General features: G+C 39.4%; 1 protein-coding gene across 1 annotated transcript; it reads left to right on the forward strand.

Annotated features, from left to right (window-relative positions):
• The first annotated feature begins 64,729 nt into the window (after nt 1–64,729).
• LYST (lysosomal trafficking regulator) lies at nt 64,730–243,096 on the forward strand. The gene is made up of 53 exons (XM_068547570.1): nt 64,730–64,811; nt 89,205–89,294; nt 93,082–93,280; nt 106,797–106,887; nt 108,602–110,681; nt 112,440–113,463; nt 115,256–115,417; nt 116,901–117,057; nt 119,199–119,425; nt 119,931–119,997; nt 123,447–123,556; nt 125,742–126,174; nt 129,239–129,383; nt 130,378–130,551; nt 134,007–134,167; nt 135,024–135,214; nt 137,782–138,027; nt 141,334–141,507; nt 142,424–142,573; nt 146,377–146,514; nt 152,005–152,203; nt 154,491–154,622; nt 157,081–157,711; nt 158,433–158,610; nt 160,410–160,579; nt 161,852–162,082; nt 163,769–163,935; nt 164,821–164,973; nt 170,882–171,073; nt 172,770–172,948; nt 174,662–174,868; nt 180,826–181,002; nt 181,578–181,654; nt 181,797–181,985; nt 183,880–184,025; nt 184,116–184,212; nt 185,151–185,212; nt 186,624–186,679; nt 188,722–188,874; nt 192,879–193,123; nt 197,976–198,042; nt 199,418–199,574; nt 209,221–209,361; nt 212,110–212,327; nt 219,254–219,484; nt 221,272–221,461; nt 224,599–224,735; nt 228,615–228,713; nt 234,591–234,730; nt 235,011–235,108; nt 240,148–240,304; nt 240,715–240,786; nt 241,726–243,096. The coding sequence occupies exons 3-53, from the start codon at nt 93,089–93,091 to the stop codon at nt 241,862–241,864; spliced, it is 11,409 nt and encodes a 3,802-aa protein (XP_068403671.1). The 5' UTR covers nt 64,730–64,811; nt 89,205–89,294; nt 93,082–93,088; the 3' UTR covers nt 241,865–243,096.
• The last annotated feature ends 697 nt before the right edge of the window (nt 243,097–243,793 follow it).

Genomic DNA, 243,793 nt, shown 5'->3' on the forward strand with positions numbered 1-243,793 from the left:
GGGTTAGCAGACGCAAACTATTATATACAGGATGGATAAACAACAAGGTCGTACTGTATAGCATAGGGAACTATATGCAATATCCTGTGATAAACCATAACGGAAAAGAATATAAAAAAAGACTATATATGTGTATAACTGAATCACTTTGTACAGCAGAAATTAACACAACATTGTAAATCTACTTCAAAAAAAAAAAAAAAAGAAAAGAAATGCAGGTGAGGGTGTGTTGGAGCACCGGGCAGGTGGGGCTGTTGATACCACAGTGGCCCCATCCTCCATCCTCCTGGGCATCCGCTGTGCCTCCGGCCTTGCAGCCGCATGGAGCAGGCCCTTCTAGGGCGCTGAACTGGATTCCCCCTTTTGATGAGCATTTCTCTGCAGGGTGGCTTTTTTAAGAAGGGGTCCCCCAGTCTGGACCCTGAGGTGGGTCCCCTCCGGGGTGGCCCACCTTCATCTAGAAGTACTGTCCACCTTCCAGAGCAGGGGCCGGCAAATGGCTCAAAGGGTCACGTAGAAAATATTTTTGGCTTTACAGGCCATATGGTCTCTGTCGCCATTCCTGAAATCTGCCATTATGGCTCAAAAGCACCATGTACAGTACCTAAAGGAATGGGGGGTGTGGCCTGTGTTCCAGTAAAGGTTTATTTAGGGGCACTGAAATGTGTATTTCATTTCATGGTCATGTGTCACAAAACAGTACTCTTCCCTTGCTTTTTTTCTCAACCACTGGAAAATGTGAAAACCATTCTTAACTCCCAGGCAACACAAAAACAGGCAACGGGACTGGATTCAGCCCAGGGGCCACGGGTTTGCCAACCCCTACAGATCCCTTCGCCAGTCTAGGGGATTTCCTTTTGATAATGTCTTGTCATTGTTTTCGATTTTTTATTCTAATTTGATGTCAGATGTAATGCCAGCCTGACAGGCTCACCACGATGTATGTGGCGGTTCTTTCTCCTTGAGTAGATGTGATTTTGCTCATAACATTTGTGTATCTATGAACTATGGTATAGACTCATGTGATAATGGACTTGGGCAGCTTTGAGCTTTTGATTCTTTTTTCATTTCTGAATTTTCATTTCTGAATCAGTGTCTGATGGATGTGCATTGATTACTTTTTTATTGTGAGAAAATACACACAAGATAAAAATTACCACTGTAACCATTTGAAGGTGTGCAATTCAGTGGCATTAAGTACATTCACAGTGTTGTGCAACTATCAGCATTCTCTTGTTCCAGCACTTACTCACCACCCCATCATTAATTCTTCCATCCCTTTGGAGGTCGTCTATTACAGGCTCTTAGAGAACAAGGCCCCATTTTGCAAGCAAGAGTCAACACTTTACAAACATGGAAACAACCCTGCCTTCTTCATTGAGTTCAGAGTCGAAGAGTGAAATGAAAACAGCTAGACTGATTTTCAGGAAAAACAACAATTAAGTTTAATGTGTCTTCATATTTTTTTCTGTCTTGATTTTCTCTTATTCTAGCATCGTTTTAAACATGCAGTTATGCATACCATGACTTTGTAGGCTTTACTTTTTAGGACTATCTAGAAAAATAATTATTTTCTCCTAAAATAGCTGTAACTTCAGTCCCTCTTTCTTGGTAAAGAGTGGCACCTGTAACCTATCGCCACATGGACCAAACCAAATGGTGTCCAGTTGGCGTGAAGTAAAATAAATGCATGTGCAGTTTCCTCACTCTTCCTCTTTACACATCGACATCTTTGACAAATTGTTAAAGTAAAATAATAAATGGACTGAAATACTGCTGCTATATCTATGCAAACCATTAATACTGCTATCTGTAGAGTAACCCTCTTGTTTTTTTTTTTATTTTTGGCTGCGTTGGGTCTTCATTGCTGCACACAGGCTTTCTCTAGTTGCGGTGAGCGGAAGCTACTCTTCGTTGTGTGTGCGCAGGCTTCTCATTGGGGTGGCTTCTCTTGTTGCGGAGCATGGGCTGTAGGCACGAGGACTCAGTAGTTGTGGCTCGCGGGCTCTAGAGCGCAGGCTCAGTAGTTGTGGCGCACGGGCTTAGTTGCTCCGCGGCATGTGGGATCTTCCCGCACCAGGGCTCGAACCTGTGTCCCCTGCATTGGCAGGAGGATTCTTAACCACTGCGCCACCAGGGAAGTCCCAACCCTCTGTTTAATACAAGGAAACCCCTGGAAGATCCCTTTCATGCTCTTCAGCTTTCTGTTTCGTATCTGATTTGTCTAAACCACGCGTCATCAGACCTATGCAGAAAGTGGACGGTGAAGACACCCGATCCTTATTCTGGAGTCAAAATACCCCTGGAGTGTATATAAAACTAAGTTGTAACTCTGTCAGTGCAGGGCTTCGAGACAGCTTGGCCTCGAAAATCTTTTGAGGTGGTTTTTCACCAGTTGGTGGTCTTCAGCCTAACCTCCGAGTTCCTGGTTCTTTGCATGAGAAAGAGACATGCTTTACGAACCACCTGGCTTGGCAAATCCAGGTGGCGAGGAGTAAGCTTGAGAGCTGCACTTAGGTGATTTCAACCCCAGCCGCTGGCAGACATGGGAGAAATCAATTTTCCCCATATAAGTGACAGTTTTCTCAGAACTGGGTTTACAGAATCTTTAATATATTATTTTTCCCTGAAATACATATTACTGACTGAAGCTGTTTCATAGCCATACCTCTTGTCACTGTTTCATATATGAAATATAAATATATGTTTACGTGTATATATTTATAAATATATATACATGCATATACATATACTTGCATATACATATATACAAGCATATACCCGTATATACATGTATATATATGCATAAACACATACATGCACATATATATATATACACATATGTGTGTGTGTGTGTGTGTCTACACACATATGGCTAAAACACTGACTTCTAAGTGTGACCTGTAAGTTACATCTGCGGGCTGCTAACCTCAACATTTCAGATCTTTTTTCCTCCAGGAGGAGAAGGGATAATAGTTTGCTTAGATTCTCGCGTGTGATTGAAGATTGAATGTACTTTCCCCCATGATCTATGCTCAGGCAGGAGTGTTAACATCAGAGCGTGAATCCAATTACCTCACTGTCACTTTTTCTCTTCCCACCTGTCAGCATCACTGTGCGTGACAGAAAGGAAATAGACCCTTCAAAAGAGATGAGAGGCCTTTGATCTCTGGCACCAAGAATTTACTGGAAACCTTAGGAAAGTCATGACTGCGGGTCAGCTGAACCCAACCTGCCCAGGGCTATTTGAACCGTTGCTACTGTACTTGCTCTCCTGTTTCAATTACAGCCGAGTTGTAGTCTTTGACTGGGACAGGCTGCAGAAAATGACATGGGGAGGAGCCTGCAATTGGACTGGGAGACATGGGCCTTGAGGGACCTTGGCTTTGTCTTTCTGGCTGACTTGTCTGGACCACATGACACCATCTGCAAACTCCCAGGGTGCTTTTAGCTGGTAGAATGAAAGACTCTTAGCATTGGAATGGCTTTGGTGGGCATTCTCTGGGCTGCTTCATCCAGCACAGGCATTGCCACTGCGGGCTCAGCAGATTCTGCTGCAACACACACAGCCAGGGGCTCACTGCCTTCTTTCCCCACCTAACCCGCACCCAGGGCCAGCATCATGGGTGAGCGGCCTGTACAGTTGCACAGGACCCGCACTCAGAAGGGCCCTGCACTTGGTTTAATGCTCTGCTCTTGCTGTCTTGAAATTCTTGGTTTTTCAGCAAGGAGACCCTGCATTTTCATTTCACACTGGGCCTCACAAATTATGTAGCCATCCTGGCAGGACACGTAAGCTTCTTTTCCCCACCAATCACACACAGCATGTCTGCACCCAGCGATTACCTAGAACCTTCTGCCTTGGATCCTGCTCTGCTCCAGGCTCAGATCGGCTTCCAGCTCTGGGCTTTCCCACCTGGTTCCAGTGCTGCTTTGACCTGACCCACCTTGAGCCCTAGGACTTGAAGTCTGAACCTTGCTTCCCTCGCCTGACATTTCAAGGTTAAATGCCCCAGAGGTTACAGGCTCTGTTCACATCTTGGTTTTTCTCACTTGGATGACTTACAGTAAATTCACTGCCCAACCCAGCTCTGCTCCCCAGACCCCTAACCTACGCAGGCCCCAGCCAGAAGGGATCAGTCAGCTGATTCTGTTTATGAAGAGTTATGTTGGAGTATATTTTAGTTTAATATCCTTTATATTGAGCCCCAAATCTACTTTCCTGTAACTCCTACATGTTACTTGGTAAATGTGATAGACTGCTAGTGATCGAGTTAGCAAGTCAATTAATGCCCAAACAAGCTTATTTAGTTTTCTTTCTTCCTTTCTTTCTTCCTTCCTTCCTTTCTTTCTTTCTTTCTTTCTTTCTTTCTTTCTTTCTTTCTTTCTTTCTTTCTTTCTTTCTTTCTTTCTTTCTTTCTTTCTTTCTTTCTTTCTTTCTTTCTTTCTTTCTCTCTCTCCCTTCCTTCCTTCCTTCCTTCCTTCCTTCCTTCCTTCCTTCCTTCCTTCCTTTCTTATTTTTGGCTATGTTGGGTCTTCGTTTCTGTGCGAGGGCTTTCTCCAGTTGCGGCAAGTGGGGGCCACTCTTCATCGCGGTGCGCGGGCCTCTCACTATCGCAGCCTCTCTTGTTGCGGAGCACAGGCTCCAGACGCGCAGGCTCAGTAGTTGTGGCTCACGGGCCTCGTTGCTCCGCGGCATGTGGGATCTTCCCAGACCAGGGCTCGAACCTGTGTCCCCTGCATTGGCAGGCAGATTCTCAACCACTGCGCCACCAGGGAAGCCCTAGTTTTCTTTCTTTTTTGGCCACGCCACGCAGCATGTGGGATCTTAGTTCCCCAACTTGGGATCGCGCCCCCTGCAATGGAAGCTCGGAGTCTTAACCACTGGACCAGCAGGGAAGTCCCAGAACAATCTTCTTTTGACAATATTAAACACTCCTTCCCCTTGATTAAAACTTCAGAATGTTTCTTCCAGTCCGTGTTAACACATCCCTATACAAGCAGCCCAGCCTCAGACTCCGACTTCTAGGTCAACACTCTCCACTGCACCATCCCCAATCACCCAGTCTCCCCATTTACCTGCCTCAGGTCTCCCCGGCCCCCATTCAGACGCACCTGCTCAGGGCTCCTTATCAGACCCTCTTCTCTGACCCCATGACTCCTCCCAAGTAGCCACCAGGCCTGGCATGTCATTTCATGGTGACAGAAGTCTTCCTAAACATCTTTCACTGGATTCTGCTTTTGTAGCCCTCACACTGCTAGCGTCCCCAGGCCCTGAATTCTCCCTGGCTCTGGCACGGCAATGTTTATTTTAACTCATGCTCTGGGTGTGGATCCTGCAGTTACAGTTCTCCCCTTGCCCACCTCCCCACCCACCCCGGCAGAGCTCTCACCATCTCCCCAGACCTGCTCAGGGTAACTCAGATTCCTTTGTAGCACGGCCCTTCGACTGCACAAGATATGTATGCGTGTGTACGTGTATGTATATATATATATATACATATACACGTGTTTGTGCACATGTGCATGTTTGGGTTTACACACAAGGATCATTTCACTCCTACCGAGAGTGTTCATTTCCTCATGAGGAACTAGCCTTGGACATCACCACACACTTGACATTTGTGTTCCGATGTCAACTTTAGCTCAGTACTCTATAGGTTAGATGACAGCATCTCCAAATGCCTTGTCTCATATTTGAACCCAAACCCTTGGCTGGCCCCATTTTACACAGCAGTGTTCACTAACCCAGTGGTGCCCACAGCTGGCAGCCCACTGGGATCACATGGAGAGCATTTGTTTCGTGTATATTCTGTGGTAGTACCTCTGAATCAGAGGCTCTGGGAGAGGGACCCTGGAATCTGGATAGTTCCCCAGGCTGAACCAAGTTTGGGAACCACTGCCCTACTAGCAGGCCTCCCTCTCCCAGACATAAACCTCATAAGTGGACCTTAAGTGGGCATCTGGTCCATTAGGGTAGGAAGGTGTGATGTTCTCAGTTTTATAGCTGGAATAACCAAGGCCCTGGAGACTATGTGGCTTGTCCAAAGACAGAATGGAGCTAGAACACTGTGTGTTTGCCTCCTAGAGGCTTCTCTTTCCACTGTCCATGGGACCGCTCACCCGTGTGTGTATGGTGAGATCCATGAGCCCTCAACGTGTGCTTACTGCACGGCATTCTAGATCATAGCCCTGGAACTGACTCAGGCCACATCTGGACTCCACCTGCTGTAAGGTGCCTCTAAAACCCCTGCCTCGCATCCCCACATGCCTACGCTGTGCTCCCATGGTCTTTGCACAGAACTGTAATAGAACTGCCGGGTGTTTTTGCTCACGTCTGTCCCCCACTACACTCTGGGCTCCTTGAGTTGGTCATGTACACTCTAGTCAGATGCGGACAGACCCAGGTTTGACTCTCTTTGGAGTATTAGTTTGCTGGGGCTGCCATACAAAAGACCACAGCTGGGGCTTCCCTGGTGGCGCAGTAGTTAAGAATCCGCCTGCCGATGCAGGGGACACGGGTTCAATCCCTGGTCCGGGAAGATCCCACATGCCACGGAGCAACTAAGCCCCTGCACCACAACTACTGAGCCCACATGCTGCAACAACTGAAGCCCGCGTGCCTAGAGCCCGAGCTCCGCAACAAGAGAAGCCACCGCAATAAGAAGCCCACGCACCGCAACGAAGAGTAGCCCCCACTCGCCGCAACTAGAGAAAGCCCGTGCACAGCAACCAAGACCCAACGCAGCCAAAATAAATAAAATAAAATTACAAAAAAAAATAACAACAACAAAAAAAAGATCACAGCCTGGGTGGCTTAAAACAATAGAAACGTATTGTCTCACCTTTCTGAGGGTAGGAGTCCAAGATCAAGGTGTTGTCAGGGTTAGCTCCTTCTAGGCTGTGAGCAATAATCTGTCCCAGGCCTGTGCCTTAGCTTCTGGTGGTTTGCTGGCAGTCTTTGGCGTTCTTTGGCTTGTAGACACATCACCCTGATGTCTGCCTTCATCTTCATGTGGTGTTCTCCCTATGTGGGTATCTGTGTCTAAATTTCCCCACTTTATAAGACCCTAATGACCTTATTTTAACTTTACTTCTGTAAAGACCCTGTCTCCAAATAAGATCACCTTCTGAGCTACTGGGTGTTAGCACACCTACATAGCCTTTCAGGGTGCGGAGGCACAGTTGAACCCATAACTGGTTTCATGACTTTAAGCAAGTAACTGAGACCTGTAGAATCTCAGTTTCTTCATCTGTGAAACCAGGATTTAAAAAAATACCTACTACACAGGCTTTTTCTCAGTAATTATTATCAGATTTAGATGAGGGACTTAAAGTTTTATTTTCAAAGCAAGGTACCAAGCAGTGAGGTTAGTTGTTATAATCTGGGTTAAAAGAGGTGGGGTAACCCTCCATCCATTCTGTGCGTGTGTGTGTGTGAGTGTCCACGTGTGTGTGTGCCCGTGCGTGCGTGCCGTAGACTGATTAAACCGTCAGACCATCAGAGCCTAAGGCAGACTCGAACAGAAACCACACATCAAATAAACATAATAACTTCCAATTTTCACTCAAACGCAAGGCGATATCAACACGAAAATCACAAACTAGGCACTTTTGGTGCTGCTAAATCGGCCTTATCTTTTTGTTTACAGTTGGTGATGTGTTCCCCAAACTTCCTGATCAGAACCATTAAAAGCACAGATCTCCTTCTGAGAGAGCCAGGTCCAGCTGGTCTGGGCGGGACTGAGGGATCTACATTTTCCCACCTCCTCATCTTGCCTCATGGGACAAGCCCGGGAACCCTGGCAAAGTCAACCGGGGCTGCTCTCCCTGTGGAGGCCCTGGCTTCTCATACCCTGCCGCTGACTGGCCAGGTGTAAGTCTATGAACCTGGGGAGCGTTGGGGGGCAGGGCTCAGTCTCCTCAACTCCAGCCTTGTGCCTGACTTTGAGTTGAGATCTCACAGTCCTTGCCAGCTCTAAAATGCCATCCCTTGTCTTGTCGGTTCAGACTTGTCTACATTACCATATTCTCCTTGAATACCTCCAGCATCTTTTCCCATGTGTCTTCCCACCAGCTGGCAAGGTGAGTGTTCTCTGCTCAGTGGGCGTCCAGCCAAGCTGACCTGCTGATGGGCCAGAATAAAATGTGGAGAAGAGCAGCTGACCGGGGCGCCGGCACACGAGAGAACAACTTGTGCGCAGTCTTCTCCCTCAAGAGCATCTTGTTCTGCCTTTCAGGGAAAGCTGTGGACCAGCTGGGTGAGTTTGTTTCAGGCTTACCTTTCCACGCTTGGTGAATCGTTGCGAAAGTTGGTTGGTTATTTAAATGCCCTTAGCGGACTCAGTGTTTTGCGATGAGCAAATTGTTTTAATTTTGTTTTGTTTCATCAGATGAAAGAAAGAGTTACCCTCCTGCTCTGCTTGTGGGAATGCAAACTGGTGCAGCCGCTTTGGAAAACAGTTTTGCAGTTTCTTAAAACGTTAAACATGGCGTTATATGACCCCGCAATTCTACTCCTAGGTGTACACCCCAGAGAAAGGAAAGCATGTCTACACAGACACTTGTGCATGAATGTTTATAGCAGCATTATTCATAATAGGCAAAAGGTGGAAACCACCCAGATGCCCATCTATAGATGACCAGATAAACAAGTTGTGACATATCCACACAATGGAATGTTACTCAGTCACAGAAAGGAATGAAGTACTGTTATATTCGACAGCTTGGATGAACCTTGAACATAGAAAGTTAAGTGAAAGGTACCAGACAAAAAGGGTCCCATATTGTATGCTTCCTTTTATATGAAATGTCCAGAAAGCAGATTAGTGGTTTCTGCCAGGGCCTGGGGGAAGGGGAAACAGGAGTGACCCCTCACTGCCTGTGGGGCGCTCTGGGGTGATGAAAAAGGTTTGAAACCAGAGAAGAATGGTGGTCACACAGCAGTGAATGCACGAAATGCCCCTGAGTCGTACCCTTTAAAATGGTTCGTTGTGTGTTATGTGAATTTCACATCCATAGAAACAGAGGAAAGGGTAGAGGAGCGTGTCGGGGAGCGAAGGAAGGAAGAATGGGAAAGAGAGGGCGGGAGGTGATATGATTACGCCTGATGTGAATTTCCTCAGTTTAAAGGAAAATGTGACCCTGTGTCACTGACACAGAACAGAGTATTACTCTGATTACAGCGACCGCAGATCTCCTCTGAGGGCTGGAAGCGTCATTGTTTCCTCTCTCTGAGAGCAGCCTCTGGTACTGTGAGTCACAAGATGCGGTGGTCAGCGTGAAGTCTTCCCCAGCGCAGGGGACTCTGCTCAGACTCTGAGCCAAATGAGGTTCTTCCGGCCCTGGGGTCTGTTCTCCCACCTCGGGGCTCAGTGGGCACGTGGGGGACCCAGGGGAGTGTGAGCCCTTCTGGGCTGCAGGGTCACAAGCCCACATGTAGGGACTCCTTGTCAGCTCTTAACTGGGTAAATCCTACTTTTCCTAGTGCTTGGCAGGGTAAAGACTTGGATTAAAAAACAAACAACAAACCCCGATGGGGATTTGAGGTGGATGACAGAGAAGATGTGCTGGTGGTCAGTGTAGAGGTCCCACTTGGAAGGGTTTCAGCACAAGTCCTTTGCTGCCCCCATGTCAGGTCCCTCTCAGATGAGCCTGGGTGAAGTTCTCAGGCAGGGTTGACCGTGTAACAAAACCCGTTCAGTATGAGAATGGAGTTCTGCACAATTCATTAACTCAGCTGTCAGACCCACACAGGCTGTCGGAACGACTGACCTTGGCTGCTGGCCTAGACTGCCGCCTCCAGGACCCCCCTGCTGGGGGCTGGTGTCCACCGGTGGGCTTCAGCCACCGCCCCCAACATCACCCATAACCAATGGCTGCTTCCCAGACCTCGGACTACACCTATGTCCCGCTCACGGGCACTCAGTTCTGACTCTGACCATTCCCGGATTCAGGGCCTGGACTAACAACTGTGCAGAATCCCAGCTGAGAAGTCATTTGAAAAGAGCCCGTTGTATTATATGTGGAATCTAAATTACGATGCAAATGAACGTATCTACGAAACAGAAACAGAGTCACAGACACAGAGGACAGACTTGTGGTTGCCAAGGGGGCGGAGGGCTGGGGGAGGGAAGGATTGGGAGTTTGGGATGAGCAGAGGCAAACTATTATATATGGGATGGATGAAGAACAGGGTCCAGCTGTAGAGCACAGGGAACTATATTCAGTACCCTGTGATAAACCACAATGGGAAAGAATATGAAAAAGAATATATATACGTGTAACTGAGTCACTGTGCTGTACGGCAGAGATGAACACAACCTTGTAAATCAACTACACTTCCGTAACATTGAAAAAAAAAAAGGGGCCATCGTGACTCCCAGCCTAGGCCTTGCCACAGTCAGGGTGAGGGTCCTGGGTGCGTCCCAGGCTTCTCAAAGGGCACACACTCTCTCGGGAGGCTGAGCCTGGACAGACCCAGAGCTCCACTGTCTCCAGGACAGCCAGCCAGCTCCCTCCAGCAGTTCAGGCAGTGCTTTGTGGTTCCAGATCGATGCTCAGAATGTAATAGGGAAGAACCTTCTGTATTCTGTTACAAGTTAATCGCTAAAGGGATATTGCCTATAAGCTTAAATTATACATAGTGGCCCATCTCTGGGAACCCTAACCCTAACCCTAACCCTGCTCCCCAGGTCATGAGCATTTAGCTAAGATACCTTTGGTTAGCTCACAGGAAATATCCTGACCAGGCCCACCTGGGAATGACTGCAGGGAGGAAGAAATTAACACCTCCCCTCCAGGAGGCTGACGGGAACAAGGAGATGTTTGACTTTACTCCCTCCCCTTTTAATATTAAAGAAGCCTGAATTCTAACCCAGGCAAGATGGTTCTTTGGGACGCGAGTCCACCGGCTTCTGGGCCTCCTGGCTTTCCAAATCAAGTCGTTATTCCTTACCCCAGCCCCTCATCTCCCGATTTATTGGCCTGCCGTCGTGCGGTGAGCAGTATGAGCTTGGGCTCGGTGACACGGTGGCGACCTTCTCAGCTTCACAGCCCCCTGGTGGGTCCCTGCTGGAGTCCCCTACTCAGTGGGAGAGGACGGGGTGGTCCCTGAAGGGACGATCTCCCTTTAGAAGTCCTCACTGCCCTGAGCCTGTTCTGATGTAAAACGCACGATTCCCTTAGATTCGTGTTATGATGGCTAGTTTCTTCTTCTTTTTGTTTTAATTAATTAATTTATTTTTATTTATTTTTGGCAGTTTGGTCTTTGTTGCTGCATGCGGGCTTTCTCTAGTTGCGGCGAGCGGGGCTACACTTCATTGTGGTGTGTGGGCTTCTCATTGTGGTGGCTTCTCTCGTTGCGGAGCACGGGCTCTAGGTGTGGGGTAGTTGTGGCACGTGGGCTCAGTAGTTGTGGTTCATGAGCTCTAGAGCACAGGCTCAGTAGTTGTGGCTCACAGGCTTAGTTGCTCCGCAGCATGTGGGATCTTCCCAGACCAGGGCTCGAACCCGTGTCCCCTGCATTGGCAGGCGGATTCTTAACCACTGCGCCGCCAGGGAGGTCGCTAGTTTCTTCTTATTTGAGTATTTTGGCAAAGGACTTCATTGTTCTCAGTGCTAAGACTTTCAGTAAAGCACCCAGTCTTTTAATCAGATCATTAAAATTAAATGAAAAATTTAGTTTTTATTTGAAAAATTTAAACTTCATTGAAAATTAAGTGAAAACTGAAGAAGAGTATTTACATTTACAACAATGCAGCACAGTTGTGAGACTGGAGTTCTGAACTGCTCCCCCCCTCCTCCCATCCCCCCAAACATAATCCTACCTGAATACCACCCTCCAATGATGGAATCTGTGCCAGGTCATGTCTCCAGGGCCGGAGCTTACGGCCGCCCCATCACATGGTGTGGCAACTCATGCTTCTTAATCAGAACATCAGATGATTTAGTCGGTGCAGTCATGCTTTTATTTTTACAAAGCTTTTCCCCAGCCAGGGCTGCTCTGAGCTCAAGGGCCTTTCCTTGGCTCCACTTCAGTAACTCGACTAATTTCCTGTGCCGGGGGCCCTTTCTCCAAGATTTCTTCTCACATGAGCCACCCCGTTAGAGCCCAAATCGACTTCAGAGTGTGCTATGAAAAAAGAGCCCTGGAATCAGAGACTGAATGAAGCATGGGCTTGAATTCTGCCTTTGTCCTTGGTAGCTGTGTGACTTTGAACAAGTTAGTTAACTTCTCTGGGCTTCCACTTCTACATCTGTGAAACAGGACTTAACAAACAGGATGCAAAGAGAGACAGGAGCTCAGGCCCAGAGATGCATTTAAAGCCCAGCTCTGGGGCTTGCCCAGTTCACAGCCCTGGCAGTCCCCTGACCTCCCAAAGCCTCCGATGTCACCCGCTGTGAAGGGGAGAGACTCCACCTGCCTCTGGGTGTTCTTTGGGAAATTAAAAGAGAAAATGCATGTGCCGTGCCTGGCGTGTGGTTAGGTGCGGAAGAAATGTTTTCGTTGACTATAAAATAAAGATAAAACACACCATATATCTACCTCCATGGACTTTTGAAAGGATCAGATTCACAATATATATGAAAATACGCCATAAACTGTAAAGAATGTAAAATGTCATTATCATTATTGGAATCTATTTTTTCTCTTAGGCCTATCAAAGCTTGAAAAGGTTGGGAAAAACAGTACCATAAACATCTGAATATCCTTTCCCTAGATTCACCAATTATTAACATTTGCTCCCTCCCTCTATATATCAATATCTATCTCAACCTCTATTTATTGACTTACCACCTGTTTATAATTTGCTGAACCATTTGAGAGTAAGTTGCAGACATCATACTTGACACCCAAGTACTTTAGCATTTATCTCCTAAGAATAATGTAATTCTCTTTATGTAAGTACTATTATTACCAAGAACTTTACCATATATACAATAATATTATCTAATATACAGTCTACCCTTAAATTTCCCCAATTATTCCCACAGTTTTCTTTATATTGTATTGTTCCAATACAGGATCCTAATTTCATTTGGTTGTTATGTCCGTTTAGCCATCTTTAGTCTAGAGCTGTGCCTTTCAATACAGAAGCCCCCATCCTATGTGATTCTTGAGCCCTTGAAATATGGCTGCTCCAAATTGAGTGTACTCAAGACTTAACACACACACAAAAAATGTAAATTATCTCATCAGTAATTCTGTATATTGATTGCATATTGAAATGATAATATATTGAATGTATTGGGCTAAAAATACATTATTAAAATTAGTTTTACCTGTGTCTAGTTAAAAAGTTTAAATTGCATGTATAGCTCACATTATATTTCTGTTGGACAGCACTGTTCTAGAATATTCTCTTGCCTTTTTTTTCTCTTGTGACGTGGACATTTTTGAAGAGTCCAAGCCAATTGTCTTGTAAAAGGCCCTACAATCTGAATTTGTTTCCTTTTTTTTTTTTTTTTTTAAATTTATTTTATTTTATTTATTTTATTTATGGCTGTGTTGGGTCTTCGTTTCTCTGCGAGGGCTTTCTCTAATTGCGGCAAGTGGGGGCCACTCTTCATCGCGGTGCGCGGCCCTCTCACTATCGCGGCCTCTCTTGTTGAGGGGCACAGGCTCCAGACGCGCAGGCTCAGTAATTGTAGCTCACGGGCCTAGTTGCTCCGCGGCATGTGGGATCTTCCCAGACCAGGGCCCGAACCTGTGTCCCCTGCATTGGCAGGCAGACTCTCAACCACTGCGCCACCAGGGAAGTCCCTGAATTTGTTTCCTTTTGACTAGATCTGGTTTAATCTTTCTGACAAGGATATGACCTAGGTGGTATCGGTACTTTACAAGGCATCACATCAGGAGGTTCCCAGCGTCTCGTTGGGATTGCAAAGTCTGATCACTTGGTTAAGGTGGCATCTGCCAGATCTCTCCAGTATAAAGTCCCCCGACTCCCTTGTAATCAGTAAATAACCTTAGGGGTGATCCTTTGAGATCACGTGCACATCGTGCTCCTGCAATCTTTTATCCAATGGTTTTAGCATCTAGTGATGATCTTTGTCTCTATCAATTATTATACATCAAAGGTTGCAAAAAGCACAGGTGTCTTAACTTTTTAACTCAGTGGCTCGACTAATTTCCTATTTGTGTCATTTATGCACAATTTCCTGTTAGTGTGAACAATTCACTAACTTATAAATCTCACCGATTACTGGTTGCGTAGCTTTTCCTTGCATAGAATCCAGACCTAGGATGCAACATATTTTGTATAATCTTTATTAATGGTTATTTAGGTCTGGTTTTTTGCTATTAAAAATATTGATTCCATGAACATCCTTTTAAACTGTCCATGCAAACATTTCCTTCTTTGAGATATATTCCTAGAAGTGGTATTGCTGAGGTTGTTCAGTGAAATTTTTGATACCTATAGTCAGATTGCCCTCCAGAAATACTGCACAGTTCACACTTCAGTGAATCATCCAGGATGCTTTCAGCTGCAAAGGAACAACAATCCCAATACAAGTTCGCTTAAAGAATAAAGACATTTATTTTCTCACACAAACCAGAACTCCACATGAAAGGGACAATACACTCTATTTTTACTCGACTTCAGTTTTTCGAAAGACACTGGTTGGGACCCACCAAACAAACTTCATGTTTATAGCTTGAAAAATACTGGCTTAAAATGCTTGGGTTCCATTCTGGACCTGGAGACAGGAGGCTACCTGAACAAATTCTGACTTAGGAAAGGAGGAGTAGAAGTCCATCATCTTTATCTACAAGCGGTAGCAAAGCACACCTTTCCCCAGGCCCTCCCCACCCTAGACATCACTCAGCTTCCTAGTCTTTGCCAATCTAATAAGTGAATAAACTATTTCTCTTTTTAAATTTCTCCCGTGTAACAGTGAGATTTCATGGGCAGGCAGTATTGCATAGCGTAGGATCTTGTGAGAGACCTATCTGGGTTCATAATCTGGAAGCACCACTTATCAGCTGTGTGACCTTGAGCAAGTTATTTAACCTCTCTGTGCCTCTGGCTCCTCATCTCTAAAATGGAGATGATAATACCTACCTTATAGGTTTGTAATGAGAATGAAAAGAGATAATTTGTGTAAGTGCTTCGCACAGTAAGTGCATTTCAGAAAGCAACTGCTGTGTCATGTGTAGATTTCTGTTGCTCTATTGGGATGGAACAGAACCTGGGCTTGAACCCACCTCACCAGGGAAAAGAAGTCAACTGGCACGTGATCTGTGCCGGCTCGACTGCGTCCTGGTTTTCTGACCCCACACAGCTCATGGTACAGATCAAAGGGAAGGACTGCTCGTGGGGCAAAGCCCTGGAGCCCCCGAGAAAGAAGATGACCAGGACTCTGTCTTCTAGGGCTTCACTAAGGAAAAAATGGCAAACGAACATGAAAATACAAATGCCCTCAGTACAGACATGTTTCACATGAAGTACACGCAGCTCCTTGTCCTTGCTTTGCCCCCCGTTCATAGGTTCACAGCAGCCACTTCACCAAGTCTGGTATCTTCCTTCCAGGGTTAGTGGACAGGGTCTTTTTTTTTAAATTGAAGTATAGTTGATTTACAATGTTGTGTTAATTTCTGCTGTACAGCAAAGTGATTCAGTTATACATATACACATTCTTTTTTAATATTCTTTTCCACTATGGTTTATCATAGGATATCAAATATAGTTCTTTATGCTATACAGTAGGACCTTGTTGTTTGTCTAATCTATACATAAAAGCTTACATCTGCTAACCCCAATCCATCCCTCATCCCCTCTCCCTTGGCAACCACAAGTCTGTTCTCTATGACCGTGAGTCGGTTTCTGTTTCATAGATGAGTTCATTTGTGTCCTATTTTAGATTCCACATATAGGTGATATCATATGGTATTTGTCTTTCTCTTTCTGACTAACTTCACTTAGTATGAAAATCTCTAGTTGCACCCATGTTGCTGCAAATGACATTATTTCATTCTTTTTATGGCTGAGTAGTATTCCATTGTATATATGTACCACACCTTCATCCATTCATCTGTCGATGGACATTCAGGTTGTTTCTATGTCTTGGCTGTTGTGCATAGTGCTGCTATGAATATAGGGGTGCAAGTATTTTTTGAATTATAGTTTTGTCTGGTTATATGCCCAGGAATGGGATTGCTGGATCATTATGGTTTCTCTATTTTTAGTTTTTTGAGGAACCTCCATACTGTTCTCCATAGTGTGTGCACCAACTTACATTCCCACCAACAGTGTAGGAGGGTTCCCTTTTCTCCACACCCTCTCCAGCATTTGTTATTTGTAGACTTTTTAATGATGTCCATTCTGACCAGTGAGAGGTGATACCTCATTGTAGTTTTGATTTGCATTTCTCTAATAATTAGTGATGTTGAGCATCTTTTCATGTGCCTACTTGACCATCTCTATTTCTTCTTTGGAGAAATGTCTATTTAGGTCTTCTGCCCGTTTTTCGATTAGGTTGTTTGTTTTTTTTGTTGTTGTTGAGTTGTATGAGCTCTTTGTGTATTTTGGAAATTAAGCCCTTGTTGGTCACATCATTTGCAAATATTTTCTCCCATTCTGTAGGTTGTCTTTTCATTTTGTTTATGGTTTCCTTTGCTGTGCAAAAGCTTATAAGTTTGATTAGGTCCCATTTGTTTATTTTTGTTTTTATTTCTATTGCCTTGGAAGATCCTTCAGGGTCTTCTATTTGGTCTGAGATCCTTGAGCCTTGGTCCATGTCCTTCCATCTTGGACAGGTGCCAGCACCTTGCCTGACACATGTGAGCGCTGAGTCAATGGTAGATGATTGGCTAAATAAATACAATTCACAACCATGTGAGGAAGACGCCCAAGTAATTGGAATGTTGTTTTTCCTTTGATTTCAGTTTTCCCTCTGGGATCCATAGTGGTTTATGTACAAAATCTCATGGTCAGTGTCTCTTTAGTGGGGGAAGGGAGCCTAAGTATTTAGGGAGAACAGGAAGTGTCAAAAGGATTAAAAGAAAGAAAAAGAAGTGTTAAGTGTTCTTGCGGAAGAACTGATACCATAGAAGGAAAGCCTGTGAGAGGATGATGAGCAAACTGTAAAGGGGCCTGTGAAATCTTCCAGGTTTCAGTGCAGACCTAAGCCAGGGCCGCTTTGTTTTCTCAAGGTCTAAGAGCCTTGACACTGTTGTCATGTGAATGCATGCAGGTAGATTTCAATTGAGATTAATAAGGAAAATGTGACTTGCCCCTAATTGAAAAGTGGACAGATGACAGGAGCAGGTAAATCATAGAAGAAACACAAATTCCCCCAGAAGAAGTAAAATATTAGGTTGACATTAATCACCCAGTGTCACTTTCTGAAACGCATATTCTGTGCTAAGCACTGTCCATGAATTATCTCCTTTAATCCTCACAATAAATCTATAATGTAGATATCTTTAATCCCCCTTTTAGATACCCCCATTTAGATATTTTTATCCCCATTTTAGCGAGAGGCTCCTTAACAGAGAGGTTAAGAAACTTAAAGTCACACGGTAGATAAATGGTTCCAGATGACGCACCTGGGCAGGCATCTCACAGAGCCTGCACTGTACAATATTGCTTGTATGTGAAATCTCACTGTTATACAGATGCAACAAAAACGCAGCGGCTTTCTGTAATGTAAGTACACTCTACAGCATTAACTCAAATTCTAGAGATGTCCCCCAGATTGGTGACACCAGTTATTGTAGGATAATGGTGACGCTGAAATTTTCAATGACCTTGAAAAATACATGGGGTTTGGGGAGCCACTTCTTCAACCTTCATTGTGGGAAATAATCAAATATAAGTCATCTCCACTCTGTGACAAATTCCCTTTTCCAGGGCTGTCCCGTTATGCTGCAGTAACCCCTATGATGACTAAGCCATCAAGACTAAGCCATCATTTTATTGATGATATATGCTATATAGGACCAAATTCTATTAATTCTATTAAGCCAGTCTTTGAGTCTGGACCTGGAGGGGAGATTATATCTCTGTCTTTCAAAACTGGGCTCAAAGGGCCAGGATCTATTAACATAATGCGACCCAAGTCCCCTCCTTCTAGGAAGCCTGACCCCGCCAGCTCATTCTCTTCTCTTCCCTAGTGAATCTGCTTCGGGCTCCTTGTGGGGCACCTACCATGACATAGTCTCCCTGAGAGTGGGGTGTTGGGCTGGGCCAGGTCTATAGGCCCCCTCAGTGCCTATCCAGGCAACATGCCTCCACCTTGGGTTATTTTATAGTTACTCGGGGCCACAGAAGACAGACAGTGCTAAATCAAGGCAGCAAACCAGAAAAAAGCCAGGACCCATCATTCAGTGCACCAGTGTCTTTATTTTTATGCCAAACGCGGCTGGAGTCCTTTCTGACTCTGACATCCTAAATTATGATCCTAATAAATATTTATCTAGACAACAGCACATAAATCAGTTGATGACTTCCCATGTTACTTATAAACCTGCAAGGGTCAGAGGTAAAGAACCAAGGACAATTAAGTGTCTTAAAATTGAAGTTCCAGATATTGAAAGAGAATGACAGGCAGACCTCATTTAATTGCACTCTGCTTTATTGTGCTCTGCAGATACTGCGTTTTTTACAAATTGAAGGTTTGGGGCAACCCTGCATCGAGCAACTCTATCGGTGCCATTTTCCCAACTGCATTTGCTCACTTTGTGTTTCTGTGTCACATATTGGTAATTCTCACAATATTTCAAACTGTTTGTTTCATTGATATTCTATTTGTTATGGTGATCTGTGATCAGTAATCTTTGATGGTACTGCTACAACTCACTAAAGTCTCAGCTGATGGTTAGCATTTTTTAGCAATAAAAGTTTTTTGTTTTTTTTAAAATTTCTTTTTTGGCCACGCCTCCCGGCATGTGGAATCTTAGTTCCCCAGCCAGGGATCGAACTCATGCCCCGTGCAGTGGAGGCGTGGCGTCTTAACCAGACCGCTGGGGAAGTCCCAGCAATAAAGTATTTTTATTTTATTTTTTATTTTTATTTATTTATTTTTTTGAAATTTCATGTAATGTCTGAAACATTTATATTAACATATCTCCATACATATTTCCATACAAATACAAATATAAGATTTTTAGAAATTTCATGTAATGTCTGAAACATTTATATTAACATATTTCCATACATATTTCCATACAAATACAAATATAAGATTTTTAGAAATTTCATGTAATGTCTGAAACATTTATATTAACATATTTCCATACAAATAACCCAATGAAAGTTTAGTATTAGTTGTTTTGTTTGTTTTTTTTTATACTGCAGGTTCTTATTAGGCATCAATTTTATACACATCAGTGTATACATGTCAATCCCAATCGCCCAATTCAGCACACCACCATCCCCACCTCACCGCAGTTTTCCCCCTTGGTGTCCATATGTCCGTTCTCTACATCTGTGTCTCAACTTCTGCCCTGCAAACTGGCTCATCTGTACCATTTTTCTAGGTTCCACAAATAAAGTATTTTTAAATTAAGGTATGTACATTGTTTTTTTAGACATAATGCTATTGCACACTTAACAGACTATAGCATAGTGTAAACATAACTTTTATACGCACTGGGAAACCAAAAAATTCGTGTGACTTGCTTTATTGGAGTGGGCTGGAACTAAACCCACAATATCTCCGAGGTGTGTCTATTACTGAAATTTTCTGAGTTCTAATGATTGGTGTATTTAGACTCTCCTCAGCTAAAATCCTTGCCTTTTTCTCAGTTTCTGATAATAAAGAAAATCTGATGAGCCCATTACCCTGCTTAAAACTTGTCAGTGGCTGCCGTTTTCCCCCCAGGATAAAAGCCAACCCTTTTATCATGGTAAAGAAAGTTCTTCCTAATCTGTCCCCTGCTTACCTGTTAGTCTTCTCTCTCAACACCCCTGACTTCTGCCCCTGGCTAAGCCTCAGCCCTCAGACACCAACACACCAAGGTTTCTCTGTCTCTTGGTGGGCCCATGAGGCCCCTCATCTTGAAACATCCCCTGGCGTCCTTACTCCTCCATCCTCACCTGGCTGAGTGAGTCTTTGTGCATCTGTCTCCGCTAAGGTGTCCTTTCCTCCCAGAAGCTTTCCTCCCTCCCCACCAACCCCCGCAGGTGTGGGAGCTGCTCCTGTATATTCCCATGGAAGTGCTCAGCGTTTTCCCTGCTGTGTTACGACTGCCTGTGGATTTCTCTGGCTCCCGCTCCAACTGTAAATTTTTGAGAGCAAAGCCCTTCACTGCTACATTCCCAACACCCAGCCATTGTGTCTGGCACTTAGTAGATGCTTGATAAATATCTGTGATTGAATGTTATTCATGCCCATAGGATTTTTGATATTTGTCACTATGTAAACTGCAGTTATCCATTCTCTTTGTATATATACTCTCTGCCACTTAGAACAACCGAGTGACTCCTCTTTTCCCCCACCCCAAGTTGACACCTACTCCAGCATCCCGAGGACGGTCCTCTTCCCACTCCTCACACACTCTCAGCCAAGTCTCAACCCTGCTGTGTAGGAACTTGAATGTTACCCTGAGGAACTGGCTTTCATTCAACAAGAAGGGTGAATCAGTAGAAGTGCGTTTAAGATCAGGGGAGCATGAAATTACAGCTCTGGGCCAAGATGAAGATGGATGCATTGGCAGCACAAAAACATGAGACTAAGGGAGGTTGGTTAGGGAACGGTGACACTAATCGATGTAAATTGGGTTACTGGGGGTAGGAATGGAGAGGAAGAGGCAGATTTGAACTGAGACGTAGGATTTGGCAGTTCATCAGATACAGAGACAAAAAAGAGAAAGGCTCAAAGTTGACTTCAAACTTGTGGGTCTAGAAAATGGGAAGGCAGGGACTTCCCTGGCGGTCCAGTCGTTACGACTCCGCGCTTCCACCGCAGGGGGCGCGGGTTTGATCCCTGGTCAGGGGACTAAGATCCCGCATGCCGTGTGGTGCAGCCAGAAAAAAAAAAAAATTCAAAAAAAGAATACAAAATGGAAAGGCAGGTGACACCACTCAAAGAAACAGGAACCATTGGAGGGCTTGTTTGAAGTGTTTCATTTTTTCAGGGAGGAGAGGTGTGCATTGGATCTGCTAACAAAGTATGCAAGTTAAAAAGCTTAATTATTCAAATAAAAATTACAGGTAGCATGTGTTAAGTGATTGCTAGGTGCCAATCACTTTACAGCATTCACTTCCTTCATGCTTACTACAACATCAGGAAGTCCGTTCTATGATTCTTTCCATTGTACAGATAAGGAGACTGAGGCTTGTCACTGGTCCACATTCACACAGCTTTTCTGGGTGGCAGAGACGGGATCCAGCCTGAGCTCTGTGACCCCAGCACCTTCAGTATGGTGGGAACTGGGGCACGAGGGAGGCTCCGCGCTCTCTGTCAATTTCAGGACCGTCCACTTTAGCATGCTAATCGAACGCTGATTGGATGAGGTTATCAAGGGAGATAACATGCAGGGGAAGGAGTTGAGAACCAAGGTTGGAAATGGAAGACTAAGACGAGCAGCCAAGGGAAGAAGAGAAGACAGAGGTGGAGATGAAGCAGGAACAGCAGAGAAGGGGAATGAATGGAGTAAAGCATCTTCGAAGAAGGTAGAAACATGTTTTGGAAGAGAGTGATGGTCGCATCAGTGCTGTATAGAGAGGTCAAGAAGGAAGAATATTTTAAGGCCATGGGATTGTTTATTATTTGTTGATTGGTCGGGTTAATAGTCTGTGTGTTTGCCTAAGTCTTCCCAGGCATCTCCAGGCAGAAAGCAGGGAAATGACAAGGAAACAATTAGGGCGGCATCAGCAGCATCCATAGAATTGTACCAGGACCAGTACAGAAAAGTCGAGGCAAATTTGTACTGTGGGTTCCATGCATCAAAGATACAAAGCTGTGACATGCCAAGTATTAAGGTTGCTTGAAACCCACAGGGTATCTCTCCAGCAGAGCTAAAGCCTCAGAATCGCTCTGCGTTGACAAATTGGCATTTAGTTTGAACACACAATCTGAGACGGCCTTGACTCTCATGTACTGGGGCCCCTAAGATCATTTGCCAAAGATCCAGATCTTATTTCAAGCTCTCCTTTCAGGCTCCAGCACCAGATAACATGGGAATATGGCCATTTCCAGAATTAGCTAGAACTACTGTTCATTTACAACCATTCACATAATACTTTATGTGCAGTGACAGAACTTACAAACCAAGATCATTCTCTTCAACTTTGCCAGTTGCTAATTAATCTTTCAGCTTGATCTGCACAGTTTCTGGAACTCAGGGAATTTCAGACGATCTCTGCTAACACTGGCCTCTTTGGAAGAGGAGAGGTTTCTTTCCTTTTCCTTGGTTAAATAATAAATGAACTGGCATCCAAGCTGCTAAAACTGAACTCGCATTGGGGGCTTACTGGCTTCAAAGTGTACGTGCTGGGGAGGAGGGATAGGACATCCTGCCTTTAGAAATTGTAGGACGTTAAAACTAAAACACATTGGGACTTCCCTGGCGGTCCAGTGGTTAAGACTCCATGCTTCCATTGTGGGGGGCACGGGTTCCATCCCTGGTTGGGGAACTAAGATCCCGCATGGAAAAAAAACAAAACAAAACTAAAGCAGCACCAAAAACCATCTCACTCAAGCCCTTATTGTTCAGATGAGCAAAATGAAGCCCAGAAATGTGAAGGGGTTTGCTCAAGTCCCCGTGCTGATTACAGCTTTAGGACTAGAGACCCTAAGTCTCTTAGAGTTAATCTAGTTCTCTTTCTACTATGCTATTCAATAAACAATGCACTGATCCACGCATGTCCTCTGTCTAACATCCTAGCACATTAGCATCTAATACCACACACTATCTTCATAAGTACACTTGTGCCTTAGGCAAGAGAGAATGGAAGGAGCCTGGCAGACAAGCTCTTCAAAACATACTGAGCAGATACCCAAAAAGTTTCTTAAGAGGTAGCATAAGCTTTAGGGAAAGCCCACCCAGGCTTTGTAATATTCACTCTTGGTTTTAATCCGGTGCTCATCCTATCTAATTTGTGACGTTGGACCAGTTATGACTTAAAATCTATATTAGTTTTCTTTTTCGTTGTTAATATTTATTTATTTATTTGGTTGCACTGGGTCTTTAGTTGTGGCTCGCAGGCTCCTTAGTTGTGGCATGCGAACTCAGCTGCGGCGTGCATGTGGAATCTAGCTCCCTGACCAGGGATTGAACCCAGGCCACCTGCATTGGGAACGTGGAGTCTTAACCACTGCACCACCAGGGAAGTCCTTATATTAGTTTTTTATTGCTGCTGTGACAAATTACTACAAACCTAATGGCTTAAAACCACACCAATGTATTCTATTACAGTGGTAGAACAAGTCCAAAATGAGTCTTACTGATTAAAACCAAGTGTCAGCAGGGCAGTGTCCTTTAGGAGGCTCTCAAGGAGAATCTGTTTCCTTACCTGTTTCAGCTTCTAGAGGCCACCCGTATCCCTTGGCTTGTGGCCCCTTCCTCTCATCACTCCAACTTCTTGCTTCTATCATTACATCTCCCACTACTGACTTTGACCTTCTTGCTTCCCTGTTATAAGGGGTTACATGTCCTTACATCGGGCCTACCCAGACAACCCAAAATAATCACCCCATCTCAAAATGTTTAACTTAATCACATCAGCAAAGTCTTTTTTGCCATATAAGGTAACATATTCATAGGTTTAGAATGTGGGCCTCTTTGGGAGCCAGTATTCTGTCTTCCACAAACTCTGAGGCTCAGAGGTAACTCTGGAGATGATAATTTCATCAAATAGTGCTTAGACATCACTTCCTGCAAGAAGACTTCATCGGCACCCCAAAACTGGGTTAGGGTTTCCTCCTACGTGCTCCCATAGCCATCTGGGCTCACCTTTTTGCCCTTATTATACTGTATTGTAATTTCTTTTCTTATAAATACAGATATATTTATTTTATTTTTTATAGTAGGTCCTTGTTGGTTATCTATTTTATTTTATTATTATTTTTTAAAATTTATTTATTTATTTTTATTTTTGGCTGTGTTGGGTCTTTGTTGCTGTGCACGGTTTTCTCTAGTTGCGGTGAGTGGGGGCTACTCTTCATTGCGCTGCGTGGGCTTCTCATTGCAGTGGCTTCTCTTGTTGCGAAGTATGGGCTCTGGGCGTACAGGCTTCAGTAGTTGTGGCATGCGGGCTCAATAGTTGTGGCTCGCGGGCTCTAGAGCGCAGGCTCAGTAGTTGTGGTGCACAGGCTTAGTTGCTCTGCGGCATGTGGGATCTTCCCAGACCAGGGCTCGAACCTGTGTCCCCTGCATTGGCAGGCAGATTCTCAACCCCTGCGCCACCAGGGAAGCCCTGGCTGTCTATTTTAAATACAGCAGTGTGTGCATGTCAATCCCAAACTCCCTAACTACCCCTCTCCCCCGACCCTTCCCCCCTGGTAACCATAAATTCATTCTCTAAGCCTGTGAGTCTGTTTCTGTTTTGTAAATAAGTTCATTTGTATCATTTTTAGATGCTGCATATAAGTGGTATCATATAATATTTGTCTCTCTCTGTCTGACTTAGTTCACTTAGTATGATAATCTCCATGTTGCTGCAGATGGCATTATTTCATTCTTTTTGGTGGTTGAATAATATTCCATTGTATATATGTACCACATCTTCTTTATCCATTCATCTGTCAATGGACATTTAGGTTGCTTCCATGTCTTGGCTATTGTGAACAGTGTTGCAATGAACATTGGGATGCATGTATCCTTTCGAACCATGTTTTTCTCTGGATATATGCCCAGGATTGGGATTGCTGGATCACATGGTAGCTCTATTTTTAGTTTTTTAAGGAACCTCCATACTGTTCTCCATAGTGGCTGTACCAATTTACATTCTTATCAACAGTGTAGGAGGGTTCCCTTTTCTCCACACCCTCTCCGGCATTTATTGTTTGTAGATTTTTGATGATGGCCATTCTGACTGGTGTGAGGTGACATCTCATTGTATTATACTGTATTGTAACTTCTTGATCATGAATATATTTTCTACACTAGACTATACAACTCTGGAGAGCAGGGACTGTGCCCAGTTTATTTTCGTATCTCTGGTCCCCAACAGTGTCCAGCACATGCAGTTGCTCAATAAATATATATTTGTCATAAGGATGAAGTGGAGACCATACAAAATGCCCAGTGGTACCTGCCTCAAATAGGTGTTCAGTAGATGAAGGATGCTTTTGCTAACACCCATTATGCCCAAGAAAGTGGGAAAATTTCTATGGGTGACAAGTAAAATGTCTCCATCCTTAATGGGAAAATGCAAGATTGCATGACTTCTAGGTTAGGGACAAAGACCCTTTGGGGTAATTAGAGTCAATGTCATGGTTCACCTTTTCTGTTTTTATTATAATGTTGTTTTGCCCAGAACCCAGCACACATTTGCTGAAGAAAGAGTGCTGGTTGACTTTCAGAGGCCAAGTGAGACAGGAACAGGTGAGAAGAAAGAAACCCGCCACCTGTATGTCTTTACCCCAACGGGGCAGAGCAGAAATGCAACCTGGTCTGTCTTTACCTTTTCAAGAGCTGTGAACTTTGGCATCTGTTTCTTCTTATCTCAGTGGCCAGAATTGCTTTTCTCTACTAATGTTCATACTTGGTACAGTGGAGGGATGAAAGGATGGGCAGCTGGCCCAGTAATTCTGGGCAGCCTTATGGCGCTGGAGCCACTATATCCTTGGAGTGGCCGTCTGGCCTCAGGCAAGTCATTCCTCTTTCAATTCTGTACCTATAAAATGCATGACTCACCTCTCAGATGCCAAGAAACTCAAAGACTCTGTGTTCCTGTCATTAAAGGGTAATATTTAAATTTTAAAAAGCCACTGTAGACATACCTATTAGACTATTATTAGATGAAAGCTCAAGTCAAGGCCAAAGCAAGCTTTGATTTTATTTCAAAGCCTGGAGCAGGAGATCTAGTGCCGGAACTTTAAAGGTGCCTGCTGTTTAAAGTGGGCCTGCCCACCCTACAACTTGGATTCAGATTCAAACATGTCCTGCTATCCGGACGCTGATTCCCCTTCAGGTACACAGAGTAGGACTTGAACCAGCAACCTTGCCTTTCTAGCCAAGCAGTAACATGTACTGATCGCAGCCACAGCCAGAGCCTGATGGGTATGCCTATCATGTTTGCTGACAAAACTAGGCCACGTGGTCTGCAGAAGAAATTTTTAATGATATGTGAATGTATTTCCACAGAAAGTATAACAAAGGAACAAATATTAAACCAAACTTAGTTTTGCATTCAGCAAGACACTCTTTTTGAGAAGAATGAATTGTATAATCAGCCACCATGAGCTTCTTGAAGACCACTTAATTTTCTTTCTTTTTAAATCCCTACCTTTAAAATATCTTTGAAATAATTTGTGCTGAAATAAATGTTAACTGGTTAATTAAGTATTCAAAATTAAGCACTAAATCAAGCACTAGTTCTTTTGTCTGTTGCAAGGATCAGAGGGGACTAGAGACAGTTTTTGCCACCCATGGGAGGCAAGAGAGCAAAGAGATTAAACAGACATATAGCAGAGGGACATTGCATACGGGAAAACAAATTTGCCTTTACATGGAACTTATGCAGTTTGGTATATTGACCATTCATTCATTTACTCTCTCATTTTTATCATTCCACAAATATGTTCTAAGTGTTTTCCATGAGACCACAAGGGAGCAGGCCACGTTAGCCTGAGTTACGCTCAGCGTTCTTGCGTCTTCTTGGCCTTATTAGGCAATAAATGGGCAATTATATGGACAATGCAGTGTGGTAAGTGCTGGTTTAGGGAAGCAAAGGATACCAGAGAGCTAAGGAGGGTGCCAGCCTAGTCTGGGCGTACCAGGGGGTCAGTCTCAACCACCAAAGAGCACCTGCCTTCAGTCACATTATTTTTAAATGTGAGGAGCAGAGAAGGGAAGGTACAGCAGAATATTCTAGAAAAAGAACTTGTCCCATACCTCAGGAACCTTAATAGTCAACAGGTTGGGACTACTGGCATTTGATGAATGCCTTGGATTCAGAGATTTAGAATTGTGTTTAACAAAACCAATAATCCTAACATAAGTGACCTTTCACTCTGGATAAAGGCAACTCTACTATCATCAGCACCGCCCCCAGCCTCTGTCCAGAAGAATCGTATTCCTTTTCAGGACCCTCTTTACTTCTGTGGATTTCTGCAACTGTGGCCAACCAACCCCCCAATTACTCAAGTTCTCCTGAACCTTCCCCTCCAAAGCAAGTGGGGTTCACGAGAAGCAGGAGGCTCCTTGAGCAAGTGATTCATTGGGGAAATATTCTTAGGAAAAGGGGAATGAGGGAAGTAAGATAGGACAGGGGAAAACCCAAGCAAGGTGGGGCTCTCAGCTGGAGGCTAGCTTCAAGCTCATCCCTCCAGGCAGCCCTGGAAACCCCTATTACACCATGTAGTCAATCCCCCTTAATTCAAGGGCCCCAAGCTTTTGTGCCTCAGTATACACAGCCTGGTGAGGGTGTGGCATGGCCTCACGGGAGCCACGATTCCTGTTTGCTAGAGGCCCATTCCCAGGAGAAAGGGGCTGGGAGTTGTCATCAGCCAACACTCATAGAAGCTGGGGCACAGAGGCCCCTGTCGGTAAAAGGGATCGGTGGGGGGGGGGGCAGGGGGCAGGGGGCGGGGGGCGGTCCTTACATCTACAAGGATGAACTCACCGATGAGTTGAGTCCTCACTGCTGTGTCAGGAAAGGCCCTTTCCCAGAATGCAAGGGAGCTCAACCGAGGGAGATGCGGATGCCACAAAACGTGTTTGTTGCTGTTATGTCTGCACATCACCCAAAGCCTCTGCCTCCCTCCCTGCCCTTCACACCTGGCTTGTTCTGCGCCGCCCTTTGTATCCTGCGCTGCAGCCAGACTGCACGTCTTTCTGTTCCCTGAGCACACACCGAGCTCATTCTCTGTTCGTTTGCTTTTCTTTTTCCATCTGGAATATTCCTGCGCTTTGATATGATGGTGCCATTTTCTAAGGTGAGGATGGAGCGAAATGGTCTGAAGGGGGAGGGCAGAGCAAGGGAGGATGTGGGAATCAAGAGTTCTTTCTGAGAAACCTATTAGGTTTCTAAGTAGAGTTGTAAAGATAGACACTTGGATATGTGATTCTGGAGTCGTGGTTCTTAAAACCAGCCTGTATCAGATTACCCTGCAGGGCTTGTTAAAGCAGACTGCTGGGCCCCGCCCCCAGAGTTTCTGATTCAATGGGTCTGGGGTAAGACCTGAGAATCTGCACTTTTAATTTGTTTATTTATTTTTATTTGTTTGGCTGTGTCGGGTCTTAGGTGCGGCACAGGGGATCTTTAGGTACGCGCGGACTTCTCTCATGTAGTGCATGGGCTCAGTAGTTGCAGCACACGGGCTTAGTTGCTCCACGGCATGTGGGATTTTAGTTCCCCGACCAGGGATCGAACCCACGTCCCCTGCATTGGAAGGCGGATTCTTAACCACTGGACCACCAAGGAAGTCCCCAGATCTGCATTTTTCACAAGTTCCCAGGTGACGTTGATGCCCCTGGTTGGGGAGCACACTTTGAGAAGAACTGGTCTAGAGTTCTAGGCCGGGGTTGGAACTCCGGCCTAGAATGCTTTGGCATATAGACAACATTTCAGCCATGGGATGATGCAAGGTCATCTGAGATGGAGCAAAGTCCCAAGACTGATGTTATGGATTGAATTGTATCCCCCCCCCCCCCGCCGCAAAAAAAATTTCATATGCTGAAGTCCTAACCCCTAGTACCTCAGAATGTGATCTTATTTGGAAATAGGACGGTTGCAGATTTAATTAGTTAAGATGAGGTCACATTCGAGTAGGGTGGGCCCTTATTCCAGTATGATTGGTGCCCTATCAAAAGGAGAAATTTGGACACAGAGACACGCACACAGGGAGAACGCCATGTGAAGGCGAAGGCAGAGATCTACAAGGCATGGAACACCAAAGATTGCCAGTAAACCTCCAGAAGCCAGGAGAAGGGCCTGGAACAGATCCTCACTCACAGCCCTCGGAAGGAAGCAACCCTGCCAACACCTTTTTTTTGCAGGGGAAGCACAGTTGATTTAGAGTGTTACGTTAATTTCTGCTGTACAGCAAAGTGACTCAGTTATACATATACTTTCTTTTCATATTCTTTTCCATTATGGTTTATCACGGGATGCTGAATATAGTTCCCTGTGCTATACAGCAGGACCTTGTTGTTTATCCATCCTATATATAAGAGTTTGCATCTACTAACCCCAGACTCCTAATCCTTCCCTCTCCCACCCTCCTCCCCCTTGCCTGCCCACACCTTGATGTTGGACTTGTTGCCTCCAGCACTGTGAGACAATACATTTCTGTTGTTTAAGCCACCCAGTCGATGGTAATTTGGTACAGCACCCCTAGCAAACTAATACAACTGGGATCCACCAAAACTATGCAGAGATCCGGTGGGTGAGGAGAAGCCAGCAAAGAAGTGGCCGGTGGAAAGCCCAGGAGAACGTAATATCCCAGAAGCCAAGGAAAGACCGTGTTGAAGCAGGAGAGTGGTCTTTGTGACAAATGCTGCTGAGAAGTCAAGTCAAAAGAGGACAGGGAAACGACTCTGATAGGACTGCAGTTTTATAAGGCAGTGTGTTGTCTCTGACGACCTTGAGAGAACAGTCGTAGTGGAAGGGGAGGGGCCAGAGCCAACTGCCGTAGCTTGAAGAGAGGAAGAGAGAAAAGGATGTGGACAGGTTTCCTGCGTGGGGCAGCAAAGCCATGGGGCCATAGCTGGAGGAAAGTGTAGGTTTTTTGGTATAAAGATAGGACCCTGGAAATAATAGACTGATAGACATAAGGAGAAACTTATGATGCTGGAGAGAAGGGATGACTGAGGGAGGAAAGCCCTTGAGAAAACTAGAGGCTTCTCAGAAGGGGTGGGGTCTTCATTCAGGGTAACAAGGAGAAAGGCTGAGAGGGACGGGGAGAGAGGCTGATGTGAAATTCAGTTTCGCTTCTTGTGCTCTCAGTAATTGCACAGAATTTCAGCAAAGGAGATGTTCAAAACAAACAAAAAAAACCTTATGACTAAATGATTAAATGTGGAGTCCACACTGGAAAAAATGTGTGTGTTGGTGGGGGAGAGGGGAGGTGGAAGCGTAGCAGGGGAAATATGCGAATTGTGTAGGTTGCAGTTGTGAGATAGCCATTCAAAGGAAGAGATGTAAATAGCAACATTTGCCAAACTAGGCTGGACGGTAGAACTGGAATTTTGAGACGGGGCGCAGAAGCCAGTACTCCCCGCGCTGGGCTTCTTGATGACTCAGGGAGCTGTCCCGCTGCGGGGTCTTTGACTGGCTCAGCGGATGGGAAAGGTCAAGGCTGTGATACATTTGGAACATAGTATCTGTGATAGTTCAAAATCTGTCATTAATTTGAAGGAGGTAAATAGATACCCTTTACCTCTTATCTTCCCACCTACCCAGGGTTGAGGCCTTGCCTCTAGAGGAAGGGATTCTGGGAGTTCTGTAGCAGCATGATGTCACCTCCTAGTAGCTATTGATTGACCTTTGGCCAATTACATCACCACCATCACCATCATCATCATCATCATCATCATCATCATCAATCGATTGAACGCTTGCTATGTGCCAGGCACTGAGCTGAGTGCTTCAAGTATATTATCTTATTTAATCCTTATGTAGATCTATGAAGTATAGACAATTAGCATTCACATTTTACTCTCGAAAGGAATCTGAGTCTCAGGGGGATTAAGTCGTAGGAACTGTGATAGAGGTAAAGGTGGAAGCTAGTCTGTCGCCAGAGGCTGCATTTACTTCTTAACCTCTGCGAGCCTCAGTTTCCTCACCAGAAAACGGGGCTGAAAACACCTCCCACACAGGAGTGTTCCATGGATTACATGACATCATGCGTAAAGTAAACAGTCAAAAAATTTAGCTATTATTAGTAGATTTGGGCTATTATTACAACACTGTGTTTACATTTTTACATTTTAATAAAGGACTATAGAGAAAGACTGTGGGTTTGTATGAGTGCTTATGTGTGTGTGTCAGAGAGAGAAGAAGAACAATAATTATCAGAAAGTCGTAAATTCGAGCTGGAGAATTTTGAGTGTTGATAGAAGAGAGTTTGTGTGGGCTGCTTTCCCTTAGTGCCTTAAACCCTATGATATACAAGTTTCTCAAGATGGTTTTAATTTTCGGGGCTGGGACTAGGGTGAGGTGAATGAGGCACTAGGCTCTGGTGTAACTTTTAAAGGAACACAAACAATTCAGTCATCAAGATACATTTGACGTGTGTGTGTATGTGTATATACACGTACATATATATTTTTAACACCTCTGAATGCGCTAGCTCTATAAAAGCATGTGTTTGTCCTACAACATTCTAAGATGGATTTTGGTATTTTAGCTTTTTACTGGTAGGTGAAATGGATGATTTCTCCTTTTTTGCCTTACTTTGCAACTTATTTGGAAATAGTATCTAAGTTCTATGGCTCTCCATTTCTGCCCAAAGAGTAGTTAGAAATTCTGTGCAGTTTTGCTTTTGAGATATACTTAACATATAGCATTATATTAGTTTCAGGTGTACCATATAATGATTTAATATTTGTATGTATTGTAAAATGATCACCTCATTAAGTCCAGTCAACATCCATCACCACACATAGTTACAATTTTTTTTCTTGTGATAAGAAGATCTGTTAGCAACTTTCAAGTTTACAGTACAGTATTATTAACTATAGTCACCGTGCCGTACATTACATCCCCAGGACTTATTTATTTTATAACTGGAGGTTTGCACTTTTTGACTCCCTTCACCCATTTCGCCCACTCCCATGCCCCACCTCTGTATCTATGAGTTTTTTGGGTTTTGGTTTTAGGTTTTTTTGTTTTTACGTTTTTTGTTTTGTTTTTTTTAAAGATTCCTCATATAAGTGAGATCGTATGGTATTTGTCTTTCTCTGTCTGACTTTTTTCACTCAACATAATACCCTTAAGGTCCATCCATGTTGCTGCAAATGGCAGGATTTCCTTCTTTTTTTATGGCTAACATTCCATTGTATAGGTATACTACATTTTCTTTATCCGTTCATCCATCAATGAACACTTAGATTGCTTCCATGTCTTGGCTATTGAAAATAATGCTGTAATGAACATAGGGATGCATAGATCTTTTCAATTTAGTACTTTTGTTTCCTTCAGATAAATGCCCAGAAGTGAAATTGCTGGATCATATGGTAGTTCTATTTTTATTTTTTTGAGGAACCTCCAAATTGTTCTCCGTAGTGGCTGCATCAATTTACATTCCCACCAACAGCGCATAAGCGTTCCCTTTTCTCCACATCCTTGCCAAAACCTGTTATTTCTTGCCTTTTTGATAATAACCATTTTAACAGGTACGTGATATCTCATTGTGTTTTTTTTTTTATTGAAGTATAGTTGATTTACAATGTTGTGTTAGTTTCTGCTGTACAGCAAAGTGATTCTGTTATACATATATACACATATTCTTTTTCATATTCTTTTCCATTAGGGTTTATTACAGGGTATTGACTGTAGTTCCCTGTGCTATACAGTAGGACCTTGTTGTTTATCTATTTTATATATAGTAGTTTATATCTGCTAATCCCAAACTCCTAATTTATCCCTCCCCCATCCCTTTTCCCCTTTGGTAACCACAACTTTGTTTTCTGTGTCTGTGAGTCTGGTTTCTGTTTCTGTTTCTTCTTTGGAAAAATTTCTATTCTACCCATTTTTAATTGGACTATTTGGTTTTTTGCTCTTAAGTTGTGTGAGTTCTTTGTATATTTTGGATGTTAATCCTTCATCAGATATCTGACTTGCACATATTTTCTTGCATTCAGTAGGTTGCCTTTTCATTTTGTTGATGGTTTCCTTTGCTGTGCAGAACTTTGATGTAATCCCCCTTGTTTATCTTTGCTTTTGTTGCTTTTGCTTTTCGTGTCAAAACCAAAAAAACCTTTGCCAAAACCGCAGTCAAGGAGCTTACCACCTCTGTTCTCTTCCAGGAGTTTTATGGTTTTAGGGCTTATGTTCAGTCTTTAATTCATTTTGAGTTGATTTTGGGGTATGGTTTTATTCTTTTGCATGTGGCTGTCCAGTTTTCCCATCACCATTAATTGAAGAGACTGTCCTTTCCCCATTGTGTATTATTGGCCATATTTTGTGGGTTTCTTTCTGAGCTCTCTATTCTGTTTCACTGACCTATGTGTCCAATTTTATGCCAACGTCGTACTGTTTTGATTACTATAGCTTTGTAATATAGTTTGAAATCAGGAAATGTGATGCCTCCAGCTTTGTTCTTCTTTCTCAAGATTGCTTTGGCTATTCATGGTCTTTTGTGGTTCTGTACAAATTTTAGGATTGTTTGTTCTATTTCTGTGAAAAATGTCATTGGCATTTTGATAAGGATTGCATTGAAGCTGTAGATTACTTGAGTAGTATGGACATTTTAATGATATTAATTCTTCCAATCCATGAGCATGGAATATCTTTCCATTTATTCGTGTCATCATCAATTTCTTTCATCAATGTCTTATACTTTTCAGTGTACAGGTCTTTCACCTTCTTGATTACATTTAGTCCTAGATATTTTATTCTTTTTGATGCAATTGTAAGTGAGATTGTTTTCTTAATTTTCCTTTCTGATAGTTGTTGTTAGTGTATAGAAATACAGCTGATTTTTGTATATTGATTTTGTATCCTGCAAGTTCACTGAGTTTGCTTGTTAGTTCTAACAGTTTTTTGGTGGAGCCTTTAGGAATTTTTAATATATAATATGTCATCTGCAAAAAGAGACATTTTTACTTCTCCCTTTCTGATTTGGATGCCTTTTATTTCTTTTTCCTGCTTAATTTTTCTGGCTAGGATTTCCAATACTATGTTGAATAAAAGGGGCAAGAGTGGGCATCCTTGTCTTGTTTCTGGTCTTACAGGAAAAGCTTTCAGATGGATAATACTTTATTGCAGTATTTTTAAAAAAATCAAATTGACAAACTATGGCCTGTGGGCAGCCACCTGTTTTTGTAAATAAAGTCTTACTTCTAATTTAAAACAGAACTCTTATTAACAGTCTCATACCAGCAAGCATATAAAAGAGTTCTAGAATATTTCCAGACCTTCACTGACACACTGATAAAGGTTCATGTTCCTAGCTTTGTATGTTTTTTCTTTGAATGCTTCGTTTCAGATCATCATTATCCAGCTTTGGATATAACGTCAGAAAATATAACATTACCAAAAATTTACAGAAAAAGATCTCTATAAAATGACTAGCTGATAAAGTCAGTCTTGGATTATTCCCCAAAACTACATAATGACACTACATAATAAAGTTCCTTTATACACAAAGTGTTTCACAATATACTATTCAACCTTAGAGAGCACGAAGGGAGTATGGGGAAGGCCCATTCAGCCGTGGAGTAGCTATAACACGTGTTATCCACATGATTTGTGGCTCTCCTAATACGCTCATTTCCAAACAAAGGATATTTATAGGAATTGTGTGCGCATCAGAATGATGGCACCCTGCCATACTCAGCAACGTTTTTTCAGTTTTGAACCCTAGTACTTAAGAGAAAAATGAAAATTAATTCACTATAAGGCTAATTGGACTCTAGGCCTCATTAAAAAGTTCTTTCTCCCTTCAGTCATTCTTTAGGGCCCAGAAATGTTAACAAGCAACACTACAGCTGCCTTTTTTGTCTCTAAGAGAAAGACAGAAAATGAAAGAAAGAGCTTTGCATCTGATTTATGAAGGGTGAGCAGCTCTCCTCCGAGAGAGAGAATTGTCTCCACATAACAGTGGCTACACCTGCTTATCAACAGTCTGAGCTGCGGCAGGTTGCTCACCTGTGCATCAGTCCCATCGTCCCCCCAAAATGGAGAGAACACCTCTTGCGGCTTTTGTACCGAGTAAAGAAATCAATGCAAGCAAAGCACTTAGAATATACGTAGCACATAGTAAGTGCTCAATAAATGATAGCTATTATTAGCAATTAACGATTGGTTACCCAAGTCTGGGGGAAATTGGAAGGCCATGGGAACAAGATTAACAAGCATGGAAGAACAGATAACTAGAGAGGATGCTAACTACATCTATCTTTCTCTCATTCCAGCTGAGGACAGATGTTGGGGTTTCCCTGGGTACCATCCTTGGGCCACTGCTTGTTGCATTTCACATGCTCTCCGGAGAGTGACGACTCCCAAACCTTGAGTTCCAGCCCTCCTTTCTGGGCCTGTTTCTCCCAGGTTCCTACAAGCACCTCAGATTCAACACATCCCAAACCTGATGGATCACCTCACTCTCTCCGGCTCACCAAGCCTGCTTCCACAGTGTGCCCTTGGTTGATGCAATCCCATCATCATCTCTGCATCCCCCAAGCTCTTGACTCTTTCTCAGCAACCTTCAGCCAACCTGCCCCACACTTCATCGGTAACCAAGTCCTACCAGTTTGACTTCTTAAAGGTTCTGGAAACTGTTTCTGACTCTCTCTCTGTGACTTCTGCCCCAGGTCAGAGCCTCATCAAATTTACCAGGTCTCCTGCCTCAAAATGCATCCTCTCAAATCCACCACCTCCTGCCCCACCACCCACCCCTCATTAAAATTTTCAGGGACCTCTTCCTACTTAAACGTCCAAGCTTCTAACCATGACTCCAGTGCCTCCTCATCAGGCCCCAGCTCATTGCTCTGACTTATTTCTCTGACTGCACTTGATTTTCTAGCAATGCTATAGGGCTGACTGTTTTCCTGTCCACAGAATGTTGCTTTTCTGTTCCATATCTGGGCTCATGCGGTTCCCTGTGCTTGTAATGCCTTCCTCCCCTTTATCTGGCTCAGATCCGATGACATGTCCTCCAGGAAGAAGGATCTTCCTCTCTCTCAAACTGGATTAGATCTCCTTCCCCTGTGAGACTGTCTTTGTCTTTTATATAGCAAATCATTGCACCTGCTACAGAATATTATAATTATGTGCTTCCGTTGCTAGGCTGGGAGTTCCTTGAAGTTAGGAAATGCTGTATCTTATGCATCTTTGTATCCTGAGTGCTTAATATACTGCCTGGCACTTCATAAGTAAATGCTGAGTGAATTAATATTTATTGAACCCCCGTCCCAGTACCCACTGGGATGGAGTGCCATTTGAAGAAACTAGATTAGTGTAATGAATGGTTCCCTAAGGTGAGGGGAGGGACTTCAAACACTGAACAAACAATACAAAAGAGCAGATATTTCATTTCAGAGCTGCGGAAGGTGACATAGAAAACAGGAACTCAGGGACGGGGGAGATGGGAGGGATCAGAAATGGCCTGGGGGAGGCTCAGATCAGAAGGAGAGCTGCCCAGAGGGACAGGTCACAGAGATTTGACAGCTACCTTGCATATCACAGTGCTACGGGTTTATAAGCCACTAAACCAGAGGAAAAGTGAAACGGCTATTCGCTCATTGAACTAGCGTTTATTGAGCATCTATTAAGGAGGCAGGCAGTGGGGATACAGCAGTGAACCAAACAGGCCTTGTCTCTGTTGTCATTGAGCTTACCAGGCGGTGGGGAGACAGAAAATCCCCAAGCAAAGAAATGTATAATTACATACAGTGATAAGAACTGTGAGGGGACGAAACAGAATGCTCCGTGAGAAAACGGCAGGCAGGGCAGGGAAGGTCTCTCTAAGGGCGTGGTTTTTAAGCTGAAGTAGACAAGGCCAGGAAGGAGCTGGAGGAGGAGCAGTCCAGGAAACGGGCCTAGGGACTGAGCAGGGAACTGAAAGGGGCCGGTGCAGCCTCGAAAAGCCGGGCAAGGCAAAGCGAGGCCTGTCAACATCCAGCACCTGCCGGGGAGGCGGGCAAAGGCAGGGCGAGTGGAGTCAGGTCAGACGGGTTAAGGGGTTTAGATTTTGTTCCATGTACAGTGGCCGAGGAAGTGTTTTAAGAAAGGGTGTGATGGAGTGATGGGACGCGATTTACATTCACAGGGGGACATCCAGGATGCGGGGAGGAAACGAGAGAGGAAAGGAGTTTCAGAGTCGGAGGTGGTCGTGACTAGTGATGAGCTATCGAGCTCTTCTTTTTAGGAAATGTCATTTATCTCATTTAAAAAAAAATCTTTGGCCATGCCTCACAGCATGTGGGGTCTTAGTTCCCCAGCCAGGGATGGAACCCACGCCCCCTGCAGTGGAAGCGTGGAGTCTGAACCCCTGGACTGCCAGGGAAGTCCCTCAGTTATCTCATTTTATAGCTGAGGAAACAGGTTCTGAGCTGGAAGGAGGAGCCAAGTCTGTTCTATCCCGGAGTTGGAACTTCAAGCCCTGTTGCCTCTTCTGTGACCCTTGTGCTCAGTTACATGAAATTTCCAGACTGGCAAAGATTAAAAAGAATGATAATATCCATTTTTGCAAGGCGACAGGGGGAAGGTGAACTTTCAACCCCTGTAGGTGGGAATGTAAATCAGTGCAGTCTTTCTAGAAGAAAACCCAATGCCTTAAAGATGTGTGCCCTAGAGTCACCAATTCCATTTTCAGAATCTTAAAAAGATAAACCAAATACCGAGCAGAGATGTCTGAGCAAGTCTTATTTATCAGTGTTTGTAGTAACATAATAGGGCATTGATAAAATAGACTCCAGAACTATGCAGTTAATAACATGCAGTATTACTGCATGAACTCTACAGTATATTGCCTGGTGATAAAACTGGGTTACCAAAAGATGTAGAATGTGATTTCATTTTCACAAAATATATGTTTACATAGAAAACATTCTGGAAGGATCTACATCCAGATATTTAGAGTAGCTATTGTCAGGGAGGAAAAAATTCCCTTCTAACCCTTAGGTTCTGTGGCTGGTCTAACAATAAAAATGACATAAGGCAGATTAATGGGTGAAAAACAAATTTAATTATGTACGTACCATACAGGAGCCCTACAAAGGCAGTGAGACTCAGGGCAAGTTGGGCAGTTGAGACTCTTACGCCATCCAGAGCTAAGGAACTACAATGGGATAGGGGCTTCAAAGGGGAGGAGGGCCATTCACAGGACAGTAGGAAGAGCAGAGGTCTGGTCGTTAGATGTTCGCCCTGCCATACAGTAGGTCTTTCAGATGTAAAGTTACCTCTGGTACAAGCTCTCTTTCTGGGCCAGGCCCTGATCTAAATTATTTTAGGTAGTCAAGAGGGCGGTAAAAGTTTTCCTCGAGTCTGCTGTGTCTTGATTGCCTCCTGCTCAAAATAATCCATGTGCCAAAGTGGCACATTTTGGGCAGGCTTGTTCGGAACGCCTTCACTGTCTCTGGAAGATGGCGAAATCTGGAGATTTTTATCGTTGTTGCTGTTGTTTTTTATCCGCGGTATCTAATTTTTCTAAATAAAAAATTTTCAGTTTTTGTTGAAGTAGGACATACGTACAGAAAAGGGCACACATCCTATGCTCAGAAGGGATGAGTGATCGCAAACTGACCACACCCGTGTCAACAACACACAGATCAAGAGAGAATGTTCCCAGCCCCCAGAAGCCCCTCTGTAGAATCACATAGAACCTACTGTATTGAGTCTGGCTTCCTCCACTTCACATTATGTTTTGTGCAGTTCTTCCATGTGGTTGCAACTGAATTGCAGTACATTAATTGCTTAAAATCTTATCATGTTAATACTTGTCTTTTCTAAATGTGACACCTCAGAATGATAATCGTCAGCATTTTTGTCTCTGTATAGAGTGCTTTTCATGGGCACTAGCTCCAAGTATTATTGTTACCCTCACTGGTGCCTTAATAGACAAGGGAACTGGGAGCAGAGGGTCATTTCCCTCCCTCCGGTTCACGCACAAAGCGAGAAGTAGCACAGCCAGGACAGGCTCGTATCTAAATACATGCCCTTTTTGCCCCACCTCATGGGATTAAGAGCAAAGGTAGCAGTGGAGTAAATGAAAGGAATAGCTTTCTCACCATTAGGCTCATTTAGACATTGAGACAATTACGTGGGAAAGTTGTTTAAACTCCTTTTCTGAAAGTCATTCAGAATAGAATACACAGACCCTTCCAGTTCAGAAGCTGAAGGTCCCATCAATATTCAAGCAATTTCAACATGCAACACCTCTGGAGAGAATTTCTTTTGCTAATAATCTGTGAGAGCAACACTTCTCATTTCACATTATTAATCACAGTGCCTTCATCATTACGTTGTGTATGTAATCTCTGTATACTTGCCATGTGGATTTTGTGTTTGCCTATGTCCACTTTGCTCTCCAGCTTTATGAACAACATAGATTACAGCCTCTTAGCGATCATGTACAGGCGGTTCACTCCTCATGTACAGGTCAAATATCTGGTGTCAGCAGGACGGGGGTAGAACTCAGGCGTTCCGGCTCACGGGTCTTAGGACCACACGTCAGTGCCTGAAGTGAAAAAATCCATTTCTACTTGGAAACATAAACAGTGATGGTCCTGATTGTTAAGAAACCTGTGAACGTGGTTTTTTTTTTTCTATAACGTAGAACTTCATGACTTAGCTTTATGTATCTTACCATCATATTTCACTCTAAAATCCACAATGATCCTTCTTTAAAATCTTGTGATTCTAGGTGTCTGTAGTGTGAAATGAATTTCACAATCCAGTACGCTTTGTAGACTTTTCAAAAGAAATCAGGTGAATTAGTAGAGAAAACAAAGACCTATCACCACAGATATTTACTTCAGTGCTGACACAAGTAGCCTTGTTTTACTGGTAGGGTTGTCAGCCCTTAAAAGCTGAAGTGAGGTAAACAAGCGGCTTAGTCTGAACTCCCCTTCTCCTTCTTCCCCATTACTACTCCCCCTCCTGTGGATATTCTCTTTTTTGTGTTAATTTTAGAAAAAGCACAGACAAGTAATTCGTGTCTGCTGTCCTTCTGCCTCTGAACCTAGCACTAGATGCCCTGCATGTGGGAGAACGTAGGAGACACCACTCCTCCCACTTTCCCGGGGTTACCTTTCAGGAATCCAAAAACTGCATGGTCTGTTTTTCCTGACAAAAGAACAGTATCTGCAGGTCAAAGGATAACTGATAAGCCTATTTATTTTCCCAGAGACTTTGGCCAGACACTTCCCCTTTCTTAACTCTCCTGGTCAGCCTGGCACAGCCCTGACCAGTCCTACTTGGCAGGCTGTCTATGCCTCCTCTGTGAGGGCCTCTGTGAATCTCTAGCTTCAGTTACTTTTTTATAAACAACATGAAGGGGGAATCTTTTTTTTTTTCTTTTGCTTTTATTTTTGATAATTAAAAAAAAATTTTTTTATTGGAGTCTAGTTGATTTACAATGTTGCATTAGTTTCAGGTGTACAGCAAAGGGAATCAGTTATACATATACGTAGATCCACTTTTCTTTTTTTTTTCTTTTAAGATTCTTTTCCCATATAGGCCATTACAGAGTATTGAGTAGAGTTCCCTGTGCTATACAGCAAGTTATCATAAAGTTATCATTTATCCGCACCCCCCTTACCCCCTGGTAAACATAAGTTTGTTTTCTACGTCTGTGACTCTACTTCTGTTTTGTAAATACGTTCATTTGTACCCCTCCTTTTTTTTTAGATTCCACGTATAAGCGATATCATATATTTGCCTTTCTGTGTCTGACTTACTTCACTCAGTATGACAATCTATAGGTCCTTCCATGTTGTTGCAGATGGCATTATTTTGTTCTTTTTTATTGCTTAGTAATACTCTGGGGGAATCTTTATTTATTTATTTGTTATAATTTATTTATTTTATTTATTTATTTTTGGCTGCGTTGGGTCTTTGCTGCTGTGTGCGGGCTTTCTCTAGTTGCGGTGAGTGGAGGCTACTCTTCGTTGCAGTGTGCGGGGTTCTCATTGCGGTGGCTTCTCTTGTTGCGGAGCACAGGCTCTAGGCGCGTGGTCGTCAGTAGCTGTGGCACGCGGGCTCAGTAGTTGTGGCTCGCGGGCTCTAGAGCGCAGGCTCAGTAGCTGTGGCGCACGGGCTTAGTTGCTCCGCGGCATGTGGGATCTTCCCGGACCAGGTCTTGAACCTGTGTCCCCTGCATTGGCAGGTGGATTCTTAACCACTGTGCCACCAGGGAAGCCTTTTTTTTTTTTTTTAATTAATAGAATCTTTAAATAAACAGACGAATGAGGTCTCAGAGCTATCGCCCTTCTAACGACCTTTAGACATAAGGGAAATACCTTGGCCTCAGAAGCAAGGAAAGGGGCCCCCAGAGCCCTGTCCCTCCCCCGTCCCAGCGCAGGACCCTGTGTGTGTGGGCGGCTGGAGCCGGGGGGAGTTGTCCAGGCGCACAGTTTGAGTGCTGAGGAAATAGCCTTCCGGGCTTTCAGTGGGAGTTCTCCCATTTAGAACACGCCACATGGCATGACTCTTGTCTCTCCTACAGAAAAGGGCTGAGCCTCGGGGCTCTTGTCTACTGGCCTGGATTGTAATAGAGACTGGCAACTCTCAGAGGTCCTCATGTGTCCTAAAGCTCAGAGAAATTTGTTCAGGGAAAGGTTGAGGGGAAGGGACTGTGGGGGGTGGGGAGTGGCAGTGGCCTACAGGTGGCCTCCTCGATGAGGTCTGTGGTGGCACCAAGGCTGTGGGCTGGGCAGCTGGGCAGGATGAAAGTGAGTTGATGAAGGGGAGGGTCTCAGAGCAGTGCTGCTGCCTGAAGGAGGGGCAGGGTCTCTAGGAGGAACCTCCTTCCTGACCTCTCACTGAAGTCCAAAGGCCTTAAGAAATCTTGTTTAAGAAGTGGCACATACATACGATGGGATACTACTCAGCCATGAAAAAGAACAAGATAATGCCATTTGCAGCAATGTGGATGGACCTAGAGATGATCATACTAAGTGAAGTAAGTTAGACAAAGACAAATACCATATGATATCTCTCATATGTGGAATCTAAAATAGAACATAAATGGACTTATCTATGAACAGAAACAGACTCACAGACATAGAAAAGAGACTTGTGGTTGCCAAAGGGGAGTGGGTTGGAGGAGGGATGAACTAGGATTTAGGGATTAGCAGATGTATGTTATTATATATAGAAGTGATAAACAATAAGATCCTACTATACAGCACAGGGAACTATATTCAATATCTTATGATAAACCATAATGGTAAAGAATATTTTCAAAAATAATGTATATGTATATCTATCTATATATATATAGATCTATATCTATATCTGAATCACTTTGCTGTACAGCAGAAATTGACACAACATTGTAAATCAACTACACTTCAATAAATAAATAAATAAATACATTCATCTGAAAAAAAAATCAAAGAGAAAGAAATCTTTAAAAATTGCTGCTCTTGGCCAACGTTCAGTGTACTTGCAGTTAGTTCTGTTAGGCATTTTTTTTTTAACTTTTTATTTTATATTGGAGTATAGTTGATTAACAGCAAACTGATTCAGTTATACATATACATGAATCTATTCTTTTACAAATTCTTTTCCCATTTAGCTTGTTACATAATACTGAGCAGAGTTCCCTGTGCTATACAGTAGGTTCTTGTTGATTATCCATTTAAAATATAGCAGTGTGTATATGTCAGTCCCAAACTCCCTGATGTGGTACATATATGCAATGGAATATTACTCAGCCATTAAAAAGAATGAAATAATGCCAGTTGCAGCAACATGGGTGGACCTGGAGATTGTCATACTGAGTGAAGTAAGACAGAGAAAGAGAAATATTGTATGATATTGCTTATATGTGGAATCTAAAAAAAAAATGATACAAATGAACTTATTGACAAAACAGAAACAGATTCACAAACTTAGAGAACGAACTTATGGTTACCAGGGTGTAAGGATGGTGGGAAGGGATAGTTGTTAGGCTTTTTGAATGATTAGCATTACATTCTGGATAATGATTACCTCTGGGGAGGAGCCATAAGAGAAAGGTATCGATGATGTTTCATATCCATAATATGGTTATTATTATTTTTAACAAATGTTTTATTTTGGAATAATTTTGGATCTATAGAAAAATTGCAAAGAGAGTACAGAGAGTTCCCATATACCCTACACCAGGCTTCCCCTAATGTTTACATCTTCATAACCATCATAACATGGATCAAAACTAAGAAATTAACATTGGTACAACTAAGTATTAGACTTTATTCAGATTTTACCAGTTTTTCCACTATTTTTTATTCTGTTCCAGGATTCAATCCAGGATACTACATTGCATTTAGCACAGCCGTACTGTTTTATATTTTTAAAGAGTCTGAAGAAATTACAGCAAATATTAAGATTTGATTAAACTTTCTGGCAAGAACAGAAAGTTCATTATATTACTTTCTGGTTAATATAGGAGAGAAAGTATAATGTAGTGGCTATCAGGGAGGCTCTGGAAAGAAACTGCCCAGGTTCAAATTCTGGCTCAAGCACTGTCCAGCTGTGTTACTTGGTGGTTACTTAATCTCTCTGTGCCTAAATTTCCTGTCTCAAAAATAGGGGTAACCACAGCACCCTTAGGATTACTCTGAGTCTTAAATGTACTAATTCCTGTAAAGCAACTAGAATAGCACTCAATAAAGGTTAGCCATTATTATTAATTACATATATAATACTTCACAATATATTTTAAATTTTTAAAAAATTTATTTTATTCAAGTATAGGTGATTTACAATGTTGCATTAATTTCTGTACAGCAAAGTGATTCACTTATACATATATATGCATTCTTTTTCAGATTCTTTTCCATTATCGTTTACCACAGGATACTGATATAGTTCCCTGTGCTATACAGTAGGACCTGGCTGTCTATCCATTCTATATACAAGAGCTTGCATCGGCTAACCCCAAACTCCCAATGCATCCCTCCCCTGTGCCCCCTCTCCCTTGGCAAACACAGGTCTGTTCTCTATGTCTGTGAATCTGTTTCGTAGATGAGTTCATTTGTGTCCTATTTTAGATTCCACATATAGGTGATATCATATGGTGTTTGTCTTTCTCTTTCTGACTTACTTCACTCAGTATGATAATCTCTAATTCCATCCATGTTGCTGCAAATGGCATTATTTCATTCTTTTTTATGGCTGCGTAGTATTCCATCATACATGTGTACCACATCTTCTTTATCCATTCATCTGTTGAGGGACATTTAGGTTGTTTCCATGTCTTGGCTATCATAATACATTAAAAAAAAAAATAGGGCTTCCCTGGTGGCACAGTGGTTGAGAATCTGCCTGACAATGCAGGGGACACGGGTTCGAGCCCTGGTCTGGGAGGATCCCACATGCCGCGGAGCAACTAGGCCCGTGAGCTACAATTGCTGAGCCTGCGCACGTGGAGCCTGTGCTCCGCAACAAGAGAGGCCGCGATAATGAGAGGCCCGCGCACCGCGATGGAGTGGCCCCCACTTGCCGCAACTAGAGAAAGCCCTCCCACAGAAACGAAGACCCAACACAGCCATAAATAAATAAATTAAAAAAAAAAAAAAAAAAAGAATTCAGAGTTTTAAAACAAAAAAAAAGCTCCTTTGAGCTTTTCTGGATCCCATTTTAACAGGAAATCCCAATCTTCTATGTACATTCACTACCTGTGTTATAAAACATACCACATTGTATTATAATTTGCTTCCGTTGTGTCTCCAACAGTGGACCCCACCTAGCCCATCATGGCATGCATAGGATTAAAGTGTTTTCAGTCTGGAGGAAGGACAAAATAAGGAATGGGAAAGCAAGCTGAGTGAGTACGCAGCTCTCCCAGCAGCTATGATGGGGGGGCTCGGGCCAGAGCAGCAGCACAGCATGGGTTGGGATTGAGAGAGCCACATTTTTCAGAGCAAGGCTTTAGCAGTGACGGGAAGATGGTGTAACAGCGTGGAGGGCTCCCAGCGTAGAGCAGGGGTGCCTGGACGTGTGGATGAAGATGCAAAGAAAGAGCTCTCTGCACAGTTCTTTGCAAGAGCATGAGCAGGGCAGAGGCCTGGAAACACTTTTCATCCCCAGGGCTGAACTGAAGACTCCAGTGCATTCTCACTGGAGCTCTGCTGGGACCATGTCCGCAGTTAGCTTTCATCCTTGGACACTGAGTAGCAAGTTCCCGCCAGATCGCTTTCTTCTTTAATTTATCCTTTTAAGTGAATAGTTCTGTGTGACTGAGCAACACTGACTCTGTTTTGTCCGCTCCATCTGAGGCCCGTAGTCCTACCCCCTCCCTTTTATGGGTGACTGAGTTTTAGCCTAACTCACAAGCCATACGCCCAAGCCAGGTAAGTTCCCTATCAACTTTTACCCTTGCCTTCATCTGATACGAAAACTGGAAGAATGCCTTTTGCTGATGCAGGTGGTTAATGGTCCTCGAGGAAGGGAAGAAAAAAACCCAGTTCTCATTGGTGCGGACCTGCTTTTCCCTTAGTAATCAGATTCTATCTTTGTCTTTGGCCCCTTTAAATTCCCTTGAACCCCTTTGGGTGTCCCGAGGTGCAGCTGTGGATGCCTCTGGATCATCTTCCTCCTGGTCCTGCCTGTATGTAAGTGGCCTACAATAAACTTCATGACTGCACTTTGAAAGGATTCTAGGGGATGGGAGGGTGGGGAAGAGGGATGGTAGTTCCAAGAATCAAGAAGCAGGATTCCTTAGAAAGGAGGTTAACTGAGTTTTCAGTCCTCTCTGTAGGGCAGCGCACTACACGCCACCCAGCAGGGGAGTAACCATTACATCTTTCCTACCCAACTGCTCTCTCAACCCTTCCAAACCACATGAACAGGTATTGAAGGCTTATGAAAGATAGTAACTTGAACTTTTCTCTCCACTCCACTCCTCCCCGTAACTCTGACTTTTTTTCTTTTTTGGCCGTGCCACATGTGGGATTTTAGTTCCCTGACCAGGGATTGAACCTGCGCCCCCTGCAGTGGTAACGCGGAGTCTTAACCACTGGACCGCCAGGGAAGTCCTGACATTTTTAATATGCCATTCTCTCATCTCTAATAATAATAGTAGACAACCTATAAACAGGGGAAATATGTAATAACTTTTATCGTTTCCTGTTGATACGTTTTAAAGAGTACAATAACTCTTTAGGGATAAATGGTTTATCCCCCCCTTGAATTTAATGCCAATTAATTTAATGCTGATTTAGTGCCATTTATCTTTATCAGATACAAGATTAAAACTTTTTCCCTTTTTTTGGTCTGACCTATGGTAATCTATGGCAACCATCTTCTTTCCTTATGTGCATTGGTTACCTGGAATCTAGGCCAAATTCAGAGCCCAACTATAATAATCAGCTCATCTCAGGTAACTGGTTATATTCACCCATTTACAGAGTCCCTATTGTATTTTCAATCTTAAATTACCCTATTTTTTATTATGTTTATGTGTGGAAAGCTATCTTGTGCCCTTTCAGAACTCGGCAGGATTATAAATTCTAAATAAATGAAAGAATAACACATCTTTACGAAAGTAACTCTTTCAAACTACCTGAGTCCCACTTAGTGCATTATAGTAATGGAGCTGCACAGATTCTGCAAGTTAGAAATATCTTAGAGAAAATCTAGCTTACTGTTTGTGTTGCCCTGACTGTTTATCTGGCAAAATCAGGACCTCTAAGACCTCCAAGGAAGGATCACTGCTACTGAAAATATATCAATAAATCAGGCATTTTAGAATCTGCATCAACTTTCAAGCCATTCGGTATCATTCTGTGCCTCAGAAGAGTGTTTAACTAAATGGTTGAAACCTGTAAAGGTACTCTGTCTTCCAAATGAATCATTTGCATCCTGTTCATTAACAAGGGTCTCTAAGTTCCTAATTGGGCCATGACAGTTTTTCCTCCAGCAAGCTTCCAGGAAGAAAACATTAATTCATTACATCGAGCAGTAGTAAGTGATCATACAGCAGTAGTATTAAATGAGTCAGGAAGCATCATGATAAACGCAAGGAACTCTTGGAGAGGCAAGTCTTCAGAGGTATTCAAAATACTTCAGGGCTTTTTTGTGTGTTACAACGTGAAACACAGGTAACAAACCTTTCAAAGTAAAGAAGGAATTTTTTCCCCTAGAAGTATACACTGATGGTGACTTTATTATCTATAGCATTCAGACAATTTTCATGTTGGAAAGATAAGGAACTTTCTCTCAGTCCCTTTGACCCTGACATCTCTGTTGGGTGTGTGTCACTGAGTTGTCAGCTAGACACGAGAGCTGACACAAGGATGGTAAATACAGTCCACCTACACTCATTTCACTGAGCGTGGCTGGCGGAGTCCCAGACACGGCCCAAGCAGTGACAGTCATTACAAGCAGAGATTGCAATCACTATTCATTGAAAAGATATTCATCAAGGGCCTAATACGTACATGGCACATAATGTATTTGAATACATTTACAGCTATTTGTTTAGGAACTATGCCAGGTGCTTTGGTGTTCAGCTGGGCATGGAAACTGAGAACCATAAGTAATGTGATAAAACCTATTATAAGCATCCACTTTAATAGCCACTATTCTAGGTGCCACCATGATGTCATAATATGAATTTGTTTAGCTGTAATCTGTGTCCAGGATATAACATAATTAGCATCAATTTCTAGGTACAGTAATAACACTGAAAGTTTGGAGCAAATACATATAATATATAATAGTAACAACAAACACTTATTGTACACCTTCTTTATAGTCTATGTATACTTACATGTATTATGTATCTCACACACACCACACACACAGAGCAGCCTAGTAAGTAGTTAAGAGCTTGGAACTGGAAGTTAAACTAACTAGTGCTACCATTTAAAAGCAGTGTGACAAACTTATGGTTACCAGAGGGGAAAGGGTGGGGGAGGGATAAATTAGGAGTTTGGGATTAGAATATACAAACTACTGTATATAAAATAGATAAACAACAAGGTCCTACTGTATAGCACAGGGAACTATATGCAATATCTTGTAATAAACCATAATGGAAAAGTATCTGAAAAAGAATATATGTATGTGTATATGTGTGTGTGTGTGTGTGTGTGTGTGTATGTGTGTGTGTGTGTGTGTATATATATATATATATATATATATATATACACACTACTGAATCACTTTGCTGTATACCTGAAATGAACACAACATTGTAAATCAACTATACTTCAATAAATTTTTAAAAATAAAGTAAATATTAAAGCAGATAATTGACGGGAATAAAGCAACTACTTGAGAATAAAAAATAAAGAAAGAAAGAAAGCAGTGTGACATTGGGCAAGTCTCAGATTTCTTATCCGTAAAATGGGAACAAAAATACTTATTTGGCAGAATTGTTGTGAGAATTAAATACAATAATGTTTGTAAGGTGCTAACCTAGGGCCTGGCTTAAATGCTGAATAAAAGGTAACAATTTATTGTTTTATATACATATATGCACATGAATTTGTTAATAAAAATATTAGTCCAGAAATCCATAACAGGCATGAGATTAAAAAGATGAGAGTATTTTAAAATCAAAATTTAAAAAAAGAATAATAGCAGAAAGAAAAGGACAGGGGCAGATTTCAGCACAAAAGAAGGGCCAAAAAAATCTACACTGCAAGTTTGGTGAAAGTTTGCAACCAGATGGTGAGTGGCAGCAGCCAGGCTCAGGACCCACATTCTGGCGTTTAGTTTGGTTCTAGGTCCTCCAAGGACTGCAGAATTCTCAGAACAAGAGTAATGATGATCCTCATGGGGTCAATCTCAGGCCCTCACCCTCTGCTGGAGAATCAGGGCGCTATGACTCACCGCAGCCATCACAAAATCACTAACTGGAAATCCTTGCTGCAGCTACACTGCAAAGGAATCGGACTCGATTTGCCAACTTCCCCATGTGATCCAAGCATGGCCATCTGCCAAAGAGCCAGAGGGAGAGAGGGCCACTCGCCTTGCCGGCAACACAGAGATTGCCTAGCCCCATCACCAAATGAAAAAGCAGCAGAGGGCTCACAAGAAGTCCTTTCCAATGACGATCTGGCTTTGAAAAGAGCAGCTGTAGTGCCAGAGTGTTTGGTGCATTGCCTCTTTTGGCCGAGTATCCATTCTTCCATGGGGAAGTGGTGTTGGGAGGTTCTTGTGGTGCACGAAGCTATTCCTCTGCCCTCTGCTCCCAGGGGCATCAGAGAGTGCAGCAGGATTTGCCTTTGCCATTTAATGGGGTTTCAGTTTGTTTGACTCAACTGGGCATGTTCTTATAATGCCAGGAGAATGATTCTATCCTAAGTCAGCTGAACAGAAGCCAGAAGTGAACTGCAAACAAGAGACCCGGCTTGCATAACAGCATGGAGGAGACCAGTTTCACTGCAGCAACACAGCGTAGGTGGTTGCTCATGAGCCTGCAGTGAAGATGCCTACAGAGTGACGACCAAAGGGAAGAGTTCCCTGCTCACCTGAAAAGGACAATCACTGTACAGGTAGGTTAAAGTGTTTCTGAGACCTCCCAGTGCCAGCCAAGCAGTTGCGCAGATTTGGTGGGCAGGCTGGGTACAGGCTGAGAGCTTTAGAACCACTGAGGAAGATGATTAACAGCTGAATTCCTGGCAGCCTTGGTGCTTTCAGGAGCTGGTTCCTACAGACTGCTTGCCCGGAGATACTGCGCAGAAAGGAAGGAGAATGCGGTGAGCCAGTGACCCTTATTGGAGAGAGTCCAGCTCTGATTCTTGGATGCCAGTAAACTGAGGTTGACTCTCTTGGGCATGGCATAGGTACAAGGACTCAAGCAGTAAGTGGGTGCAGGTGGACTTCTGTGAGATGTTATTAGACGAGGTACATCAAACCCAACATATCCAAAGTGCATTTTCTTTCTCTCTCTCTCTGTCTCTCTCTCTCTCTCACTCTCACCCCCACTGCTAGATCGCTAACCCTTCAGCCTCTACCATATTCCTGATCTGTGCTAAGGATAGCTCAAGTCCCTCTATCTCAGAGGCTAGAGACTGGTCTAGGAGGAGGAGGGAGACAGCACAGAACTAAGGATCGGAGTGGGGAATTATGAAGGGATAAATAAGAAATTCTGTGGCTGGAGTTGGAGGGGAAGGGGAAGACTGCGGGTGAGATTGGAGGGAAAGCTAGCAAGAGCCAGAATGCCTGCCAGATGGAGAGGCGGCTGAGGACAGTATGGAAGTCAGGGGTTTAGGGATTGGGAGGGAAGAGTAAGCCCAAGTAGGGTCAAGTTTGGGAGGGGTATTGAGCGCTTGTTCTGAGACAGGAGACCTGGAGAACTTGTGGGTGGGTCAGCTGGGCTGGGGATGTGGATGAAGATGAAAAGATGGAAGTGGATGAAAAGACACCTCCGTGCACTCAGAAGCCAAGTAGCCTGGGCTGTCCTCCACCCCACAAGCCTTCTCACTCCCCACCTCCTGCTGGTTTCCACATCCTGCTAAACAGCCCCCTCCATTCCACGTCCTCTCAACTCGGCCCTCATTGTCTCTCTCTCAGGCTATTGCCAGACCCTCTCCACCAGCGTCCCTGCCTCTAGTCTTTCCCCTCCAACCCATTCTTCACTCAACTGCCAAGCATTATCTTTCCAAATTGCAAGCTTGACCGTGTCCCCAAGCTTAAATGACTCCAGTCTTCCCATTGCCTACAGAATAAAGCCCAAACTTCTTGCATGGCATGCAGGGGGCCTCAAGATTCCCCCCACTTTGCCATTGCAGCTTCATCTCTTGTAACTTACCCATAAGAGTGCAGTCACCTGCAAGTGTCCAGTCACCTGGATAAGTTGCTATTCCTTGAATACGACCTTGTAATTTGCCTTCCTACTTCCCGAAGTTATTCCCTCAGCCTAGAGGAACTTTTCCTTCTCTCCTGCCTACCAAACCTCTTCTCATCTTTCAAGATGAAACCACCTCCTCTGAGAAGCCTTCCTTGTATTCCTGCCTCCAGATTAGGGTTAACTGTTCTGTCTCGTGTGTGTGTGTGTGTGTGTGTGTGTGTGTGTGTTAAACTATATAAAACATAACATTTATCATTTTAACCATTTTAAGTGTACAGTTATGTGGCGTTAAGTACATTCACACTGTTGTGCAAACTTCATTACCATCCATCGCCAGAACTTTTTCGTCATCCCCAAGTAATACTCTGTCCCCATTAAACACTCACTCCCCATTATTTCCTCCCCCTAGCCCCTGACAACCATCATTCTACTTTCCATCTCTATGAGTTTAATTATTCTAATTGCCTCATATATGTGGAATCATGTATTCTCCTTTATGACTGTGTTGTTTCACTTAGCATAATATCCTCAAGGTTCATCCATGTTGTAGCAAATATCAGAACGTCCTTCCTTTTTAAAGCTGAATTATATTCCATTGTATGCATAGACCACATTTTGTTTATCCATTCATCCATGTATGGATACTTGGGTTGCTTCTACCTTTTGATTGTTGTGAATGACGCTGCTATGAACATCAGAGTTACAAGTATCTGTTCAAGTCCCAAGAACTGCTTTCAGTTCTTTAGGGTATATACCCAGAAGTGGAATTGCTGGATCATATGGTAATTCTAGCTCCCATTCTTTTCCCTCCCTTGAAAGTAATTGTGCATGGTAAGTGTGCATCTTCAGTATCATAACATAAATACCCTTGGAGTAATGCTCAATAATTAAAGCACAGCAAAGACCCTGGAAAGAATATTTAACTCTTCCCTGAAGTAAAAGTATGTTTTTCACATAGAGAAGTTACAAACCAGTTGAAACGTGACAATGCTGTTAACACTTGAACTCTAAAATTAGACTCTGGCAAAATGCTTTTAAGAAAATCCTTTCAAGAAATCCGGTTAGTAAGTTTTGTAGTTATTACTCTGTCATGACCTGCTTAGGAATTTGGAATCAGGAAACCTGAGTTCCAGCCCCACCCTGCTGGTTACTAACAGTTAAGTTACCTAATTTCTCTAGGCTCTAATTTTACCATCAGTAAAATAACAAATGCCCCTGTACATTCATGAGAGAAGAGCAATCCAAATGAAAGCATTCTGGTAACCTCAAAAAAAAAAAAAAAAAAAAAAAGGATCGTCTGAATTATCACAGTGACTGGCATCCCGTGCAACACTGGGGCCTATTTAGCCAAGCTGAATGATAGTACATTGAACTCATGTCCTTCCTCAAAGGAAGCTAAATGGAATTCTTTAAAGGATAAAGTGCAGCCATACTTTTTTTTTTTGAGGTTTGAATAGAACTTTTTTTTAAATTTAATTTTTATTTTATATTGGAGTATAGTTGATTTACAATTTGCATTAGTTTCAGGTGTACAGGAAAGTGTTTCAGTTATCCATATACATATATCCATTCTTTTTCTGATTCTTTTTCCATATAGGTTATTACAGAATACTGAGTAAAGTTCCCTGTGCTATACAGTAGGTCCTTGTTGATTATCTATTTTATATATAGTAGGGTATATCTGTTAATCCCAAACTCCTAATTTATCCCTCCCCCCTCCCACATTTCCCCTTCGGTAACTATAAGTTTGTTTTCTAAGTTTGTGAGTCTGTCTCTGTTTTGTGAATAAGTTCATTTGCATCCTTTTTTTAGATTCCACATATAATGATATCATATGATATTTGTCTCTCTCTGTCTGACTTACTTCACTTAGTATGATAATCTCTGGGTCCCTCCATGTTGCTGCAAATGGCATAATTTCATTCTTTTTTATGGCTGAGTAATATTCCATTGTATGTATGTACCACATCTTCTTTATCCATTCATCCGCTGATGGACATTTAGGTTGTTTCCACGTCTTGGCTATTGTAAATCGTGCTACAACGAACATTGGGGTGCATTATCTTTTCGAATTATGGTTTTCTCCGGGTATATGCCCAGGAGTGGGATTGAAAGTGCAGCCATACTTCATCATTCCCATTTGGATAAGAAAAATCTTTGAGTAAGAAGTGGAATTCCAGGGACATTTGAAGAGTGATAGGAAAGCTGCTGGAGGGGTTTTAACACTGGGCAGTTAAGGAGACAGCTTTCTATAAATAAGAAATAGGCACAGAGAAAGAAAGCCCTGAGCCAAGATTACTAAAAAATACTCTCGGTAAAAATAGATGGTAATAGTCCTATACACTAGGCGTGTATTTCATCCAGGCAGTCTTTACGTTTTTATGAAAACTTGTAGATAGAAGAAAAAACTCAAACCTGCTTCACATGGTTATTTCTGGCCTATAGTACATATTACATGTGGTAAAGACTGTGGAGAGTCACCGTTAAGATGTTGGTGCCAAACCATGAAACTTTTCCTGAGTCATAAATCGGCATAGCTTTCTTACCTTAGAAGAAATGACCAGTGAACTTACTTTTAGATCTTACAGCCTACATTCTTCTCTTCTGTGTTTTCAGAATGTCTGTGTTATTGATTCTTTAGAAGGGAAGGCAGGATAAGGCAAGACTACTGATCTTTTTTTCACATAGACTGGTAAATTACCATTGAATGGGATATATTCTTCCTCCTGCATTTCTCCCTCTTCACTCCCTGAAATTGAAGAAGTGGCCAGTAAATAGAATACAGGTTTGGAACAATTACAGAATTCAAATGATGTAATCAATCACTTGTGTATACAAGACAGAAGGCACAGTGCTACATATGTAATAGCAGTGAAATCAAAGAAAAAATGAGACAGCAGTTATTCCTCTGAAGATTGAGATCCATTTTCAGGGCTATCAGTTTACAGGTGTATATTTCTCTATTTTAGAGAGTTCAGAAACAGCCTGGAAAAAAGAACGTTAGTATGGAATAAAGATGACATTTCTAATTAGAGGGGAAAAGATGAGTGTAATGCATGGTGTTCAAACAAGAGACTATTTGGAGGAAAATCTTTCTCCCTGTTCTCTTTCCCTTTAAATGGTGTCTTTCACACTAATTCTCAGGCATCTGGTTAGGGAACCCAGAAACAGAGGTGGCACTTGGGATGATGGCATTTTCCATCAAATCCTCCTGCTTGTAAACCGGTCTCCAGTGGCCAAGGATTTATCTTACTTTCGAAGACATCTATTATAGGTCTGACTTGAATTTATCCTATTTCAGGAAACTCCCACATACCTGCAAGTGCATTCGCCCTGGGGATGAATGTTCTAAAACCAGGTCTCTTTATTAAGAATCAGCCACAAGGTCCAGTGGTCCCTGGTGGCCCAGTGGTTAAGACTCCGCACTCCCAATGCAGGGGGCCCGGGTTCGATCCCTGGTCAGGGAACTAGATCCCGCATGCTGCAACTAAAAGAGCCCGCACCCTGCAACTAAAGATGCTGACAACTAAAAAAGATCCCGCATGCCGCTAAGAAGATCCCGCAGGCAGCAACGAAGAGCCCGCGTGCTGCCACTAAGATCTGGCACAGCCAAGAGAAAAAAAAAAAAAAAGCATCAGCCACAGTGGTGGGTAGGATACTTACCTGAGAGCTGCCTTCATCGTGTGAAGAGCTGGCTTCGCTAAATTGCCTGAGTTGGGCGTGGTGGTGGAGAGCGAGCATAGGGTCAAAAGCCAGGTTTCCAACAATTAGCAGAGGCACAGCTGCCAGCAAACACAGTGTTGTCTGCATCCCGTCAGGAAACTCTCGCTCTCTATTAGACCTAATCATCAGTCAGCAGCTGAGTTCCAGAAATGGTGCTATAGGTTGGGCAGGACAAAAGACAGGAGAGGTTATCCTGAGGGGCGAGTGGTCCTGTGACAGTGCTTTATAGTACATTTCCTGGCCATTTATTCCTTTGATTTGGTGACCTCACATTCTTGGTTGATGCTTTTAAGGTCTGGAGAAGAAACTCGTGCAGTCTAAAATCATTCTTTTTCTTTCAGGTGGCTGGTATCTGATTCTTAGGGATGTTGGGTGGGGGAGGGAGAGTGGGATGGAATAGGGGAGTATATTCCAGAAATCACATCGAATTCAGGAGAATCTGAGTCAAATGGCAGCTTGTACCCCGGCCACAAAGACCACCCAGAGAGCCAGAGCCACTTGCCACAAAGCAGCTCTCCCCTTGCCCAGGGAGGCACTGCATTTTGGCAAGACTTCTCTCCTGGCCGGGAGTCTTTATCCAGCTGAAGACTGAGCTCACTTGCTCCTGAGTGTGACTGCTTGGTGTGACTGCCTTGGGGCTTTGCTGACTAAACTACTCTACCACAGTGACCCATGTGAAGTGACATGATCTCTTAAAAATATGGATGAAAATCCAGAAGATTATGTTATTAAATAGACCCAGATGTTTTTAAATACCTTGCTTATTTAAGGTCCTTTACAGTTCACAAAGGTGCTTAAAAATGTCTTACTTGTATTCCTCAGATTTTTAGAATTTTTCTTCTGCTGCGCCACGTGGCTTGCGGGATGTTAGTTCCCCGACCAGTGATCAAACCTGGGCCCTCAGCAGTGAAAGTGCCGAGTCCTGACCCCTGGACTGCCAGGGAAGTCCCCACCCTGTCTTCTTCATTATATATTTCAGTGATTGATTTTCCAACATAATGTCTGCATTTTTCCCAATGTTATTGTGTGTTTCAGATTACTTTTTACAGGTTGGATATTGTTATACTTCCAAACAGAGTCTATATTTTATTTTCAATAAGATAGCATGCCTGGGCTGCATCTCTACTACTAAGTGATACAACTGTCTCAGAACTTTACTCACGGAGTAGCTGCTTGAAAAAGGCAAAAGCTGGTCATAAGCTAGCTGTTTACAAAGTGAATTCTGTGTTCCCGTGGAGTCCTCCATTTCCTGCATTGCTCTAATGTCAGCACAAGCTGGGCAGGGAGAAGGGTTTTTGCTTCAAGCCAAGGCTCCGGGCAAACAGCTAAGGAAATGAGTGCCCTCCCTCCGCTGTGGCTGGCGCACTGCAGGCCCCTCCCCATGGCACAGTAGAGCTGTTCTCTTTTCTCTGGTGTGACTGCTTGCTTGCATGGATCTTAAAGGCAGAGCTGCCTGGGACCAGGGATTCTACAGACACTTTGGTGAAAACAGGCCTTTCAGTTTTTCATCTCAGATCCCTCTGAAATATCTTTGAAAGCTCAGGACTTAGAAATATCTCAGGTGCTGGTGAGGAGTAGATTTCGATACCAGACACCATGCTGTACATACGTTCATCCCGTCCCTTCTGCGGCCCAAGTTTTATTATTAGATGAGCTTGTGTACCAGAGAAACTTAGAACGAGAGCTTCCCCAGAATACCCTTCACTTGCTCATGTAGGTTATTCCTGGACAGCCCCACCGGGACCCCTACAACCCCCACCATCTGAATTCGACAGGTAAATATAGCTTAGGCTGAAGATAGGGGTCACACTACATTAATATTCAGTTCTGATTCCAAATATATGACAGGCCTATGCCTCTCAAATTAGTTCACATTGTGAACTGGGGAAATGATTATGTAAGTTTTACAAGTTTGATTTCTCATTGCATAAAATAGCACTTTATTTTTTAAATTTATTTTAGTGAAGTATAATTGATTTACAATGTTGTGTTAATTTCTGCTGCACAGCAAAGTGATTCAGTTATATATATATATATATATATATATATATATATATATATATATATATATATATATATATATATATATATATATATATATATATATATATTCTTTTTCATATTCCTTTCCATTACGGTTTCTTACAGAATATTGAATATAGTTCCCTGGTCTATACAGTAAGACCTATCCATTCTGTATATAATAGTTTGCATCTGCTAACCCCAAACTCCCAATCCATCTCTCCCCTCCCCTCCTTGCCCCTTGGCAACCACAAGTCTCTTCTCTATGTCTGTGATTCTGTTTCTGTTTCCTAGATAAGTTCATTTGTGTCATATTTTAGATTCCACATATCGTATGGTATTCATCTTTCTCTGCCTGGCTTACTTCACTTAGTATGATAATCTCTAGGTCCATCCATGCTGCTGCAAATGACATTACTTCATTTTTTTTTCAAGGCTGAGTAATATTCCATTGTATATATATACCACATCTTCTTTATCCATTCATAAAATAGCACTTTACTATCAGGATGTCACATCAGAATGCACATAGATATGAAATATTCTGATATTCCAGGCACAAAAGTCAGGATTTAAATAAAATCTCCCAAAGTGTAAAAGATATATAACCTCTAACAACTATTGACCATGAGACCACAGGTCATGGAGAATTCTTTCAGCTACTGTATTCTTCTGTATCCTCCTCCTCCTCATTTATTAAAAAAAATTATTGAGCAGCTACTGTCTCAGGCACTTGGGAATACAGAATGCTAAAATGCAGTCCTCACAACTTATTGAACTCAAAGTATATTTGAGAAGACAAACAAATTACAAAAATAACGATAGGTACTGGGAGTTAAGGAACATAGGGAAGACTACTGTATTCGATTGTGTTCTGGCTTGTCTGTCACACTCACTTGGGATATTCTTTCCCTATTAGCAGATAAAAGAGATAATGCATACTTTATATCTTAACTTATAAATACCAAGAGGGCAAGATGTGCCTTTTGTGCATTCAGTACAGCCTTATGCTGGCACAGGACAAAGACTAATTGAGACATCACAGCAGTTGGGTGGGACAGGCTCCTTCCATCTCTGTGATGTAGCAGTACCCTGGCTTAGGGTAAACCTTTATCCTTTGGTGTCTGGTCCTTATTAAAACAGACTCTCCACCAGTCCCTCTGGAGAGTCAGCCCAACCTATGATTATAGTTACGATATGCTTTATCAGAATCCCACTAATTGCCACAGAATAGGCCCCAGATAAGATATTTGCCCCACAAGAGTTTAACCTGTGTTTTGTGGTTCTTCAACAAGTGATTAGACGTTTTAAAAAATATATTTATTTATTTATTTGGTTGCATGGGGTCTTAGTTGCGTCTCCAGACCTCCTTAGTTGCAGCTCACCAGCTCCTTAGTTGCTGCACGTGGGCTCCTTAGTTGTGGCATGAAAACTCTTAGTTGTTAACGGCATGCATGTGGGATCTAGTTCCCTGACCTGGGATCGGACTCGGGCCCCCTGCGTTGGGAGCGCGGATTCTTAACCACTGTGCCACCAGGGAAGTCCCTAGTGATTAGACATCTTAAGCAGCATGGAACATGGCTTAGTTAAGAACAACCAGGATGAAATAGGGAGCAATTATCTATCTGGCTACAGTTGGAGCAGAGGGAAATATTAGTTACCTTCACCCACCTGCCCACCTGCCTTCCTAACATCACTCTCAACCTCCCTGAAATGTGGCCTTTACTTTTTCTATTTTAAAAAGGATCTTCAAGCCACCACAGTCTCTCTCACCAGTTTTTTTTTAAATTGAAGTATAGTTGATTTGCAATGTGTTCATTTCTGCTGTACAGCAAAGTGATTCAGTTATAAATATATATATATACACATTCTTTTACATATTCTTTTCCATTATGGTTTTTCACAGGATACTGAATGTAGTTCCCTGTGTTATACAGTAGGACCTTGTTGTTTATGCAGTCTATATGTAATAGTTTGCATCTGCTAACCCCAGACTCCCACTCCATCTCCTGCCCCGCTCGGCAGCCACAAGTCTGCTCTCTATGCTCTCTCACCAGTTTTTACACATGCTCTTCTCCCTCCTAAAAGAGTGCTTCTTAAACTTTAATGTGCATAGAAATCACCTGAGCATCTTGTTGAACTGCCCAGTGTGACTCAGTGAGTCTGGGGCGCGGCCTGAGATTCTGGATTTCTCACATGCTGGTGCTGCGGGTCTGAGGAGGAGCATGGGCCTAGAACTCCCTGCCGGCCCATCCTGGTTTCTGGACACATGGATTTTATAGACTGCTACCAAAAAGTAAAAAAATTGAGAACAAAACAATAAACTCTTTCAGGGACCAATCAGCTCGCCAACTTTTTATTGCCACTTAATTGGTCAAGAAAGGCCATTAAACATAGGCATGGCTCTGATTGCTGTATCATAACGAAAGGTTATTTAAATTCCAAAAAAGTAGGAAGGGCATAGTTTCAGAATACTAGAGGACAGTCTTTTGAATTGAATAAACTCAGCTTTGCGGAAAGACTCACTACACTGATCTCATTTTTAAAATTTTGTCCTAGATTGGGGGCACTAAAAGCAGTTAGGAAAAATTGGCCTGCCTGAAGCCTACTGAGGCTTTTAAGTCTGAAGTCTAGAGTCAGCTTTTCCAAGATGTCTTTTCTGATCCCAAAGGTGGGGTTGGACGTCCCTCCACAGTGCCTCAGGGATCGCTGTGCATGACACTGTCATAACCTTCATCACCATCCACTGTAATTGCTTGTTTACTTGTCTGGAGCTCCCAACAGTCCTAGAATGTCTTTTTAAAAAAATTAAAGTTAATTTACGATATTGTGTTAGTTTCAAGTGTACAGCAAAGTGACTCATATACATATATTTGTATATTCTTTTTCAGATTCTTTTCCATTATAGGTTATTACAAGATATTGAGCATAGTTCCCCATGCTATACAGTAGGTCCTTGTTGTTTACCTATTTTATATACAGTAGTGTGTATCTGTTAATCCCAAACTCCTAATTTATCTCTCCCCCCACCCTCCTGCTACCCCTTTGGTAACCACAAGTTTGTTTTCTATGTCTGTGAGTCCATTTCTGTTTTGTAAATAAGTATCATTTTTTTAGATACCACATATAATTGATATTATATATTTGTCTTTCTCTGACTTACTTCACTGAATATGATAATCTCTAGGTCCGTCTATGTTGCTGCAGATGGCATTATTTCATTCTTTTTTATGGCTATTATTCCATTGTATGTATATATACCACATCTTCTTTATCCATTTACCTGTCGATGGGCATTTAGGTTGCTTCCATGTCTTGGCTATCGTAAATAGTGCTGCTATGAACACTGGGGTGCATGTATCTTTTCAAATTATAGTTTTCACTGGATATATGTCCAGGAGTGGGATTGCTGGATCATATGGTAACTCTATTTTTAGTTTTTTAAGGAACCTCCATACTGTTCTCCATAATAGAATGTCTTTTATCTACCTCTATATCCCAAAGCCTCAGACATTGCAAGTACACAGAAAAGAGTCAGTAATTGAATGAAGGCCTGAAATAAGGCATCAGTGTTACAGTCTCACTAGTGGATTCCGTTTGTGGTGTTAGGTAGAATCAGAGACATTTTCTGAAGTGGTCCAAACTAGAGGCATGTATGAAATTATAGAGAAAATGTACATTAAGAATATTCTTATGTAGCACAGGTTTCTTTGAGTGGGCAGTGAAACACACACACACACGTACACACACACACACACACACACACACACATATATGTATAAAATCTTTACCTCTTCCTTACTTTGAACCTGACTGGCCCTTTCCAACTCTTGCTTTGAACTGGTCAAGTAATATTCTGTTCTGTGAACTTGCTGATACCTTGAACTGTTTCTTTGTTTTTCTGGTCTGCTGAATGAGCTACCATGAGCTTTAGAGGGTTCTTATGAATTTTTAATCTGCTCTGATCCCCTGGGCTCTTGGCTTTTAAACAGGAATGGATAGCAAACATGCATTTCTTATGATTACATTTCTTAATTTCCTTCCACTTCTTAGCCTGTCTGTTGTATAGGATAGACTTAGTGTTCTCTTCCAAAATAAACAGCTCACGCAGCTCATAGCTCAAAGTTAATCAGAAACTTGTTTACCACAGGAATATATTGGGAATTAAGACAGACAAATATCAACTATAAAAATAAGAAATGGCAAGTGAGAAAGTAGGACACTAAGACACACTCAGTATGAAGTTTCCACAGCAAAGAAGGGAATATTTGGGTTGTTTTAACGCTTTTAGCTGGTTGAAAAGATCTTCCCATAAATTTTTTTTTGCTGTTTACCAGTCTTTTAATGCAATGTTATAAGAGTTTTAAAGTAAAGTACACATATTTTGGGGGATTTAAAATGTTATCAGTGATTTAGTAGAGAAAAGTACATAAAAGAATCTTATTAAAACCTACTCTGATAAGCTTTGCAAAAAAGAGTGGACGTTACTAGTAACCTAATGGAGACATTAATTATGAATTAACTTCTTCAATAAAGTTTCAAGGTACCTATTAAAAAGCATGTTTTTTAAAGATCCATATACATCCTAATAAAGCACTCCAAAACTAAATTTATACAACTATAATTTTTTAATGTAGCAATTACTTGGTCTGTAGGCAAAGGTGGACCATCTGTATAATTTTGACCATGTTACTGTTCCTGAAATGACAGCCCTGCATCCCCTCTACCACTTCTTTACAAATCCATTTCTATGCCAGTGCAGTGCAGTAGGCATTAGAGTTGTCAAACTTCATCTCAAAGTATGAGTAACTCATTCTTTGGATATTTACTTGAATTTGAACAAAATCTTCTTAATTAAACTATTCAAAAAATATTTACTGAGTGCTTACTATGTGCCAGGTACTGTTCTGGCACATGGGATACATCATAAACAGAGCAAGTGTTGCTGCCTTCGTGGAGCTTATAGTCTAAATGCAGGAGACAATAAAAATAAACATAATAAATGGCTAAAATATGAATGTTTGAAGTTGATAGGTTCAATGAGAAAGATGATGTTTAGGATCACACAGTGTTGACTTCGGCACCAGATCCCAAGCTGACAGAAAACCTGTATGTTCTTTAATAAAATTATTTTGGGGGGTATGTTAGTCTGCTAGGGTTGCCATAACAAAATACTACAGCCTAGGTGGCTTAAACAACAGAAATTTATTTTCTCATTGTTCCTGTGGCTGGGAGTCCCAGATCAAGGTACCAGTGGGGCTGGTTTCTGGTGAGACCTTTCTTCCTGGTTTGCACACAGCCGCAGTCTCACTGTGTCCTCACATGGCCTTTCCTCTGTGCATGTGTGGAAAGCTCTGGTGACTCTTCCCCTTCTCATAAAGACACTAGTCCTATTGGATGAGCCCCCCACCCCCTTATGACCTCTTTTAACCTTAATTAAAAGGCTGATTACCTCCTTTAAGGCTCTGTCTCCAGAGTCATGTATGGGTTAGCGCTTCAACATATGAATGTGGTCAAGGGAGCGGGAATCAATTCCACTTGTAACAGATGGCATTTGTGACATGAGGGAGACTTAAGTATGGGGCCTAGGGCAGAGTCCCATCTTGTTCAGGTTTAAGGACAGTGTTGAGGTAAACTTCATTGAGAAGATGAAATTTGAGCAAAGACAGGAAGGAGGTAAAGGGGTTCTCTATGTGGCTATCTGGAGAAAAAGCATTGCAAGCAAAGGGAACAGCCAGTGCAAAGGCCTTAGGACAGGAATGTATCTGGAATGTTTGGTAAACAGTAAAGACGCCAGTTTGCCTGCAGGATGGCAGAGTAGGAAGAGATGAAGTTGTGAGGAGCTGGATGGTGCAGAGTTCTGCAAGCTATTGTAAGGACTTTGGTTTTACCTGAGTGAAATGGGGAGCCATTGCAGGGTTTTGAGCAGAGGTGTGACATGGTCTGATTTACATATGCATGTAGTCACGAAATAATTATTTTAACATATTTTGGTGAATTCAGTGTGAAATGATGCACATATACATTAATCGCATCTTTTAAAACCTTGATTTTAGAATCTCCTTTTAGATTCTAATTTTAGAGTCAAATTATCTGGAGAATTGCCCACTTACAAAGTTTTCCCGTATGCGATAAATACATAAGTAGGGCTTCCTTCTAGATCTCTTATTACTTTTCTTTATTCTTTCTTCTATTGCATGCGCTTGATTACACATTATTTTGTGTGTTCATTTGAAATATTTTAAACTAAGTTTTATCTAATATGTATACTTAATATCTACGTTCTAAGATACTCTTGCACAGAGTCAATACGATGGTAGCTTGGTTAAAATACTTTGTAACTCAGATATGAAGAGAAAAGAATAGTCACAAAAGACATTACTTTGTGCCTTTTACAAAAAAATAATACTTTGAGGGCCGGTTGTGTACCATTGTCATATAAAGTCTGTTTCGTTCTCTTTGACTTTAACGAAATCATGACCATCTATTATTTTCCATTCAAGAGAAACAGAAACCGGCTTGTTACTTAACACTTCTATGGCTTATTTTTTCCATTAAAGAAAAAAAAGAGGTGTTTTTGAGATTAGTGTGTGAAAGTTGACGTATAAACAAGAGTAGGTTTGGTTATAGGTAAAACTGTGAAATATGTCAAGTTTGGCTTCCTCTGAGTTCAGGGAAATTCACCAAAGCATCTTGGGCACTTAGCACACAGTACCCAGCACATAGTAGGTGCCCATTACATACTTGTTAAGTGAATAACATCTCTTTCACTAACTTGCTGGGGACTTCGTGTGTTGCCCATCCCTGGAGTATTCCAGTTTTACAAGATTGCTGTAGGGAGTGTGCGACTTCTGCACAAACGTATGAATTGCTAATAGTTGCACTTCAGATGTCAGTGGGGAGATATTTTAAAGTACAGGATCTCCTCTGAGAGCCCCTTCAAACCACATCACTGGGCACGTATTTACTTGGTTTGTCGTTGGGGCGGATGGAAGTTGCATTTGGTATACAGCCTTAGAATATAATATCCTGAATTATTTCTATTTCTTGATTCCTATGCAAAAATTACTGGAGTTGTTGATTCTAAAGCAGCTCCTGTCAATTAGTAAACCATTGCTTATACAGCTGACCCTTGAACAACAGGTATGAACAGCACGGGTCCACTTACAAACAAAATTTTTCACTAATCTGTTTTACAGTACTACACCATCCGCGGTTGGTTGAATCCACAGGTGGAAGGCTGATTATAAAGCCATATGCAGGATTTTTAACTAGCAGGGGGTCAGTGCCCCTAACAACTTCCCTCTTGTTCAGTGGTCAGCTGTACTCTGTATTAGGTAGGACTTGAACCCCCGACCCTCAGACCTCAAAGCCCAAGCTCTTTCCCAATACCTTTGACATTGCACCGCAAGGCCAGCCTCAGTGACTGGGTGGTAACGAGGGGTGTCCTCTAAAATGCCAAACGGCCGGCATCAGTAGTCTGTCAGCCTTGTGCTGGACCTGACAGTCAATGATGCAGCTAAAACATCCTTATATGTAACGTAGGGTTCCCGCCCTCTGGAGGCCCTGCTATTATAAGACATACAACGTTGACAGTGCACGCTGCCTACAACTGTGTTTTAAAAGGGCTAAGTTGAAACATACACCTTTGCGCTGAATTAATTCTAGGGTAGCTTCGTAAACCTCTTTCCGGTTTTGTAAGAAGCCTACAGTAACCTTTGTAAACTGTTTTTTTTCCAGCCCCAGAGGAAGGGCAGGGTTCCTCGTGGGTAACCCTTTCTCCCTCTCGCGACCCCTTCCCACATTTCTTCTACCCCCATCCTCCGGAGCCACACAAGGGGGACGGGATGACAGTCTGTGTTGAACAGAGAAAGAGGACGCTGCGCATGTGTTTGGTGCTTTTCAAACTGAGCAGGCTCACCCTAGGGGGCGACGCAACCTCGTCGCAAGCCCCTTGGAGAGTGAGGACTAGGCGAGCCTCCCCCGCGCGGGGAGGAACCCCATGGCCCCAGCCCAGGGGCTCGGCCCGCCTTCCTCCCTTCCTCATTGGCTCCCGTGCTCTACGTGTCACGCCTGCGACGCTGGCGCTGCCCTACCGGCGAGGGGCGGGGCTCGGGACGCGTCCGGCGGGCAAGTGCGCAGGCGCAGGCGAGCGGGTCTGGGGCCGGACGGGGGGAGGGAGGGGGTGGTGTTCCCGGTTTCCTGGGTTACCTGAGGGGGGCGGGGGTGGGGAGTTCGCGGCGGCGGTGGCGGCAGCGGCAGCGGCAGCTGCGACGACTCGGGATTTTCCCGGTGAGACGGAGCGCGCGGCGGCGACGGCGGCCAGAGAGCAGGTAAAGGCGGCCCCCGGGCCCGGCGATGCCGGCAGAGGGCTAGGGGTCCCGGACCCAATCGGTGGCCTGGAGGGAAGGCGGTTGGCGCGGGGGGCGGGTAGCAGTCAGCCCGGGGTGGGGATCGCGGCGGCCGGGCTGAGGGCGCTGGGGGCTCGGCCCGACGCGCCGGCCCGGGGTTTCTGTCCGGCTCCGGGACGTCTCCCTGCTGTGCCCGGGCCGCCTCTGACAGCAACTGAGCCGAGGGCAGGAGCACTGCCCGGCCTCTCCGGACCTTTGCGGTGGGCGCGCTGCCACCAGCCACTAACTTTATTTCCTGGCGCTTGGAGGGCGGAGGTCAAGCAGGCTGGGGGCGATTTGCTGCGATCTTGATTGTATTTATTATCCTCTGCCGCGGCACAACCTGCACCCGGCCGGGCCCACACTGGCAGGTTGACGGCTGGAGTTGACAGTTTCCGCGCCGCCACTCTCCTGGTCGCTCTTTACGATCTTGCCTGGCGCTTGCTCGCCCACCTGTCATCTCCCCCGTGCGCCTTGGTCCGCTGCTTTTCTCCTGCCTGTAACATCCCTTGCCCGGGCGAGAGACTCTCCAGAGGATCCTCTGAGACATCTGCCGTCTGTCCCGGGCATCATTGGAGCCTTGGCTGAGATGCCCGTTGGCCTCTGGTGGGATTAAACTGTATGGGAAATAACCCAGGGAGACCCCGGCACCACAGTGTGGAGGCCAACGGGTTGCTTAGTGGCGGAGTGGGTAAGCTCAGAGGCTTTAAAAAACGCTTCCTAGCTCTGAGTCTTACCAGGTTAAACAAAACAAAACATTCCCTATATGCTCAGCAGACCATACACACCTAGTAACAGCACTGGTAGTTGATGAGGTTGCTTTAAGCAGATAGAACATTTAAAGGAGTTGAATCTCGTGTTGAATACGTCGGTGTTGAATTCAGACCAGTGTTTCCTCGAATATTGAATTCAGCTTGCACTTTCCTTAGGGTTTGTTTAGCAGACTGATAGGACAAACTGAATTGGGCTTGTCTTCCTGATGATCCTTGGCTGTTCTGCTCTGTTACTTTAAACTTCCATGCCCAGGAACCTTATGCTAATAAAGATGTTGACTCTGAGCTTTCATTTTATAAATGTAGTTAATTACTATGGGGGATCTGTTTTAAAGAGCTTTGCAAGTAGCCAGCAACTTTTCTGATAGCTTTGTTGTCATCCACATTGTTACTGCAAAGATTGGAGAATTTGGAGAAGGGGGGGAGCATAAGGAGAAAATGAGTTGCTATATAATTTAATTTACATGAAAGCAATTTGTAAACTATAAAATTGTACATGAATATAGTAAATATTTTCTGAGCACCTACTGTGTGCAAGACAGTTTCCTAAACAGATAAATATCCCCTCCTACATGGAACTTACATTAGTGAGGAATCGCAGATGATAAACAAAATATGTGCTATGTCAGATGGTATTAAGGACTATGGAGAAAAAGCAGGGAAGAGGGAGAGACTTGCAGTTTTATTTTATTTTATTTTATTGAAGTATATTTTGATAGTTGATTTACAATGTTGTATTAATTTCTGCTATACAGCAAAGTGATTCAGTTATATATATATATATATATATATATATATATATACACACACACACACACACATTCTTTTTTAAAATATTCTTTTCCATTGTGGTTAATCATAGGATACTGAATATATTTCTCTGTGCTCTACAGTAGGACCTTGTTTATCCATTCCGTATAATAGCTTACATCTGCTAATCCCAAACTCCCACTCCATCCCCTCCGCCTTGGCAACCACAAATCTGTCCTCTGTGAGACTTGCAGTTTTAACTAGAGGTAGCCAGGGAAAACTTCCTAGGGAAGATGACATTTGAGCCCAAGACCAAAGGGAAGTGAGAGGGTAATCCGTGCACCTCTCTGAGGGAAGAGTGTTCAAGCAGAAAGAAAGGCACTTGCAAAAAGCTTAGAGGCAGGAGTGGACTGGGTACGTTTGAGGGCAGCAGAGAGGCTGATTTGGCTGTGGTGGAGTGAGCAAAGTAAGAGTAGTAGAAATGAAGGAGAGCGGTAAGTGGGAATGGGGAATCAGATTGTGTAAGGACTTGGGCTTCCACTCTGAGTGAGAAGGGGGCTCACACTTTTGAATAGAGAAGGGATATAATCAGACTTGCCTTTTAAAAGGGTCACTCTGGTGGCTGGATGGAGAATAGATTTTGTCTGGGGTAGGGTGAGGGGTTGGGCAGAAGCAGGGATATCAATTCCAGGACGCTTGCCATAATCCAGGCCAGAGAGGATGTACCTTGGACCAGAGAGGAATTGGTGGAGTGGTTGATTTCTGGACAAATTGAGGGTAGGGTCAACAGGAGACTTAAAGGACACCAAAATTTTTGTCCTGAGCAATTAGAAAGATGGAGTAGACATACACCGAGATGAGGTTTATGAGAGGAGCAGTTTGGTGGGGAGAAGGTTAGGAGTTGGTTAGAAAATAACGAAATTAGACTCCAAGTGGAGATTAGTAGTAGTAGACACTAGTGACTTCGTATTGAAGACACTTTTTACGTTATCCTGGCTATAACAGGGGTTTAATATTTTCAACCATGAACTCCCAACGTTTTTTCACGCTCATTTTCTTTTTAGCCATTTGGACCAGCCTAATCATTTTTTTCACCAAATGTAGCTTTGCTTTTATTTGCTTGCACTTAGAGCATCTGTTTGTTAGTTTCATTTGCAGAGAAAGCCATATAATCCAGAATTTCAGAGTGTAGTATCTAACTTGAACACCTTCATCTGATTAATCTTTTTCTGAATTATATTTAGATGCCTGGCTTAAGTTCAAGAACTTTTTTTTAAGCCTCAGAAATCTTGTTATCAAATGTGGCTTCACTTGGCCATTTGCAAAATTACAATGGTAATGACCTATATTTTTAATACTTTACTAATAGTAATATACAGGGATTATCCTAATTCTTCTGTTTCATTAAAGATGGCTTGAAATAAATGGGCCATCACATGTTAAATGGAGATCTTTTTCATCAAATTATGCAGTATTTGGAGCAATAGAATTTGACCTGTAAAACTTGTATGAAAAATATATCAAGCTCTTAGAATTTAAGGCTGCCCCTTACATTTTAAGAAACCAGGTAATATGCTAATATTTTTAAATGGATTTTTAACCTAAATATGTCATGAAAGTATGTAAAAATCTGTTAGATAAATAGCTATAAACGGATCTTAGAGTTGATAGGGATGCTGTATTCTCTTTGATACTACTTTCTTTTGCTATTGCTTCTCAGCATTGTTTGTCCTGTGCCTCTTAATTCTCCTGACTTTGTTTTACAGTAATTGAGATATTTGGAAGTTTTGAATGCTCTCCAAATCTAACTTCTGGGAAAAGGAAAACAAAAACAAAAACAAAGAAAAATCTTATCCAATAATACGAAAGAGTAATGCTTAAAGTGTAACCATCTTAATTAGCCAAGAAAGGAATCAAACAATTTTCCAAAAGACTAGTCACTATTCCATTCAAATGTGATTCTTTGAAGTTGAAACTCAAGATAGACCAGGAAATAAGAGAACTTCTAGCCACTTTAGAAGAGTGGAAGAAATAGATGAATGATAAGGTAGAGTACTACACATACTTCTACAACTACTGCCGCTTGTCTTTAAAAAGTAAAGCGAATAGAAGATTTTTGCCAGAAACCTGAAGAATTGCATGTTTTAAATTAAAAAATATATGGGGAGGTGAAGCCCAGAAGCTATACATTAAACATCTTGACACTGACTGATTCCTAGAAAAATTGTAGACCAGATTGCCAAACAGATGCTTTGTGATTTGTGATTAGAAAAAAAAGCACTGATTACTAAGATGCAGAGTTGGTTTTTAAAGAACACGTTGTATTACGCTAACCTCATGCTCACTTTGCCAAAGATATAATAATATTAAATAATCTTTGTAAGCACCTCTCATCTTACAGAGTGCATTCCCATTTATCATCTCACTTAACCCTCACGTCATCCCCCCTGTGAAGTACTGTTAGGTGAGGAGGGCCTCAACAGTAAGGGTCCTGGGGAGACACAAAAGGGACAGATATGGGAGATTTTAGAAAGGAATTGCTTAGATATGGGGGAAAGTTGAGGGAGGAATCAAAGTGAGCTTTAAGGATTCTAGATTGTCTGGGGGAATGGTGATGCTGGTAATTGATCTTAATTCTAAAAATACAAATGGGGCTTCCCTGGTGGCGCAGTGGTTAAGAATCCGCCTGCCAATGCAGGAGACACGGGTTTGAGCCCTGGTCTGGGAAGATCCCACATGCCGCGGAGCAACTAAGCCCGTGCACCACAGCTACTGAGCCTGCGCCCTAGAGCCCGCGAGCCACAACTACTGAGCCTGTGTGTCACAACTACTGAAGCCCGCTCGCCTAGAGCCCGTGCTCTGCAACAAGAGAAGCAACTGCAGTAAGAGGCCCGTGCACCACAACGAAGAGTAGCCCCCGCTCGCCGCAACTAGAGGAAGTCCATGTGCAGCAACAAAGACCCAACGCAGCCAAAAATAAATAAATAAATTTATAAAAATAAATAAATAAAAATACAAGTGGAGGAGTAGATGGGGAGATGTGAAATTCATCAGTTCACATCAGTTTGGTGGAAGTAGCTGTTTTCTTTCTTGGAACTGAATCTGGAATGAGTCACATATAATTAAAATTTTTAACATATGTAGGTCTGAAGCTCAGGAGAGAAGTCTGAACCAAATAAAAAAAGTCTTCATTCAGTAAATATATTCTTTCAAATACTTTTGGTAAAGAAGGGAGGACAGTGGGTAGAAGCTTGAGTGGGGAGGTGTGATCAGGGAAGGTTTGTTTTTCTTTAAAAATGGAAGAGATAAGGATACTTTAGTGGACTGAAGGAAGGGGGCCATTGAAGAGGTGAGAAAATTGAAGTCACAAGAGAAGGAAGGTAATCAGACATAATCTCAGAGGAAGTGGAAGGGTTGGGAACAAGAGCACAGGTGAAAGGGTTATCCTGAAGAAAAGCAGTGATGCATATTCCTTTCAAAAAAAGAAAAGGAAACAGGGAGTAGATACAGATACAGATTTATAGATAAGTATCCAGGATAGCATCAGTTGTCTCTGTGAAGCAAGGTTATCTGCTGAGATTGAGAAGGAAGAGCGTGGATCGGGGTAATTTTGAGGGGAAAAGAAAATTTACCATTGTGATTGGGAAACGGCCTTGACCAGGGACCAGTGACCTAATTGCTGATACTGTTTAACACCCCTGCAATCACAAATGTAGGAAGCGGCTGTCAGTGCTGAAGCAGTTTTCTCCAGCAGCTCCCCATAACAGAGCAAAAGGCAAATAGGCTGAACCGGGAAGGGGATTGGAAGGGAAGGTATGATGGAGAACTTGGGTCGGGGTGCTGTGAAGTCAGGGGATTGCGGGTGGTAGTGAGGTGGTTGATTGAAGGGCTGAACCTTAGGTATCCTGCTTGATTAAGGAAGAAAGCGAAGCCAAGACAGGGCTGATGAATGTGGAGAATGAAGAGGATGAAGCATCCCAGTGAGTAAGCTGTAGGATTAACGGAAGTGAAGAACTAGAGACAGAAAAATGTGATGTGAGAGTCCTAAATTTAAGATTCTGGAGTTGGAGCAATTGCAGGTGATGATAAGGGCCAAAGTACGACCGATGGTGGTGAGTAGCTAAGATCAATAGTGCTAATTACAACAACAGTAATATTAATAAAAGCTACTGTTTATTGAGTACTGTATACTAGTCACTATACTGAATGCTTCCCGTAGGCTATCATACTTATTTTTCACAACCATCCTGTGAGGTACATAGTAGGAGCTCCATTTTACAAATGAGGAAACTGGGGCTCAGTGAGGTTAAGTAATTTTCCCCAAGGCACACAGGAAGTACCTGAGTCTTTCTAGCCCCATAGCCCTTATGCCCAGCTATTGAAACCATGCTGGCCTTCTGCAAAGTAGGGGTCACTGAAGGAAAGGAAGTCAAAGTGCTCTAAATCCCAGTGTGTTGGCATTAATTTTTCTCATGGATAGTGAAGCCCCCAGAATAACAGATCTTGTGTGGATAGGAGGATAGGAGTTGTATCACGAAATTCTCAGTAAATGCAGATGAATGACTCAAAGGTCAGTCGTGTTAACTTTAAATATGGTTATAATATAACATTAAAAGTAGATGAAGTGGGATAATAATAATGTGCAAATCACCTTGGGAAACCAGGATAGTACTGACTTGTCCTCTGGCCTGGGATCTGGGTGTGTATAGGGGTTTATTAAGAGGAGGAGATGAAGTGATCTTCCTGTGTGAAGGTAGAGGATATAGGGAAGTTTCTTAGCAACAGAACTAGGGATCCTAATGGTAAGGGAGTAAAGAATTCAGGGGGAGGGGGAGGACTCATCTAGCTGTGAATGAAAAAATCAGAAAGGATGATGGCAGGTAGGGTGATTATATAATGTATTGACCAAACAGGTGTTATTTCGAAAATGAAAAGAATGTCATTAATAATTACTCTGGGACAAGAAGCATAAACTAGGACTGTCCTGGGGAAATAGAGATGTTTAATCATATCAGTCATGGGTAACCAGAGGACCTGTCACCCTGGAAAGGGGTTGTGGATGTTGAGAAGGAATGAATTGAGCCTTAAATTTGAGGGATGTGAATGGAGCTTACTAGCCTAAGAGTATTCTCTAGCCCCATAATACTGCTCCAGAATGCTCTGGGCATGCCTTGTTCTATAAGGGTCTGAAGGAAGTTACGAATTCATCTCTAGATGAAAATTTGGAGGACGTTAATATATAGATGGTACCTGAAACCTTAGAAGTGGATGATATTGTCACAGAACACAAAGGGAAGTGAGGTGGAGGGGAAAATGCAGAGGCTCACCTACATGAAGGAGCTGGCAAAGAAGCATCCCGCCAAGGAGACAGGAGTGGTCAGAGAGGCAGGAGGAAAACCAAAAGAGATTTGGCATCTTCCAAGTCAGAGAAGAGAGATTTAAGAAGTGAGTGATTGGGACTTCCCTGGTGATCCAGTGGGTAAGACTCCGTGCTCCCAATGCAGGGGGCCTGGGTTCGATCCCTGGTCAGGGAACTAGATCCCGCACGCATGCCGCAACTAAGAAGACCGCGCGCCACAACTAAGACCCAGCGCAGCCTAGATAAATAAATATTAAAGAGAAAAAGAAGTGAATGATTAATAGTCTCATATGCTTCATGTTCCTCACAGAGGTCAAATGAGGTAAGGACTGGAACATATCTGTTGGATTGGTCTTGACCTGAGTAGTTCTGGTAGAGCAGTGTGGGCAAAAGCCACACTGCAGTGCACAGAGGGGTGGAGGGGAAGTGAGAAGACTACTTCCAGTGCAGATTACCCTGAGTAATCTTGAAAGAGGAAGGTGTCACCAGGACTTTTTTTCTTTTTAAATGTAGGCAGTGAAGAAGCCAAAGGAGATGAGGGGTTAAAAACTGAGAAGGAGATGGAAGTCCAAGCTGTGCCTCCTAATATTGTCTAGTCAGTAATTTTGTAGTAATCAAAAGAGTGAAAGTAAGAGGAAGGAACATCTTAGATCAAGAAAGACAAACTTCATAATGACTATAATTTGTCAGAAGCTGGAATGGGTGGGGAGTGTTTATTGAAGGGATCAAAGTCCTAATTTGGGTGAAATATTGGAAAGTGACATCTAGGTTGTGGACTAACTCTAGGATTCTGTTTTTTCCGCTACTTTTTTTTTTTAAGACTTTTATTTTTATTTAGTATTTATTTATTTATTTGGCTGTGCCATGTCTTAGTTGTGGCATGAGGGATCTTTAGTTGCGGCACACAGGATCTTTAGTTGTAGCATGCAGGATCTTTAGTCATGGCATGCAGGATCTTTAGTTGCGGCATGTAGGATCTAGTTCCCTGACCAGGGATCGAACCCGGGCCCGCTGCATTGGCAGTGTGGAGTCTTGACCACTGGATCACCAGGGAAGTCCCTTTTCCTCTACTTTTAAGCCTGTTTTTTTGGAATGGTTTAACCATGTTCCACCCCCAAGATTGTTGTTGGGATGGGTTTGCATTTTCTAGGGATTTGTCCTTATACTTCCTTCTTTTTAAAAGTTAACTGTGCCTTTGTACATCGGAAACATATTCTGGTTAAATATATTTAAATTTTCTGTTGTGGTAGCATTTGATTCTTGGCTGAATTCACTGCTCTTGGTAATTTCTATTTAGCAAAAGTGAATTCCAATCTATACGCTTGTTTTATATTATGAACTTTTAAAGGGCAATAATAGTATATTAATTTTGTCCTTTCTCTTCCCTCTTTAAAATTGCTCTGATCAAAATGTGATTTGCTGCAGTGGAATTCTTAAGTTTTGTAGTTCACTTGTCTTGGTTCCTTAGATGGAAGAGTAATAGTCGTAATTGCGTAGATATTATTTCAACAGGATAATTATTATACAAAGTTTAATGAGTATAAAATTAAAACAATGGTGAGAATGATTTCCTCCTTTATTATAACTAGGTGCTTTATTTGAAAGGCCAGCAAAACATGTTTATCAGTTCATAAAGTGCATTCATTGTTATTGCTTCTGGGTATTCATTCATTGAAGTACAAAATTCAGTGTATCCTCACCAATGGTAAAAGGAGGTTTTACTGCTGTGAATTGTAGGACAGCTGTTTATATTCATCAGCTCACTCTTATACTGCTTATTGATATTTGCTTATCTGAACCTTTAATGCACTATGACTTTATTTTTATTTTAGTCTATTAAAGATTAAAATCCTTTGCCATTTTCTGGATTTCCTCTTAATGATGCTTCCAAAGACAGCAATGCTGATAACTGTTCTTTTTTTTCTGTTAGCTTTATTTAAATATTTTGGAGAATATTTCTAAAGTCATACGTTCCACACTACTGAAATATATTTATTTTTTTCTACACCTTATTTTTTTTAAAATAAAACCTCAAAAGAAAATCTCAGTGGTTTTGACAAAACCTGATTATGCACAATTTAAGGAAACATTTAGAATGTGTAATTTTAATCCTAAATTAATCTTGATGTTTACTATTACTGTATGACTATTACTATATTGCTATTTTCTGACTGTTGTACTGTCACAAAAGTCCATAGCCTAAAAAATACTTAGAGATCATCTAGTTTTGTTTTTGTTTTTGTTTTTGTATATGAAGAATGGGGATCAGAAAGGTTAAGCACTTTGCCTGAGATGCTAAAGAGTTTGAGGCAAAACAGAAAACCGAATGTCTCTTGACTTTCAGTCTAGTATTCTTTGTCCTATGCCACCAACTTCTTGAACATTTTAATGCATTTTGAAAAAGTAATCCCATAGCCAAAAGATGCCTTATACAACATGGAAAACAGAAGGGTTTGGTTTCTAGTGTGTAGTTTATTTCTAACTTTAACCATTTTCTTTGCACGTGTCTACATATAGATCACAGTGATAGAAACTAGATTGTAATGATACCAATGTGGTCGAAAAAAAATATTAAGTGTAGGTTGAATTTGAAATGCATTCGCTCAGGAAGTGTTTAGTACATATTCCTGTCTTATTTCTGTTCTCTATCACTCCCAACCCCTGTGCCTTTCTTTCCTGCTGTCTGTCTATCTTCATGAATGGTTAGAGAACAATAGATGAAACAACTGGATCTCAGTTTGGTCTCACTGTTATTTTTCTTGGTGTGAAATGTTTTTTTAACAGTAAACACATTTGTCTATAATTGCCTCAGCTAAATCTTTTTCTTTAGAAGGGAAGCGAATTTTCATTGTGTCTGTAAGAATTACAGAGGAATGAGGAAACTAGTACTATGTACATTTGCAAGGGGTCTTTAAAGCTTGTAAATATCTACGTTCAGTATTTCTGAAACTTATTTTGCAGACTCTTTTACCGTATGCAAAGTATATATTAAAAACTGTGGATCATTATGATGTTGCTCTATAAATTATTTTTTATTTTTTCATTTCACCTTTAGGATAAGGCTCCAAGATGTTTTTTAGTGTTTCTTTGGGAGGTATGGAAAACCATCATGTCTACTACTGATTTGAAAGAACTTTGAAACTGTAAACTCTGAATTATACTCTTTAACATAGGAAGAATAAACATCCAAGATTTTATTGCTGAAGTTTTTTGTTTTTAATAATCAAAAAATTTTGGTAAGGTTTTTAGGTGTTTCTGTAGCGCTTCCTTAAATACATCAAATTCTTGCTGTGGAATGGAGAAAGACTTTTGTAAACGTGCCTGTTGATTTCTCCATGCTTTAGCTGTGGGAAGATTTCCTAAAGGAATTTGAATTACAAAATGTTTCCTATCAAAGTTAGTATTAAATGAATTGGTTTTAATTTATTGAGCTCTTCCCATTTGTGACAGTGTGTCAGGCACAAATGATTTTTTTTTAAACAAATAAGACCTGATTTCCCTTCTTAAGGAAAGTATAATCAAGCTTTGAAAGAAACAATATAATTCTGTAATGCAACGTGGTGAGTCCTAGGATTAAGGCATGTAGAAAAGTAATTGGGAATTAATGGGAATTTCTGTAGCAGCAGCAACAGGATTTTAAAAAAAACAACAGCAACAACAGTGAAATGGTGTTGAGAAAGTATGTACCCTTAGGCGGAATTATGGGGTAGTACAGTGTGTTTTGGGATATGTTGAGAGATTAAAAAGGTTAGATGGGGACGGGAATCCCATAGCATGATAATAAGGAGTCGGGATCTTATTCCCTAGGAATTGGAGTGCCATTTATGATTTTTAAGGAATGTGGCTGACATTTTTAGCTGTAGTAGAATTTGAAGTGAATGGAAAATAGACCAGACACGGTGACCAAATAAGAGGTTGCTGGTATGGCAAGTGAGAGAGATGAGGGCCGGAGAATGCTTAAGCGTAAGTTTAGAGGGGAAGGACCAGACTCAAGATGATGATCATAATAGCTACTAATTATTGATCTTCCGACAATCTGCCGGGCCCAGCGCTGTCTCATTTAGTTTTAATATTCACAACAACTTGAGGTGCCCTTAGGAACTCAGTTTTATAGATAAGAAACTGAGATTTAGAGGAAGTCAAGTACCCAGGGTCATAGAGGTAGCAAGTAACAGATGCAGAGGTGAACCAGCAAGCTGTCAAGAGGAAAAATTGACTAGGCCCCGGACGAAGTGCTATTCTGTTTTTGTTTTTGTTTTTTTCTTTTTCCCGGAGTGACTGGGTAGAGGCCATTAACTGAGATGGGAGTGAGGAAGGAAGAGCTGGTTTGATGGAGGTAGGAGTCACTGTTTTGGAGAATAGACATTTGTATACAGAGTACAGAGAGATGGCCTGGGTCTGAATCCTGCCTCTGACACTTGAATCTCTGTGACCTTGAGCAGTTACCTAACCTCATGTGCTTCAGTTTCCAACACGTGACAAGTAGGGATATATCGATATTTGTACTTACGAGATGGTTGTGAGGATTAAACCAGCCACTCTAGGAGAGTGCTTACAGAAGTACCTGCTGTGTAGTAGTTGATCTTGGTGGGTGTTAGGTGTATCATCATCATTATCATTCTGTGAAAATCTAGAGATCTATTATGAAGATGGATGAACTACTCAGTATAAAACTTCTAGCACAATTCCTTCTAGTAGTGATGTAAAGCCAGGGGAGATGCTTTACCTGGACGGGTCTTCAGAGTTCCTTTTAGTGCAGCCTTGCTATAACCACAGTGTCTCAGAATTTCCATGCTTTTATGGTGTTCAGGATCAAACACAGGTTCTTCTGAGGTATCTGGTTGCCCAATTTGTTTGGTTTAGAGAAAATGAACTGCTTGTTGAAGGGCTTAAGTTTAATACATTTTGGTGTGACTTCCTCAGAATTTCTTTTAAAATTCTGCCTTGCTACACTGTTCCTGGGTTTCCTTTATTTCCTGGCCAGTTTTGTCATACAAGGAGCCAGGATGGCCTCTCCTCTTTGGGCCAATCACAGGTTTCAAAGCAGCTGTGAAGGAAAGCAAGAACCAAGACTTCACCGGTTTGGGGAAGGGGAGGGAAACAGGCAGTGGTATTTGTTGGCTCCCTGAAATGTGAAAAAAATAGTGTGTGCACTTTTCTGGAGCCATTGCTTTCTTAGATTTCGATCCTTCCCCTGCCAGATCATTTTATTGAGTTTTATTTGAACAGCCTACACAATTCTACATAATTTGAAAATATTTCATTCAACACATTTTTGTACTTTGACTTAGCCTAAATGCATAATACAGAATAAAAGTAGGAACAGTATAAACATTTTCTTCCATATTTACTAGTTAAGGATTATTATGGTCCTATATTTTTTTTTTTAAGCTTCTCGAAACATTTTTAAATTTTCTGCTTTTCCCACCAAGACCTAAGTTTTACAAACAGGTGTAAAATTCTGAACCATCAGGGCATGAAGCGTGACCTCACGTGGTCCAAGTCCTTTCCGCTCTCCTTTCCACGTGTTTTCAAGTTGTGTCCCATTCAGAGCATTGCCTTCTTCCATGACATATCAGCCATAGGCAGCAAGAGCGCTTGGAGGTGTGGGGACAGTGGGGAAGGCACGTGTGCCAGGAGCAGCGAGCTCCCACACCAGCCGAGAGCACTTCAGAAACAGCCTCAGCAGGTGGGTGCACAGAGAAGGAAGGTCCCGGCTGTTCCAGCTTCCTTGCACTCGGCTGGCAGCCCTGGGCTACTTTCTAAGATGAGAAAGACCTAGGGGCTCCCAAGGAAAGTGAGCAGTTAAGAATCATTCACAACCAGGCAGTGATTTCAAGCGAGATTAAAAGTTCTCTAACTATCATTTTCTATTGGAGAATGGAGGAGCAGAGTCAAGAAAAGGGTTGAATCACCTTTCATTCTTCCATTTTCATCATTCATTTGATGGTTCTTGGCTTTGATACAGCAGAAATAAAAACAAAAAGGCTTCAAACCAACCTATCACCTGGGTCCAGGCTACTGCATACAAAACTCTCCCAAGAACTGAGATAAAAGAACTTTTTCCCCCCAAGCCCTGAAGAAGTCCTGTTTTGATTAGGGAAATTTGTTGAAAGCTACAGCCAGCTGAGAAGGCATTGGCAACAGAGACAGAAAGCAGTGCACATATACTTATTTCATTGAATTGTAAACTGACAAGGTAAAGAGAATAAAAATCCTACTGTTTATGTAATAGAACCCTATTAAGTGGTTTTAGGAAGGGACTAGAACTTAGGTAGCAATCTACTTTCCGGAGATTCCTGGGCATTCGTCATTCGTGCATTCATTTCTGGCAGAGTCCAGTTGGACACAACCTTTCTCCCCATCCCACCCTAGACCCTTTGGAATTGACTGCATCAAACATTCTGTACTGCAAAGTCCCTTTAGAGTTTATATGAAAAGCCAAACCTAAGGAGAAAAGAATCCTTACACCTTCTCTCCACTCAAGCATCAGTGTGAAGAAAACTCAGCTTAGAATATACCAAATAAGATACCAAAGAAGGGAGTGTGACCCAGCAAACCAAAATGACCAGTCCCCTGCCCCCCTCCCACGGTGCACCCCATCACACTGTAGTTATTTTCTTATCCTCGGTGGCTTGCTTGATGGCCTCCTATATATAGTCCTATATTTTTAATATGGAACACCTAGGTCAGAGCCAACTTTTACCCCTCTTACGTTGCAATCCTGGTTAGAGCTGAGGGTGTTACTTCTTGTTAAAATGTAAATACTTGTTTCTAGGAGGAGCAGAATTTTCTTTTTTTTCAGGTCACTTGATGTAAATGAGAAATGGGGAAACATATGGAAAAGGATAACATGAACCTGTAGAAGACAAGGGTGGCAGGATATATTGCCTGGAGGACAGACAGACAGGCAGGGTTACTGCCTAATTACAGTGGCACTTAGTGCCAGACCTAATCACTAAAATGCTCTGACAGGTAGCATTCTAAAAGACATAGTTGGGCTGTGAGAAGTCTCTCAAAAATTTCATGCAGTATTAGGAAGAACAGTGGACAGGATCTGAAGACCCAGGTGTGAAGCCCTATGACTTTGGGGGAATCTCTTAACCTCCATCTGCCTTAGGGTTCTTATCTATAAAATTCTGAGGAGGTACTAAGATCATTTAACTCTCTGTGTGTTGATTCTCTAATAGATTTTCATTCTCAAATAATTCATAAAATGTAAACTCCATGGCAGTTTTCCTTTACTGGCAGTCAACTTGTTACTTACTTCAGTGTTAGTTGAAAAAACTTTAAGGACGGCAGTTACTTCTTATAAATGGTTGTGTTCCAAAGGTTCATGTCTAAGATAGTTATTCAGACTGTAAACGATTTGCCCTTATAGACAACGTTATATGAGGTATTTATATCCATAAGGCTGTGTAATCTACAGTATACCTGAGAGTGGCGTTGTGGGAGAACCCCGGGAAGAAGGTTTGGGGAGGTGCTGCGATTACCTCATCAAGCTTAGCTGGCCTACTGTTTGCCTCACATGCTGCTACCCTACTTTCGGAGCCCTTTCCCCAGACCATCAGAGGCACCTCAGATGGCTTGGCGGTGCGGGCACACCTTCTCCCCTTGCCTGACAGGGTACTGGGGGGGGATGCGGTGCGGCCAGCTGTGTTGTTAGCAGTCCAAGTTGGAACTGGCAGTTCAGTTCCCCAGGGGGTCTGGGGGAGTTACTCAGACTCTGTAGGGGCTGGCGGAGTTCAATGCCTTAATGACATTTTTTTCATGAGACCACATTAGTATCTAAGGAGCTGGAGGCCACAGTCCAAACTTCATAAGGATGTGTGTGTGACATCCTGACTTCCAATCAGATACTCTTTAAAGCAGAATTCAGAAAGTCAAGTTCAGTATTTGTCAAGAAGGGCCTGAGCTCAAACAACCGCTCTAGTCTAAAACAACTGTTCTAATTCCTGTTGAAGTTATTGATTAGATGGAAGTTGAGCATCCTCCTCAAGTGTGGTGACTTATCAGTAATTACGGGATTGTGCGCCAAAGATTTATCTTATTGCTAAAGTGGTTTTTAACGGATCTCTGATTCAGCTGTTTAATTTAGAGCTTTGTTAAAGTGTCACAACCTTTCCTAACTCTCATTTTATTTTATTTATTTTTTTGATGTGGACCATTTTTAAAGTCTTTATTGAATTGGTTACAGTATTGCTTCTGTTTTATGTTTTGTTTTGTTTTTTTCGGCCCCGAGGCATGTGGGATCTTAGCTCCCCAACCAGGGATCGAACCCGCACCCCCTGCCTTGGAAGGTGAAGTCTTAACCACTGGACCGCCAGGGAAGTCCCCCCTAACTCTCATTTTAAATTCCAAGAATTTTATAAAAATAAGCCCACAAAATATATTTTAATTTTTCATATTCAATGACTATCAAATTTTACTTCAATTTTCTCAAGAGAATGTTTATTATCTACTATAACATAGGTTGTAAAGATGCTTACATTAATAAAGATATACATAATAAAATGGATAAGCAACAAGGATATATTGTACAGCACAGGAAAATATAGCCATTATTTTATAATAACTTTAAATGGAGAATAATCTATAAAAATATTAAATCACTATGCTGTACACCTGAAACTAATATAATGTTGTAAATCAACTATACTTCAATTAAAAAAAAAGAAAAACTACTTGCAAGAAGAAAAAAATTTTGGTATGTAAATAGTATCCTAATAAACTTTCTGTCTTAAGTCTGTAGTTGGGAATCATTCTGATGGTTATTAATTAACATATGTAGTATGACCAAAAATTTACAGGGTAAAACCTAGATTAACAGACATGTGCTTGCTTAAATGTTGTATAATTTAATGCAACCGATATGCCTTAACTAGCTCATTCCTTAAAGAGAATTCTGTTGATCTGAACAAGCTCAGTTCATAGTATCTTCTCCCCTCTCCCACACAAGTTTCCTGTATTTCAAACATATGGCTCTGTGTTGTGGTTACAAAAGTGTGTAGAGAGAGATTTTTAAATCTTGTTTCCTGGTGTACAGATTGCAAACTAGTGGACTTGAGTAAAGGTTCTGGGTAACATTTAGAGATAGCATTTGGTGTTAAGGAAACTTCTTTGCCCACTGTCTAATTTTTAATTGACCTGACAGAAGAAAGGCTGTGTCTTCTAAACTTGGGTTATTTTAGTTCTAGTTAGTTAGCTCCAAAAATATCGTATAACTCCCAAGACAACTGTCATGGGCTCTTGAACCTGTTGGCTTCAGTTTTTGTCACCTATAGAATGTGGGGTTGGAGAATATGATGTCTAAAGTTTCTGCCATTGTGCAAATGTACGCTTCTAACTTATTCATGTTTATTCCTTTATTCGTGTCATTTACGAAATTGTATAAATAGCGTTATCATTTTTCTCCTCCTAAGTTTTTTTGATTTTTAGTAATGTATTGCAAAGAATGTGTGAGATCTTTGGGAAAGTCATTAATTAGTCTCTGATCAATATATATTGAACTCTGGACAGATGGGATTTAGCATAGTTAAGAGTCCATATGAACCAACCCTTATTTTCATGAAGGCTGCTTCAAATTGTAACAGATTCTGATTCAACAGAATTCATTGAGCACTAATTATTCTGTGCATTATTTTGTTTAAGCCTCACAATAGTCCTGTGATTTGTAGTACTCTCCTCCTTTTTGGTATATAGTACATTTCTGAAAAATATTCTTTCTAATGGCAATTTCTCTAATACTGTTGTAATTAACAGATTTAGGCAAGTACATAGTATTATTTTAAAAGACAATTTACCAGGATTTTTGGCATTTGATGAAAGATTAGGAATTGAGTCCTTCAGGTGGCACTGTTTGATGAGAAAAAAATATGCTTTTTAATCAGGCTATAAGAATAAACTTCATTGTTATAATCTTTTTTTCTTGTCTTTTTCCTTTTACTTCTTGTTTTCTGTAGAAGTCACAAGGTAGGGAAAAGATAAAAAATGCAGGTACCCTCTGCTTTTATTTTCAGTGTTTCCTTGGAAACTACGTCATCATAAAGCAGAACATTAACATTTCCATGCTAACTGGTCTGTGAGGAAAGGTTGTAGTGATCTTTTCTTCCTCCAGATGGCACTCTCTGTGGGAACATGTTCAGCTAGTGCCAAGCATTTAAAATAGAACTACATACAACATATTCCAAGAATGTTTACTGATATTATATAATCTCCGAAGATCCACATAACAACTCTATGGGATAGACATTTTATGGAAAAGGAAGCCAAACTTCACACACCTCTGTGTGACGGACTAGTAATTGCTTGGTTCCAAATCTGCCGCCTTTGTTTTCACCACTGTCACAGTGCTGACCATCTGACTATTCAGAACAGATTCAGAAACTAACAAAAATAGAATGAGTAATCAGACTCGTAAATATTTATTGAATAAGTAATAAATATTGATTGAATGAATGAATGAATTAGTGAAAAAGTGAACTGTAGCACAATGGACTCCACCCTTCTTATCACCATGGCCACTTGTTATGTGACAGTTCTTGAGAAGGAAACTTGGTGACCTTTAGAATACTTCTTGCCATATTGTTGAGCTTGAGATTTTTTTTTTTTTTTAATTTATTTATTTACGGCTTTGTTGGGTCTTCGTTGCACGTGGGCTTTTCTCTAGTTGCGGCGAGCAGGTGCTACTCTTCGTCGTGGTGCTCGGGCTTCCCATTGCAGTGGCTTCTCTTGTTGAGGAGCACTGGCTCTACGCGTGCGGGCTTCAGTAGTTGTGGCTCGCGGGCTCAGTAGTTGTGGCTCGCGGGCTCAGTAGTTGTGGCTTGCGGGCTCTAGAGCGCAGGCTCAGTAGTTGTGGCACACAGGCTTAGTTGCTCTGCAGCATGTGGGATCTTCCCAGACCAGGGATTGAACCCGTGTCCCCTGCACTGGCCGGCGGATTCTTAACCACTGCGCCACCAGGGAAGTCCTGTTGAGCTTGAGATTTTATCTTCAATGGTAAATGTAATATCATTGGTTGCACTGATTAAAACACAGAAGTGACAAGGTCTTTTCAAATGCCGAAAAGTGAAGAATGTATGTAGTAATGGTTTGGTGTAGGGGCAGGTGTAGTTGTTTCTATATGTCAAGAAAATAAATGTTTGAAAATCCACAAGACTGAGGGTGAAAGCTTAATTCTGTGATCTTTTGCATAATAGGTTGTGGAAATTAATCACAGAAGCAGATCAGAGCTAAAATATCAAAGTCAGCTATCCAAATGTCGTGGGAAGTCTCACTCAGTAAAGCAAAACTTATGTTGTTGACCATTTCATTTCCAGAAGGTAAAGGAAATAATCGGGGAGCTGATACTCTGAGCCTAATTTTGACCCACTGTGAGGGCTTAGTTAGACAGTGAACATAATGGGAATCCTGAGAGAAAAGTCATGTCATTCATTCAACAAATTCCACAAATGATTGCCTTCTCTGTGCCACATACTATTCTAGATGCTGTAGATTTAGCAGTAAATGCAACAGAAAAATTCCCTGTCATCAAGGAGCTTTCAAGAGCTTACAGTGACCTGTTGTCCAAAAAACTAGCTTCATGGTTATTTAGCTACAGTGACCTTTCACTTCACCTCAGACACTGACTTGCAGGGCCACACGCTGGATGTTGTCATCATCTGGAACTGCTTGCTTCAAAAATCTGCGAATTCCAGTGTCTTCCGTAGCCCATTCTCTGTTCTTCTCTCTCGTAGGGATTGATTACCTGTGTGTCAACATTTGCCTGGCGTCTTTCTCTTCCCTACCCAGCCTGTACACATTCTGACCATATAGATTGTTCTTTCACCTCTACCCCTGATTCCCTTCCACTTATGCTTCTGCTGCCTCCACCCACCAAAACCCTCATCAAGATCAGTGATACAATCTGTATTCTCTCCTGTTAGATCCAAGCAGCTGAATGCTGCTGGAGAATCTCAAATAGCTGAGGAAATTGACACCATCAGAAATTCACGTTTTCAGCGCATCAGTAAATCCTTTTATTTATCCTTGGTCACTATTCTCTCCATCCTTGTTTTCCTGCTTCTCATTTTGCTTTTTGATACCAAACTTATTGTAATTCTTCCAAGGACTTGACTTGAGCCTCTCTTCCTGTCTGTAATGCCTTTCTTCTCTCCTTTTCTCCCTTTACCTGTTCTACTTTTTCTTGAAGATTATCTCCTTTATCAAGCTTCCCCGACTCCTCAAATTGGGTTCAGTGCTCCTTATCAGTATGCAGTACCCTGTGTGTTGGTTTGCCTTTGCCACCATAACGTGATCTTCCTGAGGGGCAGAGACTGGGACTGCTTTCAAAGGGAGTGTTTAGTAAATGATAGCTAAATGAATAAATAATAAACAGGAAGAAGAATATGAAGCAAAGCTGGAATATAGAGAATTGGAAATACAGAGTTCCTAAATTTCAAAGAAAAGATAGGTAAGGTGCCATGGATATGGTTTCTAGAAGGGAAAGTGGTTGTAAGATGACCATGGACTGGTCTTTATGGAACAATTGGAAATAATATGTGAAGAAAGGTAGAGGTAAAGTGGCCAAATGAACTCAGATTTTAAAATAACATGTGCAGAAGAAGGAAAGAAGGATATGAAACAAATAACAAAAACAAAATTATTTATATATAAAGGAGGAACACAAACCTCTGAAAATAGTGAGCTGAGGTTTTGAAAAAGGTTAAGGCTGACCTTTTTACATTTTATATATAGAAGATGAAAACAACAGGCCAATAATAGATTCTTCTTTGAAACAAACTGACCCTATAATCAGATACAGAGAGTAAGTGAAACTTCTCAACTTCTGTTTTCTTTGTCTTCTCTGACACGAAGAACAATCTACACACAGACTAATAAGGGTAGAAGTAAGAAGAATAATAGAAAATTTAAGCCCAAGAGTGAGGAGGAGATTGTATCAGAATCTCTGGTTGCTCTAAATGAATTCACATCTCAGGTTCAGGTTCTGAGAAAATTTGTTAATGTCATTGCTGAACTGGTAATCTTTGAGTTATTATGGTAAATTTGAAAAATTTCAGAAGACTGTGGAGGAATAAAATTCCAAAATTATAAAAAAGAATGTAGATCCCATAGATTTTAGTGAGTTTGAAGTTACCTTCACAAAAGATTCTAGCGATCATTTTAAAAGATTTGCAGACGTTTACAGAAGGACCAGATGGGCAGTAAAGGTTAAGGGGATTCTCTAAAACGAATTCATGCCGATCACCCAGTGTCTACTTTTGATGGGGATGTACAGATACACATCAGGAGAACGCTGCAGCTGTAACATACGTAGATTTCCACGAGGTGTTTGACATCATCTGTTCTATCATTCTGTTCTTGGGGACACACTGGAGAGTGGAACTGTAGTATGGGTACAGTTACTAAACCGCGGAACTTGATCTTAGTTACTAACTGGCAGCCGTGTGGGAAATCTCTTAGGGGCTGCAGTTTTGACCCTGTTCCACTCATCAGCTTAAAACACCTCCCACTTCTGACTCTCAGCTGGTAAACTTGTGGTTTACTTCACCGAGAAGATAGAAGCCTCCAAATCTTGGTCCTCCCACTGCCAGATACACGAGTCTTCCTGCATCTGTACTCATGAGCTCTGTCGTGCTTCTTACTCCACCGGATGAACTGTCACCGTCCCGTCCACTTGCACTTGGATCCTCTTCATTTTGCCTCCTCACTGTCCCTGATACTATCTCCTCTCATTCTAGTTTTTCATCTGTTTTCCTTTCTCTGTTGGAGAAACATGCTGTACAAACATGCTGTGATATCTCAGCTTACAAACATGCTGTTATATCTTTTTTTCTTAAAAAAAAAAGAAAAAGCCAACAACAACTCCCCTATCCAGTGTACTTTCAAGCTACCACCCATTTCCTTGCTACCCTTTTGGGCAGAGCTTCTCTAAGGAGTTTTCTAAACCCCTTGCCTCCATTTCTTCACCACTCTTTGCGACTCCACTGAGGCCACTCTCTGACACGGCTGTCTGTAACTTAAGTGTTGCTAAATCCAGCGGTCAGTTCCCAGTTTCCATCTTACTCAACCTCTCAGCGATATTTGACACAGTTGATCAGTCTCTCCTGTTTCAAGTTTTCCTCCCCTGGTTTCTGGGAAGGACCACTCTCCTGGTTTGTTTTTTTTTCCCACTTCACATGTTATTTCTTCCTGGTCTCCTGTGCTGGAACCTCCCTGAGTCAGTGGTGTTAACCCCAGAGCTCAGTCCTAGAACCTCTTCTCTGCCCCACTTACACTCATTCTCTGGGTCCCCGCTGTTCAATACTGTAGCCACTAGGCACAGCCCCCATCATTGCAGGACGTTCTGCCAGGCAACACTGCTCTGGGTTGTTCCATCCATCTGGTCTCATTAAACTCCATCTATATGCTGATAACTCCCAAACTGACTCACCAGTCCCAGCCTCCCACCTGAACTCCAGTTGGGTATATCCAGCTGCCTGCTTGATATCCTTTACTTGCTTCCTGAGAGACCTGTCAAACTTGACATAGCTAAAGGCGAACTTTATTTTCCCTCCCAACTAGTCTTACCTATCCGTGAACGGCGCTATTCTGTCTCTTTTTTTTGGGGGGGTGGGTGGGCAAGGAAAGGAGGGTGGGCAGCAAGGAGGCTTCCATTCCTCACGAGAGACAGTTCCAGAGGAACACTCCCGTTTCTTCTTTCTACATCTTACTTCAGTCCCTGAGAAGTAGGAGCGAGAGACTTTTCTCACTTTTGTGGTAATGTTTAACTTCTCTCTTTCTTCTCGTTACTCAGTATCCAGTGCATCAAACATACACTAATCTCAGAGCCCTGGAATGCTCTTTCCCCGGATACTCACGTGGGCTGTTTTCTTACGTCATTCAGGGTTTTGCTCGGATGTCACGTCTTCAGACATTCCTCGCCAGCCCTATCTGAAGTCGCATTCCTGTCACTCTGTACCCTTATTCTGTTTTACTTTGTTTCATAGCGCTTAGTACTACTACCTGACATTACAACAGGTTTATTTTTTCTGTCTCTACCCCACTAGAATCCATGAGGGTAGGGATTTTATTTTTGCTCTATACTCAGTGTCAAAAATAGTAGCTGGCGTATAATGAATGCTCAATAAACATTTGTTTAATTAAATGGCATATTGATGAAATTTCTGATGACATAAAACTAGGGGGTATAGCTAATACATTGTCAGGTTTTGTTTTGTTTTGGGCATTTATATTTTACACTGTACCAGTCACTGAATTAGAGAAAGTGAAACCTACTATTTTTCTGGGAAGGTCATTTATATGATTAGAGGCATTTTGTTATTATGCTTTTCATTTATGGTAAATTTTAAGAATATAAAAATTCTAGTAATATTGTTGGGAGCAAGTCTTATTTATTATGTCACTATAACAATAGTTGTATTAGAAGGTGAAAATTGTAATGATGATGAATTTAAAATTTGGCATGATAGCTATAAAGTGCAAAGAGTAATAAGACAGGGTTCCTGGCCTTAAGGAACTCATGACCTAGGAGGTAAGACAGTCATATAGATAAGTAGCTACAGGGTGTCCATGTAGTTTGGAAACAGGGGCAAAAATGTATATTGTCCTAAGCACATCTTCAATTTATTTTTTTTAAAAACCTGTATTTTCAGACTTTATGGACACCCAGCATAATATAGGGTGATAAAAGTTAGAATACAGCTGTGAATAAAGCGTCATGGCAGAGTGAAGGAGGGCACAGCTGATGGTGCTGGCAGATAGGATTATGATCTTGGATGGAGTGAGACTCCATGGATAGCCAAGCTGGGCTGTGTAAAATATGGAGATAAAGAAGCCATGTCAGTTTAAGAGCATTAGAAAAATCCCTCAGCTTGGCCTAGAAATGTCCCTCGGTAAGAGAGAGAAACAGATGGATCCAGTTGTCTGTCAGCTTTCACTTCTAATGGCCAGGCTGAGTGAGCTGGAATCGTTTCAGTGTCGTGAGCTGAATGGCTCCACCTTGTAGCAGTCCAAGCCAGAGGGTGCCAGTAGTCAGCTCAATTCGTACAAGCCCTCCTCATGCTCATGATTTGATTGATAATTTCCCCTCCCAAATTTTAGAGTTAAAACTGCAGGGATGATGCAGTAGGAGCAGGTCTGGAAGGTGTTTTGAGACTCCATTCCAGGGCTCTTTCGTTTGGTTGAGCAGTTGATGCACTGGTGCTTGGCCAGTGGAGCGGCGAGTAGGACTGAAGTCTAGCCTGTGCTTTGATAGCTGTGTGCCATGGGCTGCCTCAGCCTAGGAGGAAGTGTTTTTTCCCTAATTCACACAAAGTCCTATGTAGTCTTAACAGCAGCTCTGTCCTATTTCCTGCCTACTTTATTCTCAAGGGCCTAGAATAGTGTGGTACAAGAACTGTTTGTCAAGCTGAAAGGAATTCAAGACAGTTCTCTAGATTTGAGCATTTTAAAGCAATTAAAGGTGTTTTGATTTTATAAACTTGTGGTTCAAAATAAACCTTTATGTTTGCCTTATAACTGTAATAAGGAAATTTTTTCTCATGCCTCTGCCTGGTAAAAACTATAGAGAAGGAGAAAACTACAGAGAAGCACCTTCTTGCTACCCCAGAAGTAGGAATTTATCCTTTGGTATCCTAGAAATAGCCTTCACTGTGTTATACACAAAAGTTAATTCATTTTTAAAAATTCAACAAGGATAGGAAATTTGGTGGTGGTTTATTCATTGTTTGGCTGTAGTATTTTCTGAATTCTCATATATCCTCAACCTAGATTTCATTGTTAAGAAGACTGATGTTGCCTGATTCTCCTTCCTTTGTAGTGATTTACCTGGAGGTTATAAGTTGGGGGTTGGGAGAAGAGCCGTGGGGAGCTACAGTCAGGTTGCCTTTTTCAGATCAAATATGTTCCAAGACTCCATCTCTCAAGACACCATTCTTGAAGCTACAGGCATTTTTTAGTGTGTTCTTGAGATTCAAAAAAATCGTTGTCTGTTTCATACATCAGATATGAAGACTGGCCTCTTGTTTTTATGTCAGAACTTCAGTTGTTAAAAATATTTGTTTTAGGGCTTCCCTGGTGGCGCAGTGGTTGAGAATCTGCCTGCCAATGCAGGGGACACGGGTTCGAGCCCTGGTCTGGGAAGATCCCACATGCCATGGAGCAACTAGGCCCGTGAGCCACAACTACTGAGCCTGCGCGTCTGGAGCCTGTGCTCCGCAACGAGAGGCCGCGATAGTGAAGAGGCCCGCGCACCGCGATGAAGAGTGGCCCCCACTTGCCACAACTAGAGAAAGCCCTCGCACAGAAACGAAGACCCAACACAGCCATAAATAAATAAATAAATAAATAAATAAATAAATAAATAGATAGATAGATAGATATTTTAAAAATATATATATATTTGTTTTACTATTGCTGTTAATATCTTTCTCCTTTTTTTTTTTTTTTTGGTAGGTCAAGCTTTGTTCTAAGATTATTTGTTTCGTCTAGTTCATGAGCTCAAATCATAAAGACCCTAAATGTTACAGAAGTGTTGAAAGATTGGTAAGTATTTAATGTAACATATATTAGCAGTCAAAATCCTTGGTTCAGTCCAAGACTTTGAAACTATATAGTTATGTGACATTAAATTTTTAAACCCCAAAGTGAAAACAGCTAAACTTTCTAGATATGTAAATTGTGGTTTATTCATACCATGGCATATTGCACAATGGTTTAAAGGAATGAACTTAATGTCGAGAGGGAAAAGCAAAATTATGAAATGATGCATATATTATACTATTTATTATTCATTTTTATTGGAGTATAGTTGCTTCACAACGTTGTGTTAGTTTCTGCTGTACAGCAAAGTAATCAGTTATACATACACATATATCCATTCTTTTTGAGATTCCCTTCCCATCTAGGTCACTACAGAGCACTGAGTAGGGTTCCCTGTGCTTTACAGTAGGTTCTCCTTAGTTATCTATTTTATATATAGTAGAGTATATGTATCAATCTCAATCTCCCAATTCATCCCACCCCCCTATAATATACTGTTTATATAAAGTGTTAAAAATAACTAAAACAATACTGAATATTTTATGGCTATAACATATCAAAATTATAAAAATATGTATGGAAAAGGTGTGGGTGGAGTGTGGCTTTCCTGTACTATAAGGTTTGATTTCTTTACACACATACACACACACACAGACACACCCACACATGGGAACTGAACGGAACATAGCATAATGTTAATACTTGCTAGATCTGAGGTCTGAGCATTGGCTATAGCCTCATGTTATATGTTCTTTGCACTTTTCTGGGTATTTGAAATATTCCAAAAAAATCTTTAAAAATTACCATGCAATCATCTTTTCAGTTGACATTCAGAATGGCTGAAAGGCAATAGGTAAATTCAGCATTCCTATTAGATGCATAGGAAGAAATAAGTATTTCTTAATGTGCAAAGCAAAAGTGTCCCCATCACCCCTACCAGTGTTGTTCTGCTAGTACTAATGCAGTTGAAAGGGTGGAAAGTGTGTGAATATTGGATAGAAAAATTCAGAATTTTTGTTATTTGTAGATGATAGGGTTTTATATCTGGAAATTCTGAGAAAATCAATAAGAGAGTTCAGTAAGAAGTTTGGACATATGAGTAAAGTTTGGATATCTCAAAATAAATCTACTTCCTATAGGCCTCCTATATACCAGTTTTCTATCCAAGTAAGAATGTATCAATATAATGGAAAATAAAATCCCATTCAGAATAATGGCAAAAACTATAAAACACCTTGGAATAAACCTAACAGAAATGTGTGAAGCCTATTATATGAAGTAACAGCAATTTCTACTTCAAGGAAATAATAGGATAAATGTGCAAATATTGTAAGGATGTTTATTGCAGCTTTGTTTATGATAATAAGAAACTAGAAATAACCTAAATGTTCAACAGTGACAGATTGGCTGCGTAGTGGTAGTACATCTAATAATGAAATATATGAACTATATGTAATATATACATGCAGTGGAATGTATTAAAAAGAGTAAGCATGCAGCTATTAAACAGAGTAAAAGAGAGCTCATGGGAAAAGATTTCTGAAATATCTAAATGAAACAAGCAGGTAATAGATCATCTATATGTAATACCCGATATATGTAACTGTGTATATATTTTATACACGTTTTTAAATCAGGAAAAATGTTTCTGCATATATTATAATACTTTTTACTGACATGGCATCTTGTGCTTTTGGGAAGTGGGATTGAAATTATTTCCTCATTAATTGTCTAAAAATTCACGTTAATTTTCATTATCTTAATTTCTTGAAGATAGGCCCTAATTATTGCCACAGTTTTTTAGTTTTTCACATTTTTATTGTTCCTAAAGTTGCAGTGTGCCTTGCAAATGATGGTGTCTTAGAAGCACTGTCAGAGGGCTGCACTTGTGGAAGAGTTGTTCTTGCATGCCCATGAGGTGACCTTGGTCATAGCTGTTCACATTGTCAGCGCTTCAGTTGAGTAACATGAATTGTTGTACTATATCTGATGAGTTTTCAATGTTTCCTGGTTATTTTCTGAAATTTTCTACCGACCTCATCTGGTAAGGTTAAGAAAGCCACCAGCGTCAAAACTTACAGAATGATGTCAGCCTCTTTGGAAGAAAATCCCCAGAACAGTAGGGTAGCACTCTTAAGAAATGTTGCATGGTGGATGGTCCTGATGGTCTAGAAGGTGATATTGTATGGAAAATTCTAAGTGATAAGAAAGCATTGTATTATAGTTTAATTGGCAGTGTTTTTTCTTTTGTAGTGGTACACTAAATAATTATGTATCTTAAAATCAATGACAGATTAAGTGAAATAAATTAATAAAGTTGGATGAATATGGACTGAATATCAATCAGGTTATTTGATTTATTGAACAATTTTACTTTACAAAAGCTTATAAAGAAGTAATATTATAAATAATAGCGGCTATTGCTGCATTTTGGGATAATGAGCGATGTACCTTTTTTTATACTTTTCCTAATGTTCAATATTTAAAATATGATACTTGTTATATTATAGAGGGGATTGTTATTGTAACAATACCTAGAATTCTGATGGGAATCCAGGAATTAAACCATCAGGCTCTTGAATGAATAGGAACCAAAGTAGTATTAGGCATTTCTTCGGTCTCTCCCTTTCATGTTTATCTGTTTCTCTCTGCATCCTCTTGGTTAATTTTCACTCAGTTGGCCTCAGCTACCTCATAGTGACCACCACAAGGTCATCTCTCTGTGACTTTCCAGCACAACTATGCCCCTAATCCAAATTCCTATGGGAGAGAAAGAAAACTTGATTGGCCAAGGCCTCTTTGCAGGCTGCACCATATGAGTCACATCTTGCAGCCATCGTATTTGTTGGCTGATCCTGAATCAGGTGTGTGTCAGCTGATTCAGGCCCAGAGACTGGCAGTGCCTCTTGGCAGTAGACATAGTCACATGGCCCACTGCCTTCTCAGCAGGGACGATGGAAGGTCTTCCCCCAAAGGGTGAAGGAAGACTGCAAAACACATTTCATTTAATTTAAGCTGTCAGGTTACAAGGGTCTCAGGGTAACTGGATGTCTCAAAATTACTTTTAATCCTAAGATTAAACTATTTTGAAATTCTTTGGGGATTTTGTTCTTCATGCTTTTTCCTTTTCTGAAGATTTATACATGTTTTTCTTTACATTTGTGTTTTGCGTCTCTTTTGTCTGTTTTACTATACTGTTTTCCTTAATCCTAAAATGTCACACTGCCCTTTATTTGATTCAGATGTGTAGCAAGAAATGAAGTGCCATAACTTCAGCTGCTAGAATTCTTGTATTTTTATTCACCTGGTGGTAAATCTTTTCCCCACCCACCCCTCATGTGTTTGAGGACGTGGGTCAGTGATTGTGGCTTCTATCAAGTGAAAAACAGTTTATATTTTTAAAAGATCCATTTATCTTTCAAAACATGTACAGCAAGAATATTTTATAAGTTATGTGTTTATTTTTATTCTACAGTGAGACATTTAAGAGAGGAAGTCAGCATCTACCTTAACTGCCACCACTCCCTAGTGTCTTCTCTCCCGGCGCTTTCACGTACCCGTGAGTGGTTCCACCCAGCCATTTTACACCCAGGACTAATTTCTGCCATGTAGGAATATTTAAGGAGCCCCTGACTAGGTCGGAACTATGTCTGAAAAGATTATAAGGTTAGATACCAATGCCCAGTAATTTAAAGTCAGTCTTCAGTTAAAAACAAACAGCAACAAAAACACATAGTTTCAAACATAATTTTTAGTTTTTCTAATCTCTTTTGTATTACTTATTTTATAGCTCGGTCATGAGCACTGACAGTAACTCATTGGCACGTGAATTTCTGACCGATGTCAACCGGCTTTGCAATGCGGTGGTCCAGAGAGTGGGGGCCAGGGAGGAAGAAGAGGAGGAGACACACATGGCAACCCTTGGACAATACCTCGTCCACGGCCGAGGATTTCTGTTACTTACCAAGCTAAATTCTATTATTGATCAGGTAACATTTTCATATCAAATCATTTTTTTCATCAGTAAATTTTAGTTAATTATAGATATGTAATTTCTGGGTTACATAATTTCTGAGAGTCTCTTTGAGATAAAGCTCTATCTCTCACATCACTCAGACAAGGAAAAGTAGCCCCATTTGTGAACATATTATTTATTTGGATACTTTTCAAAATGTCTAAAATACCTTACAGTTATATATAGCCTTTCTTCTAAAATGGTTTCATATATACTATGCTTTTTATCCTAATTCCAGTGTGAGATAACTATGATTATTAGTAGAGATAAGATCACGATTCAGAAACATCATGCATTTGCACTTTCAGTAAGTATCAGGTATGTTTTTGAAAAGTTTAGTGTAAATGATATTTAGGGAACTTGCCAATTCTGGGGTAAAAAAAGTAGAGAATCCTTTGTGTAAACTAATAATTACTAAGTCTTTCATTTTGTACACATCTAGTTTTTCATACACTACTGTGTTTGCTTAAACTATGGTAAGACCATATGGTATTTTGCTGTTTCCTTATTATAGAATTAACAGAATTTTAAAGCTAGTTGGGACTATGGAGATGTTTTCATCTAACCTCCTTTGGTAGGTGAAAGACTGAGATCTGGAAACATTAAGTAGCTCAAACAAGGTTAACTTGAAGCCCAGATGTGATTTATATCTATTTCATTTTAGTAGAAAACAAATACTTACTTTATGAAAGAAAAGTCCACCATCTGCTTTCACCATCTACTAATTAATGCAGTTAGATAATAATATTTCAGTTAACTTGAATTTAAAGGTTAATAAGGGCTCTGTAGCACCAACATGATGGACAGCTTTAAACACTTTAAATGTTACTGGCTTTAGATGTAAACTTAACCGTTGTAAAATAAAATTTCTTTGCCATGAAAGCATTTTGCTAATAAATACATATATTGGGTAAATATAGATACTAAAATTAAACAGTATCTGTTTTCACTGTAAGCTAAGGAACCTAACAAATATAAACCAGGATGTATTTGTTCACTGTGGTGTCTACCTGTCATGGATTTTTCCAGAATATTTGCAGGTTTATGTATTTTTAAATTTTATTTATTTTTATTGAGGTAGCATTGATTTATAACATTATATAGGTTTATATAATTTTATTCTTTTTTCTGAATGTGGTTATTTGTGTGACTTTTCCATAAATAAATTTTAAAATCAGAAAAAATTATTTGTTAGACCATGTGTAGTGATTTTTTATTTCAAAATTTTTATGACTGAGTATGCATATCATGCTCTATTCATCTTCTTACCCCACATTAGGACAATTCAGTGCTTTCTCTCTTTTTTTTTTTAAGATACTATGTAAGTAGCATCAGAAATATCAGTTACCCAGGAATAAATCTGATAAATTATGTACAAATTTCTCTATAAAATTCTATAAAACATTGTTGAGAGAAACTAAAGAAGACCCAAATAAGGGCAGAACTACATAATTTTCATGTATTGGGAAAAATTAATATTGTAAATATATATGTTTTCTCCAAATTGATCTATAGATGCCAATGCAATCCCAATCAGAATCTCAATGGCTTTTTTTAAATGACAGCTTTTTTGAGATATAGTTCACATATCACAGAACTCACCTATTTCATATGTACAATTTGGTGATTTTTAATGTAGTCACACATATGTGCAACTGTCACCACAGTCAATTTTAGGACATTTTCATCCTCTCAAATAGAAACTGGTGCCTTTTAGCCATCACTCCCCTATCCCTCCCATCCCCCTTGGCCCTAAGCAAACATTAATCTACTTTCTGTCTTTCTCTTTTAAGTTGTGAAATATCTTTTAATGTACTATTAAATGATTGAACGCATTCAAGTCATAATTGCAGCAACATTTTTTCCTATGGTAATATTTTTTAATGCCCTCTTTCCCCCAGTCACTCACTTTTTGGAATATCTGTAGCAATGGTAGTAGGGACAGTAGAAGTAGAAGTAGAGTGGAAATAAACAGCCATTTTAAAAATGAGACTTCTCAAGATTTAATTGTTTAAACCAGAAAATGGAGAATGATCTTTTGGCTCTTTAAGGGGAATTTAATTGCATAAGATTTAATCATTTAAAATGGAATCAAAACACTAGTTGCTGTACAGGAGGAACTTTAGCTTTTTTTTTTTAAATTGGGGTGTAGTTGTTTTACAATGTTGTGTTAGTTTCTACTGTACAGCAAAGTGAAGTAGAGTTCCCTGTGCTATAGAGCAGGTTCTCATTAGTTATCTGTTTTATACATATTAGTGTATATATGTCAATCCCAATCTCCCAGTTCATTCCACCCCCACTTCCCCCCCTTGGTGTCCATACGTTTGTTCTCTTACGTCTGTGTCTCTATTTCTGCCTTGCAAACTGGTTCATCTGTACCATTTTTCTAGATTCCACATGGAACTTTAACTTTTGTATCTATGCTTCTCATGAGTTGGAACACTTCTTGGATACTCTAGAGAAGAGGCAATTTAAGCCCTTGTCCTTCTATGCAATACTTTTGCTTTATTAACAGATATTTAATATACAGAATTAAGCAGACTTTTTATTGATATGTAATTTACATATAGTAAATGCACAGATGTTCAGTGTATTGTTGGATAAGTTTTGACAAATATATACACCTCTGTAACCACTACCCAGATCAGTGGTTAGAACATTTCTACCACCCTAGAAAGTTTTGTCATACTCCTTTTCAGTCAGCCACTCTCCTTCCCCCACTGCAAGATAACCACTGTTCTGGCTTTTAACATCTAAGTGTAGTGTTGCTTGTTCTAGTACTTCACGTAAATGTAATCATGCAGTCTGTACTCTTGTATCTCGGAGATTCATCCATGTTGCTTGAATCAGTAGTTCACTATTTTTTGTTTCTGGTTAGTATTTTGTTGTATGGATATACCATAATTTCTTTAACTATTCACCTGTTGTTTAACCTTTTGGGTTGTTTACATTTGGCTATTTTGAATAAAACTGCTGTGAATATTCTTATAGATGTCTTTGTGTGCATATATTTTCATCTCCTGGGTAAATATCTAGGCATATGATTTCTGGGCCAAACAGTAGGTATTTAACTTTATAAGAAATTGCCAAACTGTTTTTCCAAGTGGTTGTACCACTTTTCATTCTCACCAGCAGTGTATGAGAATTCCAGTTGTTTTACATCCTCTCTAATATTTGACACTGCCAGTCTTTTTAGTATTAGCCATTCTAAGTGAATATGAAGTAGTATCTCACTGCAGTTTTAATTCGAATTTCTCTGACAACTAATGATGTTGAGCATTTTTTATGTGCTTATTGGCCATCTGTGTATCTTCTTTTGTGAATGTCTGTTCAAGTTTTGTGCCCATTTTTAAAGTCAGGTTATTCGTTTATTATCCAGTTGCTGTAATTATTTATGTATTCTGGATAAAAATCTTTGTTAAATTGCAAATACTTTCTTTGTGGCTTGCCTTTTCATTTCTTTCTGCATGCAGGATCTTAGTTCCCTGACTAGGAATGGAACCCATGCCCCCTGCAGTAGAAGCTTGGTCTTAACCACTGGACCGCCAGGGAAGTCCCACCTTTTCATTTCTTAACAATGTCTTTTGAAAAGCAAAATTTTTTTCCTGTGTGAATAGTGCTTTTTGTATCTTGTCTAAGAAATCTTGGTCTTGCAAGTCCAAAGCTGCAAAGATATTCTCTGATGTTTCTTCCCCCTAGGGGCTTTTTTGTTATTATTTTTACTTTCAGGTCTGTGATCCATTTTGAATTAATATTTGCGTATGGTGTGAGGTAGGAGTTACGGTTCATTTCTTCCCCTCTCTCCTGTATAGTTACCCAGTTGTTCCAGCAACATTTCTTCTTAAAAGTCTGTTCTTTCCCCCACTGAAAAACTTTGCCACCTTGGTTAAAAATCCGTTGACCAAATATTTATGGTTTATTTCTAGACTCTCTATTCTACTCCTTACCTGTCATCTGTTCTTTCACTAATACCATACTGTCTTGATTACTATAGCTTTTATAGTAAGTCTAGAAATTACATGGTGTAAGTTCTCCAATTTGTACTTCTTTTTCAAGAATGTTTGAAGAACGTTCTAGATCCTTTGCATTTCCATATACATTTTAGAATCAACATTATTTCTACAGAGTGCCTGCTATGATTTCACTTGTGATGTCATTGAATCCAGAAATCAATTTGGAGAGAGTTGACATCTTACATCTTAACAATCCTGCGTTTCTCAATCCATGAGCATGGTATAAATCTCTGTTTGAGTCTTCTCAAATTTCTCCGCAGTATTTTGCAGTTTTTAGTGTAGCGGTCTTATATTTTGGGGGGTAAATTTATTCTAAATAGTTTATTCTTTTTTATGACATTATAAATGGCATCTAAAATTTTTATTTTTCTGTATACTGCTCATAGAAATACAGTTGATTTTTGTACGTTGACCTTGTGTCCTATGCTTTTGCTAAATTTATTTATCCATCTTAAAGTTTTTCTGTGTTTTCCTTAGGATTTTCTGTGTAAACAATCACGTCATCTGTAAATAATGATAGTTTCACTTCTTTTCAAATTTTTATGCCTTTTATTTCATTTTCTTGCCTTTTGCACTGGCTTCTAGTACAAAGGTGGCTGGAAGTGATGATAGTGGCCATCCTGCCTTGTGTTGACCTTAGGGAAAAACGTTCAGTATCTCACCATTAAATCTGATGTCAGCTCTAGATTTTTCCTAGATGCCTTTTATCACAATGAGGAAGTTCTCTTTTATTTCCAGTTTGTTGAGAGTTTCTATCCTGAATGGATGTTGGATTTTGTCAAATGCCTTTTCTGTGTCTATTCAGACTATCATATTATCTTCCTATTAATGTAGGTGGATTACATTAATGGTTTCTAAATGTTGAAGCAACTTTGCATTCCTGGGATAAACCCCATTTGGTCATAATTTATTATATACAGACATGTTACTCTACTTATTCTTAGGGAAAAAATGCTCTGCTTAAATAAAAAAAACGTAACCTTTTTAATGGTTAAAGATAGAGTGGACCTATACTGAGACCTTTACAAGTTTTTTTTAAAACTTGTAAACTTGAAAACTGCCCAGCCTAAAAAGTAACAATTATCCTTGATTTTTTAATCTTGGTACCAATATCAACCAGATGGGTGGCTTTAGTGACTTAATTGCTCCAGATCTCAGTATCCTCATCAGTAACATAAATACATCTAGTTGGATGACTTAAAAGATCTCTTCCAACATAAAAATGATTTGTTTCCATGTAATATTTGATAATAATGGTTTCTAATTTCTTCTGTACCCTAATTATGAATGTATATATAGCTCAATTCTAATGTAATCGGTAGAAAATTACATGATTTATTACCAATACAATATACCAAAAAAGAGCTAATATACACAACCATGTGTTATAAATATACTTTAAAAATTTCCAGTATGTATAATTTCCATACCTATTCACATTCTATGTATGTTCTATAAAGTTGTTACTTATTTTGCTGAGTAAAATATGAAGTTTTACTGAAAGAGGCTGTACATTTATGGACAAAATGTAATTTAAAAAATAGCTATTTTATGTGTAAGAGAGTACTTTATTCTTCTTACATTTCTGTAGCATTGTCACTTTAATATATAGTACTATATAAATGGCCTGTCATAATAATACCTAAAATAAGTATAATTGGAAAATATCAGACTTTTAAAACTGTGGCTACACAGTTCATTCACTGGTTTATTCAGCAGACCATTAAGTACCTGCTATGTGCCAGCACCTCTGCTAGATGCAGAAATACAAGAGCAGAGGCTGTCTTTACCGGGAGCTTATAGCTTTTGAAGGGATGGACAGATACATATTTTTTTAATGGTGACAAAACAGTGTGAAAGTATTTGGGGAGTGTAAAGGAGAGAGTCCTCAGGAAATGCTTCTTAGAGAAATTGACATGTCTAAATAGGGATTGGCAGTGTAAAGGGGGAGGTGGCATTAGACCAAGGGAACTGCAAATGCAAACACACTGAGGGTTGGAGAAAGATCAGCTAGTAGGGTAAGAGCAAAGGCTGCATGTGGGGGGTTGGCTAGTTGGGAGACTGGAGGACATAGACCATGTGATGGCAAGCCTTGTCTACCATAGTAAGGAGTCTTAATTTTATTCTCACAATATTGGGGAGGTTTTTAAGTAAGAGAATAGGCAATGAAAAGTATTCTTCAGATTGGACGAGTCAGTCATTGATAATATTATTAGCAAGAATTGCTTCTCTTGGAGAATAATGCAAACTTTTAAATTTAGTAAAGGTAATAATAATAAAATAAACTTTAACTTACTACATCTAGTTCTACAGATTCTGTTCACACACATGCCAGGATTTATCTATGTATGGTTGGTCTGGCAGGGATGAGGGGGAGTGTAGGGGATGCTGGCATTCCTACTTATTGGAGGAGTGGGAGTATGAGTGCAGTGGAAATGTTAGCCACTGGACAGCAGTAGGTAATCCACTGCATTATCTCCCTTTGCACCCAGGCTACTAGATAGGAGCAATGAGTACATCAGTTGATTGCTGTGTAACAAACCACATTCCAAAAACTTAGTGGCATAAAACAATGACTTATTTGCTCATGATTCTGGAGCAGTTCAGACAGGCTCAGCTGGGATCACAGGCTCTGCTCCTGTGGTGTCGGCGGGGCTTACATCCGAATGTGCAGTTGGTTGGCAGAAGACTGAGGGCTGTCGGATGGGGCCGTTGGCCAGGCTGCCTCAGTTCTCACCCACGCAGCCTCTCATCTTTCAGGAGGCTAGTCTGAGCTTCTTTCCATGGGTGGAAGCATTCTAAGAGATTGAGGGGGAAGCTGCAGGAAGTACATAATCTCACTTCTGCCGCATTCTATTGGTCAAAGCAAGTCACAAGGCCGGCACAGGTTTAAGAGATGGGAACATAGAGTCCAGCACTTGATGGGAGGAAATGACTTGTGGCCACGTTTTATCTACCATAGTCTCCCCTCTGGCCACGATTATTAGCGTCCCTCCCACACCCCCTCCCTACCAGAACTCTCAAAGTAATGCTCCACAGTGGCATCAGGCCCGAAGTCCATGAGCTCACAATGTGCGTCACTTCCAGATGCACTCGGGGCTTCCAGGTGCAGTACTTTGGTTGCAGCTCTTCTTGATTGAGAGGCTTGTGAATAAAAAGACAAGTTATCTGCCCCCCGCACACCCTGCACACAATAATGAGATAGGAACAAGTTAACCACGCTACATACTTGTATTCAACAAGCAGGTGACAGGAGGCACATAGCAGCCATTAATCCACTGAAATGCAGCCAGGCATGTGTTATCACACATCTTGCTCTGGAAGCAGGAAATACGTTTCTATTCCTTAGGAGTGGTTCCCTAGTCTCTGGTTCTCCAGGACTCTTGGCTCCACCCTCTGAGATGTCCTCTCTTTTCCAGAATAGATAGCCCATAATTTCAGCTTTCGCATTCTGCCTCCTGCCTGTAAAAAAGTGGGCACCCAGAAGTCTCATCATTTTAATCTGTCTCTGCCCCTTTTAGTCCAAGCTGTTAGTATTTTTTAGTAATACAACTTCTTTAAAAATATTGTGAGTTTCTTCTGAACCTTGGTGGAGTTCACTCCATGCCCCCAAAGCCACATCTATAATTGTTTTTGATACAGACCTCTCTCTACCTTGGGCATGTAAGGCTTGTGTGGAACAACGCCTTCAGGATTCTTAGTAGTACTTTTGTCTAGCTAACAGGGTCTACTAGGTACCACCTTAAGTCTTCCTGGAGTCTTAACTAAGAGTATTGCAGCCATTTAATAACCATTTTTGATGGGAGAGGAGGAGGAGAGGGAACGGGGGCTGGTTGGGTGAGCTATGGCCTACAGGCCAAATCCTGCTGTCAGTGATCTGTTTGTGAGCAGCACACAAGCTAAGAAGAGTTTTGGCGTTTTTAAAGCATTGTTAAAAGAAACAAGAATATGCAACACAGACCATATATGACTCACAAAGCCTAAAATATTTACATTCTGGCCCTTTACAAAGTGAGTTTGCAACTCCTGGTCTAATGCAAGAAAAACTATTAGCATGATGTTTGACATCATTAGGAGAAACAGTACATACAATTAACCTGAGACATCAGAATAACATTTGACAGAATTCATCTATTCTTGACAAAAACTCTAAAAATAAATTCATAGAGGGTTTCATATACAAAGAGTAGAAAAACCAAAAAAAATTTAAAAATTTATTTTATTGAAGTATAGTTGATTTACAATGTTGTGTTAACTTCTGCTGTACAGCAAAGTGATTCAGTTATACATATATACATTCCTTTTCATATTCTTTTCCATTATGATTTATCATATGATACTGAATATAGTTCCCTGGGCTATACAGTAGGACCTTGTTGTTCATCCATTCTATGTATAATCGTTTGCATCTGCTAACCCCGAACTCCCAATCTATCCCTTCCCCACCCCCTCTCCCCCTTGGCAACCACAAGTCTGTTCTCTATGTCTGTGACTCCGTTTCTGTTTCATAGATAAGTTCATTTATGTCCTATTTTAGATTCCACATATAAGTGATATCCTGTGGTAATTGTCTTTCCCTTTCTGACTTACTTCACTTAGTATGATCATCTCTAGGTCCATCCATCTTGCTGCAAATGACATTATTTCATTCTTTTTGGCTGAGCAGTATTCCATTGTATATATATGTACGACATCTTCTTTATCCATTCATCTGTCCATAGGCATTTAGGTTGTTGCCATGTCTTGGCTATTGTGAATAGTGCTGCTATGAACATAGGGGTGCATGTATCTTTTTGAATTATGGTTTTATCTGGATATATGCCCAGGAATAGGATTGCTGGATTACATGGCACATCTATTTTTAGTTTTTTGAGGACCCTCCATACTGTTTTCCTTAATGGCTGCACCAATTTACATTCCCACCAACAGTGCAAGAGGGTTCCCTTTTCTCCACACCCTCTCCAGCATTTGTTATTTGTGGATTTTCTGATGATGGCCATTCTGACTGGTGTGAGGTGATACCTCACTGTAGTTTTGATTTGCATTTCTCTAATAATTAGTGATGATGAGCATCTTTCATGTGCCTGTGGGCCATCTGTATGTCTTCTTTGGAGAAATGTCTGTTTAGGTCTTCTGCCCATTTTTCGATTGGGTTGTTTTTTTGTTGTTGAGTTGTATGAGCTGTTTGTATAGAAAAACCAAAATTATTTTTAATAAGAAGCTTTGTAATAAAACCAATATAAGAATAACTTTTTATTACTATTCTGTTTGACATCACGTTTTAAAAACATTCGATAGTAAAGTGGAGTATGAAAGTAATGACAGCTAAATGTGAGAAAGATGGAGAAATAAAAAATTTTTTAAGTGATGTGTACAGAAAAATCCGAAAGATCATCCCGAAAACTGTTCAGCAAAGTTATGGAATATAAGTCAAATATATTGTTTCCTTTAGCTAAAGCTATATAGCTAGGAAATTTTAAAAAGATTCTGTTTGCAGTACTATTGAAGAAATGTTCACATATGTATGTATAGATACACATATTTTAGAAATAATTATAAAATTCTGATAGAAGAAATAAAGGACTTAAATAAATAGCACTTGGGACTTCCCTGGTGGTCCAGTGGTTAAGCCTCTGTGCTTCCTCTGCAGGGGGTGCAGGTTCAATTCCTGGTTGGGGAACTAAGATCCTGCATGCTGTGCAGCACGGCCAAAATGAATGAATGAATGAATGAATGAATAAATAAATAATATATTTCTGCTATGTCAGGAACATTAAATTTAATTACCATGTCAAAATTAAAAGTAATACCATTAATACCAAGTAAAATAACTTCACTCCACGTTCCTTAGCATGTCATCCTGAGGTCCTTGGTCTGGTGCCCACCTGCCTTTGTAGCTTCCTAAACATCACCTCTGGTTTGGGATCTCAACCTTTCCCCCCAATAAACTTGCCCTTTCTCTCCCATCCTGCCACCACTACTTCTGGATGGTTAGGATACGTAGTTAATATAAAATCCAGTCAAAACAATAGAATTGTGAAAGGGATGGTGCCTGGCACCTGGTAGGTACTTACAATATGCTTCTTACTACCTGGATGAGAGTGATTTCACTGTTTATTATTGGTACGGGGAATTTAAAAATGTATGACACAGTCATTTTCCCTGCACAGGGGGAAACATAAAAGTGTAAGTATTAAATGAGGAGTAGTATGATTTCTGTAGATTGGACAGTCTAGGAATAGCCAAGGAATGGATCTGTTTGTGTCACGTATTGCCTAATTTGGCATATTGAGCCCTGAGCTAAGTGGGAAGGAGCGAGAGAAGTTCCAGGCCACGTGTTGTAGAGGCCAGGGGCAGGAATGCCAGCTCACACAGCAGTGGTGATTTGCCAGTGTACCGTGGGGAAACGAGGGCTGAATTATAAGGACAGCGTGTCTATAGCACTTCTTCACACACCCTTGAGGTTTCACCAAGCTCTGTTAGAAAGTTATTAGTTCATCTGCTAAAGATAAAGACTCAGCTTAGGAGGACTCTGCAGGAATGACCTGCCCAAAATTGGTTTACATTTTTTTTTAAAGACTATGTATCTTTTGCTGGCATCTTAAAAAATGTTGAGATACATACAGAGTACAAGCTATACGTGTGAATGTTATATAGACATCTTTAGTCTTATTAATTCTGAAGTAAAGCACATAAAAATGGGGCCCTTTGATATAATTTTTACTTCACATCCAGAATTCAAAGTCATTCATGCAGGTAATGTTTATGGATATCTGACTACGTACTAGGCAGTGAGTGGCAGAAAAGGGAGGTGATTGCTAAGGACTAGAGCCTGAGCCCTGGAGTTCATGCTCTGAGAGAGCCCTGGGAAGTATGTTTGGAAAAGTTTCCCATCGTATTTAGAGATAAATCCAAACTCCTTCACATGACGCCCAAGGCCACATTGGATCTGGCGCTGTCCACCTCGCTGACCTTCCAGGCTTATCTCCTAGCGCCCTCCCCCATGCTATGCTTCAGCCACACTGGACTGCCTGCTATTCTATGAAAAAGTCAAATCCATTCCCAGCCCTTTATATACTTCCTATGAGCCCTTTGCTTCCCTGTCTTTGCATGGATTCTTCCTTCTCATCAGTTAAGTAGCTGCTCAAGTGGCCCATCCTGACTAGCCAGTTTAAATGTTCCCCTTTCCATCATTCTGTCATCCCTCTCCTGTTTAATTTTCTCCATCGCACAGCATTCTGTCTGAAATTCTCTTATCTGTGCCCATTATTTTCTGTCTCCCCTGCTAGAGTGTCTGCTTTGTAAGGATGTGAGTATCGTCTTCCTTGTTCACCACTACATCCAAAGCGTCTGGCACATAGTAGGGGCTCAATAAGTATTTGTTGAATGAATTTTTCAAAAAGGAAAACGGGCATTCAGACATTAACCGTTCAGCAAGTTGGTTGCTGTACTAAATTAGAGGCGTGAAACCCAACTTGACTTAGGGGGGATTAGAGAAGTCTCCCCACAGAGGAATTAAGACCTGAGGAATGAGTTGGCATTTGGCAGACGGGAGGATGGTGAGAGAATTGCAAGAGCAGTGTATGTGAGGAAGACGTTTGCAAAGACCAGCGGTGTTCAGGAAACCCTTAATAGCTGGACATGTGGGGAGGGGTCAGATGTGGTGATGGGAGCTACAACTGGACAAGTCAGTAGGAATCGTGTCATGAAAGGTCTTCCAAGCCTGAGAAGGAGTTTAAATTTTACTTTTGCAGAATTTTGAGGCTTTTCATAACCAGGATACTAGAAAGTGATAGTCTGAATCTATGTCTCTGCTTTCTCATTCCCTTTGACTCTTCAGCCTATTGTAATCTGACCTGCACCCTCATCACTCCATTAAAACTGTGTTTGTTAAGGTCACCAGTGACCCTCTACTTGCTAAATACTTTCCTGCCATCACCTTACACAATTAAAGAACAACAAGTCTTGACCTGGTTGACCTTTCTTTCCTGAACTGCTCTCTTCCCTTGATGTTTCTTGTTCTGCTTCTCTTTGGGGGAAGCTACTTCTCAGTCTCCTTTGTAGGCTGCTCTTCAGGTCCACCATCCACAGTTCTTTCAATGTTGTTCTCCAGAGCTCCATTCTGGGTAGAATTCTCTTGTCCTCCTGCATACTCTCCCTAGGAAATCTCACCCACGTCCTTAACCTCTGCCCTGATGACTCCCCAGTCTTTTTATTTACTTCACATCTTTTTCTTAAGCTCCAAATCTGTATATCCAGCTGTTTACTAAAAAGCTCTCTCCGTTTGGATATCTTACAGACATCTCAAACTCAGTATGTCTAAAAAGTGAATCCATTATCTTTACCCCAACCTGACACCACTGCTAAATTTCCTGCCTTGGTGACTATTATCAGTTGCCTAGTGGCCTAAACCAGAAACCTTCAAGTTCTTTTTGATCTTTTTTTTTTTTTTTCTCCCAGTATTATACCCCACAGGTAGTCAACTGCAAGTCATTTCAGTTCTCCCTTACAGTTTCTCAAATATGTCTCCTCCTTTTCAATTTTACTATCCGAGGCTTCAGATCATTATTATCTCTCATCTGTATTGTTTCCCTGCCTCTGACACTGATCAATCCCTTCCCCTCCCTGCCAATTCCATCCTCTATATAGTGGCAAATCTGATTGTGTCACCCTGACCCCCTCCCCACTGATTGATGTGAGGAATTTAAACTTGATTTGTCATTAATTCCTTGACCACCCATGTCCCAACGTTTCCAGGTCTAGCACTTCCACACCTCTAACTGATAATGATTGCTCCTTTTTCTTAACTCCTAAGCTGAATGCCTGTACCACACCTGGGTATGTACACATACTACATGCCTTCTGTTCTTTAACTGTTTTGTGTATATGTATTCTATGGACCAAATGAGGGGACCTTCTGCAGGGCTTGGACCATATCCTCCAGAAAGGGTAAGACATTAAATGCTGTGGACCTAGTGTGCAGTCTATAAATATTTATTGGATGACCTTCACTAATACGTCTTTCTCTCTTTAGGTATATTATTTTATTAATAATGTCAGTTTCTCTTTTTAAAATTGTGTTCTCTGAGTTTTAAACTTAACTGCATGAAGACTTTGTTTTCTAGTAACTTATGTTATTGGTTTGCTAATTAATAGGGCTTAACTTTTCATTTGCACCTAGCAAATTTTTTTTTTTGTAGGTAAGGAATTCTTACAATGTGCATGGTGGTAATAACAGCTATTTTTGGAAAAATCAGCAAGAATGTGCTAAATACCGTCAAATACTCTTACATTCTTCTGTCATTGGCAGGGTTTATAAGTTGCAAAGTATCGCAGCTTTAATTGGATTTAAAATAGGTTAACTTGATTCTTCCTTCTCAAGAAAAAGGATTTTTTGGTTCAATTTAAGACAGAATATTAGGAATTAATGTGTTTCATGACCTTGGAACATGAAGGATTCTTTTGTTTCTAATACAGGCATTGACATGTAGAGAAGAACTCCTTACCCTTCTTCTGTCACTCCTTCCACTGGTATGGAAGATACCTGTTCAACTAGAAAAGGCAACAGGTATGTTTCTTTTCTTTATCATATCACCTGTGTTACCACAATTCCACTGGGGAAAAAAGTTCCATTGAAAAGTTACTTCTGCTGTAACGGTTGATACGGCTCAAAATCAGAATGGTATATATTAGTATGATACTTAATATGAAAAATTCTTTAGGCAAATACATTTTTATTTCTTCTAATAATACAGAAACCATGGTCCTTCTTAGGGGATTCCTTGAATGTAATGATGATTAGAAAATAGATGAAGAAGCAGAACACTTAGCAAACGGAGTAAATCTGGATATGTAGCCTAACATTTGAGAAATGGAGAGGGAAAAGTTTGAAGAAAGAAATTAAAGATTCTTTGCTTATTTTAAAGGCTGCTTTCCATTACCAGTACTCTGTCAATGACTTTTGTAGTTTAGTTTTTCTACTGTTGCTTTTAAAGGATAAATTTGAAGTAATATTTTGTTTCAGGACTTGGTAGAATTATTACACTTAAGGTCACTACATACTTTTAATTTCTGATTCAGAAAAAATAAAAATATGTGTATACATATCATATTAAGTATATGAAACTTAGTTTAAATGTTTCAGTGGCGGGATTAACAGTTTTCCCCCTTGACCACTCCTGGAATATGCGAATTGTGAGATGATTAAGGATATCTCAGGTTGAAAAAAAAAAAAGAAAAATCTCCTGAATTGTATTTTAATGCCATATATGCATTTTTAATGTGTTTCTGATATGGGGCTCTCTTTTAGGGAGTTACCTAAGTTCTTGTAATATTGTTATCCTACTTATTTGTTGATTCACTGATTCTGCTCTTGTTTTCTTCTTAATTTATAGAATTCACAAATTGTTAATCACTTAAGAAATCTAATTTGTGTCCTTTTGGGGAAGTTGTCTTCATTGCCTGCATCTTTTGCATACATGGAATTAGTCAGACTCCTTTTAATCTCCCTTAATTAAAGCACAAGTCTTTTATTTACAGATTTTTTAATTTATTCATTCTGAATTATAACTATATCTTTCGTATAGATCTTATTACGTGTTATTGCAAAGGGAAAGACCAATTTCATTATCTTTTTAATTAGTATGGAAAATTTATTCATTTCCCTAAGAGATAGGTATTGAGTGGTGACCACACGGCAGCCCTAGGTTCTAGGCACTGAGGATGAAACAGGAATGAATGCCTGTACCTGTGCCTAGTTCAGTGCGTAGCACATGCCGTAGATATTGTGAATGAATAACTCTTTTAACCTCAGTCTTGGAGAACATTTGGTATCTACTGTATGATTTAAAAATAATTTTAGAGAATCTAAAAGTTTCTAAGTTATATCAGGGCTATAAACTAAATACTGTTTTGAGAATATAATATACCCGTGTCTTAATTAATGGCATTATCGGAGGAGATTTGTAAAGTGGTAGGAATAGTAGCGCTAAATACCAGCACTACTTTCCTAACACTGTTCTCCTTGTTGTTTTCAGAATCAATTTGTATCCTTTGAACCAGTGCCACCTGGTACTTAACAAGAGCGGGATAAGGAAGTGAAGTGATAAGGGGAGGAAGGGGAGTAGAGACATAACAAAAGGCTAAAGGAAATCAGCCCCATAATAAAAATATACTGAGGATGAACTCCTAAAGTGAATGATAAGTAAGAGGGTAATCACCTATGCAAACTGAGTTTTAAAACATATTAAGGTATTCTAAATTTTCTTTCTTCATATTGTTAGATTTTAATCTACCGTTCTCAGCTGATATAATCCTGACCAAAGAAAAGAACTCAAGTTCTCAAAGATCTACTCAGGAAAAATTATATTTAGAAGGAAGCACCCCAGCCGGTCAGGTTTCTGCAGAAGTAAACGTTTTTCGACAAAGCAGACGGCAGCGTAAAACTACCCATCGCTATTCTGTAAGAGATGCAAGAAAGACACAGCTCTCCACCTCAGATTCAGAAGTCAATTCAGATGACAAAAGTATAGTAAAGACTAAGCATAGAAGGTCCCATCTGCTGAAGCATTTTGTAACACAGTCTCCTAAAGAAGACCACCTTACAGCTAAGCTTGACCACTTATCAACCAAAGAACAGACCCTTCCTGATACCATGGCTTTGGAAAATTCCAGAGAGAAGATTCCAAGACAGGAGTCAAACACTGACATTTTAAGTGAGCCAGCAGCCTTGTCTATCATCAGTCACATGCACAATTCTCCATTTGACTTATGTCACGTTTTGTTATCTTTATTAGAGAAAGTTTGTAAGTTTGACATTACCTTGAATCATAATTCTGCTCTAGCCGCCAGTGTAGTGCCCACGCTGACTGAGTTCCTAGTGGGTTTTGGGGACTGCTGTAATCTCAGCGACAATTTGGAGAGTCGGATGGTTTCTGCAGGTTGGACTGAAGAACCGGTGGCTTTGATTCAACGGATGCTTTTTCGAACAGTGTTGCATCTTATGTCAGCAGATATTAGTATGGCAGAGATGATGCCAGAAAGTCTTAGAAAAAATTTAACGGAATTGCTTAGAGCAGCTTTAAAAATTAGAACTTGCCTAGAAAAGCAGCCCGACCCTTTTGCACCAAGACAAAAGAAAACACTACAAGAGGTTCAGGAAGATTTTGTGTTTTCGAAGTATCGCCATAGAGCTCTTCTTTTACCTGAGCTCCTAGAGGGAGTTTTACAGATCCTGATCTGTTGTCTTCAGAGTGCAGCTTCAAATCCTTTCTTCTTCAGTCAAGCCATGGATCTGGTTCAAGAATTCATTCAGCATCATGGATTTCATTTACTTGAAACAGCAGTTCTTCAAATGGAGTGGCTGGTTGTAAGAGATGGGGTTCCTCCTGAGGCCTCAGAACATTTGAAAGCCCTCATCAATAGTGTGATGAAAATAATGAGCACTGTCAAAAAAGTGAAATCAGAGCAACTTCATCATTCAATGTGTACAAGAAAAAGGCACAGACGGTGTGAATATTCCCACCTCATGCATCACCACAGAGATCTCTCAGGTCTGCTGGTTTCGGCTTTTAAAAACCAAGTTTCCAAAAGCCCGTTTGAAGAGACGGCAGATGGAGACGTGTATTACCCGGAGCGGTGCTGTTGCATTGCAGTGTGTGCTCACCAGTGTTTACGCTTACTGCAGCAGGCTTCCTTGAGCAGCACGTGCGTCCAGATTCTCTCGGGTGTTCAGAACATCGGCATATGCTGTTGTATGGATCCCAAATCTGTGATCACTCCTTTGCTCTATGCTTTTAAATCGCCAGCACTGAAAAACTGTCGGCAGCATATATTAAATATTCTTAACAAACTTATTTTGGATCAGTTAGGAGGAGCCGAGATACCACAAAAAACTAAGAAAGCAGCTTGCAATATTTGTACCGTTGACTCAGATCAACTAGCCAAATTAGAAGGGACCCTGCAGGGAAATGCATGCGATGCTGAACCCTCCTCAGGTTTATCCAGTCCTTCTTACAGATTTCAAGGGATCCTGCCCAGCAGTGGATCTGAAGACTTGTTGTGGAAATGGGATGCCTTAGAGGCTTATCAGAATTTTGTTTTTGAAGAAGACAGATTATGTAGTGTGCAGATTGCAAGTCACATTTCCAGTTTAATGCAGAAAGGCAATATAGTTGTTCAGTGGAAATTGTATAACTACATATTTAATCCTGTGCTCCAGAGAGGAGTTGAATTAGCACATCATTGTCAACAGCTCGGCATTACTTCAGCTCAGACTCATGTATGTAGCCATCATAACCAGTGTTTGCCCCAGGAAGTGGTTCAGATTTATTTAAAAACTCTGCCTACCCTGCTTAAATCAAGGTTCGTGTGTATGTGTGTGTGTGTGTACGTGTGTGTGTGTGTGTATGTGTAGATATTTTTTTCTCATTGTACGCTTTTGAATATCTTTATTATTTATTTTTTCCTAGGATTTAATTTTTAGTTTAACAACTACCAAAAAATTCCCATCCCATGTCAGATTTTTTTTTAAACATTTATGTATTTGTTCATTTGTTTGTTTTTACTGGGGTGGTCATAGAGAAGAGGATAGAGCCATTGATTTCAATTTCTCTGAAAAAAAGTAAAGTTTTAAATGTATTTCTGAGAAAAAAATGGACACAACACAAATATCCAACAGCAGGGGCAAGGTTAAATTAATTATTTTATATTTTCTTGATGTGATATTATTAGCCATTAAAAAATAATGTTTAAAAGGATCATGTTGGGACATGAAAAAATGCTTATAATATTTTATCAATAAAATAAAAAAATAAAAATATCATCCGCTTATTTACAACTAGGTAAAATATGCATATACATAAAATGATAATTATTTATGGAGGTAGTGAAATTAAGGGAATTATTATTTTTTAAATACCATATCTACATTTATTGCCTAAGCAATATATGTGGAAAATACAGATAAGCAAAATGAAGAAAACTAAAATTACTTAGAATCCCATCAATGAGTTTTGCAGATTTTTTTTAAAATTAATTAATTAATTAATTTTTTTTTTTTTTTGGCTGTGTTGGGTCTTCATTTCCGTGCGAGGGCTTTCTGTAGTTGCGGCAAGCGGGGGCCACTCTTCATCGCGGTGCGCGGGCCTCTCACTGTCGTGGCCTCTCCCATTGCGGAGCACAGGCTCCAGACGCGCAGGCTCAGTAGTTGTGGCTCACGGGCTTAGTTGCTCCGCGGCATGTGGGATCTTCCCAGACCAGGGCTTGAACCCGTGTCCCCTGCATTAGCAGGCAGATTCTCAACCACTGCGCCACCAGGGAAGCCCAGTTTTGCAGATTTTGTGATTTTCAACTCTGATACTTAAAAAATAGTTTTATAAGTAAAGCTTGCTTCTGATGGGTAGTTTGGCCTTTCAAATTAATGCATGTACCATTTTAAAAAACGTAATAAAATACAACCCATCTGTGATCATTATCTTTACAATCTCTTTTTAAAAAATTCCTGACATTCTGACATTGTTTAAATAGAACTGACTTTGCTTTGAAAGCTTGTAACTCCTTAGCCTATTTCTGGACAGGGATCCAGATCCGTGAGTCTTACCTGAGACAGAGCTGAAAAACTTCACATCTGCAGTTTGGTTCTTTCCCTGTGTGACATACAGATTTAAAACCAACAGAAGTCCTGGGTGAACCATCAGGCAGACAAACAAATGGACACACAAATGCCTCCGGGCTTCCGGAGTGTCCATCTCAAATGTGATGGTGGCTGTGGCACTGAGAATTTATAGAGAAATTTGCCATTTGGAGAAAAATGCGCTTCGTTTAACTTAACTTGAGATGCGTTGCTTCGTTTAACTTGAGATGCGTTGCTTCGTTTAACTTGAGATACGTTGTAATCTGTTCTTTTCAAATGCTGCTGGAGTGTTTGAAGAAGGATGTAAAAGTAACTAGAAAGCCGCTTGAGATCCTAGTCATATCTGAGGACTTCAGCCAGATAATTGATGAGTTGAAATAGGTAGCGTTTAGTATTTGCAGCAATGACATATTTAAATAGTATATGTACCTACTTATAAATGATGTTGCTATATGTAAAAGCTCTTGTATTTTTTTTTTCTCTCACAGGGTAATAAGAGATTTGTTTTTAAGTTGTAATGGAGTGAACCAAATAATTGAATTAAATTACTTAGATGGTATTCGAAATCACTCGCTAAAAGCATTTGAAACTCTGATAATCAGCCTAGGGCAACAACAGAAAGATTCTTCAATTCCAGGTATTGATGGGACAGACCTTGAACAGAAGGAGCTGTCGTCTTTAAATGTCAGTACTTTGTACAACCAGCAAGCTTATTCAGATTCTCAGAGTCTTAGCAAATTTTATGCCCGCCTCAAAGATGCTTATCCAAAGAAACGGAAGTCTGTCACCCAGGATGTTCATATCAACACGATAAACCTCTTCCTCTGTGTGGCGTTCTTGTGCGTAAGTAAAGAAGCAGAATCTGATAGAGAGTCAGCCAATGATTCAGAAGATACTTCTGGCTACGACAGTACAGCGAGCGAGCCTTTGCAACACATGCTGCCATGTTTCTCTCTCGAGAGCCTCGTCCTGCCCTCTCCCAAACACATGCACCAAGCAGCTGACATTTGGTCAATGTGTCATTGGATCTACATGTTGAGTCCAGTTTTCCAGAAACAGTTTTATAGGCTTGGTGGTTTCCGAGTATGCCATAAATTAATATTTATGATAATACAGGAACTATTCAGAAGTCCTGAAGAGGAGCAAGGGAAAAAGGAGGGACATATAAATGTAGATGAAAACCAAGATTTACACAGACCTTCTCAATCTGAGATCACTGTGAAGGAAGATTTATTGTCTTTGACTGTGAAAAGTGACCCCACACCATCAGAACTGGGTGGTCTGAAAAAGAGTGCTGACAGTTTAGGTAAATTGGAGTCACAGCCTGTTTCTTCCATGAACGTGGAACAAATTCCAGCCACGGAAGCTGCTCCTGAGGAAGCAAAAGCATTTACGAATCGAGAAAGCGAGACGTCACTTCAGGGCGTACGACTTTTGGAAGCCCTTTTGGCTATTTGTCTTCATGGCACCAGAGCCAGCCAGCAAAAGATGGAATTGGAGTTACCTAATCAGGTAGTACCTTGTCCTTCATCTAGCTATTGTGTTTTACATATACATATATACATATATATATATATATTTTTTTTTTTGTTTTAAAAGTTCTAATGTAATAACTATTGTCATTTTGTTTTTCCAAAGATTCTAAGTTTTGAGATGCTCCTGCATGCTTAGCACAGTACCAGGTACCGTGGCGGACCACAGAGGAGTACATGACCCTGTTCTTGCCCTCGAGAAGCTTAGGTTTTAGTTTGGAATTCAGAACCCACATGTGACAAATTTACCAACCCTGAAAGGCATTAGTTACTCACTGAATGTCAGATGAGTAATAACGAGTATTGTATTTCAAAGTTCAGACTCTTCAGTCTTGGTGTGATTCTGTGTGGTGCCCTGCCCAGATCCCCTACCAAGCTGATCCCCCCGTCCACCGTCTGCTGCAGATGTTGGCTGCTGAGGACTCACATCTGCACCCATCTTCCAAGGAGTGCCCTTGGCCGACTGGGGAAGGGTGCTCAGAGCCCGTGATTGATGGCAGTGGCTCTGTTGGGGGGGGGGGGGGCAGTTTCTGCGGTGCAGCTCGGGCCACAGAGCTTCCCATGGAATTAGGCTGGGGCTACACATTTATTCTGGAACCACACCTTTGCCTGGCTTCTTCCCCCGACATATTCTGCCTCCCTCACACCTTTACAAATTTCTCCTGAGAGCATGTCTCAGAGAAAAAGGAGTCCTCAGTTTCGGACCTTGCTTCTAAGGACACTTCGAATATGGCAGATCCCTTCTTTCTTTACTAACTCACCCCTAACCGTTCTGTCAGCCAGCAGGCTCCCCCGACTGTAGTCCCAGCCTCCGTAATGCCTCCTGTCTAAAACATCTTGATGCCTCCACGTTGCTCACAATTAAAATAGACACTCCTTAGTATAGCACGCAGAGCCCATCACAGTCTTGCTTTCACTTCCTTGTTTAGCCTAATTTCCTGCCATCCTTCACCATGCTGCAATCAGCTATACTGAGCTGACAGCTTCTCGAGATGCCATTCTTTGTCGTCACTTCTGTACTTTTGTACCTGTTCTTCTGCCTGGCGTATTCTCTCTCTCTGCTTCTATGCCTGCTGTCTCCAACTTGTTCTTCATTGTTCATCTCATACAGTCCTTCCTCTGGACACTTTGACAGGTCTCTCAGGCACATCCTCTCTTTTCTGTACTCAGAGAACTTTATTTATAGCTCTCGTATGGTCACCATCATATCTTGTTTGTATGTATCTGTGTCTCACATTGGACGGAGATAATTCCTTAGGGAAGAAGTCAGTTTCCTATCCGTCCTTATGGCCTCATCCCCTAGTAGAGGAACGTAGGCAAGCAGTGAGAGTTCCCCTCAAGCACAGATGGGAAGGAGTAAAGAAGGGAGGAAGAGAAAAGGATTAGAACATAAGTGCTTCTTAGAGTCTTAAGGAATCTCCAAGAAGAAGGAATTTGTAAAATCTAGAGATGGTTAATCAAACGCCTGAAGTTTTAACTAAACATTTTTTGCACGATACAATTAATTTATGGTACATTGAAATTCAAAACCAAATAAGATGAGTAAAGCATTTGATAAATTAAAATGTTGTTATTAATTGTAGCAGTAGAATGTTTGTATAAGTGCTGGGTATTTATAGTCATTTTAATTTCATATCAACTGCAAATAAATGGACTAGCGTTTACTTAAGTAACTATTAATTTATCATTTGTTTTGTCACTGTTTAATTTTTTCTTAAAGCATGTTAATATTCGTAGTCTCTTTTTTTTTTTTTTTTTTTTTGTTACCTTAGAACTTGTCTGTGGAAAATGTACTGCTTGAAATGAGGAGCCATCTTTCCAAGTCAAAGGTGATTGAAACAGAATTAGCAAAGCCTTTATTTGATGCCCTGCTTCGAGTTGCACTGGGGAATCATTCAGCAGATTTTGAACACGATGATGCTGTGACTGAGAAGGTATGAATAACTGACCGTTGTGTTGTTTGGGTGTGACTGGCAGAGGCAGAAGCCTCTGTGTGGGATGGGAGTAAGGCACCAATGAATGTGGTTAGGACATGTGGGCCAGGATTTGGTCATGTGAGTTCGATGGGCCGTGTCGCCGTCACGTGGGGTGGATTGTATTTAGTCAGTGCCGTATCTCGTAAAAAACAGGAGAGCAGGATGACATGCTTCTCTTCATCTAATCTGGAGATTTTCTGAGAATTACTTCTAGTTAGGTGGAAAGGTATTATTTGGTAAGTCTTACATATAAACTGATAGTTTATTAAATAACAATTCAGGGATGGGTCTTATTTGATCCTATATTGGTGCAGCTAATATTTCCAGAACTCTCTTCTCACTTTAATTTTAAATCACTCAGCATGAAAAATGACTAGTACTTGCATAGAAAATAGCAGTCATAGTTTTTTAGTTGTTCTGTTAACATTGTTTTCTAAAAGAACTATTTTAATTTCTTTTCCTGAAACTCGGATACATATTTAGTTAATTTCCCTCTCCTTTCATGTTTCTTTACCGTTAGTTAATTGTCACCGCTCCTTTATCCGTATGTAACTTCTTTTTAAATTTCTTGGTCTGGACATACATTGGCATTTTATAATCTTCTGCCATAATATTTTATGTTACTGTTTGTCATAACTTAAAAACTTACTGAAATAACTACTAATGCCTTCATCATATTACTGAATCAGTTGGTTAACTGGAAAATGTTAAAATACCTACCTAAAATGTCAAAATACCTAGGTAGGTTAAAATACCTACCTACTTATTAAAAAAAAAGTTTACTCTACCTTTTATTACTGTTGCAATGATAAAATACTCTGAGCTTCTTCAAGTGTGTTTTCTAAAATGAAGATATTAGTAACATTTTTATAAGAGAAGGAAAATTTCATGCCACAAGATATTGCACAGGGAGTTAATGCTGGAACTCTTGATTTCTGAGATGCTTGTATATAGACAACTGCATTCTGAAATCTTAAAATGAATTTCCTTGAAAATTTTTCATCTCTTCTCTGGGTATCTAATTTATGAAACACTTTATTTATAAAAATCCTATGAAAAAATCTTTTCCATGAACAAATATGTAAAACTAATACATATTTATTCACATGAAGTTGTAGGAAGTACAACTTAATTCTACCTCATTGTGGTTTTTTGTCATTTCTTATCATATAACTAGAATGAAATTTCTGAGACTTACTTTTCAGTAAAACTGAAATGACCTATAGCTTAATCTTTTAGGACAGCTATTTTTTGAGGTGTTAATCAAGAAAATTATTCTGCGTGAATTTCATAATGTGTAATGGTTAATATCGATGCCCAAGATTTTTTTTCTTAAAATACTGAAGCTGTCCTTAAAATGGCTTTTGAGTAGTAAATACCTTATTTATAAAAAAGGAACAAACATTACAGCTTTTACCTTTTAATTACACTGATCTTGTAGAGTCATCAGTCTGAAGAAGAATTGTCATCCCAACCTAGTGATTTTTCAGAAGAAGCTGAGGATCCTCAGTGTTGCAGTATTAAACTTTTGGTTGAAGAAGAAGGTTATGAAGCAGATACTGAAAGCAATCCTGAGGACAGTGAAACCTGGGAGGATGGTAAAATATCACTGAAGTACTTGTGATTGGATTTGAAGTCAGATTATTAATTAGCAAATGGTTCATAATAATATCACTTTAGAATTTTGTATTGCCTTACATTTAAAAAGTGCATTGCATCATCATTTCATTTGATCTTGACAACAAATTCTGGCATTCTTGTAAGCAGTTTAAAACAATGAGCTATATTTTGTTATCACAAGCATTGATCGAGTGCCTAAGAATACAGGGTAGAGGAAGTCCCTGCTTTCATATATATTCTAGTGGAAAAGACAAACAATAAGTATCAGAAATAAGCAGTATGAAGAAATAAAACAGGGTGATGTGATAGTGATTGGGTGGTCGGAGAAGGCCTCTCTGAAGATATGTTTACGTTGAGGCCTAAATACAAAAGATCTATCCAGCGAACATTGACAGGAAGAGCATTGCAGGCAGTTTGTTATAAAGATTAAATAATATAAGGAATGCAGACATCTCTTTGTGGCCTCCAAGGATGCTGCAGCGTAGATTTCTTCTTAGTTCACCACAGCCCAACTTGTTTAGGATGGAACGACATTGCATATGATCCTTTGTTTCCAGGCCTAAAACTTGGGTAAAGTGGAAAATATGGATTGGCCAGAGCCAAGAGATTTCTGGGAAGGCTCCATCTTTTAATCTGCTGATCTTGTGACTGTGCCAGTACTGTTAGTCTTCACTAAGTTTGCAGTAGTTTATCTTCCTCAAAGTCTATTTTCTCTTTCCCACTGAGTGAATGGGAATAATCACTGATGTCCTACTGAAAGGGCTTGATGGGCCCATAGCAGGTATTTTTTGTTTCTTTGTTTTTTGTTTTTTTACCATAAAGAGAGTGAAAAGAACAAAGGAACAGCCACGAATTGAAAGCCACACACATATATGTTCATGTGGCTTACTTGATTCATTAAACAAACTACTTTAATATGTTTTTTCCAGTTTTATTGAGAAATAATTGACATACATCACTGTATAAGTTTAAGGTGGTTGGATTGACATATACTGTGAAATGATGACCACAGTAGGTTTAGTTAGCATTCATCATCTCATATAGATACAATAAAAAGAAAAGAAATAAACATTTCTCCTTGTGATGAGGACTCGTAGAATCTACTCTCTTAACTTTCCTGTATATCATACAGCAATGGTGACTATAGTCATCATGTTGTACATTATATCCCTAGTACTTATTTATCTTATAACTGGAAGTTTGTACCTTTTAACCACCTTCTTCCACTTCTCCCTCCCCCCCACCTCCTGGGCAGGTGCTTTGGAAAAAATATTGGTTTAATAGTGTTAGTTTTTTTTGTTTGTTTGTTTTTTTGGCCGCACTGTGCGGCATGCGCGATCTTAGTTCCCTGACCAGGGATCTAACCTGCGCTCCATGCAGTGGAAGCACGAAGTCTTAACCGCTGGACTGCCAGGGAAGTCCCAACAGTGTTAGTTTTATCAGAGTACAGACGTGATTTTATAATGATAGATTTCCTCCTTTTTGTAAGTTTGCTAAATAGATCTTAATTTAAAGAATTTTGGTCTAGGTAGAAATTTATACATTTCTTACCTATATGAACTTTTTAAAAGAGTACAGCAGTTTCTTTAAAGAGCATAACAGTTAAAATTTCCAAAATGTAATATTCATTGAAATTACTTGAAATTGAAATTCACTGAAAGTCTTGTCTGTTTCTCACTTATGAAGAAGACAAAGTATAAAATTCATCCAACCAGTAGCCAGACCTACTGTTTTCACAGAGATATGGGCAAACAAATGAACTACCCTGTGATTTAGGTATTGTGGCGTCAGAAAGTTTGGGATAGTATTTTTTTCCAGTTGTGTCAAAGGAGTGTGTTAAATCTGTGTCACAGGTCTGTAAAAATTACAGTTGATAATATTCGTGGTTCTAGTGAAGATCAAAATTACTCTTAAGGCTACTCATTTATCTTCAAAATATCCATATGACTTGATTTTTCAGGATACGTATTGTAATCAAAAGTCAAGCAGTAGGAAAAGGTTTTGTGAGCATCTTATAAATAGCACTTTTGTCACTAGATCTCCTAAATGATGAACGAGATTTGAAATATTTTTTCAATGTTTAGGGAATAAAAATAATCTTTTCTTTTCCCCCTTTTAGGGGTAGACTTAAAGCCTGAAGTAGAAAGTTTCAGTGCATCAAGCAGTCCAAATGACTTACTTGAAAACCTCACTCAAGGGGAAATAATTTATCCTGAGATTTGTATGCTGGAATTAAATTTGCTTTCTACTGGTAAAGCCAAACTTGACGTGCTTGCCCATGTATTTGAGAGTTTTTTGAAAATCATCAGACAGAAAGAAAAGAATATTTTTCTACTCATGCAACAGGTAAAAGATGTATTTAGTTAAATGTGATCAATATTTACCACACGCATGCCCCAATTGCTCACCTCTTTGTTTATATATAACCCAACTTGTCTGAAAATTGAGATGATTACTTACCTGTTATAATACCTTAATGTATGTTTTTAGTACAAGTGATATTCTAAAAATCTTCTATTTCCATAGTTCTCCAAAGTAGCATAAAAATTAATGTTGTCGTTGGCTAACTAATAAGAATCCTAGTATGCTTCTGAGAACGGATAATATTTGAAAAATTGCATTTAATTTTAATATATAGTCATTGTTTTGAAAACTCAGAAAACAAAACAGCATGAAAAACAAAATGAAAATTATGTATAATCCTACACATAGCATTCTCTCCACTTATCTTAAAATACCTAGAAATGTGTATACAGTAGACTATCAAGTAGTTTATTATGATATTACAGTTGCTTCATGCTTTCATGAGGTAAGAAATTTAATTTCTTATGTTTTGTTTTTTAATCTTCAGGGAACTGTGAAAAGTCTTTTAGGAGGGTTCTTGAGTATTTTAACACAGACTGATTCTGATTTTCAAGGTGCGTTGAAACTGTTTTAAACCATAGCTTTGAAATAATTTTGTCGCCATGTGAAATGAAGAGTTGACAATAATGGCTTCCATTGGCACAGGGCTGTGTGGTTTCAAAAGTAGCTTTATATGCATCATCTCTTTTGTTTCTCAGAACCATCCAACGCGGTAGACATAGTATAAGTATCTTGAGTTTCCAGAGAGGAAAATCTAGATTCCAAGGGGTCGAGTTAGTTGTTCAGGGTCGTATACGTGGAAGTGGCATTGCAAGGGCTGTAACCCAGTCTAAACACTGTGTTGCTGCTTTACCAGGTATCGCTTGAGTGCCCGCTCTCTACTCTGTACTTTCACAGACATTGGAGAAATTCATAATGAATACGTAATATGATTGTATCATATACACTAGATAGAAACCTAGATTTTAGTTGGAGAAACCTAAATTGTAATTGGAGAACTAAGGCTGACAGACACAAAATGTTAATTTGGGTTTGTCGCGTATTTTCTCACGATCAAATTCAAGTTATGCGTTTTGGGCGTGCATACCTCACAAGTGATGCTATGCCTTTTCACAGTGCATCATATCTAGGGGTTCATGATATCTGTATCTTATTACTGGTGATGTTGACTTCGACCACTTGGTTAAGGTGGTGTTTTGCCAGGTGTTTCCATTGTTAAGTTAGTATTTTCTCTTTATAATTAGGAAGTTTCTTATGGGGAGATAACTTAAGGCTATGTAAATATCCTTTTTTCATCATACTTTAACCCACTCGCTTTAGCATCCATTGATGATTCTTGACTGAAACAGTTAATATGGTGGTTTGCCAAATAGTAATTTTCTGTTTCCCTCATTCCATCTTCATTTGTTAATTGGGATTACACTGTAAGGAAAAGCCTTCCCTTCTTCCCCATCTACTTAGTGTATGGGTATATTTTTATTTATTGTGCTGGGCACTTAGTGGACTTTTTTGATCTGAAGACTTATTTCCAGCTCAGCTCTGAGAAATTCTATTCCATTATCTTTTCATAACAGCTTTACTGAGATATAATTCATATACGTGAGATATATTTGTGATATAATTGAGATATATTAATATACTATACCATTCACCCGTTTGAAGTGTACAATTTAGTGTTTTTTAGTAGGTTCAGAGCTGTCCATGTTAAAACATTTTCATCGCCCCAAGAGAAACCCCATACCCTGTAGGCAGTCACTCCCTCTTTCCCCTTCACCCTCCCCCACGCACGTGCCCCAGCCCCTGGCAATCACTAATCTATTTCCTGTCTTATAGATTCACCTATTCTAGATATTTCATGTAAATGGAATATGTGGTTTTTTGTGACTGGCTTCTTTCGCTTAGCATAATATTTTCATCCATGTTGTAGCATACATCAGTACTTCAGGTTTTTAAAACTCATTTTTTAATTTTATTTTGATTTAATGTAGATTGCTTTTTAATTTTTTTATTAATAAGCTTTATTTTTTACAACAGCTTTACCTTTACAGAGAGATTGAGCAGATAGTACAGAGAGTACCAGATTAACCTTAGTATATTTGCTATAATTAATGAACCTATATTGTTATATTATTATTAACTAATGTCCATAGTTTATTCAGATTGCCTTAGTGTGTACCTAATGTTCTTCTGTTTAAAGATCTTAGCCAGGATTCACATTTGCATTTAGTTGTCATACCTCCTTAGGTTCCCTCTTGGCTGTGACAATTTCTTAGACTTTCCCTGTTTAATGACCTTGAGAGTTTTGAGGAGGACTGATCATACTGTAGAATGTCCCCCTGCTGAATTTGTCTGATGTTTTCCTCACTGTGGTTTTGATTTGCATTTCCGTAATGATTAGTGACATTGATCATCTTTCAGGTACTTGTTAGCCATCTGTATATCTTCTTTGGAGACATGTCTATTCAAATCCTTCACCCTTTTTCAAAATCAGGGTGTTTCTTTTTTTGTCGTTGAGTATTAGGAGTTCTCTGTGTACTCTGTATACTCTTCAGTTCCTATTTTCCCCCTTGGTTAGGCAACTCGGCCAGTCTGCAGACTTTTACAGTTATACCTGGTAGCCCTGATGCTCACATCCCACCATGCATCCCAGCTTTTTCTGGGCAGAAGCCACCATTCAGTTTCTTTTGAGAAGAGTTTACAGGTTTGGGGCATAAAGGTGAAAGGTGACTTATCTGTGCTGTGTACTCGGAATCAAGGAGAGAGGCGGATGTCACAGACAAACCTTTTATTAATCCCTGTGCTTGCAGCCCCGTCTTACTTCCTCCCCAGATTTGGGACAGATCGGCTCTTCATTCCTCTGAGCCCCTTTGTAATTCAAAGAGATTCTAGGCTGCAGCTTTCTCTTTTATCTATCTCTCCTTCCATCTTCAAGAAATATTTTTAAATCTCTCACTGGACCTGCTCCCAATGCCCACTGCCTCCCCACTTTTTTCCTGTTATGGGTTTCTTCCTTTTTGTTATTCTGAACTTTCAGTTCAGTGACTTTTCGGTGGTAGGCAGAGGCATATGTATATGTGTGTGCATATCTCTATTCCCCCATTTTGAACTGGAACCTGTTAGTTTTGAACTGGAAAATAAAATCTAAGCACATACACTTTACATCGATCGTGTTATTTTCCTACTCTAAAACCTTTAATTGATTGATGTAACTTACAGGATAAAGTCCATGCTATTTTATAGTCTTGTTGCTCAATTTCTTTCTAGATGTGTCTACCATTATGCTACTGTATCAGTTCACTGCTTCTACAAAACATGTTGCTGAAACATGACTTCTATTCTCAGGTTTTATATGAGAATTATTTTGTCATGTCCAAAAGGGAGATAATATTTATTTTGTAGGACTTATTTTTGGTTAGGATCGGCTGAGCTAATGCATGCAAATATAGTTCGATTGCTGTAATATACGCTACAAATATTTATTTTACTCTAGAAAGTTATATGAATGTGTGTATTACGAATTATATTTCATACTAAACCCCATGATAGAATAAAGTGTTCAAACTAATCATTTGTCATATTTTAGTGTTTTCGTAATTTTTAATACTTCCACTTTTACTTATGTCGTCTAATTTTCTAATTAGAAAGTTGTAGTCATAAATTAAACATTTTCAACATGAGAAGGTAGCAGACTGTTTTATGGTACCTAACAGCTTATTTAAGAAATACTGTATTAATTTATGCTTCTTTAAATAATACCTTTATTTTACTTTGAGCTAACCAGTCTTTAAGAAAAGTGGTTTTGTTGTTGTTTGTCAGTTGGTTAGTTGGTTTGCATTTAATTATATTGTTATTTCTTCGGCAGATTTTTGGATTATTAGAGTATTTATAATCCGTTCAAGATGTGACAACAGTGTTTGATCCCTTTCAGTGAAATTGCTTATTCCGTTCTTTTAATTATTGTATATCGGCTTTAATTTTCCCCCTCTCTCTTTCTTTAATTTAGCATGCCAGAGAGTACTGGTGGATCTTTTGGTATCTTTGATGAGTTCAAGAACATGTTCGGAAGAGCTAACCCTTCTTTTGAGAATATTTCTGGAGAAATCTCCTTGTACAGTAAATATGCTATAATTTGCCATTTTTTCACTGATACCTAATAGAATATTTTTTTATTATTTAGAAATCACTAAGCTCCCTCTTTTGATGTGGTAGTGATTATATAGTCAGCTCCATGTTACTGTGTGTGAAATTCTCGATTATTTTGTTATTTACACAATTTTAACGATTTTGCTTCAATTTTGGCTAGCTAGACGTATCATTGGGAACATAGTCCCTTTACCCCATTCCACCCCAAGTCTTTGTGCTTAAGAAATGCTAAATAATTTTAATTACTAAAGATTATTATAAGTAATTATAACCATTTTGAGAGTTACCCTTTTTTTAAAGAAAATTATTATTCACTCTTCATTGATCCATCACTTGTCCATTGGGCAGCTTAGTGATTTTTAGACCGTTCTTTGCTGAGAAACCCATTTTTATAATGAAATCTTGACTAGAAGCATAAGCAAATAAAACAGAAAACTTTGGAGCTACTTTCTTTGAAGCAAGGTTGGAGGATATTCCTGAGCCCTGCCCATTTCACCACCCCACTTGAGCCTTGTAGACCCCAAGAGAGCTCTGTGGAACACGAGGTCAAAAACCACTAGTGTAATGGAGAACAGTATGGAGGTTCCTTAAAAAACTAAAAATAGAACTACCATATGACCCAGCAATCTCACTACTGGGCGTGTACCCTGAGAAAACCATAATTCAAAAAGAGTCATGTGCCACAATGTTCATTGCAGCGCTATTTACAATAGCCAGGACATGGAAGCAACCTAAGTGTCCATCGACAGGTGAATGGATAAAGAAGATGTGGCACGTATATACAATGGAATATTACTCAGCCATAAAAGGAAATGAAATTGAGTTATTTGTAGTGAGGTGGATGGACCTAGCGTCTGTCATACAGAGTGAAGTAAGTCAGAAAGAGAGAAACAAATACTGTATGCTAACACATATCTATGGAATCTAAAAAAAAAAAAAAAAAAAAAAAAAAGGCTTCTGAAGAACCAAGGGGCAGGACGGGAATAAAGACTCAGACCTACTAGAGAATGGACTTGAGACACGGGGAGGGAGAAGGGTAAGCTGGGACAAAGTAAGAGAGTGGCATGGACATATATACACTACCAAACGTAAAACCGATAGCTAGTGGGAAGCAGCCGCATAGCACAGGGAGATCAGCTCCATGCTTTGTGACCACCTAGAGGGGTGGGATAGGGAGGGTGGGAGGGAGGGAGACGCAAGAGGGAAGAGATATGGGGATATACGTACATGTATAGCTGATTCACTTTATTATAAAGCAGACACTAACACACCATTGTAAAGCAATTATAGTCCAATAAAGATGTTAAAAAAAAAAAAAAAAAACCACTCGTGTAGACAATTGAGAACTGACTATATATTTATGGAATGTTTCTATTCTATTTTTCTGAGTTCATTTATCATTGTAATAATCAACATTAGATGTTATTTTATGCATGGGTAGGGCGTTGTACTGGGTTAATCTTTTCTATTTTTTTTTTACTTGTCTCCTTAGTTGTTGCTTTTCCCTTTAATTAAATACTTGTTTCCTGTCATCTCTTCTGTACATTCTGTGTTTGAGTTTAACCAAAAACTTGTAGTTATAAATAAACCTAAAAACCTTATTTTAGTTTACCAAACAGAGATGAAAGAAATTTTATTTGATTAGGGAAAAGGCATGTAAAATAAGGTGGAAAGTAACGGAGCACTCAATTTTGTGAAGTCAGTCATGCTGTAAATGCCATTCAGAAATCTGAAGAATTTGTAAGGTCTCTGATTCTATCCCTCATTTAAAGATAATTGATAGAAGCAACTATAGTGTACTTGGGAATAAACATCTTTGCTAGAAATGATTCCTGATATAATAATTGTATTTAATTGCTAGTACTTAAAACCAACTCATAACTTTTTAGGTTTGTACCTTAAGAGCATCTAAATCTAAAACAAATTAACCACAAGAGATTATATATTTTAAGACTGAAATCTCTGTTTCATATTTTATCTTAACTACACACAAAACATGAAACTTTTAATGATATAGTAGATAGGAAGGTATTTAAATAGGAATGCCGATATGCATATGTACATGTTTGCATTTTCATTTATAACCTGACTTTCAAGATTATTACGTACCTTGTAAGATGATTGTAAAGTTTTGTGTGGTTTTCTTCTCCTCTAGGAAATTCTTCTTCTGGGCATTCTGAAAATTGTTGAAAGTGACATTACTATGAGTCCTTCACAGTATCTAACCTTCCCTTTGCTGCATACTCCAAATTTAAGCAATGGTGCTTCATCTTTTTCACAAAAGTGTCCCGGGGTTCTAAACAGTAAGGCCATGGGGTTATTAAGAAGAGCACGAGTTTCGCGGAGCAAGAAGGAGGGTGACAGTGACCGTTTTCCCCAGCAGCTGCTTTCCCCTTGGCACGTAGCCCCCGTCCACTTGCCATTGCTAGGACAAAGCTGCTGGCCACACCTGTCGGAAGGTTTCAGCGTTTCACTGTGGTTTAATGTGGAGCGCAATCACGAAGCTGAGAGTACCACAGAAAAAGGAAAGAAGACAAAGGAAAGAAACAAACCGTTACTTCTACTGGATGGTAGTTTTGGTGGAACAGGTATGACAGCAGCGTTATCTGTTGCACTAAGATCTTTCCGACGGCGGTTTTACAGTAGTTGAGCACTGAGAATACAGCGAAGCTCTGACTTACTCTCAACGTGTTCTTCACGTGGAATGCCTCAGCAGCGGCTGGCTCTGACTTACCGCAGCCTGAGTGGTCAGATAGCCCCGAAAACTCCATTTTCTTCTGCTCTTTTGCCTAGTGTGTATGGGAGCGGGGTGGGGGGAGGCAGGTGGGCCACACCTGCAACTGCGGCGGGGCTCACCAGCCCCATTGCTTGCCTCTTTCCTGGTCCCGTCACTGGGTTGGGGTGGCTCCTGGTGTTTGGAAAGGAAAGGATAAGACCCTGTAGCCACTTTTCCATCCTTCTGCTACCGGTTTCCCACCTCCTATTAGTCCGCCTCCATTTCATCTCCTTTCTCTCTCGTAGTTCAAGCTCTCTTTCTTATGCTGTTATCTTACCTCAGTGCCTCTCTCCTCGTTCCCATCACAGAATGTTTAAATGCGTCAGCCAACCTCCAGAGTGAGAATAAATTTCATACCAGTTCTTTCTATAACTGCTCGAATTGCGATTATGCTACTAGGAAACTTCTAGGTAGAAAGAAGCCGTTCGTTAGAAAGCAGTTTATGGTGGTGGTAAGTAAAGCAGGTAGGCTAATTCTTAGGGTCCATGAATGAATGAAATGACTGAATGAGACAGGTGTTTAGGGGGTTATGATTATAGGGAGGTGCTGGCCTCCATAGCTGCTCATTCCACAAGGTTTACACACGCCCACAGAGCCTCTGCTTCAGGACACTAGGCCTTCACCAGTATCTGGTTTCCAGGGAGGTCTTCTACCGCTGACCTGTAGATGGTAACGGAAAACCTTAACGACACTGTCGAGATTGAAGGGTGGGAAATGTCACCTGATATCCACAGTTGGAGCTCTGAATCTACTTTTCCACAGGCGTTATTTCCAAGTCATTAGCAGAACACACTTAGGTACTTTTATGGGTTAGCCTAGGAAGCTGAACTTTTAAGAAATCTTAGCAGATAATTTAATGTTTCAGGTAGTTATAGTGTTTTCTTTTGTGAATTGAATTTTGCCACCTAAGAATGGATAGCTCTGAACGATATACATGTGATGTCATTGACGATGGTGCTGTCTAATGTACATGGAGAGCTTTCTGGATTGTGTCACTTTGCTCTGCTCTTGCTATATGCATTTTTAATCTTCACAACATTTCAGTAAGGTGAGTGCTCATACTGTCCGTATTTGTAGGTGAAGTTAAGCAGCATGACCAATTTATGTGGCTGGTAAGTGCTGGAAATGGATTTAAACCCTCCTAAATTTAATTCCAGAGCTTAAATGTCACCACTACACTATAAACTGCAGATCTCTTTCTTACATATTAAGCGGGAGCAATCACAATGTAAACAGTCTCTAATAAAATGAATAAATATACACAATGACCTGAGAAAAGTAAGTATTGGGAACATTTTTTAAATTTCTTATTGTAGATGTATTAGAAAACGTGTGTTTTAGAAAGAGAATCTTGCATAAACATTTAAAATTAACATTTAAAAATAGTATACATACAAAAAAATTGAAGAAAGGTGAAGAAAATATTACAGTGATAACACATCCTTTGCCACTAAACCACTGTGTGCCATTGAGCAAGTTATTTAACCTCTCAGCACCTCAGTTCTGTCACCCTCAAAATGGGGATAATGATACTTATCTCACAAGATTGTCATGAGCACTAAATTAAGAAATATTTATAATATAACTACTCTGAATTCCTGAATACACACTGGTTTCTCTTCTGGTCTCTTAATTGTACAAGTTCAGATTTGATATGGAAACATTTTTTTCGATATCACTTCAGATATGAGTTCTCTATATATCTTATATCTTGGGCAATAGTCCTCAAGATAATCAATGAATTTAACTGTTCTTTTTTAAGACTATTATCATTGCTAGGGGGAGTATTCTTAAAAATTGGTGGTGGTTGTTGTTTTTTTAATAAGTTTTTTTTTTTTTTTTTTTTTGATATGGACCATTTTTTTAAAGTCCTTATTGAATTTGTTACAATGTTGCCTCTGTTTTATGTTTTGGTTTTTTGGCTGGAGGTACGTGGGATCTTAGGTCCTCAACCAGGGATCCAACCCGCACCCCCTGCATTGGAAGGCAAAGTCGTAACCACTGGACTGCCAGGAAAGTCCCTGGTGGTGGTTATACCCGTAGAAAATTGACAACCAATATATATGCAGTCTGATAGCTGGCAGTGTTTATCTTCTCTAAAAGTCTGAGCCTTTGGGCATGCATTTTATATTTTGGTACATCTTAATGGAGCTTTACGTGAAGTCATGAATCATGGTAATAGGTCGCATGGCTGAGGATTGAGCTCATCGTACATCCTCAGGCAGTGCTAGTTTTTAAGTGGTGAGAAAGAGAAGTCAGGATAACCCGATGGCTCAAAGCCTCTAGCATTTACCTTCGCTTGCCTTGGAGAGACATGTTAGAGTTTCAGAATCACTCAGCACTTACATTCAGAGATCACGCACCAGGGACTCTAATAAACAAGGAATATATTCAAACACCACAATTTTTCTGAAAGGAATTTTAATATCAATTTTTTAAAAAAACAGCATGCTATTATTATTATAGAGATTTTTGGTGGTGCAAGACATGTGACAATGGTGTGTTCTCCCTGGGCTGGGGCCCCGATGTCACCGTGACCCAGTCCAGTCGATAAAAGGATCACGGCACAGTGACATCACAGTGGTCGCTTCACTCCTGCAATTAGCCCTTGGTTATCATGTATTTTAAAACATTTAACAACTTCTATTGCGCTCAATTACTGTTTTCACTCTTCATGCTTTTTTTTGGAGTTAACATCTAAACTTTGGAAATGTTGTTTGGAAATAAATGTTGTTTGTTTACCTGAAACGTTCAGACATTCCAGGTAAATAATTTACTACAAATGAACAACCATGCTTTGTAATCTTTTAGATTCACTTTTCCACTCATTTTTTATCAGTTGCTTAACTGATCATTCTAACATCTTTTTCTCATAGAGCACAACAGACCGGAAGGCGCAGAGTACGTGAGTCCCGGTGAAAGGCTCATAGAGGAAGGCTGTGTTCATATGCTCTCACTGGGATCCAAAGCACTGATGATCCAAGTGTGGGCTGATCCCCGCAGTGGCACTTTTATCTTTCGGTAACGATTATCCTCAACCCATCATGAATAGCTCATGTATTTAAATAATTTATGTAAGAGACATTAATGTGAAATCTGCTAATAAAGATCATTACAGCAAAACAGAAAATTCTTTAAAAAAAGAAGATACATTCTAACAGTTATTAATACAGCCTTTGTAACAATATATTATTCTATCTAAAAGTCTATAATTAAACTCTGAAGTACATTATGTTAATTCTCAGTTGTATCTTAGACCAAATACTTACTGAAGTCTTATCTATGAAGGTATTCCATCAGATTGCAGTGATCTTATGATGCTGTTACCAGACAGCTGTTTTTCATGCAGATTATATATTTAAGAGCCACCATCCAATAAGCTTAGGTTCTCCTTGCTGTCTTGTCCTTTTTTTCCTACCTCCTTTGTTAACTAGTATAGATACAAGTCTTTTGTTTGTATTGAGTGAGTATGACTAGTATGATACTATCTTTATAAAACTTTAAATGAAACATGTTGCTGAGGGATCTATGCTCTGTAAACGTAATAAAGGTTACTTGGTACATCATATAAATTATATCTTAATTCTCTTAGTAATCCCTCGAAGTAGGTTAGACCAACAATACAGCCTGGCATTTAGATATTTATGTATAATATGTATTAATTTTTGTGTGAACCAGATATTACACTGTAATTTCTAAAAAGGCAATGACTGTGTAGATAGTACTAATAAAAATTTTTTTTGCAAATTGAATTCTGAAGATTATTGCCCAAATTGTTAACACTAGCAAATGAGCCAAATCTATTTTACTTCATGAATTGAGGTAATAGTATAATAAAATAACTAAGCAGATTACGGTGTAAAACAAAAGACCTACTGACTTTTCAAGTTAGTTTAATAATAGAACTGATTTTTAATTTCACTTAAATATCTAGAATTGTAGTTGATATACATGTTAAAAACTGAGATCAGAAATTTCATGTTTTTAGCCTATACCTTTTCTCTTTTTTGTGCAGTGTGTGCATGGATTCAAATGACGATACGAAAGCTGTTTTACTAGCACAGGTTGAATCACAGGAGAATATTTTCCTTCCAAGCAAATGGCAACATTTAGTACTCACCTACTTGCAGCAGCCCCAAGGGAAAAAGAATATCCATGGGAAGATCTCCATATGGGTCTCTGGACAGAGGTATGAAACATTTTTAGTAAATACTTATTAATGTCAGTTATAATTTTAATTATTCTGTTACAGCTTCTGAAACAGATTACAGAAAGCTATAGATGAAATTTTACTATATATTAACATAAGAGTCTGTCAAGTTAGATATTTTTTCCTATTTATCACTTTCATACAAAATTAATTCCCCTTAGAAATAATTGTTGAAGATTAATGTTTGGATTTGTGGAGCATGCAGAAATCTGAACATTTAGGCACTCATGTAGAACGTATATTTACATCAAGCAACTGAACCTATAATTTAGTCCATCAAGCCCATATGTTATAAAATGAATCCATAAGGAATTATTTAAATTAAGTGGCTAATAAAGCTAATACCTAAATTAAATCAGAGTTGCAAAAGAAATTAGAGTGACTAGAGAAAAATATAAGCCAGTGTATCAGGTGATAGATTAAGATAGGGTCCTAGAAATATGCCAGGTGATAGATTCGGTTATAGTACTATATGACTTTTACAAACCAGGAGAATTGTGAGTCAAATTAATAAGAAATGTTTTGTAGAGTATCTTAATGTAAACTGTAACACTAAGAGAACTATAAGGTATCTTGGGAATTGTAAGCATTGGGAAGTATTTTATTGAATGAAATAGCATGAAAGGGGATACAGAATTGGAAACTAGTGTAACATGGGAAAGGCCCAAGCTGGCTGGAAGGAACAGTCTTAAGTTGAATAATGAGCAAGAAGAATGAGTGGGCATGGTGATACTATGTGACAGCAGCTTTGAATCCAGGATGAGGAGTCTAGATTTAATCGAATGGTCTAAAATATTGCATACCTATTATGTTGCAGACCTTTTGCCAGGTGCGTTTTATACATGATCTTCCAGTTCTCTCAAAAGTCCCTCGAAGTAGATTAGATCATAGAGATAACATATACCCTTAGCACAAATTAACCTCTTTTTTCATTCATTTGTTCATCCAATACTTACTGAGGAATTATTATGTGCTGAGCACATGCTATATCAGGCTTGGGGGCTTGGTGAACAAGACAGACACGTTGCCTGCCTTTTGGGGCTCGCAGTCCCGTGAGGAAGCAGACAGCAAGCATACACGATTAAATGAGTGTGTACAAAGCATGACAAGGACTTTGGGGTTAACAAATGTGTCCTGAGACAGAAAATAACCAGGTTTGCTACTTAAGAGAGGCACACCAGGGAAGACCTATCTAGGAACAGTTTATTTAAGCTGAGACCTGAAGGAGATGGAGCTTTCCATGAGCAGGAGGGAGGAAGAGTGAGTGGGCCAGGCAGAGGAAAGGGCCTGTGGGAACCAAGGGAAGGCTGTGTACCGGTCAGCGCTGCAGTGGCTGCGGGAGTTGATTGCTTACAGCCGTCCGGCCTCAAGAAGGCAGGGGAAGGGGCTTGTGAACGGCTCTAGGGTAGCCAGTCCACAGTATCTGTCACAGGAAACAGTTTATTCATTTAAAAAAAATACATGAAAATATGTCATTGAAGCTCAATTTCCATAGTCCAAATAAAATATTTTCTGAGAAGTTCTGTCTTCACAGCTGCCTAAGCCTGAATGACAGCCGTAGCCAATCACTGTTTGTTTCCAGAGCCTTGAGTTAGATTGCTTGGGACTGGGGATGGGGCTGGGAGAGAGTCTCCTGGACTCTCTCCTCCTCATTTCTTGAGCTCTCAGCACACACCAGGCAGTGTAGTAAGCACTTGACGTGGATGACCTCAATTAGTCCTCCCAACAGCACGATGAAAGAGGTGTACTTTACATGTGAGGCAGCTGAGACCCAGGGTAGGGCAAGGTAACTGACCCAAAGCCCTACCAGCAGTGAGGAGGGCGGCTGAAACTCAAACTGGACTCTTGAGTCTGGATAGAGCCTGCTTTAAAACCCTGTGCTTTACTAACCTGACAGCGTTTTGGTGAATCAGGCCAGCTGACAGATACAGGAATCATAAACTAATCATTAGACATGTTCAGAGTGAGAGTCTAGCTGTTCTCTGTGGCCAGTTCTGAAGTTATGAGTATAGCCACTTGATTCACATAGCACTAATTTTTACCCACCCACTTATTTCTTCATTACTTTGAGGGAATTTTTTCCCCTTTGGTACAAGTTAATGATTTTATCTATTAATAGAGCAATGAGCAAGTGACCAAGGATGAATATATTATTCTGTTGATTTAAATTCGGCACTATCTTCATCACTCTCTGAACTAATAGAATAATTTCTACAAATAATACATTTCGAGATGTAATGACACTGAAAAAAACCTATTAATATTTTCTATTAATTTTTATTTGATGAACAGCACACAAATATGGTAGGAATATATGGCACATAGTAGATAGTATGAATTATTTTAGTGTTTGTTGAACTCATCTTGCATTGATCTTACAGTAAGTTTTCTTTACCCATAAAAACTGTATTGTCATAATGCCACTAGGTGGCAGTACTGTTTCAGTCACAGCCATTTAGTTGGTTCAAGAAAGATGCCTGTACAGTAATAGAAGTTATCTCACTCTAATGTTGTATGTCAATTATACCTCAGTAAAAAAAGCTCACATCTTTCCTTTGTTAAAAATATTCCTATTAAAATAGTTAAATTTATATGCTAAGTATGAAACAGAAAGCCTTAGGGGAAAGTTTTTAAATACATACATACCAAAATAGAATATCTCATTATTAGCTTATTCTAAGTCCTTTGTCTTATTCACAAACTTTGTCTTTATAAGCTACCTTCATTATCTTAACATGGAGGTTAAAACATTTCTAAAATGGGGGTAGAGCTTGGCACTCTGCCGTTTCAACTAGAGGATGAAGTTCTCCCATCATGGGTGTCTGTCTAGGAGAAACCGTTAGTTTACCTCTTCCTACTCTGCCTTTTGTAAGGATTCCTGTAACCTTTATATGAGGAAAAGCAAGAGACTAATCAAAAGCTCGGTAATGATTTAGCACTGAAAAAACAGAAAATGCCAAAAAGCATTGGCGTTTTAGTGCCTTGTCAGAGCAAAACCTGAAGAAGTGATATTCTTTTTCTGATTAGTTTTTGAAGCCCTCATAGAGGACATGAGATTTTAGGAATTGTTTACTGAGGTGGGAGACTTTCTGGTAAAATCAGGGGGAGGTGGTAGATTTATATCTTAAACCAGGAAGGTGAATGTGCAGAAGTCAAGTGGCAAAGAAAGCTTGCAGCAAATGTCCGGTCACACTTCCCATGGCCTGGTGTAGGACCATCAGGCATCTCTATTCTACTCCCGTCCTCTGGGGCTTGTGGACCAGCAGCACCTTGGACCGAGACACAAGAGAATCAGTCCTCCTCTCTCTCCCATCACCAGCTATCTGATACCGAACCAAGAAACTTGTTCAAGAATTTCCTGTTTTTACACATTCATACTTTAAAAATCCCTAGTACTCACTGAAGTAACTGATTTAACTTTGTTTTTAACGTAGGAAGCCTGATGTTGCTTTGGATTTTACGCTTCCAAGAAAAACAAGTTTGTCATCTGACAGCAATAAAACATTTTGCATGGTCGGCCATTGTTTATCATCCCAAGAAGAATTTCTGCAGTTGGCTGGCAAATGGGACCTGGGAAATTTACTTCTCTTCAGTGGTATATTTTTCCCCTTCAAAGCATTTCCAAATTTTTCTTTCAGTTAACAAATATTAGACTAAGTTAATTATCCTGGATAAAGTATTAATCCCTGTTCCTTCACGTGTACTTAGTAAGTACTGTATTTCCTAGGTTCCAAGATGTACTTTTAAAATATTTTAAGATTTTTATAATCTAGGTGTTTCTTATAATTGATACATTCATTTAATGTAGAGGTGTACATCCTACCCCCATACCCTCCCCAAAAGAGAAGCCTATATTAAATCAACTTTATGATCCTGGAAAATGCACTGTTATGACAGGTACCCTTAGACTGGTTGTCTCTTTTATTTATAGTTTTAGTATATTATATTAAAAAATACCACATTTTAAGGGAAAAAGAAATATGTGATTTTAAAAAATATATCACTAAACCTGGCACGTAATAGCATTCAGACAGTGTTTATTGAATAGATGGATGGACGAAGGAATAAAGATCCACATGTTATTTTTAAAAGGAGTTTACTGAGGTATAGTTTCCATTTACAAAAAAAAAAAAAAAAAAAAAGAGGCAAAACAAAACCTGCTTTTAGCCTAAAGAGCAACTAGAAATTTTATGACTTCATTATACCAAGAGCTTTCAGTTAACTTTATATATGTATCTATATTAATTCATCTTACATCCAGCAGATAATCTTGCTGTAAATTATTTGCTCATTACACCAATTTGGAAATTGAGGCTTTATCAATTTTGTAAGATACAGTGAACAACTGTAAGACTTAATCTAGCAAAAAAAACCCTCTTGGTTTCTTGTTTTTTACGAAAAATTTTGGTTGGAGTATTTTAAGTAAATAACTTAATTTTTTTGCTATTCAGGAGCTAAGATTGGCTCACAGGAGGCATTTTATTTATATGCTTGTGGACCCAATCATACGTCAATAATGCCATGTAAATATGGCAAGCCTGTGAATGACTACTCCAAATATATTAATAAAGAAATTTTGCAGTGTGAACAAATCAGAGAACTTTTTATGACCAGCAAAGATGTCGACATTGGTCTTCTAATTGTAAGTTTTCATTTTATAAGTTTTAACTTTATAGCAACTGTTATGTATGTTTATTGAATGTGTCATTAGCTGGGAATTAGATTTTTAGAGTTTTTCTTTTTTGTTTCTCAATATTTTCTTTACTTAGAAGTGTTTTTCTTTTTAATTGAAACGCTTTGACCACCTCAGAATTCGTTTTCAGGTTTCAAATTTTCATCTGCTTTTCCTTGGAACTATATTTCTATACTAAGTATCAGTTTAGTTTAGGTTATACCTATTAATCATTTGAGAAACATATTTATGAGATAATGAAAATATAACACGGGTTAGCCTTAAAAAATTGCTTATTACCTTTCTTTCCCATACTTATAAATAAATACTAACTTCTATTTATATTAATTTTAATTACACATATTCAGATTTTAGAATGTTTCTTTCTTTAATATCAATAACAGCTAGGAATTTTGCTTTCAAATTTTTGCTAACTCTGCTTATATGAGACTCTTGATTGCATTTTATACATTATTCTAATATTTTGTTATACTAAATATAGATTAGGAGCTTGTGATGGATATTTTTCATTATAGCAGCTTGGAAACTGACCCTTCATGGTCTTAGAAGATCTGGTAAAAGCTGGTAGGCCTAGCCACGAAACTGTGTTCCTCCTTCTCTTGCTTTCTTATGAGAGGTACAATTATAGGTCAGAGATATTTCTTACTTGGAGACTACTACTTTGGGATGTATTTTGTTGTTATTGTTGTGTTAATGAGGTGTATATTTTACAATCAAAATATATTATATTTTAAAGCTGTAACATTTGACTAAAGTAAAGGAGAAGTTCTAGTTCAGATATTTCGTAAAACATAATGTAAGTCTTAAGTGGTGTTAAATATATATCTATGGTAAAATAAATATAGAGTAGATACCTGTGGACTTTAACTAAAGATCTGGTATTAGGCACACAAATCATTTTCTCCCTAAGGAGTATTTTAAGATGGGGGTTGGGGGCGTTTTGGCTGTCCACTATTATTGAGTGGGGGCCAGGGATTTTAAATATTCTACAGTGCATGGGCGGTGTCATACACCTAAGAATTAATCCCACCCCAAATGTCCCACCGTTGACCAAACATGCCTTTAGTGAAATGATTCTCCAAGCAGAATCACCCAGAGGACTTGTTAAAACCTAGATTGCTGGGCCAGAGTTTCGGATGCAGCAGGTCTGAAGTGTGGTCCAGGAGTTTGCATTTTTAACACATCCCGGGTGGTGCTGGTGCTACTGGTTGGGGACCACACACTGAGCATCTCTGCTTTAGGAAGACGAAGGCGCTCGTACAGCAAATGTCTGTTCAAAACATAACTTTACCTCTCTAGTTCTTGGTTAGTCCATTTGTTTTTACAAACATTTACATATCCTTAATCCTTTTATCTTGCCCGAAAAGAATATAGGTTGCAAGTCATAAAATTCAACAGAAATCATCACAGATAAAAATTATGCAGGTTTTATGTGAAAAGTCTTTTCTTAGAAAGCAGATTTTTTAAGCCTGACTTCATTATTTTGGGGTTACGAGGTGTGAGTGAGCAGTCAGGCAGAGATGGTGCCCTCCTGGCAAGGCATTGGTGTCAGGTGGGACTTGTTTCAGGTAACTGGGCATTTTATCAGGTTTCTAATGAAAACTACTACAGATACACAATTTTGTTTTACCCAGCATAATCATATACAGTAGACTGCGGAGTCAGTTTAGTTGGTATGCATATATGCTAGGTGATGCCTGATGAAACTATACTTAAATCACCATGAGTTGAAAATGATCGAAGCCCAAGGCGCCCCCGCCCACCCCGGGTTCTGTGAGAAGATCTTGAATCTACCTGATTTCCCTAAGCTTGAGCTCCTGCAGCTGCCTCCACGCAGAGCGCCTCAGAGTACATTTTGCATTTAAAATTTACCATCATTTTAAAAGTAGTTAATAGAGTATTTGACAGATAGCCAGAATCTGATCAAAACTACCCTCTGCATGGGAGAAATATTGAACGTTCCATTCAGTTTCAGTTAGGTACGCTGATAGTCTGGAATTTTATTCTAGTAGAAAGAATGATCTAGTTTAGAGTCATGTTTACATGAGTAGGCAGCCCATGAGCAAATTCAAGACCAAGATACATTGGTCTTGAATACATTGGTCTTCACACAATGAATACACTGACCCAGAGTCTCCAACTCATAGGGCTGTAAAGATTGGTTAATATTTATAAATGCATAGAACAGTGCCTGGCATGCAATGAGTGTGGTATGGGTTTGTTGTTATCGGTGATAATAGGTATAATTTCATGTTTATTCTCAAAAGATCAAAGCTGGAATTTTTCTCAGCCTTGATGTGGTTTACACATATTGATCACTGCTAAACGAAACTGATCTTTTCCTTTGTGGGGAGCTGTCTTGCTTCTCATGTCCATCTTTGTTTAGTGTAGTGTCTCTCTTTTTTAAAACAAAAAGATTTGTTGGTTGTCTTTTCACTTTGAAATATTCATTTGCTAGTTAATAACTTACTTTTTAAACTTTGTTTAGTTACTGAAGGACAATATTTGTGTTTCAGGAAAATCTTTCAGTTGTGTATACCACTTACTGCCCTGCTCAGTACACCATCTACGAGCCAGTTATTAGACTTAAAGGCCAAATGAAAACCCAACTCTCTCAAAGACCCTTCAGCTCAAAAGAAGTTCACAGCATCTTATTAGAACCTTATCATCTAAAGAATCTCCGACCCACTGAATGTAAAACCCTTCAAGGCATTCTGCACGAGATTGGTGGAACTGGTATATTTGTCTTTCTCTTTGCTAGGGTAAGAATCACTGCTTATGATTTTATTTAAAGAGAAACTACCTCTTTATTATTGATACATTTTAGGAGTTCTTTTCGAATACAAATAAAACTATATATCAACTATATTAAACTTTTAAGATTAAAAAAGCACATATTGTTTAGAATGTCATCAAACTTTCTGCCACAGGTAATTTTTGATTAAAATTTCTTTTTAATTTATGAAGATTTTTAGAAGTTTCCTATTATCCAGAAATGCGATTAGAACAATTAAGTGTTAAATGTACAAGATTTAAAATTGCCAATGAGAAAAAAGAAAAGCATACCATAGTAAAAATATAGAAGAAATGTATTCCTTAAAATAATGTTTGTAAAACTTGTTTTTTCCCTTGAAGCTTCCAGATGCATGGGGAAAAAAAAGGTCAAATAAGTACAAAAATAATTTGTTCCGGTTTGAAGTTTATTTAAAGCAAAGGAGAAATACAAAAATTTTGACTCATGCCATAGGTACTGTTTTAGAGAAACATGTTGAATTATCTGTTCTGTTTAGTCATCTGAGGGCCAGCACGATATCTTTCGTGATGCAGAGTAGGCAGTCAATAGTATATGTGACTGTTTCAGGGATTGGTAAAATCCAAATAGGGGTACAAATGGTCTCTCTTCAGTACAAATCATTTCTACCTCCTTGTGGTCCGTGTCCTTGTTTAATTAAAGCAGCCCTGATTCTTTTTTCATCCTCAAAATTGTCTCCTTAAGTATAACTTCTGCAACATTATCATACGGTCTCCCTAACCGGCCTTCTTTCTTTTAACCTTTTGATTAATTTTGCGATAAGAGACATATCAGTGTTTGTTGTTATTGTTACTGTTCTTATAAATATTTGATTAGCATTTGACCCGCCATACTCTAAGCTGTCTGTCTTTCCTCCTTTTCCTTTTTCAAACTTTTTTTTTTGCGTCTAGCACCTAGTGTTTTAAAATTAAAAGCTTTTTATTTAACTTATCAACATTTTGTGATCTACTTTTATAGCTGTGTATAATTTCAAAACGGTTTTTCCTCTTTCATCAAGTTTGAATATAATTTTGTTATGTTCACTGTTACACAGTGACTAGATCCTAGAGAAAATGGTTAATTTTTTATCTTGCATACATATAGGATCTTGCCAATAAGACTTTTAAAGTATGTTGTTACACTTAAAACTTAGAAACTTTGTTCAGTATCCATCCTTTCCTACAAAAACAAAATTCAGTCTCCTTAAAATCCTTACACGTGGGACTTCCCTGGTGGCGCAGTGGTTAGGAACCCTCCTGCCAATGCAGGGGACACGGGTTCGATCCCTGGTCCGGGAAGATCTCACATGCCGCAGAGCAACGAAGCCCGTGCACTACAACTACTGAGCCTGCGCTCTAGAGCCCGCGAGCCACAACTACTGAGCCTGCGAGCCACAACTACTCAGCCCACGCGCCACAACTACTGAGCCCACGCGCCACAACTACTGAGCCCACGCGCCTAGAGCCCGTGCTCCACAACAAGAGAAGCCACCGCAATGAGAAGCCCGTGCACCGCAACAAAGAGTAGCCCCTGCTCGCCGCAACTAGAGGAAGCCTGCGCACAGCAACGAAGACCCAACGCAGCCAAAAATAAATTTTAAAAAAATCCTTACACGTATAACCTGCCCTTTGAGCCTAACGTCCACCATCCAACCAAATAGGCAATCTGCATCCTCCTAGATGTACCGTGAACTTCCAGTCTTCGCCTCTCTCCTGACGGTGGCCCACCCCTGGCCACCCATTTATCCCTGCTTCCCAGGGTTTTGCTCTCTCTCCAGGCCATCTTCTCCATGTAGGCTTCCCTGTCCCGAGCAGAGTTGAGTCAGAAGTAGTTTCTATGCTCTCGTGCATTCACAGTGTCTCACTCTTCTTTGCCTTTTATCATCATAATAAGGTGTGTGTTTCTTCCATATAGTAGTTTCCAGAAAGCATTGGGGGAATCGAAGTACAAGTCACAATCCGTAGTTTCTATACGTACATCTTATCATTTGACCCCCATTGGAGGCAGGTAGCACGCCTATTACTTCTTCATCTCCCACAGCACAGAACACAGATCCTGTTTGTTGAGTGAGTAATCATCAAAAATTTGAGGCATTTTGCTGAAATTTCAGATCACTAATAAAATGCTACTGACTTCTAAGGTTATCAGTGTTATTTTAGTCAATTTATGGAATATTTAAGAGACAAATGAACATGGAATTTATGGGGGTTTTTTTGCACTGTGTATTCATTATTTTTTTTAACATCTTTATTGGAGTATAATTGCTTTACTATGGTGTTTAGTTTCTGCTTTATAACAAAGTGAATCAGCTATACATATACATATATCCCATATCTCTTCCCTCTTGCGTCTCCCTCCCACCCTCCCTATCCCACCCCTCTAGGTGGTCACAGAGCACGGAGCTGATCTCCCTGTGCTATGCAGCTGCTTCCCACTAGCTATCGGTTTTACATTTGGTAGTGTATATATGTCCATGCCACTCTCTCACTTCGTCCCAGTTTACCCTTCTCCCTCCCCGTGTCCTCAAGTCCATTCTCTATGTCTGTGTCTTTATTCCTGTCCTGCCCCTAGGTCCTTCCGAACCTTTTTTTTTTTTTTTTTTTAGGTTCCATATATATGTGTTAGCATACGATATTTGTTTTTCTCTTTCTGACTTCACTCTGTATGACAGACTCTGGGTCCATCCACCTCACTACAAATAACTCAAATTTCGTTTCTTTTTATGGCTGAGTAATATTCCACTGTACATATGTGCCACATCTTCTTTATCCATTCACCTGTCGATGGACACTTAGGTTGCTTCCATGTCTTGGCTATTGTAAATAGAGCTGCAGTGAACATTGTGGTACATGACTCTTTTTGAATTATGGTTCTCTCAGGGTACATGCCCAGTAATGTGATTGCTGGGTCGTATGGTACTTCTATTTTTAGTTTTTTAAGGAACCTCCATACTGTTCTCCATAGTGGCTGTATCAGTTTATCAATTTACATTCCCACCAACAGTGTAAGAGGGTTCCCTTTTCTCCACATCCTCTCCAGCATTTATTGTTCGTAGATTTTTTGATGATGGCCAGTCTGACTGGTGTGAGGTGAGAATTTATGTTTTTTAGTTTTGTTTCTTTACAATTCTTAAGTAATTACAAACAGTGTCAGCAATAAAAAAAAAAAAAGCTTTCAAATGAAACTAATGGGTTGATATTACATAATGGAAGATAACCATACATGTTAAATTTTTAATCTCAACAAATTAGAAAAAATATATCTACTTTTTTTTTAGGTTGTGGAACTCAGTATCTGTGAAGAAACTCAAGCATTAGCACTGAGAATTATACTCTCATTAATTAAATACAACCAACAGAGAATACATGAATTAGAAAATTGTAATGGACTTTCCATGATTCATCAGGTGTTGATCAAACAAAAATGCATTGTGGGCTTTCACATTTTGAAGGTAGGTTCTCATAAAACTTATTCTCAGAGTTTCATATGCAGTGATACCTCTTCATTAAAGTCTTCCAATAATAGAGTTTTGTGTTTCAGTTATTCCTGAAGAAAATGAAGGAAACTCAATCGTGTATATTTAATCAAAGTAAGGCTCTTCTGGGTTTTTCATCATTTAAATGATTACATTTTAATCGCCTTTAAAACATTTTAGCAGAGTAAAAGAAAAAAAATTAAGATTTTTAGATCTTGATTAGCCAGCGATGTCTCCTTGGCCGACCCCTCATTCTGTAGACTAGTGAAAGTGAAACCCACAGAGAGACCGCTGTTTGCTTCAGCTCCCACAGTTATGGAGGAGAACCTAGTTCCCCAGACACCTAGTGCTGTGCCGTTCCCGTTAGGCAATGCTGCTACAGAGTTAGCATCTTAAAGCCTTATTAGCTTTTATTGCGATCCAGCTGTCATCATATATGTAAGTACCTTTCTAACTAAAAGCATTTGGTAACATTGTGAAAGTATTTCTCTCCGAGGGTACTAGTACTAAGGCAAAAGACCATGCCTCTTCCCATGCCCCCAAACCCCAACTCTTGAAACGGTCAAGATCCATACGTTTGCGGCATGAATGCTTCTTGGAAAAAATTTAAAACCCAACAGATCCATTGAATTTAAAAAATAGGACGTGGTTTCTTTTACCCCATATTTGAAACTGAATAGTCATTTATAAATATTTGAAATGTGGGGGTTTTCGCATTACTGGAATTGTTTTACAAAACAAGTTAAAGATACTTGGTGAAATGCTGGGTTATTCACTAGTTTTCCTTTGAATTTAATGTTATGACTGCTAAGATTGAAAGCTTAGTATTTCTGTTGAGTTTTTGGATTAACTGATAGTTGTTGCATCTTGTGTTAATGTTATTTTTCCATAGACCCTTCTTGAAGGTTGCTGTGGTGAAGATATTATTCATATCAGTGAGAATGGAGAATTTAAGTTGGATGCCGAGTCTAATGCTATAATTCAGGATGTTAAACTGCTAGAGGAGCTATTGCTAGACTGGAGGATATGGAATAAAGCAGAGGCATGTACTATGTTTGTGGTAAAAAAACACTTGTGAATTTACCCTCAACAATTTTTATGTGTACAGTACAGTATTAACTGTATACACTTTGTTGTATGGCTCTTCTCTAGAACTTTTTCATCTTGTTGGACTGAAACTCTACCCATTGGACAACAACTCCCCATTTCCCCTGCCCCCAGTCCCTGGCAACCACCATTCTACATTCTGTTTCTATGAGTTTGATTATATTAGATACTTAATACAAGTGGAATCATTCAGTGTTTGTCTTTTTGTCATTGGCTTATTTGACTTTGCATTATGTCCTCAAGGTGCATCTGTGTTGTAGCATATGACAAGATTTTTTTCTTTTTTAAGACGGAATAATATCCCATTGTATGTGTATCCCACATTTTCTTTATCTGTTCACCTGTCACGCACACTTAGCTTGCTTCCACATGTTGGCCATTGTGAATTATGGTGCATGAACATGGATGTGCAGAGGTCTCTCTGAGATCCTGTTTTCAATTATTTTAGATATGTATGCAGAAGTAAGATTGCTGAATCATATAGTAGTTCTATGTTTAACTTTTTGAGGAACCTCCATACTATTTTCCATAAGAGAAGCACCATTTTACAATCCTACCAACAATGTGCAAGTGATCCAATTTTTTTACATTCTCACCAAACAATTGTTATTTTTTGATAGTGCCTATTCTGTAGGGTATGAGGTAATAGTTTGTTGTGGTTTTGATTTGCATTTATTTCCCTGATGGTTAGTGATGATGAGCATCTTTTCATATACTTATTGGCCCTTTGCATATCTTCTTTGAAGAGATGTCCATTCAAGTCCTTTGACCATTTTTTAACTGGGTTATTTGATTTTTTGTTAATGAGTTATAGGAGTTCTTTATATATTCTGCATATTAATCCTTATCTCATTTATGGTTTGCAAGTATTTTCTCCCATTCTGTAGGTTGCCTTTTCACTCTGTTGATTGTTTCCTTTGGTACACAAAAAAGGCATTTACTTTTAAATATTCATCCAATCATTCTTTTGGAGAACAGAACAAATTTACCACTTCAATGTAATGTTAATTGTAGATGGAAATCTGGAGATTAATTTCTGTGCAAGGTTTTAGACAGCCATGGATAATGCTGATGTGGAGGGTCAGGATCAGAGCTTGGGCTGCTGGTAGTAGCTAGAGCAGTACTCGGCTGGAGAACATTTGAATCAGTTGGAGACTTGCATTTACCATAAACTCTGAAAGGGGTCCTGCTAAGAGTGTGGAGAGTCGAGTCAAGGAGAGGGAAATAGACACGCTTCTGAGTAAGGGCGCCATGTTACCCAGAAGTCATAGAGCTGTATCAGTACACAGGGCAAGGCTATGAAGTCTTGGCTTCATGATAGGCATAAGCTAAGGAGCATGCTTTGATCTTAGGTCTAGGCAAAGCATCTCAACAGCTGGATGGATCAGGTAGTCTTCACAAGGACCCAGCCAGGGAATGAATATAGGGCTGTTTCCTTTCTGCCCTAGTTACAAGCATAGTCTTCATGGTGTGGCTCATAGAGCCTCCTTAGTTCTAGTTTAGACTGTAGATTGTCCAGAGTTATTTAGCGTATAACAGCAGTATCATCAAACGTAATTAAAGACCAATTCAAAGTGTGTACCTTTAGAATTTTTAAAAATTTGGTTACTTCCAAATTTGGCAACAGCCCCCCCCCCCAGATTTACTCACTATCAACAATGAGTTAGGAAGCTGAAGGAAACACTTCTAATCTGTCATTAACAAAAACAAATTTTGACCAAACATGCTAGAGGAAAGACAGAATTATTTTTCTGTTCTTCCTATATAAAATTATATTACAGAATTATCGTTATATGAAGAATCAGTCAAAGAATATGCTCCTGCAAAACACAGGGGGAAAGTATTACAGAGCTGTGTCAGGCAGCTAACTATTGCTTTTTCTGGGTTTTATGGTATTGTCAGTTTTTAAAACTTTCTGTTTTGTTGTGATTTCTCATTCTGAATAAATACTTTCAGAATTAAAAAAATCCATATATATGTATTTATATATATATACACACACACACACACACACACACACACACACACACACACACATATATGTATAAAAATACACTTAATGTTTCAGGGAGAGAAAGCAAATAAACATAGTGATAGTAAATACAAACAACTTGGATCAAAGGCAGTATAAATATAAACATGTAATAAAGAAATAGCTCAATTGTAGATTGGAAGATCAAATCTTAACTAAAAATTGGACAGCTATTTTAGTGTTTCAAAAGAGGATGCTAATTTGAGCATTAAAAAACAGTGTGATTAAAAAATAAAACATTTTTTGTTGAATTCAAAAGTGATATACACAAATACTTCTATGGGTTTGAAATAAGATTTTCTTTCCTAATTATTTTTTTAGCTGAGTTGTTTTGTTTTTGTTGCTGGTTGTCTGTTTGCTTTGGCACTGCTCTATTTGAGTACTATTTTTCAGGCCTGAATCAAGTTTTCATACTTGGCCTGCCTCGTCTTCCAGTTTTCATATGTCTTTTTCTCTCAGGGCACCTTGGCCCTGTCTTATAAAGAGAGAGGCCTTCGTTAGAATAGTATGATTAAGTCTATCAATTCCTTGGCCTTTTCATTATTCATTTCCATCGATAACGGCAAGAAAAACAGCAAGACCTGCAACCCAAGGCAGTTATTAATTTTGCTTTTTGTTAATGACTTTCTTGAAAGGTTATTTGGGCTAATAAAATGAGGTGAAGATCACCTTTCAGTAGTAGTTATCTATGTAAGATTCCTTTTTCTCTATTACTGTGGATAATTTAAGATGGATTCAGTATGGGAGAAGCATTTTAAAGCACCTCAAAAGGATGCTAACTGCTGTTTGAAACCGCACACTTAGTAATTGTGCAGAGAATTCTATTATTTGGACTTAAAAGTAAATTAATCCAAAATGCAGAATTTCTACATTGTCTAACTTTTTTTTCAATTTAGTACATCTTGTTCTAAAATTATTTGATTAAATGCTGCATACAGAAGTTAGCACTGAAATCTGTACATTTTTAATAATACTCTTTGAAAATAAATTATTTGTAAATAGTTAATATTGATCATGTGTTTCATGTGTTTCTTTTTCTTTTTATAAATTTATTTATTTTTGGCTGTGTTGGGTTTTCGTTGCTGTGTGTGGGCTTTCTCTAGTTGCGGTGAGCGGGGGCTACTCTTCCTTGCGGTGTGCGTCCTTCTCATTGCGGTGGCTTCTCTTGTTGTGGAGCATGGGCTCTTGGCGCACGGGCTTCAGTAGTTGTGGCACACGGGCTCAGTAGTTGTGGCTCATGGGCTCTAGAGTACAGGCTCAGTCGTTGTGGTGCACAGGTTTAGTTGCTCCACGGCATGTGTGATCTTCCCAGACCAGGGATTGACTCGGTGTCCCCTGAATTGGCAGGCGAATTCTCAACCACTGCGCCACCAGGGAAGCCCCCTCATGTGTTTCTTTATAATAAATAAATCCCCCAAGATAATTCATCTTTTGAAAATACTGTATATCATTTAATGCCACGGAAAGGTTAATATAGTAAAGCACCTAATGCAATATTGCATTCAGTATAAGTATTTAGAAATGACCTATTGTTAAAAAAAATAATAGTCTGGGAATAAATTTTAAGATTTACTTTTTCAGACAAATTTAATCTTTGACCCTGAGTATATACACAGTGTTAAACTGATGTATTGCATGTCTTCTAAAAAGCATGCAGCATGTTTTTAAGTAACTCTGTGCTAATTGGTATGTGTTTCTTTTCTCAGCAAGGTGTTTGGGGAACTCTGCTGGCCGCCCTAGAAGTCCTCCTCAGAGCAGATCACCAGCAGCAGATGTTTAATATTAAGCAGTTACTGAAAGCTCGAGTGGTGCATCACTTTCTACTGACTTGCCAGGTTTTGCAGGTACTTTCCGTGTAACTTTACTTCTGGAGATATTTTCTGCGATGATTTCTGTTTAATAACTCAACGCTGTGGACTCAGATTTTTGAGGGACTTTCAGCGAGGTTATTTTCTGTCTGCCCTGCTTTCCAGGATCCCTTCTTTCAGCTGATAGTATCGGAGTTTTTTAACCCCTGCCTCTTGTAGCTTGACCTCTCCTAACTCAGTTACAAAAGAAAAACTTCTAAATTCCGGAGATATTTCCTTATGTTGGGGTAAAATAATAATTTTGTAGTCTCTTGGACGTCAACAGTAGTGATATTTTAACTTGTTCCATATTCCTTCAATAACGAGTACCAGTATGTGTTGTTTTAATAAGTGCGTATTTGTTGAAGATCTGTTATGTGTACTAGAATTAGTATACTGAAAATGTATCAAAGATATTATATCAGGGCGTCCCTGGTGGCGCAGTGGTTGAGAGCCCACCTGCCAATGCAGGGGATGTGGGTTCGAGCCCTGGTCCGGGAAGATCCCACACGCTGCGGAGCAGCTGGGCCCCTGCACCACAGCTGCTGAGCCTGCGCTCTGGAGCCCGTGAGCCGCAACTGCCGAGCCCGCGTGCCACAGTTACTGAAGCCCGCGTGCCTAGAGCCCGTCCTCCGCAACGAGAGAGGCCACCGCAGTGAGAGGCCCGTGCACCGCAACGAAGAGTGGCCCCTGCTCGTCGTAACTGGAGAAGGCCTGCGAGCAGCAGCGAAGACCCAATGCAGCCAAAAATAAATAAATTAAATAAATAAATTTGTTAAAAAAAAAAAATTGTATCAAAAAGTGGCACTAACTTCACCAGTCACGTTGTAGGGCCTGTGCTGCGGCCTGGCTTCTAGTTCAGTTATTTTCTCTGCCTTCACAGGTGTCTGGTTTTAGCTTGGTTGGTGTATCGAACTATTCTTCAAGTTAGTTTGATTTTTCAGGGTCTGAGGCATATATTAGAACTCTATCAAGTCAGATAAGGACAGATGTTCCATGGGATCAGTAATCGTTTCTTTGTTTTAAATGCCTTTGTTTCATTTGCACTACTGGCTTCTTATTGTACTTGGGATAAAATCCAAAATCTGTGACAACTTCTGTAAGAAGGCTGGTAGGATCTAGCCACCGCTCCAGCAGCATCTTATACCGCTGCAGGCCCACCCCACCCCCAGCCTTGTTTCCCTTCCTTAAGCAAGTGAGCCTCTTCCCCACCGCAGGGTATGTGATGTTCTTTCCGACTGAAAAGTTATCCATCCCATTCTTTTCATCTGGCCAACTCCTGCTTATCCTTTGTGCCTCAACTTAAAATCACCTCCCTGAGAGAAGCCTTCCCTGCCCTTTCTGTCTAAATTAACCCTTTCTCCTCCCTGCACTTACTCTCACTCTGCCCATATACGATTTGTTAGTTTTATGTCATTTAGGACATTATGGTTTATTTCTCTCTGCAAACTTCCTGAGGGCAGGGATAAGGTTGTTACAGTTTGTTGATCACACTGTAATCCCAGTACCTGAAACACATAAGCACACAATAAATAATTTTTGAATGAACGAATTGTGAAAAAAACAAAACAAAAACATTTAATGCCTTTCTTGGCCCCTGTGGTAAATGAGACTGTTGTCTTCAGGAATACAATACAGTGATCTCTCAGACCCCTTGCTTACTGAATGTTTTATGTATCATCTATGGGTCAGTTTTCCTCTAACTCACTTTCTTTGTCTATCCATTTTGAAACTCGTTGGCCAGTTTTAAGTAAGCTCATATGACAGTGTGAAGTTCTTATTCAGTCTTTCCATGTCAGAAAAGTGACACTTATCAACTTGGAGATTTCAATAAGTATTCTGACTTCCATTTTATTTATAAAAATGCTAGAAAAATTCAGGTACCAGTTTCTTTTAATGAAAGTATATTTCTTCACCCTTCTTTTTTCAAAGAGCCTGTTTGTCAAGTTAACAGTTATTTATTAACAATAGCTTTATGTTAGGTATTGTGAGACATATATAAAGAATGGAACTTAGTCTTTGCCTTTAAGGTATTTGAGTATAGTTAAGGAAGATTAATAAGTTGGCGGTATATTGGTTGTTAGGTAGTCTCATTAGTCCACGAGTACAGTGAAGAGAACCTGTAGGAGATGAAAAATGGGAGTGTAAAAGTAAGGAGCAGCCAAATCAGTCTTGAGGGGAAAAAAACAGAGCTGGAGGAATTAGACTCCCTGACTTCAAACTATACTACAAAGCTACAGTAATCAAGACGATATGGTACTGGCACAAAAACAGAAATATAGATCAGTGGAACAGGATAGAAAGCACAGAGATAAACCCACGCACATATGGTCAACTAATCTATGGCAAAGGAGGCAAGGATATGCAATGGAGAAAGACAGTCTCTTCAATAAGTGGTGCTGGGAAAACTGGACAGCTACGTGTAAAAGAAGGAAATTAGAACACTCCCTAACACCATACACAAAAATAAACTTAAAATGGATTCGAGACCTAAATTTAAAACCAGACACTATAAAACTCTTAGAGGAAAACACAGGAAGAACACTCTTTGACATAAATCACAGCAAGATCTTTTTTGACCCACCTCCTAGAGTAATGGAAATAAAAGCAAAAATAAACAGATGGGACCTAATGAAACTTAAAAGCTTTTGCACAGCAAAGGAGACTATAAGCAAGATGAGAAGACAACCCTCAGAATGGGAGAAAATATTTGCAAATGAATCAGTGGACAAAAGATTAATCTCCAAAATATATAAAACAGCTCATGCAACTCAATATCAAAAAAACAAACAACCCAATCAAAACATGGGCAGAAGACCTAAATAGACATTTCTCCAAAGAAGACATACAGATGGCCAAGAGGCACATGAAAAGCTGCTCAACATCACTAATTATTAGAGAAATGCAAATCAAAACTACAATGAGGTATCACCTTACACCAGTTAGAATGGGCATCATCAGAAAATGTGCAAACAACAAATGCTGAAGAGGGTGTGGAGAAAAGGGAACGCTCTTGCACTCTTGGTGGGAGTGTAAACTGATACAGCCACTATGGAGAACAGTATGGAGTTTCCTTAAAAAACAAAAATAGAACTACCATATGACCCAGCGATCCCAGTACAGGGCACATACCCAGAGAAAACCATAATTTAAGAAGACACATGCACCCCAATATTCATTGCAACACTATTTACAATAGCCAGGTCATGGAAGCAACCTAAATGCCTATTGACAGATGAATGGATGAAGAAGATGTGGCACATATATACAATGGAATATTACTCAGCCATAAGAAGGAACGAAATTGGGTCATTTGTAGAGACGTGGATGGACCTAGAGACTGTCATACAGAGTGAAGTAAGTCAGAAAGAGAAAAACAAATATCGTATATTAATGCATATGTGGAATCTAGAAAAATGGTACAGATGAACTGGTTTGCAAGGCAGAAATAGAGACACGGATGTAGAGAACAAACGTATGGACACCAAGGGGGGGGGGAAGTGCGGGGGGTTGGGATGAATTGGGAGATTGGGATTGACATATATACACTAATACGTATAAAATAGAGAACTAATAAGAACCTGCTATATTAAAAATACAATTCAACAAACAAAAGTAAGGAGCAAGTAATGGAGGAGATGTAACAGCAATTAATAGGGCTTGATTCTGTTTAAATAGAAGCTGCAAAAGAAGTCAAATATATAATGTAAAATTTCAAGCTGGGGGACCAGAAGAATGATTGTATCATCAAAGAAAGCAGTATTGAACATGAATTGAGCAAGACTTGAGCATTCTGCATGTGAGATTACGGTGGGATGCTCAGCGACACTGACCGCCAGGCCCTTGGATGTGCAAGATTGGAGCTGGGGAGAGAGTAGAACTTGTTTGCATTGATGTGTTCGTGAAGCCATGGGGATAGACAAGCACTACAAGATACACAAATGTAGTGAAAGGATCATGGGGAGTTGAGGTTTGCATCTCGGAAAATATCCATTTTCAGGGCATGAAACAGGAAAAAGGAGCTGTTGAGAGTGATATAGAAAGAATAGTCCAAAAAAAAAGAGTAGTTGAAAAGGTAAAGAAGTACCAGGAAGCCCAGCAAAGTGAAAGCCAAGGGTGGGCAGAGGGAGGAGAACCTGCCCAGACAGAGGTGGTCTCTAGAGCCAAATAAGGTAGAAAGTTCCAAGAAAATGTTGTAGACAAAAGGCCATCAACTTGGAAATTCTTAATGGCTTACACGATTTCAGCGGAGTGAAGATGGCAAGAACCAGATTTCTGGGGACTTTAGGCAGCATGTGTGGTGGATCATTGGAAGCAGTGAGAATTTAAAAGTGTTTTTATTAAAAAGTCCAGCAGCAAAAGAAAAGAGAAACAGAATGTTAACAAAAACTTCCCAACAGGTCAAGTTAAGGGATTTTTTTTTTTTTTTAATGAGATAGGTTACCAGTGACTATTTATAAGGAGTCAGTGGAGAGGGCAAGATTGAAGAAACATAAGCTGGGATGAACTTAGGAATGAATAATTGAGGTTGGGAAGTCACAAGGGGTGCGATTTAGAAAAAAGACAAATGGCTGTGGCAGAAATAATGCTGAATTGCACGTTAGGACACCTGTATTCTTGTCTTGGCTTGGCCACTTGGCCATTGTGAGATCTTGACAAAGGGGTTTTGTGCTTACTTTTGTAGACTTGGTGTTCTCTTCTTAAATCTGAGGTAGTAAGACTAAACTGTGTCAAAGTTAACATCTAGATTTTACGTTTTCTGATTGACCAGTACACAAGAGCAGATGAAAAAGAGTGGATGTAGAGATATATTGTATATTTGGGCAGACAGGAAACATGAGGAGGTTTACCTCTGGTAGCCTTGATCTAGAGGCCAGCTGCTGCCTATTGGGGAGGTTGGGGTTGGAGAATATAAATAGTTTATTTATATCCGTCATTATTTTTGGTAATTACTTGGCATTCTGCCAGGTCTCATTATTCCAGGCAGTAGATGATGCAGTGGAAAGAGATCAGATGTCTGAGTTTGAGTTAATGGCTGCACTACTCTGACATGTTTTCTATGTGGTTTAAGTTAGTCATATAACCACTTCGGGCCTCCGTATTCTAGAAATGATGGATAAAACCTCTCAGAGCTGTTGTGAGAAATAACTTTGTAGACTGGAACATAGTGTATTCATGTAATCAGTTTTGCCTGTCAAAAAATTTCCCTTCTGAACCCATAGTAGTAGTAGCAGAAGTAGTAGTAGTAGTAGTGATAAGAGTACTAATAGTAGCTAACATTTATATGGGGACATTGGTTTTAATGAATTTTAATAGCAGGGTTGCTTGAATTGAGAAATAGCAACTCAATTGTATGGTAAATATGGTCAGTCTGGAGTAGTAAACCAACACCGTTCTATCTTAAACAGAATTATCTTGCTTCAATGAGAAATGTTAGTCAAGTTGACAGTTCTCTTTAAATCTAAAGAGAGTGTTTATTTTTTTCAGGAACACAAAGAGGGGCAGCTTACATCCATGCCCCGGGAGGTTTGTAGATCATTTGTGAAAATTATAGCAGAAGTCCTTGGGTCTCCTCCAGATCTGGAATTATTGGCAGCCGTCTTCAGTTTCCTTTTAGCAGCTCACCCTCCTACCAATACTTACGTTTGCCATAACCCTGCAGGCTTCTACTTTTCTTTGCACATAGGTAGGTATGATCATTTTTGTTAGGTCTTGGCTGTTTCCACTTTTGTTTCTTCCTTCCCGCTTGATTCGTGTTTGTTTGATATATATTGAGCGGCCTCTGTGCTAGAAACTAATTACACACTGGGATTGGGACAGGGCAGAGGGCCATAAAATGAACCAGACATAGTCTCTGCCTTCAGAGGGCTTAAATGCCAAGAGGCAAGGGGAGATATATATGCTGAAATAATTATAATAAGAAACAATATCTGGTAAGTACGTAAGAGATGCAAAAGAAGAACTAACTAGATTTCAGAAGAGTTAGGGTTTCATCAGACAGGTATGGAGAGAGATTTAATAGATTAATGTCTGCCATGGGCATTGCAGAATTTAAGTAAAATCTAATAGATAGATTGGAGAATTAGCATTCCAGGTGAAGAGAATGACTTAAAGGGAGGAAAAATAGAAAGAGAAAATAAAGAATAATGAATTTTACCTAATATAGGGGATTTATAAAGGAGTAGTGAGAAATAATACCATAAATATAGTTTGGGACCGTCATTTATTGTACCCCACCCAAGCTCATATTAAACGAGTCCTTGAATGTAAGGTCAGAGAATTTGAACTTGTATTCTAGTTGGGGGTAATTGAAGGATTTTGTTTTGTTGTGTTTGTTTTGAGCCAAGGAATACAATGTAAGTAAATTATTACAGTAAAATTCAGTATAGAGAAACCACCTGCATAGAAGCGAGTTGAAGCTCTGGGAACAGATGCGACCACTGAAGAAAAGTGTGGAGAGAGAGAGAAGGAAAAAGGAAGCTAAGGATGGAACTGTTGGTGATAATACTATTCAGAGGGTGGAACAAGAAAGAGTAATCTCAGTGTAAGAGAAAGATGGAAGAATCAGAGTTTTAAAAGAACTAGGAAAAGGTGATGTGGTAAGAAAGCAAGCAAGAGTATACCTGTGAGAAAGCTAGATAGTAAATTTAGAGAGGGAAGCTGGTTGTCCAACAGCCATTTTAAGCAATATAATAAGTGAATAAAATGATTCCGCCGCAGTAAAAATCCAAGTGAAATTGTACAGCATGACTTTGTGTTAGGTTCAGCTAACATTTAGTGAATAAAGCAATGCCAAGATTCTGGTAGCACAGGGTTGTTGCAGCGATGGGTAAAATGTGGTCGCCTCCCTTAAGGAGTTTACAGTCTAGTAGAGGGGAGAGAGACATAAACAGATAAGTATACCATGTGGAAAGCACAGCGATGTCAATATTTCATTTTGGGTAGCATAGAGCATGGCGAGGGGATATTTCCTGGAGGTGGTGACGCCTGCTCTGAGTCTAAAGGCTGAGTAGGAGTGGAAGGGAGGGGCCTTTCAGGCAAAGCGAACAGCTTGGTTTTGCTGAAGTATAATACAAGCAAAAAGGCTGGTAGAAGGGTGTGGAGACAGGTCATGGAGATTCTTGTAGCGGTAAGGAGGCAGCAGAAAGCCACTGGAAGGTTTTAAGCAGAGATTGACGTTTGATAGAGAGAAGGCTGGTAGCTATGAGGATTTGAGGGTGACCAGAGGCCCATCACGGATACCATTTAGAAGTCCGAGGCAATAATCCAGGTGAGGGGGATAAGAGCCTGCCTTATAGCTCTATGCTAGGGATGAGAAGAGTTCCAGAAACAGAAATAAAGTCAATGGAACCTGGAGACTGACTTGACATGGGTAAAGGAAAGGTTGTGGTCAAGGGTGGCTCCTGGATCCTGCATGGGAAATGGGTACTTCTACCAAGGGAACCAGAGAACAACACAGGAGTGAATTTAGGGTAGAAGGATGACTCAGATTTAGATTTGTTGCATTTGTGGTGCATTTAAAAAATCAAGCAGTTGCATTTAGAAGTATGAAGCCCAAAAAGGAAGATTAAACTGGAGGTATCAACTTTGGAGTCATATTGGGGCTGTGTAAAAATAGAGAAGACACAGCCTTTCCCTCAAGGAATGAATTGATGGACAGTCTCTTTGGAGAGATCATATTAGCATATAAAAAGTGAACAGTTAGCTGCTAAACTATAGGAATAACTATAAATACAGTTAGAATTCAAAAAAAATAAAAGTTAATGTGGCTAGTAATAGTCAAGAAAAGAATCCAGAGTAAGAAGTTGTAGAGTGTCCTCACGTATCAAATGTGCATTATTATAAAGGATGCCGTTTTTTCTTTTTGCTTTGAACATCTTTTTGTAAACATTTGTATTTAACGATTTGCTTTTAAAGTTATATTTTTGTTTTATCCTTCTTTAAAATTGTCTGAAAACTTTTTTTGATCCTAGATGGCAAGATCTTTCAGGAGAAAGTACAGTCAATCATGTACCTGAGGCATTCTAGTAGTGGAGGAAAGTCTGTTACTAGCCCTGGATTTATGGTAATAAGCCCATCTGGTTTCACTGCTTCACCACCTGAAGGTAAACAGACAAACAAAAACAATGATGAAAGTATAACCCTTCTGTATTTAGTTCTGAATGTTAATAGATAAATAAATTGTACATGTTTTAGCAGCATAATACAACCTGATATTCAGAATAAATAAATGGAAGGCTAAACTTAAAAATAATAGAATATGTTTAAGGAATCCATTTCACTACTTTCTGATATCAGTAACTCACACTCAGGATAACAAGTGACTCTCAGGAGGACTTAGGGAGTGGATGAGGCTCCTGCTATCTTGCTCTGGAATTCTCTCTCCCCTTCTATCATAGGCATTTGTCTTTCATTAAGCTTCTGATTTGTTTTCCCATTTTCTTCAAAAGCTTGGTTTGGCTTACTGTCTCCTTTCCACCTGAGCTCATTCTAGACAACTGCACTTGCCATGTGAGTGGCCATCCGTACTCCAGCCTTGACCCTGGGGACCGTCCCCTCTACTTTATCTGCCAGTTTGCTTGCATCTGTCTTAGACACCATCAAAGAACGCTTCCCACCCCTAGAACTCCAGTCTCCCACTCTTTATGACAACTTCCTATCCTTCTGGTTTCTTTATCATCCTCCCAAGTTCCCTCTGCCTGTTTTCCCCTTCCAGCCTAGATCCCATCAGCCAATAATTTTATTTCTTCATTTTCCTTGTCCTCTTGGCCTTTTAGCACGCTTGACCTGAAAGAGTCGAACCTTTCCTCAATCTAACCATCCTCACGCTGCTTAGAATTCCTGCCATTAAAAGGGTCTGTGGCATAGTTGGCCTTTTAATGCTGCCCTATAATTTTTCTGTATATTCAGAATCAGTTGCCTCTTCTATCTCCGTAGCAAGTATATTCAAGTCTTTAAGCTAACAGTACTTTTCTTTCTTCCTAGCTTGTTCTTAACAGACAACCTCATCTCTATTTTTATAGAGAAAAAATAGGTACATGTCTCCTGGTTGTGAACTGACTGTATGTCTTTTCCTTTCCTGACTGCCATCCTCTCCCAGACTGAGACATTCCTTCTCCCAGACGGTTAGTCCCACCTACTCTTGTCTCCAGCTCCAATACAAACCATTAAATAGGCCAGTAAGATAGAGACATGGATAGATAGGACACAGTATCTGGGTATTAACTTCCAGTTTTCCTTCTCTCCCAAAGTGTTTCAGTTATTCTCTAGCACATTTTATGGCCTTTTATTATAATATTTTAAGGCTATGTTTTAATTAGTTTTATTTGGAATTTCATAGGAAGTGTCATTTTTTTAAATCATTGTGCATCACTCTGAAACATTTTCTAGTACAATCATGCCACCATTTTTTCCAGGTCATTTGAACAGTCTCTTTTGGCAACCTTTTTCCTCCAGCCAAAACCCAGAAATAACTAGGAAGAACTTCTGAGCTATGGAGCTATTTTATTGCCACAAAGCCTGAGCTCTGAGCAGTTCATTCAGTGCTTGTTTACTTTATATCAGTGCTTCTCAAGTTTTAGCTTGCTGAAAAATCACCTGGAGAGCTGGTTAAAACATAGATCCCTGGGCCCCTGCCTCACATGTTCTGATTCAGTAGATCCAGGGTGGAGCCTGAGCATGTGCATTTCGAACAGTCACACAGAGGTGCTGATCCCACGCTCCTGGCCCACAGGCCATACCTTGAGTAGCATTCACTTATATCCCATGCACTAAGGATGAGAGTGATTTTTCTGGTCTCCTCCTACATAGAATATAAGAAGCAGAAAATTCGAGAGCTGTAGCAAGAAGAGAAAAAACTGTTTCTTACTCAGTAATAGCAGCAAAAAGTGACTACAGAAAGGGAGGAGTGAGAGAACAGTCTAGGGACATTCAGCCTAGTAATAACAACACCAAGTACAACTATCACTAACATTTATTGAGCACCTATTATATGGCAGGCACTATGCTAGGTGCATCATGGATATGATCTCACTTAATCCTTAAAGCAGCCTTGCAAAGTAGATGTTCTGAACCCTCATTTTACACTTGCAGAAATGAACACTCATCTAATTAAATGATTTACCTAAGCCACCTAACTAGCTGAACTATCGCTTGAATCCTGTTATATCTCGTTGCAAAGCCCACACTCTTTCCACTGTATCAAACTGCATCCTAGTGACTGCTAGCCTTAGGTACATTGAGTTTCACTTAGTTCACTGAATTTCACTTCAGTAGCACCATTAATCCTAATAACTTTGAATCACTCAGGCAATATTGTATTTTGTTAAGGAGACAGGTAAAGATATGTATTTTTGGGAAAATTTTAATAAGAAGTAGTTAAAAGAAAAATAGTTTTAACCTTAAGAATTTTTAAGCATTAGTTACTGTGATCGTTAGCCTGTATGGGTTCTTTAATATCGCTAGATAAACGGGTTATTGCTCTGGTTGGGACCGATAGTGCAGAAAAGAAGTGGGCCCGCTCGTAAGATTTTTCAATACTGTTTTTGTGTCTACTCTCACCAGGAAACAATTCCTCCAGTACTGTTCCACCGCAGATGACTGCCAGCATGCTGCGTTCTAGAAGCCTACCAGCGTTTCCTACTTCTTCACCGCAAATACAACCACGAAAATTGACTGGAAGTTTGGGTTGTAGTATTGACAAGTTACAAAGCGTTGTAGGTAATGATGTTGCTTCCCAACCAGAGAAATGGAGCCCTCAGGGGAGTTCCGAGACGCTGAAGAAAGGCAAAGAAGATGCTTTTGTCAGTAGCTGTGAGTCTGCAAAAACGGTTTGTGAAATGGAAGCTGTCCTTTCAGCCCATGCCTCTGTCAGTGGTGTCCCAAAAGGAACATCGGGACTTCCAGTGGTCAAAGTAGATCAGAAAGAGGTGGGAACAGAAGAACCCAGATCAGACGATGACAGTCTTGGGGATGAGTTCTGCCCACGCCGACCTGATTACCTGAAGGGACTGGCCTCGTTCCAGCAAAGCCACAGCACTATTGCAAGCCTTGGTCTAGCTTTTCCCTCACAGAATGGCTCTGCAGCTGTTGGCCGGTGGCCAAGTCTTGTTGACAGGAACACTGAAGACTGGGAAAACTTTGCCTTTTCTCTCCGTTATGAGCCAAACCACAACCGAACTAGAAGTGCTCACAGGTACTCACATGTTTTTGTATGCCAAACCCCTCCCCGCTTTTTTTTTTTTTTTTAATGTTCTTTGAAGAATTTCTGTACTTGTAGAAAAGTCTTTATTATGGGATCTCTTATAACATATATATTAATAACAAACAAAGGTACCTTTCTCCTTATTTTAATACTAGGTGATATTGAATTCCATATTTAACCAAAGGATAAACCATAAATTGTTCCTGAAGAAAAAATTATCTTATGGTTTATTTAATTCCATATGGTTATTAGAGAAAAACTCTTCAGTTTAGGGAAATTATACGATTTATTATCGTTCCCAAAAGCATCTCAATTAGCACCGTCAGTGAAACTTTCCGCACGATGATGGAAACGTTCACCTGTGCTGTCCACTGCAGGAGACACATAACGCACTTGAAATGTGGCCAGTGCAGCTGAGCAACTGGATTTTTAATTTAATTTTAAATCGTTTAAATAGCACAAGTGGCTAATGGAAATCACAGATGTAGAATAGACTAGTGTTTAATAGACGATATACCTAAAAAATACCGGTGATAAAAAGTGATGGCAAATTTGTTAATCACAGTTAAATCGGGAAACGTTTTTTAAATTTATGCACTTTTGTTTCACCTGTGAAAATTATTACTACTCATCACAGCCCTTAAGGTAATCATGAGGCACTACTTTCCTCCCTGATCTTGTTTTGGTAAGACTTTCTGGGTCTCTGTTTTAGTGTAACTGAAGACTGTTTGGTACCTGTATGCTGTGGGTTGTATGAACTCTTAAGCGGAGTTCTTCTCATCCTGCCTGATGTTATGCTGGAAGACGTGATGGACAGGCTCATTCAAGCAGATACGCTGTTGGTCCTCGTTAACCACCCATCACCTGCTGTGCAACAAGGAGTTATTAAAGTAAGGGCGAATGCGAAATACGTTGTCTTCATTTGGAACGATAAACATATGCGTAATTTAAAATTTGAATGTACATATTCAAATAGACCTGAAGCTTTCTTTTATTCTTAGGCATAATGAGCTGATGTAGTTTGTTACTTCTTACCCCTATTTTTCTATGTCTTGTCATCCAGCTTTAAGCCCTCCTCCATATATTGATTCATATCAGTATGTTTTTTAAAGTCTGCTACTTACAAGGAACACACAGGTCATTGGAAGTCTCTCCTGCAGTGTAGTATCGTTAAATCTTAGACACTTACTTCAGGTTTCAGCTCAGATGTCACCTTCTCAAAGAGGCCTTCCCTGTTCACCTTTCAAACCAGTTTCTGTCTAGCCCTGTTCCTCACTTGTTCTATAATAGCATCCTAGGTGTGTCTTGTAATTATCTTTTTAATTTGTTTGTGTATTCATTTTTTTTTAACCTCCCATACTGAAATATAAGTCCTGTGAGGGTAGGCATCTTGTGTCCAATATATAAAAGGTCCTAAGTACATGGTTGAAAGAATAAATATTTGATATGAATGGTTCCCATTAGGAGACAACCCAATATTGAAATGGTCTTTAAAGATTCTCATTTTCTTAGTTTGATGTGGGATATTGTTAAATCAGTTGCAACCCACTATTTACTTAGCTTCCATTTCATGTGTAAAACACTGGGCTAGCTGCTATGTGGGATATAAAGGGGAATAAGCCTCTGTATTTAGGAGTTCATAGGCCAGTGGGGAAGAGAGACATACACCCAACTAAGTAAAATGTAAGGACTTGTGTGATCAGTGCTTCAGTGGTAGTATTAATAAAGAAGAACCGGGAGCACAGGAAAAGCAAATAATTCTGATGCGGGAACCAGGGAAGGATTCATGCAAAAGGTGTATTTTGTATTATGCTGTAAACTTAGAAAGCTTTTTAAGTAGGGCGGTCAAGAGGTGTGTGTTTTGGGAAGAATAGTCTGTCACCACTGTGAGGGAGTGATTGCAGGGGAGAGAGAGGTGGAAGCCTTGTGTTCGCAGGATATCACAGTGGTCCAGGGGAGAGATGATGAGTCCCTGATCTGGGGAAGTGGAAAGTCAAAGGACAGACAGATTTGAGAGACATTCACTGGAATGGAGGTGAGAGACCTTCATAATTACATGTAGGAAATCAGGACAAGAAGAGCCAAAAGTGAGATTAGCCTTGAAGTCTCATAGGATGGTGCTACTGTGCTCTAAGATCAGAACCATGGAAGAAGTGAGTTTGGAAGGAAAAATAATTACTTAGATTGTACACATGTTGCATTTAAGATGCTGGGAAAGGATGGAAGTTTAGGCCTATGCTCAAGATAAATAAAATGTTAAGAAGTCTAGAAAAATAGAGGTCTGGGATATATATATATATATATATTTTTTTTTTTTTTTTTTTTTCAGAGAAAGCATCATACAGTGTTGAATCATTTTTCTTTTTTCAGAATTAGAATTAGGCACAAATATTCTACTTATACTCAGCTAAGGCTGCCAATCTGCTAGGTGTCCATGCTCAGCTAAAAAGCTAGTTTCCCATCACAAAAATATTAAGATCTCCAAGACAGGGTCATCATTAGCATTCCATAATAATCAGAGACAAAGTTCATTTTTGTTTTGCTATGGAGGTGGCATTGTTTTGAGCTTTCTCTGTTCTATACAGATGAAATTAAACAATAACTTACAACTACAAATATAATACACTGTCTGACTTGTGTACATTATATAAAATTTTAATATATTGTCTAACTTAATTTTTTTCCTTAGCTATTAGATGCATATTTTAATAGAGCATCTAAGGAACAAAAGGATAAATTTCTGAAGAATCGTGGCTTTTCCTTGCTAGCCAACCAGTTGTATCTTCATCGGGGAACTCAGGAATTGTTAGAATGCTTCATTGAAATGTTCTTTGGCCGACATGCTGGCCTTGATGAAGAGTAAGTGGGTTCTTCCCTCCACCAGAATTGGGGATCTTTTGTCTTAAATGTAAAATTTGTCAAACTGACTCTTAACAAAATTACTTGGTCACTCTTAGAAAAAAATCTGCTAAAAGTCATTTTCCAGGTGAATCAATTTATTATTTTCCATATTATATTCTTTCTAATATAATTTCTTCCTTTTTATGTCATTCATTAGCTAGGAACTAGTAAGAAAGAAAGAAAGAAATGCTGCATCAGATGAAAGAAAGTGATGGTTAAGATTTGGTTTACAGTGTTAACCTGAGGTTAACTGAGAGGAAGGTGGCTTCTGTGGTCCCAGCAGCAGATTAAAGGAGGGCTCCATAGACAAGCTCCTCACTCCCTCAGAGACCCGGGTTATCTGGGTGAAGAATAAATCCCCCACCTGGAATTCCAGCACACTGATTACTGAGCTTTGTCCCTGGTATAATGCTGAAGGATTAGCAAATAAGTACAAAAATTAAAGAATATTTTTCTCCCAAGCCAAAAGTTTGGCAGAAAAGTTAAGCTGTGATTTCTGTGTATGATAAAGTAGAGAGAAATGTGTGTCTTTGTATTATTATTAAGTGTCTCCTACTTACTTGTAAGTAGACCAATTCAGACCTTGAAGAATTTACTTATTAAAGTTGCAGCAATGACAATAGTACTTTCCGTTCGCATACAGCTTTTGGCTCTTTCAAAGCAATTCTGCATCATCTCATTTGATTCTCACAGCAGTCTTGAGAAGAAAGTAGAGCAAATATCACCACACATATTTGACAGATAAAGAAAATGAGGTATAAAACATGTAAATAATTTCCCTCCCATCCCAGAGACAAAGAGTATTGGAACAAGAACTCGAGATCCATTCCTTTCACTAGACCTCTTTTTACTAGTTCCCTGAAATACTGTGTAAAATAATAGTCATTTTTTTTCCCTGCACACTTGTTATATAGATCCCTAGAGCAGGGGATCTTTGGACAACTTAGTGGTTCATGGACAAATTAAAGTGAGTCAATTAAAACCATGAAATTGTATAAATGTTTCCCTTGAATATTTGTGTATTTGCCTTGGAACAGACTTCTAGCAACACCTTTTATCTTTTTATTGGAGGGATTTATGATCTAAAAAAAGGTTAAGAATCCTTGCTTCCCTAATTTATGCTTTATAGCTTCAAAATCAAGTCAACAAAATGGCCCATATTGCAATCATTTTTCCTTATTTCATGGTTAATTGCTTCTGATGTGCTCTTAACTGTATTATTTATTATAGATTTGATCTGGAAGATGTGAAAAACATGGGACTTTTTCAGAAGTGGTCTGTCATTCCTATTCTGGGACTAATAGAGACCTCCTTATATGACAACGTGCTCTTGCATAACGCTCTCTTACTTCTTCTCCAAGTATTAAATTCTTGTTCTAAGGTAGCAGATATGTTGTTGGATAATGGTCTACTCTACGTGTTATGTAATACAGTAGCAGCTCTGAATGGATTAGAAAAGAAGTAAGTTTTAAATCATTATTTAAAACTACATCTGATAAAAACTTTGGAAAGGGAAAAACTTTACTAGCAGGTTACATTAAAGCATCTGATATTTCATAATACTTTCAGAGAATTTCTTTCCTCCAAAACTGATTAAATTAAATTAAATTAAATTAAATTAAATTAAATTAAATTAAATTAAATTAAATTAAATTTGGAGGGCATATTTTCCATCATTTTCAATAAAGTTTGGTTTAAAAAAAATAAGGTATTTATATGACGTACTTTTAGGTATTTAGAACCTGAAGACAATGTGAATAAATTTAACTGTCCTCAAATATACTTACCAAGCTTCCACTGTAGTCTTATAAAAATTATTATCCCCATCAGGAATAGGATATTGAGGATTAGAGAGATGTAGTAACTTGTTGCAGATCACACAGCTAGTAAACAGAGAACTTGAGGCTGAATCTTCTCACTTCAGAAGCCTGTGCTTTACAGTCACCATGCTCTCCCACTTTTAGCATGCTGTACCGCTGTCTACTACCATAAATGAATTTCTAGTTGCAAAAAGTACATTGGCAAATGGCTGCCCACCAAGTTGATTAACAGCTTTAAAAAATATGTTAGGCAATTATATTTTTATTTGGATTTTGTGCCTTCGGTGTCTGCATTTATGATGCACAGTATAACATTTTTATTAGCATAATGTTAAGATACAAATCTCCAGAAGCATCATCTTACTGCACGTTAAAACATTAAATATTAAATATATTTTTGCAGAGAAGGCAGAGCATATCCTCGGTGATTCTCTAGGCCCAGGAGGCTCTCTGGGTGCTAGAGAGGACTCCTTGTAGTCAGCTCAGTTCAGTTTTTATTGGGCACCTGTTTTATTTAGGATCTGTGTGCTGGGCATATGAGAAATACAAAGTATTGTATTCCTCAAGACATTTAGTCTTGATTATAATACAGTGCATGAAATTGGTGGAACTTGGGAAGAGTACCAGCAGGCTCCTGCTAAGAGCAGTTTGTTGCTGTTGTTGTTTTAAAGAAACTGTACTTACGGAATGTCCCTATATGCTACTCTATTGATTGCCCCCCCCCCCACCAAATTTACCATTTCTAACTCTTGCTTGATTTTGAAAAAGTAAGTGGAGAGGCTTAATATCACACACTGAGGTAGATTATCAAGGTTAAAAATTGAGGGACAGAAGATACTAATTCATATTTATTAGGTAGTTAAGTGATTAATACATATGTTCAAATCTGTATCTCTTTTAATCCTTAAAATAAACATACTTTGTGTAAGTGAGATTCAGAGAGGTCAATTAATGTATTCAAATTCACCATCTCTGTGAAGCCTTCTCAGAATTATCCCTCTTCATACCCACAGAATCTTCACCTTTAGTGTGTTGGGAACCTGCCAGTGCATTCCCACAGTATCTTGTGTTAGTCTCTGTTGTTACATTTACCACCACTTACTGGTTATATTTATCTGTTCACTTGTCTGGTCCTTTGCAAGCTGAACTTTCACAGGAGTCAAAACGTGTCTTCTTATTTCTGTTCCTAGCATGTAGTTTATGTAACCTGCCATAGAGTAAGCATGGATGAATATCGAATGAATGCATGAATGAATGAATGAATACTGGCAGAACAGGAATTTAAACCAGTTCTTTTTGCCTTAAATTATTTGTTCTTTTTCTTTAGCGTTCCTTTGAATGAATACAGATTGCTTGCTTGTGATCTGCAGCAACTTTTCATAGCAGTTACAATTCATGCTTGCAGTTCCTCAGGCTCACAGTATTTTAGAGTTATTGAAGATCTTATTGTACTGCTTGGATATCTTCAAAATAGCAAAAGCAAGAGGACCCAAAGTAAGATTTAATTTTCATGGATTTGTGGGGGGCAGTTGTATAATAGCCAAAAATGTTAGTAGAACCTAATCTCTTTCTCTGGCTTCCGTAGAGAGAGTGGGATAGAGGAGAGAAACTGTTTTACTAAAGGTTCATCCTTAACTTTGTTTACTGGCTTTAAAAAGAAGCCTTTTTAAGTGGCAAAAATTTTAAAGTGATGCCCTGATGTAATTAGTAGCTGCCAACACATCACTAAAAGAAGCTGCTGGGACTTCCCTGGTGGTGCAGTGGTTAAGACTTCACGCTCCCAATGCAGGGGGCCTGGGTTCGATCCCTGGTCGAGGAATAGATCCCACGTGCATGCCGCAACTAAGAGTTCGCATGCTGCAACTAAGAGTTCACATGCCGCAACTAAGACCTGGTGCAACTAAATAAATAAATAAATAAATATTTAAAAAAAAAAAAAAACTGCTGATTTTTCTTACCAAGTAGAATGAAAAGGCTTATGCTGAATAGTAACATAAAACATTAATTTTCTTTAGTGGCAAATATTATAGTGAATATGGGGCAGAAAAATGTGAGAATTTCTGGTTAAACTTTTGCCTTATATATTAAAAAGGCTGTTCTTTAAAACAGTTATATAAAATAAAATAAATTTGTGAGCTAGTATTTGTCTATTGAATTTTTTTATAGTAATCATTTAGAAATTTGCTTTAAAATTGATTTTAAAGACAGTTAAGAAATGTTTACTACCATTGAGAACCCACGTTGATCAAAAATTTTAAATTTATCTCTAATAAAACATTATTGGCAGTTTTGATATTGCATGAATGTAAGAATCAATTCAGTTAAAAAAAAATCAACAACCACATAGCTTGAAAACATTCTAGCATCTTCTGTTTTTAGATATGGCTGTTGCACTACAGTATAGAGTTCTCCAGGCTGCTATGGAGTTTATAAGGACCACCGCAAATCATGACTCTGAAAACCTTACAGATTCATCTCAGTCGCCGTCTGCTCCCCATCATGCAGTATTTCAAAAGCGAAAGAGCATTGCTGGTGAGTGCTGAAATAATATTTTAATAATTATAAATGGAAGGTAGCTTGACTCTCCTGTATTCTGATGGCATTCACATTTTAAAACATTTCTTTGTTTCAAAAGCTAAACTATAAAGTTTGAGAAGGTTTTCCTCCCAGAGGAGGAAAACTGCTACTTTCCTACTGCTTTCTTTTCAGTGCTCTTTTCATTCAGTTATCTCTTGAGCACCTGCCATGTGCCAAGCACTGTGTTAAATGTTGACGATACAGTGATGAAAAAAAAAAAAAAAAAAAAAAAGACACAGATTCTTCCCTTCTACCATAAAGTAGTAGAGAAATGTAGAAGGTAGGAATAGAGACCGTAACAGGGCAGCCTGATTTACATGCAGAGTTAGGGAAGTCTCTGAGGAAGTGGGATTTCAATATAAGGGATGAGAAAGGGGTTAGCAGGAGCCAGAGGAAGAGTATTACAGGCAGAATGAACAGCTGACGTGCAGGTCCTGGGGCAGGAAAAAGCTAAGGTTGTTCAGAGAACTGAAAGAAAGCCATGTAGCTGAAGTATAGCCCTTGATGAGATAGTGCTGCCAGATGAGGCTCTACAGGACGGCATGAACCAGATCATGTGTCATCATATGGGCCACGTTAAGGAGTTTATTAGATTTTATCCTAATGGGAAGTTGTCAGAGGTTTTTAAGTAGCTGGCATGACATAACCAGATTTTCATTTTGTAAAGACCATTCTGGTTTCTGTGCAGAGTGGATTAGAGGAAAGTAGGAAAGGTAGTGGGAAGTGCAAGGAGGAGGCTATTGCAATAGTCAGGGCAGGAGGTGATGGTGGCTCGGCTATGGTTATGTTATACACGTGACTATAGGGCTTGCTCTAAATGAGGACATGTCATCAAATTCTAATTTTTAATATTGTTAGACTTATTTTTTCCACAAAATCTGCTCTGCCCTATATACACATTAATTCTGAAAGATAGCGTAAACACCCCCCCACACATACACATTGGCTCTATATATGCACACACACACACACACACACACACATATATATATATATACGTCTATATATACTGAACATAGGTACATGTGCGCACACACACACACACACAAACACACACATATATATACGTCTGTATATACTGGACGTAGGTACATGCACACACACGCACACACAGACATATATATACGTCTGTATATACTGGACATAGGTACAGGCGCGCGCGCGCACACACACACACACACACACACACACACACACACACACTTCTGCAAACTGAGGACTTGGTAGATTGTTTGAAGTTTAATCACCCATACAGTCTTGAGAGCTTTTAAATCCAAATCTTTCTTCTACCTGGTTAAACTACTTCATTGTGGTCGGTGCTATGCCGAAGTTTAAAACCATGTGAAACACTCATCTGTAGAGAAAAGCTATCAAATATATACATTGTTTCGCAGGAGTATGTTTACATTATGCTAAATGAAAGCTTATGTAAATAAAACTTGTAAAGCATCCACATAACTAAACTTATCTCCCCATACATCCTTCTTTAATTAATTAATTAATTAATTAATTAATTAATTATTTCTAACATGTTTATTGGAGTATAATTGCTTTACAATGGTGTGTTAGTTTCTGCTGTATAACAAAGTGAATCAGCTATACATATACATATGTCCCCATATCTCTTCCCTCTTGCGTCTCCCTCCCACCCTCCCTATCCCACCCCTCTAGGTGGTCACAAAGCACCGAGCTGATCTCCCTGTGCTATGCGGCTGCTTCCCACTAGCTATCTGTTTTACATTTGGTAGTGTATATATGTCTATGCCACTCTCTCACTTCGTCCCAGCTTACCCTTCCCCCTCCCCGTGTGCTCAAGTCCATTCTCTACATCTGTGTCTTTATTCCTGTCCTGCCCCTAGGTTCATCAGAACCTTTTTTTTTTTTTTTTTTTTTTTTTTTTAGATTCTGTGTATATGTGTTAGCATACAGTATTTGTTTTTCTCTTTCTGACCGACTTCACTCTGTATGACAGACTGTAGGTCTATCCACCTCACTACAAATAACTCAATTTCGTTTCCTTTTATGGCTGAGTAATACTCCATTGTAAATATGTGCCACATCTTCTTTGTCCTTCCTTGATGTACTATCTGAATATAATCTGTCCTCATGAGCTTCCCTCCCAGTTGTGCCTCTTTTGTCCCGGGTAGAATTCCATCTTTTACCAAGTCTGGCCGTAGTGCTCAACTGCCTGCATGCCAGAAGGTGACTTTTGGACCATTTTCCCTTTGCAGGATTTCCTAATCAGAGACTGCTTAGATGGAATTCACCCTCTTTGACAGAGGAAAGTATACCTTTACTACCTGAACAAATGCTTGCTATTTCTTCCTTCTTGACGTTTCTCTTTCTCATATCTGTTTCTTCCCTTTTCTACCTAGTTCCCTGGTTTAGTTTATGATCAGCTGGTGCCTGGGCTAACACAGCAGCCCTTTTGCTATTTTCTGTTTGGTCTGTGATTTCTCTAACAGTCTGTCATCTCTCTCTTTATGTACTAGCACTTTTATCACCCTAAGCCTAAGAGCCCCGCAGAGCTCCACGTTTGTATTATTTATTTTTTCTTTGTGTGAGTCATTTTAAAGTGGATAATAGACGTTTAGTCCTTTCTCTAAACCATTCTCCTTTTTGTTCCTGACTCCTCTAGCCTCTTCTGCTGGGGCTTATATTTTTCACACTATCTAAGTAAATGCAGTTACCGTAAGGCCACATGAGGCTTATAGAATCCTAAAACTTTTGAACTTGATAAAAGACCTTGAAAGTCGTCCAGTCCAGCTTGCTCCTGTTGCAGATGCACCGAGGCCTAGACTTAGAGGCTGCTGGAGCGAGGCCCCTGCACCCGTCTCTTTGTGTCCTACCCAACACCCACTCCTCCCAGGTCTGTTGTATCTTTATGTCTCTCTCAGGTCTCTCCCAAGAATTCTTCCTGTTTTAAATACTACCTTATTTAGATTCTGTCATTGTGAATCCAGTTTATAAAACTCCACTTTATACGTGTTAAACTGTTGCTTTGTATTTCCTTCCATGTTGTTTTACACATGTATTTGGCAAAGCCTGTGTTTTATTTGTTCAGTATTAGTCAAAAATTATTGTCAAAAGTGTGTTGGCCTCGTACACTGTCGGTGCAAAACATACACAGTGCTGAAGCTCCTGTGCTTCTGAGCAGTGTGGTTATTAAAAACTCACTTAAGTCTATTTGTTCATGATACTGAAGTGACTAAGAGGGATTTATATTTCCATCATTTAGATAATGAACTGTTCCCTCAAAGATTTCATACACGCTGTTCTCATTAGTGACAGATGTTTGGAGGGATGTTTTTTTCCTGGATAGACTTGTTTAGCGTTTACTGAAAACTGCTGAGACGGCGGGCGTCTCCAGCCCCACAGCCGCCACCCCTGCACCTCCCGCGGGCCTCGTGGGGGCAGCTCCTCCTGTGGCCGCACACCACAGTGTGTGATGGCAGCCAGGTTCGCTCAGGCTGTGAACCCCAGGATACCCATGGCCTGGGACCAGCGTTTCTTCAGCAGCACGGCCGCCGCATCTAGGTTGTGAGGTCTCCTGCTCTTGGAGGCGTTAGGTAGTATTTTATTGCCAGCTTAACCTTCTTGCAGCCTGACTCGTGTACCATTCTGCTCAACAGCTCCGATGGTTCCCTACCACCCAGTGAACAAAGCGCCGATTCCTTAGTGTCTGTGTCTTTTTTTTTAATATACATAGATATGTATAAGAGAGAGAGAATTCTGCTTGAATAGTATCATCACTATTTAGTATCACTCAACCTTCTGTTTGTAAACTGATTTATATTTCTACTCAATATAGTGTACTTTTCCATATAATATATTCTTATATTTAATGAATGCCTAATAATCTGTTAGATTTGCCATGATCTTCTTCCCCAACCATTATCAATAAACAAAGGTTTTTTTTTTTTACTTGTTTGTTTTTGCTATTATAACAGGATAGCTGTGTACATTCTTACATATGTATTTTTTCCCTTGTCTGCTTATCAATATAAAAAACTTTACACATCACCTTAATACACAAAGGAAGAAGTAAGTGTTAGGGTATTATTTAAAGAGCTACACATACATTTAAACTGTCATAAATAATCACATATATGTGTGTGTGTGTATATATATATATATATATATATATATATATATATATATATATCGTGTTATTGATATAATTCACCTGCCAATGAATTTCCTTTCTATTTCAACCATTAATAACAATACCAACTGTTAACTTTTAATTCTTTGTATGAGACAGACATTGTGTTTCACGTACATTATTTTATTTAATCCACAGAACAAACCTCTTTATCCATGCATTCAGCCATCAAATATTTATTGAGCATCCGCCATGTATCAGTTATTATTTCATCTGGCCTCATGAAACTTATATTTTACTGGAGAAAATGGTCAGTAAGCCTGTAAACAAATATATTTAGTATAGTGTCAGATAGTGACAAATATCTACCTGTGAGGTAGGCTCTATTTTACTTTGTAATCCACATCTTACATATAAGGAACGTGAGGCTTAGAAAGCAGAGTATGTGAGGCCACACCAGCTCAGTGCAGCTTCACAGCCTGACTGCTGGGATACCCTCCCACTTTTTCAAGTACATAGAACTGAAGAAGACTTAACATTTCCTTATTTGGTGAATTGCTGTGTCTCTGAATTGTGATTATCAGCTGCTTAATACAGCATGAAAGCTGTCAGAGATGTAGACATTTGGAAGAATCTGCTTAAACTAAGGACATCATCTGATAATATTATTCTTGAATATATCCCAGATATGAATTTTTCTTCTTTTTATTTGCTTCATTTTTGTCTCAAAGGTGACTCCACCTACCAAAATGTATTAACTGATAAAAAATACTGATTACCTAAAATACTGGACAATCTAAAATGCCATTAAAATATTTACGTATCTTGCAGGACGAGTCATTAAAACCTATTGTAAGTAATGTGTATAGAGGCTATTTGTGGATTTGATATATATGCTTTCATAATTTTAAAAAAGGTTCAATTCCAATGAAGGATTTCATTATTCCTCACCTACCAAGACGTCATTTTGGTTCCTGTGGTCAACTTCCGATGCCCTTCTCCTTCAGTCCATTAAATGAAGACTCAGTCCCCTCCTTTTCTCCTGGATCCGCTCCCTGTGTGGTGCCTGTCAGAGCAGGTGCAGTAACGATGCAGGAACCCCATTCCTGCCTCTTTAACCCGAGGAAACATTTCTCGGGAAACGCTTCTTAGGATTGAATCCCACGTGATGCATATGTTCCAAATCACTTTAATATCTGAGCTCTTCACTTTATTTGGCTGATTTCTACTATGTCACTATATACGACTTTCAAAACTAATTTATAAAATTCAGCAATGTTAATTACCCAGAAATAGTAATGTTCATGCTAAAATGTGATGTGCTTTAAAAATCTGTTGATTATTTTGGAATACAAGGAAGTGAAACAGTATTTGAAAATATTTTGTCAAAACATTCTGAACTGTATGTGTGTATATATATATATACACACACACACACAGACACACACACACACACACACACACCCTTCTAAGAGTTCGAGTTTTTCAGAGGACTAAAATTTTGCCAAACGATATCCACTCTACTAAGCTGTGTCACAAGCTTCAACATTCTTGTTTAGGACTTTGACATCAGAGGTACTGTTGCACTTCTTCAAAGAGGGAAAACATGCTCTCTCTTAATCACTCTCTCTCCTTTGTATAAATTACCTTTGAATTAAAGTTCTTTTCATGGTCTGATAATTAAAAAGTTACAGCAGAAATAGTTTCTTTGATCCTTGTTAACTCTGGCATTTGACGTTTTAATTTATATACTTGAAGGTCCTCGAAAATTTCCCCTTGCTCAAACTGACTCTCTTCTGATGAAAATGCGTTCAGTAGCAAGTGATGAACTTCATACGATGATGCAACGGAGAATGAGCCAGGAGAATCCTGTCCAGGCCACCGAAACAGAGCTTGCACAGAGACTGCAGCGGCTCACCATTTTAGCAGTTAACAGGATTATTTATCAAGGTAAGACTAGAGAATAAATACGTTCTTACTCAGATATTGAACTAAAAGGAAAATAAGAGAGAACTGACTAGGTTTCACATTTTTTAACAGCATTATATTTTCATTGTTAGCATCCACACTGGTAAAAGAATCTCTCCTTTGGAACTAATAGCCTTGAATAACATTCCACTTTTTAATATGTTAAATGCTGGCCTTGACTGACCATTGAAGTTTAAAATAGTACAGCACCTCCAATATATTTTTTAAAATTTTCTTTGAGATAATCATAGGTTCACATACAGTTGTTAGGAAATATTACAGAGATCCTGTGTACCCTTTACCCAGTTTCCCCCCGATGGATCTTGCAAAACTATAGTCCAGTATCAGTACCAGGATATTGACATGGATACAGTCAAGAAAAAGAACATTTCCGTCACCACAAGAATCTATATGTTGCCTTTTAGCACCACACCCATCCTCCTCCCACCCCCATCCCTTCCTCAATCCCTGGCAACTATCAATCTGTTGTCCATTTATATATTTTCATCATTTCAAGAATGCTAAATAAATGGAATCATACAGTACGCAGCCTTGTGTAGGATTGGCTTTTTTCACTCAGCATAATTCTCTGTAGAGTCTTCCTGGTTGTTGCACGTATCAATAGTTTGTTCCTTTTTTGTTTTTGGTGAGTAATAGTCCATAGCATAGATGTCACAGTTTAGTCATTTAGCTGTTGAAAGTTGATCTGGGTGTTTTTCAGTTTGGGGTTATTACAAATAAAGCTAGCTGCTATAAACATTTATGTAAAATTTTTGTGTGAACATGGGGCTTTCCTTTTCTGGGATAAATGTCCAAGAGTGCAGTTTCTAGGTTGTACAGTAGTTGTGTGTTTTGTTCTTGTTAAGAAACTGCCAAACTTTTCTAGAGTGGCAGTATAATTTTATATTCCTACCAGCGATGTGTGAGTGATCCAGTTTTCGTCATGTCTTTACCAGCATTAGGAGTTACACTGTTTTTAATTTCAGCCATTCTGATAGGTAATATAGGGGTATATAGCCTTGTGGTTTCAATGTGCGTTTCTACAGGGGCTAACTGATTTATATATTTATATATAAACTTTAATACCTACAGCAACCACTAAAAAGCTATGCAAAGAAATATACTCAAAACACTATAGATAAGTCAAAATTCTAAAAAACGTTCAAGTGACACACAAGTTGTTTTTTTTTTTTTAACTTTTCTAATTTATATTTGGGGCAACCAGCCTCCAGGGTAAACTGTGAAATTGAACCATTTTTATCACATGCATGGCATTTGATGGGATAGCATGTCTAGTGAAACAGGTCTGCACATCTGTCTAATGTAAATATCACATGGTGTTTATGTTTAATTTGTACAAGAACCTTTATGACTTTAATAATTTTGCAGTTTAATTCATCTTCATTAGTAAAATAAACCTTTAATTTAGAACTGCGTGACTTATGTATGTTTAAATTTCTACATTGTTTTAGGTGAATTCATTTTCTCTAGTATAGTGTATTTTCTACATCTAATACACCTACTACACATTTATACTGTGACAACTGAATCAGAAATTACGTAGAATATTTTTGCCAGCATCATTACCATTTGTAATGGCTAGTGATTTGACTAATTCAAACTTGACTAATTTTTTGACTTGATTTGACTAATTTTTTATTCTTCTTTTAATTCAAAGAGTTTAATCCAGACATTATTGACATTTTGAGTACTCCAGAAAATGCACCTCAAAGCAAGACCTCAGTTTCCCAGACTGAAATTTCTGAAGAAAATATTTATCATGAACAGCCTTCTGCGTTCAATCCATTTCAGAAAGAAATGTTCACATATCTGGTGGAAGGCTTCAAAGTATCCACTGTAAGTAAATTAATTACATGGGAAACGTTCATTCACAGAAAAGGAGCAGGGGTTTTGTGTGTCTGTATTATATGTTTTCAAAATCATATTCCTACACTTTCACAGCGTTTTCTGAAACTCAAGACAACTTGAATGTTAATAACAGAGTAAAATGTATCGCTAATTTACCCTTTCGAAAAGGACTCACTTCATGCAGCATTGGTTTTTAAGCCTGTAACCCAACAACCATGTTCTAATGTTGTAATTTTGTAACTAAGAACAGCATCAGAAAAGAGTAGGAATTTGATGATTACTATGAGGTTTAAACTAATAACCTGTTTTTAGCGGACTTTATTTATAGCTACCTACTCTAGAATTATTATTATTATGAATAATGATGAAGTGTATGTAGATGTTGCCTTAAGCATGTCCAACAGCTTCAAAGTGACACAGAGAATACTGACAAGCGTCAGGCTCCGTTTATCATCAACTCACTTAGGGTTCTGTGGGCCACTTACAATTGACCATAGGGAACAACAAATTGGTCAGTACACTCCGTAGATACCAAAGGCTAATCTAATTCTAGCAGAACTCATAAATCATGATTCTGCCAGTCTCTAAATCTAAACTAGATTTTGTTGTCTGCAGGTTCCACTTAGAACTGAATCATTCACACAGAGCCCTTAGGACTAGGAGTAATTGGAGAGCCTTTTCCAAAACTCAGAATAAGCTCTAAAATGTACTGATTCCAGTTTTTAAACCAGATGCAGGATATTTGATCAGGATTGGGTTAGCCTTAGTGGGACCACAATCGAAACAACTTACTTGGTTATTTGTTAGGGGATATTGATGGTCAATTTACATGCAGTTCTTAATTTGTGACAATTATACTCAATGTTTTAGTACTAATTCAAATCTTTATTATGAATCCTTTCTCTTTTATATTGCAAAATCAATGTAGGCTTATCTACCAGTGTTCTTTGATGGTTCTTTTTTTTTTTTCCTTTTAAGATTTCCAAGCCCTAGGTAATTTTTTTAAGTGGCTTAGGACTTTAGCTCCTTTGTCTCTCCGTTTTAAAATTGTGGTAAAATATACATAACATAAATTTTGCTATTTAAGTGTACATATCAGTGACCTTAAGTCCATTCACACTGTTGTGCAGCCATTACCACTATCCATCCCCAGAACCTTCTCCATCATCCCAAACTGAAACTCTGTGCCCATGAAATAGTAACTCCCCATTAGCCTCTCCCCCAGCCCCGATAAACCGCTGTTCTACTTTGTCTCTATGACTTTGACTTTCTAGATACCTCATATAAGTTATCATACAATATTTAATATAATATTTGTCCTTTTTGTATGTGGCTTATTTCATGATTCATTTTAGTAAAATGTTTTTAAGTTCATTCATACTGAAGCATGTATCAGGACTTCCTTTTTAAGGCTGAACAGTATTCCATTCTGTGTATATACCACGTTTTGTTTACCCATTCATCCGTCAGTGGGTACTTGGATTGTTTCTGCCTTTTGGCTATTTTGAACAATGCTGCTGTAAACACTGGTGTACATCCATCTCTTTTAAACCCCATTTGTATGGGTGTACATGTCTTTCTAATTTCAACTGTTTAAAAATTCTAGAGTAAAACATGTTCTGTGATTTTTAGGACTGTGTTGAGGTTAGGATATTATTGCTTAAGAAGTTTGATCCTAATTCTTTCCTGTTTTGATTTAAGGGTTCAAGTAAAGCCAGTGGCTCCAGACAGCAGTGGGCTAAAATCTTATGGTCTTGTAAGGAAACCTTCCGAATGCAGCTTGGGAGACTGCTCGTGCATATTTTGTCACCAGCCCACCCTTCACAAGAGAGAAAGCAAATTTTTGAAATAGTTCGTGAACCAAATCACCAGGAAATACTACGAGACTGTCTTAGCCCATCCCTGCAAGTAAGTACCCCAGTACTTCGTAAGTAAAAACTATTGGTCAAATATAAAACTGTACAAAACAAGAACTGAAATTAAACTGTATTTTCATGCCAAACAGCTTAAATTAGTTTTCTTACCAAATAAATATTTTCTGAGGTCTTTCTTCAGATGCTCTTTACCAGAGTCAATTTGACCTCTCTGTTTATTCCCCATTTTTTTTCCAGGGTTTAAGAAGTTCTGTATCTGAGTTCTTATAAGACTCTTTATAGTTTGTTACTAAATCTTGAAGTGTTTTCTTTAAGAACTGTTTGGAGACTTTTTTAAGCATTATATTATCCATGAAACATCTATAGTGAATAGCTCGAACAACGGTACATATAACATATTTCAAAAATGTTTACAGTAAGTTAAAATAAAAAATATTTGTTGATCATCTGGAATGATAAAATCAAAACACTTGAAGAATTTTAAAGTCTATAAATTCTATCACTTAACTAGTGATAGATGGAGAATTTAAATGGTACAACCACTCTAGACAGCTGTTCAGCAGTTTCTTATAAAATTAAACATACCCTTAACCTGTGACCCTAAAATTCCATTTTTAGGTATTTACCTAAGAGAAATTACAACATATGTCCATAAAAAGACTAGTAAAAGAATATCCATGGCAGCCTTTTTACTAATAGCCAGAAACCGGAAATAACCCAAGTGTCTGTCACTGGGAGAATGTGTAACTAAGTTGTGATATATTTATACAGTAGACTACTATACAAGCAATAAAAAGGAACAGACTACTGGTACACCCACCAATATGGCTGAAGCTCAAAATCGTTGTGTCGGTGAAAGGGACAGCCAAGCACAAAAGAGTAGACATTCTGTGATTCTATTCATATGAAGCCCAAGAACAGGCAAAATTAAGATATGGTCATAGAATTCAAGCAGTAGTTGTCTCTGTGAGGAGAGGGGCAGTGAGAAGGGGAGTTGCTTGGAAAGGGGCATAAGGAAACTGCCTGGGGTGATAAAAATGTGCTGCATCTTAGTTTGGGTAGTGGTTACATGGGCGTATGCAGTTGTCAGAACTCGTAGAAATGAACATTTAATGTCTATATGCTTTATTGAATGCAAATTATACCCCTGTAAATAAAGTATTAGATGATATTTCAGAAAGGACAGGTATCCCTTTTATATCCCTGGGAAACTCAGATTTATCATACTAAGAACCAGAAGGTTATAGATTTGAAGTGATACTTTTAGGTGCTCTTTCCAGTATTAAGACTCTCTCAGGTGCACTAAGGGCATTGTCTTTCCTTTCCCAAGGCAGAAGCATAACTAGCCCATAGTTTCCTTCTGTGGACAATTCAAAGAGATGTTCTTTCATTGCTTTATACTTAGCAAAGCTGCCGTCCCTCTGAATCCAGCCCTGATGTTCCCACTCCTCTCCCACCAGCCTCCCTTCTCTACTGCTCCATTTCTGTTGGTGGTTTCCTTACTGCTTTCGGGTTGAAACATTGGAACTACGGTTGACTTTCTTCTCTCTTTTGAATCCATTTTATTACCAAGGCCAGTTATTTGTCTAGTCCTGCCTTTCTCTATAGTCTGCCCACCCATCCTAGTTTACACTTTCACCCCTTATGCTTGAATCACTAGAATAACCTCCTCTCCACCTCAAGACCAAAAAACTGTTATCTGGTAATTTTTTTAAGGTTTATTATGGCAACATTCAAGCATACCTAAAAGTTGGGAGAAATCAGAAAAAGAACCCCACGTGACATTACGCAGCTTTAATTTTTCTTTGTAGTATTTTGAAACAAATGTCAGATATCAAATCATTTTACCTGTAAATACTTCAGTATGTATCTCTGACTGATAGGACTTTGTTTTAACTTATCACTCTCTGTGATTGTAACAATAATTCCTTATTATCATCTAATACCCAGTGTTTAAATTTTCCTAATTTTCTTATATTTTTTTAAATAGTTCTCTTGATTCTGGACCCAAACAGGGCCCTTATACTGCGTTTGTTTGTTGTGTGCTACATCTTTTTAATCCTGGCAATTATCCTCCCCAACGCTTTTTTTTTTTTAATGTCATGTATTTGTTGGTGACACTGGGTCATTTGTTCTGTAGAATTTCCCACATTCTGGATTTGGCTGATTGCATCCTTGTGGCTCTAGATCTAGAGGCTTGACTAGATTTCAGTTCTTGATTTCATATTTGCCTTTGTGCTTGGTTTTTTAAAAGAATACTTTAGTAGGAGTGCTTTGCACTTTCCGTTACATCATGGCAGGAGGCAGAGAATGTCTGGTTGCTCTGCTCGCTCTTTGAGATGGTAGCAGCGTGATTCATCCGTTATGAAGTTCATCCTCAGTCTTTAACCTAATAGTTTTAGCAGCCATCGATGATACAGCTGCCAGGATCCATTTTTTGATTAGGAGCTGCAAAATAGTGATTTCTCTACGTTTCTCATTTCATCTATTAGCATCTATTAGCATCTGATTCTTCTTTTGGGAAGAATATTCCCTTATCAGCTATTTGGCTACCCTGAAATATAGTGTGTATAGGAAAGGCAAGGTAAATGCTTGCTTCTTTCCTCTGTTTGTTTTTAGAATAATAAGTTGGTGCCCTGGCAACCTTTAATTTTTGTATTTGTTTTTATTTTTGAGGTCTTGTCATGAACTCAGGTATTTTTTTTATAAATTTAATAAGTAGTTTCACACCTTTGCAGTTATTTTTCTGTTTGATGTTCAGATTAACACCTCTGTAGATTCAAGTTGTTTTATCCTTTTAACATGGCCTTTTTAATTTTTAACAAGTTAATATGATTAACTTCCTTCCATTCTGGAGCAGAAGAATGTCCCGGGCTCATCTTGTACATTTCCTTCCCTGGGCCTGGAACCAAACTCTTCCCCCAAGAAGCCCCTATTTCCTTTTAATGAGATAATAGTATTTAGGGACTAGGTACGTTTATTTCTATTGGGTTGTCATTTCTTCTCAGCCTTTGTAGTGAACAAAGCTAAGAATTGTGTATTTTTTTAGGAAGAAAAATAAATCATGAATTCATGATTTTCTTGGATTTTATGTTTATATTTCTTTTTATTAATGTTGATAAGCTTGATTCCTGATGACATTACCATAATTACTGATTTGCTTTATCTATCTATAAAACATTTTCAAAATAAGATGACAACATTATCATTTATAACAAATCTACTGAATGCAGTTTAAGATTTCTTGGTGGTTCTTCTGTCCTTAGGATACCATTATGGGTGTACCACGAAAATAGTGTATCGTAAAAGCATTTAAAATAATTTTCTCTATTTGGTTATGCCACCAACTTGGCATCAAGTAACTAGTTAGGTTCTTTTTTTTTTCCTTCAATTTGCTTTCTGTTTTTAGAGATTCCACTGGGTATTTATTTGTTGAATTTTGTTTTTAATTACATAAAATGTCTGCCTGGTTCCAAAGTCAAAATTGTGAAACATAGCACATTCGAAGAGGTTCTAGCTTTTATCTCTATACCCTTCCTTCATTCTTTCCCTTTCCCTGTAGGTAACCATCCTTACTTGGTTTTTTAATTTCTTTTGGACATATAAGCAAATCTGTGACACACACACACGTGTATATCATCTCCCTCACTTCTTAATACAAAGAAAGATAGTGAACCATACATATCCTTCTCACTCTACTTTCTTCAAGTAACAGTGTATCCTAGCGATCGTTCCGCAGCAGTATAGAGAGCTCTTCTCATGCCTTTTTACAGCTGCCTACAAGCTGTGTTCCGTTTGTAATCTGCCTGATTTTTTTTTTTTTTTTTTTTTAATTCTGCATGGTTTTTAAAGCCCCAAGCTTCTCTTCTACTGTTACAACTTGAGTCTGGTTAATTCTCTAGTCTATGGCTCTTCCTTTTTTCAAGATAGTCCCATCTTTTCTCTTATAACCTCTTCACATCCCTGTAGTCCTACTGACAAGCTGCTTTATTCATGGCGTCCACTCTGCACACAACTCCGTCTCTCCTCCCCTTTGTCTGTCTATATGCCCGTTCTGTCCATTTAGGCACGTACCCACATCACGTGGTACCACCTTCAAAGCCTTCCTTCCTTTCTTTATTTAGTCCACTCAGAACTCTTCCTTCTTGAAACTTCATTGAAAATTTTATTTTTACACATTTTAACATTTTATTATTTTCTTAGGATTTGTGTTTAATAGATTCGATTCCTTAAATCAGTTTTCTGAGAGCTGAAAACAAGACTCTGTGTGTGTGTGTCTCCAATAACACCTTTTCTAGTCCCAGGAACTGCAGCCAATAAATGATTGATCAGAGGATGTTAAAATGAGATATTAGAAACAACTTCAGTGTCTAGAAAAATCATGTGTTTCCTTGGATATCCAGAATGAATAAAAGCATTTCTGCTAGTTTTTCAAGATGATTTTAAAATGTCACTGAATACTAAACTGAAATATTTTTAGAGTTCTATCAAGAACATTGCCTTTAAGATACACATATGAAAATATTCTAGTCAGTTACCCTTTCTCTTTATTTGCCAACTCTTCAGGCCTTTTACTTGCAGAGCATCTGTTCATTTTTCTCTTTTGGTCAGGTAGCAGCTGTCTCCTGACTAATTTAAAATGTTGCATTAAAATGAGCTTTGCTATTTTCATCATTGCATATGTTCATCTTATGCTTTTGCGAAATGACATGATGCGATTCAGCGTGTTAATTTAAATATCACCCAAAATGTAATAGTTTCCAAATCCATTTGTTGACTATTCACAGTTTAAAATATCATAAAGCCAAATGCAGTGATATTTGTATCAATGTAAATTTTTAAAAAAGTAAAATTATGTATGTTTCACTTGTTGGCAAAATTAATGTCTAAATATACATAGTGTACACATAACCATCAGGTGTAATATCTATGGCATGAAAGGGCCACTTAAAAAATCATGAATCAAAGTTTGGTTTAGGTTTACACTGGGAAGGACCATTGTCATTTACCTTAAGTAACACCCTAATTTTCTTTATAGGGTCTGTTCATAGAAGATTGGCCTAAACTAACCCTTCTCTGAACATGCACAGACCTGAGTGATGACATCTTATTGGTTTAGAGTTTTTCACCTTTTGTTCTCCCTAGGGAATAGTGAATGCTTACAAACAGATCCAAAGATACATTTTTGTTCTGGAATTTTCTCCAATGTTTATTCTCCCAGGCAGAAATTAAAGGAGAAAGAATAATCATGCATAATCCTCTTACCTTAAGGTTTAAAGGAAAGTTTTCCTTCCAGTTCAGTTCTATGAGAAGAGCTAAGAATTATTTTTCTTTATCCCAGGCTTATTTTCTGTATTCCTTTAGCAAATCCTCTCCAAAATTCTTTCCCCAAAAGGTTGTGTGCTTGCTTTTTTCCTTCTTTCCTTCTTTTCTTTCCTTCCTCTTTTCTTCCTCCCTCCCTCTCCTTCCTTCCTTCCTTCCTTCCTTCCTTTCCTTCTTTTCTTCCTTTCTTTTCCTCTCTTTTTTTTTTTTTTTACCTTTTACAATGAAAATTTTCAAACATACTAAGAAAAATGGAGACTAGTGAATACCGTATGAATACCATATGACCATCACATAGATCTAACAATTGTTAATAATTTTTATCATATTAACATCATTTCTTTTTTCTGAAGTATTTTAAAGTAAATTATGGTAATCATGACATTTTTCAAAAGACGTTTTTTATGTAACCATAACAACATTATTATACCTAACAAAATTAACATGTACCCTAATGTCATCATATTACCCAACACATAATCGTTTGACAATTTCTTCAGTTGTTTCCAAAATGTCTTTTTTAGCTGATTTATTTAAACCAGATCCAACCAAATAAATCTAGCAATGTAATTTAATTTACTGTTAAATAATTTAAATGTAAGAAATAAAAATTCTTTATGACTTTAAAAAATTTTTTAATTAAAAAAAATTGTTACTTTTTTTTTAAAGCATGGAGCCAAGTTAGTTTTGTATTTGTCAGAGTTGATACATAATCACGAAGATGAATTGACTGAAGAAGAACGAGACACAGCAGAGCTGCTTATGAGTGCTTTAAAGTTATGTGGTCATAAGTGCATCCCCCCCAGTGCATCGACAAAATCAGACCTTATTAAAGTGATTAAAGAGGTGAGTCAGTGAAAACATAAGAAACAGTTTTCTTAGGATATCCCATTGAGTATAACTAAAGAATGATTGAAAGTGTTTTTTTTATTATAGAGTACCGTTGATAATGAATTTGATTTTTTTTCTTTTTTTTACTTTATATTGCTTTTTTACTATGAGAGAACAAATAGGCCTGTTTTAAGGAGCATTTTATTCTCTGTGGTCATGCTCATCCATTATCACTAGCTTTCAGGGAAGGAAAGATTTTAATGGTGACAAGCAAGTTGAATCATCAACCTTAAGTTCTGGGTTCTTTAATGAAAAGGCAAAATAAGGAAACAAGCAACTACGCACACCCATCGGGTTTGGCAACCCTAGTTAACTATTCCACCCTAATTTCTCTGACCCAAATTGTGTGGAAACAAAGGGGAGTTACAGCATTATTTAAGTGGTTAATGTATCTTAATATCTTGGTCTCGTGGGGACAATATTTTTTTCCTTTGTTAACTTTGTTTTAAATTGAGTTTGTTGGGCTCTGTGCCAGCGTTAAATGGTAACTAATAAGTTTTATATAATATATTATTATCCAAATCTTTTAGGAACAAAAGAAATATGAAACTGAAGAACATGTGAATAAAGCCAACTGGCAGAAAACAGTTAATAATAATCAGCAAAGGTAGGATTTTATTTGTCCTAAAAGCTGTGTCTTTTTAGGAACCCATTAGATTTCACATATACTGTTAGTTTTAAAGTATCATGTTTTGATATACATTTAATGTTCCACATATGCTTAACTGATGGGCATCTTGTTTGTTTAGTCTCTTTCAGCGTCTTGATTCAAAATCAAAGGATATATCTAAAATAGCTGCGGATATCACCCAGGCAGTGTCTCTTTCCCAAGGAATTGAGAGAAAAAAGGTGATCCAGCACATCAGAGGAATGTATAAAGTGGACCTGAGTGCCAGCAGACACTGGCAGGAGCTTATTCAACAACTGACGCATGACAGGTGAGCATGAATTTTTATATATTGATGTTATTTTCACTCCAGAGGAAAGATTCATTACATTATCTCATTAGTTTAAATATGTTTTGTTTACTCATTTGTGATTTATTTCATCTTGAAGAATAATCCTATGAGAATATATTTTTTTTAATTTTTAGGGAGAGAAAAAATAATGAGAGGGAGGGGCATTGCCTAGCTCTTCCAGAGAGAAAAATCTATATATCGGCTTTCATTTTAAAATATGATCTTTGCAAAAGAATAGAGAAATCACTGAAACAGGATAGTTGGGAAATAGACCTTTTTCTAGTTAAGACTTTAATAACACAGTTAAAAAGATGCATCACAAATAAGGAAAAGAGGGAAATTAAAGTATTATTCTCTGAATTTGATTAAGATAAATGATTAGTATTATGACTTCGAGGTACTAAACATTATACACTAATCATTATACACTAAAGCAAATTCCAGGTGAACGAATGAACGAAACTCAAAAAGTTTACAAAGTAGAAGAAAATAGGATATTTATCAACGGTGATGGACAGATGACTTTCTTAAGATCAAACACAATTGAAGAAACTACAAGGAAGAAATGAATGGCTTTGACCTTTCATATTTTCTAGTGTATTTAACAAGCATAACCACAACAAAACATCAAAGTTTATTTTTAGCAAGTATTTCACAGAGTTTACATTTTTATGGTTTTAAAAATGCATAAAGATTTGAAAATAAAATATCAAGATCCCAAAATAAGCAAAAGACATGAATATACTCTTCACATAAGCAAAAGACATGAATATACTCTTCACATAAGACAAATAGAATTAATAAACAGATGGGAAAATATTGACTATCGCTAGAAGCTGACTTAAAACCTTTAGATACCGTATTTTACCTTTTATGTTACAAAAAAAAATTTTTTTTTAGGTGCTAATCTCCACAGCAGGAAGAAATGTATCTTAGCCCTTGGTCAGAGGTCTGGTGGCATTGAACACTTTGACATGTGTCAGGAACCCTACAAACATTTTATTTCTAGTTCCAGTTATTCTGTTTTAGTGATTCTGTCCTAAGGAAAATATTCAAAATATGGAAAAGCAATAAGCATAAAGGTTTTCATCTCTGCATTATTTGTTAGTGAATGAATTGGAAACAACTTAAATGTATAATAATAGTAATAGAGTTAAATACATTATTATGCATCCACTCAATATAACATTAGCCATTTAAAATGGTAATAATAAAGACTATACTGTGTTCAGTGAAAAAAGGCAGGATATAGAAATGTGTATACATAATTTTAACTGCAATTTTAAAAACTGAAAGAAAGTAATCACTACCAGTATTTTGGTATGTTTGGGGTAGTGGGATTAAGGGTAATTTTTTTTCCTCTTATCTATTTCTAAAAATGTATTTAATATGGTTCTACTATTTCCTTTCATTTAAAATATTAATTTACTTTAAAACATTTTAAGAAATGTGATTACTACAAAAGTGAACTCATTTTATTTGTTATATTAGATAACAGGCAAAATGGGAAATGAAGAAAATTAATTTGGAAAATTGATTTTTTTCTTTAGTTAACCATACTAAGTCTTAATATATTGCTAAAGCATACATAGTAGTCATGCTATATCTTTTTTAAAATTTAATAGATACAAGAAATTGGTAGCAGAGCTTGCCTCGAGGCAGGGACACTGGGACTCTGGAGCAGAGGGATACTTTTTTTTTGATGTTACTCTTTTGTACAATGTGTATGCATAGCCTAGTCTAATTATATAACTGGTTGGGATTTTTCAATTGCATAGATAAATTTTGATTTATTTATTCAATTTCTATAATTTTTTTTTCAAACTACAAATACTTCAGGTTACCACTTAAAATCTTCTATTTTCACTTGCAGAGCAGTCTGGTATGACCCCATCTACTATCCAGCTTCATGGCAGTTGGATCCAACAGAAGGGCCAAATCGAGAGAGAAGGCGCTTACAGAGATGTTACTTAACTATTCCAAATAAGTATCTCCTTAGGGATAGACAAAAATCAGAAGGTGATAGTGGCTTCTTGACTCAACATGTAAATATAGCAGATTAACTATGGGCATTACACAAAGATAATAATGTCCTTTTTTCCTCAGCAGATGTGGTCAAACCACCACTCTCTTACCTATTTGAAGACAAAACTCATTCTTCTTTCTCTTCTACTGTAAAGGACAAAGCTGCAAGTGAGTCTATAAGGTAAATTTGAATCCATAAGACATTTTCTGTTTTGTTGAAGGTGTTAAAGACTTTAATAGTCTATTGTTGCGCTTATGTAATATTTATTTTAGATAATGCCATGGTTTGGGGAAAGATCCCAAACTTGGCTCAAAGAGAAGACAAAGCTGAATGGCCAGAATCCAAGAAGAACAGACATTTTTGTTAGGGAGGATTCATTGGACTTCAGTCATCATGCTCTGGCCCTTGGTTGCATACATATATTTTTGTAGTTGATTTTTCTAAGAGCTCTGTGAAATAGATAGTGCTGCTGGTGGCATCCAAGAGGCAATCTAGTGTATTGATTAAAGGTTCAAATCCTAGTTCCTCCTTTTACTAGCCATCTGATCTTAGCCTCTCTCTGTCTCAGTTTCCTCATCTGTTACATGAGGAAGGTAAGTCATAGCACTATTCAGTGGGTCAGTATGGTAACTATTGATAGTCTTATCATTATTGTTGTGGTCGAGGTTGTTATGATGCCCATTGTATGGATGAAAAACTGCGAGACTCAAAAAAGATAATTGACTTGGCTAAAGAATAGAGGAACTTTTCTGACTCTGAAGCCCCCCTTTTTCCTAGAATGCTAAGCTTCTTTTCTGTGTTTGAAGTATCAGAGCCATGAACCAATGTTTGCTTATTTACTGGAAAATATAAAATATTGAAGTCTCTTTTAAATAACGGAATCCCTGTATTCTGCATAAGAGTGTTGGGATTATTCACCTTTTCTAAAAGTTTCCGCTATTTTCTCCTCTATTATAATGTCAAAAAATGAGATATTTTCATGTGGATTTTAACAAGATGTTTTATGCTTTTGAAACTCTAGTCTGCTTTGCTGAAATCTTCTATGATAAAATAAAGCTTTTACTCTCTGAAATCGGTCAAAACATTTAATCATAGTAATTTTAAATGTGTTTTGACAGAGTGAATCGAAGATGTATCAGCGTCGCACCATCTAGAGAGACAGCTGGTGAATTGTTGTTAGGTTAGTCACATTTTGCAGATATTTACACATATTCACCCTGCCTATTTTATTCTTAGATAATTTGAAGCATTGTTTTGACACACTACCATTAAATGAGATGAACTTTCTATAACAGATAACCTCTTTCTTATAGGTTATTTTGCCTTAACACTGTATATAATGTGTATGACTCATGAATGTGAAAAATGACAATCTTATTCTCTGAAAAGCACATGAACAGCATTTTAATTTTTATAAAAGTGACTTTCTTCATGAGTATACATTTTTATATTGAATCATTCCTTTTATCATATATCAATTTTTATTTTTAAAGTAAAGAATTATTGGTATACTTACAAGCCTACTGTTTTAACAGATACCCCTCTGCATGTGACATATATCCAGCTTGAGATTGTTCATAACTTGTATTCTCTATTGTACTTCTGAGAGAAAGGCCAAGGCTGTCGATCCATGGATAGTCACATTTGGCGAGACATTTTTTCCTCGAGACGTGAAGGAATACGGTTTTATCACTCTAGTCTCTATTCCCTTAAAGAACCAATTTGTACGCTGTGGGCCGGTTGTTCTCCAAGCGCGGACGCATTCTCAGGCCCCAGCCCGGACCTGCTGAATCTGAAACTCTGTGGGTGGGGCCCAGCGATCTGCATTTTTATGAACCCTGCAGAGATTCTGATGCACCCTCATATCTGAGAGTCACTGCAGTTGGCTAAAGCTATAGCCCCGAAGGCCTGACAGGCAGAGTTTCGAGCTTGCCAGGGCTGAGCCCCGTGGTCACGAGGGTGGAGATGGTGCCTTTCTCCGAGCCAGCCGTGCCAGTGCTCAAGGTGACCAGCACCCACTGCAGAGCCCCAGGGACGTTTCTACTGTGTGGATACATGACGTAGGGACATGCATTAACAACAGCCTATCAAGCAGGAGAAATTGGGGAAGTATCTTGTAAGGCCTTTTCTGCCCTATTGAGTGTTTAAGTCAGCAAAATAATTAAGGGTTCCTCTTTTGCTAGAAAATTCAGTTGATAACTTGACTTCAGTTAATGTATGACAAAATAAAGCAAAGTAATATGCTAGTAACCTAAGAAGAATACTGGTAATAATTAATAGCCTAAACCTTTTAACACGAAGTGGCAGACACTGTTAATAAACATTTTACGTATATTCTAATGTAATTCCCACAGTAACCCTGTGACATAGAGTCCTCCCTCTTCTTTTTATAATGAGGCTAAAGTACAAAGAGGTTAAGCAACTTGCCTAAGATCTCAAGGATGCTCTTCAAAAATATTTATTGAGTATTAGGAACTTGTTCTGGGTTCTGGGATTCAAATTCAGTCCAACTGACTCCAGAGGCATGCCTTTAACCATATAAGGTAATAGTGCATATACATTTGTAAACTCATACCAATTATTTTCTGCAGGTAAATGTGGAATGTATTTTGTGGAAGATAACGCTTCTGACACAGTTGAAAGTTCCGTGAGTAGAGGCTTAAGTTTACGTTTGTATGAATCTAGACAAATTCCCAAAATGTATAAATTTAATACAACCAGAGAGCTTGTAGAACCGTTAGAGTTCATTAATTGTCGCACTCTGTGTAAATTTGTCTGAATTCCAATTTTTTTTAAAAGATAATTTTAAAAAGAAGACCATGCCATCCCCTCTGGCTCATGGTCTGATTCGCAGAGCCGTGAGTATTATGAGTCATATTCTAAAGTGCTCCTGTTATTTCTGTGTATGTCCACTCGATTTCTCACTACTGTCCTCAGTAGCAACAAACTCCCTGCCACTCCCTGTTTACTGTCATGTACATTTGCCTTCAAAAAGGAAGAAAAATATTGTCTAATTGAATAACTTAAGTAATGCTGATATTCACATAGCTTAGTAGTCATGATTTTTATTCTTCTGGAAATACTGATATCAATCAGAAAATAACAAAAGAGACTCAATTAACATTTTTGTACAGAAAAGCATTTTATCCATTTGAATTCATTTACATGCCATTAAAATATTGTTTTGAGAGCCCTGTAACAGGAGAAGTAAGGCTCTTTGTTTCAGAACTTCTAAAGCTACAAACTCCTAAGGATGTAAGTAAGTAAGATTATGTATGGTTTAATGGTGAATACATATTTGATTCAAAGAAATTAATGAGTGAAAACATAAAATTTGGTTGTAAAGCAAATCATGTTAAAAAATAATTAATTTAATATAGCCCCCAAAAATTGAGTAGGCATTACTTCATGATTCATATTAGCAATTACTACAGTATTGATCCCGGCTAGTAAAAATATAGTTATGTTATATTTCAAGATATATCTTTTCAGCAACCAAAGAATTTAATAGTTGATACATGAACCAGCTTTTTTTCTGGATCCAAAAGGTTACATATTCCACCTGTAGAACTCTAAAAAGACCCTTGCTTTTTAATAGATTGAAGGCTTCTTCTTTTCTCTGTCCTTTTGTAGCATTTTTTTCTTCCTTCCTGTATGACATTTGCTATCTTGCCTTTTAAAAGTGGGTGCAAATATCTCGTTCCCCCTTTTTATCATACATAGATTTATTTTATGCAGAGCACCTTGCCTGTAGATGCTTAATTAATGTTTATTAACTTGAATTCATGTTGAATGTCGAAGCTAAACAGGGAGGATTTTGGTTTTAAGAATGAGAATATTACGTTTTCATTAAAATATTTTATTTTCTTTGTAATATATTTCCTGCCTCTACTTCTAGAAATGAGTTGGGACCCAGTACAATAGTAAAGCACACATAGAGCAGGCCAAAGTGTCACTTCCTCCTTACAGCTGTTTTTCAAATTTCTCTTTATTTTTGACTCCTGGAGATGTCATTTCGCGTACTTTCTTGCAAGCTCAACTATACATTTAAAAGAATATTTGCTTAGTAAAAGAAATCGGTCTGAAAAGTCTACATACTGTATGATTCCAACCATATGACATTCTGGAAAAAGGAAAACAGTGGAGACAATAAAAAGATCAGTGGCTGCCAGATGGAACAGAAGGGAATTTTAGGGCAGTGAGACTAGTCTGTATGATACTATAATGGTGGATACGTGTCATTAAACATTTGTCAAAACCCATTGAACTACACAACACCAAGATTAAACTATGGACTTTAGTTAAGAATAACCTATTCAATAGTGGCTCATCAGTTCTAGCACATGCACCACATGAGAACAAGATGTTCACAGTAGGGAAACTGAGTGTGGGGAAGCTATACATTGGAACGCCATGGTATCTGCTCAATTTTGTAAACCTAAAACTGCTCTAAAAAATACAGCCTACTAAAAAAGTTTAAGCAGAGTCTGTTTAAATTCTTTTTCTTAGATTTTTTAATCCAGCATTTTGAAGTGTTTAGTAGTGGGAGGATTTTCAGAGAATCTTACCTGCCATTTTGCCACAAAAGGAAGACTTTCTATTGCATTTTGATAGTTTTTAACAATCTAAAATTAAAACAATTATTTCTATTTCATGTAAATACTTTCATGTTATTTCCTTTGTCTTCAGAGCCTTCAGGGAGAATTGGAACCAGCATCATTTTCCTGGACATATGAAGAAATTAAAGAAGTTCACAAGCGTTGGTGGCAATTGAGAGATAATGCAGTAGAAATCTTTTTAACAAATGGCAGAACACTCCTGTTGGCATTTGATAACACCAAGGTAAATTTGCCTTTATTAATACATATACTTTTTCAAAGCGATCGTGGATCAGTGTAACTACACTCATACTGATTAAATGAAGTTTTAACTTATTTAAACTTTGTTTCTGAAATCAAATAAAAATTGCCTTATTTCTTAGTACTGAGTAAAGTAAATACTTAGTTATATTAGGATTTTTTTTGTCCTCCAAAACTGTACTAAATTCTCATTCCCCAGAGTGACAGTATCTGTAAAAAGCAAATGAACGAATGTATAACCAACCTGAAAGTAGTTTAACCTTGATAGTAGATTCCATTTTTGGCAAACCCTTTTTTGACCGCCACATCCTTTCAGCTACTATGTGTCTGCTAGCCTTTATAGAAAACCTCTTGGAAGAAACTGTGAATGCTTGCTGCTTCCGATTCCTCCCCTCCGGTTCTCTTTGGAAATGCTCCAGGCAGATCTTCTTCTCACCACTCCGCCTGTAACTTCTCTGGCTAGCATCACCAGTGACCTCCGAGTTGCTAAACCCTATGGTCATATTTCTTAGTCTTCATCTTACTTGACTCCTCAGCAGCATTTGACACAGCTGATTATTCTCTCTTTCTTTAAAGAAAGGAAAAAAAAAAAAAACCTTCCTCACTGGGCTTCTGAGTTATCACTTTCTTAGTTCTCCTTTTAGCTCACCAGCCATTCCTCCTCAGTCTTGTTTGCAGATGCCTCCTCTGGGCATCTCGGCGCTCACTCTTCGTTTTATTTTTTATTTTTTAAATTTTTTGGCCGCAGTGCACGGTTCTCAGGATCTTAGTTCCCGGACCAGGGATTGAACATCCAGGAATTGAACTCAGGCCGTGGCAGTGAAAGCGCCGAGTCCTAACCACTGGAACGCTAGGGAGTTCCCAGGGCTCACCCTCCAGACCTCTTCTCTTCTCATCCCATCTTGTGACTTTAAATACTATCTGTGTTATAACAATTTACAGATTTATATCACCACCCAAACCTCTTCCCTGGATGCCCACTCAAATATTTAAGTTTCTACTTGGCATCTCCACTTGGAAGTCTAATTGGCATCTCAAGTTTTACACGGACGAAACTGAACTTCTAATCTCCCCCGCAAAATCTCTTTGCAGTTTTCCCCATCTCAGTAAATGGCAACTCCAGTGTTTCTGATTGGCCAGGTCAAAAACCTGGGGATTATCCTCAACTCCTCTTATTCTTTCATCTACTACATCTACTCTATCAGTAAGTTCTGTTGGCTCACCCCTCAGAATGCATCCAGAATCTGACTGCTTCCACTGCTACTATCCTGGTCCAAGCCACTGCCACCTCTTGCATAAATCATTACACTAGCCTCCTAACTGGCCTCCCTGCTTCCGTACTCCCTCTTCTTTCAGACTGTTCTCAACACAGCAGCTAAAGTGTGTCAGATCGTGCCATTCCTCTGCTCAAAACCCTCCGACCACTTTCTGTGTCACTCCATTAAAGGCAAAGACCTTACAGTGTTGAATAATCTGGCACTTCCTTATCTCTCTGACCTTATCTTCTACCATTCTATCCTTCACTCTCTCTAATCCATCTGTGGAGACCTTGTTTACCTTGACTATAGCAGACACACTGATGCCTCAGGGCCTTGGCACTTACTGCTCCCGAGAATGCTGCCTGGAATGCTTTTCCTCTTAGAACTACATTACTCACTCCCTTACTTGTTTCAGGTTCCCTGATCAAATGTCTTCTTATCAGAGAGACTTCCCTGATTACTCTAAATAAAACAGCAACCCCTGCCTCACTGCTACCCCCCAAGCATCCCTTACCTCCTTTGCTTTGCTCTATTTTTCTCACAGCACTTAAAAGCATCCAACAGTGTCTCCCCAATAGACTATAAGGACTTTGTTTTGTTAAGTGCTTCAGCTTTAGCACCTTAAACATGCTGGTATATAGGTGCTCAATAAATATTTGTTGAATGAATAAATGTTTCCTTTTTCTTGCAGAGGTTAGTATGCAAACTGTCATAAATTCTCTTCCACCAACCTTAGCTTCAGCAGTAGGCAACCTTCAGATTTATTTTTTTAAAATTTTTATTGGAGTATAGTTGCTTTACAATGTTGTGTTAGTTTCTACTGTACAGCAAAGTGAATCAGCTATATGTATACCTATATCCCCTCTTTTTTGGATTTCCTTCCATTTAGGTCACCACAGAGCACTGAGTAGAGTTCCCTGTGCTATACTGTAGGTTCTCATTAGTTATCTATTTTATACATAGTATCAATTGTGTTTATATGTCAATCCCAATCTCCCAATTCATCCCACCCCCACCCTTCCCCCTTGGTATCCGTACGTTTGTTCTCTACGTCTGTGTCTCTATCTCTGCTTTGTAAATAAGATCGTCTATACCAGTTTTTTCAGATTCCACATATATGCATTAATATATGATATTTGTTTTTCTCTTTCTGACTTACTTCACTCTGTATGACAGTCTCTAGGTCCATCCATGTCTCTACAGATGACCCAATTCCGTTCCTTTTTATGGCTGAGTAATATTCCATTGTATATATGTACCGCATCTTCTTTATCCATTCTTCTCTTGATGGACATGTAGGTTGCTTTCATGTCCTGGCTATTGTAAATAGTGCTGCAGTGAACATTGTGGTACATGTCTCTTTTTGAATTATGGTTTTCTCTGGGTATATGTCCAGTAGTGGGATTGCTGGGTCACATGGTAGTTCTATTTTTAGTTTATTAAGGAACCTCCATATTGTAACCTCCAGATTTAGAATATAAGTTTAGTTTTTGTTTTTGCCTTGAACCGATTCTTTTTTTTTTTAATTATCATAAAAAATACATAACATAAAAGTTGCCATCTTAACCATTTTCAAGCGTACAGTTCAGTTGTGTTAAGTGTATTCACATTGTTGTGAAACAGACCTTCAGGTTTAGGTTCTTAAACACCCTGTAATCTTGCTTATTCCATAACCAAGATCATTCTTCTCATTCACTTTTAGTCTCATCTTTGATTATCCACATCCGTGGCTCACCTTTCTATGCCTAAAGCATGTACACATTTAAGAGGGGTAATTCAAATTTGTTTTTAGCAAAGGCCTGGCTCGTCTGTTTTTTTCCATTTATTATCAGTTATCATTTAATTGCTTTAGAAGAAATCAGAATACCTTTTTTCTGTGACAGAACTTTTGTGCCTCTCTAAAACAAGAGTTTATATACTAGTTTTCAATCAGTAGTGAAAATCAAGTATTCTGTTTTACATAGGATAGTTTATTTCATTCTCAGGAAATACAATATTATTACCCTCATACTACAGGTATGATAACTGTAACACAAAGAGTTTAAGCAAGAAAAAAGACCAGTTCTGTCTGTCAGAAAACTATGCTCTTTCTACTACATCATGTTGCATTTATTTAGATGAAGACTCTTCATTTTCCTTTATTGATTTTTTTTCTTAGGGTCTGTATATAAGTGACTTCTCTATACAGACTTCTTAGTTTCTTACTGATTTCTCCAGCTGCAAAACATAGTGGTTAAGAGGCACAAGTGAATGAATATAAAAAAAAAAGAAATAGACTCATAGATATGGAGAACAAACTAGTGGTACCAGTGGGGAGAGAGAAGGGGGAGGAGCAAGATAAGGGAAGAGGATTAAGAGGTACAAACTATTATGTACAAAATAAATAAGTTACAAGGGTATATGGTACAGCACAAGGAATGAAGCCAACATTTTATAACAACTTTAAATGGAGTATAATTTATAAAAAAAATTGAATCACTATTTTGTACACCTAAAACTAATATAATATTGTCAATCAACTACACTTCAATAAATAAATAAATAGCCCAACCTTCGGAGGAAGACGTGGATTTGAATCTCAGTTCCCCACCCGTCAATGTTATTGGGCAAAAAGTATTTTCTTGGAGGACTTGAGATTAGTAACATGCCTATAATGTCATGGATTCTTTGGAGGAAAATGTCAAGCCTAAAAATAAAATCTGGGTTTTTTTCTCTCCTTCCCTTACAGGTTCGTGACGATGTGTACCACAGTATACTAACAAATAACCTCCCTAATCTTCTGGAATATGGCAATATCACTGCTCTGACAAATTTATGGTATACTGGACAAATTACTAATTTTGAATATTTGACTCACTTAAACAAACATGCCGGCCGATCCTTTAATGATCTCATGCAGTATCCAGTGTTCCCGTTTATCCTAGCTGACTACGTTAGTGAGACCCTTGACCTCAGCGATCCATCAGTGTACAGGTAACTAAAGACATCATCACCTTTTGGCTTTGTCAATATGCTGTATTTATTTCACTGAAGTTCTTATTGTGAGAATTTTCAAACATGCACAAAAATAGAATGAATGTATAATGAGCCCCATATGACCATGACCCCAGCTCAACAATTATCAAGATTTTTGCCAAACTTACGTCATCTTTTTTTTTTCTTCTTAAGATGAACCACACAAATCTTTTATGTCATTCATATGATCTTTAGTACACATCTCTTAAGAAAAAAGTGGAACATTTTCTTTCATAACCTCAGTGCCGTTATCATATCTAAGAAAATCAACAGTAATTTCATGGTATCATCTAATATCCAGTCTGTTTTCAAATGTCCCCTGATTATATCAGAGGTGTCTTTCTATAGTTGATTTGTTTGAGTCAGGCCCACTGTCACCTTTGGTTGCTTTGTGTCTAAAGACATAACATCTAGAACAGCCCTTATTTTTGTGTATGTATTTTTCTCTTTCTTTCTTCCTAACATTGACTTGTTTTTAAAACAAAAATAAGTCATTTATCTTGTAGGATGTCCCCCATTCCATATTAGCATTTAGCTTTTTCCTCTAGCGTCTGTACTTCCTAGAGACTGCAAATTACTTCTAAAGGCTTGCTTAGATTCAGATTCAACTTTTTTTGGCAAGAATCCTCTCGAGGAGGTGGTGTGGACTTTATATTGCCCCATATCAGGAGGCCGGTGATATCCTACTCTAAGGATGCTCAGGCTGGTCCGTGGGTTCAGCCTCCCGTTGAACTTGTTTCTTTCATTGATGATTATTGTTCAAGTCTATTATTTCACTAGGGGTTACAGAATGGTGATTTCCTATTCTCTCATTTCTTCTGCATTTATTAGAAGAAAACATACAAGATGAGCCCACGATATTTTGTTGTGTCAGACAGCAAGGAAATTACTATAGTCTTGTCAGAAGGACTCGGGAGCCATATTTGCACACCCATGTTCATTGCAGCTTTATTCGCAGTGGCCAGGAGGTGGAGGCAGCCCAGGTGTCTGTCTGTGGATCAATGGATGGGGAAAATGAGGTGCATACATACAGAGGAATATTATTCAACCTTAAGAAGGAGGGAAGTCCTGTCACATGGATGAGCCCTGGGGACGTTGTGCTAAATGGAATGAGCCAGCCACAGAAGACAAACACTGTGTGATTCCTCTTCATGAGCTGTCTAGGGCAGTCAACTCAGAGAGACAGAGTGGAATGGTGGGTGTGGGCGACAGCAGGAGAGGGGGTGGATATAGGGGGTTGTTGCTCAGCAGGTGTAGAGTTTCAGCTTTACAAAATGAAAAAGTTTTAGAGACCTATTGCACAACAATGTGGATATTGTTAACACCACTGAACTAGGTACTTGAGGATGGTTAGGATGGGAAGTTTTGTGATGTGCGTTTTTTTTTACCACAGTTACAAAAAATAAAAGACTTAGGAGCCAACTTGAAGTGGCTCTCACTGCCAAAGATAGGACAATCTGAGCATCAGAAAGAATAATGACTACAGTTGATTGAACACATTTGAATTTAAAAAATACTTAAGTTAACAATGACACTTTTTAAAGGCCCCCAGAACAAAGCAAAACCAAACTCACTGGTCACTGTTGGGTAGGGCACCAATTCCTTGCTTTTGAAATTTGACAACTAAGGAAAAGAATTAAGCTTTTATCCTGCCATTCCTGAATGAGTTGCCTTTTAGAGTAACCAAATAGCCCTAGTTGATGAGGGAATATTCTGTTTCTTTAGTTTTAAATAACATTCTCTGGCTAGGATCAAAAAGTCAAGAAATAACAACTGTTGGCGAGGATATAGAGAAAAGAGACCCTGTGCACTGTTGGTGGGAATGTAAATTGGTGCAGCCACTGTGGAGAACAATATGGAGGTTCCTTAAAAAACTAAAAATAGATCTGTCATATGATCCAGCCATTCTACTTCTGGGTATTTATCCAGAGGAAACGAAAACACTAACTTGAAAAGGTATCTGCACCCCCATGTTCACTGCAGCATTATTTATAGTAGCCAAGGTACAGAAACAACCTAAGTGTCCATCTGTGGATGAATGGATAAATAAAATGTCACACACACACAATGGGATACTATTTATCCATAAAAGAGAATGAAATCTTGTGACAGCATGGATGGACCTTGAGGGCATTATGCTAAGTGAAACAAGTCAGTCAAAGACAAATAACCATACAAATAAGTATGATCTCACTTGTATGTGGAATCTAAAAATAAAAACAAAACAAAAACCGAACAAACAGAAAACCTCGGGCTTCCCTGGTGGCGCAGTGGTTGAGACTCCGCCTGCCAATGCAGGGGACACGGGTTCGAGCCCTGGTCTGGGAGGATCCCACATGCCGCGGAGCGACTAGGCCCGTGAGCCACAATTGCTGAGCCTGCGCGTCTGGAGCCTGTGCTTCGCAACAAGAGAGGCCGCGATAATGAGAGGCCCGCGGACCGCGATGAAGAGTGGCCCCCACGTGCCGCAACTAGAGAAAGCCCTCGCACAGAAACGAAAACCCAACACAGCCAAAAATAAATTAATTAATTAAAAAAAAAAAAAAGCAAAAAACAGAAAACCTCATTGATACAGAGAACAGATCGGTGGTTGCCAGAAGCATTGGGGGGATGGGATTGTGGCAAAATAGGTGAAGGGAGTCAAAAGGTACAGACTGCCAGTTATGAAATGAGCCCTGGGATGCAACGCACAGTGCGATGACCTTAGCTAATAACACTGCATTACATGTTTGAAAGTTGCTGAGAGAGTAAATCTTAAAAGTTCTCAGCACAACAAAAAAAGTCCTATAACTACGTGTGGTGATGGCTGCTACCTAGACTTACTGTGGTGATCATTTTGTAATATCGAATATACAAATATCGAATCATTATGTTGGACACCTGAAACTAATATAGTGTTATATGTCCGTTACACTTCAATTACAAAATTATCTATGTAGTTTAAAGAAAAATTGGCTGCCAATATACTACTTAGTGTATTAGAATATTTTAATTATAACTGCTGAATAGTAGGCCTAGTTCAGACAGTTTTCAAGAAATCAGATTCAATTTAATGTATTTGTCAATTTAAAAAAGAGCAAATGGCACATTATTTAGCTTTTAGACATTTTTTTACACTACTAACGTACATTTAAATTTTTACACCACTGAGGACTTCCCTGGTAGCGCAGTGGTTAAGAATCCGCCTGCCAGTGCAGGGGACACGGGTTCAAGCCCTGGTCCGGGAAGATCTCACATGCTCTGGAGCAACTAAGCCTGTGTGCCACAACTACTGAGCCCATGCGCCACAACTACTGAGCCTGCGCTCTAGAGCCCGCAAGGCACAACTACTGAAGCCCACGCGCCTAGAGCCCATGCTCCGCAACAAGAGAAGCCACCGCCATGAGAAGCCCGCACACCGTAACAAAGAGTAGCCCCTGCTCAACGTAACTGGAGGAAGCCCACGCGCAGCAACAAAGACCCAACGCAGCCAAAAATAAATAAATAAATTTATATTAAAAAAAAAAAAGAATGATATTGTAGAAATGTATATTATGGGGGAGGGGGAGATTTTTATTTAGAAAGTAATTATATGTACACAAATAAGGAGACAGCATCTGGAAAGGTATGTACCCTTCCAGATATATTGTGAGTAATAGTATTGTGGTTGATTTTTGGTTTATTCTATTCGCTCATCAGTAACTTCTGATTTTCCAACCACAACGGTATTACCTGTGTTCAAAAAAACTACTTACACTGTTTAGAAAAAAATTGCATGCCAGGATCTTGAACATGATTTCTCCTATATTGAGGTGAATTTGTATCTATGCTATAAAACTGTCTTTACTTTTTAACAAAGTTTTTAGGATTATCAAAGTCTCAAAAATGAAATTAATGTGTTTGCTATCACTAATTTTAATATCCCTAGGAAATAATTTTCAAAAAAAATAGATATATCAACATCTGGCTAAGCAGACCTGGTTTGACTTAACTGAAACTTGAGCAAATCTTGATGTTGATCTAGTTGTGGTGCCAGATGTTGAAACTCCAGGTGGTCCCATCCCGGTGCCAGACCAGATGGCACCTCAGCCAGAGAAGCCTGCCCTTCCTCGTTGGATCTTGTTCTCTTGCTCTTTCCTGGGCCTCACAGAGATGCTGCTTGACGCTGTAGCTTGTGAAAGTGGAGATTCATCGTTGAGTTCTCCTCCCTCCCTGATACAATGTGAACACCAGCACAGACATGCACACGCGTGCACACATTTGCTACACTGTGCACATGGTGTCACTCACTGTCCACGAATTAGCTAGCAAAATGTTTCTGTCAGTACTCGCACTCCAGATCTCAGGGTGGTCATTTTAAGCATGTGTTGTTTCTTCAGTTTTCACTAACCTAGTAATTACATAACATCTCCTCATGATCATATCGCCCGTCCAAACTGCCCTTCACTCTTCCTTGCCGAGCTGGGTATAGAATCTGGAAATGGGGGCAGGAACTTCCAGGGCTTGGTAGGAATCAGCTGCCATGGGCAGCATCAGTTATGATTTGGAGGAAGTAGAGGAACCAGAGAAGGGAGGGAGAACAGCAGCTCTTCTTGTGTAGGTTACTCGTAAGTCAGGAATTCCTAATAATGGTATGCATCTGTTTATAAAAATTCTATCTTCATAGGTTACGAAATCATAATTGTGACTTAATTGCAAAGCAACATGTGTAAGTGCTAAACCAAGGGCTGAGTATTTTTTTGACCACTTATTTACTTGTAAACATCTAAGGCAGCTTAATCCTGACAGTATCAGCATACTTCGATGTTTTCCATCATCTCTTCCTTTGTAGAAATCTCTCCAAGCCCATAGCTGTGCAGTACAAAGAAAAAGAAGATCGCTACGTGGACACATACAAGGTAGGTTTAGTTTTTCCTCATGTATTTTGATAAGTAAAAACTGGATTTTTGTTTTACAGGCTGTTTTACCTAATTTTAAACGTATAGTATTGATCTTTCTGTTTCCCACTTCCTTGTGCTTTGATTGACAGACAACTGGAAATCATTATGTGATTTTAAATATAATTCTCTGTCTTAATTCTCTGAAAACATTTTGCCCAGAAAAAGAAATGCACTTACTGTTACATGAATCGGAAGCTCATAATCCGTTGTAATGTTCAAATATATAAATAATTATATTCCTTATAAAAATCACAAAGATTTCCAGGGACCTGCTATTTGTATCCCCTAGTGTTATATATAATAATATCAATATATTTATACTGTACCATAATCCCTTATTATTCATCTCAGCAAACTGTGTACAGGTTTATTAACAAAAAATACTGGATTGTAAAGTTTAAAAATAGAAATTAATTACCCATTTCTGTGAAATTAATATTAATGGAATCCTGCTGGAGATTTTTAAAAACCCATTAGTCATATGTTACATTCTTCACAACAGTATCAAGATAGGAGCAGCTGAAGCAGTTTTCTCATATTCACCACGTTATCTTATGTCAAAGTTCCAGAAAGGTCCATCCAAGCATTTTATAACTGTCAATGCTTGATTCTTCTGCAGCTAAAAATGCAGCAGTGCTATGGGAATCAAAGAGAAGTGACTCCAGAAAATTCACTGTCACCTGACTTTGTTATTAGAGACAGAAGCTACAGGAGATGAGAATAGTGACAGATACAAAAAATTTGGTTGAGCTTCTTACTTTATGATGGGAAGACAGGAGTAGTTGAAAAATCACCACAGTCTTCGTTATTTCTGTGTAACTCCACGGCAAAACAGCTATAACATGTTATATTAAAGAATTCCAATAATATGATACAGGTTTTACATTTCTATTGCAGTTCCTCTGCTAGAGAAGCATTTCTCTAAAGAATGTAGCATTACAGCTTGAAACCCTCTTAAGACACAGACATCTCTAGTGAGAGTGGCAGCTCTTATTTATTGAGCCCTTGATCAGTTGAGATATATTAGATATATATTATCTAAACTGATATTATTATCAGTTTAGATTTATGTATTAGTTGGGAGCCAGGGGGCTGGGAGGTGGGGTACAGAACAGGTGGTTCTCTGTGAGCAAATGAGAGGGTGAACGTGCACACGGTGCATGGTTAGGCCTTAGTGGGGCACCAGACCCCCGGACACTCAGGAGGGCCGAGGGCAAGCCATGGAGAATGGCGTCTAATGGGCAGCAGAGAAGGATGGGAAAGAAGACAAGTGAGGCGGCTCCAGCTCTGCCTGGAGCTCACTGTCACGAGTTCTGGTCCCTGTGTCCTTCAGTACCTGGAGGAGGAGTACCGCAAAGGAGCCCGGGAAGACGACCCGATGCCGCCGGTGCAGCCCTACCACTACGGTTCCCACTACTCCAACAGCGGCACCGTGCTCCACTTCCTGGTCAGGATGCCTCCGTTCACAAAGATGTTTTTAGCCTATCAAGGTAAGGGTTGTTTCATAACTACCTCAAAGGTCAGATTGGTCATCGGGGATAAAACACTTGACTGACGTCCTGAGAACATACTGAAACTAATCAAACCATAGGAAAAAGAATTGTGTATATTCCCGCAACAAAATTCTCTTCAAGAAACCAGCAGTGGTACTAGGAGGACGTGGAATTCACGTCTCCGCACAACTAGGGCACCTACCAGGCCCCAGTGGGGGACTGCGGACACCTAAGGGGACGGGAGGAGCCCCCAGCGACCGGGTAGGACGTGGGGTGCAGGGGGAGTGAAGGGGGAGGAGAAGTGGAGGCGGGACAGGACTGGCGCCCCTGAGGGGAAGGGATCCCAGGCCCGAAGGGGGAAATTGGGGAACCACTGGGAGGGCAGAGGATCAAAAGGGAGCGTGGCCAGGTTTCCCCTGCCCACTTGGACCCCCAGGAACCTACTGAGATCTCAGGCTTGATCCTCTGCCCAGTGAGGCCCCCTCCAGCCACGCGGGTCCTGAGGGAGTGGGAGGGAGGGAGGGAAGGGGGAGCAAAAGTAAAGGCTGGATCTCCGGGACTGGCACCCCTGAGGGGCGGCTGGGGGAGGGGAGGAGTGCCTACACCCAGCGGGACCCACCCACGCTTAGGGGTCCGGAGGCGATGGGGGAGGCCCTGGGGCACATGGTGGGGGAGGGGCACGAAGGAACGGAGGGGAACGGGGCCAGCGCTTTCCCTGTCCACTCAGGCACCAGGGGAGCCTGTTGGGCTCCAGGGCCTAATCCTCTGCCCTCGGAGCCTCCCTCCTGCCGGGCAGAGCCCAAGCCCCGCCCCTGCCCCCCCACCCGGGGCCCCACCTCTGCACTCGGAGACCCCCTCCAACGTGCTGGGCCTAAACCCCACCCACACACCCTCAGGCAGGGCCTTACCTCCAAACCCCGGAACTCCACACTCCAAAGACCCTTCTTTCCACGCGCTGCCTCTCCCCTTGTGCAGGTCCTAAGCAGAGGCCCCGCCCCACACTTGAACGTCGCCCCACCTAGGCCCCGCCCCACGATGAAACGTCACCCTCCACCCGCCTAGGTCCTGTGCCACGCTAAACCCCGCCTTTGCCTAAGTTCCACCCCTCTCCTAAACCCCACCCCTATAGCCAACAGTTTGTTTTTTTTTTTTTTTCCTCTTTTAGATTGGGGTTCTGTTTTGTTGATTCATTGTTGTTGATTCTTTTGTATTTTTATTTTTCCTAAATCTTTTATTTTTCTAATTTTATTTTATTCTTTATACTTTGTTATCATTCTCTCCTTTTAGCTTATTCCCACCCCCCCCCCCTTTTTTTTTCTTTTTCCTGTTGTGGTTTTATTTTGCCTTGTTGCAGTTGTTTCAATTATAGTTTTATTTTTCCTGATATATTTTTTATCTTTCTACTTTTATTGTGTATTTTATTCTTTGATATTGTACTGCTCTTTTTTTTCTTTCTTTCTTTCTTTTTTTTTTTTTCACTGTGCCACAAAGCTTGCGGGATCTTGGTTCCCAGGCTGGAGGTCAGGCCCGAGCTCCTGTGGTAGCCACAGGACTAACAGAGAACCTCAGACCCCAGGGAATATTAATCAGAGTGAGGCCTCCCAGAGGTCCTCATCTCATCACCAAGACACAGCTCTATCCAACAGCCTGCAAACTCCAGTGCTGGACGTCTCAGGCCAAACAACCAGTAAGACAGGAATACAGCACCACCCATCAAAAAAAAAAAAGAAAAAGAAAAAGAAATAAACGACAAAAAAATATGTTACAGACAAAGGAGCAAGGTAAAAACCTACAAGACCAAATAAATGAGGACAAAATAGGCAACCTACCTGAAAAAGAATTCAGAGTAATGGTAGTAAAGATGATCCAAAATCTCAGAAACAGAATAGAGAAAATACAAGAAACATTTAACAAGGATGTAGAAGAACTAAAGGGCAAACAAATGGTGATGAACAACACAATCACTGAAATTAAAAATAACTCTACAAGGAATCAATAGCAGAATAACTGAGGCAGAAGAACAGATAAGTGAGCTGGAAGATAAAATGGTGGAAATAACTGCCAGGGAGCAGGATAAAGAAAAAAGAATGGAAAGAACTGAGGACAGTCTCAGAGACCTCTGGGACAACATTAAACGCACCAACATTCGAATTATAGGGGTCCCAGAAGAAGAAGAGAAAAAGAAAGGGTCTGAGAAAATATTTGAAGAGATTATAGTCAAAAACTTCCCTAACATGGGAAAGGAAATAGTCAGTCAAGTCCAGGAAGCACAGAGAGTACCGTACAGGATAAACCCAAAGAGAAACACACCGAGACATGTATTAATCAAACTATTCAAAAATTAAATACAAAGAAAAAATATTAAAAGCAGCAAGGGAAAAGCAACAAATAACATACAAACAAGGGAATCCCCATAAGGTTAACAGCTGATCTTTCAGCAGAAGCTCTGCAAGCCAGAAGGGAGTGGCAGGACATATTTAAAGTTATGAAAGGGAAAAACCTACAACCAAGATTAGTCTACCCGGCAAGGATCTCATTCAGATTCGATGGAGAAATTAAAACCTTTACAGACAACAAAAGTTAAGAGAATTCAGCACCACCAAACCAGCTTTACAACAAATGCTAAAGGGACTTATCTAGGCAGGAAACACAAGAGAAGGAAAAGACCTACAAAAACAAACCCAAAACAATTAAGAAAATGGAGCATACATATCAATAACTACCTTAAATGTAAATGGATTAAATGCTCCAACCAAAAGACATATGCTATTATTGAACATAGTTTTGGAAGTTTTAGCCACAGCAATCAGAGAAGAAAAAGAAATAAAAGGAATCCAAATTGGAAAAGAAGAGGTAAAACTGTCACTGTTTGCAGATGACATGATACTATACATAGAGAATCCTAAAGATGCTTCCAGAAAACTACTAGAGCTAATCAATGAATTTAGTAAAGCAGCAGGGTACAAAATTAATGCACAGAAATGTCTTGCATTCCTATACACTAATGATGAAAAGTCTGAAAGAGGAATTAAGGAAACACTCCCATTTACCATTGCAACAAAAAGAGTAAAATACCTGGGAAGAAACCTACCACAGGAGCACCTCAATACATAAGGCAAATGCTAACAGCCATAAAAGGGGAAATCGACAGTAACACAATCATAGTAGGGGACTTTAACACCCTGCTTTCACCAATGGACAGAGCATCCAAAATGAAAATAAATAAGGAAACACAAGCTTTAAATTACATATTAAACAAGAATGACTTAATTGATATTTATAGGACATTCCATCCAAAAACAACAGAATACACTTTCTTCTCAAGTGCTCACGGAACATTCTCCAGGATAGACCATATCTTGGGTCACAAATCAAGCCTTGGTAAATTTCAGACAATTGAAATTATATCAAGTATCTTTTCCTACCACAATGCTAGGAGACTAGATATCAATTACAGTAAAAAAAACTGTAAAAAATACAAACACATGGAGACTAAACAATACGCTACTAAATAACCAAGAGATCGCTGAAGAAATCAAAAAGTACCTAGAAGCAAATGACAATGAAAACACGACGACCCAAAACCTCTGGGATGCAGTAAAAGCAGTTCTAAGAGGGAAGGTTATAGTAATACAACACTACCTCAAGAAACAAGAAAAATCTCAAGTAAACAACCTAACCTTACATCTAAGGCAATTAGAGAAAGAATAACAAAAAAAACCCCAAAGTTAGCAGAAAGAAAGAAATCAAAGATCAGATCAGAAATAAATGAAAAAGAACTGAAGGAAACAATAGCAAAGTTCAATAAAACTAAATGCTGGTTCTTTGACAAGATAAACAAAATTGATAACCATTAGCCAGACTCATCAAGAAAAAAAGGGAGAAGACTCAAACCAAATTAGAAATGAAAAAGGAGAAGTAACAACTGACACTGCGGAAGTACAAAGGAATCATGAGAGATTACTACAAGCAACTCTATGCCAATAAAATGGACAACCTGGAAGAAATGGACAAATTCTTAGAAAAGGACAACCTTCCGAGACTGAACCAGGAAGAAATAGAAAATATAAACAGACCAATCACAAGCACTGAAATTGAAACTGATTAAAAACCTTCCAACAAACAAAAGCCCAGGACCAGATGGCTTCACAGGCGAATTCTATCAAACATTTAGAGAAAAGCTAACACCTGTCATTCTCAAACTCTTCCAAAATATAGCAGAGGGAGGAACACTCCCCAACTCATTCTACGAGGCCACCATCACCCTGATACCAAAACCAGACAAAGATGTCACAAAGAAAGAAAACTACAGGCCAATATCACTGATGAACATAGATGCAAAAATCCTCAACAAAATACTAGCAAACAGAATCCAACAGCACATTAAAAGGATCATACACCATGATCAAGTGGGGTTTATCCCAGGAATGCAAAGATTCTTCAGTATACGCAAATCAATCAATGTGATACACCGTATTAACAAATTGAAGGATAAAAAGCATATCATCATCTCAATAGATGCAGAAAAAGCTTTTGACAAAATTCAACACCGATTTATGATAATAACTCTCCAGAAAGTAGGCATAGAGGTAACTTACCTCAACATAATAAAGGTCATATATGACAAACCCACAGCCAACATCATTCTCAGTGGTGAAAGACTGAAATCATCTCCTCTAAAATCAGGAACAAGAAAAGGTTGCCCTCTCTCACCGCTATTATTCAACATAGTTTTGGAAGTTTTAGCCACAGCAATCAGAGAAGAAAAAGAAATAAAAGGCATCCAAATTGGAAAAGAAGAGGTAAAACTGTCACTGTTTGCAGGTGACATGATACTATACATAGAGAATCCTAAAGATGCTACCAGAAAACTACTAGAGCTAATCAATGAATTTAGTAAAGTAGCAGGATACAAAATTAATGCGCAGAAATCTCTTGCATTCCTATTCACTAATGATGAAAAGTCTGAAAGAGGAATTAAGGAAACACTCCCATTTACCATTGCAACAAAAAGAATAAAATACCGAGGAATAAACCTACCTAAGGAGGCAAAAGACCTGTATGCAGAAAACTATAAGACACTGATGAAAGAAATTAAAGATGATACAAACAGATGCAGAGAAATTCTTGGATTGGAAGAATCAACATTGTGAAAATGACTGTACTACCCAAAGCAATCTACAGATTCAGTGCAATCCCTATCAAACTACCAATAGCATTTTTCACAGAACTACAACAAAAAAACTGCACAACTTGTAAGGAGACACAAAAGACCCCGAACAGCCAAAGCAGTTTTGAGAAAGAAAAACAGAGCTGGAGGAATCAGGCTCCCGGACTTCAGACTATACTACAAAGCTACAAGTAATCAAGACAGGATGGTACTGCACAAAAACAGAAATATAGATCAGTGGAACAGGATAGAAAGCCCAGAGATAAACCCACGCAGATATGGTCACCTTATCTTTGATAAAGGAGGCAAGAGTATACAATGGAGAAAAGACAGCCTCTTCAATAAGTGGTGCTGGGAAAACTGGACAGCTACATGTAAAAGAATGAAATTAGAACACTCCCTAACACCATACACAAAAATAAACTCAAAATGGATTAAAGACCTAAATGTAAGGCCAGACACTATAAAACTCTTAGAGGAAAACATAGGCAGAACACTCTATGACATAAATCACAGCAAGATCCTTTTCGACCCACCTCCTAGAGAAATAGAAATAAAAACAAAAATAAACAAATGGGACCTAATGAAACTTAAAAGCTTTTGCACAGCAAAGGAAACCATAAGATGAAAAGACAACCCTCAGAATGGGAGAAAATATTTGCAAATGAAGCAACTGACAAAGGATTAATCTCCAAAATTTACAAGCAGCTCATGCAGCTCAGTATCAAAAAAAAAAAAACAAAACAACCCAATCCAAAAATGGACAGAAGGCCTAAACAGACATTTCTCCAAAGAAGATATACAGATTGCCAACAAACACATGAGAGGATGCTCAACATCACTAATCATTAGAGAAATGCAAATCAAAACCACAATGAGGTATCACCTCACACCAGTCAGAATGGCCATCATCAAAAAATCTGCAAACAATAAATGCTGGAGAGGGTGTGGAGAAAAGGGAACCCTCTTGCTCTGTTGGTGGGAATGTAAATTGATACAGCCACTATGGAGAACAGTATAGAGGTTCCTTAAGAAACTAAAAATAGAGCTACCGTATGACCCAGCAATCCCACTACTGGGCATATACCCTGAGAAAATCATAATTCAGAAAGAGTCATGTACCACCATGTTCATTGCAGCACTATTTACAATAGCCAGGACATGGAAGCAACCTAAGTGTCCATTGACAGGTGAATGGGTAAAGAAGATGTGGCACATATATACAATAGAATATTATTCAGCCATAAAAAGAAACGAAATCGAGTTATTCGTAGTGAGGTGGATGGACCTAGAGTCTGTCCTACAGAGTGAAGGAAGTCAGAAAAAGAAAAACAAATACCATATGCTAACACATATATATGGAATCTGAAAAAAAAAAAAAAAGGTTCTGAAGCATCTAGGGGCAGGACAGGAATAAAGACACAGACGTAGAGAATGGACTTGAGGACACGGGGAGGGGGAAGGGTAAGCCAGAATGAAGTGAGAGAGTAACATTGACATATATACATACACTACCAAATGTAAGATAGATAGCTAGTGGGAAGCGGCTGCATCGCACAGGGAGATCAGCTCGGTGCTTTGCAACCACCTAGAGGGGTGGGATAAGGAGGGTGGGAGGGAGATGCAAGAGGGGGAGGGGATATGGGGATATACGTATGCATATAGCTGATCCACTTTGTTATACAGCAGAAACTAACACAACATTGTAAAGCAATTATACTCCAATAATGATGTTAAGAAAAAAAAAAAGAAACCAGCAGTAAGCCACATGATCTTGCTAATGTCTTACATTTTAGCTTCAAATTGAACATGTCTAAGTTTATAAAAGTGCAATTCACTTTTTAAAAATTAATGTCATTCACATAGCGTAAAATTTACCCTTTCTACCCTTTTAAAGTGTATGCAATTCACTTTTTTAAAATGTTCAACTTAATAATTATTTGAGATCACCTAAGTTATCTTTGGCCCCTAAAGGGGAATATGTTATTGTCAGTTGTTCTGACAACTGAGTGAGTTGTAAGTGGTTATAGGAGAGCCACACTGCCACCTTCACCATAGTAACTGTCTAGTTAATCTTCTACCTCGGCATTTTCAGTGGCAGCCCTCAGGCCTGAGGATGACCTAGATAGAGACGAAGTTACTGCTTTGCGTGCAAACAGGGACACACTCACGTATCAGTTTCTAGTGAGAACCGTGGTACTAGTCCTGTAGTTGTTCCTCCTGGTGCCCAGAATCATTTATGGAATCATTATCCGTTCATTTACTCAACCCATCTTGAACTTCTGTATATATTTATACTCATATGCAACCTCTTGGAGGAATGAATTTTATAGACTGTAGACTACTTGGTCTATAAAAGGGGCTTTCTTATATTTGTTCCTCTGTCTGTACACAAAACAAACGTTCTGTATGACAGCTGTTCAAATATTTGAACATTACTGCTCTGTCCCCCTTCTCCTCTCACTCTTGTTTATTCCCAAGCTAAATTATCCTTAGTTAATTTGACATCCAGTTGAGAGCCTCCTATATGCAAGGCCTTATCCCAGCTGCTGCAAGGAACACAAAAATAAATAAGACAGTTCTGTACTTAGTAAAGCGTTTAAAAACTCATATTTAAGCCGTGTTTGCTCTGGTTTCCAAACCTGTCACTGCTCTGCTCGTCTTTCTGGACATGTTCTGATTTGTGAATGCTCTTATTAAAAAGTGGCAGTCAGAATAAAAAAGAATATTTCAGATGTGGTTTGGGATGACTGCAGTGTATAACAGAACTGTTACTGCCCTCTGTTTCTTTTCATGTAGCCCAAGGATATAGTAATATAAAACTCCCAATCAACTATTATGCTAGGTTTTCCTCATTGTGTATTTAAGAATGATTAAAAAAAAAAAAAAAAAAAAAGACAACAGGGACAACCTAAGTCCCCATTCAGTTTCTTCTGATTAATTTTAAATGATGTGTGATGGCTTTTTAATTTATTTCTAGACTTCTCATTTAGTCCAGGGTTTCCCACCTTGGCATTGTAGTCATTTTGAGCTACATAATTCTTTGTTATGGCGACTGTCCTGTGCATTGTAGGACATTTAGCAGTATCCCTGGCCCCTACCTACTAGATGCTAGTGGCATCCCCTCCCACCCAGCCGTGAGAACCAAAAATGTCTCTAGGCATTGCCAAGTGTCCCCCGGGGGACAAAAGTGCTAGGTTAACAACTACCAGTTGAGTTCATACATGTTCTAAATTATAGGAAATGTAGTATACTTTTTTTTTTTTTATTAAGAAACTGCAGAGAATTTAGAAATCCAAACAGAAACCTCAGTGTGCTTCTCCTGTTCCACAGTTCTGTAGTCTCTACTCTAGATGCTGTGATTCCATCATAGCCTCACAGAACTGCCTTAAATTTTTCTGGATTCCACTTAGATTAATAACTTTTTCTCCTGCGTGAGTTAGTAAATATTTCTTTAAGTGGCCCTCCCTACTTTCTGAGAAAAAAAGAAATATTTATAAACCTAATTTCTCCCCAGATTTTATTTAGTGCCCAGCCAATGCTGACTCAACAGAACAGATGAGAAAGTAGTAACAGAAAATGTTGCTCAGCAAAGCAGGTCAGGCTTGGGGAAGATTTAGCATATTTTTAAAAAATTGTGCCTTGCTTGATGCTGAAGTTCGTCTCTAACAGTCTCCAGATAGAAAGATGTGTTCAAATTTCAGCAAGTTGAGAGGAGTTTTGGATGGTACAGCATGGTTCCGAAGAAGCATCCACGCTGCTGCTGTTTTCACGGGCTGGTCTTTAGGTATCATTTCATATTCTAGGATAGAAAGTCTGATAGCTGTTGACAGAAAAGACAGGGTCAAAGCTCAGTTCTTGATTATTAATAGTGTTCACCAGAAAAACTTAACAAAGGAGGAAGTATTCTTAGTTTTATTTTCATTCATAGGAAATTTTACTTAATTTTTTAAGTTAGAGTTAGAACATCTAAAAAGCAATGCCCCTCCCCCCCACAAAAAAAAAGAAAAGAGAGAAGAAAAGAGGTAAAGAAATAATCTTGCTTCTTGATGGGGGAAAATACTTATTTTACCTATTTGAACTTTAATTTTCCTTCCTTATTCTTTCAGTCAATAAATAAATGATTATCCAATTCCTAGAATGTGCTCGGTATGGTTGATATCCCAGGTCTCTGCTTTTATGGAACTTTCATTCTACTTGGGCAGACAGTAATCAATTAAACAAATAAGTGATATACATTTATCTAGTTATATGTACTATGAAAGCATAATACCGATTAAAAATAACATAATGCAGTTGCAAATTGTGTAGAGAAATATTTATTTTCAAGAACACAAATAATCTCTTTTAAACTGTGGACAAAGTAAACATCATTTTAATCTTTTTGAAGTAGTAAAAGTGAATTAATTGTAACAAGTTTCAAATGGAATCAAGTCTTTGTGTCTTAAGTGTGTTATTTGTATTTCTTTTCAGATCAGAGTTTTGACATCCCAGACAGAACTTTTCATTCTACAAACACAACCTGGCGTCTCTCCTCTTTTGAGTCCATGACTGACGTGAAAGAACTTATCCCAGAGTTTTTCTATCTTCCAGAATTCTTAGTTAACCGTGAAGGTATAACAGTAAATCGTTTCTAATTTAAATTTCTGAGTGTTTGTACTTACTTTATAATTTTCCAAAAATAAAAATACCTTTTGTAAGTCCTAACATTTGAGTCCCCAAATAAGAGAAATACCTTTACTTATTAAGTATATAATGTTATTTCCAAGTGAGCTTGAGGATGTTAAATATTTTATAGGACTAGGTATATCTGAAAAACTGTAACTTTTAACTATTAAAAGTATTTGTAAACGTGTATTTTAATTCTGTTACAGAACTTGCTTTATTATTTTCTCTGATTACAAAGGTTATAATATGCTGATTATAAAAAAAGTCATGAATTTATAAAGAACAATGTAAATTAACCAAAATCTCAATGATTTTATGAGCAATGACCAAGTTAGAAATAAAACACTCTAACTAGAGTTATCTAATAATGAAAAGGAATACTAGAAGATAAAATCAGATTTTCTGTGATGCCAGTGACCAACAATCTTGGTAATCTTACCTGTTCTTTAATGTAAGATCAGTTCATCCTTTACAGGGTATCTTTGGGTCATTTTCCTACATTACTTAATTTCATATTTTTATGTGACCTTTAGGAAGTACATGAAATTGAGAATTATATCTTTAGAGAGGTTAATGTTGGACAAATTACTTCAGAATTGTTTCCTATATTAACTGGCCTCTCTGGAGTTATTTAGAGAATCCGTTATTTAGATAATTCCGTGCTGCTAATTACCTGGAGCAAGCTTCATAGTGTTGCCCAAGTGGGAAATGCCTCAGTGAAATATCAGCACCTGCAGTTGGGGGTACCTGCCTTGTGGCTTTCAATCAGGGACTCATTTCTCTGTCCAAAAACCACGTTCCTCTGTGGTTTCTTATATGTATGTTCCTGTTATCTATGGCTGCATAACGAATAACCCCAATACTTAGTGACTCAGAACAACATTCAATGTATTATCCATCACAGCTTTTGCAGGTCAGAAAGTCAGGGACAGCTCAGCCAAGTGGTTTTTGTGGTTTTGGCTCAGGGTCTCTTGTGCATTCAGATTGGCTGGCGCTGGAACATCCAGGGGCACAGAGCAGCGTGGGGCTGGTGGGCATCTCTCTCTTCAGGTAGTGTCCATGGTTTTCCACGTGGTTTCTCCACGTGGACTAGTGTGGACTTCCTCACAGCATGGCGGCCTCGGACACCCTACTTGGCAACTCAGGGTTCCAAAGGCAAGTGTCCCTAGAGAGATGAGCAGAAGCTGCATGGCCTTTTCCAGCCTAGCCTTGGAAGTCACACGGTGGCACTTACACTGCATTCTGCTTGTGAGGTAGTCACAAGTGCCTGCCCACATTCAAAAGGAAGGAGCATAGACTTTGCCACTTGATAGGGGAGCAGCAAGATTCTAGAAAAGCATGCACAACAGCAAGTGTTGTTACAGCCATTTTTGGAAACGATAACTTGCTATAGCATACATCCTGCTATTTCCTATGGGCATTCCTATAGGCCTGTCATTGTACCTCCAGGCATCTGCTCTGGGTGAACAGTGTCTACCTCTGTGATGTGTCCCCAGAGCACCAAAAAGTTGGGAATGATTTGAGTTCACAGAGACCCCCTGCGGCTCAACCCCTCCTAGCTCAGCCCTGAGATGCCTCATCACCATTGTTCAACCAGTAAGTCTCTGCTGCTTCCCCTGAAGCCGCCACATAGAGTACGGAGGCGCTCAGCCAGTACATCCTAACGCTGTCACCCTGCAGCTGTCTGTCGGATGACTGCTGGGATTTTTGAGGTGACCCTCACCCCACCCCGTATTAATTTTATATAAGCCCTTAGTTTATATTTTATATCATATCATTTCAGAGTACTTCCAAAATTAGTGAAGATCCTTCTAACTGTTTTCACAAGATCAAGAAGTAGGCAGACAGCAACTTAATTGTACATGGAGCAGAATTAGCTTTTAAGAGGTCTTTTTAAATTTGGATTCTGCTGTGGTGTTCGGATTTTCTGTCCATTAAAAAAAAAAAAAAGGTAGCACAAAAAAAATTTCTGTTCAAAGGTAACATTTCCTTTAGGACAATTTTTTAAAGAAACACTTCTGAGCTTTTTGTTTACACTAGCAGACTAATGAGGCAATTAGATAACACCTTATTTACATCGCAGAAGAACCCTCTTAGTGTGTTAGTATAATTTTGTTGTCCACAGGAATGCTTAATGGAAATGAAATCAGAACAGACCTATAGATTTACCATAAAATTAATAGACTAAGACAGTTCATTCTAGGAATGTGTATACTTTGTATTCGTTGAGTTTTTAAACTACAGAGTGCTAATCCTTACTACATATAAGTAGTCTTGAATTTATTATATGTTAACGCCAGTCATTCTGAAATGCTTATACAAAAGCCTTCACTTTATTTTAATCAGGTTTACAATTCAGATATTTTCTCACTCGATGCATTTGAAGATTTGATAACTGGAACATTGGAGTTAGTGGGCAATGATTTTCTGCTTGTTTTTCAATATGATATAAAGTGGTGGAAGGGTAAAGTTGAAAGATCTCAGTTTCAGTTAGGATAGATAGATAGCGTTAATCCATGTAGCTCTGTGAGGGGTAAGTCAGCAGGTGAGCAACGGTGTTACTATCCCCTCGCTGCTCCTTCTCCAGGTTATAGCGCACAGTAGCTGTTTCTGTGAACTCGTACGATCTGCTCAGTGGGCCAAAGGAAGCATGCTCTGGGGGAGATAAACATTGACATTAATCTTCTCTTTTAGGTTTCGATTTTGGTGTACGCCAGAATGGTGAACGGGTTAATCACGTCAACCTCCCGCCTTGGGCACGTAACGATCCTCGTCTTTTTATCCTCATCCATAGACAGGCTCTAGAGTCTGACTACGTGTCCCAGAACATCTGTCAGTGGATCGACTTGGTATTCGGGTATAAGCAAAAAGGGAAGGCCTCTGTCCAAGCCATCAATGTTTTTCATCCTGCTGTAAGTGACTCTTTTAAAACTCTGCATTTATATAAGGTAGAAGGTTAGACTTTCTTCACAATACCCAAGTTATCAAAGAGAATTGACAAAGACACTAAACTTGCCCAAGATTTTTCAGGTTTTATATTTCACCTCTTTAAGAATAACTAAGATACTATCTGTCAGGGGTTCCCCAAGACCATCCCCAGGTTGGATGAGGACTGTTAACAACTCAGCATATAGTTGTAATTACAGCTAAGGTTTATTACAGTGAAGGGTACAAAACAAAATCAGCAAAAGGAAAAGATGCACCGGGCAAAGCTGGAGGAAACCAGGCACAAGCTTCCAAGAGACTTCTCCCAGTGAATCAAAAGGGACTCACTCACTTCCTCCAGAAACAAATTGTGACAGCATGTGTGATGTTGTCTACCAGGGAAGCTCATGAGGGATGCAGTGCCAGCGTTTTTATTAAGGACTGGTCATGTAGGCACCCTCTTTCTCACAAGTCCTGAAATTCCAGGCATCCAGAAGGAAACAGATATTCAGTATACACCACACTGTTTATATAGTTTGGGTGCAGTGAGCCACTCTTACCAGGTAGAGAAGGTGGGAACTCTCTTGAAATCCGTGTTCCCAGACACCAGCCAAGGACCACATTTGCAGGCACGCCATCCCAAGGAGAGCAGTTCAGGCCTGCCGTGTAACTCTTTTCTGCATACTGTCCTGTATATCAATACATGTTCTATTTTTTAAATGGCCTCATTTTTCCTTATTGCACGAGCAATATTTGTGCCTTGTTAGAAAAATGTATAAGATACAGACCGCAAAAGGAAGAAATTTTAAAATCAACTTTGATATCATCATCCAAAGATAAATATCAAACCACCTTCTAGACTTTTATCTATACATATGTATCACTCCATTTATATAATATTAATACTACTTATTCCAAAGGATGGCTAGCCAATAATTTATTTAACCAGTCCCCTATTGTTGGATATTTAGTTAGTATGCATTCGCTATTAAAATTAATATTCCTCAGATTATTTCTTTATGTACCTCTTTACTTCTTCAAGATAAATTCCTAGAAGCAGAATTGTTACACTTCAACATATATTTTTTAATGTTGTTAGATAGTCTACCTCTTTAAAATATATATCTATCTATTCAGGAAACATTTATTTTGCTAGGCTCTGGGGATACGAAGGTGAATAAGATTCACGTAGGGAGGGAACATATATGAATGGCCAGTAAGCAAATGATAAAGGTGCTGGCATCTTTAGTCATCAGGGAAACGCAAATTAAAGCCACGATGAGTTACCACTCTATATCCCTGAGAATGACTGAAAGTAAAAAGACTAACAATTCCAGGTATTGGGTAGGTGGAATACTACTCAACAGTGAAGAGGAATGGATTTCAGATGTATGTGACAGCATGGATGAATCTCCAAAACATTTTATGCTGAGTGAAAGACGCCTTACATAAGAGTACACTCTGTATGAATCCATTCCGTTTACATGATATTCAAGAGCAAGGAAAATTAATGTCTTAGTGGTAGAAATCATGGGGAATTTATCTTAAAGATGGTTCTTTATTTCTTTAAGATAATTTCCAACCTAATTGCCTCTGGGGAGTAGAGTAGTGACTGCCACAGGCGCACCCGGGAACTTTCTGGGGTGATGGAATTGCTCTATACCTTGAGTTGCGTGATGGTTGCATGGGATGGTACTATAAAAATCTGTATTGTTTTATTGTATGTAAAATATACCTCTATAAAAATGTATATAAAATTTTTATAAGTTTTAAAGACTGAGGTGTAATTTTTACACTTTGTTCATATTTGATGTAAAACGTAACTTTAAAAGCAATTAAGAACTTGGACATTAACCTCAATGTACTCTGTGCCTATAATACTGGCACAAATTTTCAATTGTTCTCATTTAAAATTCACATTAAAAGTATCTGCATGCTGAAATATACCATTTAATTCTCATCTTACTAGAATTTTTTTCATTAATTCTTTGAGATTTTAGAGCTTTAAAAAGGATAGAGTTTATACCATTGTTCTAGAAATTTTAAATACAATTTATTTATTTATTTTGCCGCGCCACGCGGCATGTGGGCTCTTAGTTCCCTGACCAGGGATCTAACCCGTGCGCCCTGCAGTAGAAGCGTGGAGTCCACTGGACCACCAGGGAAGTCCTGTTCTAGAAATTTAGTAATTCATAGGACAAAACCAAGTGTCACAATTAAGCACCCAGTCTCTAAATCCACAACTGAGTTCAAATCCTCACTCTGTGACTCTGCCACTTACTGTGTGACCTGCAGTGTGACCTTAACTTCTCTGTACCTTAATGTACAAATTTGTAAAATGTGCACAATAATACCAGCCTCATAAATAAGAAAATGCATGCAGGATAATGTCTGCCATCCAGTTAAGTGCAAATAAATGTTAACTTTTTAAAAAGGAATGTAGGGGCTTCCCTGGTGGTGCAGTGGTTAAGAATCCGCCTGCCATTGTAGGGGACACGGGTTCAAGCCCTGGCCCGGGAAGATCCCACATGCCGTGGAGCAGCTAAGCCCGTGCACCACAACTACTGAGCCTGTGCTCTAGAGCCCGCGAGCCACAACTACTGAGCCCACGTGCCACAACTACTGAAGCCCATGCGTCTAGAGCCCGTGCTCCACAACAAGAGGAGCCACCGCAATGAGAAGCCCGCGCACTGCAACAAAGAGTAGCCCCCGCTCGCCACAACTAGAGAAAGCCCGTGCGCAGCAACGAAGACCCAATGCAGCCAAAAATAAATTAATTCATTCATTAATTTAAAAAAATAGGAAAAATATTTTAAAAGGAATGTAAAAATGCCTTTTGATCTTAATTCGTCATTCACCAATATATGGGGTTCACTAGAAACTGATACCACAGAATGTAAAGAAGTACTAATTTAAAGTAAATTTTCAGAGTCCTGGATATCGGATTATTCCATTCTTCATTTGAATTTTCGACTATATTAAATCCAGCAACCATTAGGAATGACCTGCTTAGATAAGCGTTTATAACAGGTATTTGAGCCCTTGTGGTCGTGCGAGGGTGGTGGCGAGGGGAGTGGATGTTGAAGATTAACTTCTGAAGAATCTTTGAAACTTTTTTTTGGTATTTATAGAGATGTTCTATGCAGATATAAAAATGAAATTTGCTGACTGATTCAGTGCTAAAAGCTAAATTACACAAGCGAGATGCACAAGCATGACAGATCTATACCCAGCTACTGACTGCTAGCTTTAAAAATAATAAAGTAAGTGCACACCACCCTCCATCTGACTCTAACACTCAGAAGAAAAGTGTAACAACACCCTTCACGTTAAAAACCTTACAATTTTCACCGCTGCTCTTTCAGATCCACTTACAGTTTTCATTAGAACCTAAATAATGGTCTCTTAAGCTACCTACCAACATTCTATCGCAATTTCATTTTTATATACCTTTTCCTATATATCACTTTGGGCAAATGACTTTTTCAATAATTTAGTATTACACATGAAGTCTTTTTATATATATATATATATATATATATATATATATATGTATGAACAGTCGGTGGGAAAGAAAAGGACAGCGACAAATCCCGAATTTTTACTCCTTGTCTAGACTGATTATTGCCCTAACCCCCTTTCTCTCTAGCTTCATGTCCTAAGAAAGGTGACAGCATGGAGGACACCAGTCGCGTGGAACATTAAGTGTGCCAACCTCTCTGCAGTGTTTTGGTTGAAGATGGAATACTTTGACTTTGTTTCTCATCCAGTCTTCTGCCCCTTGCTGGGGAGGTGAAGCTGTCCCGCTTCCTGCATTGACAGCTTTGCCTGGTTGGCTGAGGGAGGCTGGAAGGATATACATCACATTACAGCCTTCTCACTGCCAGGTTCTAGTCAGGTTCAGCAATATATGTGGAAACCTGCAGAGCAAACACAGAGAGAGGGAATCAGAATTCAATTAATCCTCTCCAAGGATAAATAAAGCATGGATGAGTTGCTCTTGAGCTCACAGGATGGAAATCACAAAGACTTTGCTTGGGTTTCAGTGATGTTGGTGTTTAGAATCCTGATTCTTCAGCCCAGACAGGAGAAGAGATATAGACCTACAAAAATCTAGGTTCCTTACTAATGTCTCTGTATGTAAGAAAATACATCTCAATAGTTGATATTCTTAGACATCTTCAAGATGGGGTAGCGACACAAAGTCATCCTGTGACACCAGCCACTGTGTCTTGAGAGGAATCAGACTCTTTCTTTGAGCATATTCCCATCAAAGAACAAAAGGGCATTTGGATATCACATAATTTCAGGCAGACACAGATGGTTTTGAACTTCTAGTTCTCATTTTTAGGAATTGAGAAATTGAGGTGGGGCAGGTTCCCCTAGTTTTCTTCAGTCTTCGTGTTGCCATGTAGCTGCATTCTCTTGTCTCTTTCGATTTTGTTGACCACCTGAAATGAGTTTGCCCAATTCCCTGACTCTAGTTTTCTGACCAGTATCTGACAGGCAGCCACAGAAAAAATAGAGCCACCTACTAACCTGCCTGCAGAAGCTATTTGGGGTCAACTGAATTGAAAAACCTGATCATTTTTCATCAACTCTCACTGAAAGACAAGACCAAAGAAAAACCTCATTTAGTTTTTCTTTTTTTTTTTTAATTTGAGGTATAATTGGCATACATTATATTAGTTTCCAGTATACAGCATACTGATTTCGATCATCTGCAAAATGATCACCGCAGTAAGTCTAGTTACCATCCACCCCATACGAAGTTACAAAAGTTTTTTTTCTTGGGATGAAGACTTTTAAGATTTATTCTCTTAGGAACTTTCAGATCTGCAGTACAATGTTATTAACTGCAGTCACCATGCTGTACGTTACATCCCAGGACTTGTTTGCTTTATAACTGGAAGTTTGTACCTTTGGCTCCCTTCACCCGTTTGCCCACCCCCTACCTTTGGCAACCACCAATCTTATGAGCTAGGTCTTTTGTTTGTTTAGATTCCACATATACATGAGATGATACTTATTTGTATGGTATTTGTCTCTCTGTGTCTGACTTGTTTCACTTAGCATCATACCTTCAAGGTCCACCCGTGTTGTGACAAGATTTCATTCTTTCTTATGGCTGAGTAATAATTCCATGGCATGTATTTACCACATCGTCTCCATCCATTCCACTGGTGCATGCTTAGGGTGCTTCCATGTCCTGGCTATTATAAATAAGGCTGTAATGAACATAGGGGTGCATGTATCTTTTCAAATTAGTGTTTTCGAAATACCCAGAAGTGGAAATGCTGGATCATATGGTAGCTCTATTTTTAGTTTTCTGAGGCACCTCCATACTGTTCTCCCCAGTGGCTGCACCAATTTACATTCCCACCAACAGTGCAGAGGGGCTTCCTTTTCTCTACATCCTCGCCAACGGTTGTTATCTCTTGTCTTTTTGATACTAGCCATTCTCACAGGTGTGAGCTGATATTTCATTGTGGTTTTATTTGCATTTTCCTGATGATTAGTGATGCTGAGCATCTTTTCATATACCTGTTGGCCGTCTGTATGTCTCTTTTGGAAAAATGTCTATTCAGGACCTCTGCCCCGCCCCACCATTTTTTTTTTAATTTATTATATTCCTTTATTTATTTATTTATAATATTCCTTTGCAGAAAAGTTCCGTAATTTTTCCCATTATTTTTTTTAACATCTTTATTGGAGTATAATTGCTTTACACTGTTGTGTTAGTTGCTGCTGTATAACAAAGTGAATCAGCTATACGTATACATATATCCCCATATCTCCTCCCTCTTGCGTCTCCCTCCCACCCTCCCTATCCCACCCCTCTAGGTGGTCACAAAGCACGAGCTGATCTCCCTGTGCTATGCGGCTGCTTCCCACTAGCTATCTATTTTACATTTGGTAGTGTATATATGTCAGTGCTACTCTCTCACTTCATCCCAGCTTACCCTTCCCCCTCCCCGTGTCCTCAAGCCCATTCTCTATGGCTGCGTCTTTATTCCCGTCCTGCCCCTAGGTGCTTCAGAACCTTTTTTTTTTTTTTTTTAGATTCCATATGTATGAGTTAGCATACGGTATTTGTTTTTCTCTTTCTGACTTACTTCACTCTGTATGACAGTCTCTAGGTCCATCCACCTCACTACAAATAACTCAATTTCGTTTCTTTTTATGGCTGAGTAATATTCCATTGTATATATGTGCCACATCTTCTTTATCCATTCGTCTGTCGTTGGACACTTAGGTTGCTTCCATGTCCTGGCTATTGTAAATAGTGCTGCAAGGAACATCGTGGTACGTGACTCTTTTTGAATTATGGTTTTCTCAGGGTATATGCCCAGGAGTGGGATTGCTGGGTCGTATGGTAGCTCTATTTTAGTTTTTAAGGAGCCTCCATACTGTTCTCCATAGTGGCTGTATCAATTTACATTCCCACCAACAGTGCAGCCCCTTTTTAATTAGATGGGTTTGTTTGCTACGGAGTTGTGTAAGTTCTTTATAGATTTTGGATATTAACTCTTTATCAGATTTGCAAGCAATTTCTCTCATTCAGTAGGTTGTCTTTTCATTTTGTTGATGGATTCCTTTGCTGTGCAGATAAATGAAGTCTTATATGATATTCTCTTAAATTAAAAATTAATTTTATAAACATACCTAATTAGCACCAATCAAGGTACATTATTTTCATTCATCCATTCAGAAGCATTGATCATTCCTATTCTGATCTCATTGAGATTATTAATGATTGTTAACCTGTTCAAAAACATTTAAAAATCCTTTTCATTTGAAACAGAGAAGAGTAAACCATTGCCTAGAGAATAAGACAAGTTGTTGTTTTCCCCTTCAATGTTATCACCAAGTCTTGCTTTTTACATACCTCTCGTTTTCTTTTATTCTTCAGACATATTTTGGAATGGATGTCTCTGCAGTTGAAGATGCAGTTCAGAGACGAGCACTGGAAACCATGATAAAAACCTATGGCCAGACCCCTCGTCAGCTGTTCCAGTTGGCCCATGCGAGCAGACCTGGCTCCAAGCTCAACATCGAAGGGGAGCTTCCTGCTGCCGTGGGGTTGTTAGTGCAGTTTGCGTTCAGGGAAACCAGAGAACAGGTCAAGGAAGTTCCCTATCCGGTATGTCATTTGGATTTCAATAGAATTCAGCAAAAACTGGCTCAACTCCTGAGCTGTCAGGTCCCCTCCCAGGCTCTAGGGGCAGGGAAATGAGTAGCATGGTCCCGGCCTGAAGGTGAGTGCCAGCCAGTGAACACGGATGCCTGCATTACGTTGTGTGTAGCAAATGCTGCGTTAGTGCTATGAAGAGAGTACTTTGGGAGCTCAGGTCGGATTGTAACCTCCCTGAGGGTCATTACTGGGGAGAGCCTCACCAGGCAGTGACATAACAGGCATTGCAAATGAGAGGAGAGGAACCATCCAGGACTCGAGAAGAGTCTGAGCATGGCTGTTCCAGTGCAAACATGCCTAGCGTGGTCCTGGTCATCATCGTCCACCAGAGGTGCTGGCCAGAAGTGCGAATGTTTGCGTTTACAATTAAGGGGGAAATCGTACATGGTTTTTTGGCCCCTCCAGGTTGTAATGATAAGAAGTATTGCCTCTTAAAATGGGAAGTAGGTATAATTTTTACTCTGAAATAGAAAAATAAAGCAAGCAAGCCTTAAGAGTAAAATGGATTCTAATCCTCAACTAAATTCTTCATTATAAAAGCAGCAAAGATGGGAGATTGTAAATTGTCAAGTGTTAACAAAGGTTTGCAGAAGGAAATCACAGAAAATGAAAAGGCAAGGGAAAGAGGTTGTGAAGGACTTGGAGATAAAGTAAAGCACAGATGTCAAACTGCAGTCATCTGTGAGCCACTTTAAGAGAAAATGCTTTTTACAGATCTTGCTTTGATAGTCATTTCTTATAATGATGTTTCTTAAATACACTAAATGTAGAACACAAATAGAACACTAAATGTAAGTTCTTTATGCTCAGAGCTCATAGGTATCAAATTTGCATGTTAAATACAAACAAAACTTATACAACTAGTAAAACTGAAATTTAAATTTTAAAACATCAATATGAGAGACAATGTTGTTTTTCTGAACCCAGATCACCAGTGTTGTGTTTCATAGTTGAAAGCTGTATTTTTTGTTTTGTGTTTACTTGTCAATGAAACTCATATGCTTTTGAAGCCTTACAAATCATTTTAGTCATTGTCATTACCAGGGTCATTATTTTTAACTAGAATCTATTATTTTAACATGTCAAAATAACAGTACGTCCCTGAAAAGTAAAAAATGCCATTTAATTTGCCACTATACTTATTGCTCATTAACTAATTCAAGTTGGTGAGTATGAAGGACCTGAACAGTGTGTCTGTTTGCAGTGGGAACGTGTACCGACCTGCATCCTTCCCACCCCAGGACCTTCGCGTTGGCTGTTCCCTCCGCCTGGCGTGCCCTGTCCCCAGATAGAACCCCAGTTTGCTCTCTCATTTCACTCAGGTGTCTGCTCAGACATTATCTCTGCAGGCAGTCTTCCCCGACCCCCGCATCTAAATGGGCAGCTCCGTCACTCTCGGTCCTCTTCCCCTTCTTTGACTTTCTTCTTAGCACTTGCACCAGCTGACATCTTGTGTATGTATTTGTTTAGTTGTTGTCTGCCCTGCTTCCCGGCTATCAGACAGCTCCACGGGCACTGGGACTTCATCTGTCTTGTTCATCACTGTGTCTAGCAACCAGGAACACATATTTCCATATGCTAAGCACGGGGGAAGTAAAAAATTATAAAATAATTCTTGCCCACAAAGGGCTTATAATCAGGCTGCTTTCTCTTACTCTGTTTGGAGTTTAAATTAGAAGTGATTCTATATTTACTACCTTTTTTAAAATTGTACTTTTTACTTTCCTCGGTTGTAGAGTCCTTTGTCATGGATAAAAGGCTTGAAATGGGGGGAGTATGTCGGTTCCCCAAGTGCCCCAGTACCTGTGGTCTGCTTCAGCCAGCCCCACGGAGAAAGATTTGGTTCTCTCCAGGCTCTGCCCACTAGAGCAATCTGCGGTTTGTCCCGAAATTTCTGTCTTCTGATGACGTACAGCAAAGAACAAGGTAAAATCAAACATGAAAATCATCCTAGGTGTATCTTTCGTGAGAGTTGAATGTTTCCTCTCATCTGTGCTGATATTTTGTTTTATTTCTAGGTTTTCTGAGTCCTTGGTGAAAAACTAAACTCAAATTTGTGTTCATTTAATGCAACGTAGGAATTAAAACAGTACATGAAAAAAATGGGAACTAAATGCAATGTCATTTGAAATGAGAGGAGGTGTTGAAGGAGACAAGAATAAATGTCTCACAAAATGAAAACATTAACAGTTTTATATAAATGTACACTTTGAGACTCTTGAATTCCAGAATAGACAGACTTATTTGACCAGCAAATCTAGTACCTCAGAAGAGACAGTCATGAGATTAAAACAAAACAAGGAAGTCATGATAGCCTTGAAAATAGGTTTTAAAAATATGTATGTCTGGAAAGCAATGTTTTTCTCACCTCTCTGTGCACTGACTCACTGAAAGCAACACATGGAAAAGTGCTGTCAGTAGAGGCCCTCTTCATATTTCTAAATGTCACCTACACCCTGGAAAACTAGTGACATTTTCCGCTCAAGTAATCCCTCCGTCCTCCCAAATTAACCGTTTTACTTAATGCGAAAGAACTGTTCCTACGTCCTAGGCATGGGCTTTAAGCACTAAAATGAATGACTGAGGGCACCCATCTGTTCGTATCAGGTGTGTGCAGATTTGCCCGGAAGCCCGCATGTGGACCAGACACGTCTTAGCATTGCGCGCGGCTAGTGTCGAACCTTGCGTTCTGTGCACTGTGCTCTGTGGTCCACATGGTCCACATGGCCTCCCCCCCCCCCCCAATGGAGCACCGCAGTGCAGGGATGCCAGGACCCATGCCAAACATCGGCCACCTAAAGGGATTCAGTGTGCTGGCTGGGCTGCAGTTCTTTTACACTCACTCTTCATTCTGTCATGAAGTGAATGATTGATTGCCTTTATAGTTGTCGGTACTAAAAGAGGCTGCGTACCATTTTATCTAAGTTTAGTGAACTAGGAGGAGAAGGTAAAATCTGTTTGATCATCGCCGTAATATCAGTAGTTTATTCTCACTAGTATGCTACAATTAGCTATGAGGTATGTCACGAGTAATTTACTACTAATAATACTTAAAGTACCAAAATGCGTGAATAATTTATCTTTAAAAAATTAATTTGGGTGGATTGAAGTTTCTCTCTTTAGAGCAGAGAGAAAGGGCTGGTATTATCCTGCTAATGATGGGACTTAAATATGTCCAGTATAATTGCTAACCTGTCTTATTTGTGCCACTTCAGTCACAAGCCCTTAGTGGCCCTTAATAGCTGTGTTCGTTCAAATTACACTTTATTTCCTCATAGAACGTGTTTGGGATTTATCAGAATCTAGGTGTGTCCAGGGAAGTGGTATCACACAAGTTATAGCCATGGCCTCGGGCGGCACGGTGCCTGAATTTGTGTCCCAGTTCTGCTGCCTAATACCTGTGTGACCTTGAGAAAATGACTTACACTTCTGGAATCCTGGCTTTTAATCTATAAAATGGGAGTAAATGAAAGGACTTATCTCACAGGGTAGTTCACTGTAAGGATTAAATGAAATAATATAAGGAACGATTAACACAGCGCGGGACTCATTCTAAGTGCTTAATAAATGCGTGCCCATCGGACAGTTAGCACCCTGGGGCCAGGGGCTGTGTGAGTGTTCACTGCTGTACCCAGCGCGGGACCGTCCACGGGGGCGTTTCAGAGAGGCCTTGACCGACTGGGAGTGCACCTGGCAGATGGAAGGTCATGTGTGTTAAGCACTGTTATATCAAATAACTGTGTCATTTTGCTTAGTTATATATGCATAATACAATATAGCAACGAAACTGCCATGGTTTTCATGATCTTTAGCCCAGTATAGGCCAATTACTTGAGAACTGACAATGCCTCAAAATTGCCTGAGGTACTTTTTTTCAAAATATATTGATACTTGGTTGGGTCCCATTGGAGACCTACTGCTTCAGAATCTCTGGGGCTTGAGTCTAGGCCTGTGCATGCTACAAAAGCCATTTTCTTGCAAACTCCTGTTTAAGATCCACTGTTCAAATAGATAAAGCAGAAGTTTATTTTTCTTTTTTAAAAAATATGGTGCCTCTTGTGTTGCTGGAATGAGAAACCAGGAACAGTTACTGAGTTCCTACTACATGCCAGGCTTTATGGTGGAATTTGCAAGGTCCCGAGGCTCATGAAGTGTGGTTCCTTTCCATAGCAGCTTACGTAGAGAGGAGTTTATATTTAACAAGGATATCCCAATTTCTTTATTGCAAAAGTGATGTCCACATTTGGGATTATACTCAACAAAACAAAAAGAAATCTGTGAATTACATTTTCAGTGTGCTGTTGATCATTCAACAAATATTTATTTGTTTTATTGCTTTATATGCTGGGTATTATGCTAGGTACTCACATTCTGTCTCCGTAAGGAACTCAAAGCTTCTAAGTTTCCAGGGCAGCACCAGCTATAGCATTTAGGCTGCATTTGCCCTAGTCAATGTGCCAACAAGGCGTAGATTATGAGAAACGTTGATGTCAGGAGGTCCAGATCTTTATCCCAAAAGGACATAATACTATGTTACGGGTCCAATGAGAAAAGAACAGAACCTTGTTAAACGAAGGTCTCCCGTGCAGTCCTTGCAGTTGAAAGGATTAAATTATCCCTTCTCAGGGTTGCTTCTGCTCTAGCAATGGCCCCTTTCTGGTATTACTAGTTGTCCGTATTGATTTTTTAACAGGGTATCTAAGTTTTTTGAAACATTTTCTCGTTCATATTTATTGTTAAAGTGTCACAGAACATGAATAGAGGAAGCTTGATTATCATTGTCTTTTGTAAAAATTTCTTCACAGAAATTTTAGTACTAAGTCATATAAATCCAAACCAAAACACCACAGGTGAAAAAGAATACAGTTCCACCCTTAGAATCCCATTAGCCTTAAAGGAATAAAACTAACACAATTCGGTCCATCTTATGGATATAAAGATGATTTTGCACTGGAATGACCGTGTTCTGCTGTGTGAACTTGAGCCTTTAACCTGCCACTGTGGCCGGCTGTCCAATAATAACTGAGCAGTGGCAACTGATGCTTTTATTTCTCCTTCTTGAGGTGTGAGAAGCATGAATAGTACTGACATTCAGTGGTCCGCCATCCTGAGCTGGGGATATGCTGATAACATCTTAAGGTTGAAGAGTAAACAAAGCGAGCCTCCAATAAACTTTATACAAAGTTCACAGCAGTATCAGGTAAACATTTTTATGAAGTGCTTTACAATAATAATTAAATATAATGCTTTAAAAAGGAGTCAGACTGATGGCAGCCAGTCTTTAATATCCTGCAGTCAGTCCAGGAGCTGGTGATGCTGAATGTATGCCTTGTTTACAGTGCTGACAGACTCCCTAACTGCCGCTGTTCTGCGTCCCCAGAGTTTGTCCTCTACCCAGTCTCTTGTTGAGGCAGCATCAGCTCATGGCTCAGTATTGGAACAAAATCAGCATTGCTTTCTTCTCAGTGTCCACTTACCTTTTGCTACTGTGTCGTTTTCTTTCTTCCTTTCCTTTCTTTCTTTCTTTCTTTCTTTCTTTCTTTCTTTCTTTCTTTCTTTCTTTCTTTCTTTCTTTCTTCTTTCTTCCTTCCTTTCTCTTTCTTTCTCTCTCTCTTTCTCTCTCTACAGCTGCGTTGGGTCTTTGTTGCTGCGCACGGGCTTTCTCTAGTTGCGGTGAGCGGGGGCTACTCTTCGTTGCACGGGCTTCTCGTTGCGGTGGCTTCTCTTGTTGCGGAGCACGGGCTCTAGCCGCATGGACTTCAGTAGTCGTGGCACGCGGGCTCAGTAGTTGTGGCTCACGGGCTCTAGAGCACAGGCTCGGTAGTTGTGGCGCACAGGCTTAGCTGCTCCGCGGCATGTGGGATCTTCCTGGACCAGGGCTCGAACCCGTGTCCCCTGTGTTGGCAGGCAGATTCTTAATCACGGCACCACCAGGGAAGTCCCTTTACTATGTCATTTTCAATAACCAGAGTGCCATCTTCTATACCTGGTTTTTTCTAAATGAACCTGGTATTTAGGCATCACAACGTGGTAGAAAGAGCCTTGGGGCTAACTGTAGCTCTGTGATCTGTGTTAGTGTCCAGCTCTGTTATTTACTATGTAGCCTTTGGCAAGTAATTTAACCTTACCCAACTTGAGTTTCTTTCCTCTTCTCTAAAACTGGGCTAGTCATACTCCCACCACTCTCTCATAAAGCTGTTGTTAAAAATGTCTCCAATGTTTCTGAAAGTGCTTTGTAAACTATAAAACACCATGTACACACACAAACACACACACACACACAGTACTGCCATAACTTTTTCCGGTACTAAATTGTATGTTAAACCTTCTTTCTTTGACTGTCTTTCCATAGGAAGTTCTTTTACAGTTTTCTGACTTCCGTTACCTACATAGCACCTGGTGCCTATTCATATAGTAGTCCTAACATTCGTCACCATTCCCTGAGCACTTTAAAGATGGAGTAAGCTACTTTTGGGGAATTTTTGGCAGTGAGAGAAAGGAGAGCAATGGTTTGTTTGCTTAACCTTCAATATGCCTGGAAAGAAAGGTCACTGCCTTTTGTCATCTGGCTTACCAGTAAACTAACAAAAGTAAGAATAAAGGACAGTGAAAAACAACCTTATTATAAATTTTAATAAGAATTTAAGCACTGAAAAATTATTTCTGTCATGTAAAGTTGGGCACAGAAACATCATTAAAGATGAAAAAATACTCTCATTAAGTCCTTTTAGCAAAACAGGATGATCCAGATTTCTAGCAAACACGGTGTGATAAAGTACTTCCGGTCAAGTGCCTAACTAACTAGATAAGAATACCATATTTCATTTTGTTCTTAGAAATATGCTGTTCACTCATTGGTTGTTTAGTTTGAGAAAATTTGTCCAGGGTATTATCATATGAAGACTCACACTCTGAGATTTCACTTATCTGATCAATTTCATCATCATCATTACAGATTAGAGTCCTGCTGTCTCTTAGCCTTTATCTTCTGATTGATCTCATAATTGTGAAACATGTTCCTGTCAATTTTCTTCTCTTTTCTATTATTGCTGGAAAATGAAAAATTCTCAATTTCCAACTGTGTTCGATGACAGCTGAAAGTAGACTACAGAAATGGTGTCTTTGGTCTTCTTTTATACTTTCTCAAAAGATGACAACATTCTTTTGACAATGCAATAAGAAAACCAAAAGATGACAATTTAGGGACTTCCCTGGTGGGGCTGTGGTTAAGAATCCACCTGCCAATGCAGGGGACACGGGTTCAAGCCCTGGTCCGGGAAGATCCCACATGCTGCAGAGCAACTGAGCCCATGCGCCACAACTACTGAGCCTGCGCTCTAGAGCCCGTGAGCCACAACTGCTGAGCCCGCGTGCCATAACTACTGAAGCCCATGCGCCTAGAGCCCGTGTTCCGCAACAAGAGAAGCCACCGCAATGAGAAGCCCGCGCACCGCAACAAAGAGTAGCCCCCGCTCACCACAGCTAGAGAAAGCCCGCGCGCCGCAACAAAGACCCAACGCAGCCAAAAATAAATAAGTGAATAAGTAAATAAATAAATTTATTAAAAAAAGATGACAATTTATTTCGCGTTTTACATCATCCTTCCGGGAGATCCATCATTCTTCCATTTTCTTATTTTGTTTGTTTTGTTTTAGCATAGTTGGGAATAATTGAAGAGTAGAGATGAAATAATTCCTAGGATGATGAAATAGCAAAGTGTTTCAAAATAGAGAAAAAAATGAGATTATTGAAATCCTAAAAATGTAACTTAGGTTTATAAAAGAGTTCAGTCAACCCATATGGTAATTGCAAGACAGAATGAGTTTTATTCTACATATAGGAAATAGGTACATTTTCTTTTTGCTCTTTGGAAGACCTCTAAGAAAGAATAAAAATTATGAAATATCAATCTTTACAAATAGAACTATTCAAGAAAGAAACTCAAAAAATAAAATTAGATCCAATGGACTCTGAAGATATATTGAGAGTTAAGAAGAGTCAGGCTCAAAGCAAGTCACCTTTTCAAGGTAGCAGACACTTGAACACGTTTGCAGGGCCAGGGGAAGAAGCCAGCAAATGACAGTTTGAAATTCTGACAGTTGTTTGAGAAACACTGGGGTGGGGTGGGGCTGGCCTTAAAAACAGAGGGGCTTCTCTAAATCAGGAGGTGACGCCGAGACATTTTGAGGCCCGAAGGAGGGAAAGGGATGAGGTCTGTGGCTGATGATCGCCGTCTTCTTAGTGAAGTGACGTGAAGTATGTGGGTATTGCTGAGCAGCCGACCGACCGGGAGAGGTGGGACTGGAGAGGGGGCAGAGCGGCTGGGGACAGCTGCTGGGGGCGTGGTGCTGGGGGTCAGCTAGTGCCAGAGGAAGACTGTCAGGCCGAGCAAAGAGGTGAGCCGACCTTGAATAGTGTCTCCATGGTTGGGACTCAAGGGTTTATAATCCCCAAGGAATAATCCCAGATTTTTTTCTCCACGTTTATCTTTCTTTCTTCTCCTATCTAGCAATCTTTAAAACTGTTAGAAGCAGTACCTCTATTTATATATACTCTGTTTCCCTACCAAAGACAGAAAAAGAAAAAAAAAAAAAAAAAAGAAAAGTAAAAATCAGGTAAATGCATCTCTCTCTCTCTCTCTCTCTCTCTGTCACACACACACACACACACACACACACACACACACACACACACACACACACACACACACACACACACACACACACACACACACACACACACACACACACATCTCAACCTTGGATCTAGTCAGTCCTGAATCATTGTGTTTAAATTTCTGAGGAACAAATGGCCCTACGTGTATTTGTGTGTGTGTGTGTGTGTACACAGAAAAATGTAAAATCATAGACAATGCATTGTAATACATTTTAACTTGGAAACAGCTTTTAGATAGCTTAAAGTTACAGAATATTATTATATCTTACACCATTCTAATCATTTCAAGTAAAATGTTTACCTTAAATTTTGTGATCATATATTTTTAAAAAAATTGTCAGAAAAGTAGAAGCATTTCTTATGCTTTTTAAACATGATAATCTTTGATTTGTCCTTTCTCTAGGTGACTAGTTGTGCTTGGGTACCGGACAGTTGCCAGCTGTTTACTGGGAGCAAATGTGGTGTCATCACAGCCTACACAAACAGATTCATGAGCGGCACGGTAGGTCCTGGGCGCGTTTTGTGGGATTTTCATGTCAGTGAGGGGAAGAAACCCTTGAAGAAACCCTTTATGAAGTATAAATTGGTATAAGATTAAATTTTTTTTTTTTTTAATTTTATTTACTTATTTATTATTTTTGGCTGTGTTGGGTCTTCGTTTCTGTGCGAGGGCTGTCTCCAGTTGCGGCAAGCGGGGGCCACTCTTCATCGCCGTGCGCGGGCCTCTCACTGTCGCGGCCTCTCTTGTTGCGGAACACAGGCTCCAGACGCGCAGGCTCAGTAGTTGTGGCTCACGGGCCTAGTTGCTCCGCGGCATGTGGGATCCTCCCAGACCAGGGCTCGAACCCGTGTCCCCTGCAATGGCAGGCAGATTCTCAACCACTGCGCCACCAGGGAAGCCCAAGATTAAATTTTTTGTACATTAATGTTTTGTACTTTAATCTCTTCACATAAGCTCTTAAAATGTAAAAGGTCATGTGTCTAACTCTTTAATTTTAGGTTTATTAAGATCACAAAAATTTTGAAAATAACTGTAAAGGTCAGAGACAGACAGTATTTTGAGTTATGATCTGTTTTGAGTTTAGCCTTTTTCATGGCATTTTGATGCTTGCTTGCTTGCTTTCATTCTCGGTATAAACCTGAGTGCTTACAAGTATCCCACAAGATTCTATAAAAGTTGGAAGTACAGAACTCCTAATGTTCAACATTCCTATGCCCTCTGGGTGAACTAAATGACAGAAAAATCCAAGTAGCCAGTCTTGATTTCTACCACTTACTGGAAGAAATTTTTTCATTCACTGAATCCTTTGGATTTGAGAGTTAAATTATTAAAACACTCTAGTGAAGAAGACATTGTGCAATACTTCTTTTAATCTACTGTCAGTCTTTTTTTTTTTTTTTTTTTTTGCTATTAAGAGATTAAACCTCCAGTATTTTAGTAGTTAATTAAAGGACCAATTCCTAAGAGGCATTTCCACTGTAGGTCTGTCATTCCTTTCTTGAATCAACTGTCTGTGGTGCTGTTGAGAATTAGTGGCAAGTTTAGGGTGATAACTCAGTGATTATCATTCTAGTCTAAAACGTGCTCTGTGCTTTTTTTTAATTACAATTTTCTGCATTATTTTATAAAACATGTTTTACTGGGTGAAACCTGTATTTCCAGCATAGGGTGATGCTCAGTTCCTTACTTTTCTGTCCAAGTTTATTCCCTTTTAAGCCCTTGTTAAGGTTCTTTGCCACGATCCTTGGGGTATAAATGTCCTTGGGGTATTGTTTCTGTCTCTTAGTCTAAGGAGTCATTAAAATGTTTGAAGCAGGAGTGATATGGTCCAGTCAGCATTTTAAGGCCATCACTGTAGCGCCTACAAGGAGAATCGCTTAGAAGGGGTGTGAGGCTGGAGGGGAGGGTACCAGTTCCGAGGCGCTGTAGTGATACAGGCCGGCCGTGGTGAGGGCTCTGTGTCAGGAGGTCAGCATGGACAGGTTACTGCAGGACAGTGAGGTTGTGCTCTAAGAAAGATTCACACACAGCTTAGAAGAGCCAGAAGTGGGACCAACCAGATGTCAGGAAGCCTGAAAAGTTACACATGAGCTAGATCTTAAAGGACCATTTTACTAAGTGGAGAAAAGAGGAAAGAGTATTGTAGCAAAGTAAACCAACACATGGAAACAAAGGCATGGTAGTTTGGGGGATGGCAGATACTTTTATGTGTAGTTTAGAGTATAACATGCTGGGAGGAGTGCCAAATTCAGGGCAGGAACAGTAGAGTGAGGTGAGGGTCTTATACACAGGCCACAATAAGAAGCATGCTAAGGAGTCTGAGCAGAGAGGCGCCTTCACTTCTGGATTGTCTTCTGTTTTCTCCTTTTTACTTCCCAAGGCCTAAAGCGGATGTTAATTTTATAACGTCTCTAATATTTACCACTGCCATTGCCTTTCACCTTCTGAGCTCACCCTCTGTTTCCTTTTTTCTACAAATATATTCTAATCTCTGCTGCTAGAGCGGTTGTCTGCTTGTACACTCAGATCATTTGCACCATCATAGACACCTATTTAAAAACTAGCTTCATCTTTTGTTTTTTATTTCCTCTTGCTTTTCCCAACACTATGAACAGCCTTGCTCTTAGTTTTCCTTACTTCCATTCTTACTATAATTTAAAATTTTAATTGTACGCTAGCACAGTATACAGTATTGGTTAAAAAAAAAAAAAAAAAAGATTAAGCTGTACTCGGTATAGGAGTCATTTTGCACAACATAGCTTTGAAATAGATCAAAGATGTAGCTATTATCATTTGAATACAGCAAGACACATGCTTCTTTTAGTTTGAAGTTATTGTGAATTCTTAGGTTGCTTACCTTTCCTCAGTTCTGTATTTGCCTGAAAATGGATTTTTTCAATTTATTTGTAAGGGTTTTCTTTTTCTCCTAAGTATTAACAGTATTAGTTAATCAAGTCATGAGATTAACAGTTACTATTTAAACCATGTCCAAAATTGTATCTTAGCTGTGTGGTTTTATCATTGTTTGATCTGAGAGAAGGTTACTTGGGTTTTTGTAGATGTTGTTGTTGCTTTTTACTGGGGACCGTCTCATCATTTTGGGGTCCCCGAAGCTGCAGATGTGACCCTATGCCTGTGAGGTTGGCAGGAAACACCTCATGTTTACTAGCTTCTGTTCTCCCAACCCACTGAATGCCATGGTTCTAAAAGTATTTATGCTCTCGTTTGTGTTGGCCTTGACACATACGAAAGACCACCTCCCATGTAGCACCGTGTAGGATATGACCAAAATAATTGTTGTCTGAAAATATTTTCAAGGGAATCTTATGAAGTACTTTCCTGAGCTAGTGAAGCATATATAACTTTGAGCATTGTGAGTTTCTGTTGACTATCCCAAGATAGTCTGCTAAAATGCATTCTACATGTGTCATGACGAATACGTTGGTTGGTTATAGGGAATTGTTATCTATAAGCCATTTATATACAGTATTAGAGAAGAATGTCTTCTAAAAGTGATAACTGATTTTAAAATAGTTGGTCTTGAGTCATTTTTTCACTAATTAAATAGTGTGGCCACATCATCTTCATATAAGTGAACACCTGTATTTCTATTCTCTAAATTGATGGCGGTAGGAGAATATATATGCAGTTTATCCGAGGTAGTATTACACCATTCAAGAACATTTTATGAAGAAGTAGGCCAGCACAAGATTCCTGTTCCACCCATGGAAATTATTTTCTGATCCATCAGGGAATCATCTAGTAACACTAACTCTTGTAATCATTTTAAAGTGCAAAGTCTATAAAATTTCAATAACCACTACAGGGTACCTATCTTGTGTTTACCCCATAAATATTATTCATGATCATGAAGTAAAAAAAAAAAAAAAAATACACACACACACACACACACACACATATATATACAAATATATATATATTTTTTTTTCTTTTTTTTTAATAAGCAAGGAGGGAGCTTTAGCCTTGAGGGCATTTGTCAATCCTAGAATATTGACACTGTCCTTGGACAGCCTCTTGTGAGAGGAATACAAAACAACAACAAGGGACAGAGCAAGCTGGGGAGTCCCAAGGAGGCCCTTGTCCAAAAGGCTGGTCCCTAAGAGTAAGGATGAGTCAGATAGGACCAACTCTTGCCTGGAATTACAGCCTGGATTGGAATTCCCTGGGTTGTCCAGGATCCTCAAGACTTGAGTTTGGGTAAGGCGTCCCTAGCCTGGCATGGGGATCCAGGTCATCCAGCAGAAGAAACAAGAAAGGTACTTGCATTCTATTCCACAAATAGAGGAATTCCTTCACATAATTTTTCTAATGTAGTAACAAATACACAAAACCAAGCACACAAATTTACAGATAAGAAAATGAATATGTGAAAAAGTTAAACTTAGTTACAATAAGAGAAATTCAAGTTAAAGCAACCTTGATTGCCATTTAAAACTTGGGAAATTTTCAAAGATTTAGAATGGGAATTGAGTCACAAACTGAAATGCTGCAGAGTTCAAGCAGAGAAGGAAGGAGCTCAGGCCTTTTGGGGCAAGGAATTCCTTGGTCCCAGGGACCCTGAAGAATGGTCTGCAAGGGCGCTGGCACATCCCTGTGGCCCTGCAGGCTCCTGGCCCTGCGGGGAAGGTCACGGAGGAGAAGCAGAAGGGGCCCAGAACCAGGACTCATGCCCTTGTTCAGAGCCATCTGGTTGCTGTGGTTGTGTGCAGCTGAAGGCCACGTGCCCTAGCTAAACAGAAGCCACTGCCACACAGCTCAAGCCCGTGGTTCCAAGGGGAACTGTAAGCCTGGTATTGCCTGGTCATCTGAGTCTTTAAGAATAAAATAGGTATTTTTATGTGAAAAATAAAGCACTTGAAATAGATGAGCTGCAGCTAATAACTCAACACAGATATGTTTCAAAAGCAGTGGTGATCAAAAAGGCAAGATGCAGCAGATACCTAAAGAATAATTAATACCATATATATAAAGCTTAGCAACATGAAAAACAATACAATCGTTATAGTAACATATAGTAGAACATAAATTCTACATACATGGGAAACAAATACAAAATTCAGAATAATAGTAACTTCTGACAAGAGAGAGGAAATAGGATGTAAAACAGTACACAGACTATGTAATGTTTAATGTTTTCTTTATTTAAAAAATAAGCTGATCTTATAAAATGTTAGGATTAGTTTAACTGAGTGGTCAGTATACAGCTTTTTATTATACTTTCTACTTTTCTATATTCTTTGTATTGAAATACTTGATGACAATAAACTGCTACCCTAATGAAAACAAAGGTTAGACCCTGTGTGGACATCTGGTGTCTGTGAGCCATGTGGAACTTGGAACATCAGTTTGCAATGTTTGATTTAGAAAATCAGTCCACAACTATTGATGAGTAATACATCGCCATTGGTGGCATCATGAATTGGTACAAAGCCTTTGAAAAGTATACAAAAGAACTGTAAAATTATTAATATTCACTGATCCACTAGTAGGATTCTGGAAATTCTAAAGAAATGATTTAGAGGAGGAACAAAACTTATATAAATGAAGGATTTAATTATGACATCTATAATTTTGAAAAAATTTGAAACAATTTTAAATGTCTATCATAAAGGATGCTCAAGGGGGCTTCCCTGGTGGTGCAGTAGTTAAGAATCCGCCTGCCAAGGAAGGGGACACGGGTTCGAGCCCTGGTGCGGGAAGATCCCACATGCCGCGGAGCAACTAAGCCCGTGCGCCACAACTACTGAGCCTGCGCTCTAGAGCTCGCGAGCCACAACTACTGAGCCTGTGTGCCACAGCTACTGAAGCCCGTGTGCCTAGACTCCGCGCACCGCAATGAAGAGTAGCCCCCGCTCGCCGCAACTAGAGAAAGCCCGCGCACGGCAACAAAGACCCAACGCAGCCTAAATTAATTAATTAATTAATTAATTAATTTTTAAAAAGGATGCTCAAGTAAATTATGGTATACTAACTGTATAGAGTATTATAACACTTAAAAATCATTTTGAAGACACTGTCAAAAATGGAAAATGCTTATGGGAGAATGTATAAAATACAAAATAGGGAATTATTTGTATGGCAGTAATCACAGCTATAAAATACATATGTATTTGGCTAAAGACTGGAAAAGAATAGACAAAAATGAAAAGCTTATTTGTTGATGAAATTATGGTCAATTAAAAATTTTTTAATGTTTAATTAGTTTTACTCTTTAGAAAAAGTTGAACTAGATTGAAAAATGAGATGTTTGAGAAGAATGTTTGAATCACTTGGGTTGTTTTTATTTTTGAGATACGACACTAGGATACCTTTCGTCATGGTTTTTGTCTTATACTTTACTTATTTTTTTAATTTTAGCCTTCAGAGATAGAAATGGAGTCTCAGATACATCTCTATGGGCACACAGAAGAGATAACCAGCTTGTTTGTCTGCAAACCATACAGTATAATGATAAGTGTGAGCAGAGATGGAACCTGCATCATATGGGATTTAAACAGGTACAGAAATCTCCAACTCTAAAATAGCTACTTTCAATGTTTCAGTTCTCACTGTGAGAAGTAGATGCACTAAAATAATATCTTTATATCATAATAGCTTTAAGCATGAAATACAGACTTTACCTTTGTAATCTTATTGAATTAAACAATCAGTTAGGAATATAGTCAGGAATGCCTTATAAATAGTAGATACATATACACCGAGGAAAAGAATTATACAAATAAGAGAATATAATTATATGTAATGATCATATGCGAATTCATGTCTTTGGTGTTTCAGGTTGTGCTACGTACAAAGTCTGGCGGGACACAAAAGCCCTGTCACAGCCGTCTCTGCCAGCGAGACTACAGGTGACATTGCCACCGTGTGTGACTCAGGTGAGCTGGCCCCAAAACCAAAGCACAGGGTGGCTGCCGTCGCAGTGCATTCAGCCAGCTGGTTACATCACAGGTGCAACGGTTGCATTCCATCTCTCAGGCCCCTGCCAGATCTGTATGCTTAGGGGATAGCATGTATGTGTGTTAAGACTCCACACTCCCGATGCAGGGGTCATGGGCTCGATCCCTAGTCAGGGAACTAAGATCCGCCATGCCGCACAGCGAGGCCAAAAAAAAAAAAACCAGTAAGGTTGAAGATTGAGTTCATCAGTTTAGGCATCTACTTATGCAAAAGTTAGTATTGTCATAATTTAACTTTTTTTCATATATATGTAAGATTGCATTTGAGCACATGTAAGTTAAGCAAATTACTGTTACATAATTATCTGAATTTCCTTTGGTTTTGTTTTTCCATCCTTTTTTGCTTCTGCTTTTTAACTACTGACTTTGCTACCTCCCTCCTGACTAAATGAAAAGCATCAGCAGATGATCAACTTCCTACATGTGTCTTGTAGTTCCTGTGAGAGAGTAGTATAAAATAATAATGGAAGTATAATTTGCCCAAAATTTACATGACAAAGATATATCTCCTAATCAAAGGTCTGGCTTTTAGTTTTTGTTTTTTCATGTATACATATTAAAAAACTTGGTGCATCCAGTGGGAAAGAACTGTTGAAAAGCTCATAAATTTTCTGTTTGCATTTCCATTAATTGAAAGGATCCTTTGAAAAACTGTTTATTTTTGTCCACTCAGTACAGATATCTTTGACACATCTACAGTGGGTGGTCTTTTATCCTTTGCTTGCATTTTTCATATTGTTTGTTTTTTCCTGACACCAAATGTGTGGTCTTTCCAGACACTAAACAGTTCTCCAATTCTGTGACACCAACTGGGTGTCCAACAGTGCAATTCAATTCTGACACTGACTAGTTGAAGTTAGCAAATTTGGGAGTCCCAAGACCCCCCACCAGGTTTGATAATTCTCTCGAATGACTCACAAAACTCAGTAAAACACTGTACTTACTACTGTGGTTCATTACAAAGGATAGACGTGAACAGCCAGAAGAAAAGGTAGGTAGGGTGAGGTCACAGGGTCTGTCCACCCTCCTGGCACGTCAGTGTGCTCATCAACTTGGAAACTCTCCTCCCCCTGCTGTTTAGGAGTTTTTCTAAGGTTCCATTCTGTAGGCAAGGTAGATTCAATCATTGGCCAGTAGGAACTGAGCTCAACCTCCAGCCCCTCTCCCTTCCCTAGCGGGAGGTGCTGTAAGTTCTAACTTGGGGTTGGTTTTTCGGGTGAGCAGTTCCCATCCTGAAGCTGTCTGGGCCTCCCCCCAGGAGTCATCTCATTAGCATAAAAAAGACAGTAAATTAACAAGGGTTTTAGGAGCTCTATGCCAGGGACCTGGGACAAAGTCCGAATATTTATTTTTGTACTATACCACGATAAAGCTCTTGTTTTTACAAAACACTCATTCATGCTTGTATTCAAGAAAAGTAACATCTTCAGTCATGCTTCAAGATTTCAGATGTGAAGTATTTGCCAGTCTTCACCCCTAGTCATAAAATAATGTCATGAAAATATTTTTATTTCCTAATCAGCATAACTAAGGGGAAAGATCTTAAATAGTTGACTTTGGTAATATAAGTGTGGGCAGATGATTGATGACTTTGCTGATTGTTCTTCCTTGATTTGTACATTAGTGGCTTTTAGTATGTCACATCAAGAGGGAATTTGGGGGAATCATATAATGATTATTTATATAGAGTTCTCTACTTTCTTGTTTTGGCAACATTTGGAAGTTAGGACTGATCCCGAGGGAACCGAATTTTGTAAAGTTAATTACTTTCCTGCTGCCAGTAGTGATTTATTATATCTGTGATATTATATTAGCTAGTCATATGGGAACAAGAAACCAGATTACTTTTGCTTACAATTACCAGCTCACTAGTAGGGTGTTCAGGTGCCCCTAGGTAGTGCGCACAGTAGAATAGAGTAATGGCTAGAACTTTCTTTCCACTTTGAACAAAAAGGCCTTCTCAGCTTGTTTGAGGCCTCTCAGTGGCCTCAATAGAAGGGTACTCATAAAGAGCATGTGGCATATCGCGAGCATAATAAGAATAATGATTTTTTAAAAGAGAGGACAAATTTATGTTTAGTGATCCAGAATATATTTCATTCTCCTATTCTTATAGTCCAGGAAGGGAAGAAAGTTATCAGATGTAGCCTACCAAAAGTCTTGACACTTCAATGAGAACCATCCAAGTAACTTTAAAATCAAAATTTAAGAGAAATAAATATATATGCATGTGTATGTATATGTATATATAATATATGTATATGTGTATGTATACACATATATAATCTCAAACATTTCTGTATTGGGTCTGAAGATAACACTGGCAAACTCACTCCTCCTGATCCTAATTTCCCAGGGCTTATTATGGGATGTGGTTGTTATAGTGATAAGATGTAAAATTTATTAAACTATGTAAATATTATAGTAGATGGTTTCTGTATTTTTTTAAATCATTCTGCCACTATATCAAAATATATGCATTTCAACTAGGGTTCATAGCCTTTTCCTGTGTTGCCAGTGGTACTCTGAAGTTAATATAATATTCTAAGATTCAGAGTAGGGGGTAGTTCTCCAATGTCTTTTAATTTTGATGAAGATGTATAGGAAGAATAAAGATTTTTTCAGGAATGCCCAACTTTCTGACTTTTAGTTGATATGTTAAATTATACATGAAAGCAATCCGGTGTTGGGTAAGGGCCTCGATTTTTTTTTTTTTAATATATATTTATAATCTTAGGCAGATGAGTGTTTACTTGGTTTTGTGGTAGACCAAGTTTCTGGGCAATCTGCTAGGGTAATTCTTTGCCTATTAAGTTCCACACCATACTTCCGAGTTGAGGACCACATTTAGATTTTTTATTTGGAAGAACTAAGCCATGCAGTAGCTGTGTCTTACAGTTACCAACCCCTACATCCATATCTTTTATGGATACGTATCCAATGACTTTAATAAGCCTTCTGACCTTACTAGTACACATCTGGTTACTTTATATATTTTTTAAAATCTTTATTAGATATTAAATACAAAAGAAAGAGTGAAATCTCTACTTACGTAAAAGATGAGTTTATCATCTACAATTGTATTTCTTTAGCATATTGAGTCTCCTGTATCTTTTTTTTTTTTTAATTTATTTATTTTTGGCTGTGTTGGATCTTTGTTGCTGCACGCGGGCTCTCTCTACTTGGGGTGACCAGGGGCTACTCTTCATTGCGGTGCGCGGGCTTCTCATTACGGTGGCTTCTCTTGTCGCAGCACACTGGCTCTAGGCGCGCGGGCTTCAGTAGTTGTGGCACGTGGGATCAGTAGTTGTGGCTCGCAGGCTCTAGAGCGCAGGCTCAGTAGTTGTGGCACACGGGCTTAGCTGCTCGGCGGCATGTGGGATCTCCCCGGACCAGGGATCGAACCCGTGTCCCCTGCATTGGCAGGCGGATTCTTAACCACTGAGCCACCAGGGAAGTCCCAGAGTCTCCTATATCTTGATGCTTTATTTGGATAATCTCTCCTAATCGATATTCTACAATGGGAAGTAGACCACTGGGCATTTTTTAATCTTTGTGTGTGTATGTGTGTGTGTTTATGTGTGTGGTAAAATATATTTAACATACAAGCTGCCATTTAAACCGTTTTAAAGAATACAATTCAGTGGCATTATTACGTTCACAATGTTGTGCAACCATCACCACTGTCCATTTCAAAAACTTTTTCATCACCCTGAACAGAAACTCTGTAACCGTAACTCCCACTCCTCCCTCCCCAACAGATCCTGGTAACCTCTATTCGACTTTCTATCTCTGTGAATTTGCCTATTCTAGATATTTTATATAAGTGGAATCATACAGTATTTGTCCTTTTGTGTCTGGGTTATTTCACTTAGCGTACCACTTTCAGGGTTTATCCGTGTTGGTGCCTGTATCAGAACTTCATTACTTTTTGTGGCTAAACAATATTCCATCGTATAGATATACCACATTTTTGTTTATCCATTCATCTCTTGATACACATTTGGGTTGTTCCCACCTTTTGGCTATTGTGAATGATACTGCAACACACTAGGCATCTCGGTTGGTGACATTTGAAGGTCTTTCGCATACCTTTAGGTAAAGAAGTATTTCCAATATTTATTTCTTTGCTATAAAATCTTTTCATTTCCTTAATAAAGAGAGAAACACATTCTCTGCTTCTCTGTTAGTTCTAATGGAGAGATAAAATTAAGTGTAGTAACACACTATGTCATCCAAACTTTATCATGCCTCTTAACCTCTGTCTTATCAGTATGAGAATATTTCTCCAGAGAAGGCTGGACACATCACCATGAGGCCCCAAACCACAGCCCGAGTTTATAGAGGATATTAAAGCAATTAGTGCCTCCTCCACCCCCTGGAAAACTACAAAAAGTTTGGTTACTCATGGTCTTTGAAAGGAAAAAAAGTTCGTTTAATAAGACATTGATTTGTAAGAGTCAATCTTAGACATTCTGAAGAATTAGCTTTCTTTTTTTTTTTAAGAATTAGTTTTTAACTCAGCTTTTACTGTAACATTTTTTTTCTTCAGAAGTTCCGGAAGTCACTTCTTATAGATAGTTTCACAGAATATTTTCTTCTCTTTTTGGAGATTGTTTAGCTTTCTAGGTACTTTCAAATTCAGACTTGGCAGTTTGTATGCTGAAATATTATGACTACAGAAAGATTCATGGTTAATTTACATTGTTGCTCCACCTTGTAGCTTAATTTTTTATTTTCATTTTCTTCACTGGTCATCATCTCTAGATAAATATGCCAACTCTGTGTGACTTACAGTGCAGTAGTTCCATTTATACCGTCCTCAGTCGTCAGTTGCCTATAAACTTCATCACTAAAACAAACAAGCTAGGCCCTCAGGGGTGCCCCTCTGGGGCCAAGTGTAGGGGGCTCTGTGACACCCACAGCCTGGTGACCTGCGGGTGACTGTGGCGTTTTAGCTGGCGGGGGCAGTGACCTCAGACTCTGGACAGTGAACGGGGACCTCGTTGGACATGTCCACTGCAGAGAGATCATTTGTTCCGTGGCTTTCTCTAACCAGCCTGAGGGGATATCTATCAACGTGATTGCTGGGGGATTAGAAAATGGAATTGTAAGGTAAGAGGAGTTTTTTATTTCTTTGTGTACTTTTGTTTATGAGGGCACAGCAGTTTCAAAAATTAGTTTTTACTATCTAAACATAGTAATATCTAATATTTAGAGATTTAAAATCACCTTCGGATATCGGTTCTTCAGTTCTTTGTTTTATTTATAAATAGTAAAGATAGCTTTAGTACATTTTTGAAATTTTATATTATTTGTCAACTATGAAAGAGTAACAATATGAAAATATACAGTTAGGTTTCCTTTCTCCCCACCCACCTGGGCAAACTGCCAGAAGTAACTACTGTTAATCGTTTATTGTGTTTCCTTCCAGATGATTTTTAACAAGTAAACACGTAGGTTCAATTTTTAGGGAAGGGAACGTTAGCTTGCATAATTAGATGATGACTTTTTTCTTCCTCCAGGTTATGGAGTACTTGGGACCTAAAGCCTGTGCGGGAAATTACATTTCCTAAATCAAATAAGCCTATTGTAAGGTAAAACCTCCCTCACCTCTTCTTTTCTTCATAACATACTCTGAGACTGTTTTGTTGGAGAGACAGTAAAGCACACAGAGGTACAGAAGTGCGTAATGAGAGTCATTATAAACAGCCGGCCATTTATCGAAGCCCAGGATGTCCGGGGCCCGGTGGCAAGAGGAGGCAAAGTGCTTGTCTTCATGGAGCTCAGAATCTGGGTCAGGAGCTCACAGTCCCACAGGCAGGCATGCTGGGCTCGCGCCAGGGAAGGCCTCTTGAACTGCAGAAGTGATGGATTTTTTCCCTTTCCTTATGGGAAATCCCATAATGGTGATTGATGGCTACAGGAGTGTGCTTGACAGGACTGCTAAACAACCAGTTACCCTGTGCTCTGTCAACAAATTTGACTTTAAACACTCAATTGGAAGGAAGTGATTCAAATTCTACTTTATTAAAATAAACTTATTTTTAATCCACTAAATGTAAAGTTTAATGAACCTAAATTAATTATGCATTAATGTTACATTTTTTACCCTTTCCCCTTTCAGGGAAATAAAATCCCTCCATAAAATAATCACCATTTATTTCTATAGAGAGAAAATGTAGTACTGCTGTATTTTTCAAAGTTTCCTATACCCAAGTATTTGTTGTTTAAGTAATCAGGCTAAACAAGAAGGGAATAGAAAATATGCAAAGAAGGAACAGAACGTACCGATCCTTTTGGTCCTGGTTTAGTCTGTATCACTTGGTTAGAAGGAGCTTGACAAACATGCCAGCAGAGCAAGTAAACTATATTAGAATTACGGTCAAAACCAATGAGTTGTAGGCCGTCATTTTGTTTGTCTCTGTGCTCCAGTAAAGATATCTTAACCCCCTTACACTGATTTCCATATGATCACCAATATGCTGATACACTTTTCAGAGACACAATATACAAATGGGATTTTTTTTTCACAGCCTTACATTTTCCTGCGATGGCCACCATTTGTACACCGCAAACAGTGATGGGACCGTGATCGCCTGGTGTCGGAAGGACCAGCAGCGCCTGAAACAGCCAATGTTCTATTCCTTCCTCAGCAGCTATGCAGCTGGATGAGTGAGGAGAACCTCGCATTCTGCAAGGCACTTTAACTCCAAGCTAGATTTGCTGACTTCGCCAGTTACAGGAGGTCAAACCCGAAGAAATGGATGACCAAACAAACCATCCAAGTAACGATAAAGTCTATTCATCTGCACAAAATTCTGCAGCCTCACAAGGTCCTAAGAGGAAAGTTTTGTTTAGTAATAACCTGGAGGGTGTGTCAGTATGCACTAACCAACAAGGTTGAAGTCTGGCACAGTAAATTAAAATCATATTCTTAAAGTTTTTTTTCCATAGAGGATTCTAAAGAAAAGATGAGCATCTCTCTATTTCTGTTTTCTATTACTTTCTATTTTCTATTACTCCAAAAAAGCCAGTGGAATTTAAATTGGTTAGCTCTTTGTATAAAATGCTCTAAAGATTATATTTTAAAAGTTTTCTGCCAAGATAACACACCCACTCCACTACCCCCAAAAAAGGAAAGATAAGGATAAAGAATTCAGGACTTAATCATTGCTTTCTTTGAGAAGTATGAAATTCAGTAGGTGCCTCTGCACCATTTTTTGGAATATCTGAATATTTGAATCTCAGTGTTAGGCAGTTTTTGCCTCTTGCCTTCTTAGCTCAAAGTAGAACCAGACTTTTTGACAGTCACAAACAACAACACAAGTATCTTTGATTTTCAGACACATTCTGTTTCTTCATAAAAATCCTACTTAAAATCCATAACACTAGATATGGAATATCCTTAGTTGAGCCACTAAGATTTAAGCACAATGATAATTCTTTTAATATCTGCCATTTACAGAGCATTGAATACTTAACAATTTGCAATAGAAAGCCTCCATTTCAGAAAAAGTTTGCACAGATATTAATAATGCAGTCCAGTTAAGGCATTTAATCTAATATGCAGGAGGAGTTTTCTTCCCCAAAACAGAATTACAAAAGAAAAGGACACAGCTTACTTCGTTTTAAACAGGAGGCAGAATAATTCTTTTAGGAAGCAGTTTCCACTGTTTCTACTAACCTATACCACTTGAGAATTCTAGGAACAACAGAAAAATCTGTGTACTCCACAGCAAACTTACACATGATAAAGACAGAATTTCTAAAAATCCTGGAATGGTCTATCATGATATTATGGCTCTATTTTTACTTGGGGTGCTGCTTTATTGGCTTTGAAAACACTGTAAAAATAAGCTCAGTAATGTTACCATGAGATAAAAAGATGTATTCCTGCCTAAGAATTACTTGCGTGTTTGTTATGGACATTTAATTCATATGGTGTTTACAGAACTACTTTTGTAACTTCCAGACTTTCTAAAACATTCCGCTTAAAAACTGTATAAAATACAATTGCAAAGTCTCTGCTGTCAAGGTAAATACAAGAGGAAGCAAGTGGCTACATATGCTTGTAACCTTCAGTTGCATACGTAGGTAAGAACACTTCACGGCTGCACTGAGATCATGGTTTGCACAGACCACCTATTAATTCTGAGGTCCAAATAGGTGCAGAGATGAGACTATTCCTATTCACGTTGAAGTGATTTGCTTTGTTTAAAACAAAAAAATCGCAGCTATTGTCTTTCATTTTTCTACTGAGAACTTTACATTAGTCCCTTATTAGAATAAGGTTGCTACTCAATCTTTTTTTCTTTTTAAGGCTGAATTTCATCATTTACCTAAAGAGAAAATATGCAAAATGACTGGTCTTGTTAAGAGTGCAATATTATATTTTTATGTAAAAATAAAAATGAAATTGGGGGGATTATTTATTCAGCATGAAACTTAATATGTATATGTTTGAAGCACTTCATAATATGCATGTTGTAACAAATATTTCTGTAAACTATCACAAGCTCTGTTACCTTTGTACACACTGCCACTTCAGAGTGGGGATAAATTTCATAAAAATAGACTGAGGACCTATTCTCATTGCAGTTT

Source organism: Eschrichtius robustus, chromosome 7, assembly GCF_028021215.1.
Source record: "Eschrichtius robustus isolate mEscRob2 chromosome 7, mEscRob2.pri, whole genome shotgun sequence".
NCBI classification, from domain to species: domain Eukaryota; kingdom Metazoa; phylum Chordata; class Mammalia; order Artiodactyla; family Eschrichtiidae; genus Eschrichtius; species Eschrichtius robustus.

Bases quoted from the DNA above. Each gene is read 5' to 3' on its own strand.
- LYST (XM_068547570.1), top strand. From the start codon at position 93,089: ATGAGCACTGACAGTAACTCATTGGCACGTGAATTTCTGACCGATGTC. The intron at 130,552-134,006 runs GTATGAAACATT...TTTTTAACGTAG, and splicing joins ATATGGGTCTCTGGACAGAG to GAAGCCTGATGTTGCTTTGG. The intron at 209,362-212,109 runs GTATAACAGTAA...CTTCTCTTTTAG, and splicing joins ATTCTTAGTTAACCGTGAAG to GTTTCGATTTTGGTGTACGC.